This window comes from Anabrus simplex, chromosome 8, assembly GCF_040414725.1.
Source record: "Anabrus simplex isolate iqAnaSimp1 chromosome 8, ASM4041472v1, whole genome shotgun sequence".
Taxonomy (NCBI): domain Eukaryota; kingdom Metazoa; phylum Arthropoda; class Insecta; order Orthoptera; family Tettigoniidae; genus Anabrus; species Anabrus simplex.
Window position 1 is genome coordinate 219,495,382 of NC_090272.1, and position 243,793 is coordinate 219,739,174.

The 243,793-nt window shown below is 41.7% G+C and overlaps 1 protein-coding gene across 1 annotated transcript; it reads left to right on the forward strand.

The window, feature by feature from the left end:
- Positions 1–116,158: 116,158 nt before the first annotated feature.
- LOC136879376 (organic cation transporter protein-like) lies at positions 116,159–239,033 on the forward strand. Its single transcript, XM_068229098.1, has 10 exons — positions 116,159–116,637; positions 190,085–190,271; positions 200,789–201,047; positions 215,131–215,323; positions 217,846–217,951; positions 223,275–223,387; positions 229,738–229,952; positions 233,301–233,476; positions 238,590–238,762; positions 238,841–239,033. Exons 1-10 carry the CDS (start codon positions 116,159–116,161, stop codon positions 239,031–239,033), a joined length of 2,094 nt encoding a protein of 697 aa, XP_068085199.1.
- The last annotated feature ends 4,760 nt before the right edge of the window (positions 239,034–243,793 follow it).

The window sequence follows — 243,793 nt, forward strand, 5'->3', positions numbered from 1 at the left end:
TGTTTTCAGAATAATAATAATAATAATAATAATAATAATAATAATAATAATAATAATAATAATAATAATAATAACATTTTGTTGTTCTTTGTGTTATCAGTCCACAGACAGCTTTGATGTAGCTTCCATGCCATCCTATCACGTGCTAATATTTTGACTATTGCATCCTACATCTGCTCTGATCTGTTTGTCATATTCGTACCTTGGACTACTCCTACCGTTCTTACCACCTACACTTCCGTCAGAAACCAACTGCACAAGTCCTGGGTGTCTTAAGATGTGTCCCATCATTCTATCTCTTCATCTCGTCAAATTTAGCCAAATCGATCTCCTAACACCAATTTGATTCAGTACCTCTTCATTCGTGATTCGACATATCCATCTCAACTTCAGCATTCTTCTGTAACACCACATTTCTAAAACTTGTATTTTCTTTCTTTCTGAGCGAGTTGTCGTCCACTCTTCACTTCCATACATTGCCACGCTCCATACGATGTCTTTAAAAACATCTTTCTAATTCGTATATCAATGTTCGAAGTGAGCAAATTTCTCTTCTTAAGAAAGCTCTTCCTGGCTTGTGCTATTTTGCATTTTATGTCCTCCTTACTTCTGCCATCGTTAGTTATTTTACCACCCAAGCAACAATATTCATCCACTTCCTTTAAGACCTCATTACCTAATCTAACATTTCCTGCATCACCTGATTTCGTTCGACTGCACTCCATTACTTTCGATTTGGACTTACTTATTTTCATCTTGTACTCCTTACCCAAGACTCTGTCCATACCATTCAGCAATTTCTCCAGATCTTCTCCAGTCTCAAAAACAATAACAATATAATCATCAAATCTCAGGGTTTTGATTTCCTCTCCTTTGATTGTGATTACCTTCCCAAATTCCTCTTTGAATTCCTTTACTGCCTGTTCTATATAAACATTGAAAAGGAGGGGGACAAACTTCAACCTTGCCTCACTCTGTTCTGAATTGCTGGCTCTTTTTCAAAGCCCTCGATTCTTGTCACTGCAGACTGATTTTTCTACAGATTATAGACCATTCTTCGTTCTTGGTATCTGATCCTGATCATCTGCAGGATCTCAAATAGCTTGGTCCCATCGACATTATCAAATGGCTTTTAAGGATCAACAAACGCCATGTATGTGGGCTTATCCTTCTTAATTCGATCCTCTAAGATCAGACGTAAAGTTAGGATTCCTTCACGTGTTCCAACATTTCTTCTGAAGCCAAATTGATCTTCTCCCAACTCAGTTTAAATTTCTCTTTCCATTCTTATGTAAATAATACGCGTTAAAATTTTGCGGGCGTGAGATACTAAACTAATGGTACAGTAGTTTTCACACTTGTCAGCGTCGGCTTTCTTGGGAATAGGTATAAGAACATTCTGCCGAAAATCGGATGGCACTTCTCCTGTTTCAGACATCTTACACACTACATGGAATAACATCGTCATGCTGGTTTCTCGTAAGGCAGTCAGTAATTCAGAGGAAATGTCATCAATTCCAGGTGTCTTGTCCCTATTTAGGTCTCTCAAAACTCTGTAAAAATCTGACCTCAAAATTTTTTCTCCACTTCATCAGCATCAACAGCCTCTTCTTGTTCCAGAACCATGTCATCTACATCTTTACTCTGATAGAACTGTCGGATATGTTTCTGTCATCTTTCTGCCTTGTCTTCTTTCCCTAGAAGTGGTTTTTCACCTGAGATCTTAATATTCATAAACCTAGTTTTCTTTTCTCGAAAGGTTTCCTTTATTTTCCTGTGTACAACATCTACCTTGCCTACAGCTATACAACCTTCAACATCCTTGCACTTCTCCTTCAACCACTTTTCCTTAGCTATCCTGCCCTTTCTATCCACTTCATTCTTCAATCCCCTGTATTCCTTTGTGCACTTTCATTTATTGCATTCTTGTACTTTTGTCATTCATCAATCAGGTCTAGTATTTCCTGAGTTATCCATTGATTCTTAGTCGATCTTTCCTTTCTTCCTAACATTTATTCAGCAGCCCCTAGAGTACATTCTTCACGACTGCCCATTCTTCCCCTATTGTGTTTCCTTCAGCCTTTTCATTTACTCCTTGTGCAAAATGTTCCTTGAAACAATCCCTCATACTCTTTTCTTTCAACTTGTCTAGATCCTATCTCCTTGCGTTCCTTCCTTTCTTCAATTTATTAAACTTCAGATGGCATTTCATGACCAACAAGTTGTGGTCAGAGTCCACATCTGCTCCTGGGAAAGTTTTGCTATCTAACACCTGGTTTCTGAATCTCTGCCTAATCATAATTAAGTCTATTTGATACCTTCCAGTGTCCCCATGTCTCGTCCACGTATACAGCCGTCATTTGTATCTTTGAACCAAGTATTAGCAAGGACTAAATTATGATCGGTGCATAATTCAACCAGCCGACTTCCTCTTTCATGCCTTTGTCCAAATCCGAATTTCCCTACTGTATTGCCTTCTCTTCCTTGAACTACCACTCCATTCCAGTCTGCCATCACAATCAGATTCTCGTCACGTTTTACATATTGTACTGAACCCGAGTGACTTAGGCCCATAGTCAGTCATGGTTTGATCGATAAAATAATATGGTACATTTATTGAAATACAGAAGGGACGTTGAAAATATTTCGTTTATGTAATGTCGAAATCAGAGCGAAGGAAGGACGACAGACTGGAGCCTGACGGATTAGCTCAACACGACAACTTTTAGCTACTTCACAGCAGGGAATATCATTAGTTGGCGTACAAGGAAATACAGAGTCCACAAATAAGTCTTGGTCAGAAAGAGGAAGGGGGAGAGTCATACAAAGGAAACTCACGACATGAGTAATACCTTGGGATATTTTTGGCAGGACGGAAATTCCGTGACCTCGTGGAAAATTACAGCGGCTACGTGTACGTTCGCTAGCCTAAGTTCGAGCAGGTGGAGATTTAAATCACGTGACCGCTTGCCGGCCAATAGTAAAAATTTGATGGGAGACTCAGGGATACCATCTTAAGGAATGATGGATGAGATATTTTCGTAACTACAAAAGTAATCAGTAATAAATTATTATGAGTACGCGGATGGATGTAATGGATTTATTAGATGTCACGCATGGAAAAATAATCAATACTTATTGGCAAATTGAATAAATTGAAGGCTGGATTTCTTGGAAACCAGACAGCTTGAATGTCATTGGCTGAAAGAAGACCACGTTGTCAGGGACGCTTACAAAGGCGCGAAATGTGAGGAGCGAAATCCACCCATATCTCCTAAATCTGTGATCACCAGGAGTTCATATTTAATCCAGCAGATATGCTAACGGAGTGGATTAATTTGATGTAAATTTTAACTTCCAATTCGGAGTGCAAGTACCGATATTAAAAATCCACCCCCTCCCTAAGGGGTATGACGTCAACGAATCCGCGGGAAAAAGGCTTCATCCATATATACGGGGCAAGGGATCCTCGCCAACACACTTGTAGTGAACACTCGGAGCTGAATTGACGGTCGCCAGCACACGTGAATTGAATATCGGGAGCTGAACTGTTGGTCGCCGCTATCTTAGAATTCTACGGTCGTACAGTCATTTAATGGCGCGAGCATCCGCCAGTGTTTGTAAAATGTGATCGCGCTCAAGCAACAGGAATTAGAAAATGTTAACGTAGGACAGTGTTTGTCATTTGTGAATATCAGTGATGTAAAGTAATTACACTGCAAGAGAGTAGTATAAAATATATCACCATAAGTACGTACATAATAGACTGTGTGACGAACAGTACTTTAAGGAAGTAGTAGCCTGTACTTAGCTATACCGAACCGATGTCATGAACACGTCAAGAATGCCGTATAAATCGGGCGTATCGCGACGGGCGTAATAGTTGACACCTCGTCGTACGTGTCCAGGTCCATTGTGCGGTAGGTGGACGAAGATTAAATAGTGTAAATATATTAAATTCTTGGGTCTAGGATAGAAATTTGTTGTATCCAAGTTAATGTATACAGTGTTAACGTTGTAAATGGTGAAGGTTTGTGGTAGTCAAGATATGAGTGTAAAATGATAATGTGCCAGGAAATCTTTTGTGAAACTACGCCATCAAGGATGGAGGAGTAAAACGCAGAGAGGGGCCGGATGGAGCCTCTCGTCTGCAAAGCTGCAACGGAATACCGATAACTAAGATGAGTACTAAACTGTAAATAATATTTGGGAAATGTTATCGTGATGGGAAAAATGGGAATAATTTGATTATACTTGGTTACCTTCTGTAACAAGATGGGTCGCTTAACGACCCCATCCTAAATTTGTAGCACGGACAGTAGTAAATCATAATAATGTAAATAATCGGGTCTTTTATGTATTCAGTTTGTTGGAGATGTAAATTTGTATATATAGTGTAGTACGTTAAGTCATGCATGCATTCATATTTTCTTTGTAGTCAATAAATTTCTTTACGTTTGATTTTGGTTATGCTAGTTAAATAAGACCCGATATGTGCTTTTATGTTTTGTCAATTTTAACGAGCCATTTAATGACATGGAAGGAAAATCCAGCTTCGCCATACCAAGTGTGTTTTGTTGTAATTAATGGTCATATTTTCAAAGTGAAGTTGTTAAATTTGTGAGATTCGATTAATATAATATTTCCAAGTAAATCATATCTGGAGTGTTTAGAGCCAGAATAAATCGAGTTTGTACAAGGGGTTATGCGTTAATCATATTAAGAGTGGACTACCGTATTACAGGCGAAATTATTATTTTTTATATTTAATAATAATAATAAATAAATAATATAACTACTTTTTTTTGTGAAGATATTTTTTTGTTAATATGATTTGGAGATAATAATAATTCATATGATCAAGTGTTGAGTTCATTGGGAATCATTTAATGACGGGAGGTCGTTTTTTTAATCCGGAATTAAAGTGGGTGATAATTTAATTTGGTCAATTAATAATATTGAAATGTAGATCGGTGCTAATAATCCGTACATGTTAATGAACGTGTGGTTTAAATTACGGTCCAATATTTTTTTACGTATAAATGTCGTGTCTTAAAGTTGCGATTCATTAGCCGGAACATGTAGTGCTAATATTACGAGACCATGATTGTCAAAATTTGGTAAATATAATTTCAAGATGTTACGATTATTTGTGGAGAATGAACTAAAGCGTAGATCAAAATGAAATAGAATATGTGAAAGAATCTGCAGTCAGATAATAAAAGGTCGTACGATGTCAGAAATGAATAAATAAGTCAGTTGATAATTCTGTGAGAAATAAATGAATCGAGGAATATTGAGATAGAGAGGAAAATAAATTCCGTACGAGAGACACTTAGGATATTGAAATGAGTGTAAAATGTACGGGCAGTGTCACAGAGAAATACTGAGTTACGCAGCGGGTAGAATTCGAACCCGTGACAGCATGTACGAAATAAATAGACTGCACAGCTATTCGTTGAGATACAACGGATCTAAGGATAATGAGAGTTCAGATTCCACATAAATGGTCGTATATTGTATTCATTGTAATGACGAGCGAGGACAATCATGATGTCGTGATAATAATAATAATAAATATTGCAGATAAAGGATTGGACCGCCTTAATTAAATGAGCGTTGATAACGATGTTAAACGGGAATCTAAATGATAATATGCAACCGATAATAATAATAATAATAATGTAAGGACGATGTTAAATCATCGCGATCAGATTAATAATAATTGTCATAATAATAACAGTAATGATGTCGTTGGTTGATCAGTGAAATGTTTGTAATTGCGACCGATATCCTAATATATATGTTTTGGCGGAAGTGACCGGTCCATTAATAATAATAACCTCTTAAGTAACGTGAATAACAATAATAAAATCTTGAGTCACCTGTTCATTAATAATAATAATAACCACGAGAGGGATATAATAATAATAACAGTAATAACCATTTGTGTTTGCATCCCGCATAAAAATGATGATATTAATCAAACGTGACAGTGCCAGGAACCGTTGAATAATAATAATAATAATAATAATTTCAAGGATGATAATATCGTGGATTAAATTATTTGGTGACAACATCCCTCTATTAGTATGTTTGAATAATGAGTATGATAATATTAGAGTCATTTGGTATCTCGTTTTTGTACGGTTTCCGTATGGGACGATGTGACTGCATACTTTGCGTGTTTGTTTACTTCGCTCGCGATGCGAGGGGGGGCCATTGCCACGGTATTTCCCACCGCTTCTCGTTATCTCATCTGTGTCAGTAGTCTGTTGAGGCTAACTGGTGACAATTCAGATCACATGTAAATAATATATAAATGCTAATTCAGTGGTATGGCATCAGCTGGATATCGTAAGATAGGAACTGTCCGTGGAATCCAGTTTTCGCAATTCACGAGAAACATTACCCAGTCCGAGCACCGGTCTCGGAAAAATGTATATAGCCGGAGTACGTCATCTTAGTTAAATCGGGAAGCCGACCGTAACATGGGTTATGCTCGGGCTCCCGATAGAAGGAAGCTATATCTTTGAACAACGGTTCGATTCAAATGGAATCGATCCGTAAATTATACCTCCAAAATGTCATTTTATTTCAGAAGCAACGCAGCAAGATATTGATACCACTTGCGGTATGGCAAGTGATTTATATATGTAACATGTGTGTAAATTCAAATATTGTTGCCAAGTGTATCAAAGTTTCATACGTCAAATGGCGTAATAAACCGCTCCTTCTGGCAAATTATTTCAAAGGAAACCACTCTCATAATCTTTTTATTGTAGTTAGATGATGCCCTTTTTAAAGTAACAGTCACTTCCTAGTCATATCATGGAGTCCTTAAATTCAGTTTACAATCGAGCCTTCCCCCTTTTAATTTTAAGTTGCTCCGTTCATGCCCGTGTTCTATTATGCCGTTATATTTATATTTGATGAGTTAAATAATGAACCGACACCCCTGAGATAAATGTCAGTCCGGTGGTATTTGAAGGTGCTCAAATACGACAGCCCCGTGTCGGTAGATTTGCTGGCACGTAAAAGAACTCCTGCGGGACTAAATTCCGGCACCTCGGCGTCTCCGAAGACCTTAGAAAGTAGTTAGTGGGACGTAAAGCAAATAACATTATATTATTATTACTGAGATAAATGCTAGTCTGGGACTCGGGAGGTGGACGGGTGCAGTACTAAATCTTCTATCTCTTCATATATTATTTCGATGTTTTCGTCATATGCTGAGCTAGTAGGCATATAGACCTGCACTATTGAGGTGGGCATTGGTTTGGTGTCTATCTTGACGACAATAATTCTTTCACTATGCTGGTCGTGGTAGCTTACCCGCTGCCCTATTTTTCTATTCATTATTAAACCAACTCCTGCACTTCCGCTGTTTGATTTTGTGTTGATAATTCTGTAGTCGCCTGATCAAAAATCCTGCTCTTCCTGCCAACGTACTTTACTTATACCAACTACATATAACTTTATTCTAGCTATCTCCCTTTTCAGATTCTCTAACCGACCACAACGATTCAAACTTCTAACATTCCACACTCCGACTCGCAGAATGTCAGTACCCATCTTCCTGATGATCGCCCTCTCTCGAGTAGTCCCCACCCTGAGATCCGAATGGGAGGAAGCCATCATCAGTACATCATTCATACAGAGAGAACTCTATGTCATAGGGAGTTTGTTACGGCTGTAGTTTCCCGTTGCTTTCAACCGTATAGCAGTATCAACACACCTAAGCCATGTTGAGTATTATTACGAGGCCATATTAGTCAATCATCCAAGCCCGCCTGGTGGCCATGATCGTTAAGGCGCTGAAGTCTAAAAACGGTCTAACACCGAGGTTAGCCGGTTCGAGTCCCGTTGGTCGAAAAAATTTTCACCATCAGAATGTTGGCCAGCAGGGTAGGGGAGGTGGTGGTATACAATTTCTAATCACTAGATTGCGTGCCAAAAGCCTGGATTAAATTCCAAACCTCTCCGCAGTGCTCATATGGAGTGAGGGCATATGGCGCTGTTGATGGTGATTCGTCCGTCGGATGGGGACGTTAAGCCTTGAGCAGACCCCTTGGTGCTATTCGACAGGAGTAGGCTATGTGCCGGCACCGGGTTTCACCCTCTCCCTACTATCATATATCACGTCATTCATTTCATCTCTTATTAACTCCTCTGATGAGGTTGACTTCAGGAAGGGCATCCGGTTGTAAAAAACCGCCACGACATACCCGACCCCGTAGGGAAACGGGACAAGGGTTGGACAAACAAACAACATTAGTCAATCATCCAGACTGCCACCCTTTCAACTTCCGAAAGGCTGCTACCCCCTTTCGATGAACCATTCGTTAGTCTGGTCTCTCGACAGATACCCATCCGATATGTTTGCTACTGCGGCTCGGCTATCTGCTTCATTGGGGCACGCAAGCCTCCCCACCGCGGCAAGGTCACATGGTTCGCAATATAATGAAAACTTATGTGAATGTGCATAAAAAATGGGAAGTCAAATCTTCTTTCTGTATGGTTATTTATTTTATGAAATACTTCCTCTAATGCAGAGGCTGCCTTGCGACAAAGTATACTTTTACATTTATTTTTAGATACACTTGAGAAATGTTGAAGGTAACCTAATTGTAACAATGATTTCTTAGAATTATCAGTGAACCCCTAAGGCTATGATGGCAATCTCCCGTAACGTTGTAACTGACAGAGACATCTGTTTCCGGAAATTGGCGGCAAAAACGGGAATTGTTCCCCTAGCTCCAATCATCAGACTTATTATGTCGATTTCCTCTAGCTGGTATTTCTCCCTGTAGTAAGGAATTTTGTTTAAGTAAATATTCCTCTTATTGAAGTTAACATTTGAGGGCTGCGACTTATGGCTCTCAAAGCGAATTGTGGGGTCGATGATGTAACCTTTCTTCTTATTCTTGAAAGCAATGATGTCGATCCTTCTGTGGCTTCCGTTGTCCGCTAAGCCATGAACCTCTTCAAATACCTGGAAACCATAGTCTTTCAGCGTTGCCGCAATTAACGAGCGGATGTTATGATGACGCGTATTCCTTAAAAGTTCACCAAGCGGACAAAATCCCAGAACATGAGCAGGAGTTTCAATCTCCTTGAGTCAGCGAATACAAAGGGAATCGTTCTGAGATCTTCCTGGTATCGATCTAACTGCTAAAATGCTTGATGTCATCTTAATTGCTTCACGCCATTCACTGCATGATAAGCCTTGATGGTCTCGAATCCAGGAGTTGGCAGGAGTATATTCATGTATAAACATACACCTTTTCCTTTCTGCTGCAAGTTACACCACTCACTGAATGCCCTTTCTCTCAGTACTCTTCTCACTTTCCTGGCATCAGTTATTTCTAGGCGTGGATATAGCAAATTGTCAGATGGAGGGACATTGAGGGATTGTAGTGAGAGAGTTATTTCTTTTTAGGATAGTTTAATTAAATATCAGTCTCCCTCAACTACTGGAGCTGCCCTTTTTCTGCATATGGATTATTAAAAATGGTAGGGTTAAAGAATACGATAGCGTAACACAGCAAATGAATAAACAATTATCTCACTGAATTAAAATCTTCTTCTTCAAGTGCCATATCGGTCCCCCAGATGTTGGCGATCACTCTGAAGAAAGCATCCCTTTCTTTATTTAACTTGTTGTTTGGTATTGTTAATGCAAGTCCAGTCTTTGATGTTTGGGAGCCATGGCAACGGTGGTCTACCAGCTCCTCTTTCCCTGTAATGTGAGGTGTAGAAGCCCGTACTTTCTACCTCTAGAACATGGACTAAATGAGATGTTTTCCTGGCTTTGTTGATATTTGCCATCTCACACTCAGCTCTAGCACTCCTTATCTCCTCATTATTGTCCAGGCTATTCTGAGCGTTCTCCTGTGTAACCACATTTCAAAGGCCTCTAATCTGTTCACGGAGTAACCTTTGACAGTCCAGGTTTCTACTCCATAAAGCAATGTTAACCAGACGTAACATCTCAACAGCTTTTGCCTCAGTTTGAGGTTTAATTTATCATCACAAAAGAATGACCTCATATTTTGGAAAGATGGTTTAGAAATCTCAATACGGCGTCTGATCTCGTTTTCGAGTTCCAATTAAGAAGTCAAATTTGAACAATTCAAGCTGATTTCAGACTGCCTTGTCTGAAGTTATGAAGACCTATCACTAAATCCTACAATGTGAGAATAAGTTAGCAGATTATATCTTCGATGATTCAAAAATAGATACAAATATTTCGTGAGGAGAGACGAAGGTTGAAGCCAGTACCAACGGAATTTTAGTGCCATTCATTATGAATGAAGTATTGGAACAAGTGAAAAGTGTTGATTATTTCTTCATCTCTATGGACATCTGAAATAAAATTAACCAAAAGTGCCAGTCAATTTGTACCCAATATTTATCTCTTAAGCCGGCCCCGTTGTCTAGGGGTGGCGTGTCTGTCTCTTACCTGGAGGGCCCGGGCTCGATTCCCGGCCAGGTCAGGGATTTTTACCTGTATCTGAGGGCTGGTTCGAGGTCCACTCAACCTATGGGATTACAAATGAGGAGCTATCTGAGGGTGAGGTAGCGGACCCGTTCTAGAAAGCCAAGAATAACGGCCGAGAAGTTCCGTCGTGCTGACCACACCTCGTAATCTGGAGGCCTTCGAGCTGAGCAGCGGTCGCGTAGTAGGCCAAGACCCTTCGGGGCTGTTGCGCCATGGAGTCGTGGAGTCATTACCTCCAAAATAACAGATATTATGGCTCAGTATACACAGTTTTCCCATGTATTGGACACGTTATATTTATTATACTTGTTAATGAGTGTTTTCAAGCATGCAATAGAAATATTGTTTGTAAATATTGTAAGTGTTCTTTTGAAAATCTATCCCTATTTCTCAAATGCAATGATTCATAGAGATGAATTGAAAATTATTACTGAATGTGTTGAACAAGTGCGGCGTGAGCTTCTGAAGCATGCAACAAGGTACTAGTTGGTTAATTTCCACATTTTCTTCTACTAGAACACCTTTTCATGTAAAATAAGGAACACAGTGACAACTGTTTCAAGTATTATCTTCTAACTTAAGATTTCATCCATGGATCCATCCTCACAGACAGGTAGTTCGTTGATGAGCTTCAGTTCGAAATACCTGCACCAGGCCTCTCTAAAGGGACACACGACATTAGTATCAACTAATAATAACAAGATGTAGTCCATTAATGATAGACAATTATACAGAAATCTGATAGTCAATTTGAAATTGAGACGAAACAGTAATCTCACAGGGGAAGAATTCTGACAATTTTCGGATCGAATACTCCATAAAATTGGAATTTTAAAAATCCCTATCGTATCTAACATCTAGGACGTAGAAGCGACCAACCTGTGAAATTTTGACTTCGTACGCTGAACAGTAATGGAGGAGTGAATGTTTTGTTTTAGGAGTAGAATATTCTAAAAAACTTGTCTTATTTACCGTCTATGGCACAGAAGACCAACCTTTTAAGTGCGTACGTGACACGGTTTCAGAAGAATTAATATCGTTATTTTCAGAATCAACCCCATCTAAACCCATTAGGGAAGAAATATTTTGAAGTATCTGGTATTTGACACGTAAGACATAAAAGAAGAACCTTCTTTTAAAGTTACAACTTCGTACGTCAAACGATTTGGGGGGATGAATAATTTCGTTTCCGAAGCTAATGTTTTATAATATTTCCTATTTCACACTAAGGATGTAAAATATATACCGACATTTGGATTTTGTCTTCGTAAATGAGCGGATTCAGAAAAATTCATATTTTTATCATCAGCTTCACTCCATCCCTGTCAAAAAAACCTTAGGAGTGCATTGCTTTAAGACGACTTCTTATTTCAAATCTTGTCCGACTCGTTGGCTGAATGGTCAGCGTAGTGGCCTTCGGTTCAGAGGGTCCCGGGTTCGATTCCCGGCCGGGTCGGGGATTTAACCCGGGATTTAACCTCCATTGGTTAATTCCAACGGCTCGGGGGATGGGTGTTTGTGCTGTCCCCAACATCCCTGCAACTCGCACACCACACATAACACTATGCTCCACCACAATAACACGCAGTTACCTGCACATGGTAGATGTCGCCTACCCTCATCGGAGGGTCTGCCTTACAAGGGCTGCACTCGGCTAGAAATAGCCACACAAAATTATTATTTCAAATCTAAGACATAGAGGAGCAACTATCATGTGAAAGTTCAACCTCATGTGTCAAGCAGTTTCAGAGAAATGAACATTTTTGTCATCAGGCCTCAACCCGTCTCTCCTCCCGCTCCCTGCTCAAAACACCTCGTGAATGAATTGTTTTAACATCATTTCTTATTTAAAATGGAAGACACATAGGAGCAACCAGCATGTGAAATTTCAATCTCGTTTGACAATTGGTTTCAGAGATATGAATATTTATGTTTGTATGCCTCACCCTCCTGGATAAAACCCCTTAGGGGTAAGTTATTTTAAGATCACTTTTCATTAGAAATCTAAAATATATAGAAGCAATCATCATATAAAGTTTCTACATCATATGTCCAACAGTTTGAGGGATTTTTTTGTCGTCTGACCTACCCTGCCCCACCTTCCAGTCAAACCTCTTAGGGGTGTGTTTTTTTAAGACCACTTCTCTTTTAAATTCTGAGACAACACACGAACAACCATCATGTAAATGTTAATCCCCGGTTTCAGAGATGTGTATAGTTTTGTTTTCGAGTATTAACCCCCATTCAACCCTTAAGGGATGGATTTTGTTTCTAAACTTGAGTAATTATCATCTAGTACATAAAAGATTAAATATGAATAAAATTTCAACTTTTTCCGATGAGTGGTGGTGGTGGTGGTGATTATTGTTTTAAGAGGAAGTACAACTAGGTTTTGGATGAATGAATATTTTGGTGTTTGGGTTTCTAGCCTCCTTTCATCCCCTTAGGGGTGGAGTTTTTTTGAAACCCTTCCCTAGTGATTACCTACACTGTAATAAAATGTATTCTTGAAGTATTATTTATTTATATCCAATAGTTTTGCCTAGGGAGCCTCCGTGGCTCAGACGGCAGCGCGTCGGCCTCTCACCGCTGGATACCGTGGTTCAAATTCCGGTCACTCCATGTGAGATTTTTGCTGGACAAAGCGGAGGCGGGACAGGTTTTTCTCCGGGTACTCCAGTTTTTTCTGTCATCTTTCATTCCAGCAACACTCTCCTTTCTCATTTCATAGCATTTATCAGTCATTAATAATCAATCACCTTCGGAGTGGCAACCCCATTGTAATAATACCCGATATATGGTTCATTCATTACATCCCTGACCCGGTCAAAGACTGGATAACAGGTTTTAGGTTTTCATTTTTCAGTTTTGCCTGGGCGTTGATTGACAATCAGTCAGGACATTGCATGTTATATATGGCAGATCTATGATCTCACTTATCTGTTAAATGAGCTGTAACCATCTGAATGATCAGAAAAGATGCATTGTATGGAGAGGAAGTGTCAGGTATTCGTGTGGCCAACTTAACATTGAAGATTCAACTAAACTACTGTAATTAGAAATTACAGACAAACAGTTGAAGGAAGACAAGAATGAAGAGAAAAAATATATGATCTCTTACCTCTATCTTTAACAGTCAACAATGTTGCAGTGTCTACAGCAGAACGCGAGCGAGCCTTTACCTCAATGAATGCAACAGTGACTAAGAGCAGTACTTATCTAATGTTTATTAATCTTGCGAGACCCACACTAACACATGTGAAGACGTTCAGCAGATGGTTCCAAGTCGCGGAGAAGAGAAATGACAACAGAACCTCGTCTCTGAACACCCACGTGGAAAATTCTGAAAAGTTAGGCGAGTACCAGTAGTTCATATTTTCCAAGTAAAGCCCAGAGCCCTGGAAAGGAACTGCCAAGGACGATGGACATTTAGCAGGAATGCACTACCGTCCCCGTGAAATTCGTGGAGTCAAGTAACTCTGGTCAGGAAGAACAACTCCGTCTCTAGTTCACGCTTTCTTGCCTTTATCGCCTAGTTTACTACAGATACTTTCTTACAAATCCTCTGTCTGACTCATTCCACAATACAATGCACAAGACGTATGCAAGGAAGGAAAGTTGCGTAATCCCCCGAGACCTGCAACATTTGTCGGTTTTACACTAAATAAGTATTCTTCAAGAAAATACGTAGTAAATATTGCATAGTTACTACAGTGTACTGATGTTTCTGGCCTAGTATTACACATATGAGTATACGCACTTTCAAGTAACACTTCTAGCCATTATTTCAATCATTTAATCACTGGAAAGGATTTTTATTTGTGTTAAAAATAGATTAATTGATTGATTGATTGATTGATTGATTGATTGATTGATTGATTGATTGATTGATTGATTGATTGATTGATTGATTGATTGATTGATTGATTGATTGATTGATTGATTGATTGATTGATTGATTGATTGATTGATTGATTGATTGATTGATTGATTGATTGATTGATTGATTGATTGATTGATTGATTGATTGATTGATTGATTGATTGATTGATTGATTGATTGATTGATTGATTGATTGATTGATTGATTGATTGATTGATTGATTGATTGATTGATTGATTGATTGATTGATTGATTGATTGATTGATTGATTGATTGATGTAAACTCTGGTAGTTCCATTCTGCTTATTCCTAACTGTGCTTGGCGGGAGACAGTGAAGTGACACTCACAGCATACGATCACCGACGAATTAAGGAGAACAAGCCCACGTACATGGCGTTCGTAGATCTGAGACTGCAGAAGGTCGGGAGAAATTGCTGAGTGGTATGGATGGAGCCTTGGTTAAGAAGTACAAGATGAAAATAAATAAGTCCAAAACGAAATTAATGGAGTGTAGCCGAACGAAGTCACGTTGTACAGAGTAGTATAATTGGATGGTTCGGCCGCCTCCTCCTCCTCCCGCCGCCTCCTCCGCCGCCTCCTCCGCCGCCGCCTCCGTTTCTTTTCGTAATCTGCAAGTCTAAACAAGCATATCGCTGCACACTCTTGCCTTCGCGATGCGTGTTCGATAATTGTTTTCAACCGGTTGCCCTTCCTGACGTCAAAGAACTCGGATTAAGAATCTGTCGAGAATCGGGGGTTTTACTGCTAGATTTTAAATCGTAGTATCACGAACTATTGTTTTACTGCTGGATGCCCTTCCTGACTAAGATTTTAAATCGCAAGATTTTTTGTTTTAAGACTCAAGTCTTGTTATGTTTCTTTTCGTAATCTGCAAGTCTAAACAAGCATATCGCTGCACACTCTTGCCTTCGCGATGCGTGTTCGATAATCGGGGGTTTTACTGCTAGATTTTAAATCGCAGTATCACGAACTATTGTTTTACTGCTGGATGCCCTTCCTGACTAAGATTTTAAATCGCAAGATTTTTTGTTTTAAGACTCAAGTCTTGTTATGTTTCTTTTCGTAATCTGCAAGTCTAAACAAGCATATCGCTGCACACTCTTGCCTTCGCGATGCGTGTTCGATAATTGTTTTCAACTAGTTGCCCTTCCTGACGTCAAAGAACTCGGATTAAGAATCTGTCGAGAATCGGGGGTTTTACTGCTAGATTTTAAATCGTAGTATCACGAACTATTGTTTTACTGCTGGATGCCCTTCCTGACTAAGATTTTAAATCGCAAGATTTTTTGTTTTAAGACTCAAGTCTTGTTATGTTTCTTTTCGTAATCTGCAAGTCTAAACAAGCATATCGCTGCACACTCTTGCCTTCGCGATGCGTGTTCGATAATTGTTTTCAACTAGTTGCCCTTCCTGACGTCAAAGAACTCGGATTAAGAATCTGTCGAGAATCGGGGGTTTTACTGCTAGATTTTAAATCGTAGTATCACGAACTATTGTTTTACTGCTGGATGCCCTTCCTGACTAAGATTTTAAATCGCAAGATTTTTTGTATTAAGACTCAAGTCTTGTTATGTTTCTTTTCGTAATCTGCAAGTCTAAACAAGCATATCGCTGCACACTCTTGCCTTCACGATGCGTGTTCGATAATTGTTTTCAACTAGTTGCCCTTCCTGACGTCAAAGAACTCGGATTAAGAATCTGTCGAGAATCGGGGATTTACAGCTAGATGCTCGCCGGATACCCTTCCCGACGGCATAAGTTACCAGGATTTGAATCGCGGTATCCATCATTGTGTCTGACTTGCAAGCTCACGCGTATTATTTTTTGCTGAGATATCATGCTACTTCCGTTCGCCAGCTAGAGCGGAAACTCGCAGTACTGCGTCTATTTCATCTTACAACTTGGAGGAGACAACATGTGTACATATAATTTATGATCTTTCACCCTCCCTTAAAAAACATGTAAGTATCTCGGAACATTCTTATCCGTGTGTGTTGCAAATACTAAGCGAGTGAGCCGAGCGAGTTGGCTACGCAGTGTGCTTTCTTGATTTTCGTATGAGTGTATTCACAATTACTAAGCGTCTTAGCAGTGTGATGAACGAGTTAGCTACGCGGTATATTTTTTTTTATTTTCGTACTAAGCAAATCATTTGAAGTGTTAGTCTTGTTAGTTTCAATCTAAACAAAGGTATCCCTTAACATGTTGTACAGTGTTCGGTTCTACTTGTTTCGTGATCTGAACGCATCAATCAATGTTCTGATTACATGTTGTATCGAGTGCAGTGTTCAATTCTAGTCTTGTTATGTTTCAAGCTGATCTTCTTAGAACAAAGGTATCCCCTAACATGTTGTACAGTGTTCGGTTCTACTTGTTTCGTGATCTGAACACATCAATCATTGTTCTGATCGCATGTAACGACATCGAGTGCAGTGTTCAATTCTAGTCTTGTTATGTTTCAATCTAAACAAAGGTATCCCCTAACATGTTGTACAGCGTTCGATTCTACTTATGTAGTGTTCTGAACACACCAGACAATGTTTTAATCACATGTTGAAGTTAACGACATCGAGTACAGTGTTCGATTCTACTTATTTTGTGTTCTGAACACATCAATCAATCAATGTGCAGTGTTCAATTCTAGTCTTGTTATGTTTCAATCTAAACAAAGGTATCCCCTAATACAGCGTTCGATTCTACTTATGTAGTGTTCTGAACACACCACACAATGTTTTAATCACATGTTGTATCGAGTACAGTGTTCTGAACACATCAATCAATGTTCTGATCACATGTTGTATCGAGTACTGGCTGTCTCATAAGGAGCTATGTATAGCCGCCATCTTGCATCCGCCATCTTGCGCAAGCATCCTTAGGGCGTCTCTAGTCATGGATCCTTAAGCCGCCTCATAAGAGCAACCACCATCTCGCGCAAGCATCCCTCATAAGGAGCCTTGTATAACCGCCATCTTGCGCAAGCATCCCAAGGGCGTCTATGTATAGCGATCATCTTGCATAAGCACCTTTAAGGAGTCATGTATAGTCACCATCTTGTGCAATTAGCGTCGAGAGAGGACTGATGTAGAATTTATCTTTTTAAATTATCCGCCACCACATAGAGTGTAGCACTGAGGTTTGCGATGTAAGATGGTGGATGACAGCTGCGCGTAGCACGTAGAATTTGCCGCCACCACATAGATGGCAGCACGGTGCTCTCTTGATTAAAGATGGCGGATGACAGCTAACAGAACTTTTCAAATTGCCCGCTACTACAGAGAGCAGCACGGTGCTCTGTTCATTAAAAGATGGCGGATGACAGGTGATGAAATTGCCTGCATGATAGCAGCACCGTGCTCTATTGATTAAAGATGGTGGATGATAGCTGTCATAAAAAGCACGTGGCTTTGTTTACTAAACAAGAGCACATAGATTTTTTCAAATTGCCGCCACCACATTTCAAAGGTATCTAGCTAAAGAGCGCAGCACTGAGGTTTGTGATGCAAGATGGTGGATGACAGCTGTCAGAAAAAAGCACGTGAGTTTGTTTCCAAACAAGAGCATGTAGAATTTGCCGCCACCACATAGAGGGCAGCACGGTGCTCTCATGATTAAAGATGGCTGCTGTCACGTGGAATTGCCTGCCACCACAAAAGAGGGTAGCACGGTGCTCAAAGATAGCTGCTATCAAAAAGCATTTTTCAAATTATCCGCCACCACATTTCAAAGGTAAGTAGCTAAAGAGGGCACCACTGTGCTCTATAGATTAAAGATGGTGGATGACAGCTGTCAAAAAGCACGTGGATTTGTTTATCTCGCGCTAGTAAGGTTAAGTTGGTAGCACTAAGGTTTAAGCCCGTTAAGATGGCAGCACTGCGGATGACAGCTGTGACGAATTTACATCTACTACGATAAAGAGGGCAGCACTGTGCTCTATAGATTAAAGATGGCGGATGACAGCTGACAAAAAAGCACGTGAGTTTGTTTACTAAACAAGAGCACGTGGAATTTGTCGCCACCACATTTCAAAGGTAAGTAGCTAAAGAGGGCAGCACTGTGCTCTATAGATTAAAGATGGCAGATGGTAGCTGTCGAAAAAGCACGTGAGTTTGTTTCCAAACAAGAGCACGTGGAATTTTTCAATTTGCCGCCACCACATAGAGGGTAGCACTGTTCTCTCTGGATTAAAGATGGCTGCTTGTCGAAAAGCATTTTTCAAATTATCCGCCACCACATTTCAAAGGTAAGTAGCTAAAGAGGGCAGCACTGTGCTCAAAGATGGCGGATGACAGCTATCAAAAAAGCACGTGGCTGTCAAAAAGCACATGGATTTGTTTATCTCGAGCTAGTGAGGTTAAGTTGGTAGCACTAAGGTTTAGGTCTGTCAAGATGGCAGCACTGCCGATGATAGGTGATGAAAGAGGGCAGCACGGTGCTCTGTAGTTTAAAGATGGCGGATGACAGCTGTCAAAAAAGCACGTGGCTGTCAAAAGCACGTGGCTTTGTTTACCACACGCTAGTTAGGTTAAGTTGGTACTACTGAGGTTTAGGCCCGTCAAGATGGCAGTACTGAGGTTAGCGATGCGTTGTTGTCGATGACAGCTGTCAAAAAGCACGTGGCTTTGTTTACAAATCTGTCAAAAAGCACGTGGCTGTCAAAAAGCACGTGGATTTGTTTATCTCGCACTAGTTAGGTTAAGTTGGCACTACTGAGGTTTAGGCCCGTCAAGATGGCAGTACTGAGGTTAGCGATGCGTTGTTGTCTGTCAAAAAGCACGTGGCTGTCAAAAAACACGTGGCTTTGTTTACCTCATGCTAGTTAGGTTAAGTTGGCACTAGTGAGGTTTAGGCCCGTCAAGATGGCAGCAGTGAGGATAGCGATGCGTTGTTGTCGATGACAGCTGTCAAAAAGCACGTGGCTTTGTTTACAAATTCAAATCTCACGCCAAAATTCAAATTTCCCGCCAAAATTCAAATTTACCGCGGGCGGCGGAGGCGGAGGCGGCGGCGGAGGAGGCGGCGGGAGGAGGAGGAGGCGGCCGAACCATCCAATTATACTACTGTACAGGTAATATTAGATTAGGAAATGAAGTCCTAAAGTAGATGGTTATTGTTACTTGGGTAGTAAAATAACTAACGATGGCAGAATTAAGGAGGACATAAAATGCAGACTAGCACAAGCAGGGAAGGCCTTTCTAAGGAAAAGAAATTTGCTCACTTCGATCAATGATATAGGAATTAGAAAGATGTTTGTAAGGAGCCTAGCAATGTATAAAATTGAAACATGGATGATAATTCACTCACAAAGAAAGAGAATAGAAGACTTTGAAATGTGGTGTTAAAGAAGAATTTTGAAGGTGATATTGGTAGATCGAGTCACGAATGAAGAGATAGTGAATCGAATTGGTGAGAGGAGATCGATTTGGATAAATTTGACGAGAAGAAGTGCCAGAATGATAGGACATCTCTTAAGACACCCAGGGCTTGTTCAGATGGCCTTCGAGGAAATTGTAGGCAGTAAGAACGGTAGGGGGAAACTAAAGTATAAATATGACAAGCAGATTAGAGCAGATGTAGGATGTAGTAGTTACGTACTGATGATTCAAACAACAACATTTGTTTCTTGCATTCTGTTCAATTTTAAGTGTTACTTGTTGAAACAGAATGCCTTGTTCTGGAGTTGCGGGGACACACAACGTACACGACACCAGGAAGTGCGGGTGCACACTCGTTGTTCACGGCTGAGTGCACTCACCCTTCCGTACCAAGAGGTACCAAGGACTCTGCAGTGTCCCTTCTCCTTTCGCTAAGGTCATATCCCCCGCAGCATCAAACAATTAGAGTTCCGGAGATATTTCTTAAACCTTATGTTGAAACACACAAGTCTATACGTTTACCATCAAGGTCAATGAAATTAACAAAATCGTTTTATTGTGCCTTTCGTACATTTAAACTGGCTTATAATCGATATTATTGTATTGGCATGTAATAATAATAATAATAATAATAATAATAATAATAATAATAATAATAATAATAATAATAATAATAACCACAAAATACACTGTCAGTTCGAACTACAAAACTCTGGAAATCAAGAAGTAATAATGACATGTACAGATACGTAGAAAAACATCTATACTAATATATAAAAATGAAATGGTGTGTGTCTGTGTGTTACTCAATCACGCAAGTACTACTGGCCCGATTTACATGAAATTTTGCATGATCATAGCTTATTTAAATGGTTAACATATACCTGACTTGAAGACTTAATTCCTGTTGTTCCTTGTGGAACATAGGGTATCAACAAGGCATCTCCATCTGATCCTGTTGCCAGCCAACCTCTTCACCTTTCTCCAGGTCTTAGCTTGTTCCATTGCCTCCATGTGCACAGATCTTCGCCACGTTTGTTTGGGCCTTCCTTTCCTCCTTTTACTCTGCGGATTCCAATCCAGTGCCTCTCTCTCAATGGCTTCATTCCCTTTCCTCAACGTATGCCCTATCCATTTCCATTTCCGCCGCTTTATCTGTATGGCCATCTCTGTTTCACCCGTCCTTCTCCACAGTTCATGATTGGAGATTACTTCCGGCCAGTAGATGTTTAGAATTTTCCCTAAACAGGTTAACACATAGGCTACCTTTTATTTCGATATTTTGCACTATTTAAATATGGCGAACATTTTAGTGACGTCACTACACCCTTTGGTTTCAAACGTTCATAATTCCACTTAAAATAAAAAGAGAACGCTAAGAAATAGGAAACTTTTGATGGTATATACGAGGTTTAAAATTTAATTTCCTATACGAAAGGTCCTCATCACTTTTCGTGTATCTCCAACGTTTAGCGAGTAAAACCTAAATTTGTGCTATAAAATACGGCCTCCGCTCCGCACCTCGCCTATCCACTCCACACGCACCTGCCGGCCGTGCATTATTTATTTATGTTCCGCTGCGAAGCACGGGTACTTCTGTTAGTAACATAAATAATGAGGAAGAGGCGATTGATATTTTTTGGACATTTATACAGAATGGATGACAACAGGCTAACTAAACAGATCTTCAAACATTTTTGGAACAAGGAGTCAACAACTACCTGGATTAATGAAGTGAAGAAAGATTTGAAAAGAAACAATATAAGAGAAGAAACAGCAACACAGAGATGAGAGAGAGAGAGATAATATTTTAGGGAGAAAGTATAAAGAATGGACGGAGGGAAAGAAAACAGGCTCATAATGGTTCGAGGAGAGAAAAAGGAGACATAGTGAGCAGATGAAGGAATATTGGGGAAAAAGGAACAACAAACGATGAAGCATTGAAACTGTCACGTGATCCCTACAAGACCCTAACGGACAAAGAAAGAAAGAAATAAGAAAAGAAGAAGAGGAAGAAAAATGAGCCGAACATGTAGCCTACGCGATGATAATCACGTACCTCTGAGTTACATTCGGGAGATGTTCGGTTAGAATTCCAGACTCAGTAGTTCCGATTTACTTTTTGGGGTTCCCCATTTCCACAGGAGGTTCTACATTAATTAAGGCACGGTTGCAACCTTCCCAGACCTAGCGTCACCAGTGTTAGTGTGACTGTAGCACCAGCAAAATGTAACAAGAAGAAGAAGAAGAAGAAGAAGATGGGATTGGTTATCATGTGCAAGCATTTTATTTTACACCAGTAAGGCTACCTGCGTATCAATTTCGACGTCCCGTTTTATTCTACCAGAAAACAAATAAGTAAAAAAATGAAGTCAAAAATTGAATAAATAAACAAATAAATAATTAATTCGTAAATGAACAGATCAATAATTAAATAATATATAGATCCTCAAGTCAATAATAAATATGTGAATAACTATATAAGAGTAGGCCTAACTAGAAAAAGTAAATTACAGCTAATTTAATAAATAAATATAGTATATAGAAAAATAGTCCGCCTCTGTGGTGTAGTGGTTAGTGTGATTAGCGGCCACCCCCGGAGACCCGACCTCGATTCCCGGCTCTGTCACGAAATTTGAGAAGTGGTGCGAGGACTAGAACGACGTCCACTCAGCCTCGGAAGGTCAACTGAGTAGAGAAGGTTCGATTATTAACTCATCCATCCTCGAAGTGGTTTTCCGTGGTTTCTCACTTGTCCTCCAGTTAAATGCCCGGGTAATATCACAGCCGCTTTCTCCCCTTTTCCTTGTCTATCCTTTCCATTATTCCCATCCCACCACAAGACCCCTGTTCACCGTAGTAGATGAGGCCACCTGAGCGAGATACTGGTTCCCCTTCCCAGTTGTACCCCCAACCCAAAGTCTCACGCTCGAAAACACTGCCCTTGAGGCGGTAGAGGTGGGATCCCTCGCTGAGTTCGAGGGAAAAACCAACCCTGGAGCGTGAACGGATTAAGAAAGAATAGAAAGAAAAAGTATAGAGAAATTAATCAATAATAATGAGCACCTAAATATATAAACAAGCGGCTCGCTGGGTAAATAGTCAGCGCACTGGCCTACGGTTTAGATTGTCCCAAGGTCGATCCCCAGCCGAGTCGCAAATTTTAACTTTGTCCGATTAATACTTCTAGCTCGGCTTTTAGATATTTGTCGAGCTCGATAGCTGCAGTCGTTTAGGTGTGCCCAGTATCGAGTATTCGGGAGATAGTGGGTTCGAACCCCATTGTCGGCAGTCCCGAAGATGGTTTTCGTGGTTTCCCATTTTCACACCAGGAAAATGCTGGGACTGTACCTCAATTAAGGCCACGGCCATTTCCTTCCCACTCCCAGACCTTTCCTATTCCATCGTCGGCATAGGACCTATCTGTGTCGGTGCGGCGTAAAGCCAATTGTAAAAAAAAGAAGTGTTTGTCCTAAAATACACCTTTGTTTACACGCTCGCGAAGCGATCTCATCGGCTAACTTCACCAGCTTAAAAAATGCCAACGACGCGAGATATCGTATTATTTTTCAACTTTATTTATCAGTGTGACCAACCCTATAACGCTCATATACCATGTTCACGTTTCCTCCTCCATCATATATATCACTGAACAGGCAAACAAACAAAAAGTATATAAATAAATAAATAAATAAATAAATAAATAAATAAATAAATAAATAAATAAATAAATAAATAAATAAACCTCAATAATCATGTACATAAATGAAAATACAATAAATAATTAATTAAATAGAGCAAAAATCACCGAGCTCGATAGCTGCAGTTGCTTAAGTGCAGCCAGTGTCCAGTATTTGTGAGATAGTTGGTTCGAACCCCACTGTCGGCAGCCCTGAAAATGTTTATCTGTGGTTTCCCATTTTCACACCGGGCAAATGCTGGGGCTGTACCTTAATTAAGACTACGGCCGCTTCCTTCCCACTCCTAGCCATTTCCTGTCCCATCGTCGCTGTAAGACATGTCTATGTCGGTGCGACGTTAAGCAACTTGTAAAAAAAAAAAAGAGAGAAAAAATCAATATAAGCTAAATGTATACGGAAATAAATAAATAAATAAATAAATAAATGAAAAACTCAACAAATTGGTCAATAAATTCTCAAGACAGGGATGATCTATCTGATGGCCGCCTCTATTTGGGAATATAGATCGGCCTTCTATTGAATTCATACGAACTATATTTATTTTCTGTGTTGTTTGGATGTAAGCGGAATTTGATATTTAAAAATTAAATAAATTGGTAAATCAATGTCAGTGAATACGAAGATAATTTTATACCAAATAAGTTATTGAATGAGTCGAGAAATCAACATATAAGTAAAAATTGTATATATAAGTAATGTAAATAATTACATAAATAAAACGCAAAAGTTGCTAAATAAACTAATGAATAATAAAATAATGGAAAAATTATATAGTATACTAAATAGATAAACAAACAAATTGTAAGTTTACAGGCAAATAAGGAAGTAAATAAATGTCAAGGCATAGGAAGTTGATCGACGAAGACGTTTAGGACTTTGAATATAACAAGAGTCTCATTGTCTTTTGATGTGAGCTGATAAGTAGTCCTACATTCCCAGGAGCCCACAACTGATGGTCAAATCCCTCGTTATCGATCAACGACGTACATTTTCCTTGATCCAACGACCTCGCAAGTATTTAACTGAATACACACACCTTGACTCGGATTACACGACCATTAGTGCAGCAAGCCCTCCTTGTGGCACGAACTGCAGCCCGTCATCATTACTGCAGGGAAAGTAGAATTAACTGCAAGGCCACGGGACAATACGGAGCATACGAGGCTTAACGAGATATTCACTTAGAGATGACACGCAATGACTCACTCAATGAGTCCATTTAACTTTCTTTAGAATCAATTAATTTTTATTCAAAATTTAACTAAATAAGCGTTTTTCCTTTATAATTACACTTGCTGTAGTACACGTTCTATGAGGAAGGATTTAAGGGGTTAAATTAAGGTGACCCGCAATTATATTTCGTTATTATACTTTAGAGATTAGGGTGTAGGTAATTTACGTAGCAGAATAACGAGACTCGGGAGTTCTAGATTTGTACATCAATACTGAAATTGAGTATTGAATTTTCACGACCGCATTGTAATCGAAACCGACTTTCAACTTATTAGGTCGTGTTACGTACATTTAGTACGTGTTGGAGAGATGTTAAGTACAGAACAAAAATGGCCAACCAGACACCAGTGGGATCCGAACCCACAACCTCTGACTTGGCTCTCAACGGGCAACTTACACGCACTCTACAGTGTGATGGTAGTAGTACCAGACCTGTAGCTCAAATCCTTTCCAACAGAACAAAGATGGCCTAGGCCACCATAGCTCAATTGGTAGAGCAACCGACGCGAAATCGGGAGGTTGTGGGTTCGGATCCCACTGGTGTCTGGTTGGCCATTTTTGTTCTGTACTTAACATCTCTCCAACACGTACTAAATGTACGTAACACGACCTAATAAGTTGAAAGTCGGTTTCGAATACTGAAATCGTATCTCAGATAACTTGTATCTTAGACAACTTATACCTAGAAATGGATGTATACTCAAAAAGAATGAGGTAATTTTGGGCTCAAATGAAACTTAAGCTCACTGCCAAATGTAACAAGACTTAAGATGGTCCTCGATGACCCCAGCGAATAATAATAATAATATAACGGGTGAGTTGGCCGTGCGCGTAGAGGCGCGCGGCTGTGAGGTTGCATCTGGAAGATCGTGGGTTCGAATCCCACTGTCAGCAGCCCTGAAGATGGTTTTCCGTGGTTTCCCATTTTCACACCAGGCAAATGTTGGAGCTGTACCTTAATTAAGGCCACGGCCACTTCCTTCCAACTCCTAGGCCTTTTCTATCCCATCGTCGCCATAAGACCTATCTGTGTCTGTGCGACGTAAAGCCCGTAGCAATAATAATAATAATAACAATATCCGAAAAATTCTGGTCACAATGGAGTCTTAGGAGCAACTTAGAAATATATGCCCACACCAAAAGGATATCAAGCGTAATCCGAAAAGAAGGATACCTGTTTACTCTCACCTCTTCAGATTGCCAGCTGAAAGAATCTGTAAACGTTTCTTGTCCTACTTCAGAAGTCTCAAAACGATTCATCCTTGGTTGGTGGAGATTGGTAAGGATCTTTTAAAGTATGGAATCTCAGAAACAGACATTCAACTCCGAGCACCACTCAAAAACCAACTTAGACAGGTTCACCAAGAAGTCCCAAATAGACTCAAGCATGTCCATTCTTTTGCATGATAGAAGAAAGCACACTCCGAAAGGATGAAAACCTGGTGGGCCCGCAAGAAGACAAACAGTTGAGATCTCATGGTCCTTAGTGGCCACAACGATAAATAATATAATATAATAAATTATAACATGAGGAAATAATAATAATAATAATAATAATAATAATAATAATAATAATAATAATAATAATAATAATAATAATAATAATGTATGTGTACCCCTTCATCCCGTTTTCTGATGCGGAATCTGGGATGATGGTGAAAGAAATTGGGTAACGAGGTCGAAGGAATCTGCTGTGGCCTATAAATAGGAACTGTGCCGGCATTTGTCTGAATGTGAATATGGTAAACCACGGAAAACCACGCAGGACAGCCAACAGTGGGGCTCGAAACTATCGTCTCCCGTATGCTCGTCTCAATTGCGTAGTGCGTGTTAAAACGCGCGGCGATTCCTCTCGGTAATAATAATAATAATAATAATAATAATAATAATAATAATAATAATAATAATAATAATAAAATCATGGTTCTCAGCTACCGAACTGCAGCCCATCTGAAGTGGAGCCATGCAAAAAGTACTTTTTTTAACGTGTGCGTGGTTTAAGTCACGTTCCAGATATCATTTAAATTAGTTCAAGAACTGGAGTGGACACGTGCACATTCTCACGTATACATCATCAGCAGCACACTCGCCGTTCTGAGAACACGATATTCCGTTTTTTACCTCCAGCTAGAATTATATTGAAGACAATAGTACAACATACTCGTAGGTCAACAACCATTGCTTCGAATTCGAACCCCGATGTTTCGCAGTGATCATCTCGAACATAAACCAAGTTCATCCTAAATAAATACGTACTTGCACCTTAAATGCCTTGATTTGACTCGATTTCAAATACAGTTTAACTCACTGGAACTCAATCACATTTATGTTTGTTCGATTCCCTCCTCAGCCATCATAGAAGTGGTTTTTCGTTGTTTCCCACTTCTCATCCAGGCAAACGCCGGGATGGTACCTAACTTAAGACCACGGCTGCTTCCTTCCCTCTTCCTTCCCCAACCCTTCCAATCTTCCTATCCCCCCCAAGGCCCCAGTTCAGCATAGCAGTTGAGGCTACCTGGGCGAGGTAGCGGTCCTCCTAGTCAGTTGTATTCCCCGATCCAAAGTCTCACACTCCAGGATACTCCCTTTGTGGCGGTGGAGATGGAATCCCTCGCTGAAGTCCAAGGGGAAAACCAACCCTGGAAGGTAAAAAGATTATGAAGAAGAAGGAGAAGAAGAAGAAGAAGAAGGAAAATGCTCGATTTCCAGATTGAAAAGCATAAACATTTAAAATAACGATTTTTCTTGCTAATAAGGGGAAGATCAGACCTTCAGAACATCGATTTGTTTTAAACATACCCAGCGAGTTAGCCGTGCGGTTAGGGCCGCGCAGCTGTGAGCTTGCATTCGGGAGATAGTGGGTTCGAACCCAACTGTGAGTAGCTCTGAAGATGGTTGTCCGTCGCCTCCCATTTTTATACGAGGCAAATGCTGTGGTTTTACCTTAATTAATGCCACGGTTGCTTCCATCCCACTCCTAACCCTTTCTTATCCCATCGTCGCCATAAAACTTACCTGCGTCGGTAAAGCAAAATTCAAAAGATAAAAGAGAAGAGAAAATATTGGCGTTCTTCATTAGAAAAACAATCCCGAATCTGCCCATCCTCATTTACACATCAGCAGGTTCGATGTTACCAGAACCATGAATATGACATCAGTGAAAGTTATCTTTTGTCAAGCCTCTGCCATGACACAGATGCTGAAGTATTGCATTCACCACGAGATTATATCAGACTGCAAGTTGTAATGCACATTTCTGCTCATAAATTTCTAAACAGAATGAGATTGTCGTGATAGCATTATGTTTGTTATGGCACTGCCCGTCTTCATGGCTGAGTGGTCTTTGCCTTGGACTCGTGAGTGGGGACCTCTAGGTTCGAATTCTAGCTGGGTCGTGAGATTCTTATAGTATTCGATTGTTTCCGTTCAGTCTGGAATGACATCTTATGTTGTTTTTGTTGTTGTTGATGATGATGATGATGATGATGATGATGATTGTTTTAAAGAGGTCTAACACATAGATCATCGGCCTCTGTTTGTATAAGATGAAACGAAACAAAATCTCTTTATATAAAATGCTAAAGTGTATGTTTCACAAAACTCAAGCTCCTAAACCAGAGGGTGTTAAAAGTTGCTGTTTGTACCAAAATCTCCAAATCGTCTCAATAGTACAGGAAAAATCTTGCATTTCTTGAAAAGTCAACGGAATTGTGTTTAGTTTATGTAATGCATTTAATTGCCAAGCCGCTCCAAGATTTGAATCGACCTGATGGACAGATTGTCACCAGGTGACAGCGACTTATTTTGTATCATGATAGTCCGGTAAGAACTGCTGTGTACAGAAGGACGGGAATTCGCCGCCATGTTTTACGATGTACCATTCTTGCTAGGAGGTTCATGTAACTAGGCAACTCATTGCCTGTTATTTGGAAATAGCAAACCAACATGCCGTGTTCGAGATGTACTTTCATACAACTTTTTTTTCACCTCCGTGCAGGCCATGAAGGCCCTTGGAGGAGTGGAAGGTACAGGCTCCACCATTGTTAACCTCGGCACGTGATGGTAGAGTGGTTAGCTCTACGCCCGGCCGCCTTTGTCCCCAGGAATTAACCTGGTACTAATTTTTGGTGTAGGCTGAGTGAAAATCTCGTTTCTTAAATTTTACGGCTTCCTGACGGGGATTCGAACCCACGTCCTTCCCGGCGGACCGAGCACGCCTTTACCGCCTCGGCCAGGCAGCCGTTACTTTCATACAACTAGGCAACTTATTACCGAGGAATCTGTTCGTTTTCGCATCAGATGGTAAAACAAAGAATGTCATGCAACCACTCGCGTTGCAATGAACATCATGCATCATGCAAATAAATCGCTATTTATGTAAGCAAGTAGAAATAGTTTGATCAAATTAATAGACATAGGACAACCCCAAATGTTAATGAGGACCTTGCAATGAAGAGTAGATGTACTAAATTAGAAAGAGCTTATCATCTTTGTAAGAACATATCATCATCATCATCATCTGTTTACCCTCCAGGTTCGGTTTTTCCCTCGGACTCAGCGAGGGATCCCACCTCTACCGCCTCAAGGGCAGTGTCCTGGAGCTTCAGACTCTTGGTCGGGGGATACAACTGGGGAGAATGACCAGTACCTCGCCCAGGCGGCCTCACCTGCTATGCTGAACAGGGGCCTTGTGGAGGGATGGGAAGATTGGAAGGGATAGACAAGGAAGAGGGAAGGAACCGGCCGTGGCCTTAAGTTAGGTACCATCCCGGCATTCGCCTGGAGGAGAAGTGGGAAACCACGGAAAACCACTTCCAGGATGGCTGAGGTGGGAATCGAACCCACCTCTACTCAGTTGACCTCCCGAGGCTGAGTGGACCCCGTTCCAGCCCTCGTACCACTTTTCAAATTTTCGTGGCAGAGCCGGGAATCGAACCCGGACCTCCGGGGGTGGCAGCTAATCACGCTAACCACTACACAACAGAGGCGGCTTGTAAGAACATATACAAGTCTAAATCCCTCTCCTTGAATCTTAGTCACTACAACACCGTAGTAAGACCATCTGTACTGTACGCCTCAGAATGTCTAAACATGACCCGAAAAGGACAGCTCAGAAAACTGGAACTAAAAGAGCGAAAGATCCTCAGAAGGATTACGGGTCCCATTAAAGGAGGAGTTGGGTACAGAATCAGGCACAACAAGGAACTGTACAGTAAAATAGCGAGCATTACAACAGCTATGAGACTACTGTTGTATGGTCACATAGTCAGGATGGACAACCAGAGACTCACTTCAATGATTTTTTTTTTTTTTTTTGCTATTGGCTTTACGTCGCGCCGACACAGATAGGTCTTATGGCGACGATGGGATAGGAAAGACCTAGGAGGTGGAAGGAAGCGACCGTGACCTTAATTAAGGTACAGCCCCAGCATTTGCCTGGTGTGAAAATGGGAAACCACGGAAAACAATATTCAGGGCTGGCGACAGTGGGATTCGAACCCACTATCTCTAAGATGCAAATTCACAGCCGTGTGCCTCTAACCGCACGGCCAACTCGCCCGGTTACTTCAATGATCTTCAACACTGTATCTAGAAGGAAAGCAACAAGTGCCAAATGGACAAATTTAGTTCGGAAAGACTTACAATACCTAAACATTGATTACATTGACATTTACTACCGAGATTCGTTCAGAAAGTTAATCAATAAGAAGACATAGGAATCTAAAAACTAGAAGAGATTTAAAGTAATTATTTCTTTGTTTTCAATCAATCAATCAATCAATCAATAGTAAGTGAATTGTAAGTGAAATGCAATAAGAAAAATATAAATAACAAGACAACCAAAAATAATGGAGAAAAATGTTAATAAAAATTGCATAAAGTAGAATTAATTTAAAAAACACCTTTTATTTATTGAGGCGTAGCAGCGCACGCTGGGTATTAACTAGTAATAGAATAAAATGTATCATTTACGCACTGACTAGGATTTTTTTTAATGATAATGATGAGAAAATGATTATGGATTCAAAATAATCAGAGGATTTAAATCATAAATGCCTTATTTTCCTATAAAATGGTTTTAAAAATAGAATAAGATGTAATAAAAATTAAATTGTCCGCCTCTGTGGTGTAGTGGTTAGCGTGATTAGCTGCCACCCCCGGAGGCCCGGGTTCGATTCCCGGCTCTGCCACGAAATTTGAAAAGTGGTACGAGGGCTGGAACGGGGTCCACTCAGCCTCGGGAGGTCAACTGAGTAGAGGTGGGTTCGATTCCCACCTCAGCCATCCTGGAAGTGGTTTTCCGTGGTTTCCCACTTCTCCTCCAGGCGAATGCCGGGATGGTACCTAACTTAAAGCCACGGCCGCTTCCTTCCCTCTTCCTTGCCTATCCCTTCCAATCTTCCCATCGCTCTACAAGGCCCTGTTCAGCATAGCAGGTGAGGCCGCCTGGGCGAGGTACTGGTCATACTCCCCAGTTGTATCCCCCGACCAAGAGTCTGAAGCTCCAGGACACTGCCCTTGAGGCGGTAGAGGTGGGATCCCTCGCTACGTCCGAGGGAAAAACCGAACCTGGAGGGTAAACAGATGATGATGATGATTATTATTATTATTATTATTTCTTAATCTGCTTACCCTCCTGGGTTGGTTTTTCCCTCGAACTCAGCGAGGGATCCCACCTTTAACGCCACAAGGGCAGTGTCCTGGAGCGTGAGACTTTGGGTCGTGGAATACAACTGGGGAGAATGATCAGCGGCTACAACTGCTATGCTGAACAGGGGCCTTGTGGTGGGGGAATGGGAAGATTGGAAGGGATGGGCAAGGAAGAGGGAAGGAAGCGGCCGTTGACTTACGTTAGGTACCATCCCGGCATTTGAATGGAGGAGAAGTGGGAAACCGCAAAAAACCACATCCAGGGTGTCCGAGCTGGGAATCGAACCCACCTCTACTCAGTTGACCTCCCGAGGCCCAATGGATCCTGTTCCAGCCCTAGTACCATTTTTAAAATTCCGTGGCAGAGCCGGCAATCGAACCTGGGCCGCAAAGGATGGCACCTAATCACATTAACCACTACACCACTGAATTTTTATTATTATTATTATTATTATTATTATTATTTCGAATGGGACACCTGAGGCCCACGATTTTCAACTTTTCCGCTTAAAAAGAGACTTGATGTTTGCCCATTACTCGCACATTCTCTGGCTGCCTGTCCCTCTTCGCTCCTTTGTCCAGAGTTTTATCCGTGTCCGTTTTCTTACACGGTGGTTTGTCCTGAAACCTCTTTTGTTTGATTATTATGAGAAGTGCTCGGTTTGTGATGTTTTTTTTCAGTTACTCCCAGTTCCTGTATGTCTTGCTTTACTTCTGTTAGCTATCGTGTCCCTACATTCCTGTTCTTCCAGATCGATCCCCTCTCAACAGTTCGATTTAGTATTTCTTCATTAATGATTCGAGCTATCCATCTCACCTTCAGCATTCTTTTGCAATACCACATTTCAAAAGCTTCTATTCGCTTCCTTTATGAAAAAATTATCGTACGTGTTTCACTTTCAAACAGTACCACACTCCAGAGGAAATTCTTCAAAAATATATTTATAATTCCAATAATCAATATTCGAAGTGAGCAAATTTATTTTCTTAAAAAGGTTTCCTTGCTTGTGTTAGTCTGCATTTTATGTCTTCCTTAATTTTGACATCGTTGGTTATTTTACTACGCAAGTAACAATATTCATATACTTCCTTTAAGACTTCATTTCCTAATCTAATCTTGCACCACTTCACTTTGTTTCTACATCATTCCCATTACTTTTCTTTTAGATTTATTTATTTTCACCTTGTCCTCTTTCTCCAGCCAGCACTCTGTCCATGCCATTCAGTAGTTTCTCCAGATCTTCTGCACACTCAGGTAAAATAACAATATCACCGGCAAACCTCAGAGTTTTGGTTTTTTCTCCTTGGATTGTGAGTTCCTTCCCCCATTCCTCTTTGAATTCCTTCACCGCCTGTCCAATATAAGTACTGAAAAGGAGAGGGACAAACTGCAGCCTTACCTCACTCCTTTCTGGATTTATGCTTCTTTTACCTCGAAAGGGAGGCCGTCATTTAAAACTGTTTAGTGCTGTAAAGATGGCAGCACTGAGGTTAAGCCCGTCAAGATTGCGGCACTGAGGTTAGCGATGCGTTGTTGTTTAAAGATGGCGCATGACAGCTGTCAAAAAAAGCACGTGGCTTTGTTTACAAACAAATTTTACGCTGGATGTGACCGGAGCATCGGTCCCATTCTTTTACTCAGCTCAGTATCAATTTCTTGTTCAACTGCGTCATCCTTCACGTGGTTGATAACAGAGACGCACATCGCCCAGTGGAATGTTTTCATTTCCATCGCACGTAGGTGGAGTTCAGTGATTTTGTTGGGTAGTCGGTATGCATTCCGCATTCCATGTTAGATTCAAATCAAACCATTACAAGGTTGAAAGTAAATAGTACACTCTAATGGTAATAACTACATGTTTATCCACAATATCAAGGCCTACGTTGTGTAATTTGGACCAGATTCAAAGAGAGAAATTATCTCATGGTTACCCAAGAAGTCAAGCAGTTCACTTCAATCAGAATAATCTGATAAATACAGTTTGCTTGAAAGAGATTTAGAACACAGTAAATCACGTCAAAACTAAATCAGTAGCTTTTGAAACACATGAGAACTCTGCACACGTGCATGCAAAGACTCAAATATAAAATGTGTTCTCAGGATCTAAGAAATGGGAATGCTGATATGATCTCAAGATAAGTGAAGAGCTAGCTGAAAGTCTCTGAAATAAGGCTGTTCGTAAACAATTACTGAGAGGCTCTTGGCCGTTGGAACTCGAAACTGTAAGGGCGTGTTCACATTATCAGAAGAACTTCGTTCTTTTCCCCACAAGATTCAAAAACGCGGAGGCGCTTACCTTATACAACTCTAAATTGTTGTAATTTTCATCTCCTAATATATTGGTTCCGACAAGTAGTTGAAGTGCAGTAGGACTCAAAGAAGAGTATGCAGATAATAGGTCGAAAAAAAGAAAATGGTCCCGGGTGAGTTGGTCGTGCGGTTAGGAGCACGCAGCTGTAAGGTTGTATCTGGGAGGTAGTGGGTTCGAATCCCACTATCGTTACTTCTTACTTTTCCTTTGCGTCACAGAAGGATGTGATCTGATTGATATGTACGTTTGAATTTGTCGCTCCTTTAAAAACCTGTGTTAAAATCTTTCATTCTTGATCCGTTTACCGTAAGTAAGAAATTCCAAATCTCAGAACTTATCTTCCAGATTCTATAGCGGCTCTATCCACGCGGTACTGCAGCGTGAATGTGCGGTGAAATTAAAAAGAAAGCTCTAATGTTTCGTTATTTGCTTCTTAGTGAATGCCTTTCATTTCTAGCCAATTTTGTATGTTTGCCTTAGTCCAAGATGTATTGTTAAAGTTGAGAGGGAAGGTTGGCTACATCTGATGTTCCTACCCCACAAACAAGAAATTGCACTGATTGTTTTCTCCCTCTCGCCTATTCCAAAGTTCTTTCTCCCTTCAGTGTGTTTATCCCATCTCTCAAGTACGCTCGGATCGACTGTAGGTAAATAATTCCCTCTTGATAGCGAGCCAGAATTTTTGTTCATTGGCTACCTAATGGTGTCACTGGTTTTGTTAACTTCTCCAATGTCCACGTGAAAGCCTTGCAGGCGGCATTGAACCGGGCGTGACAGTGGTGCTCGAGCGGCAGTGGTCCAGCGCCGGGGATGCCTTGGTTCGACCACGACAGGTACAAGTGATATGGGATTGCCTGGTGAGTTGAGAAAGGTTTCCCATAACTTCTCCTTTGCGGAGAGGTGCTCGTAGCTAGCACAAGACAAGCCTTTCAACGACAAGTTATGCTGTACTCTTCTACTGGGCTATGATCATGCGTTAGTGCTCGCTTGTCGGTCATTCGTCAAACAGGTAGGTCACCACGGGCTGTGAGGACAACTTACTAGGCTACTCAGCCGTTGCCCATGGTTCACGAACTAGGACGTGACTACAGTAACCCTCACCATGAACCAATTAAAATATCAATTTGTGTACCTCTCACAAAATTACTAAAAGTATGTATTTACACAAAATATCCGTTCCCTAATTACAAACCAAAAAGCAAGCAAGCCTGTGACTATAGAAAGTATATATTCAGCGCATTTTTACGTATAAATTACCTCTGTAACATTATTTTAGAATTGTATAACTTTTATTAAGCCCGCCTCTGTGGTGTAATGGTTACTATGATTAGCTGCCACCCCCGGCCGCCAGGGTTCGATTCCCGGCTCTGCCGCGAAATTTGAGAAGTGGTACGAGGACTGGAACGGGGTCCACCCATCCTCAGGATGTCAACTGAGTAGAGAGGGTTCGATTCCAACCTCAGTCATCCTAGAAGTGGTCTTCTGTGGTTTCTCACTTCTTATCCAGGCAAATGCCTGGGTAGTACCTAACTTAGGGCCACAGCCGCTTCCTTTCCTCTTACTTGCCCACCCCTTCCAATCCTCCCATCTGCCCACCCACCCCCTCCCCCGCTAAGGCTCCTGTTCAGCATAGCAGGTGAGGCCGCCTGGGAGAGGTACTGGTCCTTCTCCCTAGTTGTATCCCGGACTAAATGTCTCACGCTCCAGGGCATTGCCCTTGAGGCGTTTTGAATGGAACATGCATGTTCATTTACATTTGTCGAGCTAATACTTCACAATATTGGAGGTAGAGTGGTAATAACTGACACACTTGATTGGCATGACATAGGGTTTTATTGACACCAAAATAAAGTACATAAAACGGCCAACAGATGGCGCTGGACAGCAGCACGTCAGGTACAAATGGCCGCGCATGCTTGATATGACATGGCGTTTTATTGACACCAACAATAAGTGCACAAACAGGCCAACAGATGGCGCTGGACAGCAACACGCCAGTGATGCCGCATGAGACCCGTGTACGGTATAAAAGGGGCCGTCGTGAGAGAGGGCGTCAGATACACCTGCAATTGTGACGTCATTCTTGGCCTCCTCGGCCGCCTGACCTCAATCCGTGTGATTATTGTTTGTGGAGTTACCTGAAGTCGCAAGTCTACTGCGATCGTCCAATCTCATTAGACATGCTGAAAGACAACATTTGACGGCAATTTCTCACCATACCTACGGATATGCTGTACAGTGCTGTTCACAGGGTTGCCAAACATCCCGGATTTAACGGTACAGTCCCGTTCTTATGCTAAATGTTCCGCATCCCGGACAGTTCTTATCCGGAACAATTATTGTCCCATATTTCCGAGCGTTTTGTAACTCGACAGAAATGCGTCTGTATTTACACCTCCGGTTCTTTTTTCGTCTTTCTGTCTGACGTCTCCATTGCAAAGAGGACTTAGTCAGGTATATTCGTCCGTAAAGACCGAAGAAAGTCTTTGGTTCAATGGTTACAATTTTGGCGAGTTTTGATTTGGCCAGCCTGGCGGATATAACTCAATGGGTAATAATGGACAACTGCTGTCAGTGCCGCATGCGCCATGGGGTTTTTTATCTTGTGAAGTGAACACGTGGTTGTTTTGTTAAGACGTAGATCAATAATGGCAATGGATAGCAATTTGAAATCCAAAGGTGATCCATGTTAAGAAGAAAGATAAAAGGTTGTGCGTTTTTTCGTAAGGATTGGGAAAATGAAAGTTAAATACAGTAAGCGATTGGTTAGTATGTGATGCCGATAATCAGTACAAAGCGTGTTGTAAGAGTTTCTCAGTTTCACATGGGGGCGAAGTGATGTGATCGAACTTGCTGCTACTACATCAACATCCATTAACAAATTCTTCGTCTTAAAAAACAGCACAGTATCTGAGAAAGTACAGTACACTGCTTTGAATAGAAAATCGAATTTAGAAAACAAAGATCTGGTAATTATGTAGATTAAGGTATTAAATTGAAATAATTTTAAAAATCATAATTATTTATTTCGCACCGCTGTAATTTTATCAGCTGCTGAATTTAGCCAACCAGATTACTTTGCGGGAGAATTTAAATGGGCTTTGTGAGGTGCGATCCTGTCAGCTCTGAGTGCGAAATTGGTGTTCTCAAGCCGGTCTTAAGCCCAGTGTAGATGTAGCAACACCGGCTCAAAAAAGCTCATTTGAATTCGCTCGCGAAGTGATCTGCTTGACAAACTTCAGCAGCCGATAAAGTGACAACGATGCGGGTTTTTTTTTAAATTATTATCCAGCTCCATGGCTAAATGGTTAGCGTGCTGGCCTTTGGTCTAGACAGTCCCGGGTTCGATTCCCAGCCAGTTTGGGGATTTTAACGTACATTGGTTCATTCAGGTGGTTCGGGCTCTGAGTGTGCGTGCCGTTATTCATCAAAGGTAGGGCCCCCTCCTCACAGACGCGCAGGTCGCCTATAAGGCGTCAGCTCGAAAGACCTGCCTCAGGCCTCTTCGGAGGCCACACGCCATTATCATTATTATTTTCAAATTATTTATCAGTACGACCAACCCTCTAACGCTCACATCCCAGGTTCGCGTTGTTCGCGACAACCCTGTACATCCGTATTAGTTGACCTTTGTGACTGGCTCCACTACCTTTCATATCGGACATCTCCTCGTTTAGTCTTTCGATGTTGAGTTCCAGTCTTCAGTTCAGTATTAGAATACTCTGTCAGGCTGGAAATCGAACTCGGGCCCTGCTGGATAAGGGCGACACACGTGACTAGTTATTGTTATTATCATTATTTATATTGTTGTTCCGCAATAGCAAGTATGAACTACATTCCTCTGCCTTCCTACACTACTGTAGACCGACACTGCACCCAGTTTCCATTTCTTTCACCTCACATAACAGCTTATAGTCGTCACCTTGGTTACGAACGGGAAAGTGTTGTGTATGGGAGAGGCAGCTGGGCTCATTCACACAGCGCAGCGGTCAAGGTTCCCTGCATGTAACTACTTTACAACTACCGTTATCGTCTCTTCATCTACCTTTACAATCATCTGGAAGGACGGTCAAAAACCGAACCCAAGACTAATCGCTTAAGGTTGCCTTAGCAAGAACAAAACAAGTGGTCAAATATTACACCGTCGTTAATGATAGACACCTCCTATGTGAAGGAATTTTTTAACGTAGACTTACGTTCCACGACAACAAGTAAATGGAAAGAAAAATGTTAAGATGCTTTTAGTGTTCGGGAGCCGGCCCCGTGGTGTAGGGGTAGCGTGCCTGCCTCTTACCCGGAGAGTCCCGGGTTCGATTCCCGGCCAGGTCAGGAATTTTTACCTGTGTCTGAGGGCTGGTTTAAGGTTCACTCAGCCTACGTGATTATAATTGAGAAGCTATCTGACGGTGAGGTAGCGGCCCCGGCCTAGAAAGCCAAGAAGAACGGCTCGAAGGATTCGTCGTGCTGACCAGACGACACCTCGTAATCTGCAGGCCTTCGGGATGAGCAGTGGTCGCCTGGTAGGCCAAGGCCTTTCAAGGGCTGTAGTGCCATGGGTTTTTTTAGTGTTCGGGTATAACGCGTATATCGCGGAGGCTATTTAACTTCTTCTTCTTCTTAATCTACTTACCCTCCAGGGTCGGTTTTCCCCTCGGACTCAGCGAGAGATCCCACCTCTACCGCCTCAAGAGCAGTGTCCTGGAGCTTCAGACTCTAGGTCGGGGGATACAACTGGGGAGAATGGCCATTACCTCGCCCAGGTGGCCTCACCTGCTATGCTGAACAGGGGCCTTGCGGGGGGATGGGAAGATTGGAAGGGATAGATAAGGAAGAGGGAAGGAAGCGACCGTGGCCTTAAGTTAGGTACCATCCCAGCATTTTCCTGGAGGAGAAGTGGGGGGAAACCACGGAAAACCACTTCCAGGATGGCTCAGGTGGGAATCGAACCCACCTCTACTCAGTTGACCTCCCGAGGCTGAGTGGAACCTGTTCCAGCCCTCGTACCACTTTTCAAATTTCGTGGTAGAGCCGGGAATTGAACCCGGTCCTCCGGGGGTGGCAGCTAAACACACTAACCACTACACCACAGAGGCGGACCTATTTAACTTACGGTTATTTATAATGTCTCAATTGACAGATAAAATAGGAGGATACCTGTTACAAAAACAAAATTGAAAACCTGTAAGGTGTTTTTCATGAAATAGCGGTTCAGATAGGGTCGCCATACGTCCTGAAAAAGCGGGATTGTCCTAAACTTGAGTATGTGTCCTGACGTCCTGATTGAATTTAAAAAATCCTAAATGTCTTGAATTTTAAAAGTTAGAGCAAGTTACTTAACATTTCGCTGAATTCACTATGGACAGATGACAGAAACAGACTGAAAGTAGAATCTGTTAAATAAATATTATTGCTGCAATACAATTTTAAAGAAATATCTTGTCAGGAATTTCATGATGAGTTGCTCAAAATTGTGTCAAATTCAGAAAAGTATGATTGGTGTCAGCATCACGGCAGTTCTGTGTCATAAATATCTTTAAAGCAAAGCAAATAAATGTTGTTGTTAGTAATCATTTACCTGTGTTCTTGAGAAATGAGTCATTTCACGTGAACTGTCCCATCTGTTATTTTAAAATCTATGCAGATAACACTGAATATGATATAATTTTGCACTGGTCTGTAAACTAGGTATTTTACTTAAATTATGATTTATTATTTCTCTGTTTCATTTTAAATATTAACATCGTGTATCAAGTGTGTCTTTTGGTAACGGGCGGCGAATTTCGCATGATTACCCAAATACACTCGTTGGAACCATAGGCGCCGACTTTTGGTCTTGAATACGGGGGGCAAGTGCTCCTGTATAGTCGGCGCCTATGGTTGGAACTTGCAGATGATGGTGCCCTGAATTTTATCCTGAAACTTTTGGCAACCCTAGCTTCAGAGTAAGGCAAAATTTGAGCTAAATATGTGAAGTCACATGCATACTCTCTTATATGATGGCACTGTGTTGACTCGCCCGATCAGTTGGAGGTTAGCTGTCGTTGTGAATACTACAAGCAAAAATAAGACTATACCCGAGTGAAAATCAATAAACTTCATTATTTAGAAATTATTAGCAAAATTATCCGCACTGCCATATAGTTTATATGCGCCATGAATATCCATGCAGGCTCTATGATGGTGTGTTTCGCAACAAATATCACGTGTCGATATATGTGCCCAATTATTGTTGGAAAAGTGGTTCATGACGCAACAACAGAGTGAAGATCGGTGGATATCTCGTGCTCGCCATTGTCTTTGAATACTTCAGTTCATTAGTCAAATGATCACCTTTTACGATTGATGAATAGTCCCAAGACAATCAATGCTGGTATTTATAAAGCTGGAATGAGGAACGTCATTTGAAATGGGAATACCAAGAGCTTTCCAAAACAGTTCATCATTTTTCGAAATCCTTCCCTTCTCCAACTGTAACAACTGCTCTGTATTGGTTGTCGTTTTTTCCGTGAAATTCAAGAAAAAAATCTTCTGACATAGGTAAGCCTTAAAGTGCACTATATCTATTCTTCTCTTCCAAAACGTTTACCCACTCTTCCTCCTACGACATCTGAACCATAACTGACGAGAGACAGAAAGTGGACGAATGTATCCTGGGCACATGTCGCAGTGACAACACACTTGGATACAAATCACGCAACATGTATTGCGACATTTGTCCTAGTTAAGTCGGATCTTTTAGGCATCCGATTAGGAAAGCAAGAAATCTCTCTGATAGGCCGTAGAGGTTCCTGGTCGAGAAGAAAGCAGAAGTCCCCACTATTCATAATCTCATCAGTATACCGAACAGAATGATGAGCTGAATGCTTGTCTCCTCTTTTAAATCATACGCTTTTCCACCAAATGAAATCTTGTTTATAAATTCTAGGGATGTCCTCTGTCTCTACGGGGGAACAACTCAGCCAGACAGGTAGACAGACAGCCTCCAATGTAAGGTATTATGACGAATATAAACTTTAAACATGTATTTCCTGAAGCACAGATTATTTAAATATTTTTCGTATAGAACGGTATTAGTTAAATAATCTGTACCTAGCTGGAGTAATCGTCTCTAGATGACATGGGATAATTTCATTTCGCAAGAGTTTGAAAGAGTTTCAGTTTATAGGAGTAAGTTTGAATTCTGACAGAATAAACAATTGTTTTAAAACTATTTTTGCTTTAATCTTCGTTTCTCCCACCAATTAGATATAAAAATTACAACAAAAATAAGTTCGCTTAAATTTTTCTCACTCTGTCTGTTTCTTTGTTACGACAGCACGGGAAAATTACTGAGCAGAACTTCTTGGAGGTCGGCACATAAGTTTGCGTATGACCGGGAACACTTGAATAAACATCCTCTTCATTTGTCGATATATGAATTGGAATCACTTTCTGAAATTCCAACACTGGAACTAGTTTACACGTTTATAAGCAACATCTGCTATTAAAATATGTCCATGAGTGCAGAAATAAGCTGTGCACGATTTTCTCTTGTATAGACGTATGTGAATAAATCGATAATATGCCGAAATACTTCGGGTGAGCAAAATAAAACTGAAGCGGAAAATATTTATAAGACTGACGCAGAACTGACCCTTGTTAATGAACTAGAGAACTACCAATCACAGAAAATGCAGGAAACCATGACTGCGACGCTACAATCGGTTGCTGTCACATGTCTGTGCGTGCGCACCTCCCGCAAGCTCTGTCCCAAGTGCATCTCGATTATGCATCAGAAAATCCCCATCAGTACGTCGAATAGCCGTTGAAAAATCTCAAGGTTGGTGTGTGTGGTGCGCAATGTTTGGTGTCCGCAACGTAACACGATTATTTTACCAAACTCTTAATGCTAACCGGTATGTTTAATACACATGTGGATCGACTTACAGAGTATGAACAACTGTATGGATATATTCAGCAAGACGGAGGAACAGCACACAGCGGCTTGACAACCTTGTCACGAGTACATGAGGTATTCGGTGAGGAGAAGACAATTAGCAGCGGCAGTGCAATCAACTGGCCCCCTCAATCGCCTGATCTCTCTCCCTGCGATTTTTACCTGTAGAGCAAACTGAAGGACCAGGTGTACTCCAGTACTCATCACACACTGGAAGAGCTACGCTATAGCTGCTATCCCTGAGGCAGAGCTGCTACGTGCGTCTCACAGTTTGATAAATCGAGCACAGCGCTGCATCGACGTCAACGGTGGTCATTTCCAGCATCTTCTGTGATGTTTATTAACAAGGATCAATCCAGTGTCTGTCCTATTGCAAATATTTTCCAAGCCAATTTTATTTTGCCCGTTCTGTATAAATAACGAACATCATCTTAACCAACAAAGTTCAGTTCTTATATTGCATCAGAATCGAAGTGTGCTATATTTTTTAATAACACGGAGAAAAATGCAATGTAAGAGTCTGTCTCCCTAGTGCTGGAGCCATCCTTTTACAGAATGAATATCCATGATATATTAACGAAATTGAACATCCCAGTCCTTAGTTTTGAGCTGCGATCTGTATTGAACAAGTAGATGATTCAAAATATGAACATTACCTGTGTTACCAAAGTAATCTCTTTTCTATAGTAAAGGCTGAATTACCATAACGTAAACTTTTCTGATTTTCATCACCTCCGTTCTTCGTATACGGGATGTGTACCAGAACTGTAGAGGAAAATGTCGCTGCCCTAATTTTACGCCAGTTCAAAAGGCACCAAAAAGGTTACAGAATGTTGATGGTCAGTGAGATCACGAAGACAAACTTAGAGATTATTAACAATAAAGAGTAGGTATATGAATAGAAATTAGGAGGAATCTGGAAACATTTGGAGAAGAATGGTTAACTGTGATGGTGGACAAGTCTCAAACATACTCTTCAAATGTTGTAATGCAGAGAAAGTAAGTACAATAAGTAAGTAACTAAGTAAGTAACTAAAAAGTAAATGCCGTAAGTTCGCTAAGTAATTAAGTAGTAATATTATAAGATTTTTATTCTAGAACTTAATATTGATAGAAGTCAAGGAGACATGTAATAGACTTGAATAAAATGGTACAGCTTTTCTATAATGATGTAAATCTTCACGAATTACTCGATTTGAAAAAATAGTAAAGAATGTTTGATCACTACATTTAAGAAAACGGAAATCCAGGTTCAATGTATAAATTAAATAACAAATGCCAATCAAAATAATATTTTGAATTATTAATAGAGAATTCTTCTTCATGAACAGTCTAGATCAGGGCCTCTCAGGGTGCATGCGCCTGGTGCATGCACTGTGCACGGTGCAAAAGACGACTTCGCTTGGTGCAGAGTGCAGAGCCCCACTCCTCTATTTGGAGCAATAGCGCTGTCTCTCTCTTTCTCCACGCCTGTCTCGCTCGCTCCACCTGTCTCCCTCTCCCTCACTTGCTACGTAGCGCTCCAAATCCGACCCGAGTTGAGCCGAGTTGAGCCGAGCTCAGCCGAGTAGCCCAGAGACGAAGCGTTGGGCCGAGCGGAGCCGAGTGTAACCGATGCACTGTGCACAGGAACTCTGCGCCGCTGTTTGCACGCGTGAGATTTTGGGCGTTTGAGAGGCCCTGGTCTAGATTTTCTTCTGAAGATGCGGAGTAAATTTCTCTGTGAAACGTAAAGAATTTCACCCTGTTTACTTGACATGGCAAAATTTCTAAAACTTATTAGGATGTCTTGAGTTATGTTGTTATTCTAGTACCGAGCGAATTCGATGCGTGGTTCAAGCTTCACTGCCGACAGCTGTGAAGATCGTTTTCCATCGATTTGCATTTTCATACCAGGGATATGCTGTGACTGTGTCATAAGTAAGACCATGTTCCCTTCTTTCCCAGTCCAATCCTATCATATCCGATATTCACCGCAAGACCTCTCTGAGTCGGACTAAGGTAAAACGATTTTATTTTTAATGTTCATGTGGTCACACAATTATTCACCTTTCAGTTAGTCAAAAAGTATGGTGAGAAACTTCAGAAAGTAAATGTGTGTAAATGTGCTAAATAGATTGTTTTCTGAAACATCCTTTTCGTTTTCATTTTTTCCCTGTCTGTGACATCCGCACCATACAAACGTTTCCAAAAACATATTCTTTTTCGCAGCATCGTGACACCAGATTTTCTACTCAGAACTATCATTCTACGTAGTAAATTTCATATAGTTCGTTAAGACAAAAAATTAACCAGTTCCCAAACAGAACTGCTTGCGGTAGATTTTTATCTTCTCCCTAGAACAGCTAGCTCAGGAAATAGTATCTTTCTGGACAGAGCGGATACTGTGGTGGACTCTTCTTCCGGAAAGCAACCTCAGTCGTTTGCGACTGAGTTAAGCTCATGCATTTTACAAGGGCAAAATATATTAATCTCTTCGCGCGCTTCCTGTGTTCTTAAAAGCAGATCACCTCGCTTCTCTGGATACGTGAGAGGTCGGTATTAACAACTCAGGAAGTTGTGGAAGCTTTAGCGCGGCAGTTTTGTAATAAGATGTGTAAGGGATCTGGGCGATATTTCATGAAGTGTGGGTGTGTTGTTGACATTAGGACACAGACAGGTATGTGCGCACTACGTTATGGAGTTTGTCAATCCAAGCTATTTTATTCATCTCTCATCTAAGCAAGGGGCTGCCTGGCCGAGGCGGTAAAGGCGTGCTCGGTTCGCCCGGAATGACGTGGGTTCGAATCCTCGTCAAGAAGTCTTAAAATTTAAGAAATTTAAGAGATTAAGAGATTTCCACTTCCGGAGGTGCATATGACCCCGAGGTTCACTCAGCCTACACCAAAAATGAGTACTAGGTTGATTACTGGGGGTAAAGGCGGCCGGGCGTAGAGCTAACCACTCTACCCCATCACGTGCCGCGGTTAACAATAGTGGAAGCCTTTACCTTCCACTCCTCCAAGGGCCTTCATGGCCTGTACGGAGGTGACTTTGTCTTTGTCTCATCTAACGAGTAATGGACTGATACACTACGCAAAGTACGTAGGTGGTTCAATAAGTAAGGTAGTAAGGACTCTCCAATTTCGCACCAAAATAGAGGAGGCATGTCAATGTCACGAACATAGCACTGCACATAATAACGCTTATACCGTCGAAACATCGGTTGTTAAATAAAAGGGCTGAGGGAAATGTAGTCAGATGAGTGGAATAATCTTATTGGAATAAATACATGTTATCGCTGGGGGTCACCTGAAAACTTGCGTCACGAAGTTAGCGATACAATAGGTGTGTCGCGATGTTACATAGTAACCATGCAGGCTGTGGTGTGAAGTATTGATGGATGGCCATGACTGAGAGACATACAGAAGGCCTAAACTCATCACACTCTAGAGAACTGTTTATTACGTTCGTGGTAGTTTCATAGCTCTGGAGTCATTTTCTCCCTTTCGAAGCACTTAAGCTTACACTTGTCGTCCCCACACAGATGTCTCTCGAAATAATTAGATGCAAATAAATTAATCATTATAAATTTGAGTTTCATTTATTGCAAGACATATTTATGAATATTATATAATATAATATTTTATAACTGTTAGGTTATTTCGTCTGCCGAAATTAATTATGAATAAATAAATTAATAAACCATCTCAGAAAAACATATGGCAAAATACCTGAAAAAACGTATGGCAACAAACCTGAAAAACTTATGGCAACATATCTGAAAAACATATGGGAACATACCTGAAAAAACATGACAAAATACCTGAAAAATATGTCAACATACCTTAAAAAACATATGGCAACAAACCTGAAGAAACATATGGAAACAAACCTGAAGAAACATATGGCAACAAACCTAAAGAAACATATGGGAACAAACCTGAAGAAACATATGGGAACAAACCTGAAGAAACATATGGCAACATATCTGAAAAACATATGGCAAAATACCTGAAAAACGTATGGCAACATTACATGTAACTAATCTCATATGTCAACATACCTGAAAAAACATATGGAAAATACCTAGAAGCATCTGGCAACATACCTGAAAAAATACCTGAAAAACATATGACAACATACCTGAGAAAACATATATGGCAAAATACCTGAAAACATATGGTAACATATCTGAAAAATACCTTAAACATACCTGAAAAATACGTGAAAACATATGATGACATACCTGAAAAATACCTGAAAACATATGGTAACATACCTGAAAAATACCTGAAAACATATGGTAACATATCTGAAAAATACCTGAAAACATATGGTAACATACCTGACAAAAGGAACTATTTAATTAAAATAGAACGGCATGTTTCATTCTTAAAAGAACATCATCAGATTCTATCAAATCACGCTCAAAATATTTATAAATGTATAAATATTTTTTGTGCTTAAGGTCTCTTTGTTGTTTGTTGCTATTTGCTTTACGTCGCACCGACACAGATAGGTCTTATGGCGACGATGGGATAGGAAAGGCCTAGGAATGGGAAGGAAGCGGCCGTGGTCTTAATTAAGGTACAGCCCCAGCATTTGCCTGGTGTGAAATTGGGAAACCACGGAAAACCAGCTTCAGGGCTGCCAACAGGGGGGTTCGAAGCCACTATCTCCCGGATGCGAGCTCACAGCTGCGCGCCTCTAACAGCACTGCCAACTCGCCCGGTAAAATTCTCTTTGAATCGTTAAAAACTGGAAATTTGGTACTTATCTTAATGAAGTTCTCACTGCTCTCCACTCCAACACAGAATGGATTCTACGCATCACATGATTGGTAATTTAAACAGAATTTAAACAAGAAACTTCATACCCCTTTTAAATGTTTTTGAGTGTAATTAATGTTCCTTCAAGAAGGAAACGTGTCATTCTATATTAATTAAGGGGAGCCGGACCTTCCAATACCTCCAATGTTAAATGTAAGGAACATTTTTTTTAAACTATCAACAGTACAATGATGAAACATTTACGGTAGTATATTACATTTATTTACCATCATGTATCATAGGAATTTTAATGTATTGGTATTTTTTGGGAAGATTATTTTGTTACTGAAAATAATTGACACATTTTTGACATAGTATCTTTGACATAAAACACTGTCATCAAGCAAATAGGACAGGAGAGCTATGGTAGAAGATGTATATTGGCTTTGAGGCCTTTATCTCTAGTAGTTAGGAGAAAATGTTCCTTATATGGTAAGAAATAAAACGAGGTTCAAAGTTTAACTAAGTTTCTAGCGAAGTCTAGCTCCATAACAGAGGTTTTCACTGTCAGTAGACATCTCCTCATCTAACCTTCTTTCTACACCTTTCATTCTTTGTCTTGCTTGCCTCTCACACTCCTTTTTTTTGTCCTTTCAGCATTCCGTTTCCTCTCATTGCCTATCGAAATTGTATGTGATGACTAGAGCCCGGATTTCCATGCAAATTCAAGTTTTTAAATAAGCTAGTTACACTTCTCAAACTTTGCAAATATTCGTTTTATGACTTAATTATTCCAAGTAACCGTTCTTTTTCCCTGCATGTTTGCATGTTTTTGTAGTTTAAGGAAACAATTCATGCATTATTCATATTTTGAACATTTTGTATTTAATAGCGAATATATGGACTTTTATATTGCATAACATGATTTTTATTCTGACTTTCGCGCATATTCTGTTTAATGCTAACTTATACGATGGTGCCTTTTATGAATGCTGGTTAGCAGAATTTGGGACCGTTTTTCCAAGTTATACAGTATGTCTGTTATTGAGAGACTTAGAGAATGTATTCCTGGCATCCTATCTGACAACCAAAGTTAGTACTAGCGGTAGAGATCCTATAAACCAATTAACCTAGCACTTCCTTATCTTGACCTAAACCGGAAGGCCCCACGTCAATCTCTGTAATTTTTTGGAATAAGGTGCCCCAGTTATAAATTGCTATAAATTGAACCCTAAATTGTGCATTACTAAATAACGGCTCATTGTTTCTTCTATGTTAGATGAACAAAACAAAACTTGTATCACACTTCTGTGACGGAGCGTTACTGAGATAACAGCTTACAAACCTTGGTTTTGCACTGAACCTTCTGTTGTTATTCTCGAATTTCCTATACGGAACTCTCAGTCGTCACACGTATTTATTATCGCAGCTTCAATCTTTAGCAGTTATTGAAAACATCATCATCTGCAATCATCGCACGGAGAAGTAGCTGCGGCAGCTAGAGATAAATTGAACAAAATGATCCGTTCAAATTCTGGTTTTGAATTCGTTAAGCTTATAGGAAAAACGTATTATGGTGAAAATGCAAAGACGTACAATTTGACTTCACTTTGTTCCAGATGTCTTCATTTAAGTATGCACCTGTCACTTCTTGTGACGTAGAATGGTCATTTTCTTGGCTGACAGATAAGCGGATGAGGTTAAATCATGGCAATTTGGAGAAACTACTACTTGAACAAAGTATCAAGAAATTGAACTGAATTTTGATAGTGCATATTTTCCAGTTTATTGTGCATGTTTTGCCACATGATAGTGCATGAAATCATGCATATTTCGAGATTTGATTGTACATGGAAATTCTGGCTGTAGTGATGACACACTCAATACAACACATTACTTTTAAAAAAATGTAATACTTGTATTTGAGCTACCGGGAAAATAAATATATAATTTTAAAGAGGAAAAACTGTAGTATAATACTTCATAATAAACTGAAAATCCAAAATGTCATCATTTTCAGGGTCCGAGTTCCCTTATGTAGTTTCTTTTATCAGGCATTTTGTTACGTACGTTTTCCTTTTGAGGTAGTTTATAAATGTATTTATTCAAAATTAATTTCCTCAGGCTGAAGAACCTAACAGTTATAAATTAACTGAGTCCAAACTGGAAAAAGGTGGCTTCAGATATCGCAAATCATTTGATATTCCCGGAGCGAATCTTGACACCATTTTCTTCCTTGTAATTGTGAATCATCACCTAAAAACGTAATAGAAAACTATCTGTGTTGTTGCGAATAGCGATCACTTTCGTTCACAACACTAGGCCACACGCAGTCAACTGCACGTGTGAGTAAAGGACTGTCCCGTCTAGGCATGGAATCAACTGATATCCATTACTTCGGACTGTTCTGGAAGCATCTACATGGAAGAGAATTACGATCCGTCAAACATTTAGGCTAATCCTAATTTCGTCTATTCCATAAAACAAGTGCTTAGACAATGTGTAAGAAGAATACGCACATCGGAACGTATTGGCTAACTTGCGCCATGGCACAGTGAAGCAGTCGTTTCGTAAGAAGACGTCAAAAGAGTCCGGCCGAGTTGTTTGCCCAACGTTGACGCACGATCAGGCAGTTTTGGTGAGACCAGTAACGTGTCTAGAAAGAGAAATGCAGATTACTATGTTTTCAGATTAATCACTCTTCCTCTTTTGTAACCCTGATTGGTGGGACTTGTCGACCTGAAGTCGCCTACTCTGCCGTGCTAAGGAAAAGGGCAGTATGGAGATTTGGTTGGAATCGTCTCGATGTTCTATATGATAATGCAACATTAAAAAGCAATAACATGATTTTTGTTCAAATTATAAGGAAAAATCAGTTGCTACCTTTGCAATTTTTTCGATCTCTATAATGGCAGAAAGCGGTAAGTAGAAATTGCACTATAAGAATGCAGGATCTGCAGTAAGAAACAGTAACCGCAAAAGTACTGCGTTTTAAGCTTGCCTTTTTCTTCCGCGCTCAACATTGATGAAGGCAGTAAATACTGGCTACAGTGTAAGAAAGCAGTACGGTATCTGCACATTGTTACCTCATAATTTTTTCCCAGATTATTTTATAGTTAATGTGTTAATTTCAACGGCATCCATAACCAAACTCCATAGTGCAACAGCCCCGAAGGACCATGGACTACCAAGCGATCGCTGCTAAACCCGAAGGCCTACAAATTACGAGGTGTCGTGTGGTCAGCACGACGAATCATCTCGGCGGTTACTCTTGGCTTCCTATTCCGGGGCCGCCATCTCACAATCATGTAACTCCTCATTTGTAATCCCGTAGGCTGAATGGACCTCGAACCAGCCCTCAGATCCAGATAAAGATCTCTGACCTGGCTAGCAATTGAACCCGGGACCTCTGGGGTGAGAGGCAGGCACGCTACCCTACACCGCGGAGCCGCCATAAAAAGACTATATTCGTCGCCATAAGACCTATCTGTGTCGGTGCGACGTAAAGCAACTAGCAAAAAAAAGACTATAAAGTTAATTAATTATTATTCTTTTGTGTCAATTGATTAGGAAGCCGGTAGGTTTGATTCCCTAATAGGGGCAGCTATCTATTGGATATTTTCTTCATTTAAATGCTTCTTTCACTTGCGCTTTTATTATTATTATTATTATTATTATTATTATTATTATTATTATTATTATTATTATTATTATTATTATTATTATTCCGAGGTTTGGTGGATCAGCAGAGGTGAAAGAAGGTGTGGGCTGGAATGGGTCTAACTACAAGTCCGAAAGAAGAATTTAAAATTTAAATAAAGGTTATATTTTCAATAGACAACAAGGTTTAACAATTTTCACTAGGTGAAATAACAAAGAAAAATCAGGTACAATGTAATTTTACAAACGAGAACACAAGTTAAGGGGTCTTTACAAATTCTGGATTACGAGCCCCAAAGTTTAACAATTTCTGAGCTCTCAGCTCACAACCACATATTTTAGAAAAGGGCAGAGGTAAGGTAAGGGTTATTCTGCCCGAAGGCAGGTGCGAACCTCCGCAGAGGTGTTCCTGAGCCGGAGTTTACGTGCGGTAGGGTGGCCAGTTCCTTTCCGCTCCTCCATTCCCTTACCCCCACCAACAGCGCGTGGCAACCCATCCAACTCCTGACCACGCCCAATGTAGCTTAACTTCGGAGATCTCACGGGATCCGGTGTTTCAACACGGCTACGGCCGTTGGCAAAAGGGCAGAAATTCCCTCAATACAATGGAGCACTTGTTCCCAGCAATCAAAATGTCACGCCTCCCCGAGGCACCTTTCAAAATACCAGAAAGAGCTGATCCGCTCTCAATCTTTCAAGCCTATTCAAGACCATACATTGCGATCGCTTGCCACAACTTACAAGAATTAAACAGGAGTATCTCTTACCCAATCTACTGGGCCTTCTGAGGACGGAAAACAAAAACGGGTTAAATTAATGGCCCAAAATACAAGATTGAATAGAGGCGAGTACTTGCACTCCTACATGAAAGCTTGTTAAAACCTAAGTGACGCAAATCCGGTACCCAGGGGCTATTCCCACACGATATAGGTGACTTGTATAAGAAAATTTTAACACCTTATGAAAGATTAGAAAATCAGTTATGAAAACATAGTCACCTCAAGTCAAAATGAAGGGGAGCTCGAGAGGGTAAAGCACTCTCTATCCCCGATTTACATTTAAAGATATATGAAGTTGTGGTAGGTTAGAGAATCTGAAAAGGGAGATGGATAGGCTAAAGTTAGATGTAGTTGGTATAAGTGAAGTACGTTGGCAGGAAGAACAAGATTTTTGGTTAGGTGACTACCGAATTATCAACACAAAATCAAACAGGGGAAATGCAGGAGTTGGTTTAATAATGAATAAGAAAATAGGGCAGCGGGTAAGCTACTACGACCAGCATAGTGAAAGAATTATTGTCGTCAAGATAGACACCAAACCAATGCCCACCACAATAGTGCAGGTCTATATGCCTACTAGTTCAGCAGATGATGAAGAAAACGAAAGAATATATGAAGAGATAGAAGATTTAATACAATATGTAAAAGGTGACGAGAATCTAATTGTGATGGGAGACTGGAATGCAGTGGTAGGCCAAGGAAGAGAAGGTAGTACAGTAGGAGAATTTGGATTGGGACAAAGGAACGAAAGAGGAAGTCGGCTGGTTGAATTCTGCACTGATCATAATTTAGTCCTTGCCAATACTTGGTTCAAACACCACAAACGAAGGCTGTATACGTGGACGAGACCTGGAGACACTGGAAGGTATCAAATAGACTTCATTATGATTAGGCAGAGATTCAGAAACCAGGTGTTGGATTGCAAAACCTTCCCAGGAGCAGACGTGGACTCTGACCACAACTTGTTGGTCATGAAATGCCATCTGAAGTTGAAGAAATTGAAGAAAGGAAAGAATGCAAAAAGATGGGATCTAGACAAGTTGAAAGAAAAGAGTGTGAGGGATTGTTTCAAGGAACATGTTGCACAAGGACTAAATGAAAAGGCTGAAGGAAACACTATAGAGGAAGAGTGGAGAGTCATGAAAAATGAAGTCAGTAGGGCTGCTGAAGAAATGTTAGGAAGGAAGAAAAGATCAACTAAGAATCAGTGGATAACTCAGAAGATACTAGACCTGATTGATGAACGAAGAAAATATAAGAATGCTAGAAAAGAAGAGGGCAGAAAAGAATACAGGCGATTAAAGAATGAAGTGGATAGAAAGTGCAAGCTAGCTAAGGAAGAATGGCTGAAGGAGAAGTGCAAAGGTGTCGAAGGCTGTATGGTCCTGGGAAAGGTAGATGCTGCATACAGGAAAATCAAGGAAACCTTTGGAGAAAGGAAATCTAGGTGTATGAATATCAAGAGCTCAGATGGAAAGCCACTTCTAGGGAAAGAAGACAAAGCAGAAAGATGGCAGGAGCATATCCAACAGTTGTATGAAGGTAAAGATGTAGATAATTTGGTTCTGGAACATGAAGAGGCTGTTGATGTTGATGAAATGGGAGACCCAATTTTGAGGTCAGAGTTTGACAGAGCTGTGAGTGACCTCACTAGGAACAAGGCACCTGGAATTGATGACATTCCCTCTGAATTACTGACTGCCTTAGGAGAAACCAGCAAGGCAAAGTTATTTCATTTAGTGTGCAAGATGTATGAGACAGGAGAAGTCCCATCCGATTTTCGGAAGAATGTTGTTATACCTATTCCCAAGAAATACGGTGCTGACAGGTGTGAAAACTACCGCACCATTAGTTTAGTATCTCATGCCTGCAAAATTTTAACACGCATTATTTTCAGAAGAATGGAAAAACAAGTTGAAGCTGAGTTGGGAGAAGATCAATTTGGCTTCAGAAGAAATGTAGGAACACGTGAAACAATCCTGACTTTACGTGTGATCTTAGAGGATCGAATCAAGAAGGACAAGCCCATGTACGTGGCTTTCGTAGATCTAGATAAGGCATTCGATAATGTTGATTGGACCAAGCTATTTATGATTCTGAGGATGATAGGGATCAGATCCCGAAAACGAAGAATTATCTACAATCTGTATAAAAATCAGTCTGCAGTAATAAGAATCGAGGGCTTTGAAAAAGAAGCAGCAATCCAGAAAGGAGTGAGGCAAGGTTGCAGTTTGTCCCCGCTCCTTTTCAATGTTTACAGAGAACAGGCAGTAAAGGAAATCAAAGAGAAATTTGGAAAGGGAATCACAGTCCAAGGAGAGGAAATCAAAACCTTGAGATTTGCCGATGATATTGTTATTTTATCTGAGACTGCAGAAGATCTCGAGAAGTTGCTGAATGGTATGGATAAAGTCTTGGGTAAGGAGTACAAGATGAAAATAAATAAGTCCAAAACAAAAGTAACGGAGTGCAGTCGAACGAAGGCAGGTGATGCAGGAAATATTAGGTTAGGAAATGAAGTCTTAAAGGAAGTAGATGAATATTGTTACTTGGGTAGTAAAATAACTAACGATGGCAGAAGTAAGGAGGACATAAAATGCAGACTAGCACAAGCAAGGAAGAGCTTTCTTAAGAAAAGAAATTTGCTCACTTCAAACATTGATATCGGAATTAGAAAGATGTTTTTGAAGACTTTCGTGTGGAACGTGGCATTGTATGGAAGTGAAACATGGACGATAACTAGTTCAGAAGGAAAGAGAATAGAAGCTTTTGAAATGTGGTGTTACAGAAGAATGCTGAAGGTGAAATGGATAGATCGAATCACGAATGAAGAGATACTGAATCGAATTGGTGAGAGGAGATTGATTTGGCTAAATTTGACGAGAAGAAGAGATAGAATGATAGGACACATCTTAAGACACCCAGGACTTGTTCAGTTGGTTTTTGAAGGAAGTGTAGGTGGTAAGAACGGTATGGGTAGACCAAGGTATGAATATGACAAGCAGATTAGAGCAGATGTAGGATGCAATAGTTACGTAGAAATGAAAAGGTTAGCACAGGGTAGGGTAGCATGGAGAGCTGCATCAAACTAGTCTATGGACTGATGACTCAAACAACAACATGAAGTTTTACAAAGATGGAAAAAGATTTACATGTTTTAAGTTAAAGGTTACATATTAAAGGTTTCGGACCTGCCCCGCGGGTTCAACTGCTGAGCTAGCAAGGAAAAAGAAATATGTTAAACGGCCATTACCTTGTTGAAGAGCTGCTGCCCGAAGAAAGAGGCGCTACCCACCCCCTGCTATACTTCCATACACTAAGCTAGATGTTGTTGAAGTGGCCAAGAGCCGAGAAAATCAGCAGTTTTTAAACCCTCGTGGAAGATTCGAGACCTTTCATGAATAATAAAGACACACCCACTCAACTTTATTGGGTAGCTAAGAGTTACACATGGAAATTCAAAGAAGAAACCTCTGATAGGTGCAAAATTAATTACAGAAATTACTGATTGGCTAAGTTCAAATCAGGCGGAAAGAAAGCTTAATATTGCCAACCCACAAATGAAAGAACAAAATTTAGTAAAGACCAAAACTTATAAATACAAAATTTCTTCAACCAAAGTTCCTTCACTTCGCACCAGGGTGCATGATCATAGTTTCTTGGGTAGAGATATCTGTTAGCGAATGTCCACACTTCTTGACCCATAGAAAACAAAACACGTTGAAATCCACACAGTATAGACAATTTTGTAATCCCAAAATTTATAGTAGAGACCTCTTCTGAGAAAACTCATGAATTAATACAGTTCAAAAAGTTCACAGTTTCTCCGGTAGAGGAGGATTAATTGGCGGAAGATTTAAATTTGCGGCGTAGAGGTGTACCGCCCGGTACAATTATTATTATTATTATTATTATTATTATTATTATTATTATTATTATTATTATTATTATTATTATTATTATTATTATTATTATTATTATTATTATTATTATTTCTTAATATGTTTATCTTCCAGGTTGGTTTACCCCTCACCGAGCTAGATAGCTGCATTCGCTTAAGTGCGGACAGTATCCAGTAATCGGGAGATAGTGAGTTCGAGCCCCACTGTCGGCAGCCCTGAAGATCGTTTTGCGTGGTTTCCCATTTTCACACCAGGCAAATGCCGGGGCTGTACCTTAATTAAGGCCACGGACGCTTCCTTCCAATTCCTAGGCCTTTCCTATCCCATCGTCGCCGTAAGACATATCTGTGTCGGTGCGACGTAAAGCAAATAGCATGAAGGTTTACCCCTCAGACTTAGCGAGGGATCCCACCTCTACCACCTCATGGGCAGTGTCCTGGAGCGTGAGACTTTGGGGCGGGAGATACAACTGAGCCCAGGCGGCCTCACCTGCTATGCTGAATAGGGGCCTTGTGAGGGATGGGGAGATTGGAAAGGATAGATAAGGAAGAAGGAAGGAAGCGGCCGTGGCCTTAAGTTAGGTACCATCCTGGCATTTGCCCGGAGGAGAAGTGGGAAACCATGGAAAGACCACTTCGAGGTTGGCTGAGGTGGGAATCGAATCCCCCGCTACTCAGTTGACCTCCCGAGGCCGAGTTTACCCCGTTCCAGCCTTCGTACAACTTTTCAAATGTTGTGGTAGAGCCGGCAATCAAATCCTGGCCTCCGGGGGTGGCAGCTAATCACACTAATCATTACACCACAGAGTCGGCTATTATTATTATTATTATTATTATTATTATTATTATTATTATTATTATTATTATTATTATTATTATTATTATTATTATTATTATAGACTATTATTTATTTATTTATTTATTTATTTATTTATTTATTTATTTATTTATTTATTTATTTATTTATTTATTTATTTATTTACCACAAATCGTACCGATTTTATGGATGGTCTAGTGAAAAAGGGGCAAGCCCCATGTATATTAGCTGCTTCAAAGAACCACTAAGCTAATATTTTCAATAATGATATTATATGCTGGTGAGATGTAGTGATTACAGTACACTATGTCTTCTGGTATGGCCTAGAACAATTTTGTGACTTTCATTGACCTGTCTCAGTCTCATCGTTGGCTTTAAAATATGAAAGTGACCGAGATAAGAGCGATACTGGTAATACCGTTCCTTATGCAGCCAGTCCTTGTTGTGAATGGTGTGAAAACATCGCTCATAGGACCAGTTGGTGCGGCATTTCAGTGGGCTTGGCAGACTGATAGGTAATAACAACCTCTGGCTCGGTGAGGAAAGCTAATACTCCTCTTTAGTAACGCCATGGCTATCTATGACAACAATGTTGGCGGAACTATGGAGGATCAAACCTTCCTTCGGGCCGAATACTCAACATTCACCTATTTACACTCGTACAGTAATTCATTTGCTCGACAACACTTACGCTGACTTTCACTTCCATTCATGCACATACAGAGATTCACCACATCCTTTTTACATGTTTTGTGAACTGCGTCAGAGGCAATGCTCCTATTTTGGGTGGTAGCTCCTTCCAGAGCAGCCCTAGTAGCTATCTGGTTGTAATTTCTTGTTGATACCTTCCATCTGATGTCATGAGGCTGCATGAATAAGCAGTCGACTTTACTAGCAGGTACAACTTGTCACCTTCTAACCAGATGTCAGCCTTCTGATTATCATCACGGGTGCATTTCATGAAAACTGGAGCATACAGACGAAGCAGAGTGGAGGGGCTAATCTTTAAAATGCCAAAGGAGAAGAGGTTGTATTATTAGTTTACATCTCAGTCCAAGGATATCGAAGGTAACGGTTCTCCGCACGAAGCACATGCTGTAGACGGTTTCATAACGCAAGTTGTCGTACCATAGCATGAAGCCGTGCGTTAAAGGACAAGGGCAGAGGGTGCAGTGAATGCAGCATAACGGAGAAAGCTCTAAGAAAAAAAAATCACATCATAATTGTTTTTCAGATCTGTTTTTTATTCAGTGCTTTCCTGTTGTTCTCTTTCTAACCCGTCATTGCTTTTGCTGCTGCAGTGGTATTTACTGTTTCAAGGGGAAATAGAACGAGGAATTCATTACATCTACTCTAAGAACCTTCGGACTCAGGAAAATTATTTCTAATCGTCCTCGCCTACCACTATTCGCACATCCTGGTAGGCTCACGGGTGATAACTGTACCGCTCACTTTTACGGTCAGATGCCCTTTCTCACACCAACCTGATGTGCTGGGATGTTCGCACTGTTGTGTGTTGATAATGTAGCGCGCGTATGAAGAGGATAGTAGTGGTACAAACATGAACAGTCGGAGTTATTAACCAGCTAAAATCCAGGATCACCGAGCTCGATAGCTGCAGTTGCTTAAGTGCGGCAGATAATGGGTTCGAACCCCACTGTCAACAGCCCTAAAGATGGCTTACCGTGGTTTCCCATTTTCACACCAGGCAAATAGTGGGGCTGTACCGTAATTAAGGCCACGGCTGTTTCTCCCCACTCCTAGCCCTTTCATGTCCCATCGTAGCTGTAAGACCTATCTGTGTCGGTGCTACGTAAAACAACTCGTAAAAAATACCGTGCACCCAGCGGAGAATCGAATCCACGACTATCTAAACCGACCGCTCAGCCAAGGAGCCGGACAGTGAAATTATTGGTCGAATTGTAATTTATTTTTTACTATTTACAGAACGTTTATTAAAACAGAGGAAATCAAAACTGGAAGATAGGCCGATGCCAATAATACTGTTATTTTGTATGTCCGCAGAAAGCGGAAGCCTGCTGCCTTATGCGCTTCCTGAAAGGAACCGATGATGATGATGACGATAATGCAGTGTACATAGAAGAACGGTTGACGAGAACAGCGAGGGAGGTGTCAAATCTACTGTTTACTTTCTTTTTGCTAGGGACTTTACGTCGCACCGATACAGATAGGTCTTATGGCGACGATGGGATAGGAAAGGCCTAGGAGTTTGAAGGAAGCGGCCGTGGCCTTAATTAAGGTACAGCCCCAGCATTTGCCTGGTGTGAAAATGGGAAACCACGGAAAACCATTTTCAAGCTGCCGATAATGGGATTCGAGCCTACTATCTCCCGGATGCAAACTCACAGCCGCGCGCCTCTACGCGCACGGCCAACTCGCCCGGTAAATCTACTGTTGTGATTGTCGAGTGAGGACAGGAAACTTTGTTACTTTTGTACGTGAAGATTGAATCAATCAAGAAATATTTATGAGCCATTTAAAGTACCTTCTTTCATTAAAGGGGCCGATGACTTAGATCAGTAGCGGCGACTAGCGGGGGCGAGGGGGGAGGGGCACTTTGTAGAGAAAACATTACATTTTTATCTCATTTTAGCCGGCTGAAACTAGGAATTATAGGAATGATTAAAAAACAGTTTGTGCAAATTTTTAATTATTAACAAAACTGTTATCGAAAATACGCACAAAGTGTCGTTCGTCGCGGCTAACCGATTTGTATAGCGCTACAGCAAGTAGTGGAGACTTCGCAAATGCTATGAGGAAGGGTAGCAGGGGTATATTTTTTGCTAAGGTCGTGGACACTGAGGTGTGATTCACCTGCTTGCCGCGTGCATTCGTCAGTCTGGCAGTCTCTTTAATATTGTCTGTTAGTTTCTTAGAGTGTAGTCAAATACTAAATGATTCTTTTTAATTTTATAATCACGCCGTACTTCTGTTTAATTGTAATATGTGCGCAATAGTGTGTCTTTGGTGAAAGTATGGTACTGAATGAAAATCTCAAAAAAAACTATTATTGCCTCACTTAAGTTAGTAAACTGACAACCTTTACCTTTCTGTCGAAATTCGCTCAAAGACCATCGAAAATGTACCATTTTGTAGCATTTTTGTTCATTTTTCATGTGTATAACCTACCCCCCACCCCCCACCCCACTTCTAACCTCCAATAGCCTCTTTAAGAAGCAAACATCATCATTACCACCTTTCATTAGAGCTTGAAAAACATAACTTGCCGTATGTTATCCGTCGATCGCCCTTCAAGAGTGAATGTGTACTTCGATCCTTTGTCCTTGTGAATCCAAAAGGAGTCGAGTTCAAGAGTTGTGCTACACGCACGCCTACATTGAAGGTCGGGTCTGGCTTCTGAGGAAGGTGGTCAATATGCTAGACCTTGGTAAACAAAGTATAGCATAGCGCTAGTCCCCGAAAACAAGTACTGTAGTTAGTAAACCGGTTCACTTTTACCGTGTAGCAAGTTGTCCTCACAGTTATGCACAACCTGTTTAACATTTACTCATCTCATATAACTTTTGTGATGCAATGAAAATGAAATGGCGTATGGCTTTTTTAGTGCCGGGAGTGTCCGAGGACAAGTTCGGTTCGCCAGGTGCAGGTCTTTTGATTCGACGCCCGTAGGCGACCTGCGGGTCGTGATGAGAATGAAATGATGATGAAGACGACACATACACCCAGCCCCCGTGCCAGCGAAATTAACCAATTAAGGTTAAAATTCCTGACCCTGACGGGAATCGAACCCGGCACTCCTGTGGCCAAAGGCCAGCACGCTAACCATTCAGCCATGGAGCCGGACTGTGATGCAATAATACAATAGTAAATAGCTACGAATATTTGCAGTGTGATTCACAAGTTTGGTTGCAAACAAGGAGTTTTTTATCCAACCTAGTTTGATATTTCTTGACATTTCTAAGAGTGATGAAACAACACAATGTCATCTATATATTTAAAAATATTATGAACACTAAAGTCAGTCAGTCCAGCCATTCTATCCGGTCGATTTCCTTCATTTTTTAAAAACTGAAAGGTATTTATGCACAGATCTGTCATCCGGTACTATAAATCACTTAACTTCCGCCTTCCTCAAATTATTTTATTTTTTCAATTTTTTGTTCCTTTGAAACAATCATATCTTTGGGTCTAACTGAGGTACTGAGCTCGTTTTGGCCTAAGAACACTCAATGGATCAAGCTCTTTTATTTCTAAGTGCGGCCAGTATCCAGTAATCGGGAGATAGTGGGTTCGAGTCCCGCTGTCGGCAGCCTTGAAGGTGGTTTTCCGTGGTTTCCCATTTTCACACCATGCAAATGCCGGGGCTGTACCATAATTAAGGCCACGGCCACTTCCTTCCAACTCCTAGGCCTTTCCTATCCCATCGTCGCCATAAGACCTATCTGTGTCAGTGCGACGTAAAGCATGTAGCGTAGCTCTTTTATTTCAGCTCTTAACTATTCAAATTGGTTGATTCTGAGAAAAGTTATGAGTGCACATTCAATTTGAGGTGTCATTTCTTCAACATTTTTTCTCATTCAAGCAATCATATCCTTCGTTCTAATTAAGGTATACAGTTTGTTTTGTTCTAAAAACACTCAGTGGATCAAGCGCTTTCTTTTGATGTAATAACTACTTAAACTGGTAGATTCTGAGAAAGGTTATGAGTACATTTGTCTCCATGACGAAGATCTTTGAAGGACTATTTAACAGTTCGGCGCGTAGTATTCTTACAAGGAACGTTCAATTCAATTTCTTTGTGAGATGTATTTTCAAGTGTCTTGAAGACATAATACACTGACTGACAGAGCAAATGCAACACCAAGAAGGAGTGGTCAGAACTTTATGCCAATTGCAGGGTAGACTGACGTCACTGAGGTATGCTCATGATGTGAAATGCGCCGCTGTGCTGCGCACGTAGCGAACGATAAATGGGACACGGCGTTGGCGAATGGCCCACTTCGTACCGTGATTTCTCAGCCGACAGTCATTGTAGAACGTGTTGTCGTGTGCCACAGGACACGTGTATAGCTAAGAATGCCAGGCCGCCGTCAACGGAGGCATTTCCAGCAGACAGACGACTTTACGAGGGGTATGGTGATCGGGCTGAGAAGGGCAGGTTGGTCGCTTCGTCAAATCGCAGCCGATACCCATAGGGATGTGTCCACGGTGCAGCGCCTGTGGCGAAGATGGTTGGCGCAGGGACATGTGGCACGTGCGAGGGGTCCAGGCGCAGCCCGAGTGACGTCAGCACGCGAGGATCGGCGCATCCGCCGCCAAGCGGTGGCAGCCCCGCACGCCACGTCAACCGCCATTCTTCAGCATGTGCAAGACACCCTGGCTGTTCCAATATCGACCAGAACAATTTCCCGTCGATTGGTTGAAGGAGGCCTGCACTCCCGGCGTCCGCTCAGAAGACTACCATTGACTCCACAGCATAGACGTGCACGCCTGGCATGGTGCCGGGCTAGAGCGACTTGGATGAGGGAATGGCGGAACGTCGTGTTCTCCGATGAGTCACGCTTCTGTTCTGTCAGTGATAGTCACCGCAGACGAGTGTGGCGTCGGCGTGGAGAAAGGTCAAATCCGGCAGTAACTGTGGAGCGCCCTACCGCTATTGCGTATGATTCCACGTCACCTCTAGTGCGTATTCAAGGCACGTTAAATGCCCACCGCTACGTGCAGCATGTGCTGCGGCCGGTGGCACTCCCGTACCTTCAGGGGCTGCCCAATGCTCTGTTTCAGCAGGATAATGCCCGCCCACACACTGCTCGCATCTCCCAACAGGCTCTACGAGGTGTACAGATGCTTCCGTGGCCAGCGTACTCTCCGGATCTCTCACCAATCGAACACGTGTGGGATTTCATTGGACGCCGTTTGCAAACTCTGCCCCAGCCTCGTACGTACGACCAACTGTGGCAAATGGTTGACAGAGAATGGAGAACCATCCCTCAGGACACCATCCGCACTCTTATTGACTCTGTACCTCGACGTGTTTCTGCGTGCATCGCCGCTCGCGGTGGTCCTACATCCTACTGAGTCGATGCCGTGCGCATTGTGTAACCTGCATATCGGTTTGAAATAAACATCAATTATTCGTCCGTGCCGTCTCTGTTTTTTCCCCAACTTTCATCCCTTTCGAACCACTCCTTCTTGGTGTTGCATTTGCTCTGTCAGTCAGTGTATTACATTCTATTACCACAGCAGATCATGCGCTTTATTTCATTAACTCGAAACTTTGCAAATACATCCGTGAGGAGAGTAACGAACAACACCATACTTTGTACATTGCGGGCGGAGCCAGCGGGAAACTGTTAGTATACACTTTAACTGCTACGACATGTGTTCAAGACTACCGTCATAACAGGTAATAATCAGTCTTATGTAGGCTTATCTATACATGAAATATTAATTTAATATTTACCCAACAAGTGGCTGTAGTTTTGGGTCTCGTACTTGTCGCCTTGCATTCCGGACACATTTCTTTCTTTACAACTTGCTTTACGTCGCACCGACACAGATAGGTCTTATGGCGACGATGGGACAGGAAAGGGCTAGGAGTGGGAAGGAAGCGGCCGTGGCCTTAATTAAGATACAGCACCAGCATTTGCCTGGTGTGAAAATGGGAAACCACGGACAACCATCTTCAGGGGTACCGACAGTGGGGCTCGACTCCACTATCTCCCGGATGCAAGCTCACAACTGCGCGCCCCTAACCGCACAGCCAACTCGCCAGGTGCATTCCGGACATAGTGGGAACTCCACTGTCGGCAGCACTCAAGATGGTTTTCCATGGTTTCCAACTTTCACACCAGGCACACGCCGAGTCTGTAGCTTAATTAAGGCCACTGCACTTCCTTCCCACTCCTAATCCCTTTTCTGTCTCATCGTCGCCATAAGACCTATCAGTGTCGGTGCGACGCAATGCAAATTATAATATTAATAATAATTATTATGTTAACAATATTTCGTTCTTACATGTCCGGTTTCTTGGTTGAATGGTCAGCGTACTGATCTTCGATCCAAAAGATCCCAAGTTCGACCCCCGGCCGGGATTTTAACAATGTTTGATTTATCGTTGCCAACAAGTGAAGCCGCAGCACCCCTAAAATACAATTCAAATCCCCCGAAAGAAAGGAAATGGATTGAAAGGGAAGAATTTAGAGCACAGTAAATAAATTTTGAAAATAACAGTGACTGAATATTTCTGTTTTAATTCATCCTTAATTTCTAACATCGCAATGAATTTCTAGACAATATCACCCATAATATCGTTTTTCTTTGCTAGTAGCTTTACGTCTCACCGACACAGATAGGTCTTATGGCGACGATGGGACAGGAAAGGGCTAGGATTGGGAAGGAAGCGGCCGTGGCCTTAATTAAGGTACAGCCCCAGCATTTGCCTGGTGTGAAAATGGGAAACCACGGAAAACCATTTTCAGGGCTGCCGACAGTGGAGTTTGAACCTAGTATCTCCCGAATACTGGATACTGGCCGCACTTAAGCGGCTGCAGCTATCGATCTCGGTCCCATAATATCTGACAGAGCGTCTGCATTAAATTCAAGTCAACAGTTGAATTTTCCCTACATGGCTTTTGTAGATTTGAAATTTACGCGGATTGTTTTGCCTGCTTTAAAAAAGAAATTCTCACCATTAACGTTACTTATTCAGTGCCAGTTCATAACCTATTCCCGATTTTATGTTTTATTGCATTATACACTGAAAATGCTCTCTCAATCGCTGCGTTAGAAACTGGCAGAGACAGTAATGACAAAGTAAAATTAGGAATATTTCTGGAACGCGGCAAGCCTGCACTGTCATTGCCATTATACACTTCAACCCCCAAAAAATGTTAAAACATAATTTGTATGTTCCCATTTCTACTGCAAATGACGTATTACAGTCGTTGAAAGAGAAGACAGTATTTAATGAAAATTTCATTATTCCCCTAAAAACTTTCCTATATTTTTGGTTTCCCTCAAGCAAAACTCTGAAAAATTTAATTCCCTAAAATTTCCCCTGCCGACTTAGAAATATCCCATTTTGCACCATCACGTCACGATTTTAAATCCTGATTGGTATGAGAAATGGCTACAGGTAATCGAATGTGTGAAAAAAACTTATTCAGCTACATCTCCGGGTTTTGGAGTTAAACTAGGTGACCAAGATAAATGATGGACACCACATTAACATGCGAGGCAGTGAACTAAGGGCAGAGAAAGCGCCTCAGTTTTGGAGTTCCAATGGTGTGACGGAATCTCAAGATCATGTGAAGGATAGCTACTATTGCATGGTCAATGTATCAGGCTTTAGCAAAACAGAACCCACGTTTCCCTTTGAGACATTAAAATGATCATAAATATGTCTCTCGCTCATGGCCATGCATCAACGGCTGCTAAATTCAGATGACCACCAGCCGTAAGACAGACTACACGGTTGCTAGGTAACACTGTCTGACCATCCATCCATACCTTACATTACAGCCTGCACGGTTGCTATATAACACTGTCCGACCATCCATCCATACCTTACATTACAGCCTGCACGGTTGCTAGGTAACACTGTCTGACCGTCCATCCATACATTACAGCTTGCACGGTTGCTAGGTAACACTGTCTGACCATCCATCCATACCTTACATTACAGCCTGCACGGTTGCTATATAACACTGTCTGACCATCCATCCATACCTTACATTACAGCCTGCACGGTTGCTAGGTAACACTGTCTGACCGTCCATCCATACCTTACATTACAGCCTGCACGGTTGCTATATAACACTGTCTGACCATCCATCCATACCTTACATTACAGCCTGCACGGTTGCTAGGTAACACTGTCTGACCGTCCATCCATACCATACATTACAGCCTGCACGGTTGCTATATCACACTGTCTGACCATCCATCCATACCTTACATTACAGCTTGCACGGTTGCTAGGTAACACTGTCCGACCATCCATCCATACCTTACATTACAGCCTGCACGGTTGCTAGGTAACACTGTCTGACCGTCCATCCATACCTTACATTACAGCCTGCACGGTTGCTAGGTAACACTGTCTGACCGTCCATCCATACCTTACATTACAGCTTGCACGGTTGCTAGGTAACACTGTCTGACCGTCCATCCATACCTTACATTAAAGCCTGCACGGTTGCTAGGTAACACTGTCTGACCGTCCATCCATACCTTACATTACAGCTTGCACGGTTGCTAGGTAACACTGTCTGACCGTCCATCCATACCTTACATTATAGCCTGCACGGTTGCTAGGTAACACTGTCTGACCGTCCATCCATACCTTACATTACAGCCTGCACGGTTGCTAGGTAACACTGTCTGACCGTCCATCCATACCTTACATTATAGCCTGCACGGTTGCTAGGTAACACTGTCTGACCGTCCATCCATACCTTACATTATAGCCTGCACGGTTGCTAGGTAACACTGTCTGACCGTCCATCCATACCTTACATTACAGCCTGCACGGTTGCTAGGTAACACTGTCTGACCGTCCATCCATACCTTACATTACAGCCTGCACGGTTGCTAGGTAACACTGTCTGACCATCCATCCATACCTTACATTACAGCCTGCACGGTTGCTAGGTAACACTGTCTGACCATCCATCCATACCTTACATTACAGCCTGCACGGTTGCTAGATAACACTGTCTGACCATCCATCCATACCTTACATCACAGCCTGCACGGTTGCTAGATAACACTGTCTGACCGTCCATCCATACCTTACATCACAGCCTGCACGGTTGTTAGGTAACACTGTCTGACCATCCATCCATACCTTACATTACAGCCTGCACGGTTGCTAGGTAACACTGTCTGACCGTCCATCCATACCTTACATTACAGCCTGCACGGTTGCTAGGTAACACTGTCTGACCGTCCATCCATACCTTACATTACAGCTTGCACGGTTGCTAGGTAACATTGTCTGACCGTCCATCCATACCTTACATTACAGCCTGCACGGTTGCTAGGTAACACTGTCTGACCGTCCATCCATACCTTACATTACAGCTTGCACGGTTGCTAGGTAGCACTGTCTGACCGTCCATCCATACCTTACATTATAGCCTGCACGGTTGCTAGGTAACACTGTCTGACCGTCCATCCATACCTTACATTACAGCCTGCACGGTTGCTAGGTAACACTGTCTGACCGTCCATCCATACCTTACATTATAGCCTGCACGGTTGCTAGGTAACACTGTCTGACCGTCCATCCATACCTTACATTATAGCCTGCACGGTTGCTAGGTAACACTGTCTGACCGTCCATCCATACCTTACATTATAGCCTGCACGGTTGCTACGTAACACTGTCTGACCGTCCATCCATACCTTACATTACAGCCTGCACGGTTGCTAGGTAACACTGTCTGACCATCCATCCATACCTTACATTACAGCCTGCACGGTTGCTAGGTAACACTGTCTGACCATCCATCCATACCTTACATTACAGCCTGCACGGTTGCTAGGTAACACTGTCTGACCATCCATCCATACCTTACATCACAGCCTGCACGATTGCTAGGTAACACTGTCTGACCGTCCATCCATACCTTACATTACAGCCTGCACGGTTGCTAGGTAACACTGTCTGACCATCCATCCATACCTTACATTACAGCCTGCACGGTTGCTAGGTAACACTGTCTGACCATCCATCCATACCTTACATTACAGCCTGCACGGTTGCTAGGTAACACTGTCTGACCATCCATCCATACCTTACATTACAGCCTGCACGGTTGCTAGATAACACTGTCTGACCATCCATCCATACCTTACATCACAGCCTGCACGGTTGCTAGGTAACACTGTCTGACCGTCCATCCATACCTTACATTACAGCCTGCACGGTTGCTAGATAACACTGTCTGACCATCCATCCATACCTTACATTACAGCCCGCACGGTTGCTAGATAACACTGTCTGACCATCCATCCATACCTTACATCACAGCCTGCACGGTTGCTAGGTAACACTGTCTGACCGTCCATCCATACCTTACATTACAGCTTGCACGGTTGCTAGGTAACACTGTCTGACCGTCCATCCATACCTTACATTATAGCCTGCACGGTTGCTAGATAACACTGTCTGACCATCCATCCATACCTTACATTACAGCCTGCACGGTTGCTAGGTAACACTGTCTGACCGTCCATCAATACCTTACATTACAGCCTGCACGGTTGCTAGGTAACACTGTCTGACCGTCCATCCATACCTTACATTACAGCCTGCACGGTTGCTAGGTAACACTGTCTGACCATCCATCCATACCTTACATTACAGCCTGCACGGTTGCTAGGTAACACTGTCTGACCATCCATCCATACCTTACATTACAGCCTGCACGGTTGCTAGGTAACATTGTCTGGCCATCCATCCATACCTTACATTACAGCCTGCACGGTTGCTAGGTAACACTGTCTGACCGTCCATCCATACCTTACATTACAGCTTGCACGGTTGCTAGGTAACACTGTCTGACCGTCCATCCATACCTTACATTACAGCCTGCACGGTTGCTAGGTAACACTGTCTGACCGTCCATCCATACCTTACATTACAGCCTGCACGGTTGCTAGGTAACACTGTCTGACCATCCATCCATACCTTACATTACAGCCTGCACGGTTGCTAGGTAACACTGTCTGACCGTCCATCCATACCTTACATTACAGCCTGCACGGTTGCTAGGTAACACTGTCTGACCGTCCATCCATACCTTACATCACAGCCTGCACGGTTGCTAGGTAACACTGTCTGACCGTCCATCCATACCTTACATTACAGCCTGCACGGTTGCTAGGTAACACTGTCTGACCGCCCATCCATAACTTACATTACAGCCTGCACGGTTGCTAGGTAACACTGTCTGACCATCCATCCATACCTTATATTACAGCCTGCACGGTTGCTAGGTAACACTGTCTGACCATCCATCCATACCTTACATTACAGCCTGCACGGTTGCTAGATAACATTGTCTGGCCATCCATCCATACCTTACATTACAGCCTGCACGGTTGCTAGGTAACACTGTCTGACCGTCCATCCATACCTTACATTACAGCTTGCACGGTTGCTAGGTAACACTGTCTGACCGTCCATCCATACCTTACATTACAGCCTGCACGGTTGCTAGGTAACACTGTCTGACCGTCCATCCATACCTTACATTACAGCCTGCACGGTTGCTAGGTAACACTGTCTGACCATCCATCCATCCCTTACATTACAGCCTGCACGGTTGCTAGGTAACACTGACTGACCGTCCATCCATACCTTACATTACAGCCTGCACGGTTGCTAGGTAACACTGTCTGACCGTCCATCCATACCTTACATTACAGTCTGCACGGTTGCTAGGTAACACTGTCTGACCATCCATCCATACCTTACATTACAGCCTGCACGGTTGCTAGGTAACACTGTCTGACCGTCCATCCATACCTTACATTACAGCCTGCACGGTTGCTAGGTAACATTGTCTGGCCATCCATCCATACCTTACATTACAGCCTGCACGGTTGCTAGGTAACACTGTCTGACCGTCCATCCATACCTTACATTACAGCTTGCACGGTTGCTAGGTAACACTGTCTGACCGTCCATCCATACCTTACATTACAGCCTGCACGGTTGCTAGGTAACACTGTCTGACCGTCCATCCATACCTTACATTACAGCCTGCACGGTTGCTAGGTAACACTGTCTGACCGTCCATCCATACCTTACATTACAGCCTGCACGGTTGCTAGGTAACACTGTCTGACCGTCCATCCATACCTTACATTACAGCTTGCACGGTTGCTAGGTAACACTGTCTGACCGTCCATCCATACCTTACATCACAGCCTGCACGGTTGCTAGGTAACACTGTCTGACCGTCCATCCATACCTTACATTACAGCCTGCACGGTTGCTAGGTAACACTGTCTGACCGTCCATCCATAACTTACATTACAGCCTGCACGGTTGCTAGGTAACACTGTCTGACCATCCATCCATACCTTACATTACAGCCTGCACGGTTGCTAGGTAACACTGTCTGACCATCCATCCATACCTTACATTACAGCCTGCACGGTTGCTAGATAACATTGTCTGGCCATCCATCCATACCTTACATTACAGCCTGCACGGTTGCTAGGTAACACTGTCTGACCGTCCATCCATACCTTACATTACAGCTTGCACGGTTGCTAGGTAACACTGTCTGACCGTCCATCCATACCTTACATTACAGCCTGCACGGTTGCTAGGTAACACTGTCTGACCATCCATCCATCCATCCATTTTTTTAACATTTGTACTCCAGTCTGTCTCCGAGCTATTCCGTATTTGTTGCCAGGAGCTAGCAGTCACATGAGGAAAACATGTTATTTAGATTTGATGTTATGAGATCATGGTATCATAAATTTTGTAATGCATGGGGAAAGGTTACTTATTTCTTAGTTAACGAATGACGACAGATACTGAAATTGTGGGAGAGTAGCATTTATATTTATGTTCTGAAGGAAGACCGTTTAATGAACTGGCCTGTTTTGTGCATGATCTTGAGGTAGGGGATTCACCTAATTTGCAGCCGGCACTAAAACGCCTTCAAGTTTTAGTTCGTCAGCTCGCAGGCAAGGAGTTAATCCCAGTGAAATTCACAGATCAGGTGTCTGCAGACATTATTTTACTTTTATTATTATTATTATTATTATTATTATTATTATTATTATTATTATTATTATTATTATTATTATTATTATTGCTCATTGTATTGCTCATTATTTGAGATCGGATTTCTTAGCGGAATTTTAGCGGATTTTTAGTAGTATTTAGCGGATCTTGAAAAATATAAGTTGGCAACACTGGATAATACTGATACTGCTTGTTTAACAAGAAGGATAGACAATGCATTATTATTATTATTATTATTATTATTATTATTATTATTATTATTATTATTATTATTATTATTATTATTATTATTATTATTATTATTATTATTATTATTATTATTATTATTATTATTATTATTATTTAGCGTATGATGCTACAGTTAACAATCGATTCTATGTACAAGTTCTTAACAGGCACAAAAAGATATACAATTAACTCTATATACATCCCAATATATAAACAAAGTCCACATTGAAAGGTTAATGTAGTGGGCTCTCAATCTCTTATAGACGAACTCTTCCAACCAAGAGAGTGCCTCAGGGGTCACACGATATACTGTATGTCCTCAATGGAACCAGCAAAAGCCCGCAGAGGGCAATCCTTCAGAATGTGCAGGTTGGTTTGTACTTCAGCACCACAGTCACAAGCTGGAGAGTCTTTCCAGCCCCCCTGATGCAGAGCAGAAGCACTCCTTTCGACTCCGCAGCGTATAACGTTGAGTGTGGTCCAGGTGGAGCGAGGATGGTTGAACCCAGGCAACTTTTTAGTTGGATGCCTGATGTTTAAAATACCGTGAGGGTGTGATTGAGACCATTCATGTTTCATCAGGATTAAAATATGAAAACTAATTCCTTTGCCGTCTTCCAGGCAGGTTTCCGTGATTTGAGTCTCGTTATGGCATTTTCATCCGTTTCCTGATGCACTGGGAGGTAACTGTTCTTCAGTATCCTGGTCCACAGTCTAATAAGAGTGCTTTGCTGTCTGATGTGAGGAGGCTGAATGTTGCTCAGTAAGTATTCATGGGATGTCATTGGGTTATCCGAGCGGAGGAAGAACACCGAGAAACATATGTCAGCCATAATGAGAATGTTTTACCAGAGGTTTCAACTGTATCGTTCACATCCTTGTGGGAGAGAGCCAAGTTAGCAAGGGGTTAACCAGCTACCCTGCATGGTTGTTATCTTAGATAGCAAGCTCACATGGAGACCGCACATAACGCAGTTTTACAGAGTACAACGAAAAGGTACAGTCAAACTTTCAGGACACAGAAGAAAATATATTATATGGACATGGGCCCGGATACGCTTTATTTCCATCTTAGAAGTCATTTTCTATAACTCTACGGGAAAAAAGTATAACAGCACACTACATGAAACTATTTCTTTAACAAGATGTTCAAAGCGCCCTCCGTTAGCATTGATAGATGCATCAACCAGCCGTCACGTGGAATTGCGGCCTCCCCATACCATAATTCCGGGAGTGGGCCCAGTGTGTCACAGAGGAATACATCTTTCTTTCCAGATCTTTATCGGACACCCACACGTCCGTCGCTCATACCCAGGCAAAAGCCTGTAGCATCTTCTTCTTCTTCTTCTTCCCAGTGTTTTCCCTCTGATGCAAGGTCCGCTGTTTTAATCATACCTCGCCATTTTGCACAATCTTGGGGATTGTGTGGCCTTAAGTCCAGAGTCTTCATGCCAGCTACTGATCTGGATGTCCACGTGGACATTGCCCATTAATTTCAAAGTAGTGGGAGAATTTGGCACCTGTTCCAGTTGCAGCACGCAGGACGCGACCATTCCATTAAAGACGATTTCCCCGTGCCTTGTCAGTGATGAGTGCAATGCCTATTTGCTGGCGAATGGTGTCGTTTTTGACATGAGGCAGGAGTGTGCTGGAGCGGCATGAATCTCTCCAGAAAATTCGTTTGTTACACCGCTACTGACATGCTCTGCACAGGAAAAGATTGAGTAGTTGAGTTGCTCAGAGGAATACGGTAAGAGAGATCTGCCTCCAGAAGACAAATTCTGATGGTTTGTACAGTGACTCTAGCAGCCACAAAACCTCGAATTCGTATTTCTATGGCAGTTTTCTTCACGTGCAGTGCTCTGATGAGGCGGCCCCGTACCCGGTTCGCGAGTGTGCACGCCTTAATTTCACCTTCGCATAGAACACCGATGAACTGCGGCAACAACTCGCCCCAGTCCTTTGCCAATTCCCGGCAACTTTTTCGGAAGCGTAATGTGCGACCCTCTCAAAGTCATTTAACGGCTCAAACTTCCTGTGAGAACGTCGTGGAGGCATGGAACACTTCTGTGTACATTCGAACCTCCAACTGATAACAGTATCAAAATTTCCTTGTCGCCAACAGGGTTCTTTGAACCTCGCAGCTTGTAACGGAGTTTTGACTACTGTGACGTTGTTACTGTAACCATTCACTTGTACGGACATGTCCTATCACTTCCTCCATTGTAAAGTTTCCTATTTACATCTTTCAGTGTGTTACTTTTCACATTTACGCCGGGTACATTACAATTATAATATTTCAACAAATGAATGTGATTGTGTTACTCAACCTCTAATGGGATCCGTGAGTTGTTTACCTGATCAACAGAAAATCCTTTTCCCCGAGTGGTATCTAGAGAGAAGCTGAAGGTCACCTACATGTGTACCAGAAATGTGCGGCAAAATTCAAGAACAGGGTATTTTAAATTTTCTTTACGTGACACTGACACAGATAGCTCTTATGCTGACAATGAGATAGGAAAGGGCTAGGAGTGGGAAGGAAGCGACCGTGGTCTTAATTAAGATACAGCCCCATCATGTACCTGGTGTGAAAATGGGAAACCACGGAAACCCATATTTAGGGCTGCTGAAAGTGGGTTTCGAACCCAATTTCTACAGAATGCAAGCTGACAGCTACGTGACCCTAACCACGCAGCCACTCGCTCGGTTACAGGCTCCTCATAAGTAGGTAAACAAAATATTTTATACTAATTAAAAGTACGATCATAATGTGCGCCTATAGGCCTACCTTATGTACTGGAGCCCGCTTCCTTTCCATGATGGTTAAGGTGCCAAGTCTGTATGGACTTGCACCGTAGTTAACAGGTTGCAGTTCGGCTAGTGGAAAAAAGTTCTCCACTAGTTGGACGAGAACGTTAAAGGTGGCCGGCAGGCTAGAAGAGGTAGTGTGGTATACCATTCCTAAACTCTAGACTGGGTACCAAAAGCCTGGATTCAGTTCCATATCTCTGCGCAGTGCCCATATATAATTAGGGCCTACGACACTGTTGTCTCCGTCGAATGGAAACGTTAAACCTCCAGAAGATACCTTGGTGTCTTAGGGGAAGACGTGCACGAAAATTCATTGATTTTTCTAAATTCTCTGTGACTTGGACATTGTTTGAGTTGGAATCATGAAACATTGCGTACTGATTTAAAATGCATCGTTCTGATCTATAAACATTAATCAGTTAATTTACATAAAACGTTTTTGAATTTTTTTTAGATTTGAATTTTGGTCATATTGATGTACCTTTTTCTCATCAGCGCCGAGATCCTGGAGCTTGTAATTTTTCTTGGTGATTTCTAGGAACTTGATGATTTAATGCCTGCAGGCGTTTTTAATTTCGTGCCTATTTCGATTTTTAAGTAAATGAACTGATCAATTTTAAAACTGCACAAAAAATACACATACAGTTACTCGCATAATTATTCGGACAAACATGATTTATTATAGTTTCCTTTGTATTAGTGGTTTCAGTAATAATAAAGCACTCATATAAATTACATAAATGTTTCTGTATAGAATATAAAAGCTTAACATCCATCATTCTTCTAATGAACACGTTCAATGAAAATATAATCATTTAAAACAAAATCAAATACAAAACCAATATTGCACGAAATTATTCGGACACTTTCCGTTTTACTTATGGTCCTAAAGGTTCAGTATCTGGTGGGCTTTCCTTTCATTTTAATTACTTCCCTGAGACGACTTGGCATGCTCTCCACTAATTTCCGGATGTAATCGGGAGATATCTTCTGCCACTCTTCTTGAAGTCCATTTTTCAGTTATTCTCTAGATGTGATTGTTGTTTTCCTTTTTTCTTTATCCAGTTTGTCCCAAAGATTCTCAATTCCTTTCAAGTTTGGTGGTTGAGGGGGAGGATGAAGCACCTTTGCGCAATTAAACAATAACCACATCCTTACATTCCAAGCCATATGCTTTGGGTTGTTATATTGGTAAAACTTAAAATGTTCACCAATCCCCTTCTTTTCGGCACTCTTTTTCATATTGCCACTCAGTATCTTAAGGCAGTGGTCCATTTTACCCTCAATAAAAACCAATTCACCAACTCCATTCGCCGACATGCACCCCCACACCATTACCTGTCCACCACCATGCTTCACAGTTGCTTTCAGATTTTTCTCTTGAAGCTCAGTATTAGGGCGCCGCCAAACTGTTATCCTCCCATCAGATTGAAATATGTTAAATTCACTCTCATCAGCAAATATAACGTCATTCCACCACTCATTGTCTTCTTTAACATGCTCTTTGGCAAACAGCACTCTCTTTCTTCGATTTACTTGATTTATGAAGGGCTTCCTTCTTGCAATATGGCCGTGAAAGTTACCTCTTCTGAGCACTCTTCGTATTGTTTAGGAATGCACTTTCTTTCCACTGTCTGCGGCAATCTCCGTAGCGAGTGTTGGAGCACTTAACTTGGGTGCCTTTTTCATGTTTCTGATGATATAACACTCTTCCCTCACGGAAAAAAGTTCTTGGACCGCCCGGAATCTTGTGATAATATCAGAGACTGTACTTTTCTTCATTTGTAACATTTCAGCAATTTTACGACAACTTTTGCCTTTAGCATGGTGAATAATTACTAGCTGCCGCTGTTCGATTGTGCTCTCTCTTCCTCTGCGGCCCATTTTCACCTACGTTGTACACAGCACTCTAACACACTGTCCGTGGCTCTTTCACATACGACCTCTGCACGGCAACTGACTTTTGTCCGAATAATTTTGTTGAAGCACGTTAACTGCGTTCTGAGGTTCCGTGGTTACTGGTTCTCTCCTGTTTTCTAAAAGTACACATTTGAACGTCGTGTTGAATCTGTCAAACTGGGTTCTGTCAGAAACTAGTTTGCGTGTACGATATTTTCTGTGAAATATAGGGCCAGTGTGTAGCAAAGACTATAATTGCTAACGTGTCCGAATAATTATGTGAGTCACTGTATATTCAACTCTAAAGTCCGTGAAACTATATATTGTATAATTTCCTTGCAGGAAAATATGTGAATGTGTTTAGCCTGCCTGTCTATCAAGTTCACGCCTCGCGCCGCTTGCTGCTGAATGTTCCATAGGTGCAGGGACCGAGGGGGTAGGCGTGCTAGGCTTCGCTTCATCAGATCGCCACTGCTATAGTCCTCTCCTTGTAAGGACGTGCCCTAAGGGTGCAACCTTACCCTTTCTCCCCTGTAATATTAAGGTATTGATTTATAGTTACTTTTCTTGCTGTTGGGTCTTTTTCAGTGTCGGTAACCATACAGTTTAGGGACCCTACTTGCCGATACGACGTCTTACATTTACCGTTAATCTGGCACGTTGGCAACGTTCAATCACTGTTCTAGCGTGAATTGCGTGTTGCCACCGCATTGCCGTTAAAGCCACTAGTGATACATTTGCGAGAATATTTAAAACATATTTTCTTTTTCTGTGGGATTGTAAATCTATTTGGCTAATACCAGGTAAGTAGAATTGTGGCATGTTCGGATAATGCATTTAATAACATAGTTTGTGTGAAATGATGAAAGTGCTCAAATACGCCAGTCGCATGTCTAGATCTACCGGTACATGAAATACGAGTAACTCTTGCGGGACGAAATTTTGGCAGTAGAACTTATAACATTATTATTTGCAAATACGCAGTGAACTTGAAAGCTGACCTAATTTCCGTTTACGGAGCTTGGCACGTTAGGATTCCTATATGTTTCCTGATAAGCTTGAAGATATAACCAGCCTGCAGGCTGAAAATATGCCCAATAATCTCTCTCTTTACTGGTTACCGGTAGTGTATTGAAGAGAGAAGGAAATGTTCGCGCAAAAGAAAGGTAAGTCATTGGATGTCTGGAACTTTCGAAAATCACACTGCAAAGATTAAATAAATTGCATAGTTGAACACGCCCCTCTTTTCCAGAATATGGTTAAAGTACGCCTACTGTATATCAAAATAAAGACAGATATATGTAACATTAATTTGAGTGTGAAAGTGTGTTTATTTCCTTAATTCCTCATTGAGCGTGAAAATCGACTTAATTATGAATATCTTCATTTATTTTATCTTAACTTTTATCATTTACTGGGGTAGGGAAATATTCATTATCGGTGTTTACATTGAGGTTAGTTTGTTATGGTTATGTCTGGTGATTTTAATATGTAACCAGGCAGGTTGGCAGCAGTGATCAACCATTACAAAAAAAGAGAAAAGAAGAGCATCGGGCGGCGATATTTACTTTCTGGGGTATTGCCTTACGTGGCGATTACTATAACTATCAACCATGCGTTACACATCGTATATACTTCCTGACCTCATACTTCTGCTGGTATTTCAATCCCCTTTACTTCTACATCCTTGTAGGTCGACACTGCAGGGCTGCTTTTATAGGAGTAATATAGTTATATTTTCTTTTGTAGGTAGATCTGCTAAAATGAAGTGCAATCTTTCAGGTTTAGCATTCTATGTTGTTGTTTGGAATCCAACCCGTGATAATGGTTCGGATACCACCACTGATCTACCGAGGAAGCTAATAAACCAGTGATCGACGGACACGACGGCTTGTAATGCTGTAAAATTCTAAATATTAATTTAATAATAATAATAATAATAATAATAATAATAATAATAATAATAATAATAATAATAATAATGGAATGGTGAACAGCCTCTGAAAAGGCTTGATAGAATTAAAAGTACGAGGAGATGTATTCCAAGAATTGAATGGGGGCCATCGGACCCAAGGCAAGCATTATACCAATTTAGCCACAAAGCCGGATTTTAATTTGCTAAACTCTAGGCTAACATTTCCACTGACCACACGTTGATTATTGGCAGTGGCAGAGTCAAGGGCAGTAACTTGTGAGGCAGCCTTGACAACACAGCAGGCTACTCCAATGGCTCAAAACGCTTAAGGCTTGACGTTCACTAAATCAACTGTCGAAAAGGGGTAACCTAAGTCTAGTGGTAGCCCACGTCTTGATACCAGCATATGCCATTGGTCGCAAGGGAGAGGGTGAAACCCGGTAAGAGCCCATAGCCTACTCGTATAGCACCAAGGGGCCTGCTCAAGGCTTTAACGTCTCCATCCGACAAACAATCACCATCAATAACGCCATATACCCTTACTCTACATGAGAGGTTTGGAATTGAATCCTGCCGGCCCGAGTTGCTCAGACGGTTGAGGCGCTGGCCTTCTGACCCCAACTTCGCAGGTTCGATCCTGGCTCAGTCCGGTGATGTTTGAAGGTGCTCATATGCGTCAGCCTCGTGCCAGTAGATTTACTGGCACGTAAAACAACTCCTGCGGGACTAAATTGCGGCTCTTCGGCGTCTTCTATAACCGTAAAAGTAGTTAGTGGGACGTAAAGCAAATATTATTATTATTATTATTATTATTATTATTATTATTATTATTATTATTATTATTATTATTATTATTATTATTATTATTGGAATTAAATCCAGGGTTTTCACACACAATTTAGTGATTAGAAATTGTATGCGATCATTCTCCTACCCTGCTGGCCAACATTCTGACGTTTTTATTATTATTACAACTTCCCCCATGCGGAGGCTGCCACAAGGACAAAGTATGTCGACTACACTGTATTTTGTCTTCTAAGTTACTGTTGTCTTTGCTAGTGTGCCAGGTAGAAAAATCACCACGAGGCTCAGGAATCAATTTGCAATACGGTTCTTCAGATGTTATATAGATGATTGCGGAGTATGGTCACTGAACCTCGTATTGCTGCGAGAGCGTTGTCGTGAAGCCGTGTCCGGCTGAGACCGAGAAAATCCCATAGCTGTACAAGAAATTTAGGGATTGTGCCTCGAGCTCCGATCATGAGTCCATGGACGTAAATATTGTCTAGGTGATATTTATCTTTATAGTAGTTTACAGTTGGCTGGTAAATTGACTTCTTTTCGGCGTCCACCTATTCGGCCTGGCCAACGTGCGACTCGAAGCGTATTGTGGGATCTAAGATTAGTCCTTGCTTGCTAGCTGGTTGAAAGGCTATCGTGTCAATACACCTGTTACTCCCGTCGGTAGGTAGGCCAGAAACCTCTTCGTGCACCGTGAAACCGTGATCCCTCAGCGAGGTCGCAATCATGTGTCGTATTGTATGATGGCGGGAATTTCTCAATACCTCCCCGTGAGGACAGGCTCCCAGGACATGGGCAAGAGTTTCGTGCTCTCTGTGGCAACGCCGACAGAGGGTGTTGTCCTGGGACCTTCCTGGCACGGATCCAACGGCGCACACATTCGCTGTCATCTTGATGGCCTCTCTCCATTCCGCACAGGATAAGCCTCGGTGATCTCTTATCCATTTGTTCCCTGGCGTGTATTCCTGGAAGAGTCCAACGCCCTTTCCTTTGTGCGGCAACTTCGTCCATCACTAAACTTCTCTGTCTCGTAGTATCTGTCGGACCTTCCTTACATTGGGAAGATGACTGTATTCGAGCAACGGGAGTCGAACCGGCTACCCATGGTGTTAGACCATTATACTGTAGACTTGACGCCTTAATGATCATGACCACCAGGTGGATTACACTGTAAATGACCTAGTATTGTACACAATTCATTGTTGTAGCTAACTTCTTGTTGCCCTCATGCCCTGATAAAGAAATAAATAAAAGTTACTAAATCAAGTTGTTTTTTCTATGTGTACATAAACGTTGCATTCTTCACAGTTCGTCGTCGATAGGTTTGATTTTCAGTGGTCTACAAGTAAAGGAGAGAAATATGTAATTATATTAAAATCCGGGCCGTGGTGATGAGTATACTTGAAGCAGTGTTGCCAGGTCTACAAATAAAAGAGCGGTAGATTACACGTAAAAATTTCGGGATTTGTAATAAAAATTTCGGTAGTTTCTTGAGTACTGACATAATATAATTAAATTAAAGAATGCAATAGTCATTTGAAGTTATTGAGAGAAAAATATATAATTTCACTCATCCGTACTCTCTGCACACTCTATGCTTCTTATTATTATTTTTCTTCTTCTCCCCACTCTTCCATAGATGTAGTTATTCATCAGGTGTAGAAATCGTGTGTCAATTTTGAAGTCGTAGTAGGATACAGATTTTGCAATCTGTATGCGGGTCGGGGATTTACCTTCGAATGGTGCAGTCAAGTGTGAGTTTTGAGTTCAATAAGAGGGGAGAGAGTACGTAATTCGATCCTAAAATGAATGCGGGGAAGCACCTAACGAACAATGTTATCGATATAACCCTTTACGCAGTGAGACAAGGAAAGAGTTTTTTCGCACGAATATATTAAGCACCACTAACCATTATTTATTACTCATTTTCCTTAAGGCGACACTCCAGAGATAAAAAGATATATTTACCTAATGCATGGATTTTCACAAAAATTTGTTGGAATGTCACCTACATAAAAGTAGAGATATCACGAACATTTCTTTCCAAAATATATTTCTTTTATTTTGAAATGTTTGATTCCATTTTGTCATTAAATTTAATTAACACATGCCTCCAAGATACTCCTTAACATAGTTAAGAACAGAATGAAAGAAAAGTAGATAAGTATGTTGGAGAAGACCAATTTGGATTTACAGAAGGCAGAGGAACAAGAGAGGCAATTCTGGCCTTACGCATGTTATTGGAGAGAAGGATGGAAATGAATAGAACGACTTATCTTACCTTCATAGACTTAGAAAAAGCTTTTGACAATGTGAACTGGGAACTACTGTTTAGAACTATGAGGAAAATAGGACTGGACTGGAAGGATAGAAGAATGATTAATCAACTGTATCTGAACCAAAGCACAAAAATAATCATCAATCAGGTAGAAGAAAAGGCCAGGATTAGGAAAGGAGTTAGACAAGGTTGTCCCCTATCACCGTATTTATTTAATTTGTTCATTGAGGAAGCTATTCAGATCATGAACGACAAGACAAAGGGAATAAAAATCCATGGTGAAAGGATACATTGTATCAGATTTCCAGATGACATCGTATTAATTGCAGACTCAGAAAAAGAAATGAATAGAATGCTGAAAGTCTGAGGCACTCTTAAACTATGGAAATTAAAAGTAAACAAACGGAAAACGAAAGTAATGGTAGTACGGAAAAATATGGAAGAAATTAAAACCAGTATCAAAATTGATGACGTCAGAATTGATCAGGTGAAACAATTCTGTTATCTTGGTAGTATGATAACAAAGGATAATAGATGCTTCCTGGAAGTAAATAGCATTAGCAAAACAGGCATTTATGAGCAAGAAAAACATTTCAACCAGCACGCACATGAATATAGATGTCAGAAAATCCTTTGCACAATCATTTGTATGGAGTATACTTCAGTATGGAAGTGAGAGTTGGACTCTGGGTAAATTAGAAAGGAATCGACTTGAAGCTGCTGAAATGTGGATATGGCGGAAAATGACCAGAACGAGCTGGACGGAAAGAAAAACCAACCTGGAAGTCTTAAGGGAAGTTAAAGAAGAGAGAAGATTTTTAAACGAAATGGAAAACAGAAAAATTAAAATTTATTGGACATGTCATCACACACAATACTTTCATCGCTAACATACTTGAAGGAAAAGTGCTGGGAAAGAAAGGCAGAGGAAGACGAAGGACGACATCAAGAAGAGGTTAGGTTGTGTCAATTACATGGAACTGAAACGTACAGCCAATGAACGAAAAGAGGGGTTGCATCGACAAGGCATTAGCCTTTAGAAGATTGATTGATTGATTGATTGATTGATTGATTGATTGATTGATTGATTGATTGATTGATTGATTGATTGATTGATTGATTGATTGATTGATTGATTGATTGATTGATTGATTGATTGATTGATTGATTGATTGATTGATTGATTGATTGATTGATTGATTGATTGATTGATTGATTGATTGATTGATTGATTGATTGATTGATTGATTGATTGATTGATTGATTGATTGATTGATTGATTGATTGATTGATTGATTGATTGATTGATTGATTGAATGTAAATTCGTAATTTGGTAGATAATACTTCTTTTAAAAACACTACGTATCGATTTTTCTGTACATGATTTATATAAGGAGATATATCGTACTAAAGTTTGTGTAATTTTTACGTTCTAAAATTTTCGACCTAAAAATCTCTACTAATTGAAAAAAATCTCAATCAAAAATTCCATAAGCAGGTGTCTTAATATAGCTGTGATAGATATAGCATACAAATTTTGTTACATTTGGCAGAATATTATGAGAGGAAAATGGGATTTAAATGTAAAATTGTTTGAATTCAGCGGAATAACTTCGTGAAAAGAAAAAAGAAACTCAATTCTTTCAATTTCAGTCATTAAAAAATTTCACCAAAATGACCCAAATATCGGAAGTGTTGCCTTAAATTTGGATTAGAAAACATTTCGGGAGATTTTGTGTTTTTTCAGGTTTTCTGGTGTGTTGCAAAAAAAAAGGTCGGGAGATCTCCAGAAATTTCGGGAGACCTGACAACACTGACTTGAAGACAAACCTAGCAACTACGCCTATACGTGTAGACCATGTTGCAAGTGACACGGACTAGCTTATCTCACACAGTTGAGTCATCTGTAACCGATCGCTGGTACCATGAACGGAGACGCCCGCTGGATTCTTATCTCTCAGGAACTCCTACAAGACATTAGCCGAAGCAGTTGATCATACAAAAGCGGGCAGGTTAAAAATATATGGTGGCACATTCTGTATATACCCGACATAATATTAACATAGTCATAATAATAATTCGTTGGGCCCGCGGTGTCGGGGAGCGTGCACCCACTCTTAACCGAAGACCTCCGGTTCGATTCCTGGCCAGATCAGGGATTTTTATCTGAATCTGAGGGATGATTCGAGGTCCACTCAGCCTACGTCATTACATTTGAGGATATATCTCACGGTGAGATAGCAGTTCCGGTCTATAAAGCTAATAGGCCTAATTGTTAGAACTATTACAACACTCTTTAAAACAGGATATTCTACTTGACATATAGTCTCTGTGGCTAGCAGCGCGCTGGCCTCTCACTACTAGCTTCCGTGGTTCAAATCCCGGTCAATCCATGTGACATTTGGGCTGGACAAAGTGGAAGCAAGACAGGATTCTCTCCGGGTCTTCCATTTTTTCCGGTACTTTCATTCCAGCAATATTCTCCTATATCATTTCGTCTGTCAGTCATTAATCATTGCCGCAGAGGAGTGCGTCAGGCCTTGGTGGCCGGCGCAGTTCCTATCCCCGCCGCTGGATGGGGGTTTCAATCATGTCATTCCTGACTAGGTCGAATGGCTAAACAGGCTGTGGATTTTTCATTTCTCTTGATATAATTGATTAATATGATTTACAAAGTTCACAATATTTATTTTCAATTTCTTCATTTCCATGAAATTACCTATATTGAGAAGCACAGTGTTAGAAGAAGAACTGAATGTAGCTTGTGACATATTAAAAATATCAGTGTATGGATGAATATTATTATAAAGTCTCATAGCTCTGTTAATTGGTGGAGTTCTTATGGATTTCCGTCTGAGCCTTTGAAAGAAATAAGATATTTCTAGGTCGACTTCGCTTCTGTCGTGCATAGAAAGAGACTGCCTGCAACATATTTGAGTCATCATTTTTATAATTATTTATTTTATACAGAAAATTCAAAACCTTTTATTGTCGTCCCTATTTATACCATGTTCCTCGAGATTATTAGAATAATTTATGAGTGTTGGATAAGTGCCTGTGATTTCATAAGTCATGAATTGTAGAATCTTATTTTGAGAACTCTCGATAAGAGTGTTCTCCGTTGCGGTCATTGGGTCCCAAATAATTGAGTCATACTCAAGTCTAGACCTTACTTAAGTGTGAAATAAAGTTGAGAGTGTCCTCACTTTGAAAAAAGTTAACTTCTCACTCATAATAACAATAAACCAGAATAAATACTATACCGTATAACAATGATCTTGATCATAGGTTATAGTTTTCATTTCCGTGTTGACGTATAACTAATATAATAGCGTTTTAGGGATGTTCCACCACTCAACACAATGCAAAATATTTGAAATTTATTAAACGAAGACTGGTTTCAACTCCCTTTCATTTCAACTTTTATTTCAACTAGTTCATATGTTTTCAGGTTGACTGAAATAAGACCAACAAGTTTGTTCCCTGTTCTACAAACAGACGGCAGTATTTTTAACCCAGATCCAAGAACTTTCTTAAAGTGCCATGTCATGTCATTGTGTATATAATTTGTCATTATGTTGTATGTCAACCTATTGATATGTATTTTTGCTAAGGGGCTTTACGTCGCACCGACACAGATAAGTCTTATGGCGACGATAGGATAGGATAGGATAGGTTTAGGAGTTGGAAAGAAGCGACCGTGGCCTTAATTAAGGTACAGCCCCAGCATTTGCCTCTACGCGCACGGCCAACTCGCCCGGTACTGATATGTATTTAGGCAATTGTCATTGTGTGTATAGTTTTATCATTATGTTGTATGTCAACCTATTGATATATATTTAGACAATTGTCATTGTGTATAACTTATAATTTTGTCATTATGTTGTATGTCAACCTATTGATATATATTTAGGCAATTGTCATTGTGTATATAATTTTGTCATTATGTTCCATGTCAACCAATTGATATGTATTTAGACAATCCTCATGATTATTGTTATCATATTCCCTTTGATTTAATTACTCTGCAAAAACTGATGATGACTCCAAAGGAGTCGAAACCGGTCTTCGCTAAAAAAAATTTCAAATATTTTACATTGTGTTGAATGGTGGAACATCCCTCAAACCCTATTATATGATCTTGATGTTGGTACGATTCTACGGTAAACAAAGGGATTACCAGTAATGACAGATCTGACACAGGCAGATGTGTAGGAACATAAACAAATTCATCATTCTCGATTGCAGTATAGACTTCTACGTCACAGAAACGTTTCACTGTGTGCCTATATAGTCAGGCGTCCTACTATTTCATTTAACCCTCTGTTTACTAACGGGACTTTAAAGTCCCACCTTTTAAAAATCGCTGCAGGAACTGCACGTTACCCGGAAACCCGACGGGACTTCCCCGTCGTCTTTAGAAATAGTTCAGGAATGTAGTAATAGAAGGCAGCATCGATCACGCATGATATAGCTGAAATGTGTGGCAATATGGAGTAGTGGTGAAGCCATTTGGTGAATGCTGGTGTGCAAAGAACATTTGATTTTTAATAGCAATTCTACTGCTCAAATGGCAAGCTAACCTTTTGTCCCCACTGAAGGAATACCTAAACTTTCAAATTCTTCTCGATGAACTTAGTCTTTATGTGCAATTCTGGTGTTATAAAATACTGGGGACTTCAAAGTACCGTCAGGTACCAGAGACAATAATTAGTGGTTGAGATTATGTGTGAAATTTGCTAACTACATTAGTATTCCCGGGTTGTTGGACATCCTATTCATGGTGAATGGCATTGGTGTTCAATACAAATTACTCTTTAGCTTTATTGCAGCAGTTGAGTGTTTAGATATATTTATTACCACTCTAACGAAGTAAATGATATAGCATTATGAGCTGGAAAATATACCTGAGGACACAGGTACTCCTAGTGAATTTAGTAATGATAGAAAGGAGGCGTTTTCTGTAGAGATCCATAATGATGAAAAGCAAGAAAGGATTTTTACTGCAGACTTCGTAAGAATGGCAATCTATATCTAATCAATCAGTTGTTGAAATAAGTCTACATAATTACTACTGCAGTTAATAGTACTGTTACTGCCATAGTCAGATCATCATAATAATAATAATAATAATAATAATAATAATAATAATAATAATAATAATAATAATGGCGCATGGCCTCAGCAGAGGTCTGGTGCAAGTCTTTCGAGTTAACGCCCTATAGGCCACCTGCGTGTCCGTGAGGATAGCGCCTAACCTAAGATAAATTATAATGATGAAAATGACACAAATAGCCAGCCCCCAAGCAAGAGGAAGATAAAATTCCCAACTTGGCCGGGAATTGAACCTGGAACCCGTTCGACCAACGGCTGGCATGCTAACCATTTATTTAGCCATGGAACCGGACACCAATGGCAGATTAAATTTACTCATTTTTAGGCTTACAGTTCCTTTTTGGCTACCATGATAGTGAAGTAGTTTGTTATTCATATGCGCCTTCAGAATATTACCGTCAATCCTGTCAGGACTTTAAAGTCCAAAGTTACATTTAGGCCCAAATTACTAATATTTCACATATTTATGGTTTCATACATGTTTGTATTTCTAAACCTACGTATCAGTAAACCATATTAAAAATTGTGTCGAAAAAGGAATAAAAATTACTTAGTAAACAAAGGGTTAACCCACGAGTGTCAAACCTCGCCCGCCGTAAGCACAGTGCCCGTGCACGCGGGCGCAAATCTCTTCCACTCAGTGGGCATGCACTTCCCCACGTTGCTCTCTCCTATGGATGACAGGTTCCAGCTGCCTGTTTTAGTCTACAAGTGACGGTTGAAACATACAGCTACATAGGCTGTGGCATAAGGACTGACACAGTAATGTTTTAGTGTGTAATTGTACTTGTGTACTTTTCTATCAACACGCTTGCTTGAAGAGATGCTACTTTAATGGAAGCCTATTTTCCTTTGTTTAAAAGTTAATAAAAATATGACGTTTTATTACAGAAGTGATATAGTAGTATTCGGCACTATTCTGCTTCATAATTGTTCATGGGAGAGTTGAGCATGTTAACCCCCTAAAAAATGCCTTTCATTTATTATGCCAACATTTCCAGTAATCATTTATTTTTTATGGTATATAGTGATCTGATAACAAATCTTGATGTTTCACGCATTTTATACCAACGGCGTGCTGAACACATTTAATTATGGATGTCCTTACATGAAATAAGCACTCTCTCTGAGGCTAAGTCCGCTGGGACGTAGACTGAGGAACGGTCTGTTAATGATATCTCCCTTATTAATCCTCCTATCGAAAAGTTGCACATGGGAAAAATGTTTTAGAAATTGATTCACCGGGCGAGTTGGACGTGCTCGTTGAGGCGCGCGGCTGTGAGCTTGCATCCGGGAGATAGTAGGTTCGAATCCCACTATCGGCAACCCTGAAGATGGTTTTCCGTGGTTTCCCATTTTCACACCAGGAAAATGCTGGGGCTGTACCTTAATTAAGGCCACGGCCGCTTCCTTCCAACTCCTAGGCCTTTCCTATCCCATCGTCGCCATAAGACCTATCTTTGTCGGAGCGACGTAAAGGCCCTAGCAAAAAAAAAAGGAATTGATTCATTTTAATGCTGGAAGTTTCCCATTAAGGTTGGTCATGTATATTTTGGGGAAGGCAAAATCACTGTTTCGATCTTCCTATATCCAGTATTGTTCCAGTTATAAGAACCCAGACAAACAGACAAACGGACAGACAAACCAACAAACAAAAAAGCTAAAAAATACACAGACGGTGATTATTAAACTGAAACGGATAACTGTAAAAAAAAATGTCACCAGAATATTCAATGTACAGACATACGTCGTTACGATTTTATTTACATAGATTCACGCATGTATTGCACGGACTACCGTAGTTAGGAACGTGTAATGTACACGTGCACGCAGAACTGACATGCCTGATTTAACCTGTTATCTTCATATTCCGTCATGCAGCGCCCCAGCGTTCCCTTTAAACAAAGGATGGTGAATTCTATTTGACAGATATATGTAATGTTCAGCTCAGTCTGTGTTTCTGCACGTGACATTACCACACGGCCTTACAACATTCATCTTCTAGCACTGAGCGGTACCAAGGTCCACCTTCGCCTTTACTAAGCACTTGTCAAAAGTTTCTCCAGTGCACAGCGCCAGTTACTTGGCGAAGGTAAACATCATAGCAGGATCAGCTACACATAAGGTCTCGCGAGCTTGAAAATCTGGAGCCATGTCAACTAACATCATTCATTCCCAAGGTCCAGGGTCGTTCCTCGTCCAAAGGCTGATTCTGTATTGATATAGGCTAGTGTTTCTATTTCATAATTCCGTGACGTAAAGCGAATGATTTCTGGACAGTTTTAATGTGAGCTTAGTGTTGTAAATTGTGGAACAATAATTATTTGCTGTACAGAAATATGATAGTGCAAAATGCTTTGATATTTGCAGTCTTATTCAGATTGTATTCTAGTATATAAATGTCTGATTAAGAAAGAAGAATTGCGTAAAAGCTTCGAACTGTCTCATGACAAGCAGACTTAGTAACTGTGACGAAAGGTCTATACAGATAATATTATAATAGTAGGAGCTGCCTGGCCGAAAGGCGTGCTTAACTTACGCGGAAGGACTTGAGTTCGATTCCCCGTCAGGGAGTCAAAAATGTAAAAGAAATAACGATATTTCAACTTCTGGAAAAGCACGTGGACCAAAGGTTTACTCAGCCTGCACCAAAAATGAGTACCAAGTTAATTGCTTGAGGCAAAGGCGGCCGGACGAAGGGATAACCACTCTACCTCACCAAGTGTCGAGTTTACGGATAGTGGAAGCCTTTACATTCCACCACTCGAAGAACCGTCCGGTTCCATGGCTAAATGGTTAGCGTGCTGGCCTTTGGTCACAGGAGTCTCGGATTCGATTCCCGGCAGGGTCGAGAATTTTACCATAATTGATTAATTTCGCTGGCACGGGGGCTGAGTGTATGTGTCGACTTCATCATTATTTCATCCTCATCACGGCGCGCAGGTCGCCTACGAGCATCAAATCAAAAGACCTGCACCTGGCGAGCCGAACATGTCCACGGACACTCCCGGCGCTAAAAGCCATACGCCATTTCAATTCACTCGAAGAGCCGTCATAGCCTGATGGATACAGCTTTGCTTGCTAATAATAACAGTCCCACGCGTTCGCTGCCCTACGATTCAGACGGCCCCGCGAGTGATTCCCGGCACGTTAATTCTTATGGGTAGGTGCCTGGTTGTGCGTGTTCGTCGCAATACACTTCTCCTCATATGCATACATCACACCTGACTACCAACCACCACAAAAACAAGCAGTAGTGGATACAATTTTCCGCTTAGGTTTTTTTCTACCTGTAGGCTTCTTTTTGTCTACTATCATGAATTTTGTTTTCTTTATATTTATTTTGGTGAAAAAGACCTTCGTTCGTCTCCGTGGTGTAGTGGTTAGTATGATTAGCTGCCAACCCCGGAGTCCCGATTCTCGGCTCTGCCACGAAATTTGAAAAGTGGTACGAGGGCTGGAACGGTGTCCACTCAGCCTCGGGAGATCAACTGAGTAGAGGTGGGTTCGATTCCCACCTCAGCCATCCTGGAACTGGTTTCCCGTGGTTTCCCACTTCTCCTCCAGGCAAATGCCGAGATAGTACCTAACTTAAGGCCACGGCCGTTTCCTTCCCTAATCCTTGTTTACCCCTTACAATCTTCCCATCCCCCACAAGGACCCTGTTCAGCATAGCAGGTGAGGCCGCCTGGGCGAGTTCCTGGTCATCCTCCCCAGTTGTATCACCCAACCCAGAGTCTGAAGCTCCAGGACACTGCCCTTGTGGCGGTAGAGGTGGGATCCCTCGCTGAGTTCGAGGGAAAAACCGACCCTGGAAGGTGAACAGATAAAGAAGGAAAAGATCTTCAAAATCTCAACATCATCATCATAATGTACTAAAGGCAATGCCTTGTCGCGGTAGCCACATCTGACGATTTTCTGCTAGCCTCTTCATGTTGCTATATGCCAGTTCATTGACGGAGTTCCTGGGATCTCTTTCCCAGTACTTTACCTTCAATGATGCTTTGAAGAAGAGAGTCATGTCTCAGTTCGTGTCCAAGGAACTTTGCTTTCCTGTTCCTTGTCGTATTTGATAAACATCGATCTTCATTTACGTTCTGTAAAACAAGGTCATTTGTTTTTTATCTATAGACTTGTTTTTAAGTACTCTCCAAAACCACATTTCTTAAGCCTCAAGTTTTGTTTCTCCCTGTTTCCCCTAACGTCCAGGTTTCGCACCCATACAGTAGCACACTCCAAACAAAGGTTTTGAGAAATGATTTTCTGGTCTTCAAACTCAGATGGTTGTGTAGCAGTAAGTTTTCCTTATTTCGGAAGGCTTGTTTTGCTACCACTATTCTTGTCTTGATTTCAAAAAGTTACCTGTTATCAGAGGTAATTACACCACCCATATAGTAGAATTCTGTGAGTTAATTTATAGATGTATTTTTTATTTTTAAGTTTTTCTACCTGTAGGCTTCTTTTTGTCTACTACCGTATCAAGAATTTTCTTTCTTTGTATTTATTTTTAGTTTAAATCAACATAACAGACGAAATTATATATGGAACATTCCGAACTTTAGAACGCGGTGAACAAACATTATTTTGCTGAAAATCCCAAGATGAGAACCGCCACTGCATGAACGGAAGAAGGGAAGAAAAATCATGGCGAGAGGATGAAGAGATTCTTAGAAGAATAGGAAACAAATTCATGTGCTAAATGGTAAGTTCAGTATCACTCCTTAGTTCGGCACTATGTTGCGTAATAATAATAATAATAATAATAATAATAATAATAATATTCTATCTACCATGTAAATGTTTCAATATTTACCTCCCGTTTCCTCCTTCTGACTCTTAACCAATATATATATACGCCAGTTGCTTTACGTCGCGCTGACACAGAGATAAGTCTTATGGTGACGATGGGACAGGAAAGGGCTAGGAGTGCGAAGGAAACGGCCGTGGCCTTAATTAAGGTACATCCCCAGCATTTGCCTGGTGTGAAAATGCGAAACAACGTAAAACCCTTTTTAGGGCTGCCAACAGTGGGATTCGAACCCACTATCTCCCGGATGCAAGCTCACAGCCGCGTGCCCCTGCCCGCACGGCCAACTCGACCGGTAGATGCACGAGTGTGGCGTTCGATCGTCTCCTTAAGAGGAGTTTCGACAATCATGACTTCAGTATCCACACCAAGCAACACTTGTATAATACCATAGTAATACTGTACCAACAGTTCCCTATGAATTGCAATACTTACAGAAAGGAGTTAAAATATCTGGAAAAATATTACCAGCACTGTCTTAGACGCAGAATTCTTCGAGTAAAATGACAGGACCATTGAATGAATATCAGTGTTTTGGAGGAGGTCAGTACACTACGACAAATGGGACAATAATGATCACATATCAACTTCCATGGGGCGGCGACATTTCCCGGACGCGGACGCCTAGCACTCGCCTTCTAAAGGGAAGCAAGTGATGTCCGGTATTCTCAATTGAAGAATGGACAGTGTAATCAGGGAGGACAACAAAGGCGGGATAACGACGTCTAACATAAAGAAATGCCAAACTTGCATCAACAATTGCTTTTGATGTAAAGTCATGTGGATTGGCTGTGTGGGACGAGTTATGAAGTGGTAGTGGGTTCGAAACTCTCCAACGGCAGCCCTCAAGATGGTTTCCCACAGGTTTTCAGTTTTACAGTGGACAAAAATAAGCTAACAAACCCGTACGTTTACGTGACTGTTGATGTCGCGATCATGGCCACCTGACCTCCAATTATACGAGGAGTATAAACCACAGAGATTGACTGTTCAAAACACCACATGCTTTGGCCATGATTCAACCCATGGTCGCTTTGATGACAATCCGGTGACACCTTATATCATAATTACGGGACCAACAACTTCACGTAGAATTCCAACCATAGAAACGTGAAATTTCATTTCAAATTCACACATACCTTGTCCTGGATTTGAATCGTGGCTTCCGTAGTGGGAAGCAGGGACGATGTCACTCGGCTAACAGGAACCCTCACCGTATATTACGGATCCAAGTTTCCTATATTTCTTCCTAACTTCAATGGTTCTTCCTAACAAATTAAAATATGAAGATTCCATCCAGTCCGCCTCTGTGGTGTAGTGGTTAGTGTGATTAGCTGCCGCCCCCGGAGACCCGGGTTCGATTCCCGGCTCTGCCACGAAATTTGAAAAGTGGTACGAGGGCTGGAACGGGGTCCACTCAGCCTCGGGAGGTCAACTGAGTAGAGGTGGGTTCGATTCCCACCTCAGCCATCCTGGAAGTGGTTTTCCGTGGTTTCCCACTTCTCCTCCGGGCAAATGCCGGGATGGTACCTAACTTAAGGCCACGGCCGCTTCATTCCCTCTTTCTTGTCTATCCCTTCCAATCATCCCCCTCCCCCGCAAGGCCCCTGTTCAGCATAGCAGGTGAGGCTGCCTGGGCGAGGTACTGGCCATCCTCCCCAGTTTTATCCCCTGACCCAGAGTCTGAAACTCCAGGACACTGCCCTTGTGGCGGTAGAGGTGGGAGCCCTCGCTGAGTCCGAGGGAAAACCCAACCCTGGAGGATAAACAGATTAAGAAGAAGAAGATTCCATCCAAATGGAGCAGAGGTGATCTTTATACGAACAAGAAAAATGATAACAGTGAAATGACGTAAGAAATGATGCCTTTTATCAATGCGGAGACTTGCTACGCGATGTGAACCGTTTGTTCCGGCTATAACTTGATTCGCTCGAAAACAGCATGGTCTAAAAGAGAAGGTGGGAGATGGTCGCCGCGGGGCTCACCTTGGCTCGAGCCTTGCAGGTCCTGGTCACGCCGATGTGGTCCGGGACTAAACATCGAACAATTAAGACAGACAGACACCCGTTAGTTATGATCACTGCCGCAAGCAGTTCATCAACCATGGCCATCCTTAACCCAGTTCCATCCAACCTTGTCAAAACATTGTAGCAAGGTCAAGGCCACTCGGCCATACAACAAGTTCCTACGACTGAAGAACAGTTTCCCGCTCACACGGTAAATTCTCGACGTTGGGCCTGAAAAAAAGCCTTAACCTTGCTACAGTGAAATATTTCAACTTATAACTTCTCTCGGTAAGGTTCTGTTATCTGTATAATGCCATAGTAATACCAACTGTTCCTCATGAATGAGAGAATTGCAATACTTACAGAAAGCACTTAAAATATCCGACCTTAATTAACACTTCTCATTCAATAAAAATTACTAAATCGTATCTAATAAAATAAAACCCTATAACTATCAAAATTATTGCTACAATAAACAAAAATAAAAAACTTAAAAAACGATCATAAGTATAAACTTTAACATTGTAATACTGTAAATGTTTGAAAAAAATCATTACCATGAGTTGCCTCCCATTTTCACACCAGGCAAATGCTGGGGCTGTACCTTAATTAAGGCCACGGCCGCTTCCTTCCCACTCCTAGCCCTTTCCTGTCCCATCGTCGCCATAAGACCTATCTGTGCCAGTGCGACGTAAAACAACTAGAAAAAAATATCCGGAAAAATATTACCACTTCCTTCCCTCTTCATCGTCTATCCCTTCCGAATTTTCTGTTCAGCATAGCAGGTCATGCCTCCTGTGCAAGGTACTGGTCCTCCTTCCCAGTTTTATCCCCCGACCCAAAATCTCACTCTCCAGGACACTGCCTTTGAGGCGGTAGAGGTCGAGTCCCTCGCTAAGTCCGAGGGAAAACCAACCCTGGAGCGTAAACGGGTTAAAAAAGAAAGAAGAATGAATAAGTAAAATCTTTCTTGTAGTTAGAGGAACGTTGTTTTATCCATGCAAGGGGATTGTCACTCGCCCGGTCGCCCGCGCTGCGAGCCTGTCTCCCGCCAAGCACTTTGCCGTGATACGCTTCTCGGTGCCACGAACTCACCTCCTTTGCAGTCTGCTGGGAGCTTTATCGACGTAAGGTTCAGTAGTCAAGCGTTCACGTATTAAGTGGTCAGGGTGTTGTTCCAGTGTCATTTTCATTATGTGAGTGTGTGTATATTCATGATACCTTCATAAAGTACAGGAAGTCCTGTGCGAAAACACTGTTTGATTCAGTGCCGGGCGAGCGCTGGCCGCATTACAGCAAAGTGCTTGGCGGGAGACAGACTCGCAGCGCAGGAGACCGGACGAGCGACAATTCCCTGCATACATAAAATAATGTCCCTGTATTTACGTCTGATGTTGGGATCCAAACATGTGCAATGTTTGTGCCACTTGTTACGGCAATCCTCGGCGGTACGGAGCGGAGTGTCCACGCGTGTTGACCCGCTAAGGCTATGCATTCGGGAGGTGAATGGGTCCGAACCCCACGGCCGAATGTCCTGAAATTGGTTTTCTGTGGTTTCTCATTTTCACTTCCAAGGAAATTCCGGGACAGTTTCTATTCATAGGCCACGGCCAATTCCTTCCACCTCCTTACCCAGTTCATTCACCATCATTCTTGTCATCCTCATTAGCCCTTCAACTGAGTTTGGCGTCAGGAGGTGAATCCGGCCGTAAAAACATGCAATATAAATTCACCTCACCGCATCCCTGACCCCGTGTCAAGGCGTAGACATTACGGGGGTCCTCGTGGGTGACACTGGTTGGTTTTCCATGGCTTCCTTAACTCCGGACAGCCACCGGGTTTTCAGACTTATACGTGATCGCAATTAGCTGGGAATGAACAGCAGTACTGTACTGGAAACCAAATCCGTTGGGTTCCTGACAACATATCCTTCATTTTCTCCACGATTGCTTCCGCACCCATGAACATCCTCACTGATCCCAGCCTCTAAACCCAAGGCTCCATCATATGGAGTGCTTGTTCTTGTTTCGATGTTACTAGCCAGCCTTCCTTTCCACCGAGAACAATAGGACGGAGAACAGACTTAATAGATCTTTTGGAGCTTATTAAACTAATTGGGAAAACAAACAGCGGAGATCACCACACCATTCAGCCTGACCTGCGCAGCGTTCGGCAGGTTCTGCTACATCCAACGAAATCCTGAAGTGCCAATGATTCTAAAGACAGGGGCGGCCGTACCTTATGTGGTGAAGTGCTGCAGCACATTGCCTATTGGAAAAATAAATTAGTTTATATACAATCAAATACAGTGCATTGAAAAAGACGTCAGCCCAAGAATAGGAAATTATTCAACTCCCCTCACAACCAGGTAACTACTGATGAGCTCCAAGCCGGGTGCTGTGCGTCCACAGCTCAGCGAGAATGTAATAAGCTTTTAGCCAGAAACCAGGAACTCTGTCTTTTGCGCATGCGTGCCGAACTTTTCCGATACAAAGACAATGTGTTCCGATAGGCTGCGGAAACAACAGCCAAGACATCACTTCACAGCCATTCTTCATTCGACGACAGAGAGACAGCACTAGCACTAGTCACACTTGCATTACGACCGAGATGAGAAGGTGGCAGGTGGCACCCTCTTGACTCAGCAGTAGTATTTAAGAGGGGATCGCTCAAAGCAAACGGGAAAACAAAATACTGTAGAGCTCTTCCCACCAGGTGTTTTAATACCAAAGAGGATAGAATACTGCCAACTTGCCTATTCCATAGCCACATTTCTAAATCGATGAACTATAAAAATTGAACTTTTTATGTTGTCAAAATAAAGACATGATATCGTGATATTCTTTAATTAAAAATGTCTAGTTTATGAATGTCACTATAAAAACATAACATGTAATTTTGCATTACGACGTTGCTGGTTTTATTTCAATGATGTTGGTAACATTGGGAAGTTCTGTTTTTGCGCGCTCACACCAAGTGTTTGAGCTCGTGAATATTTTGACATTGCAGGTGTTATTGTGTGTTTAATTATATAGGTTTTTATGAGGAATGTGTATATGTATTGGGGTTGTTTGCGTGTTTGTTCAGTGCGGGAAACTCAGTGGAGAGCCTCTTGAAAACCACATACCGGTACGTTTCTAAATATTTTTATTTTTTGGAGTGGGGATGGGTTACAGCACAGAACTCATTTTCTGTACCAGCCGCCATTGTCTAAAGAGGAAAGTTTGAGCCATGTGAATTCTAGCAGTCATGACGTATGGGCTTGAAAATATAACTTTAACCGTGAACATCACGAAATGTCTTCATTACAAGGGAAGATGTGTGTCCCAAAGTGCAGAGAAAATGTAAATCTTACACACGAGATCATTGCCTTCTGAAGTTTGTTTGTTCTAAACTTACATCGATTAGCATACCATTATTGGAAAAAAAATGTCTGTTTGAATACGTGTTTATTTTCATAGTATGAGAAGAATTGGATTATTTAACTTTTAGGAGATGAAGAAGTGCGTTTTCTTTTCTGCAGACACATATTATGTGATCATTCCAGTCTAACGTGTCATTCAAGACGACGCTCACGATTTTATAGACTTTTAAACCTCAAACGAGGCAGATACGTGATGTTTATGTGCTATTATGATTGATTGCGTTTCCTTCGAGTTAATTTATAGACAGTTCTTGGTTTCTTGTATATCAAGGAATTTTTTTGCCTCCCAACGCTGGGGCTTATTTATGGCCGTTAGTAGTTTAAACTAATGACATCATTGTTAACAACAATCATGGACACAGTTTGGCGACAAAGGCCCTCTGGCTCGTGGTTGTGATTCCTCGTCAGAAAGTTTCCACGTCTACAACCCAAATGAGAAACTTTCTCTCCTCTGTGCATTGGTGTAACACCAGCTCGACTTCCACCCATATGATGCCCTTTAATGCGTATATTTCTAGAGAATAGAACTCAGAGAATTAGAGAAGGTGAAGCTTTATCTGATTCTGTAATCATTAAGAGGAGAATTCCTCAAGGCAGTGTTATAGTTTCCTTATATAAATGGTATGAGTAAAGAACTGGAATTAGAGGTAACGATTTTTGCGGATGAGGTTATAAGTTACAAGAGCGTGAGCAACTACAAAAAGACGTTGACAGTGTTCCGAGGTGGACAGCAGATAACGGTATGATGATAAACGGGGTTAAAAGTCACGTCGTGAGTTTCACAAATAGGAAAAGTCCTCTCAATTTTAATTAGTGCATTGATAGGTTAAGTTCCATGTAGGGATCACTCTTAAGTACCTATGTGTTAATCTAAGGAAAACCGAGCTCGATAGCTGCAGTCGCTTAAGTGCTGCCAGTATCCATTATTCGGGAGATAGGTGGTTCGAACCCCACTGTCGGCAGCCCTGAATATGGTTTTCCGTGGTTTCCCATTTTCACACCAGGCAAATGCTGGGGCTGTACCTTAATTAAGACCAAGGCCGCTTCCTTCCCAGTCCTAGCCCTTTCCTGTCCCATCGTCGCCATAAGACCTATCTGTGTCGGTGTGACGTAAAGCCAATAGCAAAAAAAAATATATAAGGAAATATCTTCTTTGGGGTAATCACATAAATGGGATTGTAAATAAAGGGTAGAGATCTCCGCTCATGGTTATGAAGGTATTTAGGGGTTGCAGTATGAATGTAAGGAAGAGGGTGTGTAAGTCTCTGGTAAGACCCCAATTAGAGTATGGTTCCAGTGTATGGGACACCCACCAGGACTTTTTGATACAAGAACCGAAGAAATTCCAAAAAGCAGCTCGATTTGTTGTGCCTAATTTCTGGTAAAATAGCAGCATTACGAAAATGTTGGAAAGTTTCAGCTGCGAAGGCATGGGAGAAAGGAGAAAAGCTGCTCGACTAAGTGGTATGCTCCGATCTGTCAGTGGAGAGATAACGTGGTCGAATAAGTTTTGAGTGGTTTTTTAAAAGTAAGAAAGATCTCAGTATGAAGATCAAGTTGGAACTTAAGAGGACAAATTGGGATAAATATTCGTTTATACGAAGAGAAGTTAGGTATTGGAATAAATTAGTAAGAAAGAAGTTCAATTAATTTCCAAATTCTTTGCAATTTTTTAAGAAATGGCTAGGTAAACAATTGATAGCGGATCTACCACCTCGACGACTATCCTAAATTCACATCAGTGGTGACTGATTGATCCGTATACAGTACATCCGCTCCTTCCAGGTGTCTAGGGCAAGGCTGTCAGTGTATGAAACAGCGAGGCCGATAAGGCACGGAGGTAATCACTCCATCTCATCTTGCGACGGATAGCTGAAGCCTGCGTCTTCTCTACTTCAGGAACTCGCGTTGTTTTACTCTTACCACTCTCCAGCAGTCGTAAGCTCAGTGTTTGGTGTTTTGTTAGCGACAGAAAAGTACGCCTAGAAATAGTGGCGTGCACTGAACCCCTTCCACCCCAGCGCTGCTGGGACCAAGGATTTTGTATTTACATTTTCGTTTTATTTTATAAAGTTTAAAAGCGCAGACACCTAAGTCAAGCCAAATACAGCTTTCTCGACAATACGCTCGCTCTTAAGCAGTTCAGTTCTCTCCAGCGAGATGGATTTATTTGCCATCGAAATTCAAGTCACCTTTTTGACCTGGGAAGCCGGGGTGTGGGCTGTGGACCACCCTCAAGTTTCACAACGTCTCACGGCGAGAGACCAGCTAGTTTGGAGAAGGTATGTTAGTTGTAATAGTTAACATTCCAAGTGTCCAGCACCACGAATCAGACGCTACAAGAAAAATATCAATATGGTAACAGAATAGCCGTTAGCACGTCGTCTTGCTAATAAAAATAGAGCTGTTTTGTGAGGTCAATTGTAATAAAAGTATATAGACTGTTTTATTTTTCGATTTCGGCATGTATAATTTTTTTTAGATTATTCATTGATGGCACGTGCAGATAATTTTTTTCTATACGCTCGGGAAAATATTGAGGTTGTCCAGCACGAACACAGACAAGCGCGAAGTACAACAATTTTGTATTTTGTTGCTGTACACCCGTGGGTTTGCCTGTAATAGTGGTATGGACTGTGAATTTTTGTATTCTTGTGTTATGGATGAAGTTTTCGCAAGTTCTGTGGCATTCTTTGTGAATATAACAGTGTTATTCATCGTGAGTAATACTTTCCCACGTCTGTCTTCACTCACTCAGTTTAGGTGAGAATTTTAATCTGAAAAACAAAACGTCCCAGTACATTTCTGTGAAAATCATAACTGTACTCTAACGATCCGTCACTGGGTGAAACTGTAAGTACATTGTTTAAAATCTGCTGTCGTTTATGTTATGATGCTGCCGCGAGTACCAATTTGGAAATGGTAATGTGGCTGTGATTGGTGTTGTTATTTTTTTTTTTTTGTAACTGGGGTAACTTAAGTTTTCACCGCACGTCACTGCCTGGGAAGGAACGTAAGATTAGCCAGAGAAAAAAGAAATCGAACTTTATAAACACATCAATTGTTCTAGAAACCGAAGGCCATGTTCAACAAATAAACTATTCTTTTGTTCAATGACCCTCAACGGATGAAAGGATGAAATTGAGCTGAAACAGAATCAGCCTTGGGGTTAGGGAGGTCACTCGGCTGAGTTGACGGAAGTTGTGAGGTAGTTCTGTTCTCAAGGACTGGGAAGTTAGAGATCAACGAGATTTACCTCTTGAAAGCTTTCTTCCCGTACCTGAGGGGTGACACATTCCTCGGGCCAAGAGATGTGTTGCGGTGAGGTGAAGGATGAGAAGGAAGCGTCCTTAGCCTACAAAAGGTACTGTCCCGGCATTCACCTAGGTGAGGAGAATGAGAAACCTTCTCACCGCCTCCCGAATGCAGAGCGAGATTTGTCCGCACAGTGATATCAGAAAATCAGCCCTCACAGCTCAAGTTGTATAATGGAGATGAGGAAAGGATGATATTATTACCGATTGCCTAACTGAACTAATTTTAAGTGGATGGTCCAATCAGTACTCATATACAGTACAATATTATACTCGACAATGAATAGCAACACTTCACTTGACTTAATGCACGTGTTCATGTACATAGTTATGGCCCGCCCCTCCCCTTCAGGGAGGGGAATGAAAGCATTTGTAGTTAGTTAGTACATAGTTTACAACACCCTGGAGTGCATGTGGTAGGATGAATCTGTCCTCCTCAAAAGTCAATCTCACCTACACGTGGTGCACCCTGCTTTAGACTGACAAAACTCTGGCCACCAAGTGACTCCCGTGATAAGGAGTCCCCACTCTATCATTCCAACGGCTCTATAGAGAGCCGGAGGAGCTGATAGAGGTTAGGGGCCTCCCTTGCCCTTGGGGTTGGAAACTACCCCTAAAGGCGGATGAACCACTTGTAGAAAGTCCTCTAGGGCGGACCGAGCATATGAGCACTCACCAATAACTTCTAATGGCCGGGGAGGCGGATGTAGGCTACATCACTATGGCCTGGTGTAATTGGCAACGATGGTGTAGGGAAATGCACTTCCAATGGAACTCTCCTACTCACCAAGTGCTCGGACACCAGTCGCCTCTCCATGTGTGAATTTTGCAGTCTCGTGTTTCACAGCATTGGCAAAACCGTCTCCCAGACAATAGTTCGTTGACTTTGGGAATGAGGTCAAAATCGCACGGAGACAAATCCGGTGAGTATGGAGGGTATTCCAGTACTCATCACGCAGTCACATCCAGTCTGCACGGAGGCTGACTCTCTACTGCAGTCCCATCGCCCTGTGCGTGCTACCTGCCCAAAGCACCGCCATCTGATGCTGTGTCCATGTACTATGAGTGTCATGCTTTCCAGGGCGTATGGCTGTTGTATGGTAGCACCGTACAATTGTGAGGAAAAACACAGTTGCCATGACTTACGGCCCAAACCTATGTTTGTTATTTTTGTTCCTTTACTTGCTTAGAAACTAATAACTAGTTTACTTCTCCTAACAAGCCCCTTCTAGAGACACCATGGACTTGATGTCGGCGTGGGGCTTGTGTGTTTGTTGATCCCGAGGGCTGTGCCAGCTCAGGGTTGCCTATGCTTTATAGGTCTCGGTGTAGAGCCAGACTAACACGGTGTCCCCCAAGTTGCCTGAGAGGTGCCTGTGCTCCTTATTGTTCATTTCTATTTATTTCCTTCCTATCCTTATCTCCTCAATTTTCAATTACTGCCTTGCCAGCCTCTCTGCCTCAGGTGGTAAGGTTGTAAGCTCCCCCTGTGGATGAGAGTGGTAGAATAACACCCACGCTAGCTCCTTCCTTTCATAAGAGGGAACTAAAAGGGGCCCCATGGACTCTTAACTTGCGAGCGTGACTTGGTGACCGCGGTACCCTTAGCTGAGTGTTGGCATTCCTTCCAGTTACTTGTGCCAGGTTCTTCATTTTAATTTATAATATCCGACCTCTCTTGGTCAACTCTCGTTCTTTTCGACCCTGAGGTATTAGACTGCGAATCTTAGGAAACCTTTCACTTCTTCGTGGCCCTTGTTTTTCTTTGACCAATACCTACGTTTTTCGAAGTGTAGGACCCCTTCAATTTATTCCTTCTGATTAGTGTTAATAGAGTATGGTTGCCCAGTTGTACTTCCTATTAAAATAGTAATCACCACCACCACCACCTTCTCTCCTCAGAAGGACGTTTTCAGATGTCGACACCGAGCGAGTGGTTATGCGGTTTAAATAGCATAGCTGTGAGCTTGAAAGTGGGTTCGAAACCCAGTCGGCAGCCCTGAAGTTGGTTTTCGGTGGTTTCCCATTTTCACACCAGACAAATGCTGGGGGTGTATCTTAACTAAGGCCACGGATGCTTCCTTCCCACTCATAGCCCTTTCCTGTCCCATCGTCACCATACGACCTATCTGAGTCGGTGCGACGTAAACGTAAGCCTAAACTATTACGCCGGCTGTACCATATTCGATTTCCATCCAGTCCAAAGATTCTAAATTCACGACTCAAAGCGGAAACAGTGTTTACACATCCTCGTGAGACCAACTGAGGAACATTTGATATGAGAGGTAGAAGACCCGGCCATGAAAGCTGTACAATAAGCTAAGGGTAAGGGTTATTCTGCCCGAAGGCAGGTCCGAACCTCCGCAGAGGTGTTCCTGAGCCGGAGTTTACGTGCGGTAGGGTGGCCAGTTCCTTTCCGCTCCTCCATTCCCTTACCCCCCCCCCCCACAAACAGCGCGTGGCAACCCATCCAACTCCTGACCACGCTCAATGTTGCTTAACTTCGGAGATCTCACGGGATCCGGTGTTTCAACACGGCTACGGCCATTGGGGTACAATAAGCTAAGGATGTCCGAATTGCCGATCACGTAGCACTCCAGTATCAGCACACCACCACCTTGTAGGGCAGCAGCCTCTTAACAGGCCAAGGTCCTCAACTATCAGTTTGCCACAGGTTTCTTCTAAAGTATTACATCAGTCCTTACATAAATTTCAGAAAGAAATGTCCCTTTTATTACAGCAAACTGTCAAGGAGGCTTCGAAAGATGTTGTTTTTTCCGTTGTATCAACCCAACAAAATTGCAAAAATTGTTGTAATACTCGACGTTGAAGAATTACACTTTTGTCCACGCCTCATATAGTAACTGTGCACACTTCACATTCTTATCAATGCCTCATAGCTGAAATACTATGATGAACCACTGTGTCATCAGTAGTATGAGGCAGAGGAATGGCATGCCACTTCTCGCCAATATTCAGGCAGCATGTTCTTCTTGGGCAGGTAACTCCATTAGCACGCAGCAATAATGGCACCTATCGGAGATTAGTGGCAGCAGAAAAGACAAAGCACACAAGTAACTGTAATGTTACTTTTGATCAACATTATGGGCTTTCGCTATTGTAGGCCTTCCCATTTGGTTTTCTTCCGACTCTGTAATATTAGACCATCCAATGTAAACACATTCCTTCCTCCTTGTATGACTCTCTCTCTCTTCTCTTATTAAAGCGATGCTTCCTTCGCGATCTTTTATCTCATTTGGATCAAAGTTTTCCTTGTCCATACGGGCCGACAAGCACACGGTTTTTCAACTCAAGGCAATCACAACCACAAAAGGAAAGCCACCAGCATCGCCAGTCAACACTCTTGAACAATAGTTCCGTATCAGTGATGCCTAAGAAACAAAGGTCTAAATTAAATAATATCTCTGTTATCATAGCGATTACGGTAAAACTAATATATAAATAATCGGAAATTGTAGTCGCTATAACTTTTGTTATATGTTATTTAGCGATAGGACTACCAATAACATACAGACTTCTGAAATACATTTTCGCTCGTTTTAAAATATCCATACAAGTGTCTTAATTATCATTATAGGCGAGTTGCAGACGACTGTTTATGCTTGACTATAATTACAACTCTATTATTTAAATATTCATAAATTTCTGTCGAGATGTCGCTTGACAGTTGAGTTTACTGAACAGAGCGCAGAGCGCATGCGCTAGTTATTGATTTTCCGTGAGTGGATCAGAGACCTTGACAATGTCATATGTTTTCAAAACTTTGATAGAAGATGATCATAACCCAGCTTTATTTCAAATACAAATTGTTTATTGTACAGTTGGTGAAGTGAATGTGCCATGTGGTTGTGGAATATTGCAAGTAGAAGGTGCATTGGTGTTAATATGTGTGTCCGACATGTTTGATTTTGCTATCCTTACCCGATTGGTCAAACAGTTGTATCATAATGAAAATTTGAACTCGGATTGGTAGAGAACCTGTATCGTAATGAAAATCTGAACTCTGATTGGTGGAGAACCTGTATCGTAATGAAAATCTGAACTCTGATTGGTGGAGAACCTGTATCGTAATGAAAATCTGAACTCTGATTGGTGGAGAACCTGTATCATAATGAAAATCTGAACTCTGATTGGTGGAGAACCTGTATCATAATTAAAATTGAACTATAATGAGCCTCATTAAGTTTCAATATTATTATTTCGGCATCGTCGAGCATAAAATTATTTATAGTCTAGACCGTAGTGTCTTATCCCCCGACTTCATATAGCGATTTTCATTCAGTTCTCTTCAGTCATTTTATCTTCATGCGCGTACATAATTATACAGTATATATGCAAAATGTATGATAGAAAATTAAAAATCGCATTTTCTTCTTACTGTGTACAAGGCCGATACAGAAATACCTTTTATTATTTTTAATTCTGAGCAATATACAGATAGAACTTTTAGATGGAGAAATATGCCAGATGATCGTAACTCCATCTAAAAACATCGCATTTATCGTTTCGAATGATGACTGTCTGATGGTGGTGGTGATTATTGTTTTAAAAGGAAGTGCAACTGGGCAACCATCCTCTATACAATACTTTCTTTTCTTTTTTTGCTATTGGCTTTACGTCGCACCGACACAGATAGGTCTTACGGCGACGATGGGACAGGAAAGGGCCAGGAGTGGGAAGGAAGTGACCGTGGTGTGAAAATGGGAAACCACGGAAAACCATTTTCAGGGCTGCCGATAGTGGGGTTCGAACCTACTATCTCCCGAATACTGGATACTGGCCGCACTTAAGCGACTGCACCTATCGAGCTCGGTCTATACAATACTAATCAGAGAGAAAATATGGAAGGGATCCGACACTTCGGAAATGAATGTATGGGCCAAAGAAAGACAAGGGTCACGGAGGGTGTGAAAATGAAAGACTCCTTAGGCCTTGAACGCTCAGATACCATCGGGGTCGGAAAGGAACAAAAGTTTTTTTTTTTTTGCTAGGGGCTTTACGTCGCACCGACACAGATAGGTCTTATGGCGACGATGGGATAGGAAAGGCCTAGGAGTTGGAAGGAAGCGGCCGTGGCCTTAATTAAGGTACAGCCCCAGCATTTGCCTGGTGTGAAAATGGGAAACCACGGAAAACCATCTTCAGGGCTGCCGATAGTGGGATTCGAACCTACTATCTCCCGGATGCAAGCTCACAGCCGCGCGCCTCTACGCGCACGGCCAACTCGCCCGGTGGAACAAAAGTTGAGCAAGGGAGGTGGGATAAGATAGATGAAAGTGAGGAATCTGACACAGATAAGTGGAAGCAATGGCAGGACCCAGAGGAGGGCCCCGTGGTCGCAACCCATGCTCCCAAGTTGAGAGCCGCTAAGGCCCCTTTTAGTCGCCTCTTACGACAGGCAGGGAATACCGTGGGTGATATTCTACTGCCCCCACCCACAGGGGGTTGATGACTGTCTCAAGATAGGTATGAATCCAGAGAAAGAAAGAAAAAGTCCATGAAAAATATTATGGGAAGGAATTGCTTTGTAGTTGATTTTCATAGAATGAGGAAAATAAATACTCCGAGTACCGAAATGACCACCTCTCAAGACCACAGACTCTCTTTCGAAACAATATGCTGTTCTCCATACGCTAGCGAATTTTAAAAATCCATAGTGCTGTAGTTTTCTTTCCGTGAAAAGCACATTCCTTATTTTCTGCAGCATTTAAAATAACTAAACTAACGCAACTAACTCCTCCGCTTTTATCATCTGCACAATTCTTTAATTGAAAACAAGTTAATCAGTTTCTATCTACGTAATATTTATAGTACAACCACCCGTCTTTCTTTTTGTTATGTGACCTTGCTTACCTCAAAATGTATTCACATTTCTAATCAAATTAAATGTAATTGTATATTCCTGTATTACGTTGGTATATGTTGCCATTGATGCCTTCACGGCACATCCTTATAGGCATGATATAGGCTTTTGGGCTTATGCTGTATCAAGAAAATAAGCTGAAATTCTTTACGTTTCGCAGAGAACTGTGCTCTGCGTCATCAGAAAATCTCGACTGTCCACGAGAATGGCTTCTTGAACAATGAGCTTCTGAATTTAGACGTTATAATAGAAGTGGAAATGGTACGTTCATTCGTCACCAGATGGCTCCCCGGACGCGGTACAGCGCTAGCGTTCGAAGCGGAAGCTGGCGGAACCATCAGAATCAGGTGGTGGTGGTGGTGATTATTGTTTTATGAGGAAGTAAAACTGGGCAACCATCCTCTATATAACACTAATCAGAGAGAAAAAATGGAAGGGGACCGACTTCGAAAAATGAAGGTATCGGCCAAGGGAAGACAAGGGCCACGACGTGAAAATAAAAGACTCCCTAGGCCTCCATACGTATTACTGTCGGGGTCAGAAAAGAACAAGATTGACCAAGGGAGGTCGATGAGGATATATCAAATTGAGGAGCCTGGCACATGTAAGTGGAAGCAATGCCAGGACTCCGCTAAGGGCCCCGTGGTTGCTAACCCACGCTCTAAAGTTCAGATCCCCTGGGGTCTCTTTTAGTCGCCTCCTACCGTAGGTGTTATTTTACCGCCCCCACCCATAGGGGGACATCAGAATCAGTCTAAGAGGGTCACATAACATATGAACGTAACATATGACATACACAGGAGTATGACATTGACACAAGCCTGGAATGAATCATCTGGCGATGAGGAACGTACGAATTCGAAAAACGCCGAGACGAAATAACAATAGTGAAAGGGCAGGGTATATAAATATTGGTATATATTTAAGATGTTAGTTCATGTTTCCCTTTCACTTTGTTTCGAGTTGTACTGTATGGTATTCCCTGTAGGTGGTACATAGGCTAGTTCATAAGATTCAGTGGCAAACTGTGATCAATAAATTCAAATTCTCTTTCCGTCCATCTGCTTTTCTGTTTGTATGTCTGTAGTGCTCTCTCATTCTGTTTCGTTTGGATCTTAGCCTCCCCACGAATGTTGGTGATACAATTGATTGTGATAACTCTTGAAATAGTGGCTCACAAGATTTCAATAGAAGTTCATCCATACCATCGCCGCAGATCTTTAATCCAGGAATATCTCCTCCCCACAGATCGTTTACCTTCAAATTTCCGCTCGATGATGAGCTGAGAAGTTCACCTCATATGTTGTTCCCGATGTACCTGCGTTTTCGTTCCTTAATGGATATTAGAACATTTTTCCTTATGTAACAAGTTAAGGACATCCTCATTGGTCTTCCTTTTTGCCCAGATATTCGAAGCATTCTTCTGTACAAGTACACATTTCGAAAACTTCAATCCATTTCTCCATCAATGGACTGAGCGTCCACCCTTCGAAACCATACATAAGGACAGGGAAAACATAGCATCGCAACATCCAAACTCGGAGCTGAAGATTGAGATCCCTACTGATGAATAGGTCCCTCACACTGTTGAACAAACATTTGTATTGCCAAATCCTGGATAAGATTTCATTCTTGGGATCACAATGCTTAGTCCCAGGATATTTGGACGATGACTCTTGTTGAAGAATTGTGTCGTTTGTATGCTCTGCTGATGTGAGGATTTAGAATGGGCTAAATTCAATCCCATAAGGTCTATTTAGAATGTGTTTAACCCCAACTACGGCTAAGTGAACAGATATTAACAACTATTGGGTTCACTGAATTGTATCCACTTCTGCCTCGGAAGGTAGCTGCCGGATAAGAACTTGAACACTTCAAATACAGTGTGTATATACATTGCCGAAAAGAAAATAAACATGCAGCATTCTCAATAACTGTGTTAAGTAGCACCAGAGTATAATATAGTATGCGCATAGTGAGGGCTTGTTGTGTTAGTGATTCATTTGTCACGAACATCGGCGATCAGATGGCGTTCAGCAGGCTTGTCCGTGCGCACTCTGCAGGCAGTAACTGAGCTGAGATTAGAGGTGAACAGTGTTTGCGACATTCATGCCCTGCTGACGAGTACGGGCTCCTGTTGAACAACTGCAGCCATTTGAACGGGGTCGCATTGTGGGTTGCGGGAAGCTCGATGGACGTATCGACGGATTGCTGCACGTGCTGGGCACAATGTATCGGTGGTGTGTGGCTGCATTCAGCAGTGGTCTGGAACATTCCCACACACGCAAACAGGCTCCGGACGTCCACGTAGCACAGAATCACGTCAAGATCGACGCATTGTGCGAACAACAGTGGCCGAACGAATATCATCCAGGAACGAAAGTCTGTCACATGTTGTATCACCAAGGACCATTGGGAACCGTCTGCTTGCAACAGAATTAGTATCACCTGTGTCTCTGGCTAGGCTACCGCTGACACCGCGACACCGTCAAGCACGGCTACTCTAGAGTCGGCTGGAGAGCGGAATGGCGCTCTGTTTTCTTCAGTGACGAGAGTAAGTCCTGTCTGTATGCAAGTGACAGACGTACACGAGTACGGCGTGGACCTGGTGAGCGCTCTATTCCAGAGTGCATTCGCCCACGATACCCAGGTCCCACCCGAGGCTTCATGGTGTTGGGTCACCATCAGTGACAACTCGCGGTTACAGTTGGTATTACTGCAGGGACACGTAACTAGTGCCCGTTACACGGCATAGGTTGTTGTCCTCGTGCTACTGTCATTTCTTCTACAGGAAGGTGATGTGCTTTTTCAGCAGGTCAATGCACGTCCACATACAGCTGCTATGACGCAAGGTGCTCTACGTGGTGTAAAAAGATGCCTTGCCAGCAAGATAACTGGATCTCTCGCCAATGGAACACGATGAAGCAAAAACTTACGCGTTCTCCAAAACCTTTAAGAACCATTGCTGAATTGCATCAAAAGGTGCAAGATGCTTGGGACAGTCTATCGCAGGATGCCATCCGGCACCTTTATGATCACCTGCATGCGCGAATACACTCCTGCTTTGCCCCCAGATGGAGGTACACTGAGTATTGATGTGACTGTCTAGACACCCTTTACCGTGGCATACGTGTTTCATTTGGTCTGAATTTGTAATCATATACTCCTGCAATGATGAACTACTTGTCACATCGCTTGTGAATAAAATGACCTTGTCCTTGAGAATGTTGCATGGTTTGCCCGGCAGTTTATTTACAATACCTAAAATCTCATCGTGTTATTATGAATTAGGTAGGCCTATGTACTGGCCGATATATTTAATCCCGCTTGGTCAGATCCTCCAGACTCTAGGTTAAACCAATATCCACTCAGCTGCTATGCTAGAAACATTGTGTTCTCAAATTTCGGGGAAGTCAGTCAGCATTTAACCGTACTTAAACCCAAGAAAGGTAAAGCCTACATGTCATTAGATTTTCATTATGACAAGAAAACACATTTTCCCGAACTACGACAATCAATCATCAATGATCTGCATTTAGGGCAGTCGCCCAGTTGACAGGTTCCCTATCGATTGTTTGCCTACCATTCTCCTAAAGATTTTCAAAGAACTTCGAACATCTCCCTTGATAATTTATTCCAATCCGTTACTCCTCCTCCTATAAAAGAATGTTTTCCCCAATGTGTCCTCTTGAATTTCAAGTTTATGTTCATAATGTGACCTTTCCTACTTTTAAAAGCTCTACTCTAGCTTATTCGTCTACTAACGTCATTCAATGCCATCTCTCCACTGACAGCTCGAAACATACCACATAGTCGAGCATCTCGTCTCCTTACTCCCAGGTCTTCTCAGCCCAAAGCTTGCAACATTTTCTTGACACTACTCCTTTGTTGGAAATCACCCAGAACAAATCGTGGTGCTTTCCTTTGAATTTTTTCTGGTTCTCGTATCAAGTAGTCCTGGTGAGGGTCCCACAAACTGGAATCATACCCTTAATATGGTCTCACCAGAGACTTATATGCCCTCTCCTTTACATCCTTACTACAATCCCTAAATACTTCCATAAACTTGTGAAAAGATCTGTAACTTTTCTTAACTACCTCCTTAATATGATTACCCCAGTGAAGACCATTCCTTATATTAACACCCAGGTATTTAGTGTTCCCCATGAGGTACCATCACCCCCGTCAACACAGTAATTAAAACTGAGACGACTTTTTTCTCTTAGTGAAACTTACAAGTTGACTTTTCATTCCATTTACATTCATACCATTGTCCGCTGTCCATCTCACAACATTGTTAAAGTTCCCCTACAGTTGCTCACAATCCTGCAACTCATTTACTACTCTATACAACAGGGCCTTTTTGCACGGTGAAAAAGACGACTTCGCTTGGTTGACCAGAGTGCAGACCCCCACTCCTCGATTTGGAGCAGTGGCGCTGTCTCTCTCTTTCCCCACGCCTGTCTCGCTCGCTCCGCCTGTCTCCCTCTTCCTCACTTGCTCCGTAGCGCTCCAAATCCGAGCCGAGTTGAGCCGAGCTTAGCCGAGTAGCCCAGAGACAAAGCGTTGGTCCGAGCCGAGCCGAATGGGACCGATGCACTGTGCACAGGCATACTTCCCCTCAATTTGCACGCGTAAGATTTTGGGCGCTTGAGACGCCCTGCTATACAGCACAACATCATCCGCAAATATCCTTATCTGTGATACCAGATCTTTACTCATATAATTTATATATAAGAAAATATAAAGGTCCGATAGCAGTACCCTGCCGGACCCCCCTCTTAATCATTACAGAATCAGGCAATGCTTCACCTACTCTAATTATCTGAGTTCTATTTCCTAGACGTTCGGCCACCCATCCATCCACTCTTTCATCTAGTATAATAGCCCTCATTTTCGTCAATAATTTCCCATGATCTAAGCCTTGGATAGGTCAATAGCGATACAGTTCATTTGACCTCCTGAATCTAAAATATCTACCATATCATGCCGGAATCATACAAGTTGAGCTAAATCTGAACTGCCTTCTATCAAACCAGTAAGTAATTTGTCAAACGGTGGCTAATAAAATCGAAATAATGCTTTTCCAGAGCTTGCAAACAACACAAGCCAAGCTGGCTGGCTTGTAATTATCTGTTTTAAGTTTGTCACCCTTTCCCTTGTACACTGGGGCTACTATTGTAATTCTCCATTCATTTGGTGTCGCTCCTTCATGCAAACAGTAATCAAATAAGTATTTCACATATGGCACTACATCCCAACCCAGAAGTCTTATCAATTCCAGCTGCCGTTCTTTCAAATTTTGTATCTTTTTATAAATATCCTTATTATTATAGCTAAATTTCAGTATTTCACCAGTATTAGTGCCTCCTCTATCAGGACTCTTGCACTGCATGGAAAATGAAGATATTTTAACAATACAGGCCACAGAGATCATCGACAATAGAAGTAAAATGACTAACAATTTGGTTAGGTTAGATTAGGTTTGTAGCGTATATTCTTTCACAATATATTACACTGCCAGACTTGCAAGTTGAATCCTTCTGACAGATGAAATTCAAAACGAACTGATGAAATTATCCTCTGATCGTGGGCCCCAGAATGACTGTAAAGAATGGATAGTTAGTGAAATTTGAGAATTTTGCATAAACATAAACCACAATTACCTGCAGTCTGTATAGAATGTGAACTGAGGAAAGCACGGAAGAAAGATTGCAATCTACATCTTGTGTGAAGAAATCACACAACCGGAATAGATTTACAGTAACGTATAACCGATGGTGACAGATCACGGTCGGGCAATAAATTGCTTATTGCTTAACAGTAACAGGATATTCTACCGTCAAACTATTCTGTCTCTTCACAAGCCTCTATAACATATCCACCATGTTCCTCCAGCCCACATGGCCCTTGGCCCGCCAAGCGACCGCTGCTCATCACAACGGACTGCAGATTACGAGGTGGCGTGAGTTCATCTCAACGAATCCTCTCACCAGTTATTCTTGGCTTTCTAGACCGGGCCCGCTACCTCACCATCAGATAGTTCTTCAATAGTTCTCACGTAAGCTGAGTGAACCTCCAACCAACCCTGAGATCCAGGTAAAAATTGCTGATCTGTTCAGGAATAAACCTCTGAGTAAGAAGCAAGCCCGCTGATAGTACACCATGGAGCCGCCATCACTTTTCGTACCTCTCACGAGCAGTACATGCTACACGGTTTTTTTTTTCATTTAAAACATTTATTTGCCTCACGATCCTATGTCAATCACGTATTTTTATATACCTCCTCTAACTACCGTAATATTTCTCCCCTTTTTCCTTCTATTTAAAATGCACAACCAGTGCAACATTCGTCCAAAATTAATTTTTTGGTTCTCTCTCCATACCTGTTACTCTATGTACGACTCTAGTGATACGATACCTTTTCTTTGTTTTCATTTACTTATTTACAAATACTGCCTTCCAACGAGGATAGCCAGTAAGACTCAATGGTGTAGAATACATAAATGTACAATTTATAGCCATGCTAAAGTTAAGTTAGACTAAAATGATGGTTCAAAATTTGGCATGAGTTTTTCAGTGTGGATAGTGCAATCTCATCCCTTACATCAATGGGTAAGTCAAAACGCTTCCTAAATTCCTCAGAGAATTTTTAAATTGCTCCCCATGCCCCCACTAGGGTACCCAATACTTCCACGTTAACCAGACGTAACTTGTCTCTTAGGATCCATCTTTATAATGTCGGTTTTCGTATTAATTAACAGTAATCGTTAACAGGCAAAATTTAGAATTTAAATGAAAGCAATACAGCCCTTGGAGGCCCCTGGAGGGGTGGAAGGTAAAGGCTTCCACTATCGGTAACCTCGGCACTTGTTGGGGTAGAGTCGTTAACTGTACTCCCGACCGCCTTTGCCTCTGGTATAGGCTAAGTGAACCTCAGGGCCATGTGCACCTTCAGAATCGGATATCTCGTTTCTTATAGTTTTCGACTTCCTGGCGAGGAATCGAAGCCATGTCCTCCCGAATGGATCCGAGTACGCTTTTACCCCCGCGGCCAGGCAGCCGCTAACATTTAAAAATAGTATATTATACATATATAAAAACTGTATGTATTGAATAATGCTCCTTCGCTGCTCGTTGGTTCAAAAGGCCCTGGGTTCGAGTCCGGCCGCTTGGGAAATTTTAATTGCCATTTAGTTAATTCCTCTGACTCGGGGAATAGGTACTTGAGTTTGTCTCAATATACTCCTTTTCATCCACCTAACACAAACCCTACTGTCGGCAGCCCTGAAGATGGTTTTCCGTGGTTTCCCATTTTCACACCAGGCAAATGCTGGGGCTGTACCTTAATTAAGGCCACGGCCGCTTCCTTCCCACTCTTAGGCCTTTCCTATCCCATCGTCGCCACAAGACCTATTTGTGTCGGTGCGACGTAAAGCCAATAGCAAAAAAAATTATTCAGGTCTACTTTTCTTTCCTTCAGCCAATTTATTCTCCTTTTTTATGAGTCTATTAGTATCCATTATTATTATTATTATTATTATTATTATTATTATTATTATTATTTGCTTCACGTCGCAACGACACAGATAGGTCTTATGGCGACGATGGGACAGGAAAGGGCTAGAAGTGAGAAGGAAGCGGCCGTGGCCTCAATTAAGGTACAGCCCCGGCATTTGCCTAGTGTGAAAATGGGAAACCACGGAAAACCATCTTCAGGGCTGCCGACAGTGGGGTTCGAACCCACTATCTCTCGAATACTGGATACTGGCCACACTTAAGCGACTGCAGCTATCGAGCTCGGTATATTATTATTATTATTATTATTATTATTATTATTATTATTATTATTATTATTAGCAGCAGCAGCAGTACTAGTAGTAGTAGTAGTAGTAGTAGTAGTAGTAAGTAGTAGTAGTAGTAGTAGTAGTATTCTGAAGGGCTTCAGTGCGGAATATAACGGTTGTCTCCTTGTGATCCCATAACGAGCATTATAGTAGAGCGACATCATTGTCACTAGCCTCTCAGCCATGCGGCCGGGGTTCGAGTCACGACCAATGTACTGGAATATTTCAAATGGTAAGTCATTGCGCTTCGCATTTGTCGCATTACTGAAGGTCATGTGATTATGACCGCCATATCGACAGTCTCTTAAGACTTTGCTCTGCTCTGATCTTGTAAGAACCAGTCGATAGAACACATAATTGAGTGGGATGCAACCTTGATTGTTGTTACAGTTGTTGTTGTTGCCGGATGTGAGAGGATGGCATAATTATGAGGTGTCTCCGTTGGTGTTTACATGCCGAAGGCAAGGTTAAGTCTGAGTGAATCCTTGAATATGTCTCTACACCACGAAATATGAACGTTTATGTGAGAAACCTTGGAAAACGACTTCTTTGGCGATTGAGAGTGGGATTCCAACCTTATTTTCTTCAGAGCAAGGCTCACAGCACCTTCAAACTTGCTCTATATTTGTGGAAGGGGCGGAAATTGAACCCAGGCTGACGACTCGTGAAGTCATTAACATGGCGCTTGTAAGAAATGTGAATAGTTCTTCTTCTTCTTCTTCTTCTTCTTCTTCTTCTTCTTCTTCTTCTTCTTCTTCTTCTTCTTGTTTTTGTTCTGATGTTCTTGTCCTTGTCTTCTTGGTTTTTTTCTTTGCTAGTTGCTTTACGTCGCACCGACACAGATAGGTTTTATGGGTACGTTGGGATAGGAAAGGGCTAGGAGTGGGAAGGAAGCAGCCGTGGCCTTAATTAACGTACAGCCCCAGCATTTGCCTGGCGTGAAAGTGGGGAAACGACGGCAAACCATCTTCACGGCTGCCGACAGTGGGGTTCGAACCCACTACCTCTCGGAGGCAAGTTCACAGCTGCGCGCCTCTAACCGCACGGCCAACTTGCCCGGTCCTCTTCTTCTTTATCTTCTTGTTTTACTTCTCCTTTTTTGTTGATTTTGTTCTTATTGTTTTCTTTTTATTGCTCTTGTTCTAGTTCCTCTTGTTCCATTACTACTTTTGTTGTTCTTGTTTCCTCTTGTTCTCTTGTCCTTATTTTTGTCGTTGTTATTGTTTTTGTTGTTGTTGTTTTCCTTGATCTTGTTCTTTTCTTGTTGTCTTTGTTATTATTATTCTTTTTTGTTTTCTTGTTCTTGTTCTTCGTGATTTTCTTGCTTTTGTTCTTGTTCTTCTCTTCTTGTTTTTCTTGTTCTTGTTGTTCTTGTTTTTAATATTCGTGTAATTTTCTTCCTTATTCTTCTTGTTTTTCTCTTTCGGTTGTTTTAGTCCTTGTCTGCTCTCACAGCCTTTCAAAAAAAAAGTCAAAATCAGTCACTACTGATCTACCTACATTTAGGGCAGTCGCCCAGGTGGCAAATTCTCTCTCTGCTGTTTTCCTAGCCTTTCCTTGAATGATTCCAAAGACATTGGAAATTTATTGAACATCTCCCTTGGTAAGTTATTCGAATACCTAACTCCTCTTCCTATAAACGAATATTTGCCCCAGTTTATCCTCTTGAATTCCAACTTTATCTTCATATTGTGATCTTTGCTACTTTTAAAGACGCCACTCAAACTTATCCGTCTACTGATGTCATTCCACGCCATTTCCCCGCTGATAGCTCGAAACATACAACTTAGTCGAGCAGCTCGTCTCCTTCCTCCCAAGTCTTCCCAGCCCAAACTTTGCAACATCTTTGTAACGCTACTCTTTTGTCGGAAATCACCCAGAACAAATCGATTTAATTTACACGATTCCCAGCTGCATCGGAGATTTTAATTTTCATTGGTTAATTCAAATGGTTCGGCAGGTGGGTGTGTGCGCCGTCTTCAGCACTAGAATTCGTTATAAGTATGGCTCCATTGTCACATCAGCGCAGATCGCCTATGAGGCGTCAACGCGAAAGACTTGCGCCATTATTAATATTATTATTACAATTATTTCTTGATCCGTTATGCCCAACTAAGGAGCGAACTCATTAGCACTTTTTTGTTTTGCTCCCTTCCCGCCCCTAGCCCTTTCCTATCCCATCGTCGCCATAAGATCTATCTCTGTCGGTGCGACGTAAAGCAAATTGTAAATTGCTATTTGGATAGCGCGCTCAGGTAGAGCGGCCTTAATAACGGGATTTCCTTTTTTTTAAAAAGGGAACTAAAGGAAAGTGTAGCACTGACAGCCAAAACCATCAATAATTAAATAAGAAGGAAGCTGCCTTTTATTAAAGAAAATAATTTACGTCAAATAGGGAAGACGGTGATGAAAAACAAGAAAACAAAATGCTTAATGTATTTATTATTCTAGGTTTATTTTCTAAGGATATACATATATTTCTAAGGATTATATTTTTTCTAAGGATATTTTATATCCACAGAATGTCTACAGAATTAATTGAGCCCATGTATAGTATGTCTGTTCCGTTTTCCTGATACGGGGTAGGGGATGAATGAGATGAAATTTGTTGGCATTTTTACGGAGGATGCCCTTCCTGACGCCAATATCGGTTGAGGAGCTACTGAAGGTGAAATAGATTTCAGTGAATGAAACTGGATAAGGAGGTGGAAGGATTCGGCTGTGGCCTATGAATAGGAACTGTCCAAGCATTTGACTGGAAGTGAAAACGAGAAGCCAGGCACAAAAATTATACGAAATTGTAGTGTTACCTAATATCGGAGTGTTCGACTTTTTGTTCAACAAAATGTAATTTATATTTTTCTCGGTATATTTGTGCCGCTGTTAACGCTGTGTTAGCAATATTATAAATAAAAGAATACAATTTTTCGCTTAAAAGTCATTTTTGTAGTTTACATAATTAATGAAAATGAAAATCCACAGCCTGTTTCCAGTCATTCGACCGGGTCAGGACTGGAATGAATGAAGGCTCCATCTAGCGGCGAGGATAGGTATTGTGCCGGCTGCCGACGCCTGTCGCACCCTCTGGGGCAATAATAAATGACTGACAGATCAAATGAAATGTTAATGGAGAGTGTTGCTGGAAGGAAAACCGGAGTACTCGGAGAAAAACCTGTCTCACCTCCACTTTGTCCCATACAAATCTCACATGGAGTGACCGGGATTTGAACCACGGTATCCAGCGGTGAGAGGTCGGCACGCTGCCGCCTGCTTGATCTTTTAAATGTTATTCTTCTTCTTAATCTGTTTACCCTCCAGAGCTGGTTTTTTCCTCGGACTCAGCGAAGGATCCCACCTCTACCGCCTCAAGGGCAGTGTCCTGGAGTTTCAGACTCTGGGTCGGGGGATAAAACTGGGGAGGATGACCAGTACCTCGCCCAGGTGGCCTCACCTGCTATGCTGAACAGGGGCCTTGCCGGGGGTATGGGAAGATTGGAAGGGATAGACAAGAAAGAGGGAATGAAGCGGCCGTGGCCTCAAGTTAGGTACCATCCCGACATTTGCCTGGAGGAGAAGTGGGAAACCACGGAAAACCACCTTGAGGATGGCTCAGGTGGGAATCGAAGCCATCTGTACTCAGTTGAACTCCCGAGGCTGAGTGGACCCCGTTCCAGCCCTCAAACCACTTTTCAAATTTCGTGGCAGAGCCGAGAATCGAACCCGGGCCTCCGGGGGTGGCAGCTAATCACACTACACCACAGAGGCGGACTTATTATTATTATTATTATTATTATTATTATTATTATTATTATTATTATTATTATTATTATTATTATTATTATTCCTTCGTTTTCCCACGTCTGTGTGGTCGCGGGTGTCAACTCTGTCACACATGTGTTTTGGCCCTGTTTTACGGCCGGATGCCCTTCCTGACGCCAACCCTATAAGGAGAGATGTAATTACTACTGCGTGTTTCTGCGGTGGTTGGTAGTGTAGTGTGTTGTCTGAATATGAAGAGGAGAAATTTGGGACAAACTCAAACACCCAGTCCCCGGGCCAGAAGAATTAATCAGACGTGATTAAAATCCCCGACCCGGCCAGGAATCGAACCGTGGACCCCTGAACCGAAGGCCTCAATGCTGACCATTCAGCCAATGAGTCGGACATCATCATTATTATTATTATTATTATTATTATTATTATTATTATTATTATTAGTTAATTAATTAATTAGCCTAATTAGTTAAATGTTAGGTCTCAATATTACTCCTTACGAATGCGAGATTGAGTGGACGCGTACTGTCCCAGATCGTCCACAGAATTGTGACTGTAAACAAAGACAGCCCAGGCGCGAACGTTTGGGTACAGCAGGTCGCATTTTGCTCGCGACTGAGATATTCACTCCTGACCTTCCGTCCCCCCACTGCACTGTAGGCACAGCGCGGCGCGACTGTTTATAAAAGGCAGGCAGCACGCCGCGCACTCTTCAGTTAGCCGGGATTTGCCTGTGACAACTCGCGGGCTAGCCCGAATTGTAAGCCCTATACGATGCCACCCCAAGAGAAGATTGTTAGCCAGCAGGGTGCACCAGACGAAAACAGAAACTCCGTCGCGTCCGACACCGACATGGGCCTGTCGTTCAAGGGAATCCCCGAGATTATTGCTACCAGTCCGTCGCCAGGCGAGGAGGTGAAGTGTGTTGTTGGTGATAAGAATCTGACACTGTCTGTGCCAGTCCCGGAGGACGATCAGAGGGCAACTCTCAGTGTTGAGCAGTCGGAGAAGAAACTACCCCCATCGCCTACCCCCAGCAGGGATGGATCTGACAAGTTGATAGATTTTGACGATGTCCTTCCACACATGGGGGAATTCGGTCTCTACCAGAAGATTCTCTTTGTTCTTTTGGCTCCGTTCGCCTTCTTCGTCGCCTTCGTCTACTTCGCCCAGATATTTATCACCATCACTCCTGAACATCACTGGTGTAAGATTCCTGCGCTCATGGGTCACAACTTGTCGCATGACGCCAGGTGAGTTATTATTTACATCTTGTTTCCCGATAAACCTAGCCTAATAGTTTATTTTTTCTCTAAACCCAACAGTTAATTTTCTTTACGAAAAACGTAGTTTCCCAAGTGTGACATAATGTTCCTCGTAATCTACTTCCTCAAGAGTTTTATAATATTTATTTGTTTTTCACTACAATTAAATGTTCAACTATGACACATGCCATTACTCCACCGAAGATACAAATTTAGTTTTGTTTTCACTAAACCTAATTCCCGGATTGTGATATAACATTTTCTTGTATTCCTCCAAATTTACGGGGCGAGTTGGCCATGCGGTTAGGGGCGCGAAGCTGTAAGATTGCATCCCGGAGATAGTGGGTTCGAACTTCGAACCCCACTGTCGGCAGCCCTGGAGGTGGTTTTCCATAGTTTCCCGTTTTCACACCAGGCAAATGCTTAGTTAAGGCCACGGCCGCTTCCTTCACACGCCTAGGCATTTTCCATACCATCGTCGCCATAAGACCTATCTGTGTCGGTGCGACGTAAAACAAATAGCCAAAAAAAAAGAAATAAATTGTAAAAAAAACTTCTAAATTCGGCTCCCGAAGAGTGAAAAATATTAGACTGATTTCCATTAAATCTAGGAGCTGCCTGGCCAAAGAGGTAAAGGCGTGCTCGGTTCACCCGGAAGGAAGTGGGTTCGACTCCCCGTCGGAAGTCGAAACATTTAAGAAACGAGATTTCCACTTCCGGAGGTGCACATGGTCTTGAGGTTCACTCAGCCTACACCAAAAATGAGTAACAGGTTAATTCCTAGGGGCAAAGTTGGCCGGGCGTAGAGCTAACCAGTCTGCCCCACCAAGTGCCGAGGTTATGGATAGCGGAAGCGTTTATCTTCCACCCCTCCGAGGGCCTTCATGGCCTGTACGGAGATGACTTTGCTTTGCTTACATTAAATCTAATTCACCAGAAATATATAATTTGATTTTCCCGCTAAATCTAACCGTCAGCAGTAATAGAATAATTATTGTGATAAAAAATGAATTTATCTCCCTCCTAATCTACCTCTCAATCAGTACAGAAATTCGCAGCATTTCTAATCACCTAACAGTGACGTATTTTGTAAATTTAATCTTGGAAGGTACGCCTCATTTGAGTTCTGCCCCTGGAATACTTTGCATCTACCATACCTTGGAAACCAATTTATACAGACTGTGCCCAAAGTACTACAATTTGTGGTGTCGGTAAGTTTTTGAATATCTTCCTCAAAAACGCCATTTATTTAAAAGTGATGCCTTAATTCCTCTGTCCATCTAAGGGATACGTAGGTTAGAGGACAGCTGGGCTGAGTAGCTCAGACGGTTGTGGTGTTGGCCTTCTGACCCCAACTTGGCAGGTACTATCATGGCTCACTCTGAAGGTGCTCAGATACGTCAGCCTCGTGTCGGTAGATATACTGGCACGTAAAAGAACTCCCGCGGGACAAAATTCTGGCACCTCGACGTCTCCGAAAACCGTATCAAATTAGTTAGTGGGACGTAAGGCAAGTATCATTATTATTAGGTTAGAGGACAGCGTTACATTTCAAATGTCTGTGTTCGATTGGTATCTGACACCTTCATTGGACATGACTAATATCAGATTACCAATGAGCCATGTGTTTTTGTTGTTAAACTATAATGTCTTGTGGAGGCTGGAGACTGCGGTGCGAATAACTGCTATGCATCATTCTATTTCTAATTCAGCGCTCCCCGGTTTCGAAAGTTACAAACTAATTAATTACCTCGCTGTGTATTTGTAGGTCATGTAGGTGGAATATGTAATCACTGTCAACAATCATTAGTTTGTCTCTTCTCAAGTGTATGTCAAATCTCATGGAAGGATTTTACTTACGTATTCTCTAGTCTGGTCACTTGGTGGGCTTTATGCTAACCCGGGAATACAGGACTTCAGAGCGGAGCATGGCATCGTACGGAAGTGAGACATGGACAGTAACTAGCGCTGAAAGGAAGAGAAACGAAGCCTTTGAAAAGTGGTCTTACAGAATAATGCTGAAGGACTGATTGATGACTTGGATAAAACAAATTAAGAGTTACTGAATGATACGACATACCTTAAGACTCTCTAACTCGTTCAGTTAGTTTTTGAATGGGGTAAGAACAGTAGCGATATACAAAGGCGAAGGGATTAGAGTATTAGTAAGATGCAGTAGTTACGTAGAAATGAAAAGGTGAGCACAGGATAGGGTCAGAATTGGGAAGTAATTGAATAAAAGTAGGCTAATTAATTAGTTGTAAGATGACTTTTTTGGTAATATTTACTTGCAATCGTCACTTTTACAAAATGTAATTTTTACTCGTCATTCTTTCTTTCTTAATCTGTTTACCCTCCAGGGTTGGCTTTTTCCTCGAACTCAGTGAGGGACCCCACCTCTACCGCCTCAACGGCAATATCCTGAAGGAGCTTCACACTCTGGGTCGGGGGATACAACTGGGGAGTATGACCAGTACCTCGCGCAGGCGGTCTCACCAGCTATGCTGAAGAGGGGCCTTGCGGGGGAGGGGAAGATTGGAAGGGATAGACAAGGAAGAGAGAAGGAAGCGGCCGTAGCCTTAAGTTAGGTACAATCCCGGTATTTGCCTGGAGGACAAGTGGGAAACCACGGAAAACCACTTCCAGGATGGCTGAGGTGGGAATCGAACCCACCTCTACTCAGTTGACCTCCCGAGGCTGAGTGGACCCCGTTCCAGCCCTCGTACCACTTTTCAAATTTCATGGCAGAGCTGGAAATCGAACCCGGGCCTCCGGGGGTGGCAGCTAATCACACTAACCACTATCACAGAGGTGGACAATTCTGAAACTCACTAACTAAAATAAAAATTGTGAGAAATATGTATTTTGAAAGTTTGAGGGTACCGTTATCAGTCTTTCTCATTGATAAAAACCACTTTAAGAGTGCGATATTAAACGCCCCCTCCTCCAAAAGAACACAAAATGAAGTAATGTTTCTCTTTGCAAACTTTGTTATGATTCCATCCCCATGCGTGAAATATGTCATTATATTCCTTATGACTAGTATGCTGTAAAGTAAATGGAATTGTAATTTTTTCTTATTTCTTGTAGTTCAGCCCAATTACGTTTTGCGTGTACTTTTACCAATACTGGATAAGGTGTCTTCGAAAACTGCTTTAAAGCAGTCAATAGACCAATGACGTAAACAATGACAGGAATGTGTCATTTTCAATAAAGTCTTATATACTTGATCATAAAGGAGAAAGCAATAATTTTATCTTCTCTGCCTCTTGGAATTTCATGTATGTAATGACTTTACGGCATTTTAACGATATGGTAGGTATAAGTAGTTCTCAACTTCCAAGAGAGTATGTGTCCTGTACAGTTTGAAGCCGCTTGGGATTTGATTATCTGTAGTAGTGTCTGGCTCCGTGGCTAAATGTTCGGCGTGCTGGCCTTTGGTCCAGGGATACTTGAGTTCGAATCCCGGCCAGGTCGGAGAATTTAACCTTCATTAGTTAATTCCAACGGCTCGAGGGGTGAGTGGGTGAGTCATATTGAGCATTAGAATTCATCTCAGATAGGGACCGAATCTCACAGAGGCGCAGGTCGCCTGTAAGGCCTCTTCGGAGGCCACACGCTATTAATAATAATATATCGTCGTTGCCGGGACAAAACCTCCTATATGAAATATTTTAACTTAGAACTTTGGCCGGTAAGGTTTTGTCATCTAAGGTGCAATATTGTTCGACAGTTGTCAAGGCATTCTCGCTCTTCATAATGTATGTGCTGCGGGTCAGTATATCTCCAAAAATATTATCACATAGGAGGTTTTGTCCCGGCAACGACGATATAATAATCTGGAGATCGATTTATTTTTAATATTTAGCAAATACAGTAGCTATAAAATTAAATAAGTGATGATGATAATAAAAGTTCATTAATAATAATAATAATAAATATAATAATAATAATAATAATAATAATAATAATAATAATAATAATAATAATATCCGCCTCTGTGGTGTAATAGTTAACGTGATTAGCAGCCCCCCGCCCGGAGGCCCGGGTTCGATTCCTCCCAGCTCTGCCACGAATTTTGCAAGATGGTACAAGGACTGGAACGGGGTCCACTCAGCCTCGGGAGGTCAACTGAGTAGAGTTGGGTTCGATTCCCACCTCAGCCATCCTCGAAGTGGTTTTCCGTGGTTTCCCCACTTCTCCTCCAAGCAAATGCTGAGATGGTACCTAACTTAAGGCCACGGTCGCTTCCTTTCCTCTTCATTGCCTGTCCCTTCCAATCCTCCCCTCCCTCCACAAGGCCCCTGTTCAGCATAGCAGGTGAGGCCGCCTGGGTGAGGTACGGGTCATCCTCCCCAGTTGTATCCCCGATCCAAAGTCTGAAGCTCCAAGACACTGCCCTTGAGGCGGTAGAGGTGGGATCCCTCACAGAGTCCGATGGAAAAACCAACCCTGGAGGGTAAACAGATTAATAATAATAATAATAATAAGAAGAAGAAGAAGAAGAAGAAGAAGAAATAACTACAGTATAATAATAGTAATAATAATAATAATGTCCTTTCTTCTCACTAACTTCTTTTGACGGTTTTGGAAGACGCCGAGGTCCGCAGCAGTTCCTTTACGTGCCAGTAAATCTAATGACACCAAGCTGACGTATTTGAACACCTAAAAATACCACCGGACTTAGCCAGGATCGAACCTGCCACGTTGGAGTCAGAAGGCCAGCGCCTCAACCGCCTGAGCCACTCCGCCCGGCAGGTCGCTAATAGAAAACAAATATAATATACTGTACAGGTGTTCATAACCTATGAAGAGGAAAAACATTTAACAGAACTACGGTATAATTTGTTTTATTTTTATATTTAAATTCTTTGGGCCACAGTCTCTCAATATAGCGGCTTCATAAGCAAAACACACATCCTGCTGATTGCGCGACCTTTGGTAAAAGGAATTATTGAAGATGTCTCAGTGTGCTATTCCTATGAATTTAATTCAAAACCAGTTCGCGCAGATGCGATAATGTGAGATTGGTAATACGAAAACAATAATAATATGTCGTTAGACAGCTGATTATTTTCCAACTTCGGTTCAGAGGGTCCCGGGTTCGATTCCCGTCCGGGTTGGGGATTTTAATCGCCTTTGATTAATTCTTCAGGCTCGCGGACTGGGTGTTTGTATTTGTTCCAACACTTTCCTCTTTATATTCAGACAACACACTACACTGCCAACTACCACAGAAATACGCAATAGTGATTACATCCCTCCATATAAGGTTGGCGTCAGGAAGGGCATCCGGCCGTGTGTGTGTGTGTGCGACACAGTTCGCACCCGCGACCCCAAGGCGTGGGCAAAGCGGTAGAAAAAGAAAGAGGAGAAGAAGACATGTCGATTGGATGAAGTTCCTGGTATTTTTTTTTTTCCTAGTTGCTTTACGTCGCACCGACACAGATAGGTCTTATGGCGACGATGGGACAAGGAAGGGCTAGGAGTGGGAAGAAAGCGGCCGTGGCCTTAATTAAGGTACAGCCCCAGCATTTGCCTGGTGTGAAAATGGAAAACCACGGAAAACCATTTTCAGGGCTGCCGACAGTGGGATTCGAACCTACTATCTCCCGAATACTGGATACTGGCCGCACTTAAGCGACTGCAGCTATCGAGCTCGGTATTCCTGGTATTATTTCATCGGTTTGATCAATGAAGCCGTGAGATAAATAGTAAAAAAAAAAAAGTAGTCGTTTCCTTCTTCTTCAGAGGCAACCAAGCCGAGATGTCAAAGCCATGCTCGGTTCGCCCGTCAGGTAGTCAAAGTGGGGTCCAAGATACCAGAGTTTACTCGCCATACAAAAGATGTTATTGCTAGGTTTATTCCAGTCTCGTCACTTGAAGCCGAGATTACGAGCTTCCTTTTATCTGATTTCATGGCTTGTTCCCTGATAGCTTTAATTTGCTTTCATTTTAACACGGTTATGGTTCTGAGCTGGACGACTATCTGCAATTAACGTCGTAAGTTCCCGGACACCATGGAATTGCAGCACAATCTTATTCTTAACTTTTAGAGTGGAAGCCCAGATATTCTTTTATGCTAGTCACCTTGTTGCAGACGAAAGTGATGCAAGCACAAATATAGAGACGGTGTATCACTCAGCTAACGACTCTGAAAGTGTCACTCACTCACCTGCCCCACAGATTAGAGTGGCCTGCTACCAAAGTGCCTTGTCACGGGAACAAAGACATAACAATTATTGCCTTCATCCGTCTTTATACAAAAGAATTCAATTAAAAAGTGAACTTCCAATGTGAGTTTCTTTTGTTTGTTGTTGATTTTCTTTCCAAGTTGCTTCACGTCGCACCGACACAGATAGGTCTCATGACAACGATGGGATGGGAAAGGCCTAGGAGGGGGAAGGAAGCGGCCGTGGCCTTAATTGAGGTACAGCCCCAGCATTTGCCTGGTGCGAAAATGGGAAACTACGGTAAACCATCTTCAGGGCTGCCGACAGCGGGGTTCGAACCCACTATCTCCCGGACTCGGCGAGGGATCCCACCTCTACGGCCGCGACGGCATACCCTGGAACTTCATACACTGGGTCGGGGGATACAACTGGGAAGGATGACCAGTACCTCACCCAGGCGGCCTCACCTGCTATGCTCAGCAGGGGCCTTGCGGGGGGATGGGAAAACTGGAAGGGATAGACAAGGAAGAGAGAAGAAAGTAGCCGTGGCCTTAAGTTAGGTACCATCCCGGCATTTGTCTGGAGGAGAAGTGGGGAAACCATGGAAAACAACTTCCAGGTGGGAATCGAATCCACCTCTACTCAGTTGACCTCCCGAGGCTGAGTGGACCCCGCTCCAGCCCTCGTACCACTTTTTCGAATTTCGTGGCAGAGCCGGTAATCGAAACCGGGCCTCCGGGGGTGGCAACTAATTCCACTAACCACTACACCACAGAGGTGGACTTATATTACTTCCATTTCAAAAATTCAAAATGCATTGTCTGGGTACCGAACCGCGTCTACCATGGAGAGAAGTAGTGACAGTGCCAATTAGCTATCTTCTTCTTCTTTATCTGTTTACCTTCCAGGGTCGGTTTTCCCCTCGGATTCAGCGAGGAACCCCACTTCTACCGCCTCAAGGGCAGTGTCCTGGAGCCTGAGACATTGGATCGTGGGTACAACTGGGGAGAATGACCAGGCGGCCTCACCTCCTATGCTGAACAGGGGCCTTTGTGGGAGGTGGGAAGATTGGAAGGGATAGGCAGGGAAGAGGGAAGGAAGCGGCGTGGCCTTCAGTTAGGTACCATCCTAGCATTTGCCTGGAGGAGAAGTGGGGAAACCACGGAAAACCACGTCCAGGATGGCTAAGATGGGAATCGAACCCCCCTCTACTCAGTTGACCTCCCGAGGCTGAGTGGACCCCGTTCCAGCCCTCGCACCACTTTTTCTTATTTCGTGGCAAAGTCGGGAATCGAACCGGGGCCTCCGGGGGTGGCAACTATCACACTAACATGGCGACATAAATCCCACTACCTCTGCCGGTTTCGAACCCGCTATACCAGTGCAAGTGTTACATCAGTGACCTACGTTCAGTTTGTTTCTCGGATAATACCAACACAACAACAAGAACCCTGGCCGACTGTGGTGTGTTGTTGTGTGTAAATGAAGATTTATGAAGACGATCGCAAAAACCTAGCTCCCGAGCTAACCGGGCATCGCTAGAACACCCAGCCCTCCCGGGAATCGAACCCAGAGCCCTATAAACTGAAGGCCACTGTGCTAAAGAGCCGGACAGAGCCATTAATATAATGAAGATATCACCTGTCCTACCATAATTCTAAAATCTCTCCCATGTAAACCAGCAGACTAGCGAATGAGTATCTGGTCTTCCTTGCAGCGGCGCGCGACCACGGCGAATTAGAGAAAGTGACTCACAGATGTTTTTAATGAGCTTACCTCGTCCTTGACGGTTCACTCGCACTTTCTGCGGAAGGCAGATTACTCAACAAAACGTAACATCCTCGTAGAATGCAAACAGTTACTCAAACCCAGTCCTCTCCGTTACAGACCTTGACGATCGCTGGAAGAGAAGAAGATCATTCTTCTTACTTTGTTTGTTTGTTTGTTTGTTTGTTTGTTTGTTTGTTTGTTTGTTTGTTTGTTTGTTTGTTTGTTTGTTTGTTTGTTTGTTTGTTTGTTTGTTTTATTACGTCGCACCGTCTCGTACAGGTCTCACGGTGACGATGAGGTAGAACTGGAAACAAGCAAACGTGACCTTAATTATTATAATCACTCGGAATACCATCTTTAGGCCTGCCGACGGTGGGATTCAAATCTATACTATTTCTCGAATGCACGCATACAGCTACGTGACACGACCCACGTAGCCTGTTCGCTCGGTGAGAAGAAGATAACAGCGTATCACTAATCATAACTTTGACACAGACAAGGGGAAACTACAGTGCGATTTTCTTGCAATATCACGGGGTTAATACAAGGGTAAAAAAATCAATGCCATTTTGGATATTCTCTGGAACGGACTCTAATTTTTCGATATTCGAGCATTTCAGTTATCAAAAGTCAGTTATGACCCGTTATCTGTTTGTCCGAGTGGTTAGCGTGCTTACCTTCAGTACAAAGGATCCTGTATTCGATTCCCGGCTGGGTCAGGAATTTTGACTGTGTATGGTTAATTCTGTTAACTCAGGGACTGGGTATTTGTGTTTGTCTTAAGTAGCTAAAAGTGGATGGTTCTGCGGTTACCACCACCACCAACGCCGCCAGCGTGGGAACGAGAACCATCAGCTGAAGTCATGACCTATCGTACCGTGACGTCATCAGCTAACCTAACCTAATCTTACTGTACATTTTATCTGACCTAACCTACCGTACTGTCATCAGCTAACCTACCATTGTCAGCTGACCTAACCTAACGTGACGCCATCAACTAACCTACCATTGTCAGCTGACCTAACCTAACGTGACGCCATCAGCTAATCTACCATTGTGAGCTGACCTAACCTAACGTGACGCCATCAGCTAACCTACCATTGTCAGCTGACCTAACCTAACGTGACGCCATCAGCTAATCTACCATTGTGAGCTGACCTAACCTAACGTGACGCCATCAGCTAACCTACCATTGTCAGCTGACCTAACCTAACGTGACGCCATCAACTAACCTACCATTGTCAGCTGACCTAACCTAACGTGACGCCATCAACTAACCTACCATTGTGAGCTGACCTAACCTAACGTGACGCCATCAGCTGACCTAACCTAACGTGACGCCATCAACTAACCTACCATTGTGAGCTGACCTAACCTAACGTGACGCCATCAGCTGACCTAACCTAACGTGACGCCATCAGCTAATCTACCATTTGAGCTGACCTAACCTAACGTGACGCCATCAGCTGACCTAACCTAACGTGACGCCATCAACTAACCTACCATTGTGAGCTGACCTAACCTAACGTGACGCCATCAGCTGACCTAACCTAACGTGACGCCATCAGCTAATCTACCATTTGAGCTGACCTAACCTAACGTGACGCCATCAGCTGACCTAACCTAACGTGACGCCATCAGCTAATCTACCATTGTGAGCTGACCTAACCTAACGTGACGCCATCAACTAACCTACCATTGTGAGCTGACCTAACCTAACGTGACGCCATCAACTAACCTACCATTGTCAGCTGACCTAACCTAACGTGACGCCATCAGCTAATCTACCATTTGAGCTGACCTAACCTAACGTGACGCCATCAGCTGACCTAACCTAACGTGACGCCATCAACTAACCTACCATTGTGAGCTGACCTAACCTAGCGTGACGCCATCAGCTAACCTACCATTGTGAGCTGACCTAACCTAACGTGACGCCATCAGCTGACCTAACCTAACGTGACGCCATCAGCTAATCTACCATTTGAGCTGACCTAACCTAACGTGACGCCATCAGCTGACTTAACCTAACGTAACGCCATCAGCTAACCTACCATTGTGAGCTGACCTAACCTAACGTGACGCCATCAGCTGACCTAACTTAACGTGACGCCATCAACTAACCTACCATTGTGAGCTGACCTAACCTAACGTGACGCCATCAGCTGACCTAACCTAACGTAACGCCATCAGCTAACCTACCATTGTGAGCTGACCTAACCTAACGTGACGCCATCAACTAACCTACCATTGTCGGCTGACCTAACCTAACGCGACGCCATCAGCTGACCTAACCTAACGTGACGCCATCAACTAACCTACCATTGTCGGCTGACCTAACCTAACGTGACGCCATCAACTAACCTACCATTGTGAGCTGACCTAACCTAACGTGACGCCATCAGCTGACCTAACCTAACGTAACGCCATCAGCTAACCTACCATTGTGAGCTGACCTAACCTAACGTGACGCCATCAACTAACCTACCATTGTCGGCTGACCTAACCTAACGCGACGCCATCAGCTGACCTAACCTAACGTGACGCCATCAGCTGACCTAACCTAACGTGATGCCATCAACTAACCTACCATTGTCGGCTGACCTAACCTAACGTGACGCCATCAACTAACCTACCATTGTGAGCTGACCTAACCTAACGTGACGCCATCAACTAACCTACCATTGTCGGCTGACCTAACCTAACGTGACGCCATCAGCTGACCTAACCTAACGTGACTCCACCAGATAACCTACCATTGTCAGCTGACCTAACCTAACGTGACTCCACCAGATAACCTACCATTGTCGGCTGACCTAACCTAACGTGACGCCATCAACTAACCTACCATTGTCGGCTGACCTAACCTAACGCGACGCCATCAGCTGACCTAACCTAACGTGATGATATCACCTGATTTTCATATTCTGCGGTCACTATCACCGCAAACGTACGAAAGAGAGCACTTCCACTACAAAGAGACGGCCATGTTCTTTTATATGACGTCATCACCTACCACGATGTCACGTTAGGTTATGTCAGCTAACAAGGTTAGGTTAGGTTAGGTTAGGTTAGATTAACTCACGACGTCCCCTGATGACGAGATTTTGTGGTAATGGGATTCGCTCACACGTTGGCGGTGGTGGTGGCCCTAAAGCAATCCAGTTTTAGCTACTGCCTTATTACTCATTTTTCTGGGCTGAGTGGCTCAGACGGTTAAGGCGCTTGTTCTTTGACCCCAACTTGGTACGTTCGATCCTGGTTCAGTCCGGTGGAATTTGAATGTGCTCAAATAATTCAGCCCTGTGTCGGCAGATTTACTGATACGTAAAAGAACAAAAACTCCTGCGAGACAAAATTTCGACACAACGGCGTCTCCGAAAACCGTTAAAGTAGGTAGTGGAACGTAAAATCAATCATCATCACCATTCTCTAAGGGCAATTCCTTGTCTATGCAATCATTATTCTCTGTTCCAAGTTTCCTATGATAATAGGAACCGTAATGAAGTTTCTGTGCCAAGTCTTACAGGAATTCTTTCCTTGGTCGTCTTCGGCCTTTCTTTCCCATGATTTTCCATTCCATTCCATTCCAAATTCCGTTCCAGCAGATTGGTAAGAAAGGTATTATGCTGCAATATGTGGCCAGATTTAGCTCTTTTTCTTTGTATCGTTAACACCAGTCTTCTCTTCCCTTGAATTTCTTGCATAACACTTTTGTTTGTTCTTTGTTCAATCCATTTAATCCTTAGCATTCATCTCCAGACCCACATCTCAAACGCTACAAGTCGGTTGCAATCCTGATCTCTGATTGTCCAACATTCACAGCCATACAATAGCACACTCAATACAAAAGACATCACAAATTTCTTCCTAATTCCAAAATCTACAGTAGATTTGCATTGATCAAATATTTCTCTTATTCCTGTTTGACAAGCTTTAGTCGCCTTCCAAACTCTTTCCTGCACATGTTGTCGTTGGTGATTAGAGTTTCTAGATGAGGGAAACTGGTGACTTGTTCCACTACCTTGTTAGTAAGCTTGATGTTGGTGTGAATTCGTTCAGATGTTTACTCACAACGAATACCTTGGTCCTCTTAACATGTATGTTTGAACGTGAATTTGGCAATACTGGTGACAGTGAATTCGAAACATTTACCGGCACATAAAATAAATCTCTTGCGTGATGAAATTTCGGCAACTCGGCGTCTTCGTAAATCATAAAAGAAATTATTGGGACGCAAATCCAGTAACATTATTATTATTATTATTATTATTATTATTATTATTATTATTATTATTATTATTAATCGGTTCGTTTTGGCCTACTAGGTACCACGGAGCTCGTCTTAACTCTTAGCTAGGGGTTTCTGCTTTCTTGGCCCAGTACGCTTTTATTTTCTCGCTATGTGCCTGCTTCCTCCCATCCGCCCACTTTTTGCTTGTGAGGGACAGTGGGAAGACTCTCTGTAGAATGGCCTGTCGGTACTGAGATCGGTTCTCTGTGGTCTCTGACGGGATCTGCAGTTTTCTAGGTCTGATTTTACTGAGGTGATCCGCTTGGTGTTGGAAGCTTTTCCCGTACTTGTCACTGTGAGGATTCTGCTCGTGAGCCTGCAGGGATTCAGGCGGATCATGTGCCCGTAGAATGTCAGTCGCTTCTCCCTCATTCACGTGACTATGACTTCCTGATGTTCATAGAGCTCGTTGTTGTGTCTGATTCTGCAGGTGCCATCCTCCTCTCTTTAAGTTCTAGTTTCCTGAGTGGGCTCTTTCGATGCATTATTATTTTTATTATTATTTTATTATTATATTCAGATGTGGCTGATCGTACAGAGTATTCACTTGCTCCCTGGCAAGAAGTACTGTAAATATCTCTCACTTTAGACTATGTTTGAAAAGCCATTCTTGTAATGAATATATTCTTTCTTGGTGACAAAGAAGTGAGGAATGAGTTTTGCAGAGGTAAGGTTATCTCAAGTACAGCTCGTCTTCCAGCGATAAGGCAGCCAGATTGTGTTACTGCGTCCATTTCAGTGAAGTGTATTAGTATCAGTACAAAAATGTGAATGACAAAAATTAACTCTCTACTAGGGAAGCGCATAAACACGAAAATATTTACTCTCATGTAAGGAAAATAATAATAATCGTGTCACCACAGCTACTATTTGACGTCCTTCAGGCTGCCAGCGATCGCTTGGAGTGATATTGGTAGACGAACAACTTTTAGTGGAGCTTTTAAAAATGCAAAAAGATCAGAATATGACGATCAAGTTGGATTTTTTTTTTTTTTTTTTTTTGCCAGTTGCTTTACGTCGCACCGGCACGGATAGGTCTTATGGCGGGCGACGATGGGTTAGGAAAGGCCTAGGAGTTGGAAGGAAGCGGCCGTGGCCTTAATCAAGGTACAGCTCCAGCATTTGCCTGGTGTGAAAATGGGAAACTACGGATAACCATCTTGATGGCTGCCGACAGTGGGATTCGAACTCACTATCTCCCGAATGCAAGCTCACAGCTGCGCGCCCCTAACCGAACGGCCAACTCGCCCGGTAGATAAGCAATTGATAGGGAATCAGCCACCCGGGGGCAGCCCTAGTAGACCAATGATTGATTGATTGATTGATTGATTGATTGATTGATTGATTGATTGATTGATTGATTGATTGATTGATTGATTGATTGATTGATTGATTGATTGATTGATTTTGCGCATTAGTTTAGATAATAGAATAAAGCGGATCTCTGTTGGTTATTTGTGGTTGATATTTTATTAATTTTGTCGGGTCGACGCCAAATGTTTCACTAGAGATCTTTTACATGCAGACGTCGTTTTACATGGCATTAACTTTGCCAGGATTGAACCAGGGATCTGGTATCCGGAGCCCGATTCTCCACCATTCATCCAATTCCTCTTCCTCACCATTTTTCCCAATTTTGGGGGGCCGACATTTAAACTGGAGTGGGGTCCAGTTTTACTGTCGGATGCCCTTCCTGACACACACACACACACACACACACACACACACACACACACACACACACACACACACACACACACACACACACACCAGGTGAAGGAATGCGTTCACTATAGCGTGTTTCTATGGTGGTTTATTAATTTCGTTTGGCTATTTCTAGCCGGGCGCGGCTCTTATAAGGTAACCCTCGGATGAGGGTGGGAAGAAGTACACTCGTGTCATCCTGAGGTGGTGCGGCTTTTCTCAGGCACACCCCCAGTGGAGATGAGCTGCATATACCATTTTAAGCACGTACCAGCCCTTCTGCCATTCGTAAATTACTGGCAGTGCCGGGAATCGAACCCGGCCCACCGAGGATGACAGCTAATACTGTAGTTCTAACCGTTACGCTACGGAGGTGGACTCTATGGTTGTTAGTGGTGTAGTGTATTAAGACGAATACAAGCGCCCAGTTCACGAGTAAGAGGTACTAATCATACTCAGTTAAAATCCCCGAAGCAGCCGGGAAACGATCCGGAAACCAGTACCCCGATCATTCAGCCGAGGAGCTGAGCTGTAGTGACCAATGTCATTCAGGTAATACAGAGCGTCTCAAACGCCCAAAATCTCACGAGTGCAAACTGCGGCGCAGAGTTCCTGTGCACAGTGCATCGGTCCCACTCGGCTCGGCTCGGACCAACGCTTCGTCTCTGGGCTACTCGGCTAAGCTTGGCTCAACTCGGCTCGGATTTGGTGCGCTACGGAGCAAGTGAGGAAGAGGGAGACAGAGGGAGCGAGCGAGACAGGCGTGGGGAAAGAGAGAGACAGCGCTATTGCTCCAAATCGAGAAGTGGGGGTCTGCACTCTGGTCAACCAAGCGAAGTCGTCTTTTGCACCGTGCACAGTGCATGCACCTGAGGTAATATGAAGCCAGCTTGAATACCTTTATGCTCCATAAATCTTTCTGACACGCTACTTATGAAGGAATTTATTCACGACGTAGTATTATACACTTGTAATACTCTTCCTCATTGTTGGATGGGGTATTATAACGCTCCGATCTCCTTGGACCAGTGATAACAATACCCATATCTTTGTTTCTTTTTAGTGCTCCTTCCAATAGGCAGCTAATGCCCTAAATTAGTAGCGCTTCTTTGAATACTATGTCTTACGTCGCGGTTAAATGATTCCTTGTTACTTAAGGTTCAAACAACATTTGTATGTAATTATACCGTATGTAAAGCTACATACACACCGAGCGGTTTGGCCGTGCGCTGCTGTGATCTTGCTCTCGGGAGATACTGGAGTCGAACACCACTGCCGGCAGCCCTGAAGATGGTTTCCCATGGTTTCCCATTTTCATACCAAGCAAATGCTGAGGCTGTTGTTGTAGTTGTCATAAGATCTGTATCAGTGCGATGTAAAGCAAGTTGTAAAGAAATAAAAAGCAAAGCTGCACACAAACTGTAGAAGTCGGCTCAAAGCTCAAAGGCCCTAAAGGAGTGTTTAGAACAGGCATGACAAGATTCTCCGCGCCAGGTTTGCTATTCTGGTGTGCCAATGCACCACCACAGGCAGCGGAGAAATACCCATACAGTACCTCGCGGCATTCGAACGCATTTTATGGTAGTCTCACAATAATGTCCCTTCTTCACGGTTTCGAGTAGGTATTGTCCTAAACACTGGAGCTTGATTACATGTAAATAATAATAATAATAATAATAATAAAAACCGCCTCTGTATTGTAGTGGTTAGTGTGATTGGCTGCCATCCCCGGAGGCCCAGGTTTGTTTCTCGGCTCTGCCACGAAATTTGAATAGTAGTATGAGGGTTGGAACGGGGCCCACTCAGCCTCGGGAGGCCAACTGAATAGAGGGGTTTAATAATACTGCTATTGGCTGTACGTCCCATTAACTACTTTTACGGTTTTCGGAGACGCCGAGGTGCCGGAATTTAGTCCCACGGGAGTTCTTTTACGTGCCATTAAATCTACCGACACGAGGCTGAGGTATTTGAGCACCTTCAAATACCACCGGACTGAGCCAGGATCGAACCTGCCAAGTTGAGATCGGAAGGCTAGCACCTCAAACGTCTGAGTCACTCGGCACAGCTAGAGAGGGTTCGATTCCCACCTCAGCCATCCTCGAAGTGGTTTTCGGTGGTTTCCCACTTCTTCTCCAGATAAATGCCGCCATACCTAATTTACGGCCACGCCGGCATCCTTCCCACTTTCTTGTCTATCCCTTCCAATCTTCACTTCCTCCCACAAGGCCCCTGTTCAGCACAGAAGGTGAGGCCGCGTGAGCGAGGTACTGGTCCTCGACCCCAGTTGTCATCATCATCAATGTCCCACTCCAGTCACCCGGGTGTGCTTTACAAGCCTCCTCCACTCCTTTTTGATCTTCCACTTTTCCTGCTCCATTATTTCCGCCACATCCAATCCAGCTTCTCTAATGTCCTTCCAGATCTGATCCATCCACCTTTTTCTCGGTCGTCCAACTGGTCTCTTTCCCTTCTCTTTCCAATTCCCTTCTCGCTACCCGTTCCTTTCCCATAGTTTTACATGTCCGAACCATCTCAGTCTTGCTTTCTGTATCTTCTGTACTAATGGTTCTATATTCAGCTCTTCTCTGATTTTAATATTTTGAATTGTAACCCCAACCAAATGTCTCACGCTCCAGGATACTGCCCTTGAGGCAGTAGAGATGGGATCTCTCGCTGAGTCCGAGGGAAAAAGCCAACCCTGGACGGTAAACGGGCTAAGAAAGAAAGAAAGAAACAATAATAATGCCATTGCTTTAACGTCCCACTAACTACTTTTTACGATTTTCGGAGACGCCGATGTGCCGGAATTTAGTCGGAGAGGATTTTTTTCGTGCCGGTAAATCTACCCACTCGAGGCTGTCGTATATGAGCACCTTCATATACCACCGGATTGAACCAGGATGGAACCTGCGATGTTGGAGAAGGCCAGACTCCTCAACCGTCTGAGCCACTCAGCCCGGCCAGACGTAAGAAAAACAACATCGCACTCGTAAATTTTCTCCCCTGCACTCAAAAGCATACAGGCTAATCATGGACATGTTTGTGAGCTTAGAAGACGAGAGAAGGAGTACGGATTCTTTGGTTGTTCCTCTTAGTAGCCTCTTACGACATCCGGGAGCCATTTGTATGGAAAGCATAACATATTTTTTTATTATTATTACAACCTGTGACAATAAAGTTCTGTGAATGAAGTCAGAACGGTCAATCCGGCAACACTGGCGACACACAAGGCTGCATCTGCGTAGCAGCAGGTTTTGACCACCTGCTCCCAACGTTGTTCAGCTGAGCATCGTGTGTGTGCCGTGTAAGACCTGTTTAGCACAGTGCGTGTTTAGTGCGTTAGTTCTGAACTGCGAACAGGAACATGAAAGACCAAAAGATCAATGTACAGCTTTGTTTTAAGCTTGGCAAGACACCGAAAGAAACGCATGCGATGTCGGTACGTGTTTATGAAGATCAAGCACTGTCCTTGAAGTGTGTGTACGAGTAGTTCGCTCGTTTTCGAGGAGGCCGGGAAAGTGTTTCTGACAACCCCCGTAGCGGAAGACCGGCGACCGCCATCAGTGACGAAAACATTGAGAAGGTGAGGACATTAATCACGAACGATCGGCGATTGACTGTGCGCATGATAGCGGATGAACTGCAGATTAACCTGAATCCGTGCGACAAATCGTTACCCAGAAGTTAGGGAAGAGGAAACCGCGTTCTCGTCCTGTGCCACATCACTTGACTGACGATCAGAAGCAGGCACGTTTAGAGGCTTCAAAGGATTTTGTCGAAACGGTGGATGCGACACCAAATTTCTTGAATTGTATCGTCACCGAAGACGAAACCTGGCGTCTTAGGTACGACCCTGAAACGAAACGGCAAATCATGGAATGGCGTTCTCCGGGATCCCCTCGTCGGAAAAAGTTTGGAGCCGAAAAGTCACGCATCTAACTCGCTTTGAAAGGAAAGAGATTTGACGATATTTCTGACATCCAACGAAACGTGACGACGCTTTTGAACACCATCCCAAAGGAAGCCTTCTTGCAAACTTTCCAGGACATGCATCGCCGATCTCAGCAGTGGGACTATTTCGAATTAAGGTCACTGCCGTGCATTGTTCATCTATGTTGATAGTACAGGACTATTAACAAGTTGTATTATTAGCCCTCCCTCCGGTGTAGAGGCCCTGGATACATTTTTCGGCCAGTTCAGGAACTTTAGTTTGGACTGAGGAGCAGAACGAGGTTCACTCGACATGAAACTTCCTCAAGCTCTTAGTTACAGGGAGCAGTCGCACAGTGAGAAGATGACGCTACTGACCCCCACTGTGGTCTGGGCGGTAGAATAACACCCACGGTATCCCCTGCCTGTCGTAAGAGGCGACTGAAAGGAACCCCAGGGGCTCTCAACTTGGGAGCCTGCGTTGGTCACCATGAGGACCTTAGCTGAGTCCTGGCATTGCTTCCACGTACTTGTGTCAGGCTCCTCACTTTCATCTATCCTATCCGACCTCCCTTGGTCAAAACTTGTTCTTTTCCGACCCCGACGGTATTAGAGAAGTCAAGGCCTAGGAAGTCTTTCATTTTCACGCCCTTCGTGGCACTTGCCTTTCTTTGGCCGCTACCTTTATTTTTCGAAGGGTCGGATCCCTTCCATGTTTTCTCTCTGGTTGGTGTTATACTGAGGATGGTTGCCTAGTTATACTTCCTCTTAAAACAGTAATCAGGTTTTTTTTACAAGTTACTTTACGTCGCACCGACATAGATAGGTCTTATGGCGACGATGGGACAGGGAGGGGCTAGGAATGGGAAGGAAGCGGCCGTGTCCTTAATTAAGGTACAGCCCCAGCATTTTTCTGGTGTGAAAATGGGAAACCACGGAAAACCGTCTTCAGGGCTGCCGACAGTGGGAATCGAACCCACAATCTCCCGAATACTGGATACTGGCCGCACTTAAGCGACTGCAGCTATCGAGCTCGGTACAGTAATCAGTACTACTGACGCTACTGACCTAGTATACATAGTCGAACACTGATCACTGCTTGTCATGCTTACTATGGAAACTGTTGGCTCTAATTTCATGTACACTCCCATCCCAAAGAGATATTCATTCATGATGAAGGAAATGTTACACACAAGAAGCAAACAATAGCCTTTTTTTATTGAATGTTTAAGCTGTGTACATGTAACAAGGTATTGCGATAGGTAGTTATCATTCAATGATTTCTATTTACAATTCCTTCTACATTGAGTGCCAACGGCCGTAGCCGTGTTGAAACACCGGATCCCGTGAGATCTCCGAAGTTAAGCAACATTGGGCGTGGTCAGGAGTTGGATGGGGGGTAAGGGAATGGAGGAGCGGAAAGGAACTGGCCACCCTACTGCACGTAATTTACCGCACGTGAACTCCGGCTCAGGAACACCTCTGCGGAGGTTCGGATTTGCCTTCGGGCAGAATAACCCTTACCTACATTGAGTGGCCAAGAGCCACGGGAAGGGGTGTCCCATTAGAAAATGTGCCGTGTATGGCCCCTGAGCGTTGCGGCTAGCTACGGCGTAGCTGAGCAGTCTGTCACAGACACCAGTTTCCGGAAGAAGGCAACACGTCGCGAGTTAACCGACTTTGGACGTGGAAAGATATCGGCGCACGGCGCATAGGTCATAGCATTGCGGAGATTACACGCGAATTCGGGTTTCCGAGGTCACCAGTGTCGAGGGTGGATCTTCAGTATCGCAGAGAGAATGTTACCACCAGCGTAAACCGCCGCACGGGAAGAACAAGAACACAAGTGTTTAACGAACGGACATCACGTCACCTCCGCAGAACCATACAGGGTGCTCGACGGGCTACTGTGAGTCAGATCACCGCCCAGTTGAATGCTGGGAGTCAGGAACCCATTTCTACCAGAACTGTAAAGAGGAAATTGCACCGCATAGGCTTCACCAGCCGACGACCAACTCGTGTCCTTTACTGACACCTGGACACAGGACCCTGGAACAGTGGCAGCGTGTGGTATGGTCCGATGAATCCCGGTTCTACTTGTATCGATCTGGTGGGAGCGTGAGAGTGTGGCATTGCCCCATGAAACTATGGATCCTGCGTGTCAACAAGGTTGTATTCAGGCGGGAGATAGTTTAGTTCTCGTCTGGGCGGCGTTCTCATGATCGTAATGTCCCCATTGTCCGGCTGCAGAGAACGCTGACAGGTGCACGTTATGTGGACATTCTTTCAGACCAACTGCATTCCTTTCTGGCCCTAGAGTACCCTGATGGAGATGCCATGTTCCAACAGAACAATGCACCATGTCACCGCTCTGTGGCGGCTAGCAGGTGGTTGGAGGAGCACTCCAGTGAAGATACGACCATGGATTGGCCCCCCAGATCCCCCAATATTAATCCAATCGAGCATTTATGGGATACTGTCGATACTGTCGATACTGTCGCTGCTGATGAACGCTCCATGAAACCCGCACCAAATACACAAGACCAATTGTGGGTAGTAGTGCAAGATGCGTGGGTTCCTCCCTTGTACTGCTGCTGTTTTGAGGGCTCGTGGAGAAGCAACTCCTTATTAACATTACATTCAGTGTCTTCCCATGAAGTTTGGCCACTCAGTGTATATCGGGAACAGACGTCAATGAAAGTGCTATTCGGACACAGTGTCTTTTGGGGGAGATTGTTACAACCTGGGCTTGATGAAAACAAGCCGGTCCCGTGGTGTAGCGGTAGCGTGCCTGCCTCTTACCCGGAGGCCCCGGCCAGGTCATGGATTTTTACCTGGATCTAACAGGCTGGTTCGAGGTCCATTCAGCCTACGTGATTAGGATTGAGGAGCTATCTGACGGTGAGATGGCGACCCCGGTCTAGAAAGCCAAGAGTAACGGCCGAGATGATTCGTCGTGCTGACCACACGACACCTCGCAATCTGCAGGCCTTCGGGCTGAAAAGCGGTCGCTTTGTGGGCCAAGGCCCTTCAGGGCTGTAGTGCTACGTGGTTAGTTCTTGATGAAAACAAGGACTTTCACGCGTGCAAGTAGAACCTAATGCGGAGAATACTTTCACCATCTACGTTAAGGAGACTCGGCTACTCGGTATTAATATAAGGAAAAATCTTCACTGGGGTAATCACATAGACTGTATTGTAAATAAAGGGTACATACCTTTACACAAGGTTACGAGGGTATTTAAGGGCTGTAGTAGGAATGTAAAGAAGGAGGCATATAAGTCTCTGGTAAGACCCCAACTAGAGTATGGTTCCAGTGTATGGGAGTCTCAACATGATTATTTGATTCGAGAACTGGAAAAAATCCAAAGAAACGCAGTTCGATTTGTTCTGGGTGATTTCCGACAAAATAAGTGGCGTTACGAAAATTTTGCAAAGTTCGGACTGGAAAGACTGAGAAAAAATGAGACGAGTTGCTCTACTAAGTGGTATGTTCCGAGCAGTCAGCAGAGAGATGGCGTGGAATGACATTAGTAGACGAATAAGTTTGAGTGGTGTTTTTTAAAGTATGAAAGATCACAATATGAAGATAAAGTTCGAATTCAAGAGGACAAACTGGGGGAAATGGTGGTTTATAGAAAGAGTTAGGGAATGGAATAATGTACTACCAAGAAACATGCTCAATAAATTTCGAAATTTTTGCATTATTTAAGAAAAAACTAGGTAAAAAACCAGATAGGGATTCAGCCACCTGGGTGATCGCTCTAAATGCAGATCAGTGGTTATTGATGTTTGGTATTTGATGAAGAGAGTTCAACGTCATCAACTTTTTCAAACTTCTGACCGGCACAAACATTTAGCTGCCTAGATCAAAGAAATATCCCTTCATAAAATTACCTTCCTAAAATGGTTTGGCGCAATTTGTCATTTTTAATGATATTTCACATTTCCGCTAAGCAAAAATAAGTCAGTTCCCCCTCCTTTTTGAATATCAACAACTCTCTGCTTCAGCATACACGTTTCACCATACCGCAAATGCTGAGCAAACCTAAGGTAAACAAGGAAGAGAGAGAGCAAGTTTGACTGACCCGTGCAACTCTAGCGCACGAGCGTGCTTCAACGCCGGGATCGCTGACTAAGAACAAAGCAAGGTCACTTTTGTTGTGGAGATAAGGGACTTTATGGATTGTAAATTTATTACCTACATTATATATCTGTACTTTCACTCTTTATATGAAAATGATTGGTGATTACTATACTCGGGGCCGTATTTACTGTTCGAGGCCATTAATAGTGTCTCATACGCATTCCTTACTTCTTCTTCTTCTTTATCTGTTTACCCTCCAGAGTTGGTTTTTCCCTCGGATCCAGCGAGGGATCCCACCTCTACCGCCTCAAGCTCAGTGTCCTGGAGCGTGAGGCTTTGGGTCGGGGATACAACTGGGAAGAATGAACAGAACCACGCTCAGGCGGCCTTACCTGTTATATTGAACAGGGGCTTGCGGGGGGGGGATGGGAAGATTGGAAAGGATAGATAAGGAAGAGCGAAGGAAGCGGCCGTGGCCTTAAGTTAGATACCATCCCGGAATTTGCCTGGATGAGAAGTGGGAAGCCACGGAAAACCCCTTTCAGAATGGCTGAGGTGGGAATCGAAGCCGCCTCTACTCATTTGACCTCCCGAGGGTGTACCCCGTTCCAGGCCTCGTACCACTTTTTTTAATTTCTTGTCAGAGCCTGGAATCGAACCGGGCCTCCGGGGGTGACAGCTAATCACACTAACCACTACACCACAGAGGTGGACATAATCAACACTCTTCATTTAAAAAGAATTGCTGCCACGCCAGGCCGTAATTATACTTTAATTCGTAATGCAGGATAAATGGTTTAAACCTTTAATTAGAAAGGATGAAAAGGAAAAACAATCTCATACGTATTTCTTACACAGGATTTATCTTCAAGCACACCAACACTGTACATAGATTTTTTGCACACTCGATAAATTCAACTTTGTATGGGCTGTCTAATCTTTACATTTAAATACCATGGTGCTCGAGCCAAAACAGCTAACAAGTGAGTGAAGAGAAAGAACATTACGGCTTGTCTCGAAATGATCGCGATAACTGGATTACGGACACGTTAGGCAGGCAACATTTAATTCCTTTCTTTATTCACAATTAGTTTTACTTCGCATCGTCCCAGATAGGTCTTATGGCGACTTTGGGATAGCAATGGAAGTGACAGTGGCCTTTACTAATGTACAGCCCCAGCATTTGCCTGGTGAGAAAATGGGAAACCACAGAAAAACACCTTCAGAGCTGCCGACAATGAGGTTCGAACCCACTATCCCCCAAATACGTGACACAAACCACACAGCAACTTGCTCGGTTTACTTTATTCACCCACTTCTACAAGATATAAGGTCCTAATAATTGCGTAGCTCCACCTGTACAATATCATTTCTTTTTATTTTATTTTAAAAAGGGGCACGTTTCGTCTCTTCCATAAGGGACATCTTCAGCCTTGTTGAGGGTGACAATGCGGATTAATTATGAAATTTATTTTTGACTTCTAGTTAACGGTCTGGGAGGACTAGATGGATGAGCTAACGTAACCCGTAGTGTCTTCTTGTCAATACAGTACATATTTCACCAGTCCTCAAAACTAATTGTTCCATTTCTGTAACACATAAAACAGAGTATTGAGTCTCAAAATTCTGTCCGTAGTCGAGAGATAAGTTTTAGGACTCACAAATTACTGCCCTTTTCCGTATCTGAGGTCCGTAAACGAGATTTGATCTTGCAATCACAGTAAAACCTCTCTTACACAGAACATATGGTGAATTATATTTCGTCTGTAATGGAGAGAGTATAATGGATTCAAAATTCGAAATTGTTAATTAGCCGCAAAGTATTATTTTGTGAGATCAAATGTTTTCTTTCAAACGTTCATTAAAGTAGTGTGCGTACTCTACAGAACCACTTTTAAAACATGTAGATAAATTGGTGCTAATTATCATAAACAAATTTCAAACCGTCCGCCTCTGTGGTGTAGTGGTTAGTGTGATTGGCTGCCGCCCCGGGAGGCCCGGGTGCGAGTCCCGGCTCTGCCACAAAATTTCGAAAGTGGTACGAGGGCTGGAACGGGGTCCACTCAGCCTCGAGAGGTCAAATGAGTAAAGGTGGTTTCGATTCCCACCTCAGAATCCTGGAAGTGGTTTTCCGTGGTTTCCCACTTCTCCTCCAGGCAAATGCCGGGATGGTACCTCACTTAAGGCCACGGCCGCTTCCTTCCCTCTTCCTTGTCTATCCCTTCCAAACTTCCCATCCCCCATGAGGCCCCTGTTCAACATAGCAAGTGAAGCCACCTGGGCGAGGTACTGGTCGTCCTCACAGTTGTATCCCCCGACCCAAAGTCTCACGCTCCAGGACACTTCCCTTGAAGCGGTAGAGATGGGATCCCTCGCTGAGTCCGAGGGAAAAACCGACCGTGGAGGGTAAACATTTGAAGAAGAAGAAGAAGAAGAAGAAGAAGAAGAAGAAGAAATTTCAAACCATATTTCCATAAACACTTCTTTTTTCATTTAAAATATCAGCAGCTTGAGTTTTACCTGATAACATTTTGAGGATATTAGGTCGTGTTAGAGCTATTGTAAATGACTTGCCGATGTTTGAGGAGATCTTAATTCTGTTTCATCAGTAAAAGCATAACTTCGACTGCATCATCATCTCTCTGTCTTTCCTTTCCGCGGTTCTCGTCATATTTAGTTATTTTTCTTCGTACAGGAACTTTGTCGGTGGGATAATCTTGAAATATTCTAGGAAATATGAATAAAACTCATCAATGGCAACTGTGTCCGACTCATTTAGCTGAATGCTCAGTGTTGAGGTCTTCGGTTCAGAGGGTTCTGGGTTCGATTCTCGGCTGGGTTGGGGATTTTAATCGCTTCTGATCAATTATTTTGGCCCGGGGCTAGGTGTTTGTGTTTTTCCCAACAATTTCCTGTTCATATTCAGACAACACACTACACTACCAACCACCACAGGAACACGCAATAGTGATTCCACCCCTCCATATAGGTTTGGCGTCAGAAGGACATTCGGCCGTAAAACAGGGCCAAATCCCCATGTGCGACACAGTTCGTACCCGCGACCCCACAGATGTTGGAGAAGCGGTAGAAAAATAAGAAAAGGAAAGAATGGCAACTATCGCTCCATAGTGACCAGACTGAAGAGAGAAAGATCCTATTAAAAATGTAGTTCATTCCAGGGCCTAAAAAGTCAAGGAGAAAGATGTTGACGAGTTAACTATGAAGGATATCCATGATCTAGTCAGTATATAACCGTCACCTTTGTTAACATTATTCGGATGTTTAGCAGTTTATATCGTCTTACGAATGGGTTTAAGTGCAAAATATTTCTCCTTACAAATGACAGATTTTGCATCAAAAGTTATTTGATGGTCATTTTATGTGGCATGTTCTGCCACAGCAGACTTCTCTGGCTGGTAAGGACGTGGTATGTATCTGAGGTGTTCCTCAACCCTCATTGTTACTTCCTACATGTTTGTCCAACAGAAACAGACCCACTGGAACAAGGAATCATATATACTCCACGAGATTTTTACTCTATTCCTAAATTATCGCTTACTTTATGAATGCCGCATGTGTGTGTGTGAATATTTTATCACTAGAGGGTGGAATTTGGCATATTTGCATGTTTTATTTTGTTTCAAGATATAATATGCTCATAAGCAATAAAGGTGATTGATACCATTTGAAATTGAATAGCTAAGTTTTATAGTGCATATAAATGCATAATTATTTTTTTATTATTTGTATAAAACAACATATAATATTGCATATTAATATTCAAATTGGCACAACAATGCAAAGAAATGAAGACGTAAAAATTCCGTTCGCCGCCGCAAGTCCTTAAAGGTTGCTGATTTTTTTCCTTTTTGACATTGGATATTTCATAAGTACGATGTAAATTTATGTCCAAGGGAAATTAGTTCAGTGTTCTTGTCCATTTAGCAGGCTGTCCGTTTTACGTGACACAACTCGTTGCCGAGGTTTTTATACCACTGTCTACTAACAGAGGTGTCACCTTAAGAGTTGCCTCAAACGAGAGGTTTTACTGTATCCTTTCGGTTAGGAAATAAACATCTGTTCGTACTTGAAGAGTGTCCGTTTCTTGGGAGTGTCCGTCAGTAGAGGTGTCACTGTATATCGTATGGATTCAGTTGATGAACTCTCTTCTTCTTCTTCTTCTTCTTCTTCTTCTTCTTCTTCTTCTTCTTCTTCTTCTTTTCCTGCCGCTTTTCCCACACCTGTGGGGTCGCGGGTGAGAACTGTGTCGCACATGTGGATTTGGCCCTGTTTTACGGCCGGATGCCCTTCCTGACGCCAACCCTCTATGGAGGGATGTAAGTACTATTGCGTGTTTCTGTGGTGGTTGGTAGTGTAGTATGTTGTCTGAAGATGATGAGGAGAGTGTTGGGACGGGCATATACACCCAGTCCCCGAGCCAGAAGAATTAATCAGAAGCGATTAAAATCCCCGACCCGTCCGGGAATCGAATCCGGGACCCTCTGAACCGAAGGCCAGGACACTGACCATTCAGCCAACGAGTCGGACAGTTGATGAACTTTCTCTTCCTGAAAAATTATCAGTCTCGACCAGGCTTTGCCACTAGAAGTTGGTTCACGCGCTAATCTCCTTTCGACTTCACTGACAATCGTGCCTCCTTCACCCCTCTGGGGATTCTTAATTTAAGTTACATAATTTCGCTTTTCGTTTTCATTTGACCATGAATACAAACGAATGTCTGTACCCGCAGAGAAAATATGTATACAATTGCTTGCGCAATGTCTACGAAAGAACGACAAAGTACTCTTGGAGACTTTACTAGAAAACTCAAACATTAATTAACGCTTAATTGAGGAAAATTTGCTCGTATAATGAAACTAGTGGTGTAGAGATTATAAACACACTTTAAACTTCCGCTTTGTGTAGGCAGTCGGGTAAGTTTAATTCCAGCGACTTTAACCTTGTTCAGTAGATACAGTATGTCAGATACTTAGTATTGTCACATATAAGCACAAATTTGTCTCCATAACTTAAAAAATTAGTCCGCCTCTGTGGTGTAGTGGTTAGCGTGATTAGCTGCCACCCCCGGAGGTCCGGGTTCGATTCCCGGCTCTGCCGCGAAATTTGAAAAGTGGTACGTAGGCTGGAACTGGGTCCACTCAGCCTTCGGAGGTCAACTGAGTAGAGGTGGGTTCGATTCCCACCTCAGCCATCCTGGAAGTGGTTTTCCGTGGTTTTCCACTTCTCCTCCAGGCAAATGCCGGGATGGTACCTAACGTAAGGCCACGGGCGCTTCCTTCCCTCTTCCTTGCCTGTCCCATCCAATCTTCCCATCCCTCCACAAGGCCCCTGTTCAGCATAGCAGGTCAGTCCGCCTGGGCGAGGTACTGGTCATTCTCCCCAGTAGTATCCCCCGACCCAATGTCTGAAGCTCCAGAACACTGCCTTTGAGGCGGCAGAGGTGGGATCCCTCACTGAGTCCGAGGGAAAAACCGACCCTGGAAGGTAAACAGATTAAGAAGAATAAGACGAAGAAGAAGAACTTAACAAATTAATATTATGACAAAAATAACTATTGTTGTCTGAGTCATTAGTCCATAGACTGGTTTGATACAGCCCTCCATGTCATCCTATTCTTCACTAACCTTTTCATGTCTACGTAAGTGCTGCATTCTATATCTGCTCTAATCTGCTTGTCGTATACCCCTACCGTTCTTACCCCCTACACTTCCCTCAAAAAACCAATATTTTTTTGTTTCTAAATTCCCTTTGTAGTTTGTTGCTATTTGATTTACGTCGCACCGACACAGATAGGTCTTCTGGCGACGATGGGATAGGAAATGGATAGGAGTGGGAAGGAAGCGGCCGTCGCCTTAATTAAGGTACAGCCCCAGCATTTGCCTGGTGTGAAAATGGGAAACCACGGAAAACCATCTTCAGGGCTGCCGACAGTGGGGTTCGAACCTACTATCTCCCGAATACTGGATACTGGCCGCACTTAAGCGACTGCAGCTATCGAGCTCGGTCTGAGCTAGTTATCGTCCACGTTGTCCGGCTCCGTGGCTAAATGGTTAGCCTGCTGGCCTTTGGTCACAGGGGTCCCGGGTTCGATTCCCGGCAGGGTCGGGAATTTTAACCATCATTGGTTAATTTCGTTGGAACGGGGGGTTGGGTGTATGTGTCGTCTTCATCATCATTTCATCCTCATCACGACGCGCAAGTCGCCTACGGGAGTCAAATCAGAAGACCTGCACCTGGTCAGCCGAACATTTCCTCGGACACTCCCGGCACTAAAAGCTATATGCCATTTCATTTTATCGTCCACGTTTCACTACCATAAACGCCACACTCCAGACGGAAGTCTTCAAAAACATTTTTCTAATTCTTATATCAGTGTTCGAAATGAGCAAATTTATTTTCTTAAAAAGGCTTCCTTGCTTGTGTTAGCCTGCATTTTACGTCCTCTTTACTTCTGTCATCGTTAATTATTTTACTACCCAAGTAACAATATTCATCCACTTCCTTTAAGACATATTTTCCTAATCTGACATTTCCTGCATCACCTGACACGAAAATAACAGTGTATATATTTTACGGGCGTGGTTTAAATTTCCAGCTCGTAAAACCAAGCACCTTTTTAGCCACTTGTTATTACTATAATTTAATGCGTTCATGAATGTTCCTTTTGAATATTCTCGTGGCTCGATTCAATGAAGAAACTAGTGTGTAAGATGAAAGCGAATGACTCAGACAGTTGAGTGTAGGTCGAACTAAGTTCTTCTCTTGCGACTGATACCACGCTTGCCCTCAGTGTATCCTTGTAGTATTGGCTGCAGGTGAGGGTGTTTGTTCCCTCTCATAATATGCACTAATTACTCTCTTTTTCACTGCTTAACCAAAGACAAATTTCACTGTGTTTCTCATTCCTTATGTCTACAATATATGGAGCATTTTTTCGTTCTTCGACATTTCAAAATGTTCCAGCCGCCTTGTGGAGTTGTCTCAGCATAATATAGCAGCTCCGACCAATAGTAACTTTCAACTAGTAATGGGAAGAAGCAGTTCACCTCTGGGAACTAGTTCATTCACTCTCGCTCCCAACAAAGAACTACTTCACGAACTACTTCGCGAACTACTTCAAAATGTATAATTTTCCCGCCAGAGCACTCTGCAACCGCTGAAGTAGTTCGTCCGCGAACAAGTTCTTTCTCATTCCCTTCACACAAGGCTTAATCGCTTCGCGAGCTTTCCAGAACGAGAAAGTACACAAAGCGGACAACAGGTAGCACGCAGGTGCACTTCTCTGTAACATTCATAAATGTTATAGAGATGAACGTTCCTATTACCAGTAATGTCAGTTCACACTCTTCCCCCCGCCCTCAAACCCTCAGAAATGTAAGTGTAGGAAAAATCTATTTCTTTTCAAAGATAATCAAAATTTCTGTTAAATATTGTCCACTTGAAAATGAGATGTTTTAAACGTGGATTTGCTATCGCAGGAGAACCCTTTTCTTGGTGGTGATTTCATCCCCCGACTGAAACATAAATTTATAACATCTGAGCGTTGGTCAACCTTTTCCTCGCCGGTGGCGCTAAACGTCAGACTCCAACACTCTCGCTCCCAAGAAAGAACTACTTCACGAACTACTTCGCGAACTACTTCAAAATGTGTAATTTTCCCACCAGAGCACTCTGCAACCGCTGAAGTAGTTCGTCCGCGAACAAGTTCCTTTCCATTCCTTCACGCTCGTGAAGTCGTACAGTTCGCGAAGTAGTTCTCGAGAGACGAGTAAACACTTCACAGTTCGTGGGAGTGAAGTAGTTCCTGAGAACTAGTTCGTTCGCGAACTACCCATCACTACTTTCAACCATTCGTTGAAGTGATTTCGGATTGACATCATCATTACAGGACAGGCTCTTCTTCTACCTGAAGCTACTTCTAGCTGCATCGGTTTGGTCATTTCTTGCTCGGGATCAGTGGCGGTGCATGGATAAAACATCTGGGCGTTCAGTGCTTTGAAAATCACTCGTTGAAATTGACGGAATGACATAAAATAGTGAATTTGCTTGATTAGCAACGCCACTTTCCTTCGAAGGCACACGGCTACAGCTCCAAGAAGTTACCAAAACAATGAGAAATTAAAGAGAGGGAAGAGAATATGAGGTGTAATTACCTTAAGCTGATCCAGTTTCGTCTAATTCTGAAGACTTAGCTGGTGTTGAAATAACCGCTTCAAGAAGGTTTTAGGCAGACTATTGTAATTTATGACACATTTTGTTATTAACATTTCATAAAACACTGAACATTTATACTAATTACATAAACTTTAAGCTATTGATGATATACACATCGTAGATACAAAAATATTCTGGTTAATTTTGTTAATTATATCAGAAACGCAAAAGTGTGAAATTAATATCCCTTCAAAACATACAACATATCTTAAACGCGCCCTCTGCGACAGTGCTTCGGCTGATTTCGGGACTGCTCGATTTAGCTCGTGTCTGGGCTGTGTTCTCGACCTCCCTTCTAGCTTCCCGTAGTCTCGTGTCTAACGCACCCTCCTTATGTCCCACAACCCCCTACAATCACTTCAGAAATGGAACCACTTCTTCCAGAGAGTAAAGGAGTATTGAAGTCAAAATTATCGCTACTTGCGCGAATATACAGAGTTAATAGAAGTATAGGCTCTTGATGAACCATTTTACTAGGATTTATTTACTTCTAGGGGGGTTCACTGAACCACTGAACATAGAGAACGCACCGCGCCTGCTCAGGATGCAGGCTTTTGAAGATCATGGAACCTAATTATCTGAAATAACTATTTTAATATTCTGGCCGTTTAACTGCAGCGGAACCTCTTGGTGTAGTTGACGATTAAATACCATGAAATTTGTGTTTGTAACATTGGTGTTAAAACCCCATTCCCTTCCAGCGAGGTCATATTCTGTATTTATTGCAAACAGTTATATTGTCAGGTACAAGCACAGATTCGTCTGCAGAACTTAACAAATTTACTGAAATCCACACCAGCTTATGAATCGATTATAGCTTCTTTAAATATTTTATCTGAATATAAGTTAACGAATAGAAGAAACAGTATTCAGCCTTACAATCAGCTCTCCGGAAGCTGGTTTCTGCTGTTGAATTTCTCCCAACTCGAATTCTGGCTGTTTGTTTTCAGTACAGATGATAGATTAATCGAATATCTTTGTTTGATTTCGTGAAAGATTTCTATTAGTTTTAGGTGTTGTATTTAGTCAATGGTTCCCTCGTAATCAATAGAGCACTATTACCAACATATCCTGACAGACCTGGATCTGGGCTTATGAACAAGTTATCCAGTCAGATATTTCGCTATGCGTTAATTGTAGCCACTTCATAGAGACACAGAGAACAACACTTAAGAGAAGGGCACGTGAACAATTCAGGTCAGGGACGAGACACGTTAATTAATTGTTATACGTCATTAATTGTCTACAGTGTGGTACATCAGTTCTGAGACACCGGTCAGTTGGTTCCGACTGGCTGCCTTACCGTGCCAAGGATGGCTTTGAGTGGCTTATGGCTTGCCGTAAGTATACAGCTCGTGAAACATCACACTTCACTCCCCAGAAGAGTACCAGCCTCCGGGTCCCGAGATCGTGAATTCAAACCCAGCAAAGTAGACGGATTTTTGACGGGTGTGATATAGGGTTGCCACCTGTCCCGTATTGTACGGGACATCCCGAGTGAAAATTTTGCGTCCCGTATAATGAAATGTTGTCCCGTAAAAACAAGCGTTTGTCTTTTCTTGTCTCTAAACATTTTTAAATCCGTATTTGATTCGAGCGCCATTGAAGTTCAATGTAGCTCCATTATGTTTATCTCTTTGGAGCCTAAGAAGAAGAAAATCTCGTGATGTCTCTCCATTTGCTGGTAAAGCTGAAAATCGAGCATGCTGGATTATTTACCTCGTTTTCTGCCGCGTACTTCCGTAGGACTTCCATTCCAATTTCTAACATGATAGTTCATGCTGTAAATTGTGCAGTTAGCAATGCTCATCGAAGACATCAGTGTTAAGATGTCAGATGCATTGTACTGCATATACTGTTAAAAGAGTGGAAGTTAATTTATTTTACGAATTTCAATAATTATCTTATTCTGTCAATGAAACTAATAATAATCTAATTGAAATTTTACCTAACGTTTGATTTTCTAGTATTTAATACCTGCCCCTTATTTTTTCGAAAAAGCCCGTATTCTAGGTAAATGTCCCTTATTTCTTATATCAAAAAGTGGCAACCCTAGATATGAAAGAAAAGTCAGTTTGACACTTCGTGTTGTACCTTGAAGACATGTTGAAGAACTCTCGAGACGCATTTGGTCTTTACCGGATAAAATTCATTACAATTGAAGGACGTAAGCAACAAATTTTTGAAAATTGAGATTTCAGTGGAATTATGGTGCACCATCACACCTCTATGCTGTGGTGTCATCTTGTGTCTTACATTTGAACTTCAAGCTGGTTTATTGCCAGCAGAACTTTGTCCTCCGAGGTGTAAGAATGGAACATCAGTCAATAGTGCTTGTGCTTGTGTTGGTTCAACACCAGGTGTAATAGATCATTTAAATAAAGACCATAGACAAAATCACATCTATATTTTGGAATGCTTTCTTGACATTTTTGTTGTTATTTTTATTATTACACTAATATTATTTGTTATCATTTGTGTTCCAAGTGCAAGTGCAGGGCTCCTCTTCTGGGTCGGTAGATGCAGAGTGGGTTTCGACCCTCAGGTTGCGTCCCTTAAGTGGTCACGGCTTGTCCGTGGTCCAACAGCTCTGTACTCTGACCGACCAACCAAGCAGAGGAGAAGTAGCCACGGCTCTACCGTGGCTCTACGCCTCTGCATTCGGGAGACGGGAAAAGGCTGGACCTCACGGCTGGCCCCAACCGTCGGCTATCCTGAGAATGGTTTTCCGTGGTTTTCCACTCTCCTGCACTAAGGCGAATGCCGGGACAGTTCGTAGTATAGGCCAAGGCCGCCAACCCCCTCACCTTCTCCGCACATCTCCTTCACCGTAACAAATCTCCCGGCCTGAGAGACAGCGTCACCGTCTAAGAGGCCCGCCTCCCCCTTCAGGGGAGGAATGAAAACGTTTAGTAGTTAGTTAGTAGTCCTCTTCTGTTATATACAAATGTAATACATACTTGCAGATTATCTTCCATTGTATTACTTCCAATTCATACATTATTTTTAAAATATTCAGTTATAACAAAATATTGTTTATAATATATGAACTCATTTGTACACTTGTGTATGTAATTGGTTCAAGCAGCGTATACCATGAAATAGACCACAAAAGTAATCTTCCTCTCTCCTGAAAAATTATTGATTTATTGATTACATCCTTATTCCGGAGAGGTCTTCAATTCATCCATAGGTTGCCCAATATAATTCCAATTTCTTTGCCACCTAGTAGACTAAAACAGAACGTCGAAATTGACACGCAGTCATCTTAATAGTGGCATCAAAAAAATTCCGGCGTATGGTACCTGATATATTATTATTATTATTTGTATCAATTTAGGAAGGCTCGGCTTGTGCCGGTAACATAATGGGCTGACTCGGCCTAAGCAAGGAGTCACCCTCTTGATTATGAAACTACAGGTACATATATGTACAAATATTTACAACAGAAATTATTATTATTATTATTATTATTATTATTATTATTATTATTATTATTATTATTATTATTATTCCCGACTAAGGAGCGCGATTGAACTTACTTAGCTTATGTCGTTGCCTTTTTCTTCAAAAGATCAGGTTCGATGGTCTGAAAGGCGGTGAATGTCGACTAATTTTCTGAACTTAGATCTGTCTAATACAGCGTTATCTGTGATGCCTATTTTCTGAAGATCTTTTCCAATTTCGAGCAGCCAATTGTTTTTTACCTTCATTGATAGGGCAAGGTTCAGAAATATTTAGTTCAATCTCCCATTACTCGTTCTGAGAATACGACCGTGAAATATCAAACATCTTTTCCTAAATGTGTCTGAGAGTATCTCTGAGTGTTGGTACAGGTCACGAGATTTCCTCATCGTCCAGACTCCTCCTGTAAAGACTGGTCCAAACATTCTCCTTAAGATTTTTCTTTCTTACTTTTCTACATCTTTAATCAATTATCTGACCCCAGTCAACAGAGTTTCAGATGCATATAGTGCTTCAGATTTGATTACACTGCTGTAATGCCTTAATTTTGCATTTCGGGATATGGATTTTTTATTATATCTGTTCCAACTGAGTCTGTACGCTCTTTGTTTGCCTCACGATTCAGTCCTGGAGGCTGGACGTATTCTATGAGGTATTTGAATTTAGACACTTGAGATATTTTACCAAACTGGACTTTCATTGGTTGTCTATCTATATACCGAAGAGATCCGTTACTGTAGTGCGTTTTCTCGTATGAGATCTGAAGTCCTGTTCTTGATGCAAATTCATGGAGTTTTTCAATGGATGCAATCGCTTCCTGCCTGTTAATGGACATCAGTGATGGCCAAATATCGTAAATAAATTTTGTTTTCACATAGTCTGCCAAGGGTTATTCATTTAAATTATTTTTCCCAAATCCTAATCGCTTTTTCGAAAACAAGATTAAACATAGAGAGGAAATCTTAAACCTTAAATCTCTGGATTCCTGTTTTAACATCAAACGGTTCAGACAATTCGCCTGAGAAATTAACCTTTGAAGTAGTACCTGTTAGTACTTGCATGATTAATTATCTTTTTCTCCTGTTTACTTTGGATTCTTCCAGTATTATTATTATTATTATTATTATTATTATTATTATTATTATTATTATTATTATTATTATTATTATTATTATTATTATTATTTATCCAGTGGAGTGGTCAAGAGTTTTAACGCAGATACATTCTTTATCATTGCATTTTTACAACTTCTAAATATATCGAAAAAATAATTTCTAAAAAGCGAACATAACAGAAGTTATAGAAACTACAAGATCAATCAATCAATACTGATCTGCATTTAGGGCAGTCACCCAGGTGGCAGATTCCCTATCTGTTGTTTTCCTAGCCTTTTCTTAAATGATTTCAAAGAAATTGGAAATTTATTAAACATCTCCCTTGGTAAGTCAATCAAATCCCTAAGTCCCCTTCCTATAAATGAATATTTGCCCCAATTTGTCCTCTTGAATTAAACTACACTTTCCATTATTTATGTCTGATATATTGTTACCTTAGTAACAATTCTAAACGAAGATATTCACGAAATTAGACTTTTATCCTAGAGTTCCTCAACGGCGCACATGGCTGTAATGGAAATATTGTTCGATCGCCATGCAAACAGGCTAACTCGCGATGGTGGGTGTTATTGTTTTTACAAATTACAAACCCGTATGTTCATCTGTCCATATTGATCAAGAAGATATTAATACACCCGTATCCTAATCCCGAGTTGGTGCTGTTCTTTTCAGGCTCATTTCCAATGGAGGTGAGTTGTATTTACTCTTTTAAACCACATTCCAGCACTTCTGACATTCGTAAGTCTCTGGCAGTACCGGGAATCGAACCCGGACCTCCGAGGACGGTAGCTAATAGCGCTAACCGTTAAACTACGGAGAGAAGGTACTAAGGATGTTCGACGAAATGCAAAGGAAACGTGAGGGAACGATCAGTCGAAAACTAAAAGGGAATGAAATACCCCCTTGACCTCGGACGTTTTATACCCCAAACGGAACTTACTGTGTCCACCTTTGTGGTATAGTTGTTAGTGTGATTATCTGCCACCCCCGGAGGCGCGGATTTGATTCCAGGATCTGCCACGAAATTTGAGAAGTGGTACGAGAGCTGGAACTGGATCCACTCAGCCTCGGGAGGTCAACTGAGTAGAGGGAAGTTTCGACTCCCACCTCAGCCCTCCTCGAAGTGGTTTCCCGTAGTTTCCCACTTCTCCTCCAGGAAAATGCCGGGATGGTTCCTATCTTAAGGCCACGGCCGCTTCTTTCCCTCTTCCTTGCCTATCCTTTCCAATCTTCCCATCCCTCCACAAGGTCCCAGTTCAGCACAGCAGCTGAGGCCGTCTGGGCGAGGTACTGGTCCCTCTCCCAAGTTGGTTTTCCTCGGTCCAAAGTCTCATGCTCCATGACATCGCCCTTGAGGCGGTAGAGGTGGAATCTCTCGATGAGTTCGAGGGAAAAACCAATCCTGGAGGATAAATGGACTAAGAAAGAAGGATAGATAAACGACCAACAATACCCTAAGTCTCTCGAAATAATCAACAATAACATCGCACCTATTGTTGTTAATTGAAGTGTACTCTGCCTCCTCTCCGCTATATTCCATTATTGCATATTAATCAAAAATGTGTGCATAATACGTTACTGCGCCTAGATCAACCGTTATGTGATAATATTTCAGCTTAGAACTCTCACCAGAAAGATTCCGTCATCTAAGGTTCAGTATTTCATGGAGTACAGTATATCAAGGAAGTTTTGTTCTAAGTGATACCTGTGCTGCGGGTCAGTATTGCATGGTGTACAGTATATCAAGGAAGTTTCGTCCTAAGTGATACTTGTGCTGCGGGTCAGTATTTCAAGGAAATTTCGTTCTAAGTGATACTTGTGCTGCGGGTCAGTATTGCATGGACTAAAGTATTTCAAGGAAGTTTCGTTCTAAGTGATACTTGTGCTGCGGGTCAGTATTGCATGGTGTACAGTATATCAAGGAAGTTTCGTTCTAAGTGATACTTGTGCTGCGGGTCAGTATTTCTCACCTCAACATTGTCAGATGACCGCATTTTGAGGGGTTATGACAAATAACTAGTGTCCATATAATCACCACACACCTGTCACTCTTTAGAATTCTCCGGGAGAAATATTAATTCCCTGTCTCCTTGTGTCTTCAGTGCGGCCTCACAAGGTCTACGTTATCACTGCATCTTCCTGTCGTTTGTCAAACCGCAGTCCAAGGCGCTTTCAGTTCCGGGATATCCGCCGAGAAACTCCTCATAATCAAGTCGCAGTAAACAGCTTCCGCTCATAAATTAGACATTTTAAATACTAGATATGACAGAGAACATGACTCTCAATGGATATCAACAAGTAGTGATTGACATAAACACTGGAAAACCTTGTGTAGTTGTCTCAGTTTCCTCCAGACGTTAAGCAGCACCATCCCTCAACAGTAACCAGATTAGTGACTGTAGACAGACGCCTCTTTTGTGGCCAATAGCAGATGACTCTTGGCCAATAGCACGCTTGCTTTGTCAGTGACTGTCCATGTGGAGTACTTCAAAAGCGTGCCGTCCCTGAAGCCGACTCGCTTGTCAGGTCTCCAGTATTGCACAGCTGCACGCAGTTCTGTCCAGTCTCCCAGCTCGCTCTCAGGGGCTATATACTTTAAAAGGAAAGTTGACAACGCTGTGTCTCGATTTGTGGAAATTCTGGCACTCCGCGGACAAGGAATGTAAACACAGCCAGCCAGCTAGGCTTCAGAAGCGTGCCGGTCGTCAACGAGGAAATTGCAAGAACTAAAAGAAACGGTTCGGCTTTGATGTTTCTTGCTTGTGCCGTGTCAATGACAGCTTGAGTAGACTACAGGGAAATATTATTTGACTCAAGGCGGACCAGTGAGAGCCCTGCAGTGGTTTTCTATTCTCCCGCACTAAGGCGAATGCCGGGGTAGTTCCTAGTATAGGCCACGGCCGCCACCCAGCTCACCTTCATCACAGATCTCCACCCACACCATAAATCTTCTGCCTGAGAAACGACGTTACCATCTAAGAGACCCGTTCTCCCTTCACGGGAAGAATGAAAACAATTTATTCGTAGTAGTAGTAGTAGTAGTAGTAGTAGTAGTAGTAGTAGTAGTAGTAGTAGTCTAGAACAGTGAATCTTAGGAATTGTGCCAGTAGAAGGATACAATACTCCCATCCCCCAGTTCCGAATCGCGTGGAACTCAGGAGATAGTCATCATTTATTGCAATTCATATTATCCTGATTCATGAAAAGCCTCCATGGTTCAGGCGGCAGCGAGTCGCCCTTTCACCGCTGGGTGCCATGGTTCAAATCCCGGTTACTCCATGTGAGATTTGTGCTGGACAAAGCGGAGGCAGGACAGGTTTTTCTCCGGGTACTCCGGTTTTCCCTGTCATCTTTCATTCCAGCAACACTCTACATTATTATTTCATCTGCCAGTCATTAATTATTAGCGAGCTCGATAGCTTCAGTCGCTTAAATGCGGCCAGTATCCAGTATTCGGTAGATAGTAGGTTCGAACCCCACTGTCGGCATCCCTGAAGATGGTTTTCCGTGGTTTCCCATTTTCTCACCAGGCAAATGCTGGGGCTGTACCTTAATTAAGGCCACGGGCGCTTCCTTCCCACTCTCAGGCCTTCCCTGTCCCATCGTCGCCATAAGACCTATCTGTGTCGGTGCGACGTAAAGCAACTAGCAAAAAAAAGTCATTAAATATTGCCCCAGAAGAGTGCGACAGGTCTCGGCAGCCAGCACAATTCCTATCCTCGCGGCAAGATAGGGCCTCATTCATTCCATCCCTGCCCCGCTCAATGACTAGAAAACAGGTTGTACGTGTTCATTTTTATTATCCTGATACATGAATGCTTTTCTTATTACATTTAAATTTATCTACTACTACCGTAAAAATTACACTCACACCTAATTAATATTTCCACCTAATTTATAAATTGTAGTTTTTAAAATTTATTTATTTGTCCCAGACATTAACAGTGTTTTATTGTCTAGCGTAACATATATCTTACCCTTATTATTAATTGGCGTGAGTATTTCTTTTGTTGCGAGTCCGAACAGATTTCTCCTTAACTTACAATGGACATTGCCAATCTAAGCAGATTCACATGCAATTTAACACATTAACAGTGACAACAACAATACACCAAAAATTCTAATCGTTGACTTTGTTCTTGGTTCCTTTTCTTACGTTTAATTAGTGCTATTCTTTTTCATTTGCTTTTGCCACATACTTCTTTTTTAAAAAACCGTTGATATTCGTGCTGTTGTGATCCATTCTTTGTTTTTTAACAATTGTATAGTATTCTTTCTCTCCTATTTTTTTATATTCACAATCGAAGTACGTAATTCTAAATGCATCAGTTCCCCTACAAACTCTCAATAGATGAGCCTCTTCCATTATTTCTCCAAATAATAAACAATGATTTTCATTATGTTTCTCTCTCAGGCCCTTCTTTTTTTATCCTCCCATTAGCCACCATACAACACATCTTAGTTATGTATTTGGAAGCCTTTCTTTCCTTACTGACATATTTTGTATAATTTCACAAAAGTCTGATAATTTAATTTAGTCTCCCATTCTGTCATAATCATCTGCTACTCGATGTCCTTCACTCTGATCCTTACTTTCTTGATGAATCTCTTCTCTTCGCTGTGCATCTCTTTATCACAGTATTATTCCATTCCTATTCTGCCTAGCATATTTTTCACTTTCGACACCCAACAATCATCATCTACGTGTTTCATCTAGTGTGGTATGCCAGGTTCAATATTTCCCTCCCATCTTCCTTCTGAATCTTAACCAATATTTTACTACTTTCCTAGCTATGTCTGATGGAATGCTGATATCTTCGCATATTCTTCAAGCTCCACTATTGGCTGTGCATTCTGGTAGACCCATTATCAGTTTACAGAATTTATTACTTATAACATCTAATTCCTTTTTGTTTGTGCCAGTAGTATTTTTAGATGCTTTAGGAATATGGCAGAGTAGCGTTTAAGAGGAAAAGAGGAATCTGACGTGGACAAAACACGGAAGACGAAATAATGTACTGTCGCAGAAACATAGTTGCCTTCCTTCCCCTGAAAATTGAAAAATTTTCAATAGTAACCAGGAGTTGTGTCTCAGTTTCTATGCGGAATATCTGTGTTTGCTTGTCATGTAGTCAAAAGACACCCTTTGTTGTTCAATAATTAACTGCAGCCTTATATCCATTTAAAACACTAAATACAATTTTACTTCATTTTCCGAGGTGTTTGGTTATGACCACTGTTACGGGGTTACCCGTGGACCAGCAAAAGTGAAAGAAGGTGCAGGGATGAATGGGTCTAACTACTATGTCAAGAAAGAATTTAAACTGAAATGGAAGGTTATATTTTCAAAAAACAACAAGTTAACAAATTCTCACTTAGTGAGATAACAATGACATAGCATTTTAGAAACAAGACTTAGAACAATCCAAGATTTCAAAACTTTAACACACTTGGGCTACAAGCCCCTAGTTTTACTATTTTTGAGCTCTCAGTTCCAACTTTACAGAAGGCATAAATTTACAAAAGGGCAGAAATCCCCAAAATACCAGTAGCGCTTGCTCCCAACACACAATATCAAGCCTCCCAGAGGCACTTTTACAACACTAGAAAAGAGCAGACCTGATTTCAGTTTTTAAAAGCCTATGCAAGGCGATATCAGAAAATTACAATCACTTGCCATCAAGGCACAACTTACAAATTTGAAACAGGGATATCTAAAACCCAATCTATTGCGCCGTTGCGGAAAGAAACAGGTTAAGTAAATGGCCCGAAACACAAATTGAATGGAGGCGAGTACTTGCACTCCTAAAAATGCATCTAGAAACCTAAGGGGCACTAGGCCGATGAAACAGGGGCTATTCCCAAACTATGGAGATGACTCGTATAAGAAAGACATTTAAAACATTACGTAGAGGAAGAAAACCAGTTACAAAACGTAGTCACCTCAAACCAATATGAAGGGGAGCTCGAGAGGGTACCTCACTCTCTATCCCCGATTTACAGTTAAAGATATTACATTTTCAGAAAGGTAGGTTACATAGTTAAAGTTTCGGATCTCCCCCTCGGGTTAAACCGCAGATGTTAATAGGCCATTACCTTGCTGAAGAACTGCTGCCTGATGAAAGAGGCGCCTCCTGCTTCACACCCACACTTAGTTAGATGTTGATCAAATGGCCAAGAGACGTGAAAATCTGCAGTTTATAAACCCTCGGGGAAAGTTCGAGACCTTTCATGAATAAACTAGCCACACCCTATCACTTTTATTGGTTGACATCAAAAGTGACACTCAGAATCGAGGAAGAAGCCTGTGATAGGCTGAAAATTAATTACAGAAATTCATGATTGGCTAAATTCAAAACTGGCGGAAAGAAAAGATCAATATTGTCAACCCAAAAATGAATTAACATAATTTAGTAAAAAAATAACTTATGAATACAAAACTTCTTCAAAAAGGGTTCTTCTACTTCGCACCAGGGTGCATGATCATAGTTTATTAGCAGTGACATCTGTTGAAAAAGGGCCAAACTTCGTGATGACTGGTAAACAAAACACGTAGAATTTCATACAGTACATGAAACTTCACAATAATAAAATTACGTCCAATTACTGTAGTGACATCTTCTGAGTAAAGGTTGAAGTAAACTAGTTTCAAGTTCACGATTTCTCCAGTAGACGAGTTCTTTTAGGCGCAAGATTTAAATGTGCGGCGTAGAGGTGTACCTCCCGGTACAACCACTATTGAATCGGTTATTTGTAAAACCTCTCAAGTCAAGGATTGTAAATTTGTGAGAAAGTAAGGCAACTGAATAATTAACTATGTATAGAACTTTTATATGCTTTTATTGCTTCTGAAATTTAAATCTTGATTGGGCATGCCATGGAGGTATGTAATTTGCTTTTATAAATATTACAATTGTTGCAAGACTGGTTTGAAAGTTCATGGCTTACGGCATTTAAAAACTAATGAAGAAATTTTTATCATAACATGGCACATGTTTCTTATAATAATACGTCGAATTACGATATTCATCTAGTCTAGAAATTGATTTACATGTCAATTAGAAAAAACATTGCTAAAACTTTAAGAATATCGAGTTTTTGTGAGCGGCCACATGGTAGAAATTATTTTGAAATGAACATTATTTTTAACCAGTTTCCCTGACAGTGCTATCCCAGCCATACACAGTTTTCCAAAATCTTTGATTTTTAGTTTCATCCGGTATTTATTCTTCGAATTTTTTTTAAAATCCTCCATTTTCTTGACATTAATTGGAAGATTCTGCTTGGATGTGTTTTTTTTTTTTTGGCATTGCAATGGCCCTGGAAGTATTGTTAACAAGCTAGTACTTAACTACACGAAAGTGATCCCTAGCATACACAAAATAGTTATACTGGGACACCCGAAATGTTACTCCCTTCCAATGGGACATACTCTTGAGCAATGGAGCCCACCAGGATTTGTTGTCAACAATGTTTACATTGAGAAATCCCGTAAATGAATTATTTACAGAGTTTCAAACCCGGACCAAAATTTCCCAGTGTCCTCACATCCATTCTGTTCATCAGATTATAGAATTTCTACAAGCAGTGGTGCATCGATGTTGCAGCTTCCATTTTCTCGACTAACTAGAAGTGACTAAATGGGTGACTTAAGGGATTTTAAAAATAACCTATTCCATTTCTCTTCAAGATTCCGTAACGCACAGCGGATATCCGGTGTATTTGGTAACTCTGGCTCTCACACGTTAAGAAGCCATTAACGATACTATTTAGGGACACTGTGAAGACTTTTGTAACTCTGTACATGGTTCTTGGAGAACGCTCATCTGTCAAAACGCAGGAGGTAGGACAGTAACATTATCGTCCGTTAGGCTGAATCCCATCCACCGGGCGAGTTGGCCGAGCGATTAGAGGTGCGCGGCTGTGAGCTTGCATACGGGAGATAGCGGATTCGAATCCAACTGTCAGCAGCCCTGAAGATGGTTTTCCGTGATCTCCCATTTTCACACCAGGCAAATGCTGGGGCTGTACCTTAATTAAGGCCACGGCCGCTTCCTTCCAACTCCTAGGCCTTTCCTATCCCATCGTCGCCATAAGACCCATCTGTGTCGGTGCGACGTAAAGCCACTAGCAAAATAAAACTCCCATCCATGGAGTTGGCTCAAAAATAAAGGATTTCTGATTGACGTACGAGTGTTTTCCAAGGCTGATATTGAAATATCATGCACGAACATCCTGCCCATTCATAGCACGTGAAACATTAATCACTGTGATTGCAGACTTGTTTCAAGTAGTGTAGGTACAGACTACTGGCATGGTATCATTCACGATGTATGACCATAAATTTAAAAGCAATAATTTCCTGCGTTGTTCAACTCAAGAAATTCAGGAATATTATGGAAAAGGTTATTAATGAACAGATTCTCCACTTACGGGCAAGTTGCAATGAAACTGTTACACGTAAGTTAACGTAGTCAATATTTGACATAAACATAAACACTAAAAGAACTAAACTACCAAAAATGTGTTCGTAATTTTGTCCCCCACCTAAATGTACAATATTGTAATATATTTTCCCTTCTAACTTACCAAACACTTTCACTGTGATGAATTACTTGAAGGCCATTTATGAAAAATGTTTTCTTGGTATTCTTTTTGACATAGTCTTTCAGCGTTACTCGTGGGCGTTAAACGCTTTACTTGTACGTTCGTAACCCATTATCTTGTCTCTCACTGCTTTAATAGCATTTTTCATAGCCTCCTTAGCCCACTGCTTGCGTTTTCCCATCTGAAAATAATAATAATAATAATAATAATAATAATAATAATAATAATAATAATAATAATAATAATAATAATAAAGTTCATAAATAAATAAAATGAAGGGGGACGAAATTACGGACATTCCCTGATTTATTATAATGGCCGCTGCAGTAACTCTCGCCAACAACCTCACTGTAGCGACTACATGTCACATGACTGGAATGCAGTCCAGTATTTCATGCACGTATCAGTGCTCACTCTGGGAATAAGAGGCTCTTAATTTGAATGTTGCACTCAGCTCACCATGAAAAATGAATCCTCCTTGTACACGGAAACTAAACGTGGTGCACACAACAAGACAACGGGATGAGGCTACACGTGAGCGCGTGGCTAAACATTAGGTACCAGCCGTGCAAACTGGAAATAGCTAGGGGGACGAAATTAGGTGCGGGGACGAAATTTCCCCCCTCCCCACTACCTTACAGTGAAGGTTAGGAACTGCCAACTCCAAATTCCCCCGCCCACCCAAAATATAATACCGTACACAAATAATTGTTTATTGTCAAGAATTCCTGTATTAACAGCAAGTTTATTTTCGAGAACATAATTTTCAAAGTCATCCGACTCATTGGCTGAATGGTCAGCGTTGAGGCCTTCGGTTCAGAGGGTTCCGGGTTCGATTTCCGGCCGGGTTTTGGACTTAATCACTTCTGATTAATTCGTGTGGCCCGGGGACTGAGTGTTTGTGTTTGTCCCAACATTTTCCCCTTATATTCATACAGAACACTACCAACCACCACAGAAACACGCAATAGTGATTACATCCCTCCATATAGGGTTGGTGTCAGGAAGGGCATCCGGCCGTAAAAAGGGTCAAATCCACTTGTGCAACACAGTTCGCACCCGCGACCTCACAAGGTGTGGGAAAAGCGGTAGAAAAAGAAAATGAATTTTCAAAGTCCTTATCCGCTCATTCAAATTCTTCTCTCTACAGACTATGCACCATTTACAGCGGTGCAGTTTGTATAAATGACTTTTAGGGCTTCAGCTCGCCAGTTAAAACCATCATTATAGACTTCACAGACCTAAAATAATTATAAAAGCATTTTATCCATGCATCATTTCCGAACTACAAAATTGTAAATAACTGTGCATTCCTCTAAGTTTCTATAGTAATGTAACTTATTATTTTGTATACAATACTGTTCCTTTAGCTCAGGGCCTCTCAAAAGCCCAAAATCTCATGCGTGCAAATCGAGACGCAAGAGCTCCGTGCACTGTGCATCGGTTCCACTCGGCTCGGTTCGGTTCGGACCAACGCTTCGTCTCTGAGTGACTCGGCTAAGCTCGGCTCAACTCGACTCGGATTTGGAGCTCTACGGAGCAAGTGTGGAAAAGGGAGACAGGGGAAGCGAGCGAGACAGGCGTGGGGAAAGAGAGAGACAGCGCTATGGCTCCAAATCGAGGAGTGTGGTTCTGCACTCTGGGCAACCAAGCGAAGTCATCTTTTGCACCGTTTACAGTGCATGCACCCTGAGAGGCCCTGCTTTAGCTCATCACTGATTTTTAAAGTAAAGTGAAACTTAATTCTGAAATGTATGTATACTCAACTGTGGTTCGCGTGGTAACCATGATCTCTAAAGCGTCGAGTCTATATGGTTTGACACAATGGTTAGCCTGTTTAAGTCCCATTAACCGATAAATATTTCACGACAGGGTAGAAGAGGTGCTGGTATCCACTTTCCAATCACTAGATTGCGTGTGTCAAGAGCCTGGGTTCAATTCCAAACCTCTACACAGTGCTCATATATACTGAGTGGCCAAAAGTCACGGGAAGGGGTGTCCCATTAGAAAATGTGCCGTGTATGACCCCTGAGCGTTGCGGCTAGCTGCGGCGTATCTGAGCAGTCTGTCACAGACACCAGTGTCGAGAAGACGGCAACACGTCGCCAGTCAAACGAGTTTGAACGTGGGATGATCATCGGCGTATGGCGCATGCGCTTTGCGGAGATTGCACGTGAATTAGGGTTTCCGAGTTCAACAGTATCGAGGGTGGAACGCAGAGAGAATGTTAGCACATGCGTAAATCACCGCATGGAAAGACCACAGGTGTTTAACGAACGGACATCACATCGTCTCCGCAGAACCATACCGGGCGCTCGACGGGCTACTGTGAGTCAGATCACCGCCCAGTTGAATGTTGTGAGTCAGGAACCCATTTCTACCAGGACTGTAAGGAGGCAAATGCACCACATAGGCTTCACCAGCCGTCTAACAACTCGTGTACCTTTGCTGACACCTCGACACAGAGTTCAACGACGTGCATGGGTCCGCGGACATCAACAATGGACTATGGAACCGTGGCGGCGCGTGGTGTAGTCCGATGAATCCCGTTTCCAGTTGTACTGAACTGATGGGTGCGTGGGAGTGTGGCATATACCCCATGAAGCTATGGATCCTGCACGTCAACGAGGTTGAGCCCAGGCGGGAGGTGGCTCAGTTCTGATCTCATGGTCGCAATTAGGCCCGATTGTCCAGCTGCAGGGAGCGCTGACAGGTGCACGTTATGTGGGCATTCTTTCGGACCATCTCCATCCCTTGCTGGCCTTAGAGTACCCTGATGGAGATGCAATGTTTCAACAGGACAACGCGCCATGCCACCGCTGTGTGGTGGCACGCAGGTGGTCAGAGGAGCACTCCAGTGAAGTAACGACTATGCATTGGCCCTCTAAATACCCCGATCTTAATCCAATCGAGCATTTATGGGGTGATGTCGATGCACTAACAGGTTCGAATGAAAACTTATTTCACCAGGGCGTAACAGTCTTCTAGCCCGCACAACGGTTCTGCGGTGAGACGTGTATAACAAATAGCGATCTGAACTATCAGAACCCCTGACAGTTATGCAACTCATCTTCATAGCTGTAGAGCGGGTAGATCATACTTGCGCCTTGTTTGCATTCTGACTTATTAGTGTCTAAAAAAAACTTTCCCTGCTTCAAACAGTTCGTGTTGTAAGCAGTAGATGGCAACACGCGGCGTCAAGGCGCAAGCAAAGCCACAGCAATGTACCTGGCTGAGTGCAATATCACCGTACAGTTCGTTTTCCGTTCACTGTTTATGCTGTATTCCTAAACAAGTTTTTATGTTGGTCTAGAGTATTTCTATGAGTACAAGTAGTAGTCAAAGAGTATTTAGTTATCACGGGTCAAAATAATTAATATTGTTTCCTACTCATAGCCTAATGAAATGAATATAATTAAATGTGTGTATACAAAATAACTTACTTCTCTTCCTCGTCGTAATCTAATGCACTGAATAGAATGAGACATTAGGCACAATCAAACTGTCAAAATTTAAATACACGCACCCCTTCACTAGTTGTAACTGAGAGCCGTGCAAGCAGCTGCTAGGCTGTACCTGAGCTGGAGCGCTTCTCACTGAGCCGAATTGTGTACACCTTTGGTATACCAGGGCCATCGATAAATTAGGTTTCCCTACTTTAAAAAGACAATGTAGTTACATGAAAAACTTTATTGGCACCTTATACAGCAATTTTGGAGCTATTTCTTGACATAATCACCACCAGAATTGAGACAGCTTTCATATCGTAGAATCAGCAGGTGTCATAGAATTCTGCAGCCTGGGAATGGAACCAGCGTGTGACATTCGTCTTCAGCTCTTCGTCCGTGAGAAAGTGCTGACAGGAGGGCAGGGATTTTTTGAGGTGCAGGAAAAGATGACAATCACTAGGAGCAAGATCAGGACTGTACGGTGGATGATCAAACACCTCCCAGCCGAACTCCTGCAGACGGTTGGTGAGTGACGAGCCGTATGTGGGCGAGCATTGCCAAAGATTAGTACAACACCTACACTGAGCATTCAACGCCTCTTGTTTTGAATGGTCCTTCGCAGTTTCCGTAGAAACTTTATCACAGACCGAATGTCGCAGGCAGCACGAGAAGGAATACGACACGAGCCGCCATTTCGAGCCACTGCTACTGCGCTACTGACACAACCACGGCCGGTATATGATTGCTATGTCATAGAACTCTCGCGCATGCTCATATTTCTCACCTAAATACGTTTACTTTACAAGAAAAGAAATAGGGAAACTTAATTTCTGGATGGTCTACGTATAGTATCTGGATGACACGTAGTTCGGCTTTCTTAAGGGCATGTCAACTCGTGATGCTATTCGCCCCTTACGTTGCCTAGGAGAAAGAATGCTAAGGGTAGGCGGAAACCTCTATATATGTTTAGTTGACGAGAAAGCATTCGGTAAGGCAAACTGGCAAAAGTTGTTTCCTCTCCTCGAACTAATTGGCTGCCCCAACGAATAATTAATGTAATTTAAGATCTGTATCAACAACAGACAAGATCGTCCGGCTCGGAAATTAAGTAACAGATTGTGCAAAGATGTGTAGAGGTGTGAGACGAGGTTGCTTGCTTTCTCCAGGACTGTTTAATATTTTTGTCGAGCTTACATTGAATCGGCCCTTAATGGATTCCAACATCGGAGTAGAAGTTGGTAAAACACTTATTCAGAATATAAAAGTTGCTCATGATATATCATTGACATCAGGAAACGCAAAGACTCTACAGCGCTTGAATGACAAAGTGACGGACATTGGTATGAAAATCAACTTCGAAAATAAAAAATTCTTAACACCCAAATTTACAGCATGTTACCACAAATAGAGTGCGGCTGCACGGCCAAATGATTAGCATGCTAGCCTTTCGTCCTGTGGGTACCAGTTTCGATTCCCGGCCGGCTCGAGTATTTTAACCTGCATTGTTTAATTCCGATAACTTGGGGCTGGGCGTGTGTGTGTGTGTGTGTGTGTGTGTGTGTGTGTGTGTGTGTGTGTGTGTGTGTGTGTGTGTGTCGTCTTCACCATTAGAATTCGTCATAGGTAGGGCCCGATCCTCACAGACGCGCAGGGCGCCTACATGGCGTCAATTCGAAACACCCGCTCTGGGCCTCTTCTGATGTAACACGCTATTAATTAATTAATTAATTAAAACGATAAATGGAGGAGTAAAACAGTTTTAAAACGTTGCGTAGATTCTGACAGAAGATCTTCTTAGCGAAACTGAAACCAGATTCACAAATCCGCGGCGAAAACAGCATTGTGTGACAAACAGTCACTAGTATGTCGGTGCAAAATATCCCTCAATTTAAGGGAAAAGCTTGTAAAGACCTACGTGTGGCCAGTTGCGATATATTGTGGAAAAAGTGGATATTGAACAAAAGTGACATAAAAAGACTAGAATCTTTTGAGATGTGGTGGCGGCGGCGATATTTGGAAGAAAAGACACCACTTTTCCCTTTGCGAAAATCAAATGATCATAAATATGCCTCTCGGTCATGGCAATTCATCAACGGCTGTTAATTTTACATGACCACCAAATATAAGACAGCCTGCACGGTTGCTAGGCAACACTGTCTGGCCACACATCTCTACCTTACATCACAGCCTGCACGGTTGTTAGGCAACAATGTCTGGCCACACATCTCTATCTTACATCACAGCCTGCACGGTTGTTAGGCAACAATGTCTGGCCACACATCTCTATCTTACATCACAGCCTGCACGGTTGTTAGGCAACATTGTCTGGCCACACATCTCTATCTTACATCACAGCCTGCACGGTTGTTAGGCAACAATGTGCACATCTCTATCTTACATCACAGCCTGCACGGTTGTTAGGCAACAATGTGCACATCTCTATCTTACATCACAGCCTGCACGGTTGCTAGGCAACATTGTCTGGCCACACATCTCTATCTTACATCACAGCCTGCACGGTTGTTCGGCAACAATGTGCACATCTCTATCTTACATCACAGCCTGCACGGTTGTTAGGCAACAATGTCTGGCCACACATCTCTATCTTACATCACAGCCTGCACGGTTGTTAGGCAACACTGTCTGGCCACACATCTCTATCTTACATCACAGCCTGCACGGTTGTTAGGCAACAATGTCTGGCCACACATCTCTACCTTACATCACAGCCTGCACGGTTGCTAGGTAACACCGTCTGGTCATACATCCCTACCTTACATCACAGCCAGCATGGTTGTTAGGCAGCACTGTCTGGCCGCACATCTCTACCTTACATCACAGCCTGCACGGTTGCTAGGTAACACCGTCTGGTCATACATCTCTACCTTACATCACAGCCTGCACGGTTGCTAGGTAACACCGTCTGGTCATATATCTCTACCTTACATCACAGCCTGCACGGTTGCTAGGTAACACCGTCTGGTCATACATCTCTACCTTACATCACAGCCTGCACGGTTGCTAGGTAACATTGTCTGGTCATATATCTCTACCTTACATCACAGCCTGCAAGGTTGTTAGGCAACGCTGTCTGGCCACACATCTCTACCTTACATTACAGCCTGCACGGTTGCTAGGTAACACCGTCTGGTCATACATCTCTACCTTACATCACAGCCTGCACGGTTGCTAGGTAACATTGTCTGGTCATACATCTCTACCTTACATCACAGCCTGCAAGGTTGCTAGGCAACACTGTCTGGCCACACATCTCTATCTTACATCACAGCCTGCACGGTTGTTAGGCAACAATGTCTGGCCACACATCTCTACCTTACATCACAGCCTGCACGGTTGTTAGGTAACACTGTCTGGTCATACATCTCTACCTTACATCACAGCCTGCACGGTTGCTAGGCAACACTGTCTGGCCACACATATCTACCTTACATCACAGCCTGCAAGGTTGCTGGGTAACACTGTCTAACCATACGTGCATACTTTACACCCTACCTGCACGGTTGCAAGGTTACACTTCCGCCACGCTTACATACGTAACGCAAATTTTTAGATGACACCCAGTAATAAGTCATATTTATATATGTGGATGTACTGGAGCAAGTTAACGAGAAGCGCCAGCTAATCAATACAATCAACGAAAGAAATTCAACATTGTTGGGGCACAGATTGCGACATGATGCCTTAATCATTGAAATATTTGAGGGCAAAGAACGTGGAAAACACTTTCGTGGGAGGCCAATAAACGCATTCTTGAAGACGTTCTCTTCAGTCGTACTGCCCTAAAAATTACGAAGAAGCTGAAATAACAGCGCAAGATAGATTCATATTGAGAGGACTCATCGTACGGACAACCAGTTCTAAGACTGAATGCATGATGATAAGCATGAAATAACACATACAAATCTACAGAAAACCGCATCAACCTCAATTTTGCCCATGGGTGGACATAATAGAGTTTTCAACGACATTCGTGGTGTAGATTGCTTAAAGTACTGAAAGATGAACACTAAAATTTGCGTGTGAAGTCACCTTTACTTGGAAGTAGATGGTAAAGGGAGTCCTCAAGCCCAGTAGTTTAAATGTTACGCTACGCTCAAGGCCACAAAGTTGTCTGCGGTCCAGTGGTCTCCTCGGCAGTCCTTGTTCCGCGCACCACTGATCGCCTCAGTACTGAAAGGGAAGGTGAACGCCTCCAGAAAGTACAGTAACCTATTTTATAAACACATACAATAACAACATGCACTAAAATGTAGTTATTGCAGAAATGGTGACAAAGTTGATCATAATTATAATTCAGATTATGGAAGAAGATTTACAAACTGAAATTCCTCTCGTATCGGGCCAAATTGAGACCTATGTGCTTATAAGCAGAGTTGGGAAATTATTGAGGAAAAATAATCGAATTGAATGAGTAAAGAGATTCCACTCGCAGTAGTTTTCGGTAAGCTACAAAAACTTCTTTTCTACAAAACTGTTACTTGATTGACAAACGTACCATTACATATTTGTTTGTGTGTGTATTAGTCACCATACTGTAGTATATATTAGCAAGTAGTATTAACGTTCTGGCTCAATTTAAAGTCAATGGAATCTTTTCCTCCTTTATCTCACTGGGGTTGGAAATCGAAGAATCAAAAAAAATCTATTTTAGGAATTCACGATAGGTCTACTTATTCTTCGAAGGATCAGATCTCTTTCTCTACTGATTATCAGTTTTAAAAGAGCTGTTACCGTTCCTTATAATAATCAGCACCATCATTAAAACAAACGAGTCAACTACTGATATCTAAATTACAACTGAATGGACGAGACAAAAACTAAGAAAGATTCCACTGCAACATACGCTGCTTCCTCTACTTTGAAAGTCAGATATTTGTACTTACTTATTCAAAATGAGCTGGCGACTTTGTTTAGTTCTTAATTTCTTTATTTAGTACTGTGTGAACACAAAATAATGAGGCTATCTTATTTTGCATCTATGTTAATTTTATCAGCGTTACAAAATCAAATATGTTACAAGTTGACTGATTCTGAACTTCAACCTCCAGTAGCGCCATATAAATTTGTTGATTATTTTCCTTCTTTCCACTTTCTTATGTGACTTCGCATAAGCTAAATAATGGCTATCTCAGTTTAATTTGACGCATTAAATTACTTAGAGCGATTACTCTCTTAGTCATTTTTACTTGTAATCGTTACTTCCTACAAAAATAATTATCAGGTTTTTGGTTTTTTTTTTTTTTTTGCTATTTGCTTTACGTCGCACCGACACAGATAGGTCTTATGGCGACTATGGGATAGGAAAGGGCTAGGAGTGGGAAGTAAGCGGCCGTGGCCTTAATTAAGGTACAGCCCCAGCATTTGCCTGGTGTGAAAATGGGAAACCACGGAAAACCATTTTCAGGGCTGCCGATAGTGGGGTTCGAACCTACTATCTCCCGAATACCGGATACTGGCCGCACTTAAGCGACTGCAGCTATCGTGATCGGTATCTTAAGTTGTAATTTACTTCTTGAAATAAAATTGCAATCATTACATTCCAGTAATCGATACACGGAAACAGAAACGCGAAAAGATAATTAAGATAAGTTTTATTTCATACTATCACGTAATTGTTTTCTTCCCGTACACAAAAGAGTACGGGAAATGACACTTTACGATGTCATTATTTTAAGCACTGTTTTACTACTGATGGTCTCCGCTTTACAGTAACCTAAACAAGAATAGTCAGAGAGATCTTGAATCAAGGATTTTTTTCTCCGCCTGATTGCAGCACCGTCGTTCCGTACTCATCTAAACAAAACATGGAGCGTCTACATTCCCAGCTGCCGCCATCACAGTATTGACTAATGTATAGGTTAATTGATTTCCTAGAAATAAATATCGTATATATCATAAAGTTCGTATTACCTTCATTAACCCAGGACAAGAGGACCATGTTTGCGACTCTGATGGACTGTTCGCTGCTTCAAATAACAATAATTTGTAAGGTTTATTACAACATAACCCAATGTAGACTTCTCTTATATATTTCATAGCAAGACTTGAACAACAAAACAAGAAAACGTCAAATATGGACGATTTGTGTCATGACGAAGCAAAATTATCTTTATATTAAAAGAGTTTACTAAAAACAGCTTTGGCGAATGCGTTCGTCCGTTATATTGGACCGATTTGACTCATTTTTGTTTTATTCTCTCCGAAATTACCTGCCGGCGAATCATGAGATATTGATAGGTCTCTAAGTTCAGGCAACTTTGAGTAATCAGAAAATCAAATCAATAAATGACCACTCCAACAACTGCACGTGAAGGCAATACATGATGTACTTAGCAGGTTGCTAAGCGATCAACACTTTCATTAATATTCTGACATGTGTGATTTCTATCCTTGGTAATGTCATTGCTTGCAGCCATCCTTGATTATTACCTGTCAAGCCTCTCATCACGGAAGAATGCTATTCCCTGCTAGATACTCTTTGAGTCTCTAAGCTTTCCCAGCTTCCAACAGATGGCAGAGCATTCTTAATAACTTAGATGCTGCGAAGAAAAAAAAATCCACGTACAAACAGACCCCATCATGACATACGCCTTAGACATTATCTGTCGAAGGATAACCCAGCTACACTAGAAAAAGTGAAGGCCATGTCTGGCAAGGAATGCTCCTTCGAGAGTATCCTATGAGTTCACATGACAACCGTTCTATATAGAACTGCGATTAAAAATATCCTTGCCTTCTACGACACAATACCAAGCTTTACATCAAGAACTGCGAGATAAAAAAAGCGAATGTATAGATAGATTATTACCAAACAGGCGGCATGATGACGCCACACTGAATGAATTCTGACTACGAACTGTGCATACCATAACGCGCTTCTTATTGAATGTTCATAAAACCATTAAAAAGGGCGGGCAATACAATATGACTACGCCAGGCAGATCAAGACGAGTTTTCTGACCTATTTATAACGAGCAGCACGTGCCCACTAGTTTATAATTAATTTAAAATAAGTAAATGCAACATAGTATGAAATAAATATATTTAAAGACTCGTAATGGTGTTACGTTATGTCCGACTCATTGGCTGAATGGTCAGCGTTAAGGCCTTCGGTTCAGAGGGTCCCAGGTTCGATTTCCGGCCGGGTCGGGGAATTTAATCGCCTTTGATTAATTCTTCTGGCCCGGTGACTGGGTGTTTGTGGTTGTCCCAACACTCTCCTCTTCATATCCAGACAACACATTACACTACCAACTACCACAGAAATACGCAATAGTGATTACATCCCTCCATATATGGTTGGCGTCAGGAAGGGCATGCGGACGTAAAACAGCGTCAAATTCACATGTGCGACACAGTTCGCACCCGTGACCCCACAGCTGTGGGAAAAGCGGTTGAAAATAAGCAGAAGAAGAAGAAGAAGAAGAAGATAATGGTGTTTGGTTATAAATGTCAGACGAAATTACAGAAATTAACGGAAAACTTTGCTAATATCGAGTAATTTGGGGAATTTATTTACATGAGTAGAATTTCAGGTAACGAGGATTAGAGGAAGAAGGGTCAGCTCGTGGCGATTCCAACGAACGGTGCCGTTTACCATACATAGTTCACTGACACTACTCTCCCTATTGTGGCTGTGGTGCGACACAAAGGAAGGGAAAATAATTTCTGTACAGGCCATGAAGGCCGTTGGAGAAGCGGGAGGTAGAGGCTTCCACTATCCCTAACCTCAAGCACTCAGTGGGACAGAGTGGTAAGCTGTACGCCTACCGGCCTTTGCTCCTAGGAATTAACCTGCTACCCATTTTTGGTGCAGGCTGAATGAACCTCAAGACCATGCCCCGCTCCAGAAGCGGAAATTTTGTTTCTTAAATTGTTTTCGATTTCCTGATGAGGAATCGAACTCACGTCCTTCCGCGTGAACTGAGCACCCCTTTAACGCCTCGGCTAAGCAGCCTCTGTGTCCTGACACATCCTACCCCATTTTTAAGTGAAAAATGATCGACTCTTCCTGCTTCCACGAACTTCTTCCCCAGCGTATCCTACTCTATCCTGGGCCATTTCAAATATTTAAGCTCTTTTCCATCTGGCACGTCCTCCTTGGGCCGCGAGCCTTAGGTAACGTAGCTATCAGCTTACATTCGGGAGATAGCGGTTTCGAACCCAACTGTTAGCAACACTGAAGATGGTTTCCCGTGGTTTCCCATTTTCACACCAGGCAAGTGCTAGGGCTGTACCTTAATTAAGGCCACAGCTGCTTCCTTCCCACTCCTAGCCCTTTCGTATCCCAACGTCACCATAAGACATATCTGTGTCGGTGCGATGTAAAGCAAATTGTATAACAACAACAAAAGAAATGAACTTGTTTGCCTTGAAGTTGATACATTCCAGGGATTGTTTCTGCAGCAGTCCCTTCTGGTAAACCGCACATTCATCGCTACAGTTCTTCGCTACAATCTTAATGATATCATCTTTCCTTAGAGGCACCGTTTCAGTGGCGTACAACATAGCTGGCCTCACGGCTGTCCTGTTCATTTTCCATTCCAGTTTAGCCAGAACCCTCCTGCCATAGAGTATTCCTGATCTTTCGCCCAACTGAGAGATTCCCTATCAGTTGTTAAGTTAGTGAATGATTTCGAAGAACTTGAAAATGTATCGATAATCTCCGTTGGTAAATTCTAGGTTGCCAGGGAAAACGAGTATAAGTCAGAAAATGTTTAAAGTAAAATAATTCCACGGTGTGAGTCCTGGGAGTAGTATAAGTCAGAGCTAAACTATACGTGCAGTATTTCATTTGGCCCTAACAGTAGAAGTTAGCATGTTAATATTTATCTAGGGAAGAATAGTGGAAGTCATTTTGTGACTTATACTCATTTCCCCTGGCAGCCTAGAATATTATTCAAATCCATAACCCCTCTCCCTGTAAACGAATATTTGCCCTAATATGTCCTCTTAAATCCCAACTTTATCTTCATATTATTATCTTTCCTAATTTTTTAATCTCCGCTCAAACTTCTAATTATATCACTTCACGCCATCTCTCTCCTGATAGCTCGGAACATACCACTTAGTCGAGCATCTCGTCTCCTTACTCCCAAGCCTTGTGAGCGCAAAATTTACAACATTTTCTATACACCATTCGTCTGTCTGAAATCAAAACCAAACCCCATGGCGCAACAGCCCCGAAGGGCCGTGGCCTACCAAGCGACCGCTGCTCAGCCCGTAGGCCTGCACATTACGAGGAATCCTCCCGGCCGTTATTCTTGAGATAGCCTCTCAATTGTAATCATGTAGGCTGAGTGGACCTCGGACCAGCCCTCAGATCCACGTAAAAATCCATGACTTGACCGGCAATCGAACCTGGGGCCTCCAGATAAGAGGCAGGCACTTTAACCCCATACCGCGTGGTCGGCTTGTCTGAAATCGCCCAGAACAAATCGCGCTGCTTTCCTTGGCATCTTTTCCAGTTCTCGAATCAAGTAGTCGTGGTGTGGGGCCCGTACACTGGAATCATACTCTTGGGGTCTTAGGAGTGACTTTTACACCCCCTCCTTTACATGCTTACTACAGCCTGTAAATACCCACACGGCTGCTAACTTATCCCTTACTGCTTCGTTTCGAATACGCACATGTCATAGTTCCCAAGCACTCGCTCTTCAGTCGAAACTGGTTATAACGTCTCCGAAGAGATCGCCTATTAATGTTCGTTATAGGCGATAATCGCACACACCGGTTTTTTGTTGCTAAAGATTCCATAACTGTAAGTTTTATGCTTCACACTTTCATGATTAACTAAGAGAAATTAACTTCAGAAAACATAACTGAATTAGGTATTGTATTTACAGTACAGTATTTGTGGAGTAGAATTGCGAGATTTTTCATTGGCTTTCACTTGAAGAACAAGGCCACTGATCGGCAAATTATTTGTTGTTTGGTCCTTAAACTATCTAAGTAAAGATGCTTGAATTTTAAAGAATTTGAATTTTAAATTTTAATTTTTTAATTTTAAATTTTGATAAATTTTTATATTTTGAATTTTTTAAAGAATTTTCTGTACTTTCTCTGTGTGTGTTTCCAAATTGTCAAAATTCATTCAGTGTGATACAACCAATTCGTTCCCGTTGCTGACATTTGCTTCCCCATTTTAATCGCCATATTTTGTGTCACTTTTCTTCGATATAAAATATTTTTCTTTTTCTTTTCTTTTCTTTTCTTTTCTTTTCTTTTCTTTTCTTTTCTTTCCTTTTATTTTCCTTTTTTTTCTTTACCGGGCGAGTTGGCCATGCAGTTAGGGCCGCGCAGCTGTGATCTTGCATCCGGGAAATAGTGGGTATCAACCCCACTATCGGCAGCCATGAAAATGGTTTTCCGTGGTTTCCCATTTTCAGACCAGGCAAATGCTGAGGCTGTACCTTAATTAAGGCCACGTCCGCTTCGTCCCGCTCCTAGACCTTTCTTACCCCATCATCGCCATAAGACCTATCTGTGTCGGTGCGACGTAAAGCCAATTGTAAAAAAATATGTTCTCTTTTCTTTTCTGTATCTGTTTACCCTCCAGGAACGGTTTTTCCCTCGGACTCGGCGAGGGATCCCACCTCTACTGCCTCAAGAGCAGTGTCCTGGAGCTTCACTCTTGGTCGGAGGATACAACTGGGGAGGATGACCAGAACCTCGCCCAGGCCTGCTATACTGAATAGCGGCCTTGCGGGGGATGGGAAGATTGGAACGGATAGACAAGGAAGAGGGAATGAAGCCGCCGTGGCCTTAAGTTAGGTACCATCCCACATTTGCCTGGAGGAGAAGTGGAAAACCACAGAAAACCACTTCCAGGTTGGCTGAGGTGGGAATCGAACCCACCTCTACTCAGTTCACCTCCCAAGGCTGAGTTGACCCCGTTCCAACCCTCGTACCACTTTTCAAATTTCGTGGCAGAGCCGGGAATCGAACCCGGGCCTCCGGAAGTGGCAGCTAATCACACTAACCACTACACCACAGAATCGGACTCTTTTATTTTATTTTATTTTTCTCTTTTATTTCCTTTTCTTTTCTTTTGCGACATCTTCACAGTGATTCGTGTCTTGACTATTTAACACACTGACTGGTTTGAAATCTACAATAATAAGTGTTACATTGTTTTCAGCAATCCCCTGAGAAGTCATCATCATCATCATCATCATCATCTGTTTACCCTCCAGGTTCGGTTTTTCCCTCGGACTTAGCGAGGGATCCCACCTCTACCGCCTCAAGGGCAGTGCCCTGGAGCTTCAGACTCTTGGTCGGGGGATACAACTGGGGAGTATGACCAGTACCTCGCCCAGGCGGCCGCAGCTGCTATGCTGAACAGCGGCCTTGTAGAGGGATGGGAAGATTGGATGGGACAGGCAAGGAAGAGGGAAGGAAGCGGCCGTGGCCTTAAGTTAGGTACCATCCCGGCATTCGCCTGGAGGAGAAGTGGGAAACCACGGAAAACCACTTCCAGGATGGCTGAGGTGGGAATCGAACCCACCTCTACTCAGTTGACCTCCCGAGGCTGAGTGGACCCCGTTCCAGCCCTCGTACCACTTTTGAAATTTCGTGGCAGAGCCGGGAATCGAACCCGGGCCTCCGGGGATGGCAGCTAATCACGCTAACCACTACACCACAGAGGCGACATCCCCTGAGAAGTAACGAACAAAAATCGACATTGGTAGTTATAGTTGATACATTTATCCGAAAATGTGGTAAAAAATACGTCGTCTTAACGATATCGTAATAAGCTATGTCGTACTAAACGATTTCTTGCCGGGCTGAGTGGCTCAGGTGGTTGAGGCGCTGGCCTTCTGACACCAACTTGGCAGGTTCGATCCTGGCTCAGTCCGGTGATATTTGAAGGTGCTCAAATATGTCAGCCTCGTGTCGGTAGATTTACTGGCAGGTAAAAGAACTCCTGCGGAACGAAATTCCGGCACCTCGGCGTCTCCGAAAACCGTAAAAGTATATAGTAGGACGTAAAGCAAGTAGCATGATTATTATTATTATTATTATTATTATTATTATTATTATTATTATTATTATTATTATTATTATTACTATTATTATTATTATTATTATTATTAAACGATTTCTTAAATACAGTGTTTACATAGGATTTAGACGGGACCGATGAATTTCGTCGTTATCTCCAGTACGTCGTCAAAAGCTATGTCGCAATAAACGGTTTCGACAGTACTTTAATGTCTACAACATTTTAAGTAATAAAAATAGAAAGAATTCTTAAGCGACGATCAAGAAAAGAATACTATGAGAAGTTCAAAGTTTGCAGTACAATAGGATCAGAATTATAGAAACTGGTTAATAAGAAAGAAAGGAATCTGCAGACTAACTGTTCAGCTAGTCTTGACGTAAATGTCAGCTTTACCTTGGAGAACAAATCTCGGCGATTATTACCCTCTCATTACAATGAATACTCGCGAGCCCTGCTGAGGGCAATGAATGGAAAGGAGCTGGCCTCGACTGCTTCTTTTGTGTTGAAGTGAAGCGGTTGGCTTGATCTCAATTCCTTCCCTGCTCGTCCTTGATAGGTGGCGGCTAATTATTCAGTAATGCCGCGACTGTATTAGGCTCGCAGATCAGTGAGACCAACACCTACAAGCATCTCCCTTGACGACGTTGACGTATGTGCTGCGGGCTACTCTTATCAACCAAAATAAAACCTTTCATTTTCCAAAGAGATCTCATAAACATTGACTGCCATGGTAGATTTACGGAGAATTTTGTTGAAAGCCAAGTGGTATATCTTGGCGTGAAAATTTGGTTGCATTATGAATGTCACTTCGAAACGACGCTCAATTTCATATCCATTGTTGTTGTTTGTGTCATCAGTCCATAGACTGGTTTGATGCAGCGCTCCATGCCACCCTATCATGTGCAAACATTCTCATTTCTACATAACTACTACATCCTACATCTGCTCTAATCTGCTTGTCGTATTCATACCTTGGTCTGCCCCTACCGTTCTTACCCCCTACACTTCCCTCAAAAAACCAACTGGGTTGTCTTAACATGTGCACTACCATTCGGTCTCTTCTTATCGTCAAATTTCGCCAATTCCATCTCTTGTCAACTTCAGCATTCTTCTGTAACACCACATTTCAAAAGCATCTATTCTTCTTCTTTCTGACTTAGTTATTGTTCACGTTTCACTTCTATGCAGTGACACGCTCCAGAAGAAAGTCTTCACAAACATCTTTCTAATTCCTATATCAACGTTCGAAGTAGGTAAATTTATTTTCTTAAGACAGGTCTTCCTTGTTTGTTCTAGTCTGCATTTTATGTTCTCCTTACTTCTGCCATCTTTAGTTATTTTACTACCCAAGTAACAATATGCATCTAGTTCCTTTAACGAACGTAATATTTCCTCCAACACCTGACTACGTTCGACTGCACTCCATTACCTTTGTTTTGGACTTAATTATTTTCAACTTGTACGCCTTACCCAAGACTCTGTCCATACCATTCAGCAGTTTCTCCAGATCTTCTGCAGACTGAGATAAAATAACTATATCATGGGAAAATCTCAGAGTTTTTATCTCCTCTCCTCGGATTGTGATTCCCTTTTCAAATTCCTCTTTGATCTCCTTTACCTCCTGTGCTATGTAAACAATGAAAAGGAGGCGGTAAAAATTGCAGCCTTGCCTCACTCCTTTCTGAACTGCTGTTTCTTTTTTGAAAGCTCTGGATTCTTATCATTGCAGACTGATTTTTATACAGATACTAGATAATTCTTCTTTCTTGGTACTGTATCTCAAATCTCAAATAGCTTTGTCCAATCAACATTATCGAATGCCTGTTCTCAGGAGTAGTGTACATTCAAACACAATCTCCTGATTAGGTTGTAATTATGAGACTCGGTTAAAATCAATTCTCCCCTTTTCGTAAATAATCACATCTCACGTTAGCCACAATCGATGTCTAAAATTTTTAACGAATTATTTATTTATTTATTTATTTATTTATTTATTTATGTATTTATTTATTTATTTATTTATTTATTTATTTATTTATTTATTTATTTATTTATTTATTTATTTATTTATTTATTTATTTATTTATTTATTTACCCTCCAAGGTTGGTTTATCCCACGGACTCAGCGAGGGATCCCACCTATACCACCTCAAAGGCAGTGTCTTGGAGCGTAAGACAATTGGTCGGGGATACAACTGGGGAGGAGGAATAGTACCTCACACAGGCAGCCTCACTGCTATGCTGAACAGGGGCTTTGTGAGGGATGGGAAGATTGAAAAGGATAGGCAACATACCATCCACGCATTTTTCTGGAGAAAAAGTGGGAAACCACGGAAACTCACTTCGAGGATAGCTGTGGTGTGAGTCGAACCGCCGCTGCTCAGTTGACCTCCCGAGGCTGAGTGGACCCCACTCCAGTCCTCGTACGACTTTTCACATTTCGCAGCAGAGCGGTGAAACGAACCCGGGCCTCCGAAGGTGACAGATAATCACACTAACCGTTAGATATAGGCCTATTGACCCATAACATTACTTTCAACTCGGTGAAGTTCTTGAAACCAGGTCTGCATGAACGTACTTGAAGTGAATACAATTCTTCCGTGTGTTTAGGCCTTGAAACAACATACACAGCACAGAACGAGGCGAGTAATTGCTTCCAGAAATGCAGTACTAGCGATGAACACACTAATTAGGTCGAGCAATAAAAGTGTTTTAATGGCAGATGTCTCAATGGGGCGTGACAAAGCACGGTCGCTTGACGCTGGACGGAGTCCTCGTTCATTATCAGTAGACTCTTTTTACTGGCATTCCACCTGGTTTCTGTGAAACAAATTCTACAGAAATACGTTTATTTACGATCAAATATAAGGTTATTTAAAGTTTAGCCTTGAAAGGCCCTACCAGGAGTAAAAGGTATTACTGTTCAGAACCAAGAATAAGGAGTATAGGATAAAATCTAATGGACCTCGTTCCTCGTGCTTACAAAGTATTTCAACAAGTTCTGAGTGAAGGGAAAAAGTAAAACTTTCTTCAGCTTGTCCCAATTATTTCTGGGGTCGTTGAGGCCACCCGAGCTCACTTTGTTTTGGCCGCGGATTTAAGACCGAATGCTTTTCCTGACTCGACGTGGTTCTTGAGATGAAAATCCCGACCCTGGATGGACCGAGAATCGAACCTCACTCTCCCGTTCTTTTTATATTCTGTTATGTGAAATTAAAGCTCTTTCTTTCTTTCTTTCTTTCTTTCTTTCTTTCTTTCTTTCTTTCTCTTTCTTTCTTTCTTTCTTTCTTTCTTTCTTTCTTTCTTAATCTGTTTACCCTCCAGGATTGATTTTTCCCTCGGACTCTGCGAAGGATCCCACCTCTACCACCTCAAGTGCAGTGTTCTAGAACGTGAAACTTTGGGTCGGGGGATACAACTGGGAAGGAGGACCAGTACCTCAACCAGACGGCCTCACCTGTTATGCTGAAAAAGGACCTTGTGGGGTGATGGGAAAACTGGAAGGTATTGACAAGGATGAGGGAAGAAAGCGGCCTGGCTTTTAGTTAGGCACCATCCCAGCATGTGCCTGCAGTAGAAGTGGGGAACCACGGGAAACCACTCCGAGGATGGTTGAGGTGGGAATCGAACCAACCCCTACTCAGTTGACCTCCCGAGCCTGAGTGGACCCCATTCCAGCCCTCGTACCACTTTTCAAATTTCGTGACAGAGCCGGTAATCAAACCCAAGCCTCCGGGACTGGCAGCTAATCACACTAACCACTACGCCACAGAGGCGGGCGAAATTAAAGGTAAGTCTTTAAAACTGGGTTCACGAACGAACACGACAAAACATATTATTTGCTTTAACAATAACACTGTATATAGTTCCTATATAATTCCGAACTCTCCAATAGATAATTTTTCCCTTTATTCCGGTGTAGTTCGACGACACTAGTGCATAAATTCTGGCTGAGATGGCAAAATAACGAGCGGTAGCTGTTGTGTTGTGTCATGTTCACTGGAATGGCAACATTTAGAAGGCAGCGCGTTATGAACAATAGACATTGTTATCTACAGCGGGCCAGCTCTGGCCGGGTATTGACCAGTGAGGTGTCCACACAGCTCCGACAGCAACAATAACAACTGAGGCCGTTTAATAGCGAGGTCAGCAACTCAACTCACAGCTGTGCGCTCACCGATTTTGATCACACTCTACGAGTCTGATCTTCGTCGAAGATAAATCGAAGCTCTGTGCCGTTATTTAAACCATTGCTTGGCTGAAAGGAGTTTGATTTCCCAGAAATTTTAAACCGGATATAATTTAAGTCCACCTCTGTGGTGTAGTGGGTAGTGTGATTAGCTGCTATCCCAGGAGGGCCGGGTACGATTCCCGGGGTTTCGATTCTCGCTTCAGCCATCTTCGAAGTGGTTTTCCGTGGTTTCCCACTTCTTATTCTTCTTCAGGTAAATGCTGAGATGACACCTAAGTTAAGGCCATGGCCATTTCCTCCACACTTCCTGACCTATCCCTACCAATATTGCCATCCCCCACAAGGCCCCTGTTCACCACTGTAGGTGAGACCGCCTCGGAGAGGTACTAGTCCTCCTCCCCATTTGTATCCCATACCAAATGTCTCACGCTCTTGGACACTGCCTGTGAGGCAGTGGAGGTGGGATCCCGCGCTGATTCCGGCAGAAAAATCAACCCCGGAGGGTAAACGGATTATAAATATAATTTAAATGGCACCTTTCCGAGTCTTCTTAACTGTTGTGCAGACTTTTACGTCTCTTCTGGAAGCTGAAGACAGGGACGATATTGAAACACCTTTTAAGAGCTCAACGGATAGCAGAGTACAGATCAGGGCAGCAAATACTGTGAACTAACTGCAGTGTAAGTGAATATACTAATTTAACTTCATTTATCCCAAGTAGGCGGTGTACTTTTTTCATATTAGTGCTGTTACATAATAATTATAGGAAGGATCTGTAATATGATACCACGGACGGTGCGTGATAGTGTTGCACCACTCCCAATAATAATTATTTTTACACTTCATTTGTCGTCTCTTCTAATTGTTTAGTTTAATAAACCTATCTTACATAATGAAATATGTTTAAAACAACCATATTTGGTCGTTCTATGTACTAATGATTCGTAATTGAGCAATAAACGCTGCTGGCTTCGAACCAGACTCCGGGGGTTTCTTTTCCTACAGCAACTCCCCAAGCAGACAGTGCTGCTCAATGTACAGCCTGTACGTAGCATCAGCTAGCACACTCGGCAGTCTCGGTCCCTGGGTGTTGCACGAGGCCAGCAAACCCCCTTTCGAGAGACAATTCCAAATGTCCCCGTTAGATTGCACCACTCTGCGGAGATGAGTTCAATCCTGCTTTCTCTCCTCTGGCAACGGTAATTTCTTTCCCACGCCATTAGAGTACACCACGCCGGTCCACCCACAATATTGCCTACATTTCGCATGAAGGAAAAACAGGAGGGCAAATTTTAAAATCAAGTGAGGTACGGTTAGTTCCACTACATAATTAGCCTCTTATTTCCTGTGTCTGAATTGCCGGGTATATTTCAGTTTTAATAGGAATATAGTTCACAACTTAACGATGATAGAGTTTCTTGTTATTTTTGCAAGCTCCTCATACAAATGTTGGTGCAACACCGCGCTTCAGATAGCACCAGCCGCCACTGTATGATACATGCAGCTCACCTCCATCGTGGGTGTGCCGGAAAAGAGCTGCACCACCTCGAGACGAGGACATCAACTTAGAGTCTTGTCCGGCTCAATGGTCAGAGTGCTGGCCTTTTGTCCAAAGAGACCGGGGTTCGATTTCAGACAAGGTCTGGGATTGGTTAATTCCGATGGTTCGGGGGCTGGGTGTCTGTGTTCCATCTTCAGCATTAGAATTCATCATAGGCAAGGTTCCATTCACACAGGTCGCTTATCAGCCCTCAACTCGCAAGACTTGCACCAGGCCTTTCCGAAGGTCACACGCCATTATTATTATTATTATTATTATTATTATTATTATTATTATTATTATTATTATTATTACGACCGTATCGTACTTGATATAGATTGTTACCTTATTAGGCGTCCGGCTCCATGGCTAAATGGTTAGCGTGCTGGCCTTTGGTCACATGGGTCCCGGGTTTGATTCCTGGCAGGGTCGGGAATTTTAACCATAATTGGTTAATTTCGCTGACCGACTCATTGGCTGAATGACCAGAGTTGAGGCCTTCGGTTCAGAGGTCCCGGTTTCGATTCCCGGCCGGGTCGGGGATTTTAATCGCCTCTGATTAATTCTTCTGGCCCTGGGACTGGGTATTTGTGTTTGTCCCAACACTTCCTTTTCATATTTACACAACACACTACACTGCCAACCATGACAATCCCTCCATATAAGGTTAGCGTCAGGAAGGGCATCCGCCCGTAAAATATTGCCTAATCTACATGTGCGACACAGTTCGCACCCGCGACCCCTCAGATGTGGGAAAAGCGGAGGAAGTAGAAGAAGATAGGTTAATTTCGCTGGCGCGGTGGCTGGGTCTTCATCATCATTTCATCCTCATCACGACGCGCAAGTCGCCTACGGGAGAGCCGAACATATCGTCGAACATTCACGGCACTAACAGCCATACGCTATTTCGTTTATACCTTATTAAGTCGTATCAAGTTCACACAGAGAGCAGCAAGCATGTCACTCCATCTGATTCTAAACCCATACCATACTTCATTTTATTTTTCACTTTCTCTCTGCCAAGATACTTCGGCTAGTTGATCTTAATCAAGGGAGGGCAGTTTATGTTCAGTTTCAAAGGCGGGATTTCTGATCCGTGAGATTTTCTCAACCAGAGGAGGAAAATACAGTCTAAGTGTGGATAATAGCAATTCCAAGTGTACTTACACTACCTTGTAGTATTTTTCCTTTTCCTGCTAACTTGTACTATCTATCGGCCAAGCGTTGCAATACTGTATGTTAATAATGAAGACATACTAAATTTTGTATAATAGTGTATGAATTGTATGTGTACAATCACATCTCACAGTTCTTATAACTTACATTATTATCGCGGACCCCTTCGATTATCCTCACGAACCCCCAGGGGTCCACGGACCACAGTCTGGGAATGGCTTATCTAGAGCCAAGTATCGGATGTCCGAATCTTTAGGTGAATGGTCAACGTCGTCGTCCTCAATTCACAAGATCACGGGTTCGATTCTCGACCCGGTCGGATATTTTAAGTTCGTTTAGTTCTAGCTCGGAGGCTACGCGTTTGCGTCCGTCTTAACATACTACCAACCACCACAGAAACAATGAATGCATCTCTCCACATACGGTTGACGTCAGGAAGGGAACCCGGCCATAAAACTGGGCCGAATCCATACATAGTTCCCATGTAACTGGGAAAAGGCCAGGAAGAATGATAATCGGGTGGGAATCACCGCGATCATCTTTCTCCATCTCAGTTCAATATTTATTATCGAACGACAGCGGTGGTGATGATTACTATTGTTTTAAGAGGAAGAACAACTAGCAACCTTCCCCTATTAACACTACTCAGAGGGAAAAAATGGAAGGACTCAGCCAGTGGCTGTGCGGTTTGGATCACGTGGCTATCAGCTTACATTCGGGAGATTATAGGCTCGAACCACACTGTTGGCAGCCCTCAAGATGATTTTCCGTGGTTTCCCATTCTCACACCAGCCAAATGCTAATGTACCTTAATCAAGGACACGGCCGCTTCCTTCCCACTCCTATCCCTTTCCTATCCCACCGTCAGCATCGTCACCTGTTTGTGTCGGTGTGACGTAAATCAAATTGTAAAAAATTGGAAGCGGTCCAACACTTCGAAAAATGAGGGTATCGGACAAAGAAAGACAAACGCCACGAAGGGCGTGAAAATGAAAGAATTCCCACGCCTCGTAAACCTAATCCCGTTGGGCTCGGAAAGGAACAAAAGTTGTCCAAGAGAGGTCAGATTGGATAGATGAAAGCGAAAAGCCTGGCACAAGAAGTGTAAGCAAATCTAGGGCTCAGGTAAAGCCCTTGTCATCGCCAAAACAGGCTCCTCAATGAAAAGCCCCTTAGGACAGGCAGGGGATATCGTAGAAGTTATCCTATCCGCCGCACCCACAGGGGGATCGAACGACAGTATAAGTGAAGGGCGTGTTGCATTCGTGCAAAAATTGGACAATTTTTTAACTGATCTTGACGTTTTATGACCATCAGACACTGGAAAAGAGGATTTCATAACATAGCCGTAATTAAAGACGTAGTGGAAGCTTTTTTCAGAGTATCGCCATAACATTTGGAGAACTGTTTTGTTTGGAAATCATGAATTTGATGCTATGTACTGAATTTCTACCAACATAAATGTCAAACCCCTCCATCATTTCGTTGTGTTTTCATTAAATTATGTGCAAAACTGTTCTCTAAATGTTATGTTGATCAGAGTGGTAATCTAGAAAAAACCTAGGAAATTTTTCAATTTCGTAAAATGTATTGCTATATTTTGTTGTTAAATGGAATCCGTAGATTCTCATCCACCATTTCATCGCTAGATGAAAATTTATTTTGCAACATTCAGAAATAATATACCGCGTTGCAATAATAATAGTCTGGGACACATCTTTGAGAAACAAACCAGAAGTATTCGAAATCCTTGTCTGGAACGAAATTCCTCCACCGTGCTAAATCCTGCCGGCATAATTCATGGCTGGTTTCTGTAATTAATTTGTTTAAAAAGTGTGATTTTTGAATATGGGACGCAGCGATGAAATTCCAGTGCTTAATCATCTAAGCCACGGAGCAATTTATCGGCGGATATTTTCAAAAAATTGATTTCCCTAGTTTCAATTTCTTTCGACTTGTTCTGTGTGAATGATGCTGTATATACGTCTCTTCCCTCTTTCGTTTTCTTAAAGTATACACCCTCCGAGAATGTGGAAATAAGCTAGAGAGTTTATGCATGTACTTCTGACGATCTCATTCTTTGTATGACAAAGGTAATTCATGAAGTGAAAATTGTCAAGTACGGCTTTGCATGTTTATATAACCGAAGCGATGACGTAGATGACAGATCACTTAAAACAATAATGATATATAAATACGAGTAAAACTGTAGGAAATCTGCTAACTATATTCGTTTCTTTTGCAATATTTTAGTATATTCGTACAGTTTAGGTCAAATCAAGAGCATATTGGTAGCTTTTAGCGTCGTGTGTGTTCGTCTTTTCTCTCCCTCCCCCCTCCCTTCATATTTATACTCCAGCAACTCAGAAACAGGTTTATAAATACATTTCATTTCAAAATCAGTCAATGAGCACGAAGGTCGTTTAATATTTTCTTATATACCGTTCTATTAATTTCCTGGAGAATGTGCATTCTTGTTACAAGATCGTTAATTTTAAATATTTTATCTGAATGTTTTTCCTGGAGATTAGGTTCTGATATTGTCATACCGTAAGGCAAACTTGATTCATTATTTCACCCCAAATAAATTCTATAATATCAACTGTTTTCATATTTCAAAAACACAATTTACTTTACGTCACACCGACACAGATTGGTTTTATGGCGACGATGGGATAGGAAAGGCCTAGGAGTGAGAAGAAAGCAGCCGTGACCTTAATTAAGGTACAGCCCCAGCATTTTGCCGGTATTAAATTGGGAAACTACAGAAAACCATCTTCAGGGCTGTCGACAGTGGGGTTCGAACCGACTATCGCCCGGTTGCAAGCTCACATTTGCACGCCCCTAACCGCACGGCCAACTCTCCGGTAAAAATGTAGCTAGTGGAACATAAAAACAACAACGGTATTATTATAAAAACAGTCGTTTCATATTTTCTTTACCGTTCTATGATTTCCTGTAGAATATGTATTCTTTGTTAAATGTTCGTTTATTTAAAAAATTCTGTCTGGAGTAAATGAATGATTTTCGTGGAGTCTCTATTCTGTTATTGTCATACCGTAAAAAAATCCTTAGGGCTGTTCAATATGATTACTTCATCCCCAAATACATTCTGAAATAATAACTCTTCTCAAATTTCATGATCACATAATGGCTAATCTTAATAAGAAATGAACTTGACATTCCATACTGCACTATCATGCAAGTCATACGGAGAGAACACAAGGTTTATGAAACGATGGTTCTATTTTCTAAATTAATCAGTAGCAGTTTAGTAAGTAATGAACGATGCATTCGGAATAGCACATCCTTAGCAAGTCGTATTCATCAACACAACGCAGTCCCGGAATTCTCCCCAGTCACTCCCTGTCTCAGACTGAGCAGACTGACCTCGCTACCAATAAACCGTACGAAATTTCAGGTGTCAGCATTCAGTGGGCTGGAATTGACTGGTTATTTTCCAAGGTGAGAGGGCGCAGTTGCGAAACTAACCACCTTCTGTACATCGTGGCGTGATGCCTGTCTGGTATGCAACCCAGCATGGTCATGTGTGGAGCGTGTAGCTACTGTAGTAGTTCGTAACCACGATACAGAATTCGAGAAAAAGGCGAAGTTTGTAAACAAATTAAAGTGACAGTTAATACTTGGTTTCTGGAGGTTGATATTTTTAACTTACATTACCATTCTCTACTAAACGGACTGCGTGTTTTTGTAGTGGTTGGTAGCGCGGTGTGCTGTGAGTGTATAAATACGTGTGTATTGAGAAAAACACAAAAAATTAGTACAAAATCTAAAAGAATTAACTACACATGGCTAAAACTCCCGACCCGGTCGGAACCAAACCCAGGACCTTCTGATCCAAAGGATGCGATGCTGACTGTTCAGAAAACGATCAGGGCATCGGGTGATCTATGGCTGACTTATAATTAATTTTATCAGGTAAACAGGAAATCTGCTACCAATGATCTTTTACATTTTGACATCGTAGAACATCGTACGCCAAATGGATTTTCTTCCACCCTTCAAAAGTCCGACTCCCTCTACCGGGTTTGAACCCATGATCTTGGGGTCTAGAAGTCGACACTCTACCACTGATCCAGATCTGTGCGTGGGGGCGGTATAATAACACCCACGGTATCCCGTACCTGTCGTAAGAGGCGATTAAAAGGGGACCCAGGTGCTCTTAACTTTGAGCCTGTGTTGGCGTCGACGGGTCCTTCAGCTGAGTCCTGGCATTGCTTCCACTTACTTGTGCCAGGATCCTCATTTTCATCTATCTTATCCCACCTCCCTTGGTCAACTATTGTTCTTTTCAGATCCCAAAATTATTACGTATGGAGGCCTAGGGAGTCTTTCATTTTCAAGCCCTTCGTGGCCCTTGTCTCCCTTTGGCCGATGTCTTCACATTTCGAAGTGTCGGATCCCTTCCATTGTTTTCTCTCTAATTAGTTTTATATATAGGATAGTTGCCCAGTTGTACTTCATCTTAAAACAATAATCACCACCACACCCTGTTCTAAGGTTATCAAAATTTGTTTCAACGTAGTCGCCATGGCGATTGACGCATGTGAAATTTAAAAAAATAGTGTTATTGGTTTTACATCCCACTAACTACGTTTACTGTTTTTGGAGACGTCGGAGTTGCCAGAATGTTGTCCCGCAGGAGTTCTTTTACTTGAAAGAAAGTCTACCAACACGAGGCTAGCACGTTCAAATACCATCGGACTGAGCTAGAATTGAATCCACGAACTTGAGCTCATAAGGCCAGCACTCTTACTCTCTGAGCCACTCAGCCTGGGGTGGTACATGTGACTAAACACACGCAAAAATCCGTGTCCTGCGACTTCACCAAGTTAGTGTTTTAGTACCGCCTAAATGCCATTGTCACTATGAAATTTGTGACCATAAAATTATCACGTCAAAACTACCCTGACCTTCTCTGACGATAATGTTCAGTCATCACTGTAGAGTCCGGATTATTAGGTGTCGATAGGTTAGAATGCAAACTTACTTAAGCCAGTAACAATTATACCCTCCACTGTACAACGGTTATGCTATGAGATTTGCATAGATATAAGGGGTACAGCCTATAGAACTCCTTGAATTTATGCTACTCTTCCTACACTGTGGAACAACGGGTTGCATCACACTTCCTACAAACCAAATTTCTTTGCATTCTAACCTATTACCACCTAAAAATCCGAGGTATAGTCATCAGTGATCTACATTTAGGAACGTCGCCCAGGTGCCAGATTCCAGATCGATTGTTTATCTATCTTTATCTTAAACATTTTCAAAGAACTTGGAAATTAATCGAGCATTTCTCTTGATGATTTATTCCAATCCCTTACTCCTCGTCCTATAAATGAATATTTGGCCCAATTTGTCCTCTTGAATTCCAACTTTATCTTCATATTGTGATCTTTCCTACCTTCAAAATCTCAACTCATGCTTATTCGTCTACCAATGTCATTCCACACCATCTCTCTACTGACAGCTCGGGACATACCACTTACTACAGCAGCTCGTCTCCTTACTCCCAAGTCTTCTCAGCCCAAAGTTTGCAACATTTTCGTAACGCTACTCCTTTGTAGGAAATCACTCAGAACAAATCGTGCTGCTTTCCTTCGGATCGTTTTGAGTTCTCGTATCAAGTAATCCTGGTGAGGGTTCCCTACACCGGAACTTACATGCCCTCTCTTTTACGTCATAACTAGGGCCCGGATGTTTATGACCTAAAAATGTATTACAATATGACAATAAATATGACTTACAAATTTTTTGGTCACAATTTCGAAATCTTCAAAATTTTGCCGCTGCTTAAATTAACATTATATTGAAAATACACTTTTAAAAAATAGAACATTCAATAATAATAATAATGATAATGATAATAATTATAATTATTATTGATTTAAGCCCACTAAGGAGCGCTGGTGACTAGTTCTTCCTCGATGCTCTTCTTTGTTCTCAATATCTCTTGAGCCCTGCTGATAATTTCTCCTTTCTCTCCTGTGAAAGGGGCTTCCGACTTCTAGGAACTCTAGGTGGTGGGGTCCAAGACTGTACCATAATTATAATAATGTAATTATAATAATAAATAAGTAATAATATAAATTTTATTATTATATTTTGAATTTATTTATGAATTACTCTTTCCGTCCGCTTCTGTGGTGTAGTGGTTAGCGTGATTAGCTGCCACCGCCGGAGGCCCGGGTTCGATTCCCAGCTCTGCCACGAAATTTGAGAAGTGGTATGAGGGCTGGAACGGGGTCCACTCAACCTCGGGAGGTCAACTGAGTAGAGGTGGGTTCGATTCCCACCTCAGCCATCCTGGAAGTGGTTTTCCGTGGTTTCCCACTTCTCCTCCAGGCGAATGCCTGGATGGTACCTGAGTCAAGGCCACGGCCGCTTCCTTCCCTCTTCCTTGCCTATCCCTTCCAATCTTCCCATCCCTCCACAAGGCCCCTGTTCAGCATAGCAGGTGAGGCCGCCTGGGCGAGGTACTGGTCATTCTCCCCAGTTGTATCCCCGACCAAGAGTCTGAAGCTCCAGGACACTGCCCTTGAGGCGGCAGAGGTGGGATCCCGCGCTGTGTCCGAGGGAAAAGCCGACCCTGGAGGGTAAACAGATGATGATGATGATGATGATGATGATGATGATTATTTACTCTTTCCAAAGGTAACCCTCGACTCTGCATAGAATGAAATAAATCTCATATTTTGATGGGCGATCAGAAAGAATTACAATAGCAAATTGCATATATTTTAAAGCTTTCAAACAGGAACGATCTTCTATTTGCAGGCAACGGGAAACAGACGCTCAACATAGCAGGTTGTTATTGGGCCACATTTGAGACACGTCAGATCATTACAGTTCAATGAAGGCTCACCTCTTTCGCATTCTACTCATCATCTGTCTCTTTCTATACAGCTTCCCTCATAATTCACATAAATATATATTTCCAAGAAAGATAATGTAAGAAATCAAGACAATAATTATGAGATATGAAAAATCCGTATTTGAGACGACTGAAAGCAGATATGCGAAAATGGAATAAAAAGATAAAAAATATGAAAAACACGAACATTCAGGGGGAAATATGACCATAATACGAAAAATTACCGGAAAATGACAAAAACGATAAAAATCCAAAATATGACTTTATTTGACCCGTGAAAATTGCTTTACTTTAGTCACTGTATATAAAATCATGCTTAACTTGCATTTTCCATGGAAATAAAGGAAAAAAGAGTACATGCCATAAACATCCACGCCCTACTCATAATCATGTGAAAAGATCTTAATCCTTCCCTTACAACTTCATTAACGTGATTACCCCCCAATGAACTTCACTTGTGTGCTGTTGTGAATCCTTCTCGACTGGAAAGATACATCTGGTGTTGAACTTGACAAATATATGCACATCTATATTTTGGGCACTTTGGGACTGAAGCCCTTTCTTCACTGACCGATTCAATTACAAGGTAGTCACTCAGGAATTCACTCAAAATTCTCTTACAACAGGGAGGGGACATTGTGGATGTGTGAGTTTAACTAAGATACCATGATCGACACATTAGTATAACCCTTTGGGGAGTAAGATTGTTCTGCTGTAACTCTGTGAATACATTTTTAGAATATGTCAATAAGATAGATGTTTCTTTTTCTAGGATGCGTCTGTCAATTCCCCGACTGGCGGATGGCTCTTACGACAAGTGTCACATGTTTGACGTGGACTACGCTCATCTGGTGTCGGAGAATGTGACGAACCCAAGTGAAACTTGGCCCGTCGTCCCATGTCGACATGGCTGGGAGTTCGATCTCAGCGATATTCCATACCTCAGCATATCCGCCGAGGTAAGAACAGCTCAAAATTCATCCAAAAGAATAAATTACCTGCACAATTTCGTAATCTAACACGTTGATAGAAGACTGACCTAGCAATCTATGAGAATCAGCCTGTTATACAAATCTAATATTTGGCATTTTCCGCATCGTCTAAATATAGAAATGCTGATGATCGAGATGACAGGAGACAGGTGACTGTGGAGGCCAAAGTTCTGGCTAGTAGGGCCCAAGTAAGTAAATATAAGAAGAATATGGAGATAAGGGTTTGTACTGTGTCATCTGCACAGCAAAATAAAGTGAGAGGGAACTGTCCAAATCGCTTGAATGACTTAATCTGCGCTAGTCACTGATGTGTTTCACTTTCTAATTGAGCGCTTAATACCTGACTATTAGAGTTCTTTGTCGTAGACGTGTGTGGCCAACAGACCGTGACTGCTCTTGTGTCACAGTTTTCTGGGTCACAGTTCTACTGAACTCCAAAGCGTCTCAGAAACCCTGAAACTCTTACGGCACACAATGTGTATGCAAAAACAAACGTGTAATGTTGTATTGCCAAAACTCATTGTGCTGTCCCTCTGAAATCCAAGGAGAATTTCCAAGTTCAACTTATTTCTTTCAAGCTTTGGGGGCCATGATAGCTGAGTGACATTGCCACGAGTTTTCCCATCGTGATGGCTGAGGTTCGAGTCTTGCCCAACGCATGCGGATTTTTAATGTTGAAAAATTTTCTTAGCAGACGAAAGGGCCCCCTACTATGAAAAACGTAAAATTAAGCAATCTTCTCAATTGTGCCAAAAGTTAAAGGGTTAAAGGGCCCGTAAAAGTTTTATATTGTGAGTCTTGGATAGCTCGCTCAAACTAAAAAGAAATTTGGAAAACACTTCCGGCCTAAATGTAATTTTGCAAAATCATCCCCGAATTGCTCGTTTCTTTACTCGTTTTCTTTCTAATTCAAATCCTAGCCGAAGTAACTTATTTTCATAATTCTTTCTCTGATGTGTTCCTTGGTTCAATACCCTCAGGTGTTTTTAGACTTTTTTAAATGTCCACACCGAATGTAATAAGTGTTTAAGTGAAACACTGCATTAACTCACATTAGGGCTCGTAGTGTTCGAAAAAGGCAAACTGCTAATCTAATCGACCAGATAACTATGATTAAGGAAAGGATTGTAATTTGTAGGAATAAAAAAAGAAGATAGTCTCATTATTATATTTTATTTACCTAAACTTTATAGCTCACATCCCTAGGATGGTTTCAGCATTGAGTTGCTTGCCTAAAGGGCCACAACTGTGGACTTTTAAATATAAATCATGTCCATGTGGTTGACTTTGCTGAGACTGGAAATTCTGTGACTGTGATCAAGATGTTAAGTAGATATTTTTGTAGAGTCTTGCCTGGCTCTATGGCTACATAGTCAGAGCTCTGGTCCTCACATCAGAATTCCCCGGGTTCGATTCCCGGACTTGTCAAGGATTTGAACTGCGTGTTGTTAATTCTTCTGGCTCGGGGACTGGGTATTTTTGTTCGTCATAATCTACATACAGTACACCACACTACAACCTCCAGAGAAACAGGCAAGAGTCAATGCATGTAGGATCGTCACGAAGGTCATCTGACCGTAAAACTGGGCCAAATTCACAAGTGTCGACCCTAATAAATTGGGAACAAGGCCGGGAAGAAGAATAATAAGAATGTAGAGTCCTCGATGCGAAGGTTGGTTAGATCCCTAATAGCTCAACAATCAACTATCGGAAGTAGCTTAGGACTCACTGATTTGTTTTTTTCTTTCTTCATTTTCTTTCCTTTTTAATCTGTTTACCCTCCAGGGTCGGTTTTTCCCTCGGGCTCAGCGAGGGATCCCACCTCTACCACCTCCTGGAGCGTGAGACTTTGGGTCGTGGGAATACAAGTGGGGAGGGGGACCAGTACCTCACCGAGGCTGCCTCGCCTGCTATGCTGAACAGAGGCTTGTGGAGGGATGGGAAGATTGGAAGGGATAGACAAGGAAGAGGGAAGGAAGCGGCCGTGGCGTTAAGTTACGTACCATCCCGGCATTTGCCTGGAGGAGGAGTGGGAAACCACGAAAAAACACTTCGAAGATGGCTCAGGTGGGAATCGAACCCATCTCTACTGATTAGGCCTCCCAAGACTGAGTGGACCCCGTTCCAGCCCTCGTACCACTTTTCAAATATCATGGCAGAGCCGGGAATCGAACCCGAGCCTCCGGGGAGTAGCAGCTAATCACACTAACCACTACACCACAGAGGTGGTTTAAAGTTAAATATAAACTTCAAAATTAATTAAAAGCGTCCTCTTTGTTGAAGATTTTCTATCCAAGGATATATGACTAGTGTAAAAACCGTAGTCAAAATTTGGCTAACTTAACCATTCCATCATCCTTTTATACCAACCAATTCCCGGCCTTTGCTCTTTGTAAACAAGGGCTTCTTCGTATCTGGATGAACCACATTGCTTGCAACGTCAGTAAAGCAAGTAAGGTCATCTTTGATAGTCAAGCAAATTTCGCTTCGAACATGCCCTGTCGAACGAATTGCATCTAACTCGGGCATTTTAGTTTACACGCTCCACTCATACGTGATGGTGGTTGCATATGCTGGAAGGCACATCTTGCTCTGTCTTGGTTACCCGTCTCAAGTTCGAACAATGCACGTCATTAATAAGGACACAAAATTCACTCAATTTATCGTGTCTAAAAAATATGCCTAAAACAGGTCCCTGAAGACAAATTAAAATCACGCGTCGAGAAAACTGTCAAAACAGATAACATTCAAAATTGTAATGTTATTTTCAGTGAAGTTGCAGATCAGGTCACGAAGTCAATACTTACACATACAAAAGAAACGTCCAACGAGAACAGACACAAGTGGTGCATATTTTGTTTGCAGTCGATATTAAATGCCTGTTTGTTGCAACATCCTTAACATCAGGGATTTTGTCTGATCTAGTATCTGCTTTTCAGTACCCTCCAGTGCTTCCTTCACATCCGTCATAACAGCGCATTCTAGAAACTTTATAAAGCCGTAAAAAGGTTACAAATAAACACTGCAGCCTTGTACGGCTCGATGGCTGAATGGTTAGCGTGCTGGCCTTTGGTCCAAAGGGTCCCGGGTTCGATTCCAGGTCGGATCGGGGGATTTTAACTTTCATTAGTTAATTCCTATGGCTGGGGGCTGGGTGTTTGTGACGTCTTCAGCATTAGATTTCATCTTGCGTAGCATCCTATTCTCACAGCCGCACAGGTCGCCTACACGGTGACAACTCGAGAGACTTGCAGATTTACAGACGAAACGTTCGGTTTTATTGTTAAATTTCTTTAGGAATAAAATGCGGCAAAGGAGCTAAAAAAAAAGTACTAAACAAGTGGGAAAAGGTGCTGACGTTAATAAAAGATGCAAAAGGATGCTTGCATTGAAAAAAGGTGTAACAAAAACACAGTTAGGGGTGTTCATTTTATGTTTTCATTGCAAGATAAGGTAATTAATTGGGGCATTTTAATAGTGGAATAGCACCTAAGATTCCTAGCTCTAGTAATGACGTTACTCTATTTTCAGTACAGTACAATCCAAGGTTTGTCTTCATCAGAGAAATGCAATCAGCACTTTTAAACGTAGAGTGAACAACCATCACGCCGATTTTGGAATTTTGTAAATGTCCCACGCGTTTTTTCTCTGAACGCATTTTCGTGTTATTGCCATCGGTACAAATTTTCACAATACGTAATTTCCCTGCCTTCTAGCTTCAACAAAACATAGTTTAACAGCTGCCAACAGGATGATCTCTGAAAGTTCAAAGAAGCAGGTTATATTATCTTTGGAGGAGCATTCCGGATCTACTGAATGACAAAGAAATTTTGGCTTGTGCATGAAGTGCCGATAAATACAGTTTCAATCAAGATAAATGATGCAATAGTTGTACTTACGTTGAGGTTTTCAGTATTTCTATACTTTGTAGTTATAACCAGAGTTTGGAATTTAGAACAAGTGCTGATGCTAGTTTAATTGTTGTTCAAATTAGCCTAACTTCTAGGTCATCGGTCCAACAAGTGCTGTTAGAAATTACTTCATGTAAATGATCAAACTAAGACGTGCCTCGTACGAATATGTAAGTTTTCATCTATTTTCATTTTATAACTTGTGATAATTAAAAGTTCAGTATTTACTTTATTGTTTCAGAATTTGTTGACTTTTATACGTTTTCATTTAGGTAAATGGTGTTAAACCCACAGTGTTGGTTGTGGTGATTATTGTTTTAAGAGGAAGCACAACTGGGCAACCATCCTCTATTAACACGAATCAGAGGGAGAAAATGGAAGAAGTCCGACACTTCGAAAAATGAAGGTATCGGCCAAAGAAAGACAAACGCCACGAAGGGCGTGAAAGTGAAAAGGTCTAGAGTTCTCTAATACTTTCAGAGTCGGAAAAGAACAAAAATTGACCAAGGGAGGTCGGATAGGATCGATTAAAGAAACTGAAAAAGAAATTATACAATAACGATGAGTGAACTGTACTTTTCTATGTTATTACTTCAGTAAGAGTGCTCTTGGTCACAAAATCCACAGTTCTAACCCTTCAGGCAAGCAACTCAATGTCAAAAATATTCTAGGGATATGAGCTACGAATTTTAGGTTAATAACATACAATAAAGTATGAGAATATGTTCTTTACTTATTCCTAAAAATTAGAATCCTTTTCTTAATCATCTTTATCCGGTAAATTAGATTAGCAGTTCACCTTTTTTAATAATGTTATTTGCTTTACTTCCCACTAACTACTTTTATGGTTTTCGGAGACACCGAAGTGCCGGAATTTAGTCCCGCATGAGTTCTTTTACGTGCCAGTAAATCTACCGACACGAGCACCTTCAAATACCACCGGACTGAGCCAGGATCGAACCTGCCAAGTTGGGGTCAAAAGGCCACTCAGTTTGCCTTTGTTTACTTCGAGCGCTAATGTGAATGAATACATTGTTTCACTTAAACCCTTATAACTACATTCGATATGACAATTTTTCAAAAATCAAAAAATGCCTGAGGGTATTGAACCAAGGAACATATTAGAGAAAGAATTATATAAACAAGTTGATTTGGCTAGGATTTCGATAAGGAAACGAGTATGGAAACAAGCGATTTTAGGCATTTTTCCGGAACTGCACTTAGGCTGGAATGGATTTTGGAAATTTAATTTTTTTAGTTTGATAGAGCTATCCAAGACTGACAATTTGAAACTTTCCCTATCCCTTTAGTCATTCAACTTTTATTTATTTATTTTATGCCTTTGTATGTGGCGAAGCTAGGGCTCACGGCCCTCTCTTACACTTAACTACAACATACAGTGCATAGGCACAGGAATTAGAAAAATAGCATTGTTAACTGTCTCTAAAACAAGCTTAATTAATCGAGTAATATTAGCCTATAACTTCTTATAATTATTCTTTTAATAATTAATATTATCTATCTACATCAACTAGCTCTAAATCATACTTGCACTCACACACACTAACATGCATACAAGCTGATCACGTATTTAAGAGGAAATCTCGACAAGCCCGTTTGAATGAGACTATTGAAGTGCTATTACGTATACTGACAGGGAGTGTGTTCCATAGCCTTGCCCCAGACACTTGGAGAGAGCGGATGTATACAGATCAATGATTAACCGGTATCATAAGGGCAGAAGTCGATCTGATATTATGTTCATGGATAGATGAAAGGAAGTTAAAACGTGAGGATAGGTATTCAGGTGTAGATTCGTTCAGAAGTCGAAACATTAGTGTTTCTGTATGTAGATTTCTTAGTTGATCTATTTTCAGCCAGGTTAACTTCTCATAATATGGGGAAATATGTGTACTAAAATTCAAAGAAAATATAAATCGTATGCAAGAGTTCATTGCCCTTTGAAGTCTCATAGCGTTTTATGAAGTTGCATCGGTTAATACGACATCACAGTAATAAATTATTGGAAAAATGAGAGTTTGAATAAGTTTTATTTTCATGCTATGTGGAACAATGGATGGTTTCACTTTTAGGGGGGTGTAGAAATGCATATACCTTTCTGCAGACACTTGTTATATGGTCATTCCAGTTTAATGTGTCATTCATGACAACGCCAAGGTTTTTTACAGACTTCTGAAAAGGTATAGCTTCACCGCAGAGCATGAGAGTGGGCTGTTGTGTGATGTTTAGCGTATTTAAAAGCCTAGATTGTCCTATTATGATAGCTTGCGTTTTCTTCGGGTTAATTAATAGGCAGTTCTGTTTTGCATACGAGCTAATCACATTTAGAGTCGATTTCATTTGGTGGATTGCTTTGTCAGTGTCGGAGACTTTGAAGTGTGAGTATATCTGAAGATCTTCAGCATAAAGGTGGTAGTTGCAGTCATTTAGGTGAGAAGAAATGCCGTTAATATAGATTAAGAATAAAATAGGTCCAATAACAGACCCTTGGGGAACGCCAGATAGCTTAGTGCTCCATTATGTAGTTGTCATGTTTAATACAACTCACTGTCGTCTATTTTTTTAGGTATGAGCCCAAGAGGTGAATAGCGGAATGAGCCATGTGAAGTTTTTGTAACTTGGCTAACAATATTTACAGTGTCAAACGCACTGCTGAAGTCAAGTAGGATGTACAGTCAGTTTTCGTTCGTCCATAGCCCGTCTAATGTCATCCGTGATTCTGATTAGTGTTGTGGCAGTACTTTTGGCACAATCGAGGAAATTGCTTAATTTTACGTTTTTCGTAGTATGGGACCGCTACTTTGTCTCCTAAGAGATGTGTTGAACATTAAAAAGAGGGAACTGACAATAAAATACTTTTGAAAACGTTAAAATTTGGTCGTTTTAAAATTACAGCTAAAATGTAGCATTCCTCCAAAATTGTGGAATGTCCACTATTTTTCACTGTCTTGTCCCTCATTACTTCTTTCATCAGCTGGTCACCCTAGATGCACGGTTCTTTATGTAGGGGCTTTCTCTTCCTACTAAGAACTGTCTCTATGCAATATCAAGCTGGTGTCAGCCCCGTACCGACACGATGCTGTTAAAACTTTCCCAGATTTGAACACAAAGAATAGTGGAACGACGTGTGCATGAGAACGCGATGACGTAGCAGACAGTATGTCTGCAATGTAATGATATACAATGATCTCAGTGTCTATTTCTTTGACCTTTAACGGAATTTAACGACCTGTGACTGTGATACGGGCGTGGCTGTTAGTATACAACACTGAAAGTGTGTGGGGAGGGAGTGCAGACACTTCCGTCGTAGCTAAGATAACAAGGACAGATTGAGGTCCGTACAAATATTCGGCGTCCATCATTAAGTGCAATATCCATGCTTTTGAAAATTCACTTAAGGAAAATACCGGAAATTCCCTTCTTTTCGAGGCTTACAATTCTGTGCTCAAACGTGTTTAAACTTCCTCGGCATTGAGAAGACAAGATATTATTATTATTATTATTATTATTATTATTATTATTATTATTATTATTATTATTATTATTATTATTATTATTATTATTATTATATAATTCGCTGGGGCCATCAAGGACCACGTTAAGTCTTCTTGCATTTGACACTGAACTTGGCCTTCTTTAGAGCCCAAATTTCCCTCATTCTTTGTGAATGAGCCTGCTTACGCTCCTCTGTCCAAGGGGCACCGTGTCTTCTCTTCGGTTGTTCGTCTCGGTTTAGCCCGTTTGTCAATATTTTCTTGCGGAAGAGATCTCTGTTAAGGGCGTCTTCATCTGAGATATGTAGTATTTGCAGGTCTTCTTTGGTATTTCTAAACCAGGGAATTGTAGTTTTGGGGTTTGAATCAAAAAAGTGAAAGATTTCTTTAGTTAACTTTCTTCCGTCCATTCTTTTCAGATGACCGTAAAATCGTGCCCGTCTTTTTCTGATTGTGTCGGTAATTTTCTCTATTTTGCTGTATTATTATTATTATTATTATTATTATTATTATTATTATTATTATTATTATTATTATTATTATTATTATTATTATTATTATTGGTTCGGATGGGCCTACTTTGGACCACGCTTGTTGAACTGTTGCTTGGGCTTTGATCTATACCCAATATTCTCTCATTTATTGCCGGTGTAACTCCTTTCTTTTGTCTGTCCAGGGGCCACCTTTCTTCCGGAGTTTTCCTGGTTTCCACAGACTTCTTCCAGGGTATGTCGTATATACCGTGTATCTTGAAGATCTGATATTCCCAGTTCTTCAGTGTCCTCACTTTCTGTCAGCCAAGTGGTACGAATCATCTTGTTCTGACAGAAGATGAACACGTGATTGGTCAGTCTTTTGGGACGCAGTCTTATTATATGGCCATAGGGAGCTACTCTCTTTTTCCTAGCACAATCAGCGAGCCTCTCTATATGTTCGTAGAGCTCGGAGTTGTGCCGTCTACGGAATTCTTCATCTTCCTTTACCGGACCTAAGATCTTCCAGAGAATTCTATTATTATTATTATTATTATTATTATTATTATTATTATTATTATTATTATTATTATTATTATTATTATTATTATTATTGCCTCAGCCTGCAAGTTCTATACTTCTTTTTGTTTGTTTGCTTGCTTGCTTGCTTGCTTGCTTGCTTGCTTGCTTGTTTGTTTGTTTGTTTGTTTGTTTGTTTTTGAACGTTTCGGAAGATACGACTCTTTATCAAATTTCAAAATCACTCTCAAAAACCACCTACATCAACTTGGATCGAACCAGCAATCTTTAGAAGTGAAGAACAACAACTAACCAATTAACCGCACTAGTGAAGTCTGCGGTGTGCAGCGTACTACTGCACAGCATGATTCATCCGTCAAAAAGGGTCATCGCAAAATGGCTACAAGCCAGTACTGTGCTTTAACTCCTCTCAATGTTATCTACAACACTTGACTCTCTCGGATAAAGTCATCCATTTACTGACCATTAGTGATAAGAAGACTTGAGAATTAACAATTAAGGTTCATCGTTAAAACAATTATTACGCTTTAACTGAGAAGATAATTTTCTTCTTGAGCATTACGGAAATGATTATCAAAACAGGAACTTCGATTGGCCGGCTACGTCATCCGTATGACACAAATATTGAAACACAGCTTCCATATTGTGTTTCGTATACTATACGAGTATTAGTGGGTACCAATAAAAATATTGTGAACATAAGTCTGCGGTGATAAGTTTTGGCTGCTTACTTCCCAGACACTTGAGCGTCGCACTGTTTTCCGTGGTGTCACACTAAAGATCTCTAGTATATGCAACCCCAGTTGAGAGTAAGGAGGACCAGATTTGGAAAGTAATTCAGTAAAAGTAATTACTTGTAACGAGTACTTTTTAAATAATTTTTACATGTAATCGTTACTTTTCAGAAAATGGCATTGTTACGCTTAATTTACTTGAAATTGAAAATCCTCAGCCTGTTCCCAGTCATTCGACCGGGTCTGGAATGGAATGAATGAAGCCTCCATCTAGCGGCGAGGATAGGAATTGTGTCGGCTACCGAAGCTTGTCGCACTCCTCTGGAGCAATGATTAATGACTGGAAGATGAAATGATATTGGAGAGTGTTGGTGGAATGAAAGATGACAGGGAAAACAGGAGTACCCGCAGAAAAACCTGTCCCGCCTCCATTTTGTCCAGCACTAATCTCACATGGAGTGCCCGGGATTTGAACCACGGAACCAGCGGTGAAAGGCCGGTGCGATGCCGTCTGAGGCGCGGAGGCTCGTAACTTACTTCTTGAAAAAAAAATTGTAATCGTTACATTTTAGTAATCGAGATACATCGCATCGAGTGCTTGGCAACTTTCGAGCCCTAGAACTCGCAAGGCGTCGAGCCAGGGGTAGGCCTATACGATGCGCAGTCTTTCATTTACTCGCAGCAGCTGCTTGTGGTTACTGGTTGAGATTTAGATGATCGTGTACTACGCGATCAAGAATCGAGCTGGAATAAAGATGTGACGGTGGAGGGGTTAAGGAATTTCCATTCTCCAATTTTAATCAATATTTTTAATTCGTTGGCCCTGAAAATAATGACAACACGATTGTGACACGTAAAGTTTGTTTGCGAGGAATATCTCTATGCTAGAAAACACAAAATGGAGTTATGTATTTGTCCTTGAAAACTTCGGTAGCATTCCAGCCCCATGTGGAAAAAAAACTGTGAGTTATTCCCTTTTCTTAGGTCAGAATGCGAACTTACTGAAACAATAACTAGTATAGGCTAGCCCGGACAACAATTCTGCTTTGAGGTTTATATAAACATTAGGGGCCCGTCTATTAGAACTCGTACAGGTTATGTTGTTACTCTCACTACATTTCGGAAGAGCAGACTAGATGAAATTTTCTGGTTGCCAAATTAGTGTGCATTCTAATCTATGACGGTCTAAACATGCGGGCACTGTTGATAACAAATTCACAAGCATTGTTGGTAACATGAATTAATATGTCCGGTGTAAACCCGGTTTGAGGTTCAAATGTGTATAGCCTACCTCTCTTCTCTGACTTTCAGTACGAGTGGGTATGTGACAACTCAGCGCTACCTTCAGTCGCCACTGCCGTCTTCTTCTGCGGCGCCATCTTGGGCGGCCTGATATTCGGCTGGGTGGCTGATCGGTATGGTCGTATTCCAGCGCTCGTCGGAACGAACGCGATTGGCTTCGCCGCCGGCGTCGCCACTTGCTTCGTGACCAATTTCTGGCAGTTTTGTATATGTCGTTTCCTGGTTGGACTGGCGTTTGACAACTGCTTCACTATGATGTACATCCTGGGTGAGTTATACCACTGTGAACCTTATATCTATTATGTTTACACTCAACAGTCCACCAGAAGGAAAAATTGTGATGATGAAGAGTCACTCAAAAAATATGAGCGCATTGTATAGTATGTTCCTCGCATTTCATATACTATCAGACTTAATTATTATCAACATATAATTCACCTCCCATTTAGATAATAAAAACCTGTGGATACCCACAAGAAACATTATACAGTCCCACTCCCAGCAAGGCCGGAAGACAACGTGCATGTTCCGAGCGGTATATTCATAACCTGCCGCGTATTCTATTACATACATTACAGTATTAAATGTATTATTCATTTATGCATCCAGTAGCTTTTATCGTCAGTACTAACGTTTTTACAGGCAGTGTTGAAAGTGGTGTCCTTCAGCATTCAAACATTCTTGGTTCTTCTAAAGACATTGTTATTCACACGCGTAAGTTCCTGTTGCGTAATTGGTGGACAATAGTCACTCTGTAAGGTTTTAATTTCAATATTTTAGCAGCCCTATGTACTGAGGATTTTCAGATATCGAATTGTTTTGCAACACGTCGTACGGATTTAGTGGGAGATCGTGTGAATGATGTGCAAAAATCGTCGATTTTTTCTTCCAATAGAACCCTTTGTTTCGGCTTAGGGATTACAGCACTAAATGATCTCGTTGTTCTTAATTTATTTACGAGACATCTAACTGCTTCTCTACCTGGAACTAGAACCCATGGTAATCTATTCTGAAATTGCCTACACACCTCTCTACATGACTCGATTGTTACACATGTGTCACACATAAAAACTCTTTGCTCCAGTGTGAATTTCACTGGCATTTCAACAGTGTAATAATGTAAATAATCTATTAATTCTCCTGCAATTCAACCACACATACTCCTACGACAAACGTATCACCTCACGGCTTCCCACGACACACAAACTCGAGTAACTGACCGCCTCGTGGCTATGCAGTGAGTCAGCATGAGGTTATGAATTCACCGCCCGGAGCGTGCATGTGCATGTCGACTGCCGGCCCCGCTGGGAATGGGACACACTGTATCTACAGGTTCAATTGTTTCTGAGAAATTTGTTCCTGCGGGGAACTTAACAATGCGCTCATTTTAAATGTATTTTAGTGACTGTACCTCCTGAGTGAATTATACCACTCCAAACCTTATATTCTATTATGTTGATACTCAACAGCCTACCGGTCGGAAAATTTTGATTGTGATGATATATTTTAAGGAGAAATTCGAGATTATTCCCTCTTATTCAAACCCCATCAATAATACAAATCGTTGTATGGAACGGAATGATGAAACGAAGGTGAATTCAGAAGATAATTCAAATATTTTAATACTGCAACATGTGTATTGACAGTACCGTTAGCATTACAGACGAGTAGAGTGCTTGCATTAGTATTATGTTCCGGCTTGTCATGGGTGGGGAATGTGCGTCTGCTGTTACTCGGCATTTTTAAATTCCCAACACAGCGTTCGATTCGGAGTTAGACGAGTCACAACATGATAATCAAAGAGTTACTCCGTAGGTGTATAGTGGAATATGAAACTCTTCTGAAATTACAGGATTCATTCCTTCCTCTCCACTTTATAGGATTCGATAAACTTAAAATTCTAGAAAGCCCTTTCCCTTGGTGGATATCTCAGTGCCACTTCGAATGACTCTTGAACTGATGTAATTGCCTGCACGTTAGTACTCTGCCTTGATACAAAGGACGTCACATATCCAGTAACTTGCCAAAGTATTCGACACTCATTTGGCAATAGTTCCTATAATCCTCTACTTCGGAAGTCATATTTCCACCAACAGATCCAAATGGGTACACTTTTCTTGACATTTGAACCACATTTGATTCTATCCTTTAAATTTAACGCAGTTCCTTGATACTGACAATGCTAAAACTCTGGCTAGATATGATTTCGACTGATCTGAATCCAATTTAAATTATGCACAAAAATGGGAGACACCTCGATGATGTTTTATGTATAACATAGTGTTTCTAAATGCCTCTATGTTAGTAAGTAATGTAACTTTAGACTCAATGATCTTAGCGAAAATTGCACTGAGATGCATTAATAGTTACATAAGATATGTCAATTTCAGAACATAACCCGTCTTAAACATTGTCTCAGCTATATGAAAACGCATACAAAGTTGTAAACATTTTTATGAGACGAGAGAGCGATTTCATATCCACAATCTACGTTTTTCCGCGTAGCGAAGAAAAGATACACGTGCGAAGTGTGAATGTCAGTAATAGAGTATCGATACAGGAATGTAGAGATTTTTCGCGAAGAAAAACTGCAATACTTATGGAATTAAACAAAAATGTATTTACACGTTAATGTACAGACATAGGTTTGGCTACATTAGTTATACTCAGTAATGGACGGTGATAGGAGAAGTACTGTTGGGTTGTTAAGTGGTTTACGTGGCGACTGAACACACATACTACTCCTCGTAGTGGAAGTGGCTGGGTCCTTGTTTAATTCGAGGGCGAACCTATCACGCATGAAGGAGAGAGACTCTTGATCAGGTGCTCGCTTCAAATCAATATTCATATCTCCACCAAGTATTACAGGTAGTAAATGGTACTCGTTCTCACGAAGCTGGCGTTCCTATAGCAACGTGTAGATGACGCTGATGGTTGCCATGGTTACAGACAGACCTCCAGCCTGAAAACATATCCGTCTTAAAATAGATCTAGAAAGCATTAGTAATCGCGTTGATGGTCCTGCTCGCCCCAGTCAGCAGATACTGGCACATAACCTTCTAATATAAACTTTGAGAGGTCAACTTGTTTGAAGGGATTGCTATTAGGTTTATCGTTGCTATAATGACATTTTACCATCACAGCGGTGTGCGTAAATGACTCCTTTTGGCAGTAATAATAAGGAGATCGAAGGCTAGAAATGGGTCTCCTGCTTCCACCTTTCCCTCATTAAGTTAGTACATGTAGCAAATTATCGTAAAGACAGTAGCATTCTTGGCAGGCTAATGTGATTGTATTAATTACTGATTTACGGGGAAACATGAGATAATAATTCCCTCTTGACTCCAATCATAGAACTTTTAGAAATTGTTAGAAATTGATTCAGCACTCACAGAGGAACTAACATTGTTCAGCAGTCTCCAAACATTGCGCACGAAGGGTTTTTGATTTTTTATACTTTAAAAATTTGTTTGCATGAGAACAACTGTTATTTAATCCACTACTGAGCAACTGAATTAGAGTTACATGGCGTGTACTGTGTAGCACCCCCATTCATCCTGATGACGGAGGAGGGTGGCGTGTAATGGACGCCACAAGACTCTGGAAGCATTAGGGAGCCACACTAGACCACGAACACTGCACAGCCTCCCATAATGTATCGCGAGTGATAGAAGCATGATGCTAATCGTGTCCAGACAAAAATCCGCATGACCATTTACCGTTCATTAAACTAATTGGCCACGATTTGGAATCGATCGATCGATCTATTGTCTTGCTAGGGACAGGTGAACAAGTGAGTGGACGTGATATGACAGAATTCGATACAGTATCTCTTCATCCGTGATTCGATCCGGAGACGAATATCCATCACTTTTGAAAGTGTTGTCTCTCTGCCTGACTGACTGTCATTCGGTTTGGATTGAATAAACGAAGGAATTGCTAACCCATTTTTCATTAAACTTGTCACTGTTAAAGTAGGAACTCCCGAATTTCCCCGCACTTGACTCTATCTCAGTTGGCTCTGTAGGAGCTGGTAAATAACATTTTAAATCTCGAGAATACGAGCGAGTTGGCCGTGCGGAATGGGTCACGTACCTACGAACTTGCATTCGGCAGATGATGGGTTCGAATCCCACCACCGGCAGCCCTGAAGATAGTCTTTTGTGGTTTCCCATTTTCACACCAGGCAAATGCTGGGCCTGTATCTTAATTAAAGCCACGGGCGCTATCTTCCCATTCCTGCCCCTTTCCCATCCTCGTGTCACCGAAAACCTTCAATGAGTTAGTACGACGTTACACCAGTAGGAAATACCACCTCTCAGCCAGAGAGAAGCGAACAGTGTGTCAGTGACTTCCCTCGCGGGCCACCGATACCACGGCGAGTTTCATTGTTGGTTTCTTTTAACAATAACAGGTGTGTTCGGTACTTTCTTGTCTTCCGTTCGCTGCGTGTAATCCAAAGTCATTCATTCTAAGTTCACAGTTTTAGTGTTTACCATTTAGACCCTAAATTTGCCGATAATAGTATTTTAATATATGTCTTATGACTGGGGATCATGTAAAATTATCGATGAACCAAACACCACTAATCTGTACTTAGCGCTCTCGCCCAGGTGGCAGATTCCCTATCACTTGCTTACCTTTTCTTTGCTTTTTCTTAAATATTTTCAACGAACTAGGACAGTTATCGAACATTTCCCTTGAAGATTTATTCCTGGCTCTTACTCCTCATCCTATAAATAAATATTTGCCCCCACCTGTCCTCTTGAATTCCAACTTTATCTTTATATAATGATCTTTCCTACTTTTAAAAACACCACTCAAACTTATTTTTCTACTTAGATCACTCCACGCCATCTCACAACTAACAGCTGGAAATATACCACATAGTCGAGCATCTCGTCTCCTTACTTCCAAGTCTTCTCAGCCCAAAGTTTGCAACATATTGGTAACACTACTCGTTAGTCAGAAATCACCCAGAACAAATTGTGCTGCTTTCCTTTGGATTTTTTTCAATTCTCGTATCAGGTAGTGCTTGTGAGAGTCCCATACACTGGAGCCCTACTCTAAATGTGGTCTTATCACAGGCGCATGCGCCCTCTGTTTTACATCCTCACTACAACTTCGAAATACTCTCATTAGCGAAACAAAAATAATGTGTAACACGATGTTACCTAGCAGTGTTGCCAACTTATATTTTGAAGATCCGCTGAATACTACTGAAAATCCGCTAAAATTACGCCAAGAAATCCAATCTCAAATAATGAGTAATGAAAATGAGCAATATTAATAAATAATAATAATAATGAAATGGCGTATGGCTTTTAGTGCCGGGAGTGTCCGAGGACATGTTCGGCTCGCCAGGTGCAGGCCTTTTGAATGGACTCCCGTAGACGACCTGCGCGTCGTGATGAGGATGAAATGATGATGAAGACAACACATACATCCAGTCCCCGTGCCAGCGAAATTAACCAATACCTAATGGTTAAAATTCCCGACCCTGCCGGGAATCGAACCCGAGACCCCTGTGGCCAAAGGCCAGCACGCTAAGCATTTAGCCATGGCGCCGGACATAATAATAGTAAAAGTAAATGTCTGCACTCACCTGATCTGTGAGTTTCACTGGGATTAACCCCCTGCTTGCGAGCCGGCGAGCTAAAACTTGTAGGCATTTTACTGCAGGGTGCAAACTAGGTGAATCCCCTACCTCAAGGCCCACACACAGAACAGGCCAGTTCAAACGTTCTTCCTTCATAGCAAAAATACAAATACTACTCTTTCACAGTTTCATTATCTGTCGTCATTCTTCAACGAAGAGATAAATAACCTTTCCCCACGCATTACAAATTTATGATACCATGATCTCATAACATCAAATCCAAATAACATGTTTTCCTCATGTGACTGTGACGGAATAGCTCGGAGACAGACTGGAATAAAAAATTTTAAAAAAACGTAAAATGGATAAAACACTAAATTCCGCTATAATACATCTAGAATTCCGCCAAAAAATCCGCTGTCCGCTAAATGATATATTTCTCCGCCGACAGTCTTCTAATTCCGCCAAATTTAGCGGAAAATCCGCTAAGTTGGCAACACTGTTACCTAGCAACCACGTAGGCTGTTATGTAAAGTATTGATGGATGGCCATGACTGAGAGACATAGAGGCCTCATCTTATCACATTCATGGTAGTTTCATAGGCTCTGAGTCAGTTTCCCACTTTCGATCCACTGAATCCTACACTTGTCCATCCAAATTCGGAAATGATTCGTCAGATGCAAATTAATTAATTAATTAATTAATCGTTATCAATTTGAGTTTCATTTCACAATATTGATATACGTAACGTATATACAAAAAGAGCGATTATTTACGTCCAACAAGTACACAACAAGAAAAACTGTATCCCAATGTTTGAAGGAGAGAGGGAGAATAAACCACCTGCTGGTAACAATGTGGTCAACAAGAAGGTCAGTTTCTCAAATCAGCAGTGTTCAAGAAATTCATCTCAGCGTTGAGTACTAAATTGTTTTGTCCTTGTAACACTAATGTAGCACTTTGTCGGGAACGGTACTAGGAGATGTTGCAATTCAGATGAAAAGCGGTATGGAACTGCATCATAGAAACTGCACTTAAATGGGACATGGTTGAGATCGCCATCCTCCGCATACTGACATCAACAGTGTGGTGAATCCAAAACAAAGAAAGATGTGTAGGATATGAACTTCGAGCATTGAAATAGATGCTCGAAGGATATGAACCATGATTTAACCTCAGTAATCCTGCTCACCCCAGCCGGTAGACACTCGCACGTAACCTTCTCATACAAACTTTGCAGAGGTCACTTGTTTGGCGGGATCGGTATTAGATTAGTCCTCGCTATAATGAGTTGTTACCATCACAGCGGTATGAGTAAATGACTCGTTTTGGCAAGAAGAAGAAGAAGAAGAAGAAGAAGAAGAAGAAGAAGAAGGTGGAGGAGGAGATCGAAGGCCAGTTAATGCGGTTCCTACTTCCTCCTTTCCCACATAAAGTTAATTAATGTAACACATTATCGTCAACACAGCAGCTCACTTCGTCGATTAATATGATGGTGGTAATTACTGCAGCAAGCAATTTGCAGTGCCCAGGAGGCTAGCTACATCATGCCGCTATACCATTACGGAGGTTTGGAGAGTAAGAGAAATACAAGGAGGCCAAAGCGGTGATTGTTTGATTGGATTTTTGACGACTTAATTATAGGAGTTGTGGCACTAAACGAGACTACAAGGGTAGCTGCTGACAGAGGAATATGGAAACTTGCAGGCTGAACACTGAAAGACACAACAGCTTGTAACAAATACGTATGTACAGTAGAACTCGGTTGTAACGACATCCAAGGGACCTGAAAATTGTGTCGTTATAAATGAGTGTTGTAGTAACCGAGATTCGTATTATCAGTCTAGTGAGGTGGAAAATGAAAAATACAGTAACATAAACCTAATTAGGCTTCAGCCACGTCGCTCCGTTCAGGTTTTCGTAGCCCCTTAATTTTCGAACCATTCTGTTCTGTTCAAATGCAGCAATAATGTTATTCTTGCTCTTCCAAATCGTTTGAACTGTGGAATTAACTCACGCCATACGTCATCTTTTTTAAATTCCATTCCAACGCTAAAACTTTTCTTTTAGTAGTCATACTCCGCTAAAATGCGTGCACTTCCAGTCGAAACTGACCGCACGCAAGCACCCTTAATACCGCGAGAATTCGGGCGAATTACAACGGGGTATAGTAAGGATGTAAAGGAGAAGGCGTATAAGTCTCTGGTAAGATCCCAACTAGAGTATGGTTCCAGTCTATGGGACACTCATCAGGATTACTTGATTCAAGAATTGGAAAAAAATCCAATGCAAAGCAGCTCGATTTGTTCTGGGTGATTTCCGACAAAAGAGTAGCGTTACAAAAATGTTGCAAAGTTTGGGCTGGGAAGACTTGGAATAAAGAAGCCGAGCTGCTTGACTAAGTGGTATGTTCCGAGCTATCAGTGGAGAGATGGCGTGGAATGATATCAGTAGACGAATAGGTTTGAGTGATGTCCTTAAAAGTAGGAAAGATCACAATATGAAGATAAAGCTGGAATTGAAGAGGACAAATTGGGGAAAATATTCGTTTATAGGTAGGGGAGTTAGGGATTGGAATAACTTGCCAAGGCAGATGTTCAATAAATGTTCAATTTGTTTGAGATCATTTAAGAAAAGGCTAGGAAAACAACAGATAGGGAATCTGCCACCTGGGCGACTGCCCTAAATAATGCAGATCAGGATTGATTGATTGATTGATTGATTGATTGATTGATTGATTGATTGATTGATTGATTGATTGATTGATTGATTGATTGATTGATTGATTGATTGATTGATTGATTGATTGATTGATTGATTGATTGATTGATTGATTGATTGATTGATTGATTGATTGATTGATTGATTGATTGATTGATTGATTGATTGATTGATTGATTGATTGATTGATTGATTGATTGATTGTGGGGAATCTGCTTGCATACCCTAAGTCTATGACAAAAGGGGGCAGGAAAGAATTAGCCAGGTTGCCAGATTTCAACAAAATATTTCTTAAAATACTTGGCTTCTTAGAAAATCGTATTCCAAACTGAGGTTGAAATGACGTATGCGGGTAGATATTTGTCGTATTAAGCAAGGCTGAAAAACACCTTTTTTTATGGGGAATATGTCCGTACCACAGAAAACATGACGTTATAGACGAGTTGTCGCTGAAACCGATATCGTTGTAACAAAGTTTAACTGTATGTTGTATCAAAAGCCTGTCTGTGTTGTTAGTAAATGCATTGAGCAAACTGAAGGTTTCAAACAAGAAGATACAAGTTACATTCACTACAAGAGGTACATACTTTCAAGTAAAATGTAATAGAATGACAACGAAGGCCATCTCGTTCATAGATTACGCCTGTTAATGTAGATATGCTAGTCCACATTATTCATGTTGTAGGTGTTGCTTACGTGCAGACGAAGGCTACACATATGAAGCTCATCTTTACTGATGTGATTGGCCTAATGGTTAGAATCCGTGGCACGATTTATTACTTCTTCTTGAACCATAACATACGACGGTAAAGGTAGGCTATGCATTCGGTGGAAATTTTATCTTTCTTTCCTTCTTTGCTGGTGTTGATTATTGTTTTATTAGGGACTACAACTAGGCAACCATCCTCTATTAACACTAATCAGAGATGAAAAATTGAAGGAGACCGACACTTCGAAAAATGAAGGTATCGATCAAAGAAAGACAAGGACCACGAAGGGCCTTAGGCTTCGCAACCTGATACAGTCAGGGTCAGAAAACAACAAGTGTTGACTAAGGGAGATTGGATAGGATGGATGAAAGTTAGGAGCATGGCACAAGTAAGTGGAAGCAATGCCAGAACTCAGCTAAAGTCCCCGTAGTCGCCAACCCACTCACCCAAAGTTAAGAATCATGGGGGCCCCTTTTAGTCGACTTTTACGACAGGCAGAGGATGCCATGGGTGTTATTCTACCACCCCCACCCACAGGGGGATTCTTCTTCCTTTCTTTTCCACCGGGCGAGTTAGCCGTGCGGCTAGAGTCGCACAGCTGTGAGCTTGCATCCGGGAGATAGTCGGTTCGAACCCCAATGTCGGCAGCCCTGAAGATGGTTTTCTGTGGTTTCCCATTTTCACGCCAGTCAAATGCTGGGGCTGTACCTTAATTAATGCCACGGCACTTCCTTCCCATTCCTAGGCCTTTCCTATCCCGTCGTCGCCATAAGACCTATTTGTGTCGGTGCGATGTAAAACAAATAGCAAAAAAATATTTCTCTCTTTCTTTCTTTCTTTCTTTCTTAATCGATTTAACCTCCAGGGTTGTTTTTTTTTTCCTCGGACTCAGGGAGAGATCCCTCGTCTACAGCCTCAAGGGCAGTTTCCTGGAGCGTGAGACATTGGGTCTGGGGTACAGCTGGGAAAGAGGACCAGTACCTCACCCAAGTGGCCTCACCTGCTATGCTAAACAGGAGCCTTGTGGAGGGATGGGAAGATTGGAAGGGATACCGTGGCCTTAAGTTAGGTACCATCCCGATATTTGCCTGGAGGAGAAGTGGGAAACCACGGAAAAGCACTCTCTATGGCTATTCTATATGAAATTGTATTTCCTGCGTCTTCTCGTTAGCATTACTTCGTTTAGTTACCGCTACAAATCTCTAGATACGATCTAATTTTGAAGCTAAAATGATACACTTTCAGTCTCCATTGAAGAAGTTGTCAGAGAAGCCAGTCGAAATGGATTTTCAAAAGATAGGAAAGGAAAACATCAAGGCGGATCATCTTGACTATCATGGCTGTCAAATGAGACTACTTCCTGCATTTGCCTTGTTTAAGGTTTCTGTCAAAGGAAAGATACAGAGCGCGACATTTATCTATGCAGCAAGCTTCATTTGCGAAGGAAAAGAAATCTGCACAAGGACGGCATTCACCAGTGCAGAACGGCGAGCAGAAAATTTTACTGAACATTCGTGGGGTTATCCTCAGCCGCGGTTATTCTATTTCCGTCCTCAGTCTCCTTTTATTGAATTCCGAGAGTCTATATTTCTACCAAAATGATTTCATTTTTGAATCAATCAAACTATCAAAATAGTCCTTTCATTACCAGTCCCTAAAATCTACCGCACAGTTAGGTAACACGAAATGCTGTTCCTAAATTTTATTTTATGGTCTTATGGTGACGATGGGAGAGGAAAGAGCTAGGAGTGGGTTGGAAGTGGCTTTAATGAAGGTACAGCCCCAGGATTTGCCTGGTGTGAAAGTGGGAAACCATGGGAAAACATCTTCATGACTGCCAACAGTGGCGTTCGAACCCGTTATCTCCCGAATGCAAGCTCATAACTCTGTGACCTTAACCTCACGGCCAACTCGCTCGGTGGCCATGATCATTAAGGCGTCAAGTCTATATGGTCTGGCACCGTGGTTAGCCGGTTCGAATCCCGATGGTGGAGAAAATTTCATCACCATAATGTTGGCCGGCAGGGTAGGAAAGCTGGTGGCATACAATTGATAATCACTAGAGTGTGTGCCAAAAGCCTGCATTCAGTTCCCACCTTCCCTGTGGTGTTCATATGCTGCGAGGGCATATGACACTGCGATGTTGATTCATCCGTCGGATCGAGACGTTAAGCCTTGAGCAGAGCTCTTGGTGTTATTCGACAGGAGTACGCCATGTGCCGGCACCAGGTTTCATCCTCTCCCTACCTCGATATCAGCACACCTCCCGACGTGCACGTCGCCCATGGGAATCAAATAGAAAGACCTAAACCAGACGAGCCAAACACGTCCTAGGTTACACCCGGCACTAAAAGCCATATGAAAATGAAAATCCACTGCCTGTTTCCAGTCATTCGACCGGGCCAGGAATGGAATGAATGAAGCCCAGTTCTAGCGGCGAGGATGGGAATTGTGCCGGCTGCCGAGACCTGTCGCACTCCTCTGGCGCAATGATTAATGAATGATTAATGAAATGAAATGATATTGGAGAGTGTTGCTGGAATGAAAGATGACACGGAAAACCGGAGTACCTGGAGAAAAACCTGTCCCACCTCAGCTTTGTCCACCACAAATCTCACATGGAGTGACCGGGATTTGAACCACGGAACCCAGCTGCGAGAGGCCGGCGCGTTGCCTCCTGAGCCACGGAGGCTCTACTAAAAACCATACGTTAAATTATTTTATTTTATTATTTTACTAAAAGCCATACGTTAAATAAAATAAACTTGCCACCTGATCTAATATTTCAAGGTAATTACAAAGTACTCCATTAATTTCCTCTTTGACTCCAATTAATTACACTTGTTTAATAACAAATGCTGTTGTTTTTATGTCCAACTAACTATACTTTCATGGTTTTCTGAGAGGCCGAGATGCCATAATTTTATTTCGAAGAGTTTCTCTTATGTGCCTTTAAATCCATCGTCAGGAGGCTGAGGTATTTGAGGATCTTCAAATACCGCCGGAATGAGCCAGGATTGAACCTACCAAGATGGACTCAGAAGGACTGCGCGGCAATGATTTGTTTTATTCCTTTGCTATACGTAATATTCCCCGTTAAGAGCATTCATTTTTAATCGTTGTTTATTTGCCCTAATTATATTGTGTATGGATACCTCATTGATCCTATTGTCAAGATCGAGACCACGATAGGTAACGTGAGGAAGTCGATGCCGCGAAGAATCCCTTCTATTATCCAACTGCAGATTTCTATCCAGAAAATTATCATCTCATATCATTGACTCGGATTAGGTTAATGATAGAAGCCGGAGGACTATCGTCAAATATTATGCCGACGTTTGTAAGCAGTTTGTCCTCATCAAAGCCTCTTTAAACTCGCCAACCTTAACAGTACTCAATTCATCTATTATTTCGTATTTTTATGGCCTTAACACGTCTTTGTAGGTTAATTTCACCTCGATCTTTTAACGCGATAACGTCTATAAAATCATGCTACATACATTCGAACATCAGTGTAACGAAATAGTGTGTTTACTTTCGGTTTTACCGATCAAGTTAGCCACGCAGTTTGAGTTACGTAGCAATGAGCTTATATTTGGGAGATGGCAGCGCTGAATATGGTTTCCTAAGATTTCCCATTTTCACACCAGGCTGTATCTTTATTAAGGGAAAAGTCACTTCCTTCCGAGTCCTGCCATTTCCTATATCATCGTCGCCATAAGACCTACCTGTTATTATTCGATCCGTACCGGGCTCCTCAGGACCACGTCAAACAACTATGTTAGCTTCTTGCTCCACCACTCCTTCAACCTTTCACTTGCTGTCTTTTCATCTCCTCATTCCAGATATTGTTTCTACCCCAAGACTCCTGGAAACCCTTCCACATTTTGAGTTGTTGTCTTTCTCTTGAATGTTGATTTCTTTCATGTTTTGAATAATAATGTTATTCATTTTACGTTTTTCGGAGTTTCATATTTTTTACGTATCTCTAGTACCCAAGTGAATTTTGTCTTTGGGTGGTTGTTGAAGTGGTTCAAGTGGTTGAATAGTGTATTGTTTAACCTAATGTCATTCATTCTTACTAAGCGTCCGTAAAACATATCCTTTTTTCCATTCTTTCCGTTATTGTCTCAGTATTTCTATATAGTTCTTCATTACTTTTCTTTTTTTTTTTTTTGCTAGTCGCTTTACATCGCACCGACACAGATAGGTCTTATGGCGACGATGGGACAGGGAAGGGCTAGGAGTGGGAAGGAAGCGGCCGTGGCCTTAATTAAGGTACAGCCTGGTGTGAAAATGGGAAACCACGGAAAACCATCTTCAGGGCTGCCGACAGTGGGGTTCGAACTTACTATCTCCCGAATACTGGATACAGGCCGCACTTAAGCGACTGCAGCTATCGAGCTCGGTCATTACTTTTCTTAATGTGCGTATCATTTATCATCTTTCTTACGTACACGTAAGATTTTTTTTTTTTTCAATATTTCTGTTTCTTTCTTTCCGATATCTTCAAGTTCGTTTTTCCTATTCATCGCCAAACATTCTGTAGCGCACAGGCACTCTGGTTTGATCGCCACGTTGCAGTGTCTGATTTTTGCATTGATGTATAGAGATTTCTTGTTGTAAACATCTTTGGTCAGTTGGTATGTCAATTCCATTATTTCCTTTTTTTTTTTTTTTTTTTTGCTCTCATTTTGTTTGCTTCTTTGTCGAGTCCAAATGGCTGTATGATCTCTCCCAGATACTTAAATTTGTTCACTCTTCTAATTTTTCCACTATGTATGTTGATATGAATAGGCGCGCTTTGCAATTTGTTATGAATTTCGTCTTTTCGAAGGAGACCTGCTGTCCTGTTTTCTCAGCTATCTCCTAAAGTGTCTGTATTTTTTTACGTACATCGTTATGTCCTACTTAGGAGCTCGATTGAACTAGCTTAGCTGATGTGCTGGCCTTCTTCTCCTCCCAAAATATCTTCATCCTCTCGCTGAGCTTCTTCCTTCGTTCTTCTGTCCAAGTTATAGTAGCTCTGGTGTTGAGTTTGTCTTCAAACTGGTGATTGTCGATTTTGGTTCTGAATTTACATCTGCCCTGTATAATGACTTCCGAGATGTTGATTTCCTGGAGATCTGTTTCAGTTTCACGAAGCCAGCTGTTCTTCGTTTTAGATGAAAGGGCCAGGTTGAGAATTATTTTAGTTAGTGGTGTCTTTATTTTATTATTATTATTATTATTATTATTATTATTATTATTATTATTATTATTATTATTATTATTATTATTATTATTATTCGCTGGCATTAACCGTATGCATTCTGTTCAGTTCTAGAGTATGTGGGACCAAAATGGCGTACATTTGTGGCGAACATGTCGATAGCTCTCTACTTCACTCTGGCCTCCTGTATCCTGCCTTGGCTGGCGTACTTCATAGCTGACTGGAGGATGTTGTGTGTTGCCACATCCGCTCCTCTGCTGTTGGCCATCATCACGCCCTGCATCGTACCGGAGAGCGCCAGGTAAGTCTCTTTTTCTTTTTTTTTCTTTTCTTTTTTTTTTTTTTTTTTTTTTTTGCTATTTTGCTTTACGTCGCACCGACACAGATGGGTCTTATGGCGACGATGGGATAGGAAAGGCCTGGAATGGGAAGGAAGCGGCCGCGGCCTTAATTAAGGTACAGCCCCAGCATTTGCCTGGTGTGAAAATGGGAAACCACGGAAAACCATCTTCAGGGCTGCCGACAGTGGTATTCGAACCCACTATCTCCCGATTACTGGATACTGGCCGCACTTAAGCGACTCCAGGTAAGTCTACAGCAAGGGAGAGAAAGATAGGGATTTGATCTTTAGGACAAAGAAGTATTCAAAAATAAAATCCGTAACACCATATGTCTCGGCACTGTTAAGGCCCCAGTTAGAGTATGATTCCACTGAATGGGAAAAAGTCCTAAGGAAAGCAGCACGATTGGTTCTGGGTGATTTTCGATCAAAGCGCAGTGTTATGAAATTGTTGCAGATTTTGTACTGGCAAGACTTGGGAGTAAGGAAATGAACAGCTTGACAAAGAGGTATTTTTCAAGCTGTCAACGGAGAGATGGTGTAGAATCAGTCAGTCTTCACTGATCTGCATCCAGGCTGTCGCTCAATGGCAGATTCCCTATCAGTTGTTTATATAGTCGCTTCTTAAATGATTTCAAAGAACTTGGAAATTAATAAACTCAAAAACTACTGGACCGATTTCGCTGAAAATTTCATAATTTGTTCTTATTACTCCTGAGTGTGTTTAGGAAGTGGATTGAACGAAATCCGATAGGTAGTATGTTCATATGAGTAATTTTATGTAATTACTTTAATTACAAAGCCGCACTAAGATTAGCGGCTTACTCTGTATCATGATAGTCCGGTAAGAAATACTGTATATAGGAGGATGGGAACACGCCGCCATGTTTTATGAAGTAGGTACCTTTCTTGCTAGGAGGTTCGTGTAACTACGGTACGCAACTCATTGCCTATTACTTGGAAATAGCAACCCAACATGCCGTGATCGAGATGTACTTTCATGTAACTACGTAACTCATTACCGAGGAATCTGTTCGTTTTCGCATCAGATGGAAAAACAAATAATGTTGTGCATCCACTCGCGTTGCAACGAAGATCTTGCAAATAAATCGTCGTTTATGTAAGCAAACAGATATATAAATAGTTTGATCAAATTAATTGGCATAGGAATCTAGAAAATAGAACATATTTACAGTAATTATTTCTTTGGTTTGTAAGTGAAATTACAAGTAAATATAAATAAAATACAACACGAAATAATGAAGAAAAATGTTAACTAACCAAAACTAACCCCATGGCACTACAGCCCTTGAAGGGCCTTAGCCTACCAAGCGACCACTGCTCAGCCGGAAGGCCTGCAGATTACGAGGTGTCTCCTGGTCAGCGCGACGATTCCTCTCGGCCGTTATTCTTGGCTTTCTAGACCTGGGCCGCTATCTCACCGCCAGATAGCTCCTCAATTCTAATCACATAGGCTGAGTGGACCTCGAACCAGCCCTCGGATCCAGGTAAAAATCCCTCATCTGGCCGGGAATCGAACCCGGGGCCTCCGCGTAAGAGGCAGGCACGCTACCCCTACACGACGAGGCCGGCTGAAGAAAAATGTAACGGTAACAAAAATGGCATAAACTAGAATTAATACAAGGTAAGGTAAGGTAAGGGTTATTCTGCCCGAAGGCAGGTCCGAACCTCCGCAGAGGTGTTCCTGAGCTGAAGTTTAAGTGCGGTAGGGTGGCCAGTTCCTTTCCGCTCCTCCATTCCCTTACCCCCAACCAACAGCGCGTGGCAAACCATCCAACTCCTGACCACGCCCAATGTTGCTTAACTTCGGAGATCTCACGGGATCCGGTGTTTCAACACGGCTACGGCCGTTGGCAATTAATATAAAAACACATTTTATTTATTGACTGAGGCGTAGCAGCGCATAACGGGGTATCAACAAGATAGAAACGAAGTATCAGTCAAGCATCTGAAGCATGCAGACGAAACCTGATTTCGACTTCCCTTCATAAATGGCTTTTAGTAAGATGAATTCACGAACCTTATTCAAACCATAGGAAGCACTTAATTCTGGTTCAGTGAACCTTTGAAAGAAGTCAACAACAGCTCTGCAAATTCCAAATTTCTAGCTACAGAACTGCCAGTAGTACAGAAACGAAAATCTGACAACTTTAATTTTGACAAGATAAAATATCATAACTCTCCTTAAACTGATGTTGGACGTCCATCTCTCTAATAGTTCTCAATCAAACTGTATATTTCCAAACAATCAATCAGTCAACCAACCATCATTGATCTACACTTAGAGATGTCGCCCAGGTGGCAGATTCCTATCAGTTGTCTACTTTTTTCAAAAAAAATCAAACAGAACACATATATGTTAAGTGCATGATGTATTTCAAAAAACCAAACACAGTTAATTTGATACTTACTCGTTTCGTCATCAATTGCTTTCTAAATGGAATGTCTTTCTTTCATTGCAGGTGGCTGGTTTCTCAAGGAAAGATTGAACAAGCCATAGTAATTATGAAGAAATTTGAAAGGATCAATGGAACGAAAGTGGATCCTAACATCTATCAGCAGTTCTCTGTAAGTACACAAGTACTCTAAAATTAATTTTAAGAATATAGACCTATAATTAACCGAACATTTAGGTAACCTAACAGAGCATCTGACACACAGAGACAACACGTGGAATTCTTTCCAGTTTGATATGAATTTCAAACAATAATTCCTCGTGCCTGCTTTCCCGTAAGACAAGCGCTACAAGCGAACAGTATTTTGAAACTTGTCAATATGAGTGCATCTGGCGATAGCTACATGCATGACAGTCCCTTGAGCGAAACCAAACAAATTCGAAGAAGCTCGGACCTTGTGGCGCCGGGCTACTTTTACTCACTTTTTTCTTCGTCACTGTGCAAGTAGGAGAAGTGATCCTTCTGTCCCGTCTCGCCTCCTTACCAGCACATGAAAGTGAGCGGAATCTCCCGCAGAAGAAACGTGTGTGATTTCTTAAGCGCTTTCTAAAGTACGGTAATATTTTTGATCGAAAATAAATGTTGTAGCATATATTATTCATTGTCATTAAATTCGTGTTTGTCAATTTGATCTGGTAAACACCAGATGTGTCACCTGAGATTTAGATGCCACAACGAAAAACGTGGAATGCCAAATGGACTTCATTCAACCCTTCAAAAATTCGATTTGCTCTTCCAAGTCTGAATCCGCAATCTTAGGATCCAGAGACCGACAATCTACGCACTGGTCCACAGAAGGTGTTCTCTTTATTACCGGTAAGTAATAGGAATTAGTGGGTTGGATTTTTGAGCTCCCAATATCTTGAAAGCTCATACTATCCTTACGAAGGAAGCAAGCTTTGTGATTCAGAAAAAGAAGTTTGGGGCCCACAGTTCTGTTTTAATGTATTGTTCTAATGAATATAGTGTTACATGCGAACCCTCTGTCTTTCCTAGAAGGAACTAGTGAATCAGCTGGGAACTCCCAGCTTCAGAACACTGTGATAGCCTCTCACCACTGCTGTTCTCTTTGTCTGGTTTCCCCGTGCAGCTTCTGGAACATGAAACGAAAATGTTGCCATTACAGCCGAGCCCCGAAGATTCTAGTGCTCCATCATCAGGATATAAAAGAGGACGCTAGCCGCGAACAATGAGTCAGTCAGTAGTTGGGGGTGGATGGCAGTAGTGCTGGCTGTCATCAGTGTTGGTGTGGTGGGTGTGCCACTGGAATCAGCCATATTGGAATACTGAGTGTGTACTGCCTTGGAGTACTGAGTGCAGCCATGTTAGAGTACTGAGTAGAGTATTGTGTGTGTGAACTGCCTTGAAGTACTGAGTGCAGCTGTGTTGTAGTACTGAGTGGAGTACTGTGTGTGTACTGTCTTGAAGTACTGAGTGCAGCCATGTTGCAGTACTGAGTGGAGTACTGTGTATGTACTGGCTTGGAGTTCTGGCTGGAGTACTGCCTCTGATTATGATAATTGTATCCAAGCATCCTCAAATGTTGAGACTCTCCAGTACAAAGCAGCCACAATAGTTTTATCAGTGATTGTAATTAAGTCTTCATGTTAGGCTTCCACACGGCAGTTTGGACAGTGAAATAGATTATTGCACTACATTCACAGTTGGCATTCTGTGTAAAACCCCATGTATTGAGTGTAGCCCTGCTTCTAGGCATTCCAGGTCTTATCCTATTCATGGTCTTCCAGACAGGCCAAGATTGCAAAGTGCAGGCTGGAGTTCCTTCTGTTGGCCAATTCTAGTCGGATAGTGTGAACTTGCTGCCAGTATTGATTCCTACGAACACCTGACCTAGTGTTATTAACGAAACGCCTTCTTCATCTGAGACTCTGTTTTACTACTTCACGACCGTAGAGAGGATGACAGTTGTCCACCTCTTGTTTGAGTTTCTCAGTTTCAACTGCTACTAGCCTTCAGGTTGAAGGTGGAACTGTGCCACAAGTATGGTAAAGCTTTTCGATGTTTGTTTGTTTGTTTGTTTGTTTGTTTGTTTGTTTGTTTGTTTGTTTGTTTGAGGCGGCCAGAAACTGGACGGTGCATGGCGTTCAAAGCAATATCCACTTTTTTGGAATGAACAGAGTTGGACCACGTGGGACAAGCATACTCAGCTGTAAAGAAAGAAAGTGCTAGGTTCGTAGTTGATACAGGTGCTGGATGTATTCCCCAACTAACTTTCTTGATATTGATCATCCTCAAGTCTCTTTAATACCCTTGAAATGAGTAGGGTCTTTTTTTAATCTGCCCTTTTTGGTGCAAAATGAATCAGCTGTCATCATGATGTAACTGAATGTTCAAGTACTGGCTGTGTACCAGCGTGGAGTCATTGTGTGGAACAGTTGGTGTGAGTAGAGTTGGATCAGTGTTAACTGACATTGTTGAGAGGGATATTGTCTCGCTGTTGCTGCTTAGTTGCCAGTGTTAATAAGTAGTTCAGTGTGTGGAGCACCTACTTTGACTCTGAGTTAACTGATAGTGTTGACTGTGTGAGTTACTGGACTTTTCTGGACTCAAACTAAAGAACAGTCATCGTGTGTTGTAATAGTCGATAGCCCTATGTTCAAACCTGTGTATGTGCAGCTACTGTGCAAAGCAACTGAGCATGTGGAGCAAAATGAAAGGAGGGCTTTCAATCAGGACTATCACCATCCAGGTGATAACAGTGAGCCGGACTACCTACTGTGAGGTGGACAAAATATTTATAAATAAACAGCAATTAGTGGAGTGTAGTCATTAATATAATTGTCTGGCTCCATGGCTAAATGGTTAGTGTGTTGGCCTTTGGTCACAGGAGTCCCAAGTTCGATTCTCAGCAGGGTCAAGAATTTTAACCGTCACTGGTTAATTTCTCTGGCATGGGGGCTAGGTACATGTGTTGTCTTCATCATCATTTCATCACGATGCGCAGGTCTCCTACTAGCGTCAAATCAAAGGACCTGCACCTGGCGAGCCAAACATGTCCTCAGACACTCCTGGCACTAAAAGCCAGACGTCATTTCATTTCATTAATATAATTGTGTGTACTAACTGGGTCACACACTGGGTCAGTAAATCAGACAATGATTTATTCATTACAGTATGCATTTTTCTTCTCGAAGAAGGATGAGAGTCACCATCGAATGAGTACATAGGTTGACTGGAAGCTTGTACTTGCATCCATCTGAATGTAGAACTTTCGTAATGTGGAATTCATACAACATACCACCGTACAATTGGTTATAAATTCACAGCCAATCAATCAAATACAAAGCTATCGTAAACTTTTTACTACACTCATTAATATTCAGATTACACCTTTCCTTAATCTAACTGCTACCATGTTCTTTATAAAGAATGTTTCATGATTTTTATACTTCATTTAACTGCTGAAATCATTTAACCCCCCCAAGTAATTTGAAATACAGGTGAAGAAAACAAACATTTTGAAGGAAATTGTTATTTTGTTGATTTAACTCTTTGACGCCAAGTACTGTGAACTAATGCTCAGCAAAATAACTTGCAAAGTTTAAGCCCCTTAATTGGTGGTGGTCGTACATATTGTTTTAAGAACAAGGGAAAAAATGGAAGAGGTCAATTGCTTTAAAAAATGAAGACATTGGCAAAACAAATGGAAGGTCATCAAAGGTGTGGAAGTCAAGGACTCCCTAGCACTTGCAAACTTTACATCATAGGGGTTGGAATAGAAGAGGAGTTCAAGCAGGGAGGTTGGATGCAAAAGATAAAAATGAGAAGTGGAAGCAATGCCAGACTCACCTATGGGACCTGTGGTTACCAACATGCTCCCAGATTACAAGTCCTCGATTTCCCTTTTCAGCTCTCCCATATGACAGGCAGAAAATACCAAAGATGTATTCTATGGTCTCACGTGTAGAGGTGAGTGCCATGTAGCACACGAAAATTAAAGACTTCCCAGGCCCTGAGCCTGCCCTGTGGTATCCCCTTTCAGTATTTCCTGGAAGGAGCTAGTGAGTCAGATGTCCTGCGAGTTCCCAGCCGGCCTATCCATATATTGTTTTCTTCATCTGCTTTCCCCACACATTTCTGCGAGGTGCAGCAATAACGTTCCTTCCCTAATCACATCATGAATATTCCAGTACACATCACCCGAGCTATAAAATGGAGGCCAGCCACAAACAGTCAATCAGTCAGGGCCATGAATGGTGTGAAAGTCAAGCAAACCCCATCAATTGCAAAAAAATACAATGAAAAGCAGCTCGTTTTCTTCTGGGTGATTTACGACAAAAGAGTAGTGTTACAAAAATGTTACAAGGTTGGGCTGGAAAGACTTGGAAGAAAAGAGACGAGCTGCTCGACTAAGTGGCGTGCAATACCAATATAATTGGTCCATTATTGGACATTATAAATTTTCCAACTAACTCATTCCTGGTTGCCAGCGTTTTGCCCCAGTGTGCTAAGTTGGGCTCATCAGTTGGTAAATAGCACACCTACCAAGACGCATGGCTAGTGCATACCGTGGCCACTGTGTAGTCTACTTGGAGCCACCGGCAGTGCCAGTGCAGTATGAGAGACATTGTCTCATCACCAAAAATTGATGCCTGCCTGGTCATCAGATGATATAGATGTTGATTCCCATAGGGAACCTGAAATATTTGTCCTGAATGAGTAAATTTATAATACCAATATAGTTGGTCCGTTATTGGACATTATAAATTTTCCAACTAACTAATTCCTGGTTGCCAGGGTTTTGCTCCAGTGTGCTAAGTTGGGCTCATCAGTTGGTAAATAGCACACCCACCAAGACGCATGGCTAGCACATACCATGGAGGCCACTGCGTAGGCTACTTGGAGCCACCGGCAGTGCCAATGCCCTATGAGAGACTTTGTCTCATTACCAAAAATTGATGCCTGTCTGGCCATCAGATGATATAGATGTTGATTCCCATAGGGAACCTGAATACTGGATAGTTGCCACACTTAAGCAACTGCAGCTATTGAGCTTGGTGTGAGAAGTCTAGCATAAGCAAGATTTGTAAGTAATTATATATTCAGCTAGGTATCCCATGGTCACCAATCCATGCTCCTAAATTGGTAACCCCAGGAGGAAATTATGTATGCATGTATGTACAGTATGTTCAGAACAGTTAGAGTTTTCTCATCTCACTAATTCCTTTACTAAAAGGATTCTCCCATTCATAGGAGGCTTGTGTTTTCCAATTACAATTCCTAATTTTGAAGCTGGCCAATAGGAGATTTTTAACAACATACTATTGAGAGAAAAGTTAAAGAAGCCATTCCACATATAAACTTCTTGAATTAAACTACAATAAATCAAAAGGACACACAATTCACCCACCTTATTCAGAGATATATTTGAAATATCTACAGCTGGCAGTAAGAGAATTAATTATCTGTTTCAGGACTCATGCTATAAGATTCAGAAAGAAGAGGAACATGACAAGACGTACTCAGTGCTCGATCTATTCCGAACACCTCGCATGAGGAACATCACTCTGCTTCTCATCGTCATTTGGTGAGTATATTGAACAGTCAGTTCCATAACTCAGACAAGTCCATTTTCAGAAATTGCCAAAAACAGTATGCAGTTTGTTGTGATGTCTGCATATAAAACACAAACAAATGTATTTGTAATTCTGACCTGTATGCGTTTATTGATATATAGCATAGTCTGATTTAAAATAGTATTTAATAACAGAAAATACAACCTTTGGACTTGTCTAGTTTTGCAGATATTTTAGAATAAAGTTGTGCCAAATCCTCAATTTTGTTATAGTGAAAATAGAAGAAGTAAACCTAACAGTTCCAGTGTTCCTTCTAACTTACATCACATCCATCGGAAATGTCATTCTCTACCTCAGCATTTTTCTCTTCAACCGGATCTTTAGAAGTGGACGCTAGAATCTACAGAAACAACTCGTAGTACTGGCGAAGTGCCAGACTTTCAAGATACTGTATGAAGTTCAGAAAGTTTATTTTCTTATCAGGCTGTAGTCCAGGAGGTTTCTTGTAGAGTTTTGGCAGATCAAGGCTGCTAATATCCTCTTAGCAGGTCTTGTTTCTCAAAATATTTCTTCTGACATGCACCTTAGCATGACTTCTTCAGGCGGCTGACATGCTAATCATTATCATAATCCATAATTGTTGCACGGAGTTTTAGGTGTTTAAAAACAAAGGTTCCACAGCATTCACTCTATGAAGAAATCCTAGTGAGCCATTAACTTCAGGTCAAAGAGGAAGGATACTGAGAATTAATGTTAGAATTTTGTTTAATAATTGTGTATGAGATAGGGGTAGTATGGGTAGTATGCTGGCTGTTCTATTATTGTTACTAAAGGCGATATCTCGTCAATGCAACCATAATCCCCTGTCTTCAGTTTCACATTTCATCTCCCGGTAGGTGGTATATCTAAGATTTAGCATCAGATCTTGAAGATCCTTGGTTCTTAGTCTTCCTGGCCTTTTCTTTCCCAGAACATTTTCCTCAATAGACTAATGTTAGTCAGGAAACTGTTATGTCTCAAAGTGTGCCCAAGGAGTGGTTGTTATAGTGAAATCAAATCAGGTAGCTTGTGCATACAAAATAACCCTAACTAGCATGGCTGTGTTAACGTTTTCTGGGAATGACTAATGAAGAAATAATACATATACACTGATTATATCTCGTTATCATCATTCCTCATTCAGACATGCAGGTCATGCATGGACATCAAAAAGAATGAACTGCATCAGATGAGCCAAATATGTCCTCGGACACTCCCGGCACAAAAAGCCATACAATAAATAACAATACATTAAAGGAGCAGAGAAACAAAATTGAGCCATAATGATTTGTGAAATCTTCTATGACAACAGCCATTTATACTATCTGATCTTTCAGTCATATAAGTAGTTCTTGGTTGCATTACCTCGGATAATCTATATTCTAAAATACCATTCCAGACTGATTATTTATGGTGCAGTGAAGTCTACTCCACTGCTCCAGCTTCTAGTTTTAAGTCATATTTAACTTCCAAAAACAGGGAAAAAATATGATCTGGTTTTGGAAATCAGCAAAGTTTCCCACAATTTGTTCCTCCCAATTCACAGGGGTTAAGCAATGAGATTCAAACACCTAAAGTCATGATCACCTTTGATAAAAACAGCCAAACAAATTATCTCCAGAAGCTACAGTGGAATGGATGAATGGCACTCAGTTTGTCTTGATACAGCTCTTCTTGACTGAGAACCTTTGTTTAATAAGAATCACCTTTCAGGTTTTGATCTCCCATGAAATATTTGGGTTTCGCTCAATCGAGTTAGAAAAATTAGAGATGTCAATCACTACTCCATAAGTAAGATTTATGTCTAACCCTGTGCAATAAGAAAGCATTCAACAGATCTGTTGAGGATTTTGTCACTTTTTCTAATGACATGTAGACGATGCTTGAGGTGTTCATCAAATGTTCAGCATTACAAAGCATAAGTCAATGCACGCCTGACCAGGTAGCGCAATGAACCCAGATAACAGCGCTAACTGCAGTACAATTTGAGCCAGCCATTACTGCAAATAAGCCAGTTCTAACAAAACATTATTTGGGAAGTGCAGACAAAACACCTTTCAATTACCATAAGAGAAATAACAACCAAGAACTTACCTTTAACAGGTGGAGAGGTGTCACAATTTAATATGGATACTCTACCCAAAGGAAAAACGGTACATGGTATCAAAGTGCTTACACTAAAAGAAGGAAGAACACATATACTTCAAAGCATGGAATAATATTTAATTCAAGAAAGCAACATTAAATTAAAAACTTTAACACTGGAAAAACGTCCACTTTAAAAGTAAATTAAACAGTTCTTCAGAAATGAAGTCAACTGATAATTAAGTAAATTAGAATGAAACTTAAATGTGGCAGCACTGCTTAAATGAAAATAATAACTAGGAAAACAATGCAGAGTAACTGGAGTACCTTAAAGGTATTACGTAATTCAACACGAAAGTTAGATTTTCTCTTGTAATTCTTTTACAGTCTTACTTCTTTTACCCTTTCTCAGAACAATCTTATCCATGGAATTTGAGCCAGCCATTACTGCAAATAAGCCAGTTAATAATTCACATGACAGGGAAGAATGAAAAGCATAACCAGTTTCCCAGACAGAACAAATAAACTCATATGAGAGGAGAAAATAACCATAGGTAACATAGAAGGTCAAACAACATGACCAAAATTCCCCAAGAATCAAGATAGTTACCGCAAAAACAACGCAGGACCACTCCCACAAACAGCGAACAACCACCCAAAAACAATCATCATCACCAACGCAACCAAAATGTCATGGCAACCAGCACACGCCATTAACTCAGAAAAACAACCAATCCCAAATGAGGCACAACAATGGTCGTTACCTAAGATACAAAGGAAACAGAAAATCACCAAACACAAATAAATAGAAAAAATTAATATTAAACTAAGTGAAACCACAGAAGAAATAAAATTGAAACCAAAATGAAACTCCGACCTCTTCGTGGAACTCTCGTGGTCCTAAAAACCTTCCAAAGGAGCAATTTCACTGAATCTTATTAAAAGGGTACAATTAGTCTCCCCAGAAACAAAATTTTTAAATAATAATAATTTAAATTTTGCCCCAAACCAAAGTAACATTCAATTTTTGGACACATACCATATACAATCACTTAGTATATATATGTGCCAAGATAGGAAGATTGAGGTAATTTTTTAAGGAATTGAACACACCAAGAGTCCAGTTGAGTAGATAATTTCCAGATAATCATAACAGTCACAGAACACCATTTTCAACAAAATTTAGGACTTACATTTTTTCAAAGGCTTCCAGAAATACATAGGCGTTACTTACGCCTTACTCACGTTGCTAGTAAACTGTTGAATACATAATCCATTAAAAGTCGTAGATGTTTCCCAGCGATGCTAGTATAAGTATGATCAGAGGGTGTCAAGAAACCCTCGCACAGGATTATTTAATCCGGATTCATTGTGTGGATTGAAATCCGGTCTCGCAGCAGACACCACACACAATGGCGGATATCTGCTCACTCAAAGAAGAAGCCAGAGCAAACATGGCGGAGAGCTCTGATTGGTTGCAGGTGGAGCATCATAGTGTGACCACTCAGTAGAAGATAGCAGCACACAGCAGGGACAGTGTATGCTTTAAGAATCAAAACGTAAGAGCAGGCGCTCACAGCAAGGAAGATGTAAATTAAAATATGACATTCAGAGACGTAGAGACATAACTGGAAGAAGACATGAAAGGAAATGAATATAATATAACACAGAGTTCTAAAAACACGATACGACTGTATCAGGCCTCACTACTGTCATGCAGAGTTTTCCTTTAAGCTTCAGCAATCGCAGAGCACAGGTGAATTCTGATTTCACTTCAGCGAACCAACAATGATCTTGAAATTTATATCCTCATCACCCAATTTTTCCATCATGGAGCCAACTTATTTAAAACTGGCACATTTTTGGCAGTGGCTGGGAATCCAGCAAAGTATCTGGTGTTACAGACAGGGGGTTATTTAAAGTGCAGTGAAGATGTTCAGTCTTTGAGCAGCTCACTTCCTGATCACTGTCTTCTAGCACATTTTGCTACTTTTCAAATACCTCCTAAAGCAGTACCATATTATCACTGACCAATGCGTCCGACTCGTTGGCTGAATTGTCAGCGTATTGGCCTTTGGTTCAGAGGGTCCTGGGTTTGATTCCCGGCCGGGTTGGGGATTTTAACCTTCATTGGTTAATTCCAATGGCCCGGGGGCTGGGTGTTTGTCCTGTCCCCAACATCCCTGCAACTCACACACCACACATAACACTATCCTCCACCACAGTAACACGCAGTTACCTACACATGGCAGATGCCGCCCTCCCTCATCGGAGGGTCTGCCTTACAAGGGCTGCACTCAGCTAGAAATAGCCACACGAAATTATTATTACTGACCAATGCAACATAGTCAACAAACAGTTAAGTCCCAAGAATGTTATTTGTGATCCCCGATGTCAGGAAATTTATGAGAATGATGAAAAGGAGCAGACTAAGACCACTACTCTGGTGGACACCCATTTTGGCTGGACAAGGTTTTGATATACTTCCAGTGGATCGCAGATGGGTGTTCGCAACTTCATATATATCCTGGATCAAATTCGCAAAAGATTTTAGAACGCCATTATCTCATAATGCTTCTCAAATCAGATCTTTTGGTACTATGTCAAATACCTTCTCAAGATTGATGAAAACTATATTAACGTCTTTTTTGGCATCTCTGTGTTTTCTCACCCGAATCCTCATGGCTTGAATTGAATCTACAATGGACTCCCAATACTAATTCATACTGGTTTGCATGTATCTCTGTCTGAATGAACTTTCTCACATCCTTAGAGTATATGACATGATTTGAATGCCTCTAGAGATTCCACAGTTTCTCGTCACCTTTGTTCTTGTAAACTTTCCTGGCATATGTTTGGCACTTAAGTGTTCTTGATCTTGTTGAACAAAATTTGCAAAAACTTAACTTGCAATTTCCAGTCCAATGTCACAACATCTCTTCCTCAGCTCTGCTGGAATCTAACAGAGGCCTATTGCTTTTCCATCCTTCACTTGTCACATTACTTCTTCTCAAGTGATATCACCAGAATCATCTGAATTAGTTGGGGGTGTTGTTTCCATGGAAACTCTTCATTCATTTGTTTCTCAAAGTAGTTTCTCCAGCCTTGCTTGATATCATCATCCTTAACAAGATGTTTTTCTTGATCATCATCGATCAACGTTGGCAGCAGGATGTCCTCCAGGTTGTTGCGTCTTTGAGATACAATCTTGTAGAGCCTCTTCTCACCCTTTGGAGATTCCAAATCATCATAGATGGACTCACACACTGCAGCCTTCGTCTGCACCATTGCTCTGCTGTTGCCTTCTTATACAAGTGATATTTAATTTTCGGCCTGTTATTTTCCTCCGTCAAGCATGGTCACAAATTGTCCATTCATGAAATGCCTGTTCTTCCCCTGAACTAATTCCTTCAACAGTGCTGTTCTAGAACCATGCCTCTTTTCTGATCTTTAAAATTGACTATAATGGTACTCCACTAATTTCAATGAACATACTGTATACTTTGTCTTAAGTAATACTCACTATTTTCAAACAGTTCCCATGATTTCTTTCAAACAATTGATGACTTGGTGTGTGGAAAACTTCCCTTCTGTTTATTGTTAATAGTTATTAATTCCAAATACAATCACTATTTAAAATGTTTAACAAGCCATATAAAATTTTGAACAACGTGTTCCATTATGAAATTTGATGAGTATTAGTTTTTTTCTCTGTCATGGTTAGAAGTAACAGACATTCTCTAAATGAAGTAAAATTACCGGGTGAGTTGGCCATGTGGTTAGAGGCGCGCAGCTGTGAGCTTGCATCCGGGAGACAGTGGGTTCGAATCCCACTGTCGGCAGCCCTGAAGATGGTTTTCCGTGGTTTCCCATTTTCACACCAGGCAAATGCTGGGGCTGTACCTTAATTAAGGCCACGGCTGCTTCCTTCCAACTCCTACGCCTTTCCTATCCTAACATCGCCATAAGACCTATCTGTGTCGGTGCGACGTACATGGAAATTAATATAAGTATAAATTCCCACTTGATTTTTGCTTTTAGAGATGGCAGCAAAAAATTTGCATCTCCCGAAAAAGATTTTTGGACATAGTAAGTTTTGTAAAGAAAGCTCACAATTGATCTTCTGACCTTGATTTTAAAGACCTAATTATTTATAACACTCACTCTCTCTTTGTGTCCACCAGCTGACATGCATTGACTTTCCATATTTTAAGACAAACTTGTTATGCTTTCACAGGATGGCAATATCTCTATGCTTCGATGGCCACGTCCGTAACGTGGAGAGTTTGGGTCTGAACGTGTTTATCACATTCACCGTAGCCTCAGCAACAGAGCTTCCTGCGGACACCTTTCTCACCATGGTGCTGGACCGTTGGGGTCGTCGTTGGCTCGCCTGTGGCTCCATGGTTATCAGTGGGGTCTTCAGCCTTCTTGCCAGTGCAGTGCCCACAGGTAAACACCAGTTAATTGCCTTCATGTTTTAGATGTACAGTAAACAAAAGTACTTTATAGTTGTTTATATGTCAAGTATGAAAACTAGTGTTAAGTTCTTTTTTTCAATAAAAGCACTATATGAGCAATTTAAATTAGTTTTAAAATTGAAACAAAATATGTGACGTCAATTTTTCTCATATCCATTGAATATTTAAAATGAAGCACGTTTTTATATTTCTATGCAATGATATAGCTAAGGCAAACTGTTTGTTTATCAAGATAGTAGTTCATTGCATTTTTCAATGGTGTGTGGTGATCCTCTATGGGGGAGAAGCCCTGGATTGAAGCAACAAGTAAAAAATTTGAAAATAATTATAATTATAATAATAATAATAATAAATAATAATAATAATAATATTCTTCCATCGCTTTCCCCACACCTACGGGGTCGTGGGTGCAAAATGTGCTGTGTCACACATGTGGATTTGGTCCTGTTTTACAGCCGGATGCCCATCCTGACGCCAACCCTATGTGGGGGATGTAATCGCTATTGCATGTTTCTGTGACGGTTGGTAGTGTGGTGTGTTGTCTGAATGTGAAGAGAAGAATGTTGGGTAAACATAAACACCCAGTCCCTGAGCCAGAAGAATTAATCAGAAGCAATTAAAATCCCTGACTGGGAATCGAACTTGGGACCCTCTCAACCAACGCTGTCAATGCTAAACATTCAGTTAAGGAGTCATATAATAATAATAATAATAATAATAATAATAATAATAATAATAATAATAATAATAATAATAATAATAATAATAATAATAATAATAATAATAATAATAATAACCTGGTGCAGGTCTTTTAAGTTGACACATATTATAGGCGATGTGCACATCTGTGGGGATGGGGCCCTACCAAGGATGAATTTCTAGACATTGAAGATCGCACGCACGCATGCACGCATACACAGTTCCCAAGCTAGAGAAATTAACCAATAAAGGTTAAAATCCTCAATCCAGCTGGGAATCAAACCCAAGCTGCCTTAGAGCAAAGGCCAGTATGCTAGCCAGTCATCCACATGCCAGTCAGACGCTTCAAAAATAAGACTGCTTTCTGAAAAAATCCTTCGTACAGCATAATCACATAACATGTTAAAATACCAGGAAATTTAATCAAAATAAATGTTACAAACCCAATTGCACAGTGTAATGGGGAAAGGAATTTAGTTCAAATGTAAAACAATCAGTTACAAACTACAGCACTAAATTTTATGCTATGTAATTTATGCTGTACTGCAAATATGTGTGTGTGTGTGTGCGCGCGTGCGTGTTCTGCATGCCATTCATTGACAGCCTTACATAGGGACATTATCAAGTATTCTAAGATGGTGTGGTGGTGGTGATTATTGTTTTAAGACAAAGTACAACTGAAATTTTCTCAAATATTCACAATTTGAATTTTGGCTGCATACTTACAGAACTCACCGAGACGAATCAAACGACACCTCACGCCCTCCGCACAGGAATCCAGCATCATGATTTTATTACCTCAAAATGGCACCACCCTTTCATAGATCTTTTTCTTTTCTTACGTCGTACTAACACATCGAAGGTTTCCGCCGACGGAAGGGTGGGAGATTGGGAAGGTAGCAACCGTGGCCTTCATTAAGGTACAGGCCCAGTATTTGCCTGGTGTGAAAATGGGAAACCATGGAAAACCATCTTCAGGGCTGCAAACAGTGGGGTTCGAACCCACTATCTTCCGAATGCAAGCTCACAGCTGCGCGACCCTAACCGCACAGCCACTTGCTCGGTCTTTCTTAGATCGATGATATCAAAGGACTGTAGTAGGATTCAAGCCTGTGAAATGAAATTTCTTAGAACTGCCCTCCAAAAGACACGACTTGATCACGTGAAAAATGATAAGATCCAATCTAACCAAGGTCTAAAGGAATCGATGGAGGAAAGGCTTAGATCATCTAGATTAAATGGTTTGTGTATGTTAAACGAATGAATAGCACAAGGTTACCATGTGCTTATTTGGAAAAGAGAATAACAGGTAGAAGACCAGCTGGAAGAACAAGAAGAAAATGGATGGACCAACTGACGGGAGACGTGGAGAGAAGAGGATGGAATTGGGAATCTGCCATGGACAACAAAATCTTTTTGAATAGACAACTTTAAGAGACGCTTGTTTTCAAACACACTACCCGACTCGCTGGAAGGGCAAACCAATGATGATGATGGTGGCAACTGGGCAACCATCCTCTATATAACACTTTTAAAAAAATGGAGGGGTCCGTCACTTCAAGAAATAAAGGTATCGTCTAAAGGAAGACAAGGGCCACAAAGGGCATGAAAATGAAAGATTCCCTAGGCCTCAAGTACTGTAATACCATCAGGGTCGGAAAAGAACAAGAGTTGACCAAGGAAGGTCGCATAAGATAGATGAAAGTGAGGAGCCTGATATAAGTAAGTGGAAGCAATGCCAGAACTCAGCTGAGAGCCCCATGGTTGCCAACCCACGCTCCAAAGTTCAGAGTCCCTGGGGCCCCTTTTAGTCACCTCTTAGGCGGTGCAATACCACCACCACCCAAAGAAGAACAAAAGAGAACTACTTTACTCTTCAGCTGGTCAAGTATGCCATATTATGGAACTGCCATTAACTTTTTATATTTTTTTAATAACCTAGGTGGTGCTCTGGGCTGATAACTTGACAGACCACTGTCAATTCTTCTGATGATGATGTTAGTTCTTTAGTACACAGCATTCTCATCTTTAAAACTCCCAGTGGTATTTAGATTTAAGTCAATACAGACCAAAATCAAACCATAATGGTTGAAATAATAAATTCTGAATGAAGGTGTCAGCAAAAGAAAGGGACAGGGCATGAAGGGCATGAAAATGAAAGATCCTTGGCATCAGAAAAGAACAACAGTTGAACAAGGGAGGCCGAGTGGGAAAGATGAAAGTAAGAAGCCTGACAGAAGTTAGTGGAAGCAATGCCAGACTCATCTAGAGGAACTGTGGTCACCAACCACTTGTTCTCAAGTTGAGAGCCTCTGGTCCACCTTTCAGTCACCTCTTACAACAGACAGGGCTGTGGATGTTATTCGACCAGCCCCACCCATAGGAGGATCCACGGTTCAGTTCGACATTCGGGAGTATTACTGGTGCACTGGAGAGGAAGGGAGGTTTCAGGAGATCAGGTAGTTTAGATGATTTTATTGCACCTTGTCTAATGACATCCTAATTGGTGAAGATAAACATTTCTTAACAGGATTCTGGAAGAAGAAATAACAGCAGTAAAATGTAGTGTTACAGTAACATTGATTTAAGGACATATTTTTAAAAGTGTTATGTTGTCTAGGTGCTGCATCTGCATCTCTTGCCATCCTCGGTCGCTTCAGTGTGAACATCTCGTATAACATCGGACTGCAGTACGCTGCAGAGCTGCTCCCAACGGTAGTCCGTGCTCAAGGTGTGGCACTCATCCACATCATGGGTTATGTGGCTACCATTATCTCTCCCTTCATCGTCTACCTGGTAAGTACAATGAAGCCTGCCTATCCAGAAACTGATAGGTTTCAGTCTTCCCACACAATTTGTTTAATTTACCGTATGTTGTTGTATTTGACAATTTTATATATGTATTTTATATATATATATATATTTTCAAATGACATAAGTTTACAACAAGGATCCTGAATTTTTACAATTTAGACAAAGATAACTTAAAATATGAAAAATATTGTACAGAAAGAGAATGCTAAATGATTTATCATTTAGTAGTAGTATAACTGATGATTTTAAATTGTCACTGAATCTTTTAAAATGTACACTATAAAGACTCTGTCAAACAGGAAGCGGACTGTGCACGCAGGCTGGCCGCTTTCATCCGCACAGACTCTGTACACCGTGGTATTACATCATCCTGGTCAAACAGAAGACGGCCTACCGCAGCAGACCAGACTAGTTTGCAGCGGACTGGTGGACAGTTGTAAATTTGCACAGAATTTGCGCGGCCAACACTGAACGATGTCCCTAGAAGATATGGAGAAATTAATTGATCTACTGTGTGATCATGAACACCTGTACAACACATGGAATGTCGATCACAAAGATCACAAGTAGTCTCATGGTTCTGATGTCATCATCCCTTGGTCGCCTCTTACGACAGGTAGGAGATACCGTGGGTGCATTCTTCGTCTGTGTCCTCCACCCACAGGAGGTGCCGGATGGTTGATTAAAACAACAAAATGATAACATCAGTTCAAGAAAGAAAAAACTGAGTCGGTACACATTTTGCTTTCACATTGGTTCGCCCTGACTTGTCCGCATTCTATTGGACTAACCCAGTCCGCGACGGCCTGCGGTCATTTCGTCCGCGTTGACAGTTCACTTCCTGTTTGACAGAGCCTTAACTTTTTTCAGTGTCGTATGCTGGATTTCAAGATTTTTCAGGATTTTCCACCTATGCTTAAGGTACACTGCCTCTATTTCCGAATAGCAGACCCATTACGGGCGAATGTTATGTCTCTCACTCAGATATGGGATGCATGGTTCATAAATGCTCTTCCTTCCTGAATCAACTTACTTAATTTTTATTGTTGTATTGTTAAATCCTGTCAGTGTCCTGATGACTGCAGTGAAATTTATGACTTTCAGACGGAAGTATTTAGTGTATCAGTGCCAAAAAGTACCAAATCCATCCTCTTTTCTTGCATATTTCTTAAATAGCAAAATTTTTAGTAGAAATACTTTCTATAATAATGCATTTATTGTGTCTGAACATAATAAGAGCGTTAAAATGAATTTTCAGTTGAAATTTCAGACTCTGAACATTTTTATTCCCCACTGTAAAATATTACTTTTTGGATTTGGTACCTTTTGTAAATAAGTTTCTTATACATTGTGATTGTAAAGAATGTGAACTGAGTAATGAGCGTTAGAGGCGTAGTCATACTGATAAGTAATTCAATATCTCGTATCATCATTTTATCAGCTGCTGAATTTAGCCAGTCACATTGTTTCATGGGTGAATTCAAATGTGCTTTACGAGGTGGTGTTATTAAATCTGCATGCGACTTAGATCGCCTGAGACACATGCCAAGAAATCAGCATCCAACACAAATACGTCGTGGGTTTAAGCCGACGTCACTGTAGTATACTTGCTATGGGGGCGATTCTATCAGCACGGAGGTCCACGTTCAAATCCTTCCTCCTGGTGAAGTTTATTTCTTCTATTGGCACTCTTAAGCTGGTCATGAGTCACATGAAGATTTAGCAGCAACACCACCTCGCAAAGTCACAATCTGATTGGCTAGCTTCATCATCATCAGTGTTCTGCCATACGGCAGCTCTTCACGCAATCCTGTCTCTTGCCACCCTCTTTGTTTCCTCATACTTGTATTCTATCCTGATACTGTCCAGCATCTGATATCTTCTCCGTCCTCTTTGTCTTTTTCCATTTACCGTTCCTTCTATAGCATCTATAAGCAAGCAATCTCTCCTCATCCAATGACCAATCTACTTGTGCTTTCTCTTCTTGATTACTTTTAATATACTTCTCTCTTCCCCAACTCTTCTCAAGACTTCTTCATTCTTTACTTTTTCTATCCATTGTATACTTTCCATTCTCCTCCAAATCCACATCTCAAATGCTTCCAGTCTTCTTTCCTCTTCTTTTCTCAATGTCCATGTCTCAGCTCCATAAAGGGCCACACTCCATACAAAGCACTTCACGAATCGCTTCCTCAAGTCTCTATCCATGCTCCCACAAAAAAAAAAAATGACTGCTCTTCTTATTAAATGCTTCCTTTGCAATCGCAATATGAGTTTTCACCTCTCGACTGCACCTCATGTCCTCTGTTATTACACTTCCCAAGTATTTGAAAACATCCACCTGTTCTATTATTTCCTGCCCTAGCTTTATAGTTGTCTTCACTTTTCTTGTGCTTATCACCATACATTTTGTCTTTTTATTAATTCTCATTCCAAATTCTTCACAGACAGCATTTAGATCTGTTAGCATCACCATCATAGTTCGTTCACTCTTTGCCATTATGACCATGTCATCAGCAAATCTAATACATTCTATTCTCCTACCACCAACTTTCACTCCTCTTTTTCCATTCATGCACTCTGGATAATCTCTTCCAAATACATCTTAAAAAGTATGGAGGAGAGACAGCAGCCTTGTCTTAACTCCCCTTCTAATTGTAGTTTCCTCTGCCATCTCATTCCCTATCCACACTCTTATCTTCTGCTGTAGATACAGATTCTTGATCAGCCTTCTCTCCTTCCAGTCGACTCCATTCCTGCTTAGAATGTCCATTAACTTTTTCCACTGTACTCTGTCAAAAGCTTTTTCCAGGTCCTCTTTCAATGTATCTCTCTCCTAATGTTCTTCACAGTCCAATTGCATCCCTTGTTCCTTTACCTCTCATGAAGCCATACTGTTCCTCAGAGATACAGTTGTCTAGCCTTCCATGAAGTCTTCTGTTCAGTACTCTCAGTAATACTTTGGCTGCATGTGTGATCAGACTAGCTTCAGTACCCAATAAAATGACAATGACCCAAGATATCAAAAAAAATTTCCAATTGCTTTATGAGAGCGAAAGCTGGGTGGACTCAGGATATCTTATTCATAAGTTAGAAGTAACAGACATGAAAGTAGCGAGAATGATTGCTGGTACAAACAGGTGGGAACTCTGGCAGGAGGGAGCTCGGAATGAGGAGCTAAAGGCTAATTTAGGAATGAACTTGATGGATGAAGCTGTACACATAAACCGGCTTCGGTGGTGGGGTAATGTGAGGCGAATGGAGGAGGATAGGTTACCCAGGAGAATAATGGACTCTGGTATGGAGGGTAAGAGAAGTGGAGGGAGACCAAGACGACAATGGTTAGACTCAGTTTCTAACGATTTAAAGATAAGAGGTATAGAACTAAATGAGGCCACAGCACTAGTTGCAAATAGAGGATTGTGGCGACGTTTAGTAAATTCACAGAGGCTTGCAGACTGAAAGCTGAAAGGCATAACAGTCTATAATGATAATGTATGTATTTATTAGTTTGACCAAGCATCTAACACTCATACACCGAGTTCACCTTGTTTCTAACTACCTTGAATGTGAAGTCGGCAGTATATGTAGACATCAAGGCATCTTTGTCCTTTTGTGGTTTCAGTTAGTCCCTCTTCCCACAATTGATCTGTCATTATGTTAATTCTATCTCCTACTCATGCATGCACAACTTAATTTGTCACTTATTTGTTCCTTTCCGTTCTTAACTTATTCTTTTTTAGACCTCAGAGGTGTTAGGTTTATAACGAATCAAACATTCTTACTACCATTCATGACGCTTTCTTCCTTTACCCATTATCCTCATCCTTTTCATTTGACTTCAGTTTTGATGCCCATCACATGAATTGCTACTAAAATGAATGAACAGAGATAACCATTTGATAAGAACTACTAAATTTAAAGTCTCTGGTAACTCCACATACGTTTTTGAATTGCTTCTTTATTGAAATCTGGTGGGCGAAATAAAACTGGCTCGGAAAATATTTGCAATAGAACTGACGCAGTTAATGACCATCACAGAAGATGCTGGATATGGCCTCATCTGAAGAAATGAAAAACTGAGGATCCAAAAGTCCTGACTCCACTTCACTCAGAAACCACCAACAGAACTCAACACAAGAAGATTCGTCTAGATGGTTTAGAGCATGCATAACAGTAAATTTTTAAGGACACAGATGCAGGTCCTTTTTGATAATGTTTTGACATGATGATCTCTTAATTCCCACTTGCACAGATAAATGGCATTGAGATTTTGTCGAACTGTTTTCCAGGCTTTCCTTCATTTAAAGATAAAAATTTCACTGTTCCGTATTGAAAATTACCACGGTTAAATTGAAATAATAAATATGGTAGTTCAACCTATTCAATACAAGTAAATAAGAGATGTAGAGATTACATTCTTATTTAATTAAAAATGGAAATGGTACCGGTTTCGACCCCAGTCTGGGTCATCATCAGCCGATTATAAATAAATTATTAAATTATAAATAAATTATTAAATAAGAATGTAATCTCTACATCTCTTATTTACTTGTATTGAATAGGTTGAACTACCATATTTATTATTTCAATTTAACTAAGGCTTTCCTTCATTCGAGCAATATTTTCTGGTGTTCTAACTCCTCTTCAATAGTTATGGTTTTTATTCCCTACAGAGCCTGTTTCACACTATTTTGCACACTATGTTTTGCATTGCAGACTTTATTGGAGGTTTTGCCAAACCATTGCATGCTTCGCATAACATTCGACAATGAACACTCGCCGTTTTATCGTGAGCACCATTTTGTGTTGCATTCAACTGGTCACTAAACACTTCTGCTCCTCTCACTCTCTCACACGTAATGACACAGCGATGTACTCTGGAGATGCAAACATGTGACAGCAATCGATTAGTGCATCGAAATCGCAGTTTCCAACATTTCCTGTGATGGGCAGTTCTCCTGTTCATTAACAGTCTTATGAATACTTTCTGGGTTAGTTTTATTTTGTCCTCGTAGACAAAACCTGTTTAGGACTTTGATGTGTTTCTCATTATTTTAGTCAAGACATCTCAGAGTGCATATTTATGTTTCAGTCCATCATCAGTCCTATTGTTCCACTCATCGTTCTGGGAGCTATCGGGATATTTGGTGGTGCACTATCTCTGTACCTACCAGAGACTCTTGACCAAGAACTCCCTCAGACTCTACAAGATGGAGAAAACTTTGGTCGAGGACAGAAGTTCTTGGACTTCCCATGTTGCATGAAGTGAGTGTCCTCAGGTCAGTGGTTCATGCATAATTTGTCTGTTTGACCTTTGCTAATGACAATCTTTTCTAATTCCAGACCGCCCTCAGACGATGTGACAATCGTGGCCGAAGAGCCTCCAAGTCCATTCCAACGAGGACACAAGGCAGGAATGAGAGCATCTCTAAGGGCGTCGATACGCGGCGAGACATACCGCTCCAGCATGCTCCAGAGGTCCGTGCGGTCGCGTCGTGGAGTAGGAGCTGCACAGGATACGGCTAGTAGCATCTGAACTGATGATGTGACTGAAATTTATTTATGATCGAGTTCCAAGTTAGACGTGGAAAGTTGGAAAGTTCCTCTTATCAGCTGCGGTGATAAAAAAAGAAAGGCTGAGAATATGGCACCGAGATGGTGTGCTGATACTGACAGACACTAGTTTAATGAGTGCTGATGAAAAGACAGTGGCATAGAGTTGGTAAACATGCTCCTCAATCAGTATTAGATGACATTTCTGTGCTGTTCACAATCGAATATTCACTCTTCACAAAACTATACTCGATAATCATATCATTAACTATAAAGGAAATGTTCTTTACAGCTGTTCAAATTAAGCAGTTTATAATATGAAATATTGAAAAAATAAGTGCATCTTACTACACAATCTACATCATATTGGTTAGAATAATACATAATAAGGAAACTTGTCCTGTATTTGTATTTTCTGGGCTGTGTGAGCAAGATTTTTTGTTGTGAACAGCTCTTAAACCTATGACTGAGTAAGTTAGCCACTTCTAGAATTCTCTTGTAAGAGTGAAGATAATGGTGGTGAAAGAAAGTGAGACAGAAATGTAATTTCTAGATGAATAAGGTGAATGTCTATGAGTACTGCCTCTTGCCTCTTCCTAGTATAATTTTCTTGTAAAGGAAATGCCTGGCCTGTTCCAGATAATGTAAATGTAATGTAAATAATTTTGTTGTGATTTTTTTGTTATTGATGCATCTTTCACCCATCCTTACATTACACTCCAAACCATTCTCTTTGGACATGTTCATGAAATAGTTTGCTGGTCAGTTTCCAATCACCTTTATTGCAGTTCAATTGGTCTAGATCATGGAAGTATGTGCAATTCATTTTGATTTCTCTCTGTATCTCACCATTCTCCCTCAAGTCTGTAGGTAGGACAGTTATTATTCTTCTTATGATAAGGTCTTCATAGTTGTTGGTCCATTATAATTGTTATTATGGTGTCTGTATCTTTAAAACGGACAGGAAATTGAAAGGGAAGCAGCAATTTCCTACAAAGAAAGACATATCTCTGAATTTTCCATAAGTTGAAGAGAGAATCAAAAAGAAAATTGAAGAAAATTGGAAACATTTCAAAGATAACTAAAATAGTCTTCTTATTTAAATGAATCATTAGTGGCCCCTATGGCTAACACTTAACTACACAGTTTTTTTTTTTTTTTTTTTGGGTAAATTGCCCACATTGTGTCCTGCCTTTTTGTGCATGCAATGTTTATAAACTGTACTCTGAGATATAAAAAAAATTGTCTTCTTCTTCTGGTGCCATCTTCTCACAAAAGGTCGGTGACCATCATGGAATAATTTTTTCCCATTTTGTATTTCCCACATCAGAGTTGCCATATTGTGCATGTTAGAGATTCTGCATCCAGAATAATCTTCTACCTTGCCTTCTATGATCAGTTATATCAGGCTGTGATTTTTATTTTGGAAGATGTGATCAAAACAGTCTGCTTTCCTGAGTTTTACGAGGATTAAGATGATTTCCTGTTGCAACAGAGTACCTCAACATTTTGCAATACATCTACATTTCAAATTATGGTTTAATTTATATTTTTTTACAATTGGCTTTACTTTACACCGGCACGGATAGATTTTATAGTGACGATGGGGCAGGAAAGGGCTAGTAGCAGGAAGGAATAAGCCGTGACCTTAATTAAGGTACAGCCCCAGCATTTGCCTGGTGTGAAAATGGGAAACCACAGAAAACCATCTTCAGGGGTGCTGACAGTGGGGTTGAAACCCACTGTCTCACGAATGCAAGCTCACAGCTGCATGCCCCTAACCGCATGGCCAATTCTCTCAGTCTACATTTCAAAGGCTTGTAGTTGGTTCGCTAATAAAGCCTTTAGCATCCATCCTTTGACACTATAAAGAGCAGCATCATTACATGTGACACTTCATGATACACCAACAAGTTTTGAATCAAAGGTTACAGTTGCACAAAAGATGTTTTAATTTCAGAAATTTCTCCCTGTAATGGCGATTTTGATGTTTACATCTGGATCCCATTTTTCCATTAGTCTGCGTTCTAGGTGCTTGAAATTCCATTGTATTCTTTAAACAGTGTTTCCATCCAGGCTGATAACAGCATTGGTGATTTTCTGCTGTCTATGAGAAAATCAAACTCCTTTATTCTAAGTATAGCTTTCTTAAAAGTTCTGCCTACATAAGAGGGAACAATAATCAATATCATCCTCCCATTTCAAAAAATACCTATGACTGTCATAACAACTCAAAAATGTTCAACTACTCCTAAACGCATTACGATATACTTCCATATGATAAGAAAAACCAAAATTCAACTTTCTACCTCTCTGATCGTTCATACCTTTTAGGTGTATTTGTGACACAATTCTTCTTGCACCACATAATACAGGCCATGTATTCCCTTGTGACTCCTTGTTACCAGAAAGGACAAACTACTAGTCATTTGTGAAATTTGTTATCACTTATTTTAGTGTAGCTTTTAGTTTTACTGTATTTGTGTAAGAAAAATTATAGAGATATTAAATATTCATCTTAGAGTTTCAGCTATAAAAATGACACAGTAGTCACAAATATTATATCCATTTTTGTCAACAACAATCAAATTGTACTACCAGAATTACTACTAAGTGTAGCAGTTGGCAACCCTGTTAAGTGTAAAAGACATGATTTTTTTTTTTTCAAGGCGATATGAGAATGTCAATCTGGTTCACTGTAAGGCAGCGGAATGAATTTGACGAGATCTGCTGTAAAGCAACAGCCAACAAACAGATAGCTAGACCCTTCTTGATGTTATTCATGTTCAGACTCTTGTAGTCAATTCAGTTAGACGAGTGTTAGTGGAGCATTTTAATCTTGAATATATCCTGAACCAAATGAGGTAAAATATCTGAGGTCTATTTTCAATGATTTGAGGAAACACTGTATTGATATAACACTGGTATTTGACTGTACATATGTATCATTACTATGTTATAGACATCACTAATCAAGAATTGTGTTACAGTTCCATAAATCATGTTTTGTGTTATGTAAATTTAATATATATACCATTAGGTATGACAAGAATACTATTTTAATTCAAAGAATAAGACTATTTTGGTGCTTCTGATTCATATTATGAGCTTGACACACTTTTGCTAACTGGCCCACACTGCACAGATCCTAGGAGCTCACTGTACATTTACCCTTTCCACTCTTGCATTCTATTTGAGCGTAAAACATTTTGCAGCACTATGAGGGTCTGCCAGGAAAGTATCAAACTGAACACCATAGTCGGAGCATGAAGAATATGAGCTCTGGGTGTTATCTCTAACATTGTTGCAGAACAAATTGTGCAATTAATGTCAAGAAAGACTGCTGATTTCAAGTATTATATTTTTAGAAAACCACTTTGAATATTTTTTAAAATATAAAAACAAATGAACTGAAATCAGAAAATCATGAATTGACATTTTTTCTTGGTGAACATATATTTTGCATTTTTTGGCCAGAAATTATCCAAAACGTTTTTCATAGATCTTTTAGATTTCCCCAAAATTGACCATCTAAATTTCACTAACTTTCATCATTCCTGTTCGCCACACAGGAGGTAACTACAGTCATTACGGGGACTTGAATCTCAGGTTTTCAGACAAGTGCTGATTACCAGTCCTATTATAGAGAGGATTTAACTTTTAAACACCTGAGCTTGGTTCAAAAAATAAACTGTGTTTTTCAATATCTCAATACTATTTTATTTTACAGTAATATTAGAGAAACATGTAAATCAGAATGAATCATGATTTATGGAATTTGCAATTTATATTATAGTGTTTCCAGACTTCCAGCTTTTCAACATTCTGAACAAGATCATACAACCTACTTTCACTGAATATGACCTGGAAATTTCAGACATAATCTAACCTCATCATATTCTTGCTGTTCAGGAACAAGTCCACAAGGTTGTCAATAACCACGTTGCTGCTACTCCTTTGGACAAGTCTCATAGGTTCACATAATATAATGTGACATCTCTCCCCTACCCCCGACAATTTCTAATGCTCATGGTGTTAGGTACATGGTTCCCCACCAAATGTGAAAGTAATTGTTATCAATTACTTCAATATGATATTAAATAATTTGTAGGAGCTGCTGTTGTGTGTTCTACTAGTTCACAATGTGACTGTCTCATAAAAATGATCAAGGCTTGTATAGTTCTATTAAAAAAATTCACAATAATCATACAGACCCTATTTTACAGATATTTGTCAAGGTCTGTATTCATGAGCAGATAACATGCAAGATTCACCATAATTTTGTCTTGAAGATGTTAAAGACACAGAGTAATTTGGCACAAGAAATTAACTTGTGGAAATTTATCTTTCATTATGCGTCTGTACAACAGTGTTTGTTCACAATGGCATATCAATGTAGCAGCTAAGATGCAAAGAAATAGATCATATGGTGATGCGAGGATAAGAAAGGGCTAGGAGTGGGAAGGAAGCAGCCATGGCCTTAATTAAGGTACAGCCCCAGCATTTGCTTGGTGTGAAAATGGTAAACTATGGAAAACCATATTCAGGGCTGCCAACAGTGTGGATTGAACCCACTATCTCCTGAATTCAAGCTCACAGCTGCACGTTCCTAACCACATGGTCAACTTACTTGGTTGGACAACATTTTAGTTTTTCCTGAATCATGATCACCTTAAGTTTCACCTAAAGTAAGGATATTTGACTGTAAGTATTTTGTTTTTGTTTTTCTGTACCCTTGCTTAA

What these genes read in the sequence shown, in the direction of transcription:
- LOC136879376 (XM_068229098.1), top strand. Translation starts at nt 116,159, where the DNA reads ATGCCACCCCAAGAGAAGATTGTTAGCCAGCAGGGTGCACCAGACGAA. An exon ending in CTCCCTTCATCGTCTACCTG is followed by an intron (nt 233,477 to 238,589) that starts GTAAGTACAATG and finishes TTTATGTTTCAG; the next exon opens with TCCATCATCAGTCCTATTGT. An exon ending in GACTTCCCATGTTGCATGAA is followed by an intron (nt 238,763 to 238,840) that starts GTGAGTGTCCTC and finishes TTCTAATTCCAG; the next exon opens with ACCGCCCTCAGACGATGTGA.